Source organism: Capricornis sumatraensis, chromosome 16, assembly GCF_032405125.1.
Source record: "Capricornis sumatraensis isolate serow.1 chromosome 16, serow.2, whole genome shotgun sequence".
Classification (NCBI taxonomy): Eukaryota; Metazoa; Chordata; class Mammalia; order Artiodactyla; family Bovidae; genus Capricornis; species Capricornis sumatraensis.
Genome location: NC_091084.1, coordinates 21,774,604 through 22,062,961, shown reverse-complemented (window position 1 = coordinate 22,062,961; position 288,358 = coordinate 21,774,604).

Genomic DNA, 288,358 nt, shown 5'->3' with positions numbered 1-288,358 from the left:
CATCTGTAAAATGTAAATACTGATAGTGCTTACCTTATGGGATGGTTATGAGTCTCAAATAAGATAATTTCTGTAAAGCACTCGGAATGCTGAAGGACAAACCGAAAAGTGGAGAGGATCAAAGCTGTTTGAGGCCACAGAACCTAGAAGAAAAGTAATTATCAGAGGTTCAAAGATTGGGAGCTTCCAACATGTGATGTTCCATTAGGGCATGTTTACATGAGAGTGGTGGAAAGAAAATTGAACAAGATTGTTCCATTTCATGTGCTAATTAGAATAATGTGTACAACAATTACCTATAATAAGGTTGAGTCAATTAGGTCTGTTGAGTCAAAACTTTTTGTATCAGGCCACTTCATAGACGGCTGGCCAGTCTGTGAATTTGCTTCCTTTTGGTCAGCTGCCCAGCCGTGTTCAATTGGTGGAGCCGAGAGAGGGTGTGACCAAACCACCGTGGTAGGGGCTGCCTGTCAGCAGGGACTCAAGAGGGAATAGTTTCCCTTAGAAGTGGCTCTGGATTCTGGGTGTGGCAGGTACCATGAATGACACTTACAGCTGAGAGTGCAGTTATACAGAGGAAAAGTAGGTGGTTTGAAGCCTGGTTTTTGAGTCTCAGCGATTCAATTCCACTTTGAACCAGCTCTGTCTGGTCCATTGTGCCTGTAATTAGAGCTAACATATACTGAATGTTTTCAACTAACTTCGAGCAAGTTAGTAAGTTTCTCTAATGCCCAACTGCTCTTTCGTCAAGTGGGTATGCTCATAATTTCATAGATGCTTGCTTTGGAAAGCTCTATGTGAACTTCACCAGCAGGTCCCAAATAACCTTTTTGCTTAGGAAGAGGGATAGTTTTAATTAGTTAGTTACTGAAAATTTTGTTAAGATACTACATAAAGTAGCACTACTCTTTGGGAATAGACCAAAGATACCATTCCCACAAAAGATTTTCTCATCTTTCAAAGGTATAGGGAAAAGACATTCCTAAATGCTAATGAGAGCTAATACAGTAACACCAGCAAGCACAACTGACTTTTGTCTCCTAAGAAGTAGGATGAAATGGGGTAGAAGAGCTAATTAAGGTTCCTCTTCAAAGAAGCAGAATATTGTACTAAAGGAGCTCTGACAAAATAGTGTAAAGAGAATGAATAAAATGAAGGAAAGTCCCATGGAATAAAAGGTTGACCTAGGATTTCAAAGCTGTTCTCAGTGACTGTGAATGGGAATTACTTCCAGTCAGGCACACTGAGGGGGTCATTTGAGGTGGAGAAAGAGCAGTTTGGAAGCCATAATGGGGTGTGAAAACTATAGGACAGGAAAGATAGAACACTTCAATGCTAATTCACATCACATGTTAGTGCACAGCCATTGCCACCTGAAAAGCACACACTGGAATTCAAAGTGAGAACTCCCGACCAAGAGCAAATGTTTGTGCAATGACTGCCAGCTGCCTTGTGGTGCTTAGGTTTCGATGTTTCCTTCTCTTTTAACCTAGAAGAAAACTGCCACCTACCTCAAGCTACCATGTATAGCTGGAGTAATGAGTTCAATATTTAAAAATAAATAAAATAATCAGGATTCTGGTCTTACACAATAAAATTTATTTTTAAATGTTTGGTATTCGATATCGTAATTCAAGAATTGGACCCTAGAGAAGGCTGAGTGCCAAGGAGTTGATGCTTTTGAACTGTGGTGCTGGAGAAGACTCTTGAGAGTCCCTCGGACTGCAAGGAGATCAAACCAGTCAATCTAAAGGGAAATCAACCCTGAATATTCACTGAAAGAACTGATGCTGAAGCTGAGGCTCCAATTTGTGGCCGCATGATGCAAAGAACTGACTCACTGGAAAAGACCCTGATGCTGGGAAAGATTGAAGGCAGGAGGAGAAGGGGACAACAGAGGGTGAGGTGATTGGATGGCATCACTGACTCAATGGACATGGACTTGAGCGAACTCCAGGAGATACTGAAGGACAGGGAAACTGGCATACTACAGTCCTTGAAGTTGCAAAGAGTTGGGCATGACTAATTGGCTAAACAGCAACAATTTGATATCATCTCTAGAAGGGCTTGAAAACCAAGCTTGTAGGTGATAGAACCAGGCATCACGTCCACCATCACATTGCAGAAGTTTCCCAGTAAGACATCACTGTCTCTGTTCACAGGTTCAGACACTTCCCCTAATGTGGGCACTGCAGGTGGTCCAGAGTCACGATTCTCTGGAAAATGAATGCAGCTTCTGTCCCTGCTATTATTACTCTTCTAATTATTGTTCGTCTTGTCAGAATGCACTCTGAGCTTCCTCCTTCCTTGGTCCAGATTCAAAATTGGAGGTGGCTGCATCCAGTCAGAGGAGTCTAGATCATGTGCCAGCAGCCTAGTTGTAAGGGAGGCTGGGCAAGTATCTGGAGCTTCTGTAGTGGGAGGTAGGTTCTGTCCCGTAAGGTTTCTCATGAATAACAAAGAGGTTTAAATGCTGGGGAGCCAAAAACATTAAAAGTGTATGTAAGGTTTGTCTTCTAAGAATTCTTGATTTTGGTTACAACCTCTTGATTTAGATAGTACAAGATATTTTAGCATACCATGCTCAGACTTCTAGACATTTCCTTTTAGCCTCTAGTTCTTGTTGGCAATTCCTGAAAAATGCCAAAGAAAGTGAAGGCAAGACTAATTCATTAAACCCTTTTACCAAAGTAATTTTTTCCACTGTGAAATATTATCTAAACTTTTGCTTAGTTCAAAATTTTGAACATTTACTAGCATTAAAAATTAGGATGTGTTATGTTTACACAAAAATAGTTATGAATATATTGAATAATCACCCATAAAAATAATGAATAGGTTAAAAGAAAAGTTATGGATTAATAAGACACTTTCTTACTTAAGCTATTCCATGATTTGGTAGCATTATATGTTGGAAATCATCATCATCATTAGGGAAGGAGTATCACACTTTATATATTATGAAATATATAAATATTTTATATATTTTAAGATTTATTTTAGATTTCTGTCCAGACCTCTGACAGTGTATACATACAGAAAGGAGATTCAGTTTCCTTTTGTCACCAGTGGAATATTTTCTGAATTGTCACCAGACTGTAAATAACAAGCTTTCTCATCAAAGCTATTTAACATTCATTTCACAATTGATTAGCAATGCCAGTCATGAGGCAGATGCATACCACATGTAAATATTTCTAATATCTATGGTCCCTGTACATCTTTCCCCAACTCCTAGTTTAGAAGTTATGAAATTTATAAGCAAGATGGGAATTAGACCATCCTCAGAAGCCTGAGAGATTTTGTCCATATGTTTTTGGCTGTTCCATAGAGAGATCACATTTTCCCAAGTGATGCTGAAGGGATGAGTGGCTTGTCGTTGGTGCTTACTCAGTTCTTTGTCTTTCCTGTGAGTCATTGTTGTTTTCTAGCTAGAAGCTGTGGCCAGCCTCCCTTTCAGTGTGCCGTTTTCATTCATTTGGAAACTAAAGAGCTGTGCTTTGCATCACGTCCTCACTGTCAGCAAAGCCAGCTCTGCTGGATTAAAATGCAGTGATGCATTAGCAGTTAGTGCAAAGGGCTTCAGGCTGCCTATCTGAGCCAAGCAGCCATGCTGAGCACACGGAAGGCCCTGTCTAGAAGGGGTCAGGGCTGGATGCCTAGGGTTAGTAGCATGTCAAGGCTGGTCATGGCAAGAAAACTGCTTTTATTTTGTGACTGGCAAGTACAAAATATAGCATGTAGGGGAAATGTGGGCTAGTAGAACTCACTGTAAAGTGGTCACATGATATTTATCACTAAGCATCTGATACGGGATGGACACCTTGTAAGAGGTAAAGTAGTTTATACATATAAAGTACTTAGAACAAAGTGTAGTTAAACTTTTGACTACACTTTAATAGCTTATAAGTGTTATTTCATTTAATCTTTATGATAATTCTATTCAAATGAGAAAACTAGATTCAGAGATGTTAAGTAACTTTTCCAAAGTCACATAGGTAATTAATGATTTGGAGACAGAATTAAAATCCAGTCTGCCTGACATCCAGAACTCTTAACCTATACCAGTTAACTCAAATTCAACATCTAGAGTTATATTCTGTTGGTAATAGGAGGGGGAAAGTGCTATATGTCACATGGAAAGGAAAATGTGAATTAAAGATAACTGCCCCACTGGGCTGCTCAGACAAAGGAACGGACTCTTGCTAAACAGATTGGAAGTTCCAGAATGAGGTCCCTCAGAGCCACAGCTAGAAGCTGCTTTAATCTCTGGGGAAGGATTCTGTTGACTTTTTTGTTCTTCAGTGTATTTACACTTCCTCCAAATTACTTGACTGTATAAATAAACCCACAGGTGTAGGGAAACTGTGCATGATAACTGAGTCAGGAAACAAAGAATTAAAAAGTCAAGCTATGCTAACCCTTGGGGTAATGGTGATAATCATAATATCCCAGAGAATGTTTTATTTAATGAAAGAACTTAGAGACTGTCTCAGAATGTTTTGTATGTAGAGCAAAGTTTACAGGCAAAAAGAATTAAAAATCTTTCTGACTATAGTAAAATAATTTTTGCATGTATAATTTTAACAGGTGTTTTGAAAAAATCATGAATCCTTCCAAGAAGAGACATGTGGTTGTTTAAAACAGAAAGACATTGCTGTGATTTCTAGGAGGCATGGAGACTCCAGACGCTACTGGCCCAGGCATCTGATGTTTTTCACAACACATTTGCATATATCATCATCTAAAGATTGAATATTCAATGCACATGAGTTTGAGCAAGCTCTGAGAGATGGTGAAGGACACGGAAGCCTGGTGTGCTGCAGTCCATGGGGTCGCAAAGAGTTGGACATAACTTAGTGACTGAACAACAGTAACAACAAGGAGTAATGTTGCAAGAAAGCTAGGGATGCCCAAGACCCTAGAGTATTGCTCTCCAAAGTACCCTAGAACCTGTCATTAATAGTTAGAGGAGGGTGCCTCTGGACCAGGAGTGCCCCTAGGCAGCTGGTTGTTCAACTGTTAACTTAGTGGATAAACTTCGCAAAGACCCTGTGCTCTGAATTTCAGCCAGGTTTCATTTCTCTAACTCCAAAATTTGCGTAATTGCTTCTTAAATTTTTCTGCGACATTTTGTATTACTCCACTGTGATTCCCACAGGACTTGATCACGTAAACTGCTTTACTTGTCTGTCTCTTTCCTAGAGTCTTGGGACTGCTTTATATTTACTAAGAAAGTTTCGCAGCCCAGCACATTGCTTGGCACATGGTAGACACTAGATAGACGACTTTGTTGAGTAACTGATGTTAAGCCATAAAAGAGTAGGAAATTTTAAAGAGGGCATGGGAGAAGGATGCTCTATTTGCAGTTAGTACAGTAGAAGTTAATTAAAAGCCCTTCCTTTGAATTACATTAAATTGCAAAGAATTTTATATATATTTAAAAACCCACTTGGGCTTCCCTGGTGGCTCAGTGGTAAAGAATTCACCTGCCAGTGCAGGAGATGAAGGTTTGATCTTTGGATTGGGAAGATCCCCTGGAGAAGGAAATGGCAACCCACTCCAGTATTCTTGCCTGGGAAGTCCCATGAACAGAGGAACCTGGCGGGCTATATAGTCCATGAGATCACAAAAGAGTCGGACAAGACTTAGCAACTAAACAATGACAAAAACCCCACTTATTGTGCATTTACTTTATTCCAGGTCCTGTGATGAATGAGACAAGATTCCTGCTCTTAAGAAGCTGCCAGTCTCATTGGGTAGAATGAAACTGAAATAAATAATTACATCCCAGTATGATATGATCAATGGTTACTATATGTCAGAACCTAAGTACTTTTAATTCTTTATATTCTTTAATTCTAACAACCGTATAAGATAGATACTATTATTGTCCCCCTTTGCAGATCAGGAAACGGAAGCTCTTTAGGTTAAATAAATCATCCAAGATCACATAGTTGCTAGGTGGTAGAGCCAGGAGAGAAACTCAGATTGATTTGAATTCAGAGACTAAGCTAGAAACCAATGCCCTGTAACTCTCCAGCACAGAAGAGGGAGTGATTACTTTGGGAAAGGAGAAGAGAAAGGGAAGAGGGAGGCCAGCAGGCATCAGTGAGGAGGTGCTTCTTAAGCGATGATCTGAATGACAGGGAGCAGTACATCAGATGCACAAGTTGGCAAAAGGAGTGACAGCGAACATTTGCGACAATTTGAGAACTGAAAGACGTCATGTGTTCATGGGAACTGTGGTAGTTTGGTGCAAGGAACAGAGTAGGCAAAAGAATTAGACAAGGGTCATGTCATGGGAATTAGAATATCCTCATGTCAGTAGCCTTTGGTAGAATCTGCACCTATATTAAACTACATCTCACTAGAGGGCTGTTTTGAGCTTGGGGTCAGGGGCTGTACAGGGGTAGAATGAAAATTTGTATTACCCTGCTGCTCAGGTCCATAATGGGCGTGGGTCTGGTACTGTCTACAGAGTCCTCTGGTTCAGAGAGACCAATACAGGGGCTCAGAGAATTGCAAAGAGCCTGGAATTTTTGACCGAGAAATTGTGAGTTTGTAAAAGAGCCAAAAATAACAACATGAGTTGATTCCTAGCTTAGACTGTAAACTCCATGACTGCTTCTTTTTTTTTTTAATTAGAGGATAATTGCTCTACAATTTTGTGTTGGTTTCTGCCATACAACAGTGTGAATCAGCCATAAGTATATCTATATCCCCTCCCTCTGGAACCTTCCTCCCAACTCCCACTGTTTCTGTCTTAGTCACAATCTCCAAGACTTGGCACATAGAGGGCTCTCAATGCACCACAATACATTTTGTTGAATGAATGAATAAAACAGTAAAACTGAGAATTTGCCCCTAAAAAAGGCTTAAGCCTAAAGAAAAGAGAGGAAAAGCAAGAATAAGTGGAGAAGGTAGCTTGTAAACTCAGGAGATAGCAAGTAAGTGCTGGAGTGGCTGTAACACCTGCTAATGGCTAGCAGAGCTGCTGCTGTGAACTGGGCTCGGAGGACCTGGAGAAATCAGCTACTGGGCTGAAATTTTGACTTCCCTTGCTTAAAAGAAGGAATCATATACTTTTTCTCTCAGAGTAGCTAAGACCTTCCTAGGCTTGTTATTTTGTTCTTTTTACCTTAAATGTTACACACGAAATTTTTTGTTAGGCATGGTCATTAATTTTATAGGAAATCAAATAGAAGATTTAACATGACTATTTCTTGCAGGTTTTGTTGATAAGCATCTCATCTGACAGTTTGATTTGATTTGATGCAGTAACATAGTACCTAGAGGAACAGAAGGACTGCACTTCCTGAAAGACAATTGCTAAATCATACCACTCTCAGAGAGGCTCTTGATCGGAGCCGAGTAGGAGGCAGATGATGCTGAGGGCACCTTCTCTGTCTGGTGCCCGATATTTCCAGGGGTCTCTGCGGCTGGTGGAAATTGATATGTGCTTTGAAAATAAAAACAATAGAGGTCATATTGTCACCCTATTATTAATATATAAGCTCTTCCAGTGCACTCTGGAATAATCATTTCTACCTACACATGGAAATGGATCAGAAAATCAAAAACATCTGAGACGTGTAGGATGGAAGAATAAACTTATTTCTCCCCATCCAACTTTTCAGAATTAAAAAAAAATAAAATTCAATTATATATTATGTGGTTTATATATAATTGTATGTGATAGATATATTACATATTATATAATTTCAAAACATATTTTTATGTTTTATTTATAATTTATCAAAAATATATACAATCAGCTATGTATGATGAAAATAGACCTCAGGGTTCTATTTATTCTCTCTCTGATATTCTATGATGTTTATTCACACAAAAATATCTTCTTTTTCCTTCAGTAATATAAAGAACAACAACAATAGCCAAATTATGAATATCTTGTATAACTCAGTTAATAACAGCAATTCTATAGTGTCATCTTTTGCTGGCTGATGTCCTTCCTGCTACGTTTCCTTAAAACATCACTTTCAGACTTACTTCACTGGGTGTAAATTTTCCTTACCTCCTAGCTTGTATAATATTGGTTGGTTAATATTTTTTTATCAGTAACTCATATATTTGAAAATGTTACCAAAGAAAAGTTTTACTTTTTTTTTAACCTGGCAAAGCCATCAGCTGCTATCTTTTAAAATTTCTTTCATTTCCTTCCCTTCACAACCTCTTCTATTTCAGAATTCCTGGAGAATGTGCAGGAATCACCAGGGTCCCAGAGAAACTTTCACAAAATATTGTTCAAACTAGAGAATACATGTTTCTTTTTCTTCTCATCCACCTTAAGGAATCAGTGATATTACCAAAGTCTGGTAGAGTTACATTTTGTAAAAAGAATTGTTTTGCATCGACTTTAACATTTGTTAATTAATTTATCCCTTCACTCAACAATAATTACGGGTCAGATATGATGCAAGGAACTAGAGGTTAAAAAATAATTAGTGAGAAGACAAATATTAAAAACAAATGATTACAGTAATAAAGAGATTAGTAAAAAGCACTGTAGGACATACAATAATGATATGATGAACTCTGCTAAGAGAAGTGAAGGAAAGTTTTCTGACTATATATTTAAAGACTGAGTTAGAATTAACTTGGTAAACAATCCAGACAAAAGCATTCTAGAAAGAGGGGATAGGCGAGGTAAGGAAATCATGGTACACTGAGGAAAATGCAAATATATCATACTAGTTAAGAAGAGAAGTGGTTGGGGAGGGGCTGTGAGTAAGGAGGCAGAAGGTGTTTGGGGCAACATCACGAATGCCCGTGTCCACCACGTTTGCCATGAGGAGTTCCGACTTTCTCTTGAAGTCAGGCTGCAGGAACCACTGCAAAATTTTAAGCAAGGGTGAATTTTAATTTTAGAGAGATGAATCTGGCTTCAGTATAGAGGATAGATAAAGTGATTAAAACTGGAAAATTTCCAGTTGCATTTGGCATAGGCGCTGAAAGACTGTTGTGGGGAGGGTTAGAGGTATCTCTTACCCAAGTGCTAGGTGGAGAGTGGTATGAGGTGAACATGAGGATTCTGTTTGAGAGAGATATTGGGGTTGAGTTGGAGTAGAATTGTCCAAAAGAAACCATTAAGGTTCGAGTCAGAAACCCAGAAGAGTGAAGGATAACAGATTGGAATATCTGGAGAAGGAGGTGGCCTGAGAAAATTCCAAAGATGGAAGCTGGGACTCTCAGGTAGTGGGACTTTCATATTTTCACACATATGTATGGGCAGAGTGGGTTCATTGAATGTAGTCAGGATGAGACACTTGTTAGAACTCAGTTGTGACTGTCCAATCAAGAAACACTGAAGAAGAGTAAAGTTGATAAAAAGGAAGAGATGGATTTGAGAGCTTTTCAGTTGCTTTCTTGGGATATTTTCTAAGATAAATTAACAGCAAAATGTATCTCTAAGTAATGAATCAGATTTATTTATGGTAAGTGGTTATTTTATGTTAAACTTTAGAGTTAATTTTGGAGCCTATCAAAGACAATACGCTTTAGTTTTTTCATAATTAATACCAAAACTCTCTTTCTGGCAATAGATTCAAGAACCAGTTGTTTACAAATCCATCCCCTATTCATAATAAAACCTTATTAATAGCATGTAGTGAGATACTTGTCTTCTTATTATGTATGGGAGGGGATAGACTCCAGGCTATCTAAAGCAATTTTAAGCTATGAATGTAAAAATTAAAAAGAAGTGCGGCCAGAACACAAACCACTGGAGGTTATCATCTGACTTTTCAGGAGGTCACTTGTGCCTACCCTCATTTTGCGTGAACATAAATAGCCAGAGTCTATATTAAGTTCATGCAGCTTGGCTCAGAGGCAAGTTGCCTGAAGGAAAGGGCAATTGAGAGTTGCAAGCAGTAGTAATGGAGGTGCCTGCTCTTCTCTGGGACACAACTCTTTCATCCCCTCCTTCTCCTAATCCCCAGTGACCTCACCTTTTGGCCCTCTCACTCTCTTTTCCAGCCAATGGGGCTCTGCTCTCCTTTTTATAGGTTGTCACTCTATCTACCTACCCATGCACCCCTTGGAAAGGTAGCTACGCTCAACTAGCATCCTCCTTTCCAGGCTGCCTAACTTTAATCCCTACAATCCCACCCTGGCCTAAGGGAGGAAGCACTAAATGTCTACCCACCCCTCTTTAAGGATGAATCTTCAAGTTTCCTGTTTCTGTAGCGGGAGGTTAGTAAGCATCCCCTTGGCTTCCCTTGTGGCTCAGCTGGTAAAAAATCCACCTGCAACGAGGAAGACCTGGGTTCAATCCCTGGGTTGGGAAGATCCCCTGGAGAAAGGAATGGCTACCCACTCCAGTATTCTTGCCTGGATAATCTCACGGACAGAGGAGCCTGGCAGGCTACAGTCCATAGGGTTGCACGGAGTTGGACACAACTGAAGCATCTTAGCATGCACACACAGTGAAAAACTGTCGATAAATACATCTTTACAAACTAAGCATAGGACCTCCCATCTTGATATTTAACACTTTTTAATAAAATATTTTCAAAATTTTGAAATATTTATTTCTTGAGTGGTTACATGTTAGCTTAACTCTTTTCTGCTGCAAAAAAAGGCAAGTTCTAGTGACTCCAGGCTTACTTAAGGAGCCAGCAGCACCTCTGCTGTAGTGTTTGGCTCACTTGTTTGTTAATTCCTTTGCCCCAACTCTCCTCATGTTGGGTATTTTTCAGTTTTAACTTTCTCAATGAGAGGACTTGGGGCATGGTTGATTATGGTGTTTCTGGGGCAGTTCGGCAATCACTTGCCCTTTTGTCTAGCTAACCAAGCCAGGTTCATTCTTGCTGCCCAACAGTCCTCAGCAAACACCTGCAGCAGGCGGATGGGGTTGTCAATCTATCAGTAGGATATAGGTAGGGCAACTTAAACGGGATTTAGGAGTTTTTTCAGTTAAAAAAGATTTCTATACAAATAGGATCATCCTTCCCATTTTGGTTTAATAAACTCTTATTCTTTTTAATAGTCTGATGATGTATATAAATAGGTTTGAGAACCACTACCATATTAATGTAAGTGCTAAGAAGAGGAGGCATTTTCCTCCTTTGTGTCATTCATTTGCCTTCTTTATTTAAAGATTTTTTTATTGTCTTTTCCATAGTTAAACATCTTTATTTTTATATAAAATTTAAATTGATCATTTTATATACAATTTAAGTATATTATATAAAATATGCTTGTTAATTAGTATAAATCACAATAAACTGTGGAAAATTCTGAAAGAGATGGGAATACCAGACCACCTGACCTGCCTCATGAGAAATCTGTATGCAGGTCAGGAAGCAACAGTTAAAACTGGACATGAAACAACAGATTGGTTCCAAATAGGAAAAGGAGTACGTCAAGGCTGTATATTGTCACCCTGCTTATTTAACTTATATGCAGAGTACATCATGAGAAACGCTGGGCTGGATGAAGCACAAGCTGAAATCAAGGTTGCTGGGAGAAATATCAATAACCTCAGACATGAAGATGACACCACCCTTATGGTAGAAAGTGAAGAAGAACTAAAGAGCCTCTTGATGAAAGGGAAAGAGGAGAGTGAAAAAGTTGACTTAAAGCTCAACATTCCTAAAACCAAGATCATGGCATCCGGTCCCATCACTTCATGGCAAATAGATGAGGAAACAGTGGCTGGCTTTATTTTTCTAGGCTCCAAAATCATTGTAGATGGTGACTCCAGCCGTGAAATTAAAAGATGCTTACTCCTTGGAAGAAAAGTTATGACCAACCTAGACAGCATATTCAAAAGCAGAGACATTACTTTGCCAACAAAGGTCCGTCTAGTCAAGGCTATGGTTTTTCCAGTAGTCATGTATGGGTGTGAGAGTTGGGCTAAAAAGAAAGCTGAGCGCTGAAGAACTGAAGCTTTTGAAATGTGGTGTTGGAGAAGACTGTTGAGAATCTCTTGGACTGCAAGGAGATCCAACCAGTCCATCCTAAATGAAATCAGTCCTGAATATTCATTGGAAGGACTGATGTTGAAGCTGAAACTCCAATACTTTGGCTACCTGATGTGACGAACTGATTCATTTGAAAAGACCCTGATGCTGGGAAAGACTGAAGGAAGAAGGAGAAGGGGACGACAGAGGATGAGATGGTTGGATGGCATGACCGACTCAATGGACATGAGTTTGAGTAAACTCTGGGAGTTGGTGACGGACAAGGAGGCCTGGTGTGCTGTGGTTCATGGGATCTCAAAGAGTCAGACTGAACTGATAATAAAGTGTGGGCTTCCACAGTGGCTCAGCAGTAAAGAATCCACCTGTCAACGCAGGAAACTTGGGTTTGATCCCTAATATGGGAAGATGGGAGGAAATGGCAACCCACTCCAGCATTCCTGCCTGGGAAATCCCATGGACAGAGGAACCTGGAGGGCTACAGTCCATGGGTTCGCAGAAGAGTCAGACACAACTTAGCCACTAAATGATAGTGAAGTATGAGAGATGGAATATGCAGACAATGGCTAGGCCACATACACAAATAGAATTCTAACTCACAACCTGTAGCAACCTGCAAGGAAAGCAACCCCCTTACCTTGAGCCCAGGAAGCCAGTCCACTGTAAATCAATCTTGCAGGAGGTTAGCTTGCTATCTCTAGTGATAATCCAGGAAGGTAAACAATGACTTCTATAACAATCACTCCAAAATGACCAGAATGTGATTAATAACTAACAGCTTCCCTGATCTTTGTCCCTGCTCCCAACTGAGGGCCAACAGGAGAAAGCCAAATGTGTACCCCTAACCAATCACACAGGATGCCCCAGTCCTAGCTGGCCCAGCCATGGCATCCCCATGCCAACAGCCTCCAGTCAGGGCACACCTGAAACCTTCTCTTTTTGCTAATAGAACATTTCCTACTCCTCTGTCTGCTTTTAAGTCTCTCTGAGCCAAACCCAAGTGATGCAGTTCACTCTTTTGCTCTAGCAAGCTTTGAATAAATTGGCTTTGCTTTTCTCATTTGGTTGGTCTTTATGTCCACAGATATAATATATAAATAAATTTATATAAAATAAGAGAAGCACACACTCTTCTTAAAAAATTCAAGCAATGCACACAATATGTTAAAATAATGCAATTAAGCCAAGAGATTGAGAAATTTAAAAAGTTAAAAATGAAAGCGAAAAATGCAAAACAGATAAAAATTCTAGGTCTAATCTCTCCACATGAGGACAAATCAAAGCTTCCAGAATGAGGCTGCTTATTTCCAAGATAAGTCCTCAGATTGCTGATGGCCCCAAGCAGGGACCTGTGGCCTCTGCCTGCCCCTTGCACTGCTGGTTCCCACCATGCCCACAGGTCCTCTTGGTTAAATGCTCTGTGTGCTGTGGGACAACTGGGTCCCTGCCCTAGGAAATAGCTGTACGTGGCCCAGCTTTGTGTACCAACAAGCAGCCTTGGTTGCTGGACAATGTTGCCAAGGTTTCAGCTGGAGGACAGTCTCCCAAGATAGCAAGAAAGTGTGTAATACTTTCAAATGTTCCGGGTTAAAAAACAAATTTAATAGACAGATGTATTGGGGTTTGTACTTCACCTTAATTGTGTGCATGCTGCACCATGAGGTTGTCTTATCTAGCTGGTAAAATCCAGTAGTAGTGGCACTGAGCGTACTCTAAGCATGTTTCTTGGTAGTGGTCCTGTGGGCTGAGGAGAGAAGGGTAAACAAATTCCTGGGAATTTCAGGTTCCCCACCTCTGGTTGCTGCTGCTGCTGCTGCTAAGTCGCTTCAGTTGTGTCCGACTCCATGCGACCCCATGGGCAGCAGCCCACCAGGCTCCTCTGTCCACGAGATTCTCCAGGCAAGACTACTGGAGTGGGTTGCCATTTCCTTCTCCAATTCCCACTTCTGGGGGGAGGTACAATATGGAAATCAGTTAGAAAGGCAGTTGGTGGTTAAATTCAGTGGAGAGTGTGAGACAGATCCTCAGTACTGCTCCTTAACCAGTGTTTCTCACTTGCTCAACACTGGACACACGTTTCACACTTCAGTATTTTACTCTTCATGCAGTGACCTAAATTTAAATGGCCTCCAGTAATAAAGAGGTGTTTGCACGCTCAGTCACTCAGTCGTGTCTGACTCTTTGCAACCCCATAGACTGTAGCCTGCCAGGCTCCTCTGACCATGGAATTTTCCAGGCAACAATATTGGAGTGGGTTGCCATTTCCTACTCCAGGGGATCTTCCTGACCCAGGGATCAAACTTGTGTCTCTTTCCTCTCCTGGATTGGCAGGCAGATTCTTTACCACTGCACCACCTGGGAAGCCCTAAAGAGATGTTTACCCGATTCAAATCTCAATAGAATTTACAGAATTGATTTACAGTTTTCATTGCTTCGTGTAATTGTGCCAAATCATGTCACTTGGTTTGTACATGTTGTTGTACTCAGATGGCTTTACATATGCTGTGTGTGTAAAAATATTTTCTGATCTTTTTTTTTTTTCTGAAACTACATCTATAGCCAAAATTTTAGTATTATGTGTATTATCTTTTGATTTTGGGGGGATTATTTAAAAATGCATTCATATATGGTTGATTCTTTTCTCCTTAAATTTGTAATACTGCCTATTCCATCTTCATTCTCTGTTGATGGTCTTGCTTCCTACTTCAGTGAAAGATCGAGGGAAATGTGAAACAAATAACACACACTCCCCCATCACATTTACGCACTTACATTCATCTATGCCCCATAAACTCTGCCTTCCCCCATGGCTATTGATGGAACCTCTATGTTGTGCACTCCTCCGCTTGCATACCAGACCCCCGCTCTCTTGCCCACTCAAGTACATTTCCCAGCAGTTATCCCTTCTTGTCCTTGGAGCATCGTTTCTTGTCTTTTCACTAGAACAACACCCATCGGCTTACAAAACCCTGCAGGTATCACAGCGTGTCCCTGCCACACTACAGCCTGTTCTTAGCTCAGCAGCCAGAGTGATCCTGCTGAAACCTGAGTCACACTACATTATTCCTCTGTTAGAAATCATCTGATGGCTTCCTTTCTCACAGGAAAGGGAAATATCTATAAAGTGGCCAACAAGGCTCAACACAATTCCCTCTGCCCCAGCTTCATCTCATTTTTTTCTTTATTGGCTTTACTTCAATCAAATTAAGCTCATTGCTGTTTCTTGAATAAGCAAAGAGTGTTCCCAACTCTTTACATTTGCTTTCTTCTTCCTAGGATGCTTTTCCCTGGACATCCGGCTCCCTATCCTCCTATAAGACTTTGCTCCAGTATCACTTTCTCAGTGAGTTCTATCTTGACCACCTTATTGCACATTCTATCCACATTCCATCTCCTTTCCTGTTTCAGTACCTGTAAACCCCTGGGATTTATTACTTTCCAATATGTCAGTATTTGTTCTTTTCTGGTTTTCATCTATTGGTATGTAATCTTCATGGAGGCAGAAATGTATATCCACTGGTAAACTCCATGAGAGAACACTGTTGGCTTGTCCATTGCTCTGCCTCAAGGGTCTAGAAAACTGGCTCACAATAATTTTATTATCTCATTATTTTTTTATTTTTAAAAGATTATGTATTTTTGGCTGTGTTGAGTCTTTTGTTGGTTGGCGCTGGCTTTCTCTAGTTGCGGTGAGTGGGGGCTACTCTCTAGTTGCGATGCAAGGGCTCCTCATTGCCATGGCTCCTCTCGTGTGGAGCATGGGCTCCAGGCACCTGGGTTTCAGTAATTGGGGTGCATGGGCTTAGTTGCTCAGAGGCCTGTGAGATCTTCCTGGACTAGGGATCCAACGCATGTCTCCTGCATTAGCAGGCAGATTCTTAACCACCAGACCACCTGGGAAGCCCTACAAAAAATTTTAAATAGCTAGTTGTTGAATGAATGGATAAATGAAACAAAGAAACAAAGACAAACTGTGCAGTGCTGACTCATGGCACTGAGCTACCCATCCATCCACACCACTGAGCTGGCTCTCGGCAAGTTATTTGCTTTTACCTGCTTTAAGCTCAGAAAAGATCCTCGATAAAACATAATCAGTTGATGGTCTTCAGCCTCATCTAATTCCTCAGATATTTCCAAGAGAGGGGTGAGCTTGGGGATGGGGGAGGGCAGTGAGGCTAGAAATTCTGCCCTGACTTTCATCTATTGGGCTGAGTTTACTTACTCATTCAAGAAATATTCCTAAAATTTCATCTATGTGGTGGGTACTAGAGATACAGTTCATTCTTTCATCCTTTCAGTTAACAATGCTGAATGATGCCCCCTGTTCCTGCGGCTCCAAGTTGTCTTTGCTGCTAAGTCGCTTCAGTTGTGTCTGACTCTGTGCGACCCCATAGACGGCAGCCCACCAGGCTTCGCCGTCCTTGGGATTCTCCAGGCAAGAACACTGGAGTGGGTTGCCACTTCCTTCTCTAATGCATGAAAGTGAAAAGTGAAAAGTGAAGTCGCTCAGCTGTATCCGACTTTTCCAGACCCCATGGACTGCAGCCTACCAGGCTCCTCTGTCCATGGGATTTTCCAGGCAAGAGTGCTGGAGTGGGCTGCCATTGCCTTCTCCAAAGTTGTCTTTGCTTAGTGCTAAATGTCCAGATGCAGACAACGGAGACTTGCCCTCAGGGAATGGTGAGGAAATGTCCTACAACCCCCTCCTGGAGGAAGAAGGCAACCGGGAGGGGCTCATTTAACTCGATTGGTATCTACTGGATAGTTTGAACCAAAAGGAACAAGCAAAGCCCCAAACTGTCCTGGATTTTAAGCTTTCTTTAAGTGAGAATGTTACCTGACCCTCTTTTGGTAATAGAAGATTCAGATTCAACTGAAGGTAGATTTTGTTCCTTGTCCTTGGTTGCCAGTATCACATTTGACCTAAAAAGCTGGGGTTTGTTTGATAGCCTCCCACTACTTTAAGAATCTTTGTCTTTAGCTTTTGTTTTGTTTCTGGTCATGAGATTTATATTTACAACCAGAAATAGTTTATGAACAAGATTCTTAAACATCTAGCAACGAATCCCTCACAGAGTGCTTTGTAAAGAGATACCCAGGAACTATTTCTTCCATTCATTGTCTGTTTTGCATACCAAGGAGAAAGTCTGCCTTTTCCTTCCTCAAGGAACCATCACTATTTTTTTCATATGATGCATATATTTCTAAAAAAAAAATTTCCCTGTTTATTAGACACCCATACCAAAAAGGTGACAAAAATCAATCACAGAGTAGGATATAGATTCTCTACTGTCTTGAATGAAGTGCATTGGATGAGGATTCAATTAAATCCTCATTTAACTGAATGAGAATTGGAGATATGGGTTATTCTTTTCAAAAGCCTGGTTGTGAACGAAGACAGAGGGTGGAAGCCAGAGAAGCACACAGAGTTAAGGGTGGACTTTTTAAATAGGATGAGAGTAACTTTACTGTGCTTGTATGGCCTGAGGGGCTCAACTGAGAGGAGGAGGTTCAGAACACACAGAAGAGAAATGAAATAATTGCATAAAGATCAAAAAAATGAATTAGTGGGCTGAGGGGGGTGGAGGGTGTTAGCGGAGTGATAGGGGAAGTGGGCTTCAAGAGAGCAGGGCAGGCTTAGAACAGCCCCTAAAGCCACGGGTCAGGGCCTCCAGTCACAGGCCCTGGAGAATACTGCTGAAATCCTGGCCAAGGCCCTCACAAGCTCAGGAGCATGAGGATAGCGGTGTTACTTCCTGGGGACTGGAATTGTAAAGGCCTGAACGAATGCCTGGCACACAGAGATACTGAGGGGCATTAGAAATTGTTATTACTAGTAAGTCCATGGGTCACTTAGGGAGAAAATATAGCTTAAAAAAATCTTTATTCTAAAATCATTTCAGACTTTAAAGATATGCAAAATAGTGCAAAAATTCCTGTTTGCCTTTCACCCGTAGTTACCTGGATTTTTACATCATACCGCATGTGCTTTATTATTTATTTTATAGTTCTCTCTGTAAGTGTGTATATAATTTTTTATCATATGTTTTAGAATAAGTTGAGATATATTGATTCCTTTACCTCTAAATACTTCAGTTTGTATTTCTTAAAAACAAGAGCATGCTCTTATATAACTACAGAGCAATTTTTAAAATCAGAAAATTAACATCAATCTAGTATTATTATCTAACCTACAGACCTTATTCAAACTGACTTTGGTAAAAATTTAAAAAGTGGGTTATTATACCTGTCATCTTTCAACAGACTAGGAGAGACTCTTTTCTTAACTAAGATGATATATTCTCTGTAAATCAGTGCAGCGATCATTCAGAAAGCAAGGTTTAAAGAAACAAATGAAACTGTTAACAACTATGTTCAATTAAGAAAAAAGATGGATTGATTTAAAATTGTTTGTAGTAGTTACAGGAAAAGGCTCAGTCTATTCGAGTAAGATTGCTAATAGGGTTTTTGGTAACGTGAAAAAAAGAAAAAGATGTCTGGGTCATTGTTTTTACAGTAACACACCAATGAACTCAAGATTATTTTAGAAAATTACCAATGGAGGTTTAGAAATAGTGACTATCACATTTCTCAATGCTTTGCAAAATGTGGAATTTTCATTTCTAGCACATAAAAATGTCAAGATGTGTTCAAAGAGGAACATGTTGTTCTGGAACCACTGTCACACTCAATAGGCAGGGTCCCAGGGTCAGGGAGAAGGCTAGAGGTCCTGTCTCTCCAAAGCTGAAAAAGTTATACAACTCCTGGACAAACAGCAGGAAGGACAACATGACGAATAAGCAGCTATTTTATGTGAGAAGTGACTGAGGTAGCCCTCCTCTTGCTCAGCTTCTCGTAAATCCTTAGGGTCTTGGCTGATGCTGCTCATTTAACTCAGTCCGGGAGGGGGAGTATACATATTCTAGTTTCTCTTTTCTTTTCTTATCCATTTGTTTAAGTTACAAAGGCAATACACAAAATATTCTTATTCTATTAAGCTGGGTCTTATGAAGTTTGGACTTCCCTGGTGGCTCAGATGGTAAAGTGTCTCCCTGTATAGTGGGAGACCCGGGTTCGATCCCTGGGTTGGGAAGATCCCCTGGAGATGGAAATGGCAACCCACTCCAGTACTCTTGCCTGGAAAATCCTATGGATGGAGGAGCTTGTTAGGCTCCCGTCCACAGGGTTGCAAAGAGTCAGACACGCCTGAGCGACTTCACTTCATTTATGAAGTTTATTTTTTGTAGGTCAAAATTTCAAATAGCTCAATCTAATAAAAGAGGTATAACTTAATAAATTATTCAAACAATAGAAAATACATAGAATAAAATCTAAGAAACTGTCTATTCTTACTTTTTACAATTCTCTTTCCAACAGTAACCTCTATAACTTCTGGAAGTGTACCCTTCAAGTCTTTTTCTGAATATTTATGTGATATAGATATATATAATTTAAAATGCATAAGTGGGTTTGTTATATATGCATTGCTTTACAAATTGCACTATGCATGTGAAATTTTTGCATGTCAGAAAATCCAGATTGCCTCATCCTAGTAATAGTTATACATTCAGTATGACTGGTTCATGGTTTATTTAACCTCAGTATTTGGTATTAATTTCTTTTTTAACATGTAGCTATATTTTTAAATGTCTTGAATGATACTAAATGGAGATCCTAATGCATATTTTTAAATAAAATTTTTATACATTGAATTTATAAAAATGAAATAGATGAATCAGAGGCATCTGCATCTAAAATTTCATCAAGTACTGCCAAATTCACTTCCCAAAAGAGTCTGCCAGTTTATCTACTAGCAGTAACTATTTTCCTATATCCTTGCTTATACTAGGTATTATAAATCTTTTAAATTCTAATTAATCTGATGGGGGAAATATAATATTATCTTTAAAAATATTATAATAAAATGTATTTCCTTGATTACTAGTGAGGCCAGACACTTTTTGATAGGTTTTTATTGGCCATTTGTATTTCTTCTACTGATTATCTTATACAACCTTTGATTTATATGTGGACTGAATATTGCTTCCCTGGTAACTCAGCTGGTAGCTCCTGTAACGTAGGAGACCCTGGTTCGATTCCTGGGTCCAGAAGATCCCCTGGAGAAGGGGTAGAATATCCATTCCAGTATTCTTGGGCTTCCCCAGTGGCTCATATGGTAAAGTGTGGATTGAATATTGATTCTCTATTTGTTTTATGTTCTACTATTTCTTACTGGTATTCTTTTAACTTTATGGTAAATCTCATCATTAAGAAATTTTTACTTTTATTTAATTAAATCCACCAATGTTTCCCATTTTGAATTCTGGAGCTTTACAGTTCAGGAGGAGAAGGAAATGACAACCTGCTCCAGTATTTGTGCCTGGAAAATTCCATGGATAGAAGAGCCTGGTAGGCTACAGTCCATGGGGTCGCAAAGAGTTGGACACGACTGAGTGACTTCACTTTCTTTCTTTCTATAGTTCCTTTTGGAGAAGGAAATGGCAACCCACTCCAGTGTTCTTGCTTGGAGAATCCCATGGATGGAGGGGCCTAGTGGGCTACAATTTATGGGGTTGCAAAGAGTCAGACACGACTAAGCAACTAATACACACACACACACACACACACACACACAGAGTTCAAGAAAGCCTTATCAATTTTAAGATTTCAAGATTATTTTTTGTTTTTTATTATAATTTTTATAGATTTTTCCTCTAGTTCTCTATTACATTTGCCATTATTGTTTTGTATATATGTAAGTTGAAGTAAAAGTCTGGTTTTATTTTTTCCAAACAGATATATATTCTAATATTATTTGTTCAATGAGTATATTTCCTAACTGACTGTGATGTCACCTTTATGGAATATACTGAAGTCCTATTTACTTACAAGCATGTTTCTGGACTTTGTATTCTGTTTCATTTATCTCTGTATTTCTACATCCATGTCATATTAATCTAATTACTATAGCTTCAAAATATTTTAAAGAACATCTGGGAGAGTGCTTTCCTCATAACATTTTTTAAAAAAATCTTTGCTATTAACTCATATTTTCTTTGTCTTATGAAACTTAGCATCAGCTAAGAATTCATAATATTCTTGTTGAAGTTTTATCTAGAATTAAATTGAACATGGATTAATTGAGGAGAGGAATTGATTGGAAAGAGATATGAAGGAATTTTCTGAGGTCACTGTCTTAGACCTTACTTTGTGGTAGTTAAATGGGTAAATTCAATTGTCAAAATTCAATGAAATGAACACAGAATTTGTACATCTTAAGATTAGTGTGTGCACTTCATAAAGCAATTTTTTAACATGACACCTGATGGGAAGAGCTGACTCATTGGAAAAGATCCTGATGCTAGGAAAGATTGAGGGCAAGAAGAGAAGGGGGTGACGGAGGATGAGATGGCTGGATGGCATCACCGACTCAGTGGACAAGAGTTTGGCAAACTCTGGGAGATAGTGAAAGACAAGGAAGCCTAGCATGTAGGAGTCCATGGAGTTGCAAAGAGTAGTACAAGACTTAGTGACTGAGTAGAATAGAATACAGGAATGGGTTGTCATTTCATACTCCAGTGGAACTTCCTGATCCAGGGATTGAACCCCCATGTTGAGTCTCTTGCATTAACAGGCAGATTCTTTATCACCAACTCACCTGGGAAGCAATAGATCTGATACCATCTCTATTAAAATGTACACCAGATTTTTATAGAAGCGAACAATGTCATTCTAATATTTATAGCTAAATGCAAAGGAACTTAAATAGCCAAATTGAAAAATTATTCCTTATTTTAAAATTTACTATAAAGCTACAATAATCAAGATAGTGTGGTATGAGTGTAAGAATAGACAAATAAATTGAAAGAACAGAATAGAAAGTTCAGAGATAGATCCTTCTATCTGCACTCAATTGATTTTTGACCAGGGCACAAAGTCAATTCAATGAGTTAAAAAAGACTTTTTAACAAATGCTTCTGGAACAATAGAATATTTTTATGGGAAAAATTGAATCTTGATTTCATCTCACTTTGTGTGCACAAATTAATACAAAAGTTCTTGAAGAAAACATAGGAAAATATCTTTGTGACCTTAAGAGTAAGCCAACGTTTCTTGAAAGCGACAGAAAAAGCATTAATAAAATATAAATAAATTGGGTTTCATCAAAATTTAAAATTTTTATTCTCCCAAAGACAGCAATACAAAAAATAGGTAAGCCATAGATGAGGGGGAAATACATTTACAGTATAAATATATGATAGAATATATTTGTATAAAAAATATAAAAAATCCCCTTAAATCAATTACAAATTAAAAGAGGTTAAAGATTTAAGCAATAACTTAATGAAAGAAAATAAGGATGAAGAATAAGTCCATGAAAAAGTGCCCAGTGTCATCAGGGATATGCTAAACCTCAATGGGATGGCATCTCATCCACATTAGAATGGATTAATAAAACACTGACTACATCAAATATTGGATAGGGTCAGGAGCAACCAGAACCTTCATACATTGTTGGTGGACATATAAAGTGGTACAACCACTTTGGAGAATACTTCAGCAGTTAGGTATAAAGGTAATCAGATGTTTACCTATGAACTAGTAATTCCACTCCTAGGTATTTACCAAAGGGAAGTAAAACATATTTTCACCAAATAAATAAATAACCCCTTTTTAAGAATACTTAAGGAAACTCTGTTTATAGTAGCCAAATACTGGAAATCATCTTGAATGTCCATTTACAAAAGACTGGATAATCAAATTATGGTTTATTTATATAATGGAATATTACCCAGAAATAAAAAGGAACAGCCACCATCACAATCAACAATGTGTGTAAGTCTCACAGATACGATATGATATTGAATGACAAGACCCAGAGAGAACAGAATATATACAAGTTGTTTCCATTTAAATGGAGTCCAAAAAGAGGCAAAGCTAATCAACAGTGATACAGTCAGAAAGCAATTGCCTCTGAGGAGAGGAATTGACTGGAAAGGGGTATGAGGGAATCTTCTGAGGCTACAGTCTTAGATTTTACTTTGTTAGTCACACTCAATCATGTCCTACTCTTTGTGACCCCATGGACTGTAGCCCGCCAGGCTTCTCTCTCCATGGAATTCTCTAGGCACGAATACTAGAGTGTTTAGTGGTGTTGGAGAAGACTCTTGAGAGTCCCTTGCACTGCAGGGAGATCCAATCAGTCCATCCTAAAGGAGATCAGTCCTGGGTGTTCATTTGAAGGACTGATGTTGAAGCTGAAACTCCAATACTTTGGCCACCTGATGTGAAGAGCTGACTCATTGGAAAAGACCTTGATGCTGGGAAAGATTGAGGGAGGGAGGAGAAGGGGACAACAGAGGATGAGATGGCTGAATGGCATCACTGACTTGATGGACATGGGTTTGGGTGGACTCTGGGAGTTGGTGATAGACAGGGAGGCCTGGCGTGCTGCGGTCTATGGGGTCCCAAAGAGTCAGACACGACTGAGCGAATGAACTGAACTGAACAGAGCCATTCCCTTCCCCAGGGGATCTTTCCAATCCAGGGATCAAACCTTTGTCTCCTGCAGTTCCTTGCAGGCAGGTTTTTACTTTGGGTTGTGCTTAAATGGGTAAACGCAATTGTCAAAACTCTGTGAACTGAACACAAGATTTGTGCATCTTAAATTAGTGTGTGTACATGATAAAGAAAGTTCTACATAGACTTGCCAATGCACTTTATTATCTTTTTTTTTTTTAATAACAGCCATCCTAGTGGGTATGAAGTGGTATTTCTTTGTGACTTTGACTTCAATTCCCTGAAGACTAGAAATGCCAAACATCTTTTCATGAAGTTATTGTCATTTGTATAACGTTTGGAGAAAAGTCTATTCAAGTCTATTGCCCATTTAAAAATCAGATTTATTTTCATTTTTATTGTTTAGTTGTAGAAGTTTTTTGTATATTTTGGATATTAATCCTTTATTAGATATGATTATAAATATTATTATACCATTCTAGACTAAGAATTGCCTTCTCACACTGTCAATAATGTCTTTTGATGCATGCAAAATTTTAATTTTGATAAAGTTCAATCTTTTTCTTTTGTTTCCAGTGCTTTTGGTATCACATACATGAAGTAATCTCCAATGTTCTTTACCTATGTTTTCTTCTAAGAATTTTAAACTTTGGATGATTCTCTTTGTTAGTATGAAATGTCTTGTTACATTGGGTCAGTGCATTTTACCTTGGATTCCAATTTATTTGCTTCCAAACCAATGGAGAAAGAATGAGTGGGCAAAGTATGGTACGGAAACTGTAGCAACCACAAAGGAGCAGGAAGGTGTTGGGGCTGGCCAGAGTGAAGATGCTGAAGAAATAAAGGAACAGAGGGCAGGCTGAAGTCAGGAAGAATTACCAAGATCTCTCTTTTTTTTTTTCTGTTCTTAAAATTATTTTATTTTGGAGTATAGTTGATTAACAATGTCGTGCTAATTTTATGTGTACAGCAAGGTGATTCAGTTATACATATACATTTATCTATTCTTTTTAAAATTCTTTTTCCATTTAGGTTGTTAGAGAATACTGAACAAAGTTTCCTGTGCAATACAGTAGGTCCTTGTTGGTTATCTATTTTAAATAGTGTGTGCATGTCAAACCCAAACTCCCAATTTATCACTGTCCACCACCTTTCCCCTTTGGTAACCCTTCCCCTTTGTTTTCTTACACTGTGAGTCTGTTTCGGTTTCATAAATAAATACATTTGTATCATTTTTGTTTAGATTCCACATATAAGCAAGATTATATGATATTTTCCACTTAGCATGATAATCTTCAGGTCCATCCATGTTGGTGCAAATGGCATTGTTTCATTCTTTCAATGGCTGAGTATCATCCCCTTGTGGATATGTATCACATCTTTATCCATTCATCTGTTGATGATGTAAGCAGCGGTGCAGTGAAACTTGGGGTGCATGTATCCCTTCTATCTCCTTTCTCATGGACCTTTTTCTCACTGCACCCCCAACCCACCCCTCTAGGTCAACACAGAACATGGAGCTGAGCTTCCTGTGCTTTACAACAGCTTCCTGTTAGTTACCTGTTTCGCACATGGTGGTGTATGTATGTCAATCCCAGTCTCCCAATTCATCCCACCATCCCCTTCCCTCTTTCTGCCTGTGTCCACATGTGTGTTCTACTCCTACCTTGGAAATAGGTTCATCTGTACCATTTTTCTAGGTTCCATATATATATGTCAACATATGATATTTGTTTTTCTTCATGACTTACTTCACTCTGTTTGACAGACTCTAGGTCCATCCATGTCTCTACAAATGGACTTTTTCATTCCTTTTCATGACTGAGTAGTGTACCACATCTTCTTTATCCATTCTTCTGTTGATGAATATTTAGATTGTTTACACATCCTGGCTATTGTAAATAGTGCTGCAATGAACACTGGGGTACATGTGTCCTTCTGAATTATAATTTTCTCAGGTATTTGCCCTGTAGTGGGATTGCCGGGTCATACAGTAACTCTATGTTTAGATTTTTAAGGAATTTCCACTACTGTTCTTGAAAGTGGCTGTTTACAATTTACATTCAATTTACATTCTCACCAACAGTACAAGAGTTTCCTTTTCTCCACACCCTCTTCAGCATTTATTGTTTGCAGATATTTTGATGATGGCTATTCTGACCAATCTGAAGTGATACCTCACTGAAGTTTCGATTTGCATTTCTCTAATAAGTAGTGATGTTGAGCATCTTTTCATGTGCTTCTTGAACACTTGGATATCTTCTTTGGAAAGATGTCTGTTTACGTCTTCCACACATTTTTAGATTGGATTGCTTGTTTGCTTGATATTGAGCCACTTGAGCTGTTTGTGTATTTTGGAGAGTAATCCTTGTCTGTTGCTTCATTTGCAAATATTGTTTCCCATTTTAGCAATCAGGGAACTAAAAGGGACTGGAATGGGTGAATTTAACTCAGATGACCGTTATATCTACTACTGTAGGCAAGAATCCTTTAGAAGAAATGGAGTAGCCTTCATACTCAACAAAAGAGTCTGAAATGCAGTACTTGAATGCAATCTCAAAAGTGACAGAATGATCTCAGTTTGTTTCCAAGGCAAATCATTCAATGTTAGAGTAAACCAAGTCTACGCCCCAACCAGTAATGCTGAAGAAGATGAAGTTGAATGATTCTATGAAGACCTACAAGACCTTCTAGAACTAACACCCCCGAAAGATGTCCTTTTCATTATAGGGGACTGGAATGCAAAAGCAGAAGGTCAAGAGATACTTGGAGTAAGAGGCAAGTTTGGGTTTGGAGTACAAGGCAAAGCAGGGCAAAGACTAACAGAGTTTTGCCAAGAGAACACACTGGTCATAGCAAACACCTTCTTCCAACAACACAAGAGAAGACTCTACACATGGACATCACCAGATAGTCAATACCAAAATCAGATGGATTCTATTCTTTGTAGCCAAAGATGGAGAAGCTCTATACAGTCAGCAAAACCAAGAATGGGAGCTTGTGGCTCAGACTATGAACTTCTTATTGCCAAATTCAGACTTAAATTGAAGAAAGTAGGGAAAACCAGTGGACCATTCAGGTATGACTTAAATCAAATTCCTTATGATTATACAGTATAAGTGACAGAGTCAGGGGTTAGATCTGATAGACAGAGTACCTGAAGAACTACGGATAGAGGTTCATGACACTGTACAGGAGGCAATGATCAAGACCACTCCCAAGAAAAAGAAATGCAAAAAGGCAAAATGGCTGTCTGAGGTGGCCTTACAGATAGCTGAGAAAAGAAGAGAAGCTAAAGGCAGAGGAGAAAAGGAAAAATGTACCCATATGAATGCAGAGTTCCAAAGAACAGCAAGGAGAGATAAGAAAGCCTGCCTCAGTGATCAATGCAAAGAAATAGAGGAAAATGATAGAATAGGAAAGACTAGAGATCTCTTCAAGAAAATTAGAGATACCAAGGGAACAGTTCATGCAAAAATGGGCATAATAAAGGACAGAAGTTGTATGGACCTAATAGAAACAGAAGATATTAAGAAGAGGTGGCAAGAAAACAGAACTATACCAAAAAGATCTTCATGGCCCAAATAATCACCATGGTGTGATCACTCACCTAGAGCCAGACATCCTGGAATGCAAAGTCAGGTGGGCCTTAGCACCACTATTCACAAAGTTGGTGGAGGTGATGGATTCCAGTTGCGCTATTTCAAATCCTAAAAGATGATGCTGTGAAAGTGCTTCACTCAACATGCCAGCAAATTTGAAAAACTCAGCAGGGGCCACAGGACTGGAAAAGATCAGCTTTCACTCCAATGCCAAAGAAAGGCAATGCTAAAGTATGTTCAAACTACCGCACAATTGCACACATCTCACTCCAGTACTCTTGCCTGGAAAATCCCATGGATGGAGGAGCCTGGTAGGCTGCAGTCCATGGGGTCGTGAAGAGTTGGACATGACTGAGCGACTTCACTTTGACTTTTCACTTTCATGCATTGGAGAAGGAAATGGCAACCCACTCCAGTATTCTTGCTGAGAGAATTTTAGGGATGGGGGAGCCTGGTGGCCTGCCATCTATGGGGTCGCACAGAGTTGGACATGACTGAAGCAACTTAGCAGCAGCAGCAGCAGCAGCACATGCTAGGAAAGTAATGCTCAAAATTCTCCAAGCCAGGCTTCAACAATATGTGAACTGTGAACTTCCAGATGTTCAAGCTGAATATTTAGAAGGCAGAGGAACCAGAGATCAAACTGCCAACATCCACTGGATCATTAAAAAAGCAAGACAGTTCCAGAAAAACATCTTCTGTTTTATTGACTACACCAAAGCCTTTGACTCTGTAGATCACAAGAAACTGTGGAAAATTCATAAAAGAGATGGGAATATCAGACCACCTTACCTGCTTCCTGAGAAATCTGTATGCAGGTCAGGAAGCAACAGTTAGAACTGGACTTGAAACAACAGACTGGTTCCAAATCGGCAAAGGAGTCAGTCAAGGCTGTTTATTGTCACCCTGCTTATTTAACTTATATGTAGAGTATATCATGAGAAGGCTGGGCTGGAGGAAGCACAAGCTGGAATCAAGATTGCTGGGAGAAATATCAATAACCTCAGATATGCAGATGACACCAACCTTATGGTAGAAAGTGAAGAAGAACTAAAGAGCCTCTTGATGAAAGTGAAAGAAGAGAGTGAAAAAGCTGGCTTAAAACTCAACATTCAGAAAGCTAGGATCATGGTATCCAGGTCCATCACTTCATGGCAAATAGATGGGGAAACAGTGGAAACAGTGGCTGACTTTATTTTTTTGGGCTCCAAAATCACTGCAGATGTTGACTGCAACCATGAAATTAAAAGATGCTTGCTCCTTGGAAGAAAAGCTATGACCAGCCTAGACAGCTTATTAAAAAGCAGAGACATTACTTTGCTAACAAAAGTCCATCTAGCCAAAGCTATAGTTTTTCTAGTAGTCATGTGTGGATGTGAGAGTTGGACTGTAAAGAAAGCTGAGCACCAAAGAATTGATGCTTTTGAACTGTGGTGTTGGAGAAGACTCTTGAGAGTCGCTTGGACTGCAAGGAGATCCAACCAGTCCATCCTAAAGGAAATCAGTCCTGAATACTCATTGGAAGGACTGATGCTGAAACTGAAACTCCAAAACTTTGGCCACCTGATGCGAAGAACTGACTCATTTGAAACGACCTTGAGGCTGGGAAAGATTGAAGGTGGGAAGAGAAGGGGATGACAGAGGATGAGATGGTTGGATGGCATCACTGACTCGATGGAAATGAGTCTGAGTATGTTTGGGGAGTTGGTGATGGACAGGGAAGCTTGGCATGCTGCAGTCCATGGGGTCGCATAGAGTCAGCCACGACTGACCAACTGAACTGAATTGATATGAACTGAGTGGTTTCCTTTGTGGTACAAAGAATTTTAAGTTTAATTAGGTCTCATTTGTTTATTTTTGCTTCTATTTTCATTGTTATAGAAGGTGGCTCAAAAAAGATCTTGGTGTAGCTTATGTCAGAGAGTGTATTTTAATATGTTTTCCTCTGAGTTTTATAGTGTCTAGTCTTACATGTAGATTTAATCCATTTTAAGTTTATTTTGTGTATGGTGTTAGGGAATGTTCTAATTTCATTGTTTTACATGTAACTGTCCAGATTTCCCCTAACCACTTATTGAAAAGATGGTCTTTTCTCCAGTGCATATTCTTGCTTCCTTTCTTATAGGTGATCATATGTTTGTGGATTTATGTCTGAGTTTTCTATCCTGTACTCTTGGTCTATATCTGTTTTTGTGCCAATCCCATACTATCTTGATTATCGTAGCTTTACAGTACAGTTTGAAGTCAGGGAGCTGATTCCTCCAGCTCCATTTTTCTTTCTCAAGATTACTTTGGCTATTCAGAGTCTTTTGTGTTTCTATTAAATTGCAAAATTTTTTGTTCTAATTCTGAGAAGAATACTATCGGTAATTTGATAGGAATTACACTGAATTTGTAGATTGTGTCTAGTAGTATAGTCATTTTCACAATATTGATTCTTCCAATCCAATAACATGGTCTATTTCTCCATCTTTTTGTGTCATCTTTGATTTCTTTCATCAGTATCTTATAGTTTTTTGAGTATATAGTTTCCTTTTGCCTCCTTAAGTAAGTTTATTCCTAGACATTTTATTCTTTCTGTTGCAATGGTAAATGGGATTGTTTTCTTAATTTCTCTTTCTGTTCTTTCACTGTTAGTGTATAGGAATGCAAGAGATTTCTGTGTATTAATTTTGTACCCTGCAACTTTACTGAAATCATTATGAGCTTTAGTAGTTTTTCTGTTGGCATCTTTAGTGTTGTCTATGTACACTCCAGTATTCTTGCCTGGAGAATCCCATGGACGGAGAAGTCTAGTAGGTTACAGTCCACGGGGTCGCAAAGAGTCAAACACAACTGAGCGACTTCACCTTCACCTATGTACAATGTTATATTGTCTGCAAACAGTGACAATTTTACTTCTTTTCCACTTTGGATTCCTTTTATTCCTTTTTCTTCTGTACTATGGTTAGGACTTCTGTGACTATGTTGAATAATAGTGGCTAAAATGGACATCCTTGTGTTCTTTCTGATCTTAGAGCAAATGCTTTCAGTTTTTAAGTCTTGAGTATAATGTTAGCTGTATGTTTGTCATATATGGCCTTTATTATGTTGAGATAGAGGCCTTCTATACTCACTTTCTGGAGAGTTTTTTTTTTTTATCATAAATGGGTGTTGAATTTTTTCAAAAGCTTTTCCTGCAAATATTGAGATGATCATATGGTTTTTATCCTTCAATTTGTTGATGTGGTGTATCACATTGATTGATCTGTGTATATTGAAAAATCCTTCCATCTGGGGGTTAATCCCACTGGATCATGTTGGATGATCCTTTTAATGTATTATTGGATTTGCTTTGCTAATATTTATTGAGAGTTTTTGTACCTATGTTCAAAATATTTGTACCTATGTCCCTTGGACAGCAAGGAGATCAAACCAGTAAATCCTAAAGGAAATCAATCCTGAATATCCATTGGAAGGACTGATACTGAAGCTGAAGCTCCAATACTTTGGCCACCTGATTTCAAAGAACTGACTCATTGCAAAAAACCTTGATGCTGGAAAAGATAGAAGGCAGGAGAAGGGGACGACAGAGAATGGGATGGTTGGATAACATCACTGACTCGATGGACATGAGTTTGAGCAAAATATGGGAGTTGGTAATGTACAGGGAGGCCTGGAGTGCTGCGGTCCATGGGGTCACGAAAAGTTGGACATGACTGAGTGATGGACATGACTGAGTGATGGACATGACTGATTTTCATCAGTGATATTAGCTTGTAATTTTTTTTGTGTGTGATATCTGTTTGGTTTTTATATCAGAGTGATGGTGGCTTCATAGATTGGGTTTAGGAGTGTTCCTTCCTCTGCATTTTTTTCTTTTTTGAATAGTTTCAGAAGGATAGACGTTAACTCTTCTCTAAATGTTTGATAAATTCATCTACGAAGACAATGATCCTGGACTTTTGCTTGCTGGGGATTCTTAAAGCACAGTTTTAACTTTAGTACTTGTGATTTGTTGGTTCATATTTTCTTTTCTTCCTGGTTCAGTCTTCAGAGATTTTTAAGAATCTAAGAATCTTTCTAAGAATTTGTCCATCTCTTCTAGGTTTCTATTTTAGTGGCATGTAGTTGCTTGTAGTCTCTTATGACCTTTGTATTTTTATGGTGTCAGTTCTAACTTCTCCTTTTTTATTTTATTGATTTGAACTGTCTTCCTTTTTTTCTTGATGAGTTTGGCTAAAGGTTTACCACTTTTGTTTATCTTTACAAAGTACCAGCTTTTAGTTTCCTTAATATTTTCTATTGCTTTCTTCATTTCTATTTCTTTTATTTATTGCTTTATTCATTTCTATTTCTTTTATTTCTACTCCTTTATTGTTTCTTTCCTTCTACTAACTTTGGGTTTTGTTTGTTTTTCTTTCTCTAGTTGCTGTAGGTGTAAGGTTAGATTATTAAGATTTTTCTTATTTCTTGAGGTAAGATATTATTGCTATAAACTCCCCTCTTAGAACTTCTTTTGGTCTAATGTATCATTTAAGGTCTGTATTTCTTTACTGATTTTCTGTCTGGATGATTTGTCCATGGGTGTAAGTGGAGTGTTAAAACACACTTCTTGCGTTACTGTTGATTTCTCTATTTATGGATGTTAGCATTTGAGATGCTCCTATGTTGGGTGCGAATATATTCACAATTGTTATATCTTCTTCTTGGATTTAATCCTTGTTTTGTATACAGTCAGCCAGTCTATGTTTTTTTGGTTGGAGCATCCATGTTTAAGATAATTTTCCATATGTGTGTTCTTATTGCCATTTTAATTGTTGTGAATTTGCTTTTGTAGGTCTTTTTACTTCCATTCCTCTTTTGTTCTCTTGTGATTTGCTGATGAACTTATGTGTTGTGTTTAGATTCTTTTTTCTTGTTTATTGTGTATCTCTTGTAGATTTTCTGTTTGTGGTTACCAAGAGGTTTTTGACATTGCTGTTCTTTTAACTTCAAATACATTTCCAATATCCTGCATTTGTACTTTCCTCTTCTCAGGATTGCTGGTTTTGGAGGCATATTTTTGTGTGGGTGATTTCCTACCTTTACTCTATGTTTGCTCTCACTGGTGAACTTTCCCTTTCATAATTTTCTTGATTTTAGTTGTGGCCTTTTCTTTTCTGCCTCAAGAAATTCCTTTAGGATTTGTTGTAAAGCTGGTTTGGTGGTGCTGAATTCTCTTAGCTTTTGTCTGTCTGTAAAAGTTGATTTCTCTGTCAGATCTGAATGAGAGCCTTACTGGACAGTTTTCTTGGTTGTAGGTTTCTTCTTTCTTTGGATGTAGGATATCTTTTTTGGCAGGTTCCATTATTATTTTGTTGATGAATGCCCAGCAGTTAGCTGTGATTTTGGTATTTTCATAAGAAGAGGTGAGTTCGCAGCCTTCTACTCTACCATCTTGTCTCTGCCCTAAGATTTCTTTTCTTTAGCTTTTTCTTAAAAAAAATTTATTTTTAAATTGAAGGATAATTGCTTAACAATGTTGTGTTAGTTTCTGCCATATATCAACATGAGAAGACTTCTTCCTGAAAACAAGCATCCTTTCCCTCAAAGATTCTAGAATCCTACATATTAACTAATGTCTTGGGACTCAATTAAATCACAGACTGAACTGCTTTGGGAACAAGGACTTTATTGGCTAAGGCCGTGACTTTGTCCTCCTTGGCTCAAGAGTCTCTGGAGTTCAACTCAAAGTTAAACTCTTTGCTACACTGTCAGGAAATGTGAGGCTCTACACATACCATGACATATGAATGGAATGATAATGTTCTTTACAATAATGGGGACATGGGAAAGATAGGTTTAAATGTTTAAGATATTTACACGTTGTATTAATATTGGAGGCAAAATGTCATCTTAGGCAGGAAATAAAATGAATCAAGAGGGGTATAACCTCTAAGACCAAAATTTAATAATAGAAGCACTGACTATAAGCTGAGCATCTCAATCTCTTTACAAATTAATACCCATTTGTTCCTTCATTCTATGCTCTCTTAAGAAATACTGTTGACATGTTCACTATTTTCTATTATGCCTACTATTGTCTATGCTGTGAAAATCTATAAAAACATTCACTTCCTTTCCCTCTATTTTTGACTTCAGATTCCCAATCACAAGATTGACATCTATGTCCTAGAATTAGGTAGCTTTTGGCAGGGTCCATGAAACATGATCTGGGTTAGAATCCAAGACAGAGAGTCACCTGGGACAATAAGGTAAAATCCAGGAGAGTTAAGGTCAATACAAGACACCGGTTATTAGGGACATTTTTAAAAGATGAGGCATTTAATTTTAAAGCAAATTTTATATTCAGCATAATCAAACTCTTTTTCTCTGTATATCTTTAGGAGATAGATATTCTCTGCAGGATAATGTCCATTTTATCGGAACTAAAATTTTGATGTGGTAAATGAAAGAGACAGAATATTTCTCTTACATTAATAACAGTCAGTCTTTCTCTTTTTTAAAAGACCTTTTTTTTTTAAGAATAGTTTCACGTTCACAACAAAATTTAGCAGAAAGTGCAGAGAGTTCCCATTTACTCCCTCAACCCACACACTAACCGCCTTCCCCATTATCAACATCTCTCACTGGCATGGTACATTTGTTGCAATTGGTGAACCTACACTGACACAGCATAATCGCCCAATATCCATAGTTTATATTAGGGTTCACTCTTGGTGTTCTACATTCTGTAAATTCGAACAAGTAAATCATGATGCATCTACCAATCAAGTATCATACAGAGTCGTTTCACTGCCATGAAAACTCTCTAAGCTCCACAAAATTACAGAAAGGTTGCAAATTCAGTACAAAGGACTTCTATTTCCTGAGCCATGTGAACATAACTGCTGACCTGATACATCACTCCCTTCCCCCTGAATACCTTAGCACGTATTACCTATAATGAGGACTTTGTTCCATAGAACAACACATCCACTGAAAATCAGGAAATTAACAATGGTATATTTTCAATCTATTACTGAATCCTCAGACCACATTCAAGTTTCACCAATACGGTCCCAATTTATTTATTTTAATGGGAGGATAATTACAATATTGTGACGGTTTTTTTTTTTTTTTTTGCCATACATCAGTACAAATTGGCCATAGGCATACATGTGTCCCCTCCATCCTGAAACCCCCCTCCCAACCTCCTTCCCTATTCCAACCCTCCAGGGTGTCACAGAGCATGGGCTTTGGGTGCCCTGCATCATATACCAAACTCCACCATCTATTTTACATATGATAGTGTATATATATATTTCAAAGCTATTCTCTCAAATCATCACACCCTCCCCGTCTCTCACCAATTCCAGAAGGCTGTTCTTTACCTCTGTGTCTCCTTTGCTGCCCTGACTGTAGGATCGTTGGTGTATGGTCCCAGAATTTAATAACTTATCTAATAAAGGGATCCGACTCTACTTGCCGTGTTGTGCTTAGTTATGTCTCTTTAAATAACTTCAGTTTAAAACAGTTCCTCAGTGTTTCCCTGACTTTCAAGATGTTGATATTTTTGAAGATAACTGGCCAAGTTATTTTGTAATATGTTTTCCAATATGAGTTTGTCTCATGTTTCCTCATAAATAGATTTGAATTATGCTGCTCTGACAGGAACATGACAGTGAGTTGTGTTTTTCTTGGGTAGCCTAACATGTGGTAGTGGTGCAGAGTTTCAGTTTTTCTATTACTGATGAGGCTCAATTTGCCCATTTAATGTCTGCCAGTTTTCTCCACTTTCTTACATGTCTTCCTTTGTAAATGATGTTATTTGTAACAAATTACTTGTATATATCCCATGCCACATCAAACAATTTATCTATGAATTTTTTAATCTTTATAGACTCATAGTTTCCTATTTTAAAACATTTTTAACTTACTTTAATTTTGTATAATTTCAATCATTTTACTATTTTATTTTACATATGACTATCATTTTTTATTCTGATGCTCATATTGTCCTTAATTAGGTTAGTAGGAGCTCTTTCACACTGGCTTCTCTATCCTTTTGCCATGTTCCTATCATTCTTTGAACATTTTCTTATTTTTTTGGCATCAGACACTCCAGACTCATATCTTCCTTGCCTGAGCCTTGGAATCAGGCATTTTCCCAAGGAATGCTGGTTTTTTTGTGTGGAAACTCCTTACCCCTACAGTCTCCCCACTCTGATGCTGGTCCCCAGGCTACACTGCCTAGAATTACTCTCCTTTCCTTGCTTGGGCTCTGCCATCCCTGTGCTTGGCTGCCCCTGCCACAGACACCTTACTAGCCTGTTTGGACAGAGTCCTTTGAAAACCAGAGTCAGATCGCACCATTTTTTTGACTCAAAGCCCTAAAAGAACTCTAGTTCACTCAGAGTAAAGGTCAAAATTTGCCACAAGTTCTGAGCTGTGACAACAGCCAGGGAGAGGCCCTGGCCTCGCCCACCCCTCTCCTTCCGCTGTCTTCTTTCTCACCTGACTCTGTGCACACACCAGGCCCTCTCCTACTGGAGGGCTCCTGCGCTTCCTCCCAGCAATGCTCTTCCTCCACAGAATGTCTTGGCCAGCTGCCCCACACCCTTAGAGTCTCTGCTGAGATCTCACATCTTTAGTGAGGCCCACTCTGATCTTTGCTGACGTTAACCATGTTTTTTTTTTTCCTTTGGAAATGTGCATAAATGGACATTCAGTGATGCAAGCTGATCCCCATAGGACGTGGGCCTGAGAGGAAGGGCAGAACCAAAAGAGATCTGAGTTGCTCTGCCTCTGAAGTTTGCGCAGGTGGCTCCCCAGCAGAGGGATGAGGGCTCTGGGAGCAAGGGTGAGCAGCAGAGATAAGATGTGAACAAGGTCCAGAGGTGATCCAGGACCATTTAAGAAGATGTTTCACACTCAATTGGAAGTTGTGTTTTGCAACTTGCAGTGATGCAGCTATCCTGTTTGAGGGTGCAATTAGTGTTTGCCTCACTCAGGCAGTTAGAAAATGCAATGGAAACAACCCACTGAGGAGAAAGGTGTCATACGCAACCCCAGAAAATATGGCTGGGATGAGGGTCACTGGCCTTTTCACAACATATGGAATGACAGACCATGCTGCTGAAACACACTGTTAAAGGTAAGGTTGATCCCAGAAGTCTGGAAGCTTCAGGGATTCCAAGGTGCAGGTGATACATACAAATGTAACCGTCCTCCCAAAGCCCCTTCCTCTGATCTGGTCCAAACAAATATGTTTTAAATGGTCAGAGGAAGGAGTTCATCATTCCGAAGAGTCCATCTGAGAATGCTGGATGTGCTCTGGGAATGAAGAAAATCCTGGACTAAGGTGAAGAGTTCTCAAATTGGGAGGACAAACCGTGTGAGCATACAAGTGCGGGAGCCAATTTGACACCCTTTCCTATATTGTCAATTTAAATATCACTGTGTATTAAAATGGAGACACTATGAAATCAGCTGCAACGCTGGCCACAGTTCTTAGGTCCGTCTAAAACAGAGAAGTTTTGCACTGAAGATTAGCTGCTTCAGGTTTGCCTTTGGACCCTGTGAGTTTTTTACTCCCCTCTGCCAAGGGATTACTACATTCTAAGAGCACTGAAGGAAGGCAAGAACAGCCAAGTGCCCTTTCCTCTTCACTGTTAACTTTGGGCAAATTACTAAACTCATTGGTTTTCCAGTTATAAATAAAGTAAGGAGATTGACTAGATGCTTTTGTTGGGTTGCTTTTGGCTTTAGAAATGCCCTCGGGGATCCTCTCTCTTTCCTTCTCTCTCAGTATCTCTTTTTCTGTAGATCTGTTCTATGCTCACCTCTCTACCATTAGCCTTCTTGTCCTCTAGTTTCTATCTTTTTTTTAAACTTTGACCTTTACCTGGTCCACTATGAAGATCCCACCTCTCTCTACTTTATGACAGTTCTTTATTTTTTTTTTAAACTTTTAATTTTGTATTGGAGTATAGCCAATTAACAATGTTGTGTTAGTTTCAGCCATACACATACATGTATCCATTACTCTATGACAGCTCTTAATTTTCAGTTTCTGCCTCCATTGTCTACTTTTCAGAGTGTCAGCTTCCGCTTGATTCCTTATATCTGAAAGGAATGTGACTGGCTCCACTCAGGGTTCTGAAACAATTCACCCAGCTACAGATTTCAGCCAGCCCATAGACGAGGTACCCCAAGATGAACTCTCATCCTGATATAATCCGAGTCAGTGAGTGATAAGGTTCTGCGTTAGAAAACATGGCTGCTGTCCCTTATCAGGACTACAGGAACACAATTGGCAGGAGTTGTTTTCAGAAGCCAGATTTAGCCCCCAAACCTCTTTTGACTCACCAATTTTATAAGATATCTCATCTCACACCCAGGTTTACTTTGATATTCTTGACTTTATTTACAGATATAAATGTGATTTATAATATTCATCTAATGTAAAATAGTTCCAGAAAATGAATACAACATTATTAATAATTTTTAAGGTTGTTGAATACCTCAGATTCAGGAAAGATATGAATTAATTACCTATCCATTTCCTTTTACTCAATTCAACAGATATTTATTGAATGCCAACTCTAGACCAGACACTGTCCTAAGTATTAGAGATACAGCATAGAGCAAGGTGAACAAAATCCCTTCCCATATGGAGATAACATTCTAGAGAAATCTATATAAGTTTTTGTTTGCTTGTTTCTTCTTTTAAAAATCTTTAAGCATAAAGAATTATTAACAAAACTCATATATTCCCTGCTGTTAGTCAGATCTGAACAGTTTGCCACACTTGTTTAGCTTTTCTTTGTTTTTTAAGGAAAAATATTGCATACTAGTTAAAACTCTCCATGTAGCCTCTCCTTCCCAGAGTGCTATGGACTGAATTGTGTCCCCTCAAAATTCATATACTGAAGCCCTAACTCCCAATGTGATTGTTTGGAGAAGGAACCTATAAGGTCAAAGTCATAAGGGTGGGGTCCTGATATACTAGGTACCTTAAGTAAAGAGGAAGAAGCACAGAGCTCTCTCTGTCTCTACCATATAAAGACACAGAGAGGAGATGACTGTCTAAAAACCAGAACAGGGTCTTCACCAACCAGAACTTTGATCTTGGACTTCCCAGCACCCAGAACTATGAGAAGAGAAATTTGTTATTTAAGCTGCCTAGTGGAGAAGGTAATGGCAAACTACTCCAGTACTCTTGCCTGGAAAATCCCATGGACGGAGGAGCCTGGGAGGCCGCAGTCCATGAGCTCTCGAAGAGTCGGACACGAATGAGCGACTTCACTTTCACTTTTCACTTTCATGCATTGGAGAAGGAAATGACAACCCACTCCAGTGTTCTTGCCTGGAGAATCCCAGGGATGGGGGAGCCTGGTGGGCTGCTGTCTATGGGGTCACACAGAGTCGATCACAACTGAAGTGACTTGGCAGCAGCAGCAGCAAGCTGCCTAGTTTATGGCGTTTTGTTATAGCAGCTAAGCAAAATAACACAGAGGGTAAACAGTGTTCTGAAGTTGGTGTTTAGCAATTCCAAGCAGGATTTATACTTTTACTACATTTATGTGAACAATAACTACATATTTTTTTTATTAGTTTAAAAAATTTTGTGTAGATAGCATCATGCTTCACATACACCGCACATTCTAAAGACTGGTCTATTTTCATCACTTTATTTTCAGCTGCTTTGAAAATGTAATGAAAGTGATGGCCAATTTTATGACAGGAAAATTGTGCAATATTTTGTATTTAATTTCTGACAGCTCATAAACTGTGATGCTCAATTATGAAACCCAGATTAAGAACCTTTGCTAATAGTTACAACTACTCTTCAGAATATTTACCCCACAATATTGTAAGGTCCTTAGTCAGGTAGAAATAAACTAAATCCTGACCACTGTTCCATGCTTATCAAGACTGCCAAGTAGACTCATATTTCTGAAAGAACTTTAATAATAAATATTAGAAATAGAAATTATTTTCTTTTGCTGGACTAGGAAATTGAATTATCTACCTATTCTATTTTTCAAGTTTCTAAATAATTTAGGTCTATAGCAGAGAATCACACAGGACTGATATTGGCTTGATAAGGAGTTAATTAAAAATAAGGGTTCATTTGACATGACATGGAGGATTTCAGTTAATATAAATGAATAGAACTAAAAAAAAAAAGTTCCTGTAATTTAGTGCCTTGATTGTTACAGTTAATATCAAGTTCCATCTTGTTCCCCTGTAAAATGTGAGGATACTCAGCTACTTCTCTGGGAAATTGGAAAGCAAAGGATTTTTTAAAAACACCTGGTGTGAAATTTCTTGGAAAGGATGCCTAGAATAAGGATGTAATTGTTTTCTGGCTTGCTGGTAGGTGTCTCTCTACTGTACTCTATTTCCTTTGATCATAGCAAGAATACTGTGAAAGACGTTCAAGGCCAAATGAACACTTACAGATGAATTACCACCTGCCATGAACACAGAAAGAAATATTACTGTTAAATAGAGTCATTTGAGATCTCAAGTAGAAGAAAAGACCGTGGAACCCATTGCGATCTGATGAACCCTGCAAGTTTCAGAAAGGCAAGGTTAAACTGTCCTGCAAAAAACCAGCACAGGTCTAGAATGAAATGGGATCTTTTCTGGGAATCACATTCTTGTTTCTGTTGAAGTCTAGTATTGCCTGTCTTTATTAAGGAGGGCTGTCAGCTATGAAGAAGACACAGTCTTGAGATTTACTTCAGAGCAAATATTTCCCAAGTAGAAAAGAAAAGGAAAAGGCTTAAGTATAATAAAGTTGAAGCATGCTGCTGCTGCTGCTAAGTTGCTTCAGTCGTGTCCAACTCTATGCGACCCCATAGAAAGCAGCCCACCAGGCTCCCCCGTCCCTGGGATTCTCCAGGCAAGAACACTGGAGTGGGTTGCCATTTCCTTCTCCAATGCATGAAAGTGAAAAGTGAAAGTGAAGTCACTGAGTCGTGTCCAACTCTCAGCGACCCCATGGACTGCAGTCCACCAGGCTCCTCCGTCCATGGGATTTTCCAGGCAAGAGTACTGGAGTGAGGTGCCATTGCCTTCTCCAATAGCATATGTATAGTCAAAGAGAGAGGTCTGTGGACAGGAAGAATCAGTGGGAACAAAGATCCTTTTTAGGTGTTTTGGGACACAAAGAGAAACAAAGTGGCAGAGAGGTAGAAGGAAAAAGACTGAGTTGCTAATATCTGTAGGGAGATGGGCATTCTCAACATTGTTTTATAGGGGACTCCTGGATGGACAGAGCAGAACTAGGGACCAGCATGCACCTTCGAGTCTGTATGTAGAGAGAAAGAAGAGAGACTCATTTCCAGTTGGATATAGAAGAAGAGGGAATGTTAATAAGATTTAGAAAGAGAGAGGAAAAGAATGAAGAATGGGATAACCACACTTTGACTGACTCCCCAAAGGGCTATCTTCTCTTGAGGCTCCGGCAGTTTGAAAAACAGCCCATCAAAAGATGTCCATCTCCTAATTCTGGAAACCGGGCCATATTTTGAGGACACTTTGTTTGTGGAGTGTGTTTTTCTCTAAATAAATCCATTTCTTACCTACCACTTTGTCTCTCACTGAATTCTTTCTGCACCAAGACACAAAAAACCTGACCCTCAGTAAGTCCAGATACCAGGTGAGTGATAATAATTAAAAGATGACGAGTTCGAGTGCCAGTCAGGGTTTTGGCTGGGTTCGAGTCCCAGCTGTGTGGGTTCAAGTCCCTATCTGAGTTACATGGTTTCAGCAAGGAGATGGATTTTATTCTATTGAAATGGAAAGTCATTTGAAGACTTTCCACCAGAGAATGCCTGTCCCGATTATTACCTTAGGAGAGGTGATGTCGTTTTTACTAGGGTTCCACGAAAAAGATAGTGGGGACTGGAAGAACAGGTGATAGGCTTTATAGATGAATATCAGAACTTACCACCTGGATATGAGTGCAAGCGAAGGAGAAAAATTAAGAGTGACCCAGATTCTTGGCTTGAACAACTGGTGACTGGTGGTGCCATGTAATTAGATAGGAAAGACAGGGGGAGAGTGGATTTTGGAAAAGAAGAAAAAACAAATTTCTGCTGTGGTCGTGTTAAATTGGAAATGCTTATTAGAGAACCGATTGGAAAAAGCAAATAAATAACAGAAATACAAGTCTGGGACAGGAAGAGCTCAGTCATAAATGAGTCATTAGGTGGTAATTAAAGCCAGGGTAAAGAATGCAGATGAAGGAGAAAAAAAGTCCAAGGACAGATATTTCAACATGTGGTGGGATAAGGTCCATAACTGTGGCCTAGAATTCTCCTGACGCTATCTAATGCTACCCTCTTCTTAGTCCAGCTCAAAGCCAGAGGCTCTGTTTTTCCCAGTCAACCCTGGCTTGGTTTTATCTCAACCCCTGCTGCTCTTACAGCATGGCCTTGCTTGGTTTCTTTATTTTTTTAGTTTGCTTTAGTCTTGTTGCCACACCTACACTGTTGCCTCCTGGAGGGCAGTAAACATGTCTAGTAAATCCCTGTACCATCCTCAAAATCCAGCAGAGAACTCTTAATTGCTCAGAAGTCTATGCTGAGAGAAAGTTGTGGAGAAAGGCCCCAACAGGCCTGTTTGCACTGCTTCGTTTGTGACCCCCACGTCTCCTGGCATCTTCCTTCCAGAATGATGCCCCCGGCAGGGATAAACCATTGCCTCCACTATGACAAGTTAAATAAGCATCAGAAAATATCCCAGCAAGGCAGGTGGGCAGAACAAAGCACAAAGAAGTAAAATTGCTTTCTTGGAAAACAGACAGAAACAAAACACCACAGTATAAATAAATCCCAAACCAAACTCCATTAGAAGGGAAAAGGGCTTTGGCATCCTCTCTGGCAGCCTGACCACAAGAGCTATTTGTTGATGAATCAAGCCAATTTGAACACGAAGGCTTGTATGTTTCTAGGACACTGACATTACTCAAAAGCTTGTGGCAGGATATTTTCTGTGTGCTTCTCTTTCTTGCTTGAATGTCGCAAGCTGCCTGCAGCTTAAAGAGCTATTAGTTCATTTGCAGTGGCCCTGAATGCCAGCTCCTCACAGCCCATGCAGCTCTGATCAACAGTAGAAAAGACAAAGAATCTCAAGAAGCTTGCAGGAAGAGAGGACGGTGAGGGAGGGAGGAAAATGGAGAGAAAGTGGTGCATTGAAGTCAGAGAACACAAAGGAAACCATGGTGGCAGAAGCAAGGAAGAATAAGAAAATATTGATGAATGGTTTGGAGTTGGTGAATGGAGGGGAGTTGAAACCATCAGAAACAAAGAAAAGATTGTTGGAAAGGGACAGAAAACACAGTACAGAACATCGACCAGAGAAGAGAGAATGAGTGTAAACGTAGCTAGAAAAAAGTAGGTGAAGTGTAGATAAGTGGAAAAATTAGATGCTAGACTGGAAAAAGTAATATCTCTTTTTTGGGTATACCTTGAAATAATTTATGGCCTTTGCAATACTTGGTTGGGAATGATGAATAGCAATGCCTTTGATGGAATTAACAATATATTACTAATTAACTTTGGTGGTATAGCACATGGTTGAATTTATTTGGAAAATCAGAAAAATTATATAATACATAATTTGGTTTATTCTTGAAAGTCACAAGGAAGACTTTTTTCTTCACTTAATAGCTTACTAACATGTGTGCACTCAGGGTAATCAGTGAGTTTTCATGTTTATACTAATAATGAAATAATATACAATAATATATTGTATATGTACAATAATATACAAACTATGGACCATGTAGTATTCCAAAGCTAAATGTGAATAACAAAATGCAGAAAGCAAAGGAGTTGTTTTTTTTTTCCCCTAGGTTGTCGCATTGCAGGGAGACTATTATTTTCACTTACTATAGTCACATTCACAAAATTATAGAATAAAAAGTTGGAGATTATCTTATGAGTACAATTTGTCCACTTCCTCTGATTCTAAATGCAAATCGTAAGAACTAAAATAGTTGGTAAGATTTGATGATGCTCAAAATGGGTCGATAAAAGCTAAAATCTTTACTTAAGAACTCAGTCAGTTTTTAGTGGCAGAGGAACACCCATGTATGCATTCTGTATGCAGTCCCACACCTAGATATTTATGCAAACAAAACAAAACAAAAAAAACCAAACATTGAAGTCAGGATCTTCAGGAAATACTAGCACTCCCTTGTTCACTGCAGCACTGTTCACAATAGCCAAGGTGTGAAAACAACCTAAATGTCCATTGACAGATTAATGGATAAAGAAAATGTGGTACGTGCAAGCGATGGAATACTATTCAGGCATAAAATGAAGAAAAGTCTGTAATATGTAACAAAGTGGATAAAACTTGAGGACACTATACTAAGTGAAATAAGCATGATCCCACTTATATAAGGCTCCTGCTGCTGCTGCTGCTGCTGCTGCTGCTAAGTCGCTTCAGTCGTGTCCGACTCTGTGCGACCCCATAGACGGCAGCCCACCAGGCTCCGCCTAAAATAGTCAAATTCTTAAAAGCAGAGTGGAATGGTGCTTGCCAGAGGCTGAGGGGAGAGGGAAATGGATACTTGCTAATTAGTGAATGTAATTCAGTTAAGCAAGATGTCAAGTTTCAGATAAGATGTACAACATTGTATTTGCAGTCAATAACACTATTGTACACTTATTGGTGAGGGACATATAGCTTCCCCCCGTGGCTCAGTGGTAAAGAGCCTGCAATACAGGAGTCACAGGAGACACAAGTTTGATCCCTGGGCTGGGAAGATTCCCTGGAGAAGGGAATGGCAACCCACTCCAGTATTATTGCCTGGAGAATTCCGTGGACAGAGAAGCCTGGGGAGCTATACAGTCCATGAGGTCACAGAGTCAGACATTTCTATGGGACTTAGCACACATGCATGAGGACATCATATGTTAACTGTGTTTACCACAGTCAAATCAAATCAAAGATGAAGATTAGTGTATTGCTGAAAATTTTTAATTACCACTATTTTTTAAAAAAAAATCAAGAAGTCCAAATATATTTTAGAAATAAAGACAAAAATTTACTTAAGTGCAAAAAATATAACAGATCTGAGATTTAAGATGTTCAGCTATACAAGTATCTGCCATTCTCTGACACCAATGAGCTAAGTGACTTGTTCAGTGGTTGCTTTTATACCCCATGCTACACTGCTCTATTCTTTGGTTTCAAGGACCCTGGAGACTCATTTTAGGTGGTTATGTCAGGTTCAGTGTAGACTTTGGGTAAGTTCACCCCAAGATATGGAAAAAATTGGCCATGGCTTCAGACTTGTTTAAGAAGCCTCAAGAGTCCTGGAAGAGTTAGCAGGTAATAGGTCTCCTGGGTGACTCACAATCTCTGGAACCAGCTTGCTAACTTGGTAGCTCTGGATCAGATTTTAGGTCAGGACCGTAGAAGAGCTTAGGGGGGAACTGCAGAAATGTGGAATTCCCATATGATCCTTAATGTTGCCCATTACCACGGCCATTTGCTAGGGGAAATAATTTGGAAAGGGAAGGTTACATATTTGCTTCTCAGAATTTTATGAGCAGAACATCCATGATAGAGAAAATGATATGAATAAATGCAAGCCCCCGGCAGTATGCCTGGATCGCATCCTCCCACTTTTTGTCAGAGACAGACACGTTAAACTGCAGAAGTTTAGAGACTTGCTTGATTTTGCAACCAGCTGACGAAGCAGCAACTCTCTCTTCCTTCCACAAACCTGTATTCCTTATGTGCGATGAGAACTATTATTTTATGGTCTCACAGGGCCAAAAGAGGGCAATAAGATAAAGCCCCTAAGTCCACCCCTCGACCCTTGGCAGGTGGCCATGCTTTTCTGTGTTTTCCTTACAGCCTGTCTTTTCAGACGTGGCCTCTGCGCCTTCTGCCAGGGCAGCAGGCAGTGAATGACCAGCAAAGCCTTTCATCAGAGCACAGGGGCGCTGTGTTTGGAACGACTTTACACTTGTCTTAACAGGCATGACCTTTCCTCCTGGGACACATTTTTCACTGTCATGGCTGCCTTGTAGCCTAAGTCAAGGCAGAGATTCATTGGCGTTTTTCACATTCTCTCTCTCATTTCTGAAAGAACCCTTGGGTCATTTATGGTTTGGACCTCGGCCCCTGTTGTCCTTTATTTGTAAAGAAGCATGAACATTCTCCTTTCACAGGGAGGCCAGCCTCCCTGATACTCTATTTCCTTTTGTTCCCTAGGTTGGTATTTTTGTCTTCTCTCCCCACATAGAATATTTCTACATATCTGATAGAAAAGAAGCTCAAAGCAGACTTTTAAGTGGCCCTGTCTCTCTATGGCTTCTTAAATCCACGTTGCCTTGTCTTTTGCCTAACACCTCTCCTGTGATCTAAAGTGTTTTCTCTGGTGCATGCAATTATGTGGAGTGGATTTTGGTGTAGTAGAAAGGCAGACCAATCACAGTTATAGGCACCAGAAGTAGAGAGCTTCTTGGCTTTGCCAAAGGCCATGTGCTGGAGATAAAATCAGAGAGGATTCATAAATCAAGATTAAGTTGGCTCAATAGCAGTGAGCATTATGTATTCTTTTTATACTAGGGGCAAGAACAGCACAAGTAGGGGTTAAATTAGAAGACCCTCCAGGTTCCTTTCAATCTGAAACTATATCTAGATACAAATGCTCAGATCTTTAAGAAAAGTCTTAAGTGTGGCATGTTTCTTAGAGTTATTGACGTGGAATGATCTTTAGAGACAATTTTTGTTGAGCCTATTTTTTTTTCTAATAGAAGAAGAAAATTAGGCCCAACAGGTGAAGAATTTCCTCCCCCACCCAGCTCCAAGATCACATCTCTAGTTATGTTTGTTTAAAAACAAAAATAGACAAGCTCCACAGATTACAGAGTGGGCAGAACACTTAAGTCATGAGAATATTCTAAATTTCCCTTCTGACTGGGTTTGGAAATTCCTGCCTCTTTGACTGGTATTATAGCTGCACTTTGGCAAAGGGTCTAGTTTTGCCCCTCTGTAAAACACCCTGACTCATGAGACGTAAGGGAAGAAAGTGGTGGTGGTGCTGTGGGTTTCTGTTAAGACCTCAGAAGCATCATCCAAGAGGAAGTAGTGTAGCAACAAGCAGAAAGGTAGTTAATTGTTTCCATGGTGTGGTTCCAGGGCATACTATGGTTACCACTTCATATATCAATGCCAGTGATCTTTCTATAGGAACAGTTTCATTAGGCCTTGAAGGCATTTGTAGTCAAAGAGTTCTCTATATAAAATCACAGTTAATGTACCTAACTTTATCAGCTAATACTTTAGTTAGCCATTAGCACTTTGGATATCTCCTATGTGCTAGGCCCATAATGTCCTCTTTTTTCTTTTTTAAAATATTTATTTATTTTGGCTGCACAGGTCCTTGCGGCATGCGGGATCTTGAGTCATGGTATGTGGGATCTACTTCCGTGACCAGGGATTCAAACTGGCCCAGATGCATTAGGAGTACAGAGTCGTGGCCACTGGACCGCCAGGGAAGTGCCCCATAATGTCCTCTTTCAATGCACTGGCTGAGTGATAGCTAAAAAAGGGCTCTACAAGAAATGGGGTACAACCAGGTACCTTGAGGAGGAGTGCTCCCAGGATGACTAGCTTTGGACTTAGATAGAACTAGGTTCTAAAGCCAACTCTGCATTTATTTGTACTGTGACCTTGAAAGTTAGCCAACTAATGTATAGAAGTCCAACTTTCCTTATTTGTAGAATAGGGATAATAATAAGAATAATACCTCTTAGGGTTATATTTCAGAATGGGTTAAACAATATCTGTAAGGCACTGTGAGAGTGCCAGGCATATGTGAAGTATTTCATGAATATTACTTATTTCTGGCATTATATCAGAATCAAAGAAATGGCTTGAATAGTGGACAAAGAAGGCCCCAAAGAAAAACCAGCCCTACAAAAGAGCTTTGCTCAAAGCCAGTTTTATCCAGGCAGTCTTATCCTGAGAAGAAATACTGTGTGTCAGAAAAAAGCCAAGGAAAGCAGTCCTGTGAACCATGTTGCAAAAGGCTTTCTCCCCTTCACCTGAGCCCTTGGAGGATGGTGAGCTTGTGTTGTTCTGCTTGCATGGCCTCTGGCATTTGAGTGTGCCTTGTAGCTTTATTTATTCTTGCTCATCCCAACCTTCCTGGCTCTACCCTACCGGTATTTGGAATTTCTAACTTGCAGATAATTTCATGTGTTGCTGTTTCTCATGTGTTGCCTGGAAAACATTCCAGTCGACTGGCTTTGTTAATTCTGGTCTGAATGTCAGGTCTCAGCTTAGATGTAACTTCCCTTGGGAAGCCCCCGTCCCCTTTAGGCTGAGCTGAGTGCTGTGTTTTCACACAGCACCCTGCCAGAGAAGTTACTGCATTTATTATAATCATTCGATGATGCTTGTCTTTCCACCAGGTGTAAATTCAGCGAGAGCAGGAGCTCACCTAGTTTATTCGCCACAGCACCCCTAGCTTCTAGCATGATGACTGGTTGTTAAGGAACACAAAAAATACTTATTAAATAAGTGAGTGGATGAATGAATTATATGCTGAAGTTTGAAGGGGGAGGAGAAGTTGCTTTGGATTTATCCTGGCATTTCTACTTTATATGTTAATACTGATCTGAAAAGATCCTTATTAGCATAATGTCATTATTGTTCCCACTTTCCCTTGTAGAAACTGTCCACAGGTTATTTAAATGCCAAAATACTGGAAGGCTTTTCATAAAGTTATAAAATAATGCATGTACAGACCATCTCTGATTATCAAACCTATAGTTGACCAGGATCTTGATGTTTTATCAGATAAAGAAGAATGTATATCTGTTCAAGTAGTGGTGGAGATGTCTTCCAAATCATTAAAAAAAAAAAAAAGAACCTGCAGCATCACTGTGAAAGAGAAACAAACTTGGGTTTCTTCTCAGCTGGAAACTATTTTTACTATTTTGGATACAAAAAACTCTCCATCACTTTCCCCTCTGCTGGGACTTTTCAGTTTAGCACATGACCTTGTCTTAATCAGTGGTTAACATAGGGTGATCATACATTTATCATTCAACCTAGGTAGTTTTGAGTTTCAGACTGTGCCCCGGGCCTGACACAGTTCCTCTTTGTGTTGTATGTTCGACAAGTAAAAGCGGAATCACAGACAACTTTTCTCTGGAGAGGGGCTGGGAAGGAGCACCTATATTAGCGGAGTCTGAGACGCACGTGAAATTAACCTTAGTTCAGTTGCTGTGCAAATGAGCTTTGGAATGGAAGAAAACTAATGTGTGGCAGGACAGGTTTTAACTTTCTATTGAAAAGTTTATTTTGAAATGATTTCAAACTTAAACCTAAAACTTGCAAGTCAAGTACAAAGAATGCAGAGATTCCCTCTCACCTCTACCCTCACTGTAATATTTTGCTGCACTGGCCCCATCTCTCTCTCTCTGTGTTTGTCTCTCAGCCATGTGATTTGAAAAAAGAAGGGGAAACTCCATTCTTCTTATTAAATTTGTGGGGGTACAACCAACAGGAAGACTTGGGAAACAACAAAATAAGAAAGGCTGGGAACTGGAGGACAAAAGTGTCTTGGGAGGCAACCTCCCTATGCTGACAAGTGTGCTAATTGCTTTGAGGTCATTCCTTCTTTAACTCCTTGGAAGAGCCTCTGAGGTGGGTTTCATTCCCACCTTACAGAGAGGAAACAGGGGCTCAGAAAAGATAAGCAACTTGCCCAGGTTGCCATAGGCTAGGTAACTGGCTGTCCCCGAGTGTTCCATTTTAAAAGTTTTTAGAGCACACCTTGTTTTTCTAAAAAGAATACTCATTTGAGAATAAAAAGGCCCAGTTCTGCCTCTAAAGCTGTGTGGGCAAGCCACTTCCATTCATAGAAATTCAGCTTTCTAATGGTAGGAAGCCTAGACAAAATTAATCTGAAGATATCTTTCAGTTTGAAAACTCTCTGAATAATTTAATGTGTAATATTTTTGCCGGTTCACGACAAAAATATATCGAACATATTGTTCACCATAAGAATGGGAGAGATAGGACTTACAGAGGATTTTATTCTGTAGCAAAATAGTGATTTCCCCTCCTACATGTTGGGTTGGCTATAACTTAACCTCTTGAAAACATCTGTGGATCTTTGACTTTTGACTGCTTTTCTCTATACTAGTCACTGGGCTTGGAGCTTTAGGTGTTAGGATAATTCAGAGGATTTGATTAGAGTGTCTCTGATGGATGAACTGAAGAAATGAATTGAAGGACTCTACTTTTATTTGTGAGGTTGGTTTTGAATTCATCCTTGGAAGCTTGGTGGCTCAGCTGGTAAAGAATCCACCTGCAATGCAGGGAGGCCTGGGTTCGATCCCTGGGTTGGCAAGATCCCCTGGAGAGGGAAAAGGCTGCCTACTCCAGTATTCTGACCTGGAGAATTCCATGGACTGTATAGTCCATGGGGTCGCAAAGAGTTGACATGACTGACCGACTTGGACTTGGTAGCTTAGAGATTAGATTACTTAGGTACACGTTTCCTTAGATAGTCCATTGCATTCTCAGACAGTTCTAAATATTTTTAAAAACACCTTACTTTAAAATATTCATTCTTCAGAAACTGGAGCACGCATACCCACAAAGTTAGGCACTGATGTACCAAGAGGCCCCCAAACAAGCCATAAAATAGAGGACAGTGTTTCAAATTAAATTGTTGGTATTCAGAAAAAAAATTTTTAAACACTGATGTCTTATTTTTAACATAAAACATGAGTCCCAAGAATTTAAGGAAAAGCTGAGAACCCCTAACAATTATGAATCCTTTGCTTTGCTCCTTGTGGTCTGGAGGTAAGCATTCACTTTTTTTTTCTGTCATAAAAGGTACTGGGGTTCAAAGGTTTGAGATGCAGTGATATTTAAGGGGTATAACAGAGTGCCTCATATACAGTGTATGCCAAAAAATAGCCATTTTTGTTAATATTATATCAAGCCCAATTCTCTTTAATGTAATTTTCTAATCCCAGCTCCAATGTTTTCCTTATTATTTCATTTCTTTATAACAGGAATTGCTTTAGCATTTCACTCCCAGTGAAAGCAGACCCAACTTACTTTCACTTCTTCTGAATCCATCCCTTGATTCCAAACCCTATTGGTTCGAAGGAGAGATAAGAAAGCCTTTTTAAGTGAACAATGCAAAGAAATAGAGGAAAACAATAGAATGGGAAAGACTAGAGATCTCTTAAAGAAAATCAGAAATACCAAGGGAACCAAGGGAACATTTCATGGAAAAATAGGCACAATAAAGGACAAAAATGGTATGGACCTAACTGAAGCAGAAGATACTGAGAAGAGGTGGCAAGAGTACACAGAAGAACTACACAAAAAAGATCTTAATGACCCGGATAACCACGATGGTATGATCGCTCACCTAGAGTCAGACATCCTAGAGTGTGAAGTCAGGTGGGTCTTAGGAAGCATTACTACAAGAAAAACTAGTGGAGGTGATGGAATTCCAGCTGAGCTGTTTCAAATCCTAAAACATGATGCTGTGAAAATGCTGCACTCAATATGCCAGCAAATTTGGAAAACTCAGCAGTGGCCACAGGACTGGAAAAGGTCAGTTTTCATTTCAATCCCAAAGAAGGGCAATGCTAAAGAATGCTCAAACTACTACACATTTGCACTCATTTCACATGCTAGCAAGGTAATGCTTAAAATATTTCAAGTCAGGTTTCAACAGTATGAGAACTGAGAAATTCCAGATGCTCAAGCTGGATTTAGAAAAGGCAGAGGAACCAGAGATCAAATTGCCAACATCTGTTGGATCATAGAGAAAGCAAGAGAATTCCAGAAAAACATCTACTTCTGCTTCATTGACTATGTTAAATCCTTTGACTCTGTAGATCATAACAAACTGTAAAATTCTTAAAGAGATGGGAATACCAGATGACCTTACCTGCCTCCTGAGAAGCCTGTAAGCAGGTCAAAAAGCAAAAGTTAGAACTGGACATGGAACAATGGACTGGTTCCAAATTGGGAAAGAAGTATTCAAGGCTGTATATTTTCACCTTGCTTATTTTTACTTTTACTTATATGCAGAGTACATCTTATTTTCACTTTTACTTATATACAGAGTACATCATGCAAAATGCCAGGGTGAATGAAGCACAAGCTGGAATCAAGACTGCTGGGAGAAATATCAATAACCTCAGATATGCAGATAATACCACCTGTATGGCAGAAGGCAAAGAGAAACTAAAGAATCTCTTGATGAAGATGAAAGGGGAGAATGAAAAAGTTGGCTTAAAACTCAACATTTTGGTTCCATCACTTCATGGCAAATAGATGGGAAAACAATGCAAACAGTGACAGACTTTATTTTCTTGGACTTCATAATCACTATGGATGGTGTCTGCAGCCTTGAAATTAAAAGAAAAGCTATGACAAAACCTAGATAGAGTATTAAAAAGCAGATTCATTATTTACTACAAAGGTCCATATAGTCAAAGTTATGGTTGCTCCAGTAGTCATGTATGAATGTGAGAGCCAGGTGATGAAAAAGGCTGAGTGCTGAAGATACCTTCAAACTATGGTGCTGGAGAAGACTCTTGAGAGCCCCTTGGACTGCAAGGAGATCCAACCAGTCAATCCTAAAGGAAATCAACCCTGAATATTCACTGGAAGAACTGACGCTGAAGCTGAAGCTCCAATACTTTGACCACCTTACGTGAAGAATCGACTCATTGGAAAAGACCCTGATGTTGGGAAGGATTGAGGGCAGGAGGAGAAGGGGACAACAGAAGATGAGATAGTTGGATGATATCAGCGACTCAATGGACATTTGCTCAAACTCAATGGAGTTTGAGCAGACTCCAGGAAATGATAAAGGACGGGGAAGTCTGGCGTGCTGCAGTCCATGGGTTCGCAAAGAGTTGGACACGACTGAGCGACTGAACAACATTGGTTCTAAATCTAATCCTTGGGAAGATAGTGACTCTAAGGTCATCAACACATGACAAATATGTGACGGCAGCTAACCTACCCTTCCTGAGACCTTTTCCTCCTGACTAATATTCCTAGTTCCTTCAACATTTCTTCATATGAGTTTTGTTACCTCGTTCTATCAGGATAGCTCTTTCACCATCCTACCCCCTGTAAAAGATGCTCTGATTTATCTATATCTCTCTCAGAGAACTGATCCTTATTCATGTTTTATGTCTTCCACTGAAGGCTGATTAGCTTTAGAGGAGCAGATAGAAATCATCTTCATCTTACTGAATTTGTTCACCAGTACTAATTGGGAAGTTTGACATAATCTATTAAACAGTTAAAGTTATTTGGCTATTCTCTCCCTCCCTCCCTCCCTCCCTTTCTTCCTCCCTCTTTCTCTTCTTCTTCCTTTTTTCCTCCCTCCATTTCTTTCTTTCCCACCTGATTTCCTTTTTTACGAATTATCTCTTGGGAAAGATTGAAGGCAAAAGGAGAGAGGGTGATAGAGAATGAGATGGTTAGATAGCATCACCAACTCAGTGGACATGAATCTGAGCAAACTCTGGGAGACAGTGAAGGACAGTCTGGCATCCTGTAGTCCATCGGGTTCCAAAGAGTCAGACATGACTCAGCCACTAAACAAAAAGCAATGGATGTTGTCTGTTGAAATTGTAATCAGGAGTCCCCTTTACTTCTTCCCAAGCACTGGATACTGACGCAAGCTAGGCCAATCTGAGGTCCTCTCCATGGAATTTTGAATTTAAATTGAATTTTAAACAGGAAGACAATGATTCTCAAAGTATGAATAGTTGGATTTCCATCTCACGTAGCCAAGTTCCTTGATCATACTGTTCTTCATATGTGGTTTCATTGTAATTCCTGCGTTCTAGGTTTCCATTCTTTCTATAAACCTCCTAGTACATGTCTTTGGTTTAAGCTAGCAGAGTTGCTATATATTGCTTACAATTAAAGGATGCTAATGAGCATTACCATTGTACATAGTGATGTGCCTAACTACTGTATAAATACTTCTATAGCATCTTTCCCTAAAGGTGTCTTTAATCCTTAGTCATGCAATTTAAAAAAATATAAGTAATTCCTTGACCTTAAATTTTTGTCATAATGTGCTAGCTTTATTTCCAGGAGGCTGAATCCATGGTAGAGAAATCTGAACATGTTTCCATCTTCCTCTCTTTCCCACTGCATTTAGTTCATTTCAGTTCAGTTGCTCAGTCGTGTCTGATTCTTTGTGACACCATGGGCTGCAGCACACCAGGCTTCGATGTCCATTGCCAACTCCTGGAGCTAGCTCAAAAATCAGGGTCTTTTCCAATGAATCAGTTCTTTGCGTCAGGTGGCCAAAGTATTGGAGCTTCAGCTTCGGCACCAGTCCTTCCAATGAATATTCAGGACTGATTTCCTTTAGGATGGGCTGGTTGGATCTCCTTGCTGTCCAAGGGACTCTCAAGAGTCTGCTCCGACACCACAGTTTAAAAACATCTTTGGCACTCAGCTTTCTTTATGGTCCAAGTCTCACATCCATACATGACCACTGGGAAAACAATAGCTTTGACTAGATGGACCTTTGTCAGCAAAGTAATCTCTCTTCTTTTTAATATGCTGTCTAGGTTGGTCATAGCTTTTCTTCCAAGGAGCAAGCGTCTTTTAATTTCATGGCTGTAGTCACCATCTGCAGTGATTTTGAAGCCTAAGAAAATAAAGTCTCTCACTGCTTCCATTGTTTCCCTATCTATTTGCCATGAAGTGATGGGACCAGATGCCATGATCTTCGTGTTTTGAATGTTGAGTTTTAAGCTAGCTTTTCGCATTCCTCTTTCACTTTCATCAAGAGGTTCTTTAGTTCCTCTGCTTTCTGCCATAGGGTGATGTAATTTGCATATCTGAGGTTATCGATGATTCTAGCTTATATTTCCTCCAGCCCTTCATGTTACATGATGTACTCTGCATAGAAGTTAAATAAGCAGGGTGATGATATACAACCTTGACCTACTGCTTTTCCAATTTGGAACCAGTCCATTGCTCCATGTCCAGTTCTAGCCATTGCTTCTTGACTTGCATACAGATTTCTCAGGTGGCAGGTAAGGTAGTCTGGTATTCCCATTTCTTTAAGACTTCCAGTTTGTTGTGATCCACAGTCAAAGGGTTTGGCACAGTCAATGAAGCAGAAGTAGATGTTTTTCTGGAACTCTCTTGATTTTTCAATGATCCTACAGATGTTGGCAATTTGATCTCTGGTTCCTCTGCCTTAATCCAGCCTGAACATCTGCAAGTCCTTGGTTCACATACTGTTGAAACCCACAGCATTATTTTGTAATTTTTACTAAAATTACATCTAATTTGGACTTCCCTGGTGTTTCAGATGGTAAAGAATCTGCCTGTACTGCAGGAGATTTGGGTTTGATCTCTGGGTCAGGATGATTCCCTGGAGAAGGGAATGGCTATCCACTCCATTATTCTTGCCTGGAGAATTCTATGGACAGTAGAGCCTGGCAGGCCACAGTCCACGGGGTCACAAAGGGTTAGGCAGGACTGAGCGACTAACTCACTTTTTTCTTTTCACATCTGATTGAGACTGAACATAAAAGATTAGGGACCTTTTGAAAAGGGAGAATGCCTGCCTTCTAGTGGGGAGAAGTCAACTCAGTTGTGGAGTTGTAAAGGGACACCAGTGTTGTAACGCTATGGGGGGTAGGAAGGGTTCCTATCTGACAAAATGTCCATATTCTGCAATTGTCAGATTTCCTCCTCTTATTGGCATTGAAATGACAAAAGGAAAGCAAGTGTACTAGTGTAACATTAAAATCAGTACTCCAGCAAAGATGAAAGCTTTGTCATCTGGGCGGCAAAAGGACGTGAGGCCATTGCTTTAGCGCTGCAGTGAGATGTTGTAGCCCTGCTCCCCCTCCGCACTCCTTGAGCTGGACGACATTTTGTGCTCAGCATCTCCAGGGCAGACTTTTTCACGTGCTGTGCTGTGCTTAGTGGCTCAGTCGTGTCCGACTCTTTGTGACCACATAGTCTGTAGCCTGCCAGGTTCCTCTGTCCATGGGGATTCTCCAGGCAAGAATACTGAAGTGGATTGCCTTGCCCTCCTCCAGGGGATCTTCCCAACCCAGGGATCAAACCCAGGTCTTTCACATTGCAGGCAAATTCTTTACCATCTGAGCCACCAGGGAAGCCCGAGAATATTGGAGTGGGTTGCTTATCCCTTCTCCAGGGGAGCTTCCCAACCCAGGAATCGAACTGGGGTCTCCTGCATTGCAGGTGGATTCTTTACCAGCTGAGCTACCAGGGAAGCCCACTGATCCTTCATATTTCTTCCTTACTGGTGAGATCTTGGCTGGATATTTTACAGGGAAAACCAGTTATTTCCTCTGCAAGGTAGATGCTGAGATGGTGATAGTAGTTCAAGAAGTTTTTTGGTTTGCATTCCCACCAACAGTATAAGAGCGCTCCCTTTTCTCTACAGCCTCTCCAGCACTTATTCTTTGTGTACTTATAAGCTGATACTTCATTGTAGTTTTGATTTTGCATTTCTCTAATAATGAGTGCTGTTGAGCATCTTTTCACCTGTTTACTAGCCACCTGTATGTCTTCTCTGGAGAAATGTCTCTTAGGTCTTCTGCCTACTATTTGATTAGGTTGTTTGTTTCTCTGGTGTTGAACTGCATGAACTGCTTGTATAGTTTAGAGATTAATTCTTCGTCGGTTGTTCTATTTGCTCTTATTTTCTCCCATCCTGAGGGTTATCTTTTCACCTTCCTTATAGTTTCCTTCATTGCGCAAAAGCTTTCAAGCTTAATTAGGTCTCATTTGTTTACTTTTGTTTTTGTTTACATCATGTTGGGGGGTGGATCATAGAGGATCTTGCTGTGATTTATGTCAGAGAGTGTTCTGAGTATGTTTTTCCTAAGAGTTTTATAGTTTCTGGTCTTACATTTAGGTCTTTAATACATCTTGACTTTATTTTTGTATGGTGTTAGGAAGTGTTCCAATTTCATTCTTTCACAGGTAGTTGACCAATTTTCCCAGCACTACTTGTTTAAGAGACCACCTTTTCTCTGTTATATATTTTTGTTTCCTTTGTCAAAAATAAGGTGTCCTTTGGTGTGTAGATTTATCTCCCAGCTTTCTATCTAGTTCCATTGGTCTATATTTCTGTCTTTGTGCCAGCACCATACTGTCTTGATGACTGTAGCTAGGTAGATGAACCTAGAGCCTATTATACAAAGTGAAGTAAGTTAGAAAGAGAAAGACAAATACTGTATATTAACACATATATATGGAATCTAGAAAGACAGTACCAATGATCCTACATGCAGGGCAGCAAAGCAGACACAGACATAAATAACAGACTTTTGGACTCAGTGGGAGGAGAGGGTGGGATGGTTTGAGAGAATAGCATTGAAACATGTACATTACCATATGTAAGTTAGACAGTGGGGGTTTGATGTATGACACAGGGAACCCAAAGCTGGTGTTTGTGACAACTTGGAGGGATGGGGTGGGAAGGGGGTTCAGCAGGGAAGGGGTTCAACATGTATGCCTATGACCGATTGATGTTGATACATGGCAATGTATCCTCCAATTAAAATAAATAAATTTTTTTTAACAAAGAAGTTTATTGGGAGTAATATCTGTGAAAGGAATGGGATGAAGAGCAGACTGAGCAGAGAGAGCCTTGGGCCACTGTGCAGATCTGATGGTTTCAGCCAACCCAGCAGGGAGCTCCAGAGCAGAGCCTGCCTGCTACAAGGGCTGCTTTGGGCAGAAGCAGCCAGGCCCTGGTGCCCTCACCGTGTGATCACTGGTGGAGGACTGCCCAGGGAAAGCATGGATCCTGAAATAGCTGGAGCCTGTGGCTACTGAGCTCCTTGTTAACTGAAGCTGAGCAGGCATTCTCATGGCTATCTCACTGTTCTTCTGAACTGTGTCCTAAATTCACTTGTGGCATAATTGCTCAGCACGTGGACTCAGGAGTCAGATAGTGTTGGTCTGAATCCAAGTTCCAATGCTTGCTCCTGTGTGACCTTAGCAAAAATGTTAAACCTCTCTGTTGCTCATATTCCTCATCTTTAAAGTAGAGATAAAATCAGTAGTAACTTTATTGAATTGTTATAGAGCACTTACACCATAGATAGTGCGGTGGTAAAGTACCCACCTGCTAATGCAGGAGATGAAGAGACGCAGGTTCGATCCCTGGGTCAGCAAGATACCCTGGAGAAGGAAAGGGCAACCCACTCCAGGATTCTTTCCTGGAGAAACCAATGGACAGAGAAGCCTGGTGGGCTACGGTTCATGGGGTTAGAAAGAGTTGGACATGCTTGAGCACACATGTTACATTACACAATATATTAATAGAGTAGATTAATGTATCATCTTCCAATATATTATATTAATATACTGAAATGCATGACCCAGTATATTTTGCTTATAAGTATTTAAATGAAAAATGCTTGTCCAGTATATATTTTTTATTATTTATTTATTCACTGAATCTCAGCTATGTACCCATTTTCACTGACCTGCCGTGTAGGAGCATTCAGATGACCTTCTCTGAGTCAGCTTACTTGTCTGATAATCATTTACCTTCCTTGAAAGCACATCTGAAGACCTGGGAGACTCATCAGTGACAGTTCTCAGATCAAGAGCTTAATTCATATCTTGTGTGTAGCCTTCATTGTTTGTGATTTTTATTATTTTTTAAAAGATTATTTGATTTTAGCTTTCCTTAAGAGACCAGCTTTGACCCCATTGGCTAACTATAATGTTACAGCCTCTCAGCTTTAAATGTCAAGCTTCCCCCACTTACTTGTTTGTTGAGGTGGAACAAGGAACAGGATTTACAAACCGTCAAGGTGGTGTGAGGAGGCAGGACCACGGGTGCCACTTTTAAGAACTATGGAGAGGGAGCTTTCTTACAAGGAGTTGAGTGTGTGTTAGTTGCTCAGTTATGTCTGACTCTTTGCAACCCCACGGATTGTAACCTGCCAGGTTGCATTGTCCCTGGGATTCTCCAGGCAAAAATACTGGAGTGGGTAGCCATTTCCCTCTCCAGGGGATCTTCCAGACCCAGGAATTGATGCAGGTCTATCACTTTGCAGATAGATTTTTCACCATCTGAGCTACCAGGGAAGGCTCCTAAATGCTCTTGAGGAGATTGTTTTGTTTCTTCAGCAAACACAAAATGTACTTTAATACTTAGAGTTCCCAGTTACTCTAAGTGCTTTTACAGTATTAATTAATGTAATCCAGTACTGATCAGTGTAATGTAATTTTTACTCTATGATGTAAATTCTCAGTTTAAGTACCACCAACACCCACATTGGAAGAAAAGTTATGACCAACCTAGATAGCATATTCAAAAGCAGAGACATTACTTTGCCGACTAAGGTCCGTCTAGTCAAGGCTATGGTTTTTCCTGTGGTCATGTATGGATGTGAGAGTTGGATTGTGAAGAAGGCTGAGTGAAGAATTGATGCTTTTGAGCTGTGGTGTTGGAGAAGACTCTTGAGAGTCTCTTGGACTGCAAGGAGATCCAACCAACCCATTCTGAAGGAGATCAGCCCTGGGATTTCTTTGGAGGGAATGATGCTAAAGCTGAAACTCCAGTACTTTGGCCACCTCATGCGAAGAGTTGGCTCATTGGAAAAGACTCTGATGCTGGGAGGGATTGGGGGCAGGAGGAGAAGGGGACGACAGAGGATGAGATGGCTGGATGGCATCACTGACTCGATGGACGTGAGTCTGAGTGAACTTTGGGAGTTGGTGATGGACAGGGAGGCCTGGCGTGCTGCGATTCATGGGGTTGCAAAGAGTTGGACACGACTGAGCGACTGAACTGAACTGAACTGAACACCCGCGTTTTACAGCCATGACAAACTGAAGTTAAATGACTTGCCCAGGATGAGAAGAAGAGTGGGACTTTGAACACAGGTAGAATTTGTGTCTCTAGGATTTGCGCTCTTAACTGCAAGATGTCCTGTCCCCTGAGTAAGGGCTCATCCTAAAATGTGTCCTTTGCTTCTATCACCTGGCATTTCGCATGATGTACTCAGCATTTAAGTTAAATAAGCAGTGTGACAATAACAGCCTTGACATACTCCTTTTCCAGTTTGGAACCAGTCCATTGTTCCATGTCCAGTTCTAACTGTTGCTTCTTGACCTGCATACAGGCTTCTCAGGAGGCAGGTAAGGTGGTCTGGTATTCTCATCTCTTTAAGGATTTTTCACAGTTTGTTCTGATCCACAGAGTGAAAGGCTTTAACGTAGTCAATGAAACAGACGTAGATGTTCTTCTGGAATTCTCTTGCTTTTTCTATGACCCAACAGATGTTGACAATTTGATCTCTGGTTCCTCTGGATCTAAATCCAGCTTGAACATCTTGAAGTTCTTGGTTCACATACGATTGAAGCCTAGCTTGGAGAATTTTGAGCATTACCTTGCTAGCATGTGAAATGAATGCAAATATGTGGTAGTTTGAGGATCCGTTGGCATTGCCTTTCTTTAAGATTGGAATGAAAACTGACCTTTTCCAGTCCTGTGGCCACTGCTGAGTTTTCCAAATTTGCTGGCATATTGAGTGCAGCACTTTCACAACATTATGTTTTAGAATTTGAAATAGCTCAGTTGGAATTCCATTACCTCCACTAGCTTTGTTTGTAGTGATGTTTCCTAAGGCCCATGTTACTTTGCACTCCAAGATGTCTGGCTCTAGGCATGTGATCACAAACACATTGTGGTTATTTGGTTGTTTGGAATAGAGCACTGCATACATTTTATTTTCCCCAAGTTTAATTTTCCTTTAAGATTTTTAGAAGGCAGTATAGTTATTTTTAAGTAGTTTCTAGCAGAAACAGGTTTATCTGAAAGCAAGATCACAATTGAAAAGTATATACAACAACTATAAATTCTAATTTTTAAATGAAACTCTTTTTCAAAGAACTTAATGTATGTATGTTAAATCTCAGCTTTTTAGTTTAGTCAAAATTTAAGAGGAAGACAGATTTTCCTTCATCTTTCTAAGTAATGTGGATACAGAGAAGGTATTTGATTTATTCAATGTGACAATCTCATTTCAGTTGAATACGCCATGATGGAATATTGCCTTTGACTTGCGGATTATTTTTATTTAACTCTCACACATTCTCTCAGACTTTTATAGTAGTCATAGGATAAGGATAAAGTTTTTTTAAAAAACATTTTATTAGAGTGTTCTTTGCATACCGTAGGAGTCATACATTTTACGTTTGTAGTAGGAAGAACTTGAACAGATGTAGTCATCACCACAGAAGGCTCCTTCTTTCCCAGTCAGTCCTCCCCCCCCCCCCCAGTCCCAAGCGACCATGGAGCCACGTTGATCCCTGTACATTAGCTCTCTCTTTTCTGGAGTTTCACATTTCAAGCAGTCAAGAAGTTCCTAAGCAACAGCATCTACTGCAGGTGCAGGTCTGGCTGACTCACCCTCCAGAGACTCAGGCAGGGACAGGACACGAGCCTGGATGATTCAGACAGCTTTCACTCACGGCGCTGTAGGCAGCATGAGCGCCGTATTCTCACTGGTTCTCCTTACTCCCCAGGAACCGTGGGGTTGATACGGAGGAGGGCCCAAGTGAATGCTTAGGCACACAGTAGATCTGTGTCACAGCTGAGTAATGCTGAGCCCAGAAAACCCCTGCTCTTATAAACGGACTGCCAGTAAACCTGCCCATTCTCCTCTGTGGTGATAGACATCATTCTTATTCTCCTGGTCAGAAAACAAACCTGCCTATTGACTTAGAGGAAGAATTATCCTTATAGCCTGGGAATGTCTAAAGGGAGAAGAGACCCTGAACAACTTTAGGGTAAATATCAAGCAATCTAACATATGTTTATTTGAAGAAATAAATCCCCCAAATGTCAGAAAATCAGAAAATTGTTAATTGTTCCAGAACTTGTGTGCCTATTTTTCTAATATATTTACTTCACTTACTAAAACTGTCTCCTTTGAACTTAAAGAATCAGTGTCTTTCTTCCAGTAGATGTTCAATGATATTTTTCCCATTTGTGATGACAGAGAATGAGTTAGAGTCTTAATCTAAGTCCAAATATAGAAACTTTTTCTTTTTAACTCTACATGCATGGATTGCAAAACCAAATAAATAGAACCAATAGATGTTAATCATAACATCCAGCTCTGATACACAATTGCAGCTAACCAAGGAGCAACTGCAATGATATTTTGAAATAAATCTCATTTTATTATGTTACAGAAAATTATTAAAATTAAAAGTTAGACAAGTATAACTTAGAATGAAAAAAATCTTCCTGTGAAGCCTCTAAATTCAGACTGAGAGGTCATTGCAAATTCTCCTAGCTCTCTAAAGATAATTAGTTTCTTTTGAATAATGCTTAAAGAAAAATAGTCTTTCAGCTCTGTGAGTGAGCTAATCTTCTGGGATTTTTCCCCCCCCAAAAGGAAATTCTTCTGAAACTATGTAGTACAAAATTACAAGAAGAAAGGGGAAAAATCCTGGGTTGATAAACAAATAAGAAATCAAATTTGGTTGATTCATTCAACTACATTATCTCTTATTATGTGAGGGAAAAGCAACCATCTTATAAGTTTTTACCAGCTAGAAATGAGGAAGGAATGTTCCTAATAGAAGTTAAAACTACATGTACTATTCAGGTACTCAATAAGTCAAGCATTAATGCATCTTGTCAAACAGTGAAGTGGATCCAAGACATAGGACCCTCCTAGACTAGTGAGGGGACATTGAAAAAAGGGAGCATATCATCCTTTATGTTGCAGTATCCACTGAATATAAGTAGTAAAATTTGTTAGTTAGTACATTCATTCAGTGTACATCCTTCATTATTATATCTAATAATTATTTCTATTGTTAAGAAGTTATTTATATTGCATTTGGCTATCAATATTATTCTTATTTATTGGTTATTATTATTATTCCTATTAGGAAAAGAGTCATCTTCTACTCTCAGAATGATTGCATCCAAACTAGGCCCTATCTTCAAGTTGCTTCCAAGGCTCTCTTTTCCTATAGTATGAACAGTAAGAAATATGCAGCACTGACTCTCTCCCAGGGGCAAAATCCAACTGAAATAGACCCTTAGTGTAGTAAAACACAAAAAGCACAGTATCTTATTCTTAAGAAGAGAGAAAGTAACCCTGATTGAGTGTAGACCATGAAATCATACCCCCGAACCTAAAAAATTTTCACTAACCAGAGGATATGGACTCTCTGTCCTCTGGAAATAAGACTCAGAGCTCACAAGCATGATGGGAAGACTGATCATAAGACAGGCAGTGCTCATCAACGTGAATTATATCTAATTGGCCTTTTCTTCCTCAGAAATGTGGTGTCTTTGTGGGTCACATGGTAAATACACTTTTTTTCAGAAAATTTTGCAAGTATAGTAATTGAAATGATTATGTTTATTTGTTGGCATAGGAGAGTAAGAACAGTATGAAAGGAAAGATGTATTCTTAATATTATTTTTGGTTCAGTCTTGGAAAGTTGTACCTTTCTAAGAATTTGTTCATTTCATCTAGATGGTCCATTTTATTCATATACTACTGTCTCATGATTCTTGTGAACCAAGAAGAAATAGAAAATATCAACAGACCAATCAGAAGTACTAAAAAGAAAAAAACCTGTGATTGAAATATTTCACAAACAGAAGTCCAGGACCAGATGGCTTCACAGGCAAACTCTATCAAATGTTTAAGGAAGAGTTAACACCTACCCTTCTGAAACTCTCCCAAAAAGTTGCAGAAGAAAGAACACTCCCAAATTCATTCTATGAGAACACCATTACCCTGATAATGAAATCAGACAAAAATATCACAAAAAAGGAAATTATAGGCCAATATCACTGATGAACATAGACAGAGATCCTCAATAAAATACAAGCAAACAGAATCCAACAGCACATTAAAAGGATCATACACCATGATCAAGTAGGATTTACCCCAGAGATGCAAGGATTCTTCAATATATACACAAATCAATGAATGTGATACAGCATATAAACAAATTGAAGAATAAAATCCGCACGATCATCTTAACAGATACAAAAAAAGCTTTTGACAAAATTCAACACCCATTTATGATAAAAAACTCTCCAGAAAGTGGGCATGGGGAAAACTACCTCAACATAATAAAGATGATATATGAATAGCAAGGAACGATAAGAAAGCCTTCCTAAGTGATCAATGCAAAGAAATAGAGGAAAACATTAGAATGAGAAAGACTAGAGATCTATTCAAAAAAATTAGAGATACCAAGGGAACATTTCATGAAAAGATGGGCTCGATAAAGGACAGAAATGGTATGGACCTAACAGAAGCAGAAGATATCAAGAAGAGGTGGCAAAAATACACAGAAGAACTATACAAAAAAAATCTTCATGACTCAGATAACCACGATGGTGTGATCACTCACCTAGAAGCAGATATCTTGGAATGCAAGGTCAAGTGAGCCTTAGGAAGCATCACTATGGACAAAGCTAGTGGAGGTGATGGGATTCTGGCTGAGCTATTTCAAATCCTAAAAGGTGATGGTGTGAAAGCGCTGCATTCAATATGTCAGCAAATTTGGAAAACTCAGCAGTGGCTACAGGACTGGAAAAGTCAGTTTTTATTTCAATCCCAAAGAAGGGCAATACCAAAGAATGTTCAAACTACCAGAAAACTGCACTCATTTCACACGCTAGCAAGGTAATGCTCAAAATTCTCCAAGCTATGCTTCAACAGTTTGTGAACCAAGAACTTCCAGAGGTTCAAGCTGGATTTAGAAAAGGCAGAGGAACCAGAGGTCAAATTGCCAACATCCGTTGGATCATAGAAAAAGCAAGAGAATTCCAGAAGAACATCTACTTCTGCCTCATTGACTATGCTAAAGCCTTTGACTGTGTGGATCACAATAAACTGTGGAAAATTCTTAAAGAGATGGGAATACCAGACAACCTGACCCACTTCCTAAGAAATTTGTATGCAGATCAAGAAGCAACAATTAGAACCGGGCATGAAACAAGAGACTGATTCCAAATTGGGAAAGGAGTAGGTCAAGGCTGTATATTGTCACCTTGCTTATTTAACTTATATGCAGAGTACATCATGCAAAATGCCAGACAACACAAGCTGGCAATCAAGATTGTGTGGAGAAATATCAATTACCTCAGATATGCAGATGACACCACCCTTATGCCAGAAAGCCGAGAAGAACTAAAGAACCTCTTGATGAAAGTGAAAGAGGAGAGTGAAAAAGCTGACTTAAAACTCAACACTCAAAAAACGAAGATCATGGGAGCCAGTCCCATCACTTCATGTCAAATAGATGGGGAAACAATGGAAACAGCAACAGACTCTTTTCTCTTAGGCTCCCAAATCATTGCAGATGGTGACTGCAACCATGAAATTAAAAGATGCTTGCCCCTTGGAAGAAAAGCTATGATAAACCTAGAAAACATATTAAAAAGCAGAGACATTACTTCGCTGACAAAGGTCCATCTAGTCAAAGCTATGGTTTTTCCAGTAGGCATGTATGGATGTGAGAGTTGGACTATAAAGAAAGCTGAGCACCAAAGAACTGATGCTTTTGAACTGTGGTGTTGGAGAAGACTCTTTAGAGTCCCTTGGACTGCAAGGAGATCAAACCAGTCAACCCTAAAGGAAATTAGTCCTGAATATTCATTCAAAGGACTGATGCCAAAGCTGAAGCTCCAACACTTTGGCCACCTGATGTGAAGAACTGACTCATTGGAAAAGACCCTGATGCTGGGAAAGATTGAAGGCAGGAGGAGAAAGGGAGATCAGTGGATGAGATGATTGTATGGCATCACCAACTCGATGGACATGAGTTTGAGCAAACTCTAGGAGTTGATGATGGACAGGGAAGCCTGGCATGTTGCAGTCCATGGGGTCACAAAGAGTAGGAGACAACTGAGTAACTGAACTGAACTGATGACATACTCATAGCAAACATCATTCTCAATGGTGAAAAGCTAAAAGCATTTCCTTTAAGATCAAAGGGGACAAGGATGTCCACTTTTTCCAGTGTTTTGAAGATAGTTGTGGAAGTCCTAGCCATGGCAATCAGAGCTGAAAAAGAAATGAAAGAAATCTAAATTGGAAAAGAAAAGTAATTCTGCCACTATTTGTAGGTGATGTGATCCTATACACAGAAAATCCTAAGGACATTACCAGAAAACTGCTAGAGCTCATCAGTGAGTTTAGTAAAGCTGGAGGATACAAAATCAGTACACAGAAATCTCTTGCATTCCTATACACTAACAATGAAAGAGCAGAAAGAGAAATTAAAGAAACCGACTCATAACCCTAAAGACTCCACCAGAAAATTACTAGAGCTCATCAATGAATATAGTAAAGTTGCAGGATATAAAATCAACACACAGAAATCCCTTGCATTCCTATACACTAATAATGAGAAAGTAGAAAAAGAAATTAAGGAAACAATTCCATTCACCATTGCAATGAAAAGAATAAAATACTTAGGAATATATCTACCCAAAGAAACTAAAGACCTATATATAGAAAACTATAAAACACTGATGAAAGAAATCAAAGAGGACACTAATAGATGGAGAAATATACCATGCTCATGGATTGGAAGAATCAATATAGTGAAAATGAGTATACTACCCAAAGCAATTTACAAATTCAATGCAATCCCTATCAAGCTACCAGCCATATTTTTCACAGAACTAGAACAAATAATTTCAAGATTTGTATGGAAATACAAAAAACCTCGAATTGCCAAAGCAATCTTGAGAAAGAAGAATGGAACTGGAGGAATCAACTTGCCTGACTTCAGGCTATACTACAAAGCCACAGTCATCAAAACAGTATGGTACTGGCATAAAGACAGACACATAGATCAATGGAACAAAATAGAAAGCCCAGAGATAAATCCACACACATATGGACACCTTATCTTTGACAAAGGAGGCAAGAATATACAATGGAGTAAAGACAATCTCTTTAACAAGTGGTGCTGGGAAAACTGGTCAACCACTTGTAAAAGAATGAAACTAGATCACTTTCTAACACCGCACACAAAAATAAACTCAAAATGGATTAAAGATCTAAATGTAAGACCAGAAACTATAAAACTCCTAGAGGAGAACATAGGCAAAACACTCTCAGACATACATCACAGCAGGATCCTCTATGATCCACCTCCCAGAATTCTGGAAATAAAAGCAAAAACAAACAAATGGGATCTAATTAAAATTAAAAGCTTCTGCACAACAAAGGAAACTATAAGCAAGGTGAAAAGACAGCCTTCTGAATGGGAGAAAATAATAGCAAATGAAGCAACTGACAAACAACTAATCTCAAAAATATACAAGCAACTTATGCAGCTCAATTCCAGAAAAATAAACGACCCAATCAAAAAATGGGCCAAAGAACTAAATAGACATTTCTCCAAAGAAGACATACAGATGGCTAACAAACACATGAAAAGATGCTCAACATCACTCATTATCAGAGAAATGCAAATCAAAACCACAATGAGGTACCACTTCACACCAGTCAGAATGGCTGCGATCCAAAAATCTGCAAGCAATAAATGCTGGAGAGGGTGTGGAGAAAAGGGAACCCTCCTACACTGTTGGTGGGAATGCAAACTAGTACAGCCACTATGGAGAACAGTGTGGAGATTCCTTAAAAAATTGCAAATAGAACTACCTTATGACCCAGCAATCCCACTGCTGGGCATACACACCGAGGAAACCAGAATTGAAAGAGACACATGTACCCCAATGTTCATCGCAGCACTGTTTATAATAGCCAGGACATGGAAACAACCTAGATGTCCATCAGCAGATGAATGGATAAGAAAGCTGTGGTACATATACACAATGGAGTATTACTCAGCCATTAAAAAGAATACATTTGAATCAGTTCTGTTGAGATGGATGAAACTGGAGCCGATTATACAGAGTGAAGTAAGCCAGAAAGAAAAACACCAATACAGTATACTAACACATATATATGGAATTTAGAAAGATGGCTATGACGACCCTGTATGCAAGACAGGAAAAAAGACACAGCTGTGTATAACGGACTTTTGGACTCAGAGGGAGAGGGAGAGGGTGGGATGATTTTGGAGAATGGCATTCTATCATGTAAGAATTGAATTGCCAGTCTATGTCTGACGCAGGATACAGCATGCTTGGGGTTGGTGCATGGGGATGACTCACTGAGATGTTATGGGGAGGGAGGTGGGAGGGGGGTTCATGTTTGGGAACACATGCAAAAATTAAAGATTTTAAAATTAAAAAAAAAAAAAAAAAAAAAAAAAAGAAACCGACTCATTTACCACTGCATCAAAAGGAATAACATACCTAGAAATAAATCTGCCCAAGGAGGCAAAAGACTTGTATTTAGAAAACTATATGATTCTGATGAAAGAAATTAAAGATGACACAGATGGAGAGATATACCGTATTCTTGGATTGGAAGATTCATTATGAAAGTGACTATACTACCCAAAAGCAATATACATAATCAATGCAATCTCTATCCGATTACCAATGGCATTTTTCATATAATTAGAATAAGATGTTTTATAATTTGTATGGAAACACAAAAGACTCTGACTAATCATAGCCATCTTGAGAAAGAAAATAAGAGCTGGAGGAAGTAGGCTCCCTGACTTCAGACTATACTATGAAGCTACAGTCATCAAAACAATGAGGCACTAGCACAAAAACAGAAACATAGATCAATGGAGCAGGACAGACAGCCCAGAGATAAGTACCTGTGTTCACCTAATCTGCGACAAAGGAGGCAAGAATATACAATGGAGAAAAGACAGTCTGTTCAATAGTGGTGCTGGGAAAACTGGATAGCTAGGTATAAAAGAATGAAACTAGAACACCCTCATATCACACATAAAAATAAACTCAAAATGGATTTAGGCAGAGCATTCTTTAACATAATTTTCAGCAAGATCTTTTTTGATCCACCTCCTAATGTAAATAAAAAAAAAAAAAGAAAAGGAACATAATTAAGCTTGAAACCTTTTCCACAGCAAAGGAAACCATAAATAAAGCAAAAAGGCAACACTCAGAATGGGAGAAAATATTTTCAAATGAAGCAACTGATAAAGGATTAATTCTCAAAGTCTGTATACATCTCATGCAGCTCAATACCAAAAAAACAACCCAATCAAAAAATGGGCAGAAGACCTACATAGATATTTCTCCAAAGAAGCCATACAGATGGTCAAAAAGTACATGAAAAGACACTAAACATCACTATTTACTGGAGAAATTCAAATCAAAACTACAATGAGGTATCACCTTACACTGGTCAGAACGGCCATCATCAAAAATTCTATGAGCAGTAAGTGCTGGAGAGCGTGTGGAGAGAAGAGATGTCACCTACGCTGTTGGTAGGAATGTAAATTGGTACCATCACTGTGGATAACAGTAAGGAGGTTTCTTAAAAATCTAAAAATATAATTACCATGTGATTGAGCAATCCCTCCTGAACATATACCTAGAGAAAATCATAATTCAAAAAGATATATACAGCACAATATTCATTGCAACACTATTTACAATATCAAGGAAATGGAAATAATCTAAATGTCCATCAACAGAGGAATGGATAGAGAAAAAAGATGTGGTACATATATACAAAAGAATATTACTCAGCCATAAAAAGAACAAAATAATGCAGCATTATTGCACCATATGCAGCAACATGGATAGATCCAGAGACTGTCATACTGAGTGAAGTAAATCAGACGGACATATGATATTTGGAATTTTAAAAAAGAGTACAAATGAATTTACTTATCAACCAGAAGTAGAGTCACAGATAGGGAAGACAAAATTAGACATACCAGGGGAGATGGGGAGAAGGGACAAATTAAGAGATTGGGACTGACATATACATACTGCTGCTGCTGCTGCTAAATTGCTTCAGTCGTGTCCAACTCTGTGCAACCCCATAGACGGCAGTCCACCAGGCTGCGCCATCCATGGGATTCTCCAGGCAAGAATACTGGAGTGGGTTGCCATCTCCTTCTCCAATGCATGAACGTCAAAAGGGAAAGTGAAGTTGCTCAGTCGTGTCCGACTCTTAGCGACCCCATGGACCACAGCCCACCAGGCTCCTCTGTCCATGGGATTTTCCAGGCAAGAGTACTGGAGTGGGGTGCCATTGTCTTCTCCTATATACATACTACTATATATAAAATAGATAACTATCAAGCACCTACTACATAACACAGGGAATGCTCGACACTCTGTGATGGCCTGTATGGGAAAAGAATCTAAAAAAGCGTGGATTTATGTATATGTGTGACTGATTCACTTTGCTGTATGCCTGAAACTAACACAACATCGTAAACTAACTGCTTCAAAAAAAATTAAAAAAGAAGATTTTCTTAGTAAAAAGATTTTGGTTGGAACTTCTACTTCTGGTCATGAGATAGTAACAGCTTCCAAAATTAGTCTCCCACCATAAACAACTACGACAGTGGAACAAAAAACAACAGTTTCGGATGTGGAACAACAGGAAGCACAGCACTGTGGTCTGTCTGATAAGGGAAAGAAATGAGGTGAGCCCTACAGTTACTTTAGCTTTTAGCCTGAAGACAATTTCTAGAGGATAGCACATGGACAGGGAACCCAAGCAGAGTCCAAAGTATTGTTGAATAGAGGAGAAAGAATGGAGTTTGAGGAGACTAGGATGGCAGGAATTTACAGGGCAGAGCACTGGAGAGGAGGCAGATACACAGAGGAGGAGCACCAGAGATCCACCTAGGGATCTGCTTGAATTGTGGACTGAATACTGTGCTTCGCATGCATAGGATGAAACTCCTCAAGGCCAGGAAAAATTCACTTCTGGGGAAAGGGAAATTGCCAGGCAGATATGAAGCAGGGCACGTTCCAGAGACATAGGCTAGGAATCTTTCAAGGTCCCAACAGCCAGAGTAAATAGATGCTGACGACTACACAGGACTTTCAGTTGAGATCCCAGAAAATTCGCACGTTGTAGTGGGACAAAGTTAATCATACTAGAAAGATTACTCTAGACTTTCATCATTGATGAGTTTTAAAAACAAGCCTTGATTAATTTGGATGTAACTTAACACAGGGCTTCCCAGGTAGATCAGGGGTGAAGAATAAACATAAGAAGGATCAAGGAAAATGTGATTCACAATGAGGATAGAAGTTAATAGATACATACTCAGAAGTGAAAGAGATGATGAAATTAGCGGGAAAGAACACCAAAACATCTATTTACAAACATTTTCAATATGCTTAAGAGCAAAAAGAAAACATAAACATATGAGGAGAGAAATCGACGATTTGAAAAAGAACCCAGTGGAATATCTAGAGATGAAAAATAAAATATCTAAAATAAAAATCCCATTGAATAAAATTAGCACCATATAAGACATTGCAGAAAGAATTATTAGTGAACTTGATAATATAGCAAAAGTCTATCCAAAATGAAAGAAAGAGAAAAGACTGGTGCGGGTGGGAAGGAGAGTGGGGGTGTGTTTCTCTCAGAACAAATTTATAATTATATTCCATAACTTCACATATGTTCCATTATAATGGAACATTTCATAATGTTCCATGTAACATTTCATATAACATTTCATAATGTTCCATTACATTAAATTCCATGGCAACTTGAAAAGGAGGTGGACTTTCTTTAAATTTGGCATTTGTAAACATATTAAAATAATGTTCAGTTCAGTTGGTCAGTTGTGACCGACTCTGTGACCTCATAGACTGCAGCATGCCAGGCTTCCCTGTCCATCACCAACTCCTGGAGCCTACTCAAACTTATGTCCATCAAGTCAGTGATGCTATCCAACCATCTCATCCTCTGTTCCCTTCTCCTCCCACCTTCAATCATTCCCAGCATCAGGGTCTTTTCCAATGAGTCAGTTCTTCGCATTAGGTGGCCAAAGTATTCAAGTTTCAGTTTCAGCATCAGTCCTTCCAATGAATATTCAGGACTGATAGCCTTTAGGGTGGACTGGTTTGAATCTCCTTGTAGTTCGAGGGACTCTCAAGAGTCTTCTCCAACACCACAGTTCAAAAGCAAAAAATAATGCTATCATTATTTGTTTTTGATATATGTAATCTTTTAGGATTATATCATTATATTAATTTCTTTATGTCTATAGTCATTTTCTTTTTAACTTTTAAGCTATATGTATAAAGGTGTACTATTTTACACATATGTTTCTGATAGATGATATTTATTGTGAATTTTCAGATCTTAACAAAAGTGACTCTATTATATTTAATGTTTTTTCCCCTTTATTTCTACTTTGATGTTTACACTGCAATTTGTGCTTTTTTTTTGTTCTTTGTTTTTTTTTCTTAACTTTTCTGAGTTATTTTGAGTATATATCTTAATGATAATGTATAACTGGATTTTGTGTTTTGACCTGATTAAGAATCTTTCCTTTTAACAGATGAGATTATTTATTTTACATTTACTTTTATAACATATGGTTATTACTATTCCCATTTCATTTCATGTTTTCTGCCTTTTCTTGGTTTAATTTATATTCTATCTTGATATAGCATATATAGTTTTTCTGTCTTCATATTTTAAATACAAGCAAGTATATGATTTAGTAATTTTGTGAATTAAAATTGGACTTCCAATGGCTCAGATGGTTAAGAATCTGCCTGCAATGCAGAAGACTTGATTTCTTTTAAATATTTAAATGCAAACTTTCTTAAGTTATTAATATGAAATAGCATCTAATGACTGTCATCTTTAAGATGAAGAATTTATCAGGGGTGACATTTCTTTCCATTTCCCAGGTTTTTATTGGTATGCTGCTTGTATATTTTGGAGATTAATCCTTTGTCAGTAGTTTCATTTGCAATTATTTTCCGTTGATGTGCAAAAACATTTAATTAAGTTCCATTTGTTTATTTTTGTTTTTATTTCCATTATTCTAGGATGTGGGTCAAAGAGGATCTTGTTATGGGCATCTTTTTTGAAAAAAGGGGCAAGAATATACAATGGAGAAAAGACAGCCTCTTCAGTAAGTGGTGCTGGGAAAAACTAGACAGCTACAAGTAAAATAATGAAACTATTTTTGCTTTTATTTCCAGTATTCTGGCAGGTGGATCATAGAGGATCCTGCTGTGATTTATGTCAGAGAGTGTTTTGCCTATGTTCTCCTCTAGGAGTTTTATAGTTTCCGGTCTTATGTTTAGATCTTTAATCCATTTTGAGTTTATTTTTGTGTATGGTGTTAGAAAGTGATCTAGTTTCATTCTTTTACAAGTGGTTGACCAGTTCTCCCAGCACCACTTGTTAAAGAGATTCTCTTTAGTCCATTGTATATTCTTGCCTCCTTTGCCGAAGATAAGGTGTCCATAGGTGGGTGGACTTATCTCTGGGCTTTCTATTTTGTTCCATTGATCTATATTTCTGTCTTTGTGCCAGTACCATACTGTCTTGATGACTGTGGCTTTGTAGTAGAGCCTGAAGTCAGGCAAGTTGATTCCACCAGTTCCATTCTTCTTTCTCAAGATTGCTTTGGCTATTCAAGGTTTTTTTGTATTTCCATACAAATTGTGAAATTATTTGTTCTAGCTCTGTGAAAAATACCGCTGGTAGCTTGATAGGGATTGCATTGAATCTGTAGATTGCTTTGGGTAGTATACTCATTTTCACTATATTGATTCTTCTGATCCATGAACATGGTCTATTTCTCCATCTATTAGTGTCCTCTTTGATTTCTTTCATCAGTGTTTTATAGTTTTCTATATATAGGTCTTTAGTTTCTTTAGGTAGATATATTCCCAAGTATTTTATTCTTTCATTGCAATGGTGAATGGAATTGTTTCCTTAATTTCTTTTTCTGCTTTCTCATTATTAGTGTATAGGAATGCAAGGGGTTTCTGTGTGTTGATTTTATATCCTGCAACTTTACTATATTCATTGATTAGCTCTAGTAATTTTCTGGTGGAGTCTTTAGGGTTTTCTATGTAGAGGATCATGTCATCTGCAAACAGTGAGAGTTTTACTTCTTCTTTTCCAATTTGGATTCCTTTGATTTCTTTTTCTGCTCTGATTGCTATGGCCAAAACTTCCAGAACTATGTTGAATAGTAGTAATGAAAGTGGGCACCCTTGTCTTGTTCCTGACTTTAGGGGAAATGCTTTCAATTTTTCACCATTGAGGATAATATTTGCTGTGGATTTGTCATATATGGCTTTTATTATGTTGAGGTATGATCCACCTCCCAGAATACTGGAAGTAAAAGCAAAAATAAACAAAAGAGATCTAATTAAAGTTAAAAGCTTCTGCACAACAAAGGAAACTATAAGCAAGGTGAAAATACAGCTTTCAGAATGGGAGAAAATAATAGCAAATGAAGCAACTGAAAAACAAGTAATCTCAAAAATATACAAGCAACTTATGCAGCTCAATTCCAGAAAAATAAATGACCCAATCAAAAAAGGGCCAAAGAAATAAATAGACATTTCTCCAAAGAAGACATACGGATGGCTAACAAACACATGAAAAGATGCTCAACATCACTCATTATCAGAGAAATGCAAATCAAAACCACAGTGAGATACCATTTCACACCAGTCAGAATGGCTGCAAATCCAAAAGTCTGCAAGCAATAAATGCTGGAGAGGGTGTGGAGAAAAGGGAACCCTCTTACACTGTTAGTGGGAATGCAAACTAGTACAGCCACTGTGGAGAACAGTGTGGAGATTCCTTAAAAAATTGCAAATAGAACTGGCTTATGACCCAGCAATCCCACTGCTTGGACATACACACTGAGGAAACCAGAATTGAAAGAGACACATGTACCCCAATGTTCATCGCAGCACTGTTTATAATAGCCAGGGCATGGAAACAACCTAGATGTCTATCAGCAGATGAATGGATAAGAAAGCTGTGGTACATATACACAATGGAGTATTACTCAGCCATTAAAAAGAATACATTTGAATCAGTTCTAATGAGGTGGATGAAACTGGAGCCGATTATACAGAGTGAAGTAAGCCAGAAAGAAAAACACCAATACAGTATACTAACATATATATATGGAATTTAGAAAGATGGTAACGATAACCCTGTATGCGAGACAGCAAAAGAGACACAGATGTATAGAACAGTCTTTTGGACTCTGTGGGAGAGGGAGAGGGTGGGATGATTTGGGAGAAGGGCATTGAAACATGTATACTATCATGTAAGAAATGAATTGCCAGTCTATGTTGGATACAGGATACAGGATGCTTGGGGCTGGTGCACAGGGAAGATCCAGAGAGATGATATGGGGTGGGAGGTGGGAGAGGGGTTCAGGATTGGGAACTCATGTACACCCGTGGCTGATTCATGTCAATGTATGATAAAACTAATACAGTATTGTAAAGCAAAATAAAGAAAAAAAAAAGAATGAAACTAGAACACTTTCTAACACCATACACAAAAGTAAACTCAAAATGGATTAACGATTTAAATGGAAGGCCAGAAGCTATAAAGCTCTTAAAGGAAAATATAGGCAGTGTACACTCTTTAACATACATCACAGCAAGATTCTCTTTGACCCACTTCCTAGAGTAATGTTACTTCTTTATTTGCATCTCTTTTTGACTACTAGTACATAACCTTGTCATTTCTGAGTAGAGTATATTGGTTGTACACTTCCTGAAGATTTAAAAATTTGATTTTCCTGTTATCCCTATATGAAAAGGGCATTTTACTGAGTTATAGAACTCCGTATTGTGTTCTATTTCATATTATCATTATTTGACTCAGTGTTATAGCTATTTCCCTAAAAAAGTAATGATTCCTTTTTCTTTTGGCATTTAATGTTACAAAGAAGCTGTCTGACTCTAGTCTGTTTATTAAAATAATTTTTCCTCATTCTTTTATAGATAACCTGGAGTGCTGGATTTGTTGGATAATGTTTTCAGTTCAATCATTCAGAAGTCTGAATAGGGTAGCAAAGGAATGGGAGTCACATGTGGATCAGAAATGAGGGAAATCTGTACATTTGTCTCAGAAGTTGTGTTTCCACTTTTTGTTTAAATTGTTGTACCAGAGGCCAGATTTTTACATTTGGTAATTTTGTTCATCCTGCTTCTAACTCCAAGGATATGGGGTGGATATAACTTTCTCTGGGATCTTCCTGCAGGATTTTGCCCTCTAAATTGAGAGACTGACTTGTCATTGTGCAGGACTATCCCTCTACAATGTTCCCAGTTACTTCTAATTTGGGAATGTGTTTCAGTGTATCAGGAAGAAATAGCTATGGAGATAAAATTTTGGATGAGAGAAAGCTTGGAGCCAGTTCCATGGGCCACTGGTTCAACAGATGCTGGAGTTAGGGCCAGTATAGACGTGCCTCCACAAGGAGTGGTCTCCACCTCTCTCATGGTCTTTCCTACACTGTCAGAGTGGGATCGACGGTCCTGCCTCCTTCCCCACTTCAGAAAGTACTTCTTCAGGTCAAAACACATCTGCTGTGGAGCATCTGGGTGGTGGCAAGCAAGCTGAGTTGCTGCAGATTTTCTTCCGTCTTCAGGGCTTGCCTTCCCTGCCTGCCCCAGCCTCTGAATGTGTGGTCCATCCATAGTCACTCTCACCTCTTGCCCTCATCACTCATTATTAGAGATTGCTGGTGAAACTTGTCAAGATTTGCTTTACTCTCTTCCTGTAACCCTGCATTTCCAGGTGGGAAAGCTGAATTGATTTTTAGTGACATCTTCTGATCCTGTTTATCCCTTACTTTATAGGTCAGATGATCTTCCTTGTTTGTTGACAACATGCCTTACTTTCAGTACTGAGGAATTGTTTCCTATAACTTTTATGATTTTGTCTGTGTCTGAGAAGAGATCTGAAGCTAGTTGTTCCACTGTTACCTTAGCTAGGATTTAAAAGATTAAGAAGAATTTTTGCATAAGTTGCGGTTTATCTCTTTCTTAAGAATCAGAAAGATTTCTTTGCAAATTCTTCTAAGCATGTAGCTTAGCTCATTCATTTTTATTTTTCATGGATAGCCAACCTAGAAAGAGATAGCTAGATCTCTTCATTTTTAAAAAAGATTAATTTTTTTTATTTTGTATTGAAGTATAATCAATTAGCAATGTTGTAATAGCTTCAGGTGGACAGCAAAGGGACTCAGCCATACATATACATATATCCATTCTCCCCCAAAATCCTCTTCCATCCCGGCTGCCACATAACATTTAGCATAATTCCATGTGCTACACAGTAGGTCCTTGTTGGTTATCCATTTTAAATATAGCAGAGTGTCATTCATTTTCAATAGATTTATATTAGCTTTCTTTATACTTGCCCCCCGCCCCAATTTGGAAGTACCTTTTTTTTTGAATAGTAAATATTTTATTGGTAAGTATATGATTTTAGTGGCAACAAAAAATTCACTTGAACAGGAGACAATAGGCAAGTCAAAGAATAAATGCTTGGTAATCATTGTAAAATCTGTGGCCTTTAAGACATTCAGATAGAAATCCAAATCACTCAGGGGTCAAATCTTAAACAAGACACATTCTTATATTAGTTTGCATAAAATAGGTGCAACAGTACCTGCAGTTTGTAGAATTCTGTAAATTTCCACCTTCTGACCAAATATGATCTATTGGCACATAACTATAGCTTTTTAAAAAAAATTATTTATTTATTTATATGGCTGTGCTGGGTCTTTGTTGCAGCACACAGATTCTTCAATGCTGTGAGCGAGATTTCTCTAGTTGCAGTGAGTGAGGACTATTCGCTGGTTGTGGTGTGGAGGCTTTGCATTGCAGCGGCTTCTTGTCACAGATCACAGGCTGTAGACAGCAGGCTCAGTATAGCTGTGGCACACGAGCTCAGTTGCCCTACAGCAGGTGGGATCTTAGTTTCCTGATCAGGGATCAAACCTGTGTTCCCTGCATTGAAAGGTGGATTCTTAACCACTGAACCACCAGGGAAGCCTCATCTATAGCTTTGAAAGAAACCTGATGGATTATTGCTGAGGATTTTGTCTCCTTCCAAAGCAATAATTCTTTTACAAATATTTGACTTTGGATCACTTGAGCTTTTTGCAATCACAATGTCACCTTTTTGGATGTCATAAAAATGTTAATTAAGAGTCTCTGCAAATTTGCAAAGATTTTAATATTTGAATTTTGAATTGTAGAATCCACTGATGGTCTAGAATTCATGACAACACCATCAACATGTTCAACAACACAATAAGCTACACAGTTGTACTGAACAGTATAGCCAACAATCTGAAAGGTTTTTTTCCAGCAGGTCATGAAGGTAGACTCTGCCATCATTGGCTATAAGTCTGTTCTAAAGTACAATCAATTTTTAGACTTAGACTAGTTGTAGGGTTTCTAAAAGAAACATCTAAAGTATGTCTCAAAACATATATGGATGATATGTGGTTTCAAAGAAGCCCAGGTGGTCCTTTCTCATGAGGCTCATCCTCCATGATGTTCTAACGATGACCACCCTGAAGAGGTGAGGTACATGCCTAGAGGAAAGGAGGACTGCAATGAGTAGGCATGCTTGCAATCATGCTTCCCTTGGGCTGCCTAGGGTGGCTGATGGATGGCAGAGCCATCAATAACATGCTTGGTCTCACTCCTTTCCACACTCTCAGGGTTCCAGGCTGCACGACCTACTGACAGACACAATTTGCTCTGTTGATTATCTCTGGAAAAATTTTATTTATCTGTGCCCTTGAGAATACCATTGGGTATGTTTCCCTATCCATCAGGTAATGCATATCCAAAAAGGGAAACAAATCTTAAATATAATTGGGAAGATAAATCTACTGCAAATAATGTGTGTGTGCTTAGTCACTCAGTTGTGTCTGACTCTTTGCGACCCCCTGGGCTGTAGCCCACCAGGCTCCTCTGTCCATGGGGATTCTCCAGGCAAGAATATTGGAGTGGGTTGCCATTCCCTTCTCCAGGGGATCTTCCCGACCCAGGAATTGAACTGGGGTCTCCTGAATTGCAGTCAGATTCTTTACCAAATGAGCTATCAGGGAAGCCCTCAAAGCAAAACAACTATAAAAAAACTTTGGATTATCTTTGCTGCTGTACATGATTAGCATAGATGATGAGTTGGGTCTAACAGTGTTGATTTAGTTGTGCATTATTCTATAATTCTACCTCCATTTCTTAAGTACATTTCTTACTGAAATGGTTTCATGTACTGGCAGTCACATTTCAATTGCTTTCAACACAGCACCTTGGCTGTCTTTATGAATATTTTTTAACTATTCCTACCAAATGAGATTTAGATTTTGAATGCTATTATATTTATATTATTTTAAAGTTTTCTTTTCTGTAAAATGTATGCATTCTAGCTTATTATGTAAGGAATTAAGAATGGGTCCTAGCTTAGAACACTTCTATTTCTTTCTGACATTTAGTAAGCTGTTACAGAACACTGATGAGGACGACTTACTGTGTTCAAGTTACATCAGCTATTTAGTGAATTGAATGAGAATACATTAAGCTTATTTTTAGAATGTTCCTTCTTAGAAATGTATCAGGTACGTCATAGAGACAGCAGCCCCGCTAATGTGGGAAGTCAGATATCACTCCCTTTATGGGGTCAGGTTTAATTGAAACTTGAGAGGGAAGTAGGGGACCACTAAAGAAAACTCCAAGTGATTCAAGTAGCTGTATTTATAAACCTCTGAGTCAGTAATGATTCAGCAGTGAAGCACAGTGCTAAGGACACTGCTTGGCTAAAGAGACAGTGGGGTAAAATCAAAGCTAAGATTACGTGTGGTTCTTATTTGTGGATCTGTGGCATCACAAGTGGGCAAGAACATTTGGCATGAGATCTTGTTCACTCCAGGTTCATTTGTGCCATTCTTTACAAACTTGAGAAGTAAATTTAAACACTTCCTCCCAACTGCTTTTTTTTAAAAAAAATAGTACAAACAGAAAAATTAATATCTTTTAAAAGTTTATTTGAAAGTAAAATTTGAAGTCTAATTAGATTAAAAAATACTACTAGCATTTCTTAGATACTTTATACCAGATACATTACAACTGTGTTGTTTGTCTTATGATACCCATTTTACAAATGATGAAGCCCTGGCTTAGAGATATTAAAAACTTGCTGAAAGTAACAATGTAGCTCATAAAAAAATTTCAGTCAAGATTCAAACTCAGATACTTGCCCTCAGACAGACCAAATTTCCCAACAGCAGGCTGTCTCCAGTGGAGGAGAGAAGTGAAGTACCATGTCAAATGAGCTGAACTTCTAAACTCAACCTGGGTTAAAAGTAAACTTCCTAAAATTTGAACCACTGAATAAGGGAAAGAACCTCAGAAATCATTTTGAAATTTAGAAAGGTAACAGCATAGTGCAAATGAAGACAATATCTCTCTATCATTGGTCTGATATTGGTAAAATTTTAATCTTCAATTTTAACATTTTTATTTTAAAATTTAAGGTAGATTCAGGGCAACTTTGCCATATTTGTGATGATTACTATGGTTGAATCTGGGCCAAAGAATTGATGCTTTTAAACTGTGGTGTTGAAGACTCTTAAGAGTCCTTTGGACAGCAAGATGAAACCAGTTAATCCTAAAGGAAATCAACCTTAAATATTCACTGGAAGGACTGATGCTGAAGCTGAAGCTCCAATACTTTGGCCAACTGATGTGAAGAGATGACTTATTGGAAAAAACCCTGATATTGGGAAAGATTGAGGTCAGGAGGAGAAGGGGATGACAGAAGATGAGCCGGTTGAATGGCATCACTGACGCGATGGAGATGATCTTGGGCAAACTCTGGGAGATGGTGAGGGATAGAGAGGCCTGGTGTGTTGTAGTCCATGGGGTCATAAAGATTTGGACATGACTTGGCGACTGAACAGCAACAATGCCGGTATCTGAGAATTTTTCTTTTAGAGTGGCACTGGATTGTGATGTTTCCCCAGTAGCATATGTGGGGGGGCCAAGCTTGTGACATCAATTGGCAGTGTGGGAACAGATCCACCAGGCTCAGCAATGCTTGGCAATGCAGTGTGTTCTTCCAGTCTTCCAGGACAGGACTCTGTATCATGTAGTCCCCATCCCTCCAGGGGAAATCTGGTTCCTTGAATGACTGGAACATTTCCATTGCTGGTCAAGATGTGTTTGCAGATTGAGAGGTAGCGGTAGAAATGTATCTGTGCAGCATGGATAGTCCTTAGAAGTACAGAGAAGGGGGGACCTCCCTGGTAGTCCAGTGATTAAGGCTCTAGTCTTCCACTGCAGGGGACATGGATTCAATCCCTGGTTGGGGAACTAAGATCCTTCATGTGGCACAGGATGACCACACACATTGAAAAATGCGTAGGGAGGAAACCACAGAAAACAGGGGTCCCAACATATTTGAATTCACAGAATTATACATCTTATATCTATCATAAATTATTTGAGGGAGCATTCATAGGGTTGGCAACATTTACTTTTCTGTAAGATTATTAACGATAAACTCTGCCATCTGTTATCATTTCATAAGTTAAAGTCTAAACTATAAAGAGGAAAGACATATTAAATAGTATCAGAATAAAGAGCAATTGTCTAAATAGAATAGATTTAGCTTTACTAAAGCTCACTATCTAGAAACTAAGTCATGGGTCAGCACTGCCTATGGACCATTGTCAGACAACCCCTGAATAAAGAGCATTTGGAAGCCACAAGTGAGTCCTACAGCTCTGGCACATTCACCAGACCTGAGAAGAGTATCGAGGAAAAAAGAGCCCTAATTAAGAAGATGCTTGTTCCTTGGAAGAAAAGCTATGATAAACCTAGACAGTATATTAAAAAGCAGAAACATCAAGCTGTTAATAAATCTCTTTATAGTCAAAGCTCCAGGAGTCATGTACGGATGTGAGAGTTGGACCATAAAGAAGGCTGAGCACCAAAGAATTGATGCTTTCAAATTGTGGTGCTGGAGAAGACTCTTGAGAGTCCTTTGGACAACAAGGAGATCAAACCAGTCAATCCTAAAGAATCTCAACCCTGAATATTCATTAGAAGGACTGAGGCTGAAGTTGAAGCTGCAATACTTTGGCCACCTCATGGGAAGAGCTTACTCATTGTAAAAGATCCTGATGCTGGGAAAGACTGAAGGCAGGAGGAGAAGAGAGTGGCAGAGGATGAGATGATTAGATAGTATCATCAACTCAATGGATATGAAATGGAGCAAACTGTAGGAGATAGTGGAGGACAGAGGAGCCTGGTGTGCTGCAGTCCATGGGGTCACAAAAAATAGTCGGACATGACTTAGTGACTGAAAAACAACAAAATAAAGAAACCCAGGACAAGGTCTTGTACATCTGTGTGCTCAAAACATATTTGTTGTGGAAACTGAAGAGGGATGAATGCTTTCTAAGTGCCAGGAGTGAATCTAGGGAGTGGCTGGCAGAGGACAGCCATCTCCCTTCAAGATGCTCCCACGGGGGCCAAGCGTTAGGAGTGGGGCTGCAGTGTGAGACTTAGAGGGTCCTGGCAGAGGCCCAGGGTGGAAGGAAGGCCTGAGTTTGTGCTGCACCAGCAGGGAGGGGCCCCAGGGACTCTGTTCTGCTCTCTGTGGTGGTCCCTGTGACGCTCCTGGCTGGGTTCCCTTGGGCCCGAGGGAGTCGGCACAGTGTGGTAAAGGGACCACCAGCTTTCAAAACAAGTAGACTGACTGGCATCTTTACAAGTAAATTTAATATCTCCAGCCCTTCTTCTATGATTAACTGAACCTTAGGGTCTCTATCAAACTATAAACAGTCACCTGCACTAAACACAGGAATATGAATATAAAAGTGATATAATAAATGTAATCATTAAAATAACCCACTATAGAGTTAAGGTGATCTTAAGAAGATGTTTCTTAAGAAACATCTTAATGATGTTTGTTTCACATATTTAGCTTTTCAGATATTTGGTACACAGAGATTCGTGACTGTTCTGTCCTTTTCGTAAACGGAGTCTTTACGTTTGGTAAACTTCCTCTTGTCCTGATTAATGCTTTTAGTTGATTTTTGGCTGCGCTGGGTCTTTGTTGCTGCTCATGGCCTTTTCTGTAGTTGCAGTGGGAGGGGGTTACTCTCTTGTTGCAGCCCAGGGTCTAGAACGCTGGCTTCACTACTTGCAGTTCTAGGGCTTAGTTGCTGTGTGGCGTGTAGAATCTTCCCGGATGGACCAGGGAATCAAACCCATGCCCCCTGCATTAACAGGTGCCTTCTTAACCACTAGGCCACCAGGGAAGTCTCTGCTTAATGCTTTTAATCTTAACTGCTGCTTTGCTAGTTATAATTGTATGTTGCTTTTTCTGTTTAACTTTTCTTTAAAAAAAAAAAAAACAGTATTTTCCTGATATCTGTTTGCCTATTTATTTATCTCCAACATTAAAACAAATTTTGTTTTGAAAATGAGAAGTGAAGTGAAGACGCTCAGCCGTGCCTGACTCTTTGTGACTCCATGGACTCTAGCCCACCAGACTCCTGCATCTGTAGGATTGTCCAGGCAAGAGTACTGGAGTGGGGTGCCAGTTCCTTCTCCAGAGGATCTTCCCGACCCATGGATCGAACCCGTGGTCTCCTGCTTTGTAGGCAGATGCTTTACTGTCTGAGAGACAGCCACTTAAAAAAAAAAAAATTCAATCTGACAATCTTTGTGTTTGAAAGACGCACCCAATCTATTTACATATAATTGAAAACATATCTTTGATTTTCTTTCTTTTTACCTCATGCATATTATTTATATTGTGCCACCTCCCCCTTAATTTTGGTGGGCTGATCAAAGTACTATTAGTTGTCTACATTTTCGTTATTGAACTTAGAATTTCTGTCACATTTGCCCTCTCTTCTAGGCATTACTCTCCCATTTCGTTTACTTCTATTGGACCACGTCTTTCTCTGCTGTCAATAGGAAAACAAGATACCGATCATATCCCTCCATAGATGTGTTTATTTTCTTGCTGTCCTCTTTCACCTTTGTAATACTTTTAACTCCCTACTCACTTAAAACCTTAAGAAAACTTCCACTTCCCTTCTCTACTTGTTCCTTCCTCCCTTTCTGAGGACTTGAGATCATTTACTATTCTTAGACATTTTAAGGTTTTCCCCCATAAGATGTTTCTTCTCTTTATATGATCATTGTTTGGCACTAATATTACAGATTCTCTGGCATTCTATCATTTTCAATTAATATTTAAGTATATGTATATCTGCTTCCCTGGTGGCTCAGCTGGAAAAGAATCCGCCTGCAATGTGGGATACCTGGGTTAGATCCCTGGGTTGGGAAGATTCCCTGGAGAAGGGAACGGCTACCCTCTCCAGTACTCTGGCCTGGAGAATCCCCATGGGCTATACAGTCTATGGGGTCACAAAGAGGCAGACATGACTGAGAGACTTTCACTTCACTATGTGTATAGCTAAGTGGAAAACTGTATACAAATGCACCTGCAGAGAGACAGACATGCATTCTCATGCTATTTCCTCCCCTTCTTGTGCCCTACTGGGAACTCTGTTTTGATTATCCTGTTGCCGTAGGGTCCTTCCTGAAGCATTGCTGTAGTGGAAGATGTGCGTGATGTCAGTCCTGGATGCCCACATATTTGCCCACACCCTCTCTCACCCTGGCAGGGGGCTATCTCAGTGGGGAGTAGGTTTTGGGGTTGGCATCCTCTTCCCTCAGTGCTCTATGGGGGTAATTCTGTTTTCTTCTGTCTAGTGCCTCAGTCCTATTTGTGTTGGCCCTTTTCTTTGTATGTAATGCAGTTTTTATGTGTGACAGCCTATATATTTTCTTTATGCTTGAATTTAGGAATCCTGCCTGGATACGCCCAACTGGGATTTAAAAAAATATTTTTCCTCATTAATTATGCCTGGAACTCAATGAGCACTTTAAATCTGCAGACTTGAGCCTTTCCTCAAACAAGGGGAAATTTCTTCTATTATTTCCTAAATTAATGCACTCCTACATCTGTTCCCTTTCCCTCCCTTGGAACTTTCATTATTCACATGTTGAGTCTCTGCATCTGTCCTGCAAGCCCCTTTTAAAAATTTCTCTTGTGGTTTCCATTTCTTTGTGTTTTCACTTTCTGTGTTGAGAAATGTATTGCTTAATCATACAGGCCTGAATTCAATCCTCAACAGAAAATAACAGCACCTTTAGTTCATCTGTAGAATTTGTAAAGTTATAAAAAAATGAAAACAAAAACCAAAAACAACTCTTTGAATTCCAGAGTCTCTCTTTTTTTTTTCTCTCTCTTCGTATATTAGAACCGAATTTTTGAGCACCATTGTTATTGTTCTGTTTGAAATCTCAGAAATTAAAGCATCCTTAATCTCCAGCAGTTCTGGTTTATGAGGAGCTGCCAGATTTAGGCATTCTGCTGTTTCTCTCTGGTTGCTGGGTCCTGTAGGTGCTATTGTTACTTTCTTTCTCCTATGAGTGGCTCCATTCACCCCTGAGATATTAGCAGATAAGTTGAGGAGGCTCTTGAAAGATGGCAAGGCCAGTTGAAGGCAGAAATCTGTGTTATACGGAACTGGCGATGGACCTCCTGGCAAGCAGTTAGTCCTTGCTCATGGCGGTTCTCCTGGACTGTTCTGCTCCAAGCTATGACTCAGGCATTCAGGTACCTTTTATTTAATAGGCCTTTAATCATTTGGCACCTATTCACGATCTTCTGTGGGATCTAGTAATTGTAGTAAATTGCATACATTTTAGAAAGTCTACTAAAACAAAGCAGGATAAGGAGTGCGTGTGAATATACTGGAAATAGTATAGGGGCATAATTGCATTTAAATAGAGATGATCAGAGTGGACTTTGTTGGGAAGGTGACATTTGTGAAAAACATCAAAGAGTGTTGACACATAAGGATGAGTGAAGCAAGAGCATCCTAGGGGGAGAACTGACAATGCAAAGGCACTAAAGTGAGAGCAAGTCTGAAGCGCTCAGGGAGCAGCTGGTATGGACGGAGCGTAGTGATAGTGGGATGAATGCAGAGGAGACTATTAAGAGATCAGCTTAGAGAGGTAATGGAGGGCCTGAGGTTACTACAATAATCCAATAAGAGTTGGTGATGGCTGGCTCTGTGGTGGTAGCACTGGGGGTTGTGGAGGGGAATGTAGTGTAAAGCACTCAAATTTTAGATATGATTTGAAGGTAAAGCCAAAAGGATTTCTGGATTGATTTGAGAGATAAAGAAAGGGATTAAGGATGTTATTTAAGTAACATTTATGTAGCACTTACTATGCCTAGGCATTTGACAAATACTAACTCATTTAATCCTCTTACCATCCTTAAGGGAAGTAGTTATCTCATTTATAAGATTAGTAAACTGAAGCACAGAGACCTTAACTAAAGTAATTTGTCCAAGGCCACACAGATAGTGTCATATTAGGATTTGAACAAGCAAGCTCCAGAGTCTATGATCTTAACCATCATTACTTGGCCCTTCTTGCAAGAATTGTGACAATTCCTGAGAATGTCAATTCCAACTAAACCTTGAGGCACTAGGGAAATCATGACAGTGTGAATTTCTTCATCTGCTGGGTCTGTGAAAGATTTAGGCCAAAATTACATTCATCACTCAACTTCCAGAGGTCTCCGCAATGTGGGGTGTGGTAGGCCACAGTGGCATTTTGGGTTCTTAGGAATGGGTCTCACCTCAGAATCAGACTTCAGTAATCCCAGAAAAGTTTGGGTATTTCCATTTCCATAGCGCACAGTCACCCTGGTAAGTAACTTACCACCTTCCCTTTGGGGAAAGACTAGAAGGAAGATTTGTGGTACTTGTGGCACTCAGTCCTTCCTTAAAGGGATCTATGACATTTCACTAGGACCTCTCTTGGGGAAAGAAAGACAAACTCTTACTTTATAGAAATTAGATGTAAAATCTGAGATTTTGGGGTTTGAGAAAGTCCCAAATGGATGGATGCTTCTGACTGAGATGGAAAACATTATGGGTGATCCAAATCTGATGGTGCCAAAGAGATCATGAGTTCTGTTTGGGGAATATTAATTCTGAGATGGTTTTTAGACAGTCAAACAGAGTAGATGGTTGAATGGATGAGAGAAGATTTCAAAGGAGAGTTCCAGCACGGAAGTACCACTCTGGTAGCCATCAATATAGAGAGGGTGAATAACACCAGGAGGTCTCAAGAGAGAAGGTGGAGAAATAAGAGGTCCAAGAACCAAGCACTGGGCTTGGAGAAGAGGATAAAGCAGTAAGAGAGGTGGCCAGTGCATAGCCATGAATTCTAAGTGAAGAAAGTATTTCCAAGAAATTGAATGTTGTCAGCTCTGTGAAATGTTGCTGATATGCCAAGTGGGATGAGGACTGAGCACTGAGCATTGGACTCAGCAACATGGAGATCATTGATGAGCTTGGAAAGCAGTTTGGGGAGTGGTGGTGGCAAAAGCCCAATTAGAGTATAGAAACAAAATTAAACAAAGAAATAGTGGATAGTCAAGTATCTCAAGAAATCTCTCTGAAAAGGAGAATACAGAAATGGGCAGTAGCTGAAGGGGGAAGTACAGTCCAGGGAGGACATTTTTGTAAGACAATAAGGATAAAACTATGTGTAGGTGTTGGAAATGACCCAACCAATAGATAAAGAAAAATTGATGATACAGGACAGAGGAGGGAACATTGCCAGAGTGATGTGTCTGAATAGGCCAAAGGCTGTTTAATTACAAATGTCGATTAAAGCATAAGCTCTTAGCCACAGAGATTCACTATAATTCCCCACTCTTTTGCTTCTGTTTTTCCCCTGCTAGGTCTTCATTGTCACATCTTTGGAAAAGTCATGTGTCCTTGGGAACCACTGTGCAGGGGAACCTCCACGCTTAGTCTTCAGTTTACATCAATGCAGACACATTTATACTTGAAACTTCACAGTATCAGTCTGAGAAGGCCATGTACCATGACTCCAGGCATGAGGAAGTGGGCAGGAGGGGAGAGCACTGGATTTTAAGACCTAGAGAATATTTGGTTCCATTTCTCACAGCACATTGCTCATGTCCTCTACCTTCATACCCATTTATCTTGTCCCTGGAAATGCACATAATGTTTCACTGGGAGGGACCACAGTCTCTATCTTTCATTTAAAGCATCACTGTGGAGCCTTTGGCCAGCTGTCCCTTGATCTTCACTGTAGTCATCTGCCTTTTAGTACCCTTGATGCTTATTCATTTTCTGTTTTTTTTTTCTGTCAGATTATCTATTAATCTACTTTAAATATTACATTGCTAGCAATTGTTTAATCCTCTAGTTATTCCTTTTAGAGATCAAGACCCTGCCAGGTAGCTTTTAGCATAAGAAAATTAAAAAATGGAAATCTTTAAACTCAAGTAATTACAAAACCTAATTCTGTTTTTCTTTTTTTTCCAAAGCAAACATTTCTTTTTCAGTATTTTCTGTACTATCATGCAAAAGTAGATTCCTGGTGGACATAATGTTGAAATATTCCAACTGTGGCATGATAGTGCAATTGTCTGAGGTTTTATGAAAGAGAAAGAATATTGACTCTGAAAAATTATTTCCCACTGGCTCTTTGCTGTTATTCTGATTATTCAATCTCCTTGTGAGTCTAATTCTTAATTTAGTAGCTTCTGAATTCAAAGCGCAGTATATTTTGTGCATAAGGCTGAAGCCACCGAGGGAGGTAGTGCTAACCAAGGATCATTGGAGGGAAATTAGGATGCTGTCATACAGGTCCCCTCTGCTTGCTGTCTGCTTGCCCTGGGCAGAGAGGCTGAGAGCATTATTAGTAGTTAGTATAAGAAGCTATTGTTGGAACCAGGATTTTTGTTTAACCAGATGTTTTCATAGGTAGGTTTATTTTTAGTTTTTGGTAGGTAGTTTTCATTTCACCAATTTCTTGTGTGATTAGATAAACTTCTTAACTTCCTAGACCTCAACTATTTCTTTTGTAAAATGTGGGTAAAATGGATCTTGATGGACTAGTGTGAAGATTTAGTGAGATATTATATAAACATGGCAGGGATAAAATAGCTGCTATCACCACCACCGCCACCACCACCATCACCACCATCATTGTCATCCTCATCTTTCAACCATCAGCTCATCGATGCTGTCCTCTGTGAAGGCCTCCTTGACTCTAGGCAGCATTAGATATTCCCTTTCATGCATCCTTTAAGCACTTTATACACCCAGCACTCATTGCATTATATTGTCTTTGGTCCTTTTCATGTCAGTTCTCTATGGGGCTGAGCCACTTACAGATGGTAACTTTGTCTTCTTAATCATTAGTTCTCTAGTATCTAACATCTAACATGCCAAAGAATGTTCAAACTACCACGCAATTGCACTCATCTCACATGCTAGCAAAGGAATGCTCAAAATTCTTCAAGCCAGGCTTCAACAGTATGTGAACCAAGAACTTCCAGATGTTCAAGCTGGATTTAGAAAAGGCAGAGGAGCCAGAGATCAAATTGCCAACATCTGTTGGATCATAGAAAAAGCAAGAGAATTCCAGAAAAACATCTACTTCTGCTTCATTGACTATACTAAAACCTTTGACTGTGTGGATCACAACAAACTCTGGAAAATTCTTAAAGAGATGGGAATGCCAGACCATCTGACCTGCCTCCTCAGAAACCTATATGCAGATTAAGAAGCAACAGTTAGAACTGGACATGGAACAACAGACTGGTTCTAAATTGGGGAAAGAGTATGTCAAGAATGTATATTGTCACTCTGCTCATTTAACTTATATGCAATGTATATCATGCGAAACGCAGGGCTGGATTAAGCACAGCAGGAATCAGGATTACTGGGAGAAATATCAGTAACCTCTGATATGCAGATAACACCACCTTTATGGCAGAAAGTGAAGAGGAACTAAAGAGCCTCTAGATGAAGGCAAAAGAGGAGAGTGAAAAAACTGGCTTCAAACTCAACATTCAAAAAATGAAGATTACGACATCTGGTCCCATCACATCATGGCAAACAGATGGGAAAACAGTGGAAACAGTGACAGACTTTCTTTTCTTGGGCTCCAAAACCACTGCAGATGGTGACTGCAGCCATGAAATTAAAAGATGTTTGCTCCTTGCAAGAAGAGCTATGACAAACCTAGAAAACATACTCAAAATCAGAGCTATTACTTTGCCAACAAAGATCTGTATAGTCAAAGTTTTTCCTGTAGTCATGTATGGTTGTGAGAGCTAGACCGTAAAGAAGGCTGAGCACCAAAGAATTGATATTTTTGAACTGTGATGCTGGAGAAGACACTTGAGAGTCCCTTGAACTGCAAGGAGATCAAACCAGTCAATCCTAAAGGAAATCAACAATGAATATTCATTGGAAGGACTGATGCTGAAGCTGAAGCTCCAGTACTTTGGCCACCTGATGTGAAGAGTCAGCTCATTAGAAAAGACCCTGATGTTAGGAAATATTGAAGGCAGGAGGAGAAGGGGACGACAGAGGATGAGACGGTTGGATGGCATCACCAACTTGATGGACATGAGTTTGAGTAAGCTCTGGGAAATGGTGATGGACAGGGAAGCCCGGTGTGTTGCAGTCCATGGGGTCGCAAAGAGTCAGACATGGCTGAGCGACTGAATAACACTGGACTTGTCACCTAAGATTGGCTCATTAAATGTATACTGAATGGCTTCAGAAACAAAATAAACTTTTACCTGGGCATAAAGTTGGCATTCACCATATAGCTGAAAAAGTAAGATGAAAATGACAGACCCAAGTCTGGGAGACTGAATATAAGTGTAACAATTGTAAACATGGAGATTTAATAGGATTATATTATTTTGTAAACTCTGCATGCAATTATAGTAAATTGGGACTGATTTAAACATCAATATAAAAGATAAATTTATGCTCACTTATAGCACTTGAAAATTTATTTTATGTAATTTCAAAAATAGTAGTTTTTTTTTTTTTTAAGATGGCTTTTGGATGAAGAATGAAAACCCTGATCATAATGTTATCTGTCTGAGAGACTGCAACTGATTTAAACTTTCTTGCTTTGTCACAAGGCTTTTTTTTTTTAAATAAAAAAGGAGTCTGCCTGACTTTCATTATATTTAGAGTCATTATTCAGGAATTACCATCTCTGCAAAATCTGAGGCAAGTATGTGAAGCACCATCTTGAATCTATTTCCTTACAGCACTCTCTCATCACTGTCAACAAATTTTCATCTCCTTCTCACCTCTTGAAGGCTGAAAGCTGACACCAGGAGCTGGGGGTGGGAGGATCATTCAGCTGATATTTCAGTAATTTCTGTTGTTTTGGGAGAATTAACTGGAAATATCTAAATGGTAAGAAGGTTTGACACATATTCCTGCATTTGTTACAGAAACTCAGGTACATGAAATGCTTGGGCTCATATTTGCTTGGGTAGCATTTTAAAAGGAATCAGAGATAGTCTTGAGCTTTGGAGACCCAAGTACAGTGTGACTTGGGAGGCCGTCACTAGTAGAAAGAAAAAGAACATGATCTTTGGAGTCAAAGAGGTCTGCCAACATAAACTCAGTTCTGCTACTGCTAGTATTCATTTCCTAAGCCTTTATTTCCTGATCTTGTATCTAGGGGGTGTGTGTGTGTGTGCATTCAGTTGTGTCTGACTCTTTGTGACCCTGTGGACTCTAGTCCACCAGGCTTCCCTGTCCATGGAATTTTCCAGGCAAGAATACTGGAGTGGGTTGCCATTTTCCTCTCCAGGGGTCTTCCTGAATGAAGGATGGAACCCACCTCTCACGCATGTCCTGCATTAGTAGGTGTATTTACCAGCTGAGCCACCAGGGAAGTCCCTGTATCTAGGTAGTATAATGTCTATGTGTGATAAAGGACTTCTGGTGATAAGTAAATATGATGATATCCATAAAGTGTCTAGCATAGTTTCTGGCCCATTCATTGTTTAATTTCAATATAAAAGGAAGAGGGTGGGGGGAAATAAAAGAAAAACAAAAAGGGAACCTACAGATTGAAAGAGATTTAGAGTACATGTCAATTAATTGTAATATACGGAGTTTATTGGGGTCCCCATTTGAACTACTAGAAAATACATTGGGAAGTTTAAATGCTGAGTGGACACTCAATGATATTAAGGAGTTATTTATTTTTTAAGATGTGATAATGTTATATCTATGTTTCATAAAAATAAGTTCCTAGCTTTTAGAGATAAACATTGAAATACTTATGAATAAAGCAAAAATTGTTTATAAACATTTCCATGATAAAGAGTTGTACCTACACACTGCTATTTTTTAAAAAAAAAATCAAACCTGTTTATATAGATGCAAATAAAATTTTGCAAGCAAATAAAATATTCCTGCACATGTGCACTGGGGTAAATTAAATGCCAGGCAAAGTTCAGACATATCTGCTCTGTTTCTGCTCTCACTGGCACTAATAATTAGATGCGAAGAAGTAACATTGTGCTGAGATGTTTTGCTGTATAAATTTTTGGTGCTTTTTGTATATTATGAGTGCTTCTTTTTTGACATTATGAAGTAAATGCATTCAATTGTCAGATATTATAATTCATATTTGAAATAAAAATTACCACTCAGTTCAGTTCAGTTCACTTGGTCATGTCCTACTCTTTGGGACCCCATGGACTGCAGCACGCAAGGCCTCCCTGTCTATCACCAACTCCTGGAGTTTACTCAAACTCATGCCCATTGAGTCGGTGATGCCATCCAACCATCTCATTCTCTGTCATCCCCTTCTCCTACCTTCAATCTTTCCCAACATCTGGATCTTTTCTAATGAGTCAGTTCTTCGAATCAGGTGGCCAAAGTATTGGTTTCAGCCTCAGTATCAGTCCTTCCAATGAACACCCAGGACTGATCTCCTTTAGGCTAAACTGGTTGGATCCCCTTGCAGTCCAAGGGACTCTCAAAAGCCTTCTCCAATACCACAGTTTGGTGCACTGGGATGACCCAGAGGGATGGTACGGGGAGGGAGGTCGGAGGGGGGTTCCAGATGGGGAACATGTGTACACCCATGGTGGATTCATGTTGATGTATGGCAAAACCAATGCAATATTGTAAAGTAATTAGCCTCCAATTAAAATAAATAAATTTAAATTTTAAAAAAAAGCATCAATTCTTTGGCGCTCAGCTTTCTTTATAGTCCAACTCTTACATCCTTACGTGACCACTGGAAAAATCATAGCCTTGACTAGATGGACCTTTGTTGATAAAGTAATGTCTCTACTTTTTAATATGCTGTCTAGGTTGGTCATAGCTTTTCTTCCAAGGAGCAAGTATCTTTTAATTTTATGGCTGCAGTCACCATCTGCAGTGATTTTGGAGCCCAGAAAAGTAGTCAGTCACTGGTTCCACTGTTTCCCCATTTATTTGCCATGAAGTGATAGGACTGGATGCCATGATCTTAGTTTTCTGAATGTTGAGCTTTAAGCCAACTTTTTCACTCTCCTCTTTCATCAAGAGGCTCTTTAGTTCTTCACTTTCTGCCATAAGGGTGGTGCCTTCTGCACATCTGAGGTTATTGATATTTCTCCCGGCAATCTTGATTCTAGCCTGCGCTTCATCCAGCCCAGCATTTCTCATGATGTACTCTGTATATAAGTTAAACAAGCAGGGTGACATTATACAGCCTTCACTGACTGCTTTCCATATTTGGAACCAGTCTGTTGTTCCATGTCCAGTTCTAACTGTTGCTTCCTGACCTGCATACAAATTTCTCAAGAGGCAGGTCAGGTGGTCTGGTATTCCCATCTCTTTCAGAATTTTCCACAGCGGTAATTTCCCAGAATAATTACCGCTATTCCTCTTTTAATTCTCTAGTTTTAATTTTAGACCATCCTGAGATTGCAAGGTGAGCTGTCAACAAATAAATACATTTTCAAAGCTACTCGTCCGCAAAAGTCACGATCTTATTTCTTCTGTGTGATCAGAACAAAAGAAACAATGTGAATACTAAGTTTGATGTAAATCAAAACTCAAATACAAGAGTTTTTGTTGATCTGTGTGCTATTCTCACTGACTGACTAAAATAATGAGTTATACCCTTCAGGGAAAAACTGTCTAGCAGGAGAGGGACAGGCAAAAAACAAGGCTTGACTTCTCTGTAAAATGATCTCACTAAGGTATCTTTCCCAAATGTCAAGGATAACTGAGGTTGGAGTCACTCCTGCCTGCCCTCCTGTTAGCACTGATGACTACACCTTATGTTTTAGAGAAGTCTTGTTAATGTACGCTTTTCTCTCTGTTTTCTGTGCTGATGTCAACTAACTCCTCATTAACATCAGTTTCATTTCTTTTTCTCCAGCTTCAGAGGAAGATGGTTTCTTTTTGAAAAAAAAAAATTTTTTTTTTAACGTGTGGTAATATACATATAATGTAAAACTTACATCTTAACTAGTTTTGAATGTACAGCTCTATAGTGTTAAGTATATTCACAGAAGTCTTTTTTCATCTTGTAAAACTGAAATTTTATACTCATTAAACAACTCCTCATTTCCTGAAGGAATAGTTCAAACTTACTCTTCTGGCTTTCTTACCTCTTCCCCACCCATTACAACCAAGGTCCTTTTGTTTACTTCTCTGAGGTCTGCTAAGGGTAGACCTCATTTTGGTAGCATTTCACACTCCACCCCTGCCATAATAATAATGTTCTCCTGGCTCCACTCTACTGAACGTTCCTTCTTTAAACTGCTGCTAAGTGTTGCTAAATGTTTCATTGCTAAACACTCTCTAAATGTTATTTGTTGGGCTCTTTCTGCCCTTGGCTTTCTACACCCATTTTGGGTAATCTCACTCACCCGCTGCAATGACTTCAATTTTGAAGTTTCCCACGTCTATACAAACCTCCATCCCTGGCCTCTTGCCTGAGCTTTAGGCTTAGCAAGATTCATTTTATTGTTATGCGTCAGAATCTCTTATAGCACTAAATTTTCAGAGCTGAAAAAGACAGGGACAAGCTAGGCTGCTGCAAAAGAAGCTCAGTTTATTATTATGATATCTTACTTAAAAAAAAGTATATTGTAAAACCATTCATTCTTTTCTTGGCTTCTGTGAGACCACAGTATCTTTTTCAAACTATAGTTGCATCTCCTTCTCAGCACCTAGAGCCAGTTCTTGGGTAACATCCTCTCCTCCAGTTACACCATCTCCTTGTTGTCTCAGCCAGTCCCAGAGCTTTAGAAACATTGCATGGGGGTGACTTTCAAATCTTTATCTACAGCTCTGACCTCTCCTTGGAACTCCAGCCATGTATATCCATTTCCCAACTTGTCATCTCCACTTGGATGTAATGGTTCTTTCACATTTAACACGGTCCCATAAAAATTCCCAGTTTTCTCTCTCTGACCTGCTCCTTTCTCAATAAACATTTCCAACATCCATCCATTGCATATGCTGAATGTTCATCAGTGTTCTTTGATATCACTTTTCCTCTTGTTCCCCAGATTTAATTCACCCACCAAGACCTATTTTTGAAACTTATGTTTGGTGACTCAGATGGTAAAGCATCTGCTTGCAATGTGGGAGACCTGGGTTCAATCCTTGGGTCGGGAAGAGCCTCTGGAGAGGGAAATGGCAACCCACTCCAGTACTCTTACCTGATGGTGGAGCCTGATAGGCTACAGTCCAGGGGGTCGCAAAGAGTCTGACACGACTGAGCAACTTCACTTTCACTTTTTAAAGACCTTTTTAACTCTACACAAGCATGTCTCTGTTCCCTCTGCTTCTCTCCATCTCTATTGCCATCAACCTAGTCCACCCTGATCCCTCCCATGAGGATGACTACTATAGCTGTCCAATTTATTTCCTTCTACTTCTGCTCCGGTCTACTTTCCACAAAGCAGCCTGTGATCACATAGAAATACATGCCAGACCATGTCACTTGTTTGCCTAAAAGCATGCAGTGACTCAGTTGCGTCCAGATCTTTGCAATTCGGTGGACTGTAGCCCACCAGACTCCTCTGTTCATGAAATTTTCCAGGCAAGTCCATGGGGTCGCAAAGATCTGGACAAGACTTAGCAACTAAGCAATAGCAATGCAGTGACTTCCTATGGACCTTAAAATAAAATCCAAATCTGTTGCCTCAGGCCACATGGCATTTGAATTCTAGTCTGGGTCTACCTATTAAATTTAGTTGCTTAACCTTCACCTTCTTGATCCTGTTCACTGGCCTTGTTTCCATTTCTTGAACTGGCTACACTTTTGTCTTCTTAGCACCCGTGTTTCCTTAGCTTGAAATGCTTACCTCCCAATCATAGACTGACTGGCTTTCAGATTCTGCTCAGAGAGGTCTTTCTTTCTATGCAGTTTAAAGTAGCCATCAGACAGTCTCTCTTATGTCAGCCTATTTTTCATTTTTACACAGTGTTTAACGTTATCTTCTACTTTTCTTGTTTATTTCTTCACTTGTCTGGTTATTATCTGTTTGCCTCTGCTAAAACACCCTGGGAGCCTAGAGATCTTGTCTCTTTGGTTCATTCCTGTATTCCTTAGACAGAGCTTAGACAGAATCTGGCACTTAGAAGGATATTTTTAAAATGCTTGAATGAATGAATAAAATGTCTCCAGACATAAAACTTTCTAATTCAATCTCTAAATAGCTGCCAGAGTGAGCTCCCGAAAACACCCATCTCACCAAGTCATTCCCTACTTGAAACACTCCAAAGATGCCATGTTGGGCATTGGCAAGAGAATATAATCAAAGTGCTCAATATAGCGTACAAGACACCCCACAACCTGGACTCTGCTTGCTTCTCCCATCTCATTTCTCACTAGCTCTGTGCCCAATCACCTGCAAGATGCCTAATGATCGGCATGTCCAAGGGGTCATACTGTTTCATGGTCCTGGATCTTTGAACCACTTCTTCATATCTGGACTGTTCTTTTCCCCCATTACTCCTTTCACTAAAATCCCCTTATTTACTCAGTTTTTAAGATACAGCTTACATCAGGAAGCTATTCTGATCCCCCTATTACCCCAAACTTCAATCTTTTCCTCTATCATTTATATTTGCCTCCATTATAGCTACTTAACTCTACTGCTTGCTGCATGTCTGTCTTTCCACTTGGACTATAAACTCCATGAAGGCAGGTGTAGTTTAATATGTCATATCATATTACATATCATAGTATGTATATAATTCTATTTCTGGATACTACTCATGGTTGGCAGTTGCATATATTAGTTGACTGACTCACTCATTGACTATATAAAAATTAAAGAAACTTGAAAATGCTTGACATCACTTGCCATTGGGTTGACAGATGCTACTCATTATGTTGTGTTTATTGTAGCTCAGGGTATCATACTGAGCATGATAACTCAGATGAGTGAAGATGAATGTCTTCAAACTCTTAAGAAAAATGTGCTCTAGAAGAAAATAGTCAATCTATCACCTAAAACCAATTCTTAGATCATCACAGGGAAATGAATGGGTCTGACAGGAATGTGAAATACTTAAGGAAAATTTGATTAAAGCAGGCTTCATGAACGATTAATTGTAGAGTTTAATATTGGTGGGAGAGAGTCTTACTGACATTTAAATAAATGCCAACAAAACAAGGTGCAATTAAGCATTTGCCATAGCAAATAAAACATCATCAAGGTATTTGTTCTGAATCATAATTATATAAAAGTGGAAAGTGCAACTCTGAAATATACGTTCATGTTAGGTGTGACTCATTGGCTGAAGTCTTACATTTTGGATGCGTATTTTTACGTGATAATTACAAGTCCTGCTGTGCAAAGGTGAGTGTACTACCTCTCTTTCCTCTGGCCTCCGAAGCCCATCTGCAGTCTACTGCTTTCTGGTCTCCAGTTATCTCTACTTTAACTGACACCTTTTCATAAAGTCTCCAGTGACCTCCTTCTGATGAACATATCCAATGGTCCCAGCTTATTTGAATCTATTTAATCTGTTGATTGAATTACTATTTATTTATCACCCATGCTGTGTTAGTGTTAGGCACTGATTTGACACGTGGTAATAAAAAGAGGAAAGGACACTTTCTTCCCAAAACTAATCAAATAAACAAAATAAAACCACCAAGAAAATCCACAAATGCATGTACATGTGTGTGCATGTGCATGCGCACACACACAGACACACATACACACACACACAGACACACACAGAGGAAACAAAGGTAAAAACAGAAACCAAGCCAAACAATGACAAACTAAACAACTAAACAGCAGCAAACTAAACTATGAAACAGACTTGTTTCCTGACCTCAAATATTCAATTCTAGTAGGAAAGTTAAATAAATAAGCACAGAGATAAGCATTTAATTATATTGTGATGAGTGCGATGCGTGAGACAGGGTTCTCGGTGCTGGTGCGCTGGGATGACCCAGAGAGATGGGATGGGGAGGGAGGTGGGAAGAGGGTTCAGGATAGGGAACACAGGTACACCTGTGGCAGATTCATGTCAATGTATGGCAAAACCAATATAATATTGTAAAGTAAAATAAATAAATTAAAAAAAACTGAAAAAAAAGAAAATGGAAAACTGAAGCGCATGATGTTTTGAGAAATGATAACAAGGAACCCAGTTTGAATCAAGGATAAAGGCAGAACCTCTGAAGAAGAGATCTGAAGGAGAAGGGAGAAAAAGTCCAAATGGAGAAAGAAAAATTAATAATAGCTTGGAAAACATGTTTGCTTGAACAACACATGAAGAATATGAATCCTGTTTGGCTAATCATTTCCCCCAAGCTACAGATGAAGAGGAAGAATTGTCCTCTATCACAAATAAACTAAGTAGTCATGGGACTAAACATGATATGATCAAAGACAAAGCATTCTGGAGCCATATTAGAAAGCAGATAAGAGAGGGATTAGCTGGCAACATTTTTTTTTTTTTTTTGAGGTAATTCAGGAAAAAAGAAGAAAAAGCCAAATTGCTTAAGAATGTGAAGAGTATTATGCAGATACTCCAGATACTCCAGCAGAAGGAAGGAAAGAAGTTCGGTCCCTGTTGAGACACTGATTCTTGCTACATTCCATCCAACATACCAGGGAATTTCTGGGAAGATGTTTTCTCTTCTGGCAGACATTCCCTTAATCCTTAATGCTACATAAATGTAGGGTACATCCAAGGCCTCAAGTTTGGGGAAGATGAAATCATTGGCTGAAAACTGTTTTCTACATCTAGGATTGCAAACAATAAGTATGAAAGAGAAACTGATAGTCTTTGCAGAAATGAAGCTTCCTTTGTGTGGTTAGTACATGTGATTAAAACAGGAACTGCAAAGTGTACTCAACACCCTGTTTGGACTTTTCTGGATCTTTGGCACTTTCATTCCTTGTACAAAAATAGGGGGAAAGTCTTTCTCTTTCTCTTTTTAAAAATTAAAAAAAATTCCTAAGGCAATAATTCTCAATCTTGCCTATACATCAACTTTACCTTGGGTCACTTTGAAGGTTCCATGTGCCTTTGAAGCACTTCAAGACCTCCTTATCAGTTTGTCTCGGATGGGTATAGGGATCAGTTTTAAAAATCTTCCCAATTGATCCCTATGTGCGTCCAAGTTTAAGGTCTATTTTAGTAAGCCTTTATTTATCTTCTATCTCTTTTTACTTTTAAAAAGAATCCATTTTCTGAAAATTAAATAAACATTGAAAAAACCAACCCCAAACTTAAATGAGCAGATATCTTAAAATAAAAAGGAGAAACTTGGAAACTTCCGGTAGAATGTTTGTGGTCTCACTGTCCTGTCCTCAACAGTCTGACTTGTAGGTGGTGATAAGTAGCTGAGCCACAGGCCCTGATAGGCAAGTCTGGCTTTGGCTGGAGAACCTGGTTCAGTTCAGTTCAGTCCCTCAGTCATGTCCGACTCTTTGCGACCCCATGAATCGCAGCACGCCAGGCCTCCCTGTCCATCACCAACTCCCGGAGTTCACTCAAACTCATGTCCCTTGAGTCGGTGATGCCATCCAGCCATCTCATCCTCTGTCGCCCCCTTCTCCTCCTGCCCCCAATCGCTCCCAGCTTCAGAGTCTTTTCCAATGAGTCAACTCTTCTCATGAGGTGGCCAAAGTATTGGTTTCAGCCTCAGTATCAGTCCTTCCAATGAACACCCAGGACTGATCTCCTTTAGGATGGACTGGTTGGATCTCCTTGCAGTCTAAGGGACTCTCAAGAGTCTTCTCCAAAACCACAGTTCAAAAGCATCAATTCTTCGGCGCTCAGCTTTCTTCGCAGTCCAACTCTCACATCCACGCATGACCACTGGGAAAACCTGGTAGGGTTTCTCAAATATTCTCACTCACCCCAGCCTCTGCACGACTCTAGATGTGTACATCAGTTCTCTATCTAGCATCCTCTGCCTTTGACAAGTCACATGTTCTCATCTGGTCTGAAAATTGGAGTCATAGCAGCTTCCGTCCCTTGCCATGATTTCCCTTCACTTTGCTCTCAGTTTCCTCTAGCAGATGCCAGCATAGGTACACAAGCTTTTATCTGCAAACCTTGGAGCTGCATATGTCCTGAAATCCAGCATATCTTAGGCTTTGGAAAGGCAGATTCTGCATTCCATGTTTTATGGACTTTTAGTGTGGTGAAGCAGTACCCTGTAATCAAGCACTTGCCTGTTTCTTCAGGAAACATGGGACTACTCCCAAGAAATAGGATTAATAATGACTGCAAACAGTCTCATGTCTGTTTAACATTTGCCACCAAATAACTCTGCTAGAACTTTGTGAATAAAAACCTTTAGTTAGACCCAGAAAGCAAGGAGACCTGTGGTAGCAGTATTATTTAAAAATTGTTTTGCAAGACTGCCTTGTCACTGACTTTACTGGTTTTTCTCATTGCTTATAACAGAAACATTGTAACATGAAGTTAAATGCATTTCCATTGTTGGTTGCTTTCTGAGTGTTAATACTTTCCCTTTTGTCAAAATGGAAACCCCAGATAACCCTAGATTTTTTTGCTGGGGGAGAATAAAACTAAAATAGATTGAACAAACAGACCTTTAGAAGCTGTTACCATTGAAGCCTGTTGACTCAAGCTCGGAAGAGGAAATAGCTGATTTAAACCTCAGGTGGGCCATTTCAACCATGGTCATCTTTATAACTCTCTTCAGCCTTTAGACATCTTTCCCTGCTCTAATCATACATTATTCAGTCTTCACAGTTGTAGTAGCTGAATTTCTGTTGTATTGGCCTTCCTCATATCTGTCAGGACATGGGTCCAGGGATTCCAGTGGGGGAGGTGGGCATGTTGTGGAGATAGAGCTGTTAAATATCATGTTACCTCATTGTTTCCACTGGCTAGTGAGGCCCAAGGGAACTCTGAGTCATATGCATCTATTTTCCTATTAGATTAGCTACTTGTTAAGAGTGGATTTGCTTCCTTGTCTGCTCCTTAGATCATGTGGTATAGATCGTGGATGGTTTAAAAATTCTAATGTTTTTCTTAATAGTTGATAGTAGAGTTTCCTTCGGGAATAAGTGGTCTTAAAAGAAGAAAATACCTTGGAGCAATTGGGTATTAAAAAATAGGCCCACCGTAGAATGCAGAGGGTGAGGGCAGACAAAATGGAGGGTAGAACTACTTTATATTAAAAAAAAAAACACAAACAAACCAAAACTGGTAGTCATTGGAGGGGACAGAAAGAGAATAGCTGAGCAAGGTGGATAATCAGCCAAAAAGACTTTCTAGAACAGAATGACTATTAATAGTCATTGTGATGGATCAGTAGTGCAATCCCCATCTATTACTTAATTTTTCTAAACTTTTTGTAAAATCTGCTACACAGAGGCTTTGTGTGCATAACTGCGGGTGTGTCTGTAAAACTAAGAAAGGTAGCTGAAAAACCTACTAAATAAAGAACAAGTTGCAAGATGCTGAAAGGTTGTTGCTGAGCTGTGAAAGATGCCAGGATTCTTGGCCTCCAGAGGAGAAGAAATCAAGCAGGGGCTAGTGACGAGGCTTGATCGCTCAGAGCTTTTGTGTAATAAAGTTTTATTAAAGTATAAAAGAGATAGAGAAAGCTTCTGACATAGACATCTGAATGGGGCAGAAAGAGTGCCTCCTTGCTAGCCTTTAGCAGTATGTTATATACCTATCAGCAAGCTGTTAGAGAAAGGAGATGTCTTAAAACTCAAAGTGGCACAAGGCCCCTCACCCACAACATGCGTTTTGAGATAACATTGGCAACAGGTGAGTCATCCCGGGCCAAAAAACAATTGGCATGACTCTTGAAGAAAGGCAGCTTTCCAAGCAAATATATAGTTTCATTAACATGGATTAGGAGAAAAATGTATGAGTAAAACACACAGGTTTGTTGAGCTCTTATCAGTTCTGAGTCTTAAGCGAACCGACTTGAAGAAACACAGAGTTTAGGGTAAATAGGTAGTTCATTACCATAGCTTAAGAAAAACATTTCCACAAGAAAAACACATTGGTTAGCTTAAGGTTTGAGAAAAGTTAAGTTTAGGTGGAGCCAGGTGTCATCATGGCAACACAGAATTTTAAGAGAAACCTCCTTTTAATTTTGTATAGAGAAGGGGGAAAAAAAATCTGACACTTGCAGTTTGCTTCCTTCTGCCGCTTAAGAGAGAGATAAAGAAATGTCTGACACTTGCAGCCTATTTCCTCCATTTGGAGACCCCTAGCCCTCCTGCCTGTTACCCTCTCAATGCCAAGTGGAGAACAAGAAGTCAGCTGAAGCAGAAGGTGGTCATGAAAATGAAAGTCCCCCAGAAATGCACAGAAATCTTGGACAGGGATTCAGGCTTTCAACATGAGGTGTGTTGGAGACCAGTCTTATCTAGATTTTAAGAGGCAAGATGACCATGAATATTATGTAGATTAAGTAGTGAACGCTTAACAAATGTTACAGATGACATTAAAAAATGATAAACATTGGACTTAGTAGAATGTTATAATTATCTACAAAATGGAAAGGGTCCTGGAGAAGAAATTAGAGGTTCTGGGTGTGAATTTTTTCTTTTCTTTAAAAAAATTTTTTATTATTATTTTATTTTTTGTTTTCTTCGACTCCCACCATCTTTACTTTTCCTAGAATCTAGACACAGTGAACTCTAGCAGGACAGTTACCACTATTTAAGCCTTAAAGTTAAGGTTCTTTAAATTAGTTCAATATTTGTAAATATGAGAATTCACATTCTATCACATTCTAAATAGTGAAAAATTTACTCAATATTAATGTAACTACACAAAATATTGTATGCAGCACATGGACTTTTATATTGAAGCATTTTTTAAAAAAATTGAAGTATAGTTGATTTATAATGTTAATTTCAGGCATACAACAAAGTGCTTCAGTGATATGTGCATGTATAACTTTTTCAGATTCTTTTCCATTGTAGATAGGCTATTATAAGATATCGAATATAGCTTTTCCTTTCCCATACAGTAAATCCTTGTTGTTTATCTATTTTACACATTGTAGTGTGTGTCCATTAATTCCAAACTCCTAATTTATCCCTCCTCCTCCCCTTTTACCTTTGGTAGTCATAAGTTTGTTTTCTATGTGTGTGAGTCTATTTTTGCTTGGAATAAGTTCATTTTAATAATTTTTTTAAGATTCCACAGATAAGTGATATCATATGGTATTTGTCTTTGTTTAACTGACTTCACTTAGTATGATAACTTCTAGGTACATCCATGTTGCTACAAATGGCAATGTTTCATTGTTTTTCATGCCTGAGTAATATTCCACTGTATGGAAGCAACCTAAATGCCCATTGCTTCCATGTCTTGGTTATTGTAAATATTTGCTGCTGTAAATATTGTAAATATTCACATGGTGGTGCATGTACCTTTTCAAATTAGAATTTTCATCTTTACCAGATATATGAATGTGGTCTTTTTATAAGATCTTATCTATAAAAATTTTTTTTTGCTTATCTGTCCTAGCCTATGAAGATTTGCAACCAACAGACCACCTCCCACAGCTTTTCACTGTGTCCTTAAAATATATAACTGATTCTTCCTCTTAGACAAGGAGAAAAGAGCAAAATTCCTACCCAGAAAAAAACGTTAACCCAGAATTATCAAATTTTGATTTCAGCAGATAAAACACCAAAAATAGATTATAGGAAACTCTTACTTAAATCTTTTAAATCCCGTGGATGGAGGAGCCTGGTGGGATGCAGTCCATGGGGCCACTAAGAGTCAGATATGACTGAAGGGACTTAGCAGCAGAAGTATTATAGAGATTTACAGTCTTGACCCAAAGAGGATATAGGTTTCTCATTAAATTCTGTTTTAATGTGTCTCCAACTTCTATAACAGCTTTTTGGTCAACTTGTTTCCTTTAGATATTACTGATTTTATTTATTTATTTTTATATTGCATTTTTTTAATTAGAGGATTATTACTTTTACAAGAGTATGGTGGTTTTTCGGCCATACATCAACATGAATCAGCATTAGGTATGCATATGGCCCCTTCCTCTTGAACCTCCCCCCCTCCACCTCCCTCCCCATTCCACCCCTCTAAGTTGTCAGAGAGCACTGGCTTTTTGTTCCTTGTACCATACATCAAACTCGTACTGGCTATCTATTTTACATATGGTAATGTATATGCTTCAAAGCTGTTATATTTACTGTATATCAGAATCCAACAGAAATTGTAAATCAACTATATTCCAATAAAAAGTTTTCAAAAAGAGCAAAAAAAATTGCTGATTTAAAAAACTGACAACTTAAACTTGCCATACACACAAAAACAGAAGCAGTCCACAACACATTTGCCTTTCCTTCTGAAAGTTTTACAATGCATTATCATTAACCAGTCTTTTACCTTTAAACTTAAATGGCCAACAGAAGCAAACAGTTCTGAGAATATTCTTCCACACTTAAGGACTGATTAAGACTAGGATGGCAGGTATTAGGCATATTATACACTTAGTTTTGTGAACTTTCTGGGTTGACTTAGTGATCTTCCCAGCTCCAGCTGTCTTCTCATCCACTGATCCTCAAGACAGCCATCTGTCTCATGTCACAGGCAGCAAAATCCTTAGAAGGACTGTCAGAAATGCTCTCAAAATGCATGAGCTTTCTAGGAACCCTGTGAACCATGCCAGTGTCACCAGCTTTACAGAATTTGGAGCCACTTTCCAGCTTCTTCCCAGAATAATAATCAACCTTCTTCTTCAGTACAGCAAACTTGGAAGCAACACGAACTGCACAAGGGCAGAGCTGGCAGTGATTTGGACTTGATGCCATAGGATAATTTCTTGAGTTGTGAAGCCAGCTGCTTCCACTGGTGGGTCATTTATGCCTTCACAAGTCACAATGCCACAATCAACATCTTTGAAAGATATGTTCTTGACATTGAAGCTCATTTTGTCCCTAGAAAGTTGTCACTGTTCAGTCACTCACTCATGTCTGACTCTTTGTGACACCATAGACTGCAGCACTCCAGGCTTTCCTTTCCTTCACTGTCTCCTGGAGTTTGTGTCCATTGAGTCGATGATACCATCTACCAGTCTCATCCTTTGTCATCCCCTTTTCCTCCTACCCTCAACCTTTCCCAGCATCAGGGTCTTTTCCAGTGAGTCGGCTCTTTGTATCAGGTGGCCAAAGTATTGGCGCTTCAGCTTCAATATCAGTCCTTGCAAAGGATAGTCAGGGTTGACTTCCTTTCGGATTGACTGATTTGATCTTCTTGCTGTCCAAGGGACTCTCAAGAGTCTTCTCCAGCACCACAATTCAAAAATATCAATTCTTTGGCACTCAGCCTTCTTTATGGTCCAGCTCTCACAACCATACATGACTACTGGGAAAACCATAGCTTTGACTATACAGACCTTTGTTGGTAAAGTAATGTCTCTGCTTTTTAATATGTTGTCTAGATTTGTCATAGCTTTTCTTCCAAAGAGCAAGTGTCTTTTAATTTCAAGGCTGCAGTCTCCATATGCAGTGATTTTGGAACCCAAGAAAATAAAATCTGTCACTATTTCCATTGTTTCTCCATCTATTTGCCATGACGTGATGGGACTGGATGCCATGATCTTCATTTTGAATGTTAAGTTTGAAGTCAGCTTTTTCACTCTTCTCTTTTACCATCACCAAGAAGCTCTTTAGTTCTTCTTGACTTTCTGCCATAAGGGTGGTAACTGCCTCATCTGCTTATCTGAGATTATTGATATTTCTCCTGGCAATCTTGATTCCAGCTTGTGATTCATCCAGCCAGGCATTTCACATGATGTACTTTGCATAGAAGTTAAATAAGCAAGGTGACAATAAACAGCCTTGGTGTACTTATTTCCCAATTTTGAACCCATTCATTGTTCTATGTCCAATTCGAACTGTTGTTTCTTGACCCATATACAGGTTTCTCAGGAGGCAGGTAAGGTTATCTGGTATTCTCATCTCTTTAAGAATTTTTCACTATTTGTGTGGTTCACTCAAAGCTTTACAATGCATTTCAAAAGATCTGACTTCAGTTGTAGTGTTGACTAGAGTAAATGTGACCATTATGCTGGGTTTGAGAACACCCATCTCCACAGGGACAGTACCAGTACCACCGATTTTGTAGACACTCTGGAGGGGTAGATGCAAGGGTTTGTCAGATGGAAGAGTTGGTGGCAGGATCGAGAGGTTCAAGCAGCATGGTTTCATTGGCATTGTCATCTTTACAAGTGACTTTCTAATACTTGAGCCAAAGCGTGTTTGCATTTGGCTGCAGCATGCTGTCACTCTTCCAAACAGAAACTGGTACAAATGATATGTGTTGGAGCTATTGCAAGTTTTCTTAATGTAGGTGCTGACTTCCTTAACGATTTCCTCATGTCTCTTCTGGCTGCCGGGTGTCTCAGTGGAATCCATTTTAATACCAATAATTAGTTGTTTTACTCTCAGTCTACAAGCCAGAAGAGAACACCCTCATGGGTCTGCCCATTCTTGGAGATACCTGCTTTAACTTCACCAACACCAGTAGCAACATTCAGGACAGCACAGTAAGCCTAAGGTGTGCCTATAGTCATGCTTTTTGTAGCCTCTGTGTTCCAGGGCATCAGTGAGACTACTTGCTGGTTTGAATTTCTACAGGAAATTTCAATGATGATACCATGCCCACATGCAGCTTTCACTTTGTCCAAGATCCAGGCATACTTGAAGAAATCCTATCCTGTATCAGTCACCCCCTTCTCAAATTTTTCCTGTGGTTCTTTTGTTGATACCGCCATGTTTGTAGACCTTGTGGTGTAGACTTGCTATAATCTATGTTTAGTGAGAACAATAGTGGCATGAGTCTTTTTCTTTCCCATTTTGGTTTAGATTTAGTTGTGCTACTTGTATCCTGGCAGCAAATCTGTTGTGAAAAAGTAGGTTTGAATTCTGTGGCATTAAGTAATTATGTAACTTTGGGAAAAAGCTTTACTCTGAGCTGCAGTTTTCTTACCTGCCAAAGGATAGAAAAAGCTAATTATTGGTTTTCTTATCTGTAAAATAGCTTCAGTGTTAACTAAAATGCTTGAGGACAGAGTTCAGAATTTGGAATAAGAAATATACACATAAAATACCTATGTTTGCATCTGGCTCCTGCCACTGTCTGGCTGTGCCACCTCAAGTTAGCTGCTTAAATTCCTAAGCCTCGGTTTCTTTACCTATAAAGTATAAAACGCCTATGCCTCAGATGGGCTTCCCACATGGTGCTAGTAGTAAAGCACCCATCTGCCAATGCAAGAGACATAAGAGACATGGGTTTGATCCCTGGATTGGGAAGATCCCCTGGAGGAGGGCATGGCAACCCACTCCAGTATTCTTACCTGGAGAATCCCACGGACAGAGAGCCTGGAGGGCTACAGTCCATAGGGTCACAAAGAGTCAGACACAACTGCAGTGACTTAGTGTGCACACACACACACACACTCACACACACACATGACTCAGAAGGCTTTGAAAGGATTAAATATTTTAGCCTAGGTAGACATGCTTGACGGAGAAGGCAATGGCACCCCACTCCAGCACTCTTGCCTGGAAAATCCCATGGATGGAGGAGCCTGGTGGGCCACAGTCTATGGGGTTGCTAAGAGTTGGACACGACTGAGTGACTTCCTTTTCACTTTTCACTTTCATGCATTGGAGAAGGAAATGGCAACCCACTCCAGCGTTCTTGCCTGGAGAATCCCAGGGATGGGGGAGACTCATAGGCTGCCGTCGATGGGGTCGCACAGAGTCGGACACGACTGAAGCGATTTAGCAGCAGCAGCAGCAACAGCAGCAGCAGACATGCTTGATAAGTATTAGACTCATCTCTTTCAGATTTAAATTCAATTTCCTTGCTCGGTTTCTTTCTCCATGACCTGGAAAGGGAAAAAATTTCTGGTTCTGTTGTACAGGGTGGTCCAACTTCACACCAACTTAGTTCTGTTGAGAAAAGGAAATAATGCTAATTCATCTTTGCATTTATCAATTGTATGGAATTTAGCAGCAATATTAAAATCCATATGCCACTATGGTTACTGATATAAGGTACTAAGTATTAACCAAGTAGGTGCTATTTAAGGAATGGCATCCAGGGAGGTGATAAATTTTGCCTACAATTTGTTTTATTACTATGTAGCTTCTATATCTCTTATAAAGATAATACTTTCCCAGCATCAATTCTAAATCTCAAGTCTTTTTGTTTTAACAATCCTGGAAGACACAGTAGTAGTGGAACTCTTGCTCACTTTTTTCACCCCTGGGAATAATTGGAAGCTGTATCTGTCACCCACCTCAATCCTAATCCCACTAAACTGGGATTAACTCCATTTAAGTTTACAGCGAAAGATAGCACACAGTGAAGAAGATATGAAACCCTCAATTTTCCTGTGCAGACAGGAAGTCCATTTCTTTACCTGGATCATGTCCCAGTGTTTCTTCTCACTAAATAGCCAGCCATCATCAGGATGCCTTGGACAGGACTTTATGTCACTAAATACTGCTTTTGCAGTATTGTTGAGCAAGGGGACAAGTCGAACTATCTTACATCTGTCTATATTTCTTCCCACCTTCCTAGGTTTCTAGTATCATGAAAAGGGAAAAGGAGCTCTTCTCAGGACCTAAGAAGTGTTGATGGGCCACCTTTTCTGCCCTAAATCTTGTATTCCCTGTCGGTCTCATGCTGTCTCCATTTCACCCACAGTTTGTACCTGAGCTTTACCTACTAAAGAAACCTAAACTTAGGGTAGTGGGTCTGAGAATGGGAGGAAAGCGTGTAACATTATACAGGGTGTAAAAATATATATTCTTAATTTTGCTTCATATTTTCATCCATTGTCTTAACGGGATGAGATCTTAATGGGAGTATAGGCTGTATTGACCCAGTCCCTTTATAATCACTCCTAGGTTGAAAAAGATGGTTCTAAGCTGATGAAGAATTTCCGAATGATTATTGTATTTCAAAAAATGCTCTACTAGGCATTGTGTTGATATGTGCTGCCTATATTCCTGAGCTAATATTAATATTTCTTTTTATTTGTATTGCCCATAATCCTTTTTGCTGAGTATTAATGATCTAAATTCTAAATTCCTAAAAGAAATGAGCAGATTATGAACGTTTCTCTACCATATTGTCATTAGGATGGTAATTGAGCACAAAAATAGTTGGTGCTGATTTATTTTGCCCTGGAAACTCAGAATACCCCAAGTTATAAATATACCTTAAACTGAGAGGTTCAGTGTTTCAGTGTAGATGTAACATCAAAACTATGCCTTCGATTTTGATTGATGAGCAAGAAGACCTTTGTCAGGTCAGCATGATGAAATTGTGCTAATAAAGGAAAATGAGACAGAAAAATGGTTTTAGAGGTTCAGAAGTTTATTAGAATTAATAACTAAGTGATATGAGCTCGACAGGCTATTTCCCGGAAGTTGATTATTTTGTAACTCAGCATAGTTTCACATAGGATTAGTAAATGTTGGTTGTTTTCTCAAGGCCATATATGCATTTGAAGTCCTAGGCCGTATATGAGGCTTAGGACTTCAGAGAATGGTGTAGGCATGGGGTGAAGGGGGCAGCAGGTTCAGGGAGCTGGAATAAACTCAGGCTTCTCTGGAGCACTGGGGCGCATAGTCAGAGTCACCTGGAGCATGCATGCTGCAGTCTAGTTCCAGTGATGGCCCGTGGCACCTGGGCCTTCTGACTTATTGAAGTCTGACCAGTAACCACAAAGCCATATCAATTCAACTTCTTAAATGCTTATTGTACATGCGTGCTAAGTCACTTCAGTCATGTCTGACTCTTTGCAACCCTATGGACTATAGCCCACCAGGCTCCTCTGTCCAGGCATGAATACTAGAGTGGGTTTTCTGTGACATCCTCCACGGAATCTTCCTCACCCAGGAATGGAACCCGTGTCTCTTACATCTAACCTGCACTAGCTGGTGGGTTCTTTACCACTAGCATCACCTGGGAAGCCCAAGCGCTTACTGCTGCTGCTGCTAAGTCACTTCAGTCGTGTCTGACTCCATGCGACCCCACAGACGGCAGCCCACCAGGCTCCTCCATCCCTGGGATTCTCCAGGCAAGAACACTGGAGTGGGTTGCCATTTCCATCTGCAATGCATGAAAGTGAAAAGTGAAAGTGAAGTCACTCAGTCGTGTCTGACTCCTAGTGACCCCATGACTGCAGCCTACCAGGCTCCTCCATCCATGATATTTGCCAGGCAAGAGTACTAGAGTGGGTTGCCATTGCCTTCTCCGAAGTGCTTACTGCTGCTGCTGCTGCTAAGTCGCTTCAGTCGTGTCCGACCCCATGTGACCCATAGACAGCAGCCCACCAGGCTTCCCCGTCCCTGGGATTCTCAAGGCAAGAACACTGGAGTGGGTTGCCGTTTCTGTCTGCAATGCATGAAAGTGAAAAGTGAAAATGAAGTCACTCAGTCGTGTCTGACTCCTAGTGACCCCATGGACTGCAGCCTACCAGGCTCCTCTGTCCATGGGATTTGCCAGGCAACAGTATTGGAGTGGGGTGCCTTTGCCTTCTCCGAAGTGCTTACTAAATCTGTGTAATTCTCCTTAATTTTGTTATCAACACCATCTCCCACTAGGACTCCTGGAATAATTTTCTAATCACCCTGCTCTGCATCCACACTTTCCCATTGAGCATCCATAATACAATCAAACATCTTTAAAGACTCAACTTTTAGAGAATTATTGCTGTATTTGAATCTGTCAATAATTTTCCATTGTCCTTTCAATAAGGCCCCAAATGCTCAATGATCAAAACATTTAAACTCCATTCAGTGATGGTAAGGTAGGCAAAACTTTCCCTAACAACAAGCAGTTGTAATGAAAAGGAGATTGCAATTTGTTTGGCCAATTAACTGACATTTCAATATATAGCTATTAATAAAATAACTCCAGTATTTAATATAACTCAATTTTATTCAAGAGTCATTAACTCATGGTCTGCAGTCCCGAACCCACCTGTAAACATGTTTTGTTTAGCTTATACAGTATTAAAAAGATTTCAGGCAGTATTTTAAAATTGGGAGAATGAAAATAACTGAGACTTCCAGCTCTCTTAAACCTGGGAGAGACTGAAGACCTGGGATTCATATTCCCCTCCTGGTAGCAAGAAGCTGGAACAGAGTGGCATGTGTCCATTTTGTGGAGAGCAGTGGTTCTCAGACATTTTAGGTGGGCATGCAGTATATGACGGAGAAGGCAATGGCACCCCACTCCAGTATTCTTGCCTGGAAAATCCCATGGATGGAGGAGCCTGGTAGGCTGCAATCCATGGGGTCGCTAAGAGTCGGCCACAACTGAGCGACTTCACTTTCACTTTTCACTTTCATGCATTTGAGAAGGAAATGGCAACCCACTCCAGTGTTCTTGCCTGGAGAATCCCCCAGGATGGGGTCGCACAGAGTCGGACACGACTGAAGCGACTTAGCTGTGGCAGCAGCAGTATATGAAAATCACCTCGAGGCCTTGATAAGCCACAGATTGCAGGTCTCACCAGGGAGTTTTCAATTCAGTGGATCATGATCCAAAAATGTGCATTTCTGACTATCTACCAGGTGAGGCTTATGCTTCAGGTCTGAGGTCCATACTTTGAGAACCACTGAGGTAGGAAACGTGCTGGTTCGTGTACCTTGGGTATCTGCTGCCGCTTCATCACCAAGCTCACACTACTACCTTTAGTCTATTTAGAGAAATATTTCCCTCTATGTATCTCTCCAGATAATGGGGGCGGGGGGGGGGGTGCAGGGGGTGGAAGAACTATTTGTATTTGTGGAAGCAAAGAACATTTCAACATGTTTAAAATGCAAACATGCAAACACTAAAGCCCTTTTTACTCAAGTGCAAACACTTAGGCCTTTCTGCTCAAACTTGACTTTGTGAGCTGTTTTATGGCAACTTTCACACACACAAGAAGAGTTTGCCAATAAACCTGAAACTGAGGATTTCAGTCATTTACAACTGCGTTTGAGCTCCTGGCTCTGACTATTACCAGTTTTGTCACTGTGGGAAGATTTTGAATCTTATTAAGATTCATTTCCTCATCTATAATATAGGGATTTTTAATGATATGTATGTTAAAATAAAAAACAAATGGAAACCAGCCTCGAAAATTCCCTAAGCAGACGAAATCAGCAAAACTTAATTTAATTTATTTTGCGAGACTTAACTTGACCTGCGTCATTTCTTGCTTATGCCTCTGGAAATCATAAGGAAAACTTAAACTGTTTCCCAGCATTGTTGAGGTAACCACGGATTAATTCCCTATCACTTAAGAAAATTCTAATATTATAGTCTATCACTGTGAAGAATAAACAGTCACTTCACTGCTTTGTCATTTTATAAGCTGCTTTACAAATTCCATGGACAGAGAGGCCTGGTGGGCCACAGCCCACAGGGTCACACAGAGTCGGACATGACTGAAGTGACTTAACAGAAGCTGCTTCTGTATAATATATCCCAGAGCATCCTTCCATATTTTGGTTTGAGTTTTCCCAGTTTGCAAACTGTCTTTTTGGTGTGTGTGTGTAGTGAACTTTTACTAATTACTACTTTGGTGATTTGTTGGGTTTACTTCTGTTATTTATAAACTTTTGATACCTACACCACTGGTTTTATCGTGGAATTAAAAGATTGCATGGTGCCTGGTACACAATAAAGTGTTCAATAGCTTCTATCTGCCAGTTGCAATGCTGAGATTTTAATACAGATTTTAAAATGATGTAACCAGAAGCTGGAAGGAGAGGAAAAATCTAAGCAAAAATGTAAAGCATTCAGAACATGGGAAACCTGGATCAGAAAGTTTAAAACCCAAACTGAGTAGAGGTTTGCAAAGAGGACATAGCACCACAGAAAGAGAGCCTCAGTTGTTTTTAGGGAAGGAAAAATAAGGAAGGGGTACCTGCTACTTAGAGAAATTATGTAATGTTAACAGACAACAGAAAGAAAGCAGAACTATCAAACTAGTGTTTTTATTTTTGTTCTTCTTGGTCAAAGAGAAGTACTTGCAGTCAGAAAAGGAAGAATCAACATTGGTAAGAGGAATCTAAGTTTCTTAGAGACAGAACGAGAACCATCCAAATGAGTTCATATTACCACATCATGGGTGTGTGCCAAGTTGCTTCAGTCGTATCTGACTTTCTGCGACCCTAAGGTCTCTAGCCTGACAGGCTCCTCTGTCCATGGGATTCTCCAGGGAAGAATACTGGAGTGGGTTGCCATGCCCTCCTCCAGGGGATCTTCCTGACCCAGGGATTGAACCCATGTCTCCTGCTGCTGCTGCCCTGCAGGCGGATTCCTTACCACTAGTGCCACCTGGGAAGTCCCATAGGCTACCAGGAAGAGGGCAGGCAAGATTGGGAAAGCACAAATGGCAACTCATGAGGGATCACAGAGCATGAGCACGTGTCCAACACATGTGACATAGACTTTGTCCTGATTTCCAGAAGAGACAAGAGTCTCCTCAGTCTTATAACTTCATATTTTATAAACCAATAAGCTTGATGTTTACCCCAAGTGAAGCAGTACATGGATTGTTTATAAGCATTTAGAGGGCTTCCCTTGTGGCTCAACTGGTAAAGAATACACCTGCAATATGGGAGACCTGGGTTCAATCCCTAGGTTGGGAAGATCCCCTGGAGAAGGGAAAGGCTACCCACTCCAGTATTCTGGCCTGGAGAATTCCATGAACTGTATCATCCAGGGGGTCACAAAGAGTCGGACATGACTGAGCGACTTTCACTTTCATAAGCATTTAGAAAAGGTAAAAGATGATTATGAACATTAATTCCTAAATGTCAGTTTTGTCATTTTCCTTTCTGGGATAATTATTCAGCTACTAGATCATTAAAATTAGTCATTCATCTGGTGAATACCTATGGAACACCAACAAGGTGCAGGAGTAGTGTCTGTCACATTTTTATCGGAGAAACGAGCAATACATTCATGTATTAATGAACATGGGATAAAATCAAGTGTTCTAGGAAGGAATGAGACAAAAATCTGAACAGGTACACAAAAAAGAGTGGTGGCAGTTTTTACTGAATGGAATAATAGAAAACAAATTACCTTTTAGACTTAAAATATATCAGTGACGTTGAGATATCTATTAAGATACAGCTATAGAGCTCAAAGGCCCTGGACTGGAGATACAGATGTGGGGTTAATTAGCATGTATGATTGTCAGATTTTCATAGTGGCTGAAATTTCTGAGTGTTGAGTGGGAAGAGAGCTAGAATGCAGGGGAAAGGCTAGAATGCAGGGAACACTAATATTAAAGAAAAGAAGACAGGTACTGACAAAGAGGCCTGAGAGACAAAGCTCAGTTTGATGAGAGGAGAACCAAGAGAGAGTGCTGTTATCCGGCTGAGGGGGGAGGGCGCTGCTACGTGGTGTTGAGGGTGCGCGTGGTTTGGAGACATGGTTTGTTGTGACACTAACTGGCACTGATGTGTGACTTTTGTGCATCAGTCCTCAGCTGTAGGACTACACCCTCACCTCAGGATGAAGGAAAGGAAGAGGGAGATGGACTGAGTGCTCAAAGAATGAGAAGTCTGCAGAAATGGTAAAACGAAGGAGCAAGAAGTAACAGCAGAAGCTGTTGAAAACGTAGATTCATATGGTGATTAAGATCATGTGCTATTGAGTGGGCAGCCAAAATACTGGTTAGAATAACTGAGACTCGAAATAGCATTGTTGGAACAAATGGTCAAATCTAGCAGAGTGAAAAAATGTCATAGGATGTATATCTGTTCCTCCACTTGTCCAGGGAATTGGCAAAGTGCTGAATGAAACAGACTACGACAAATTCTGTGGAACGAAGACGTATATACCACACTCGCTCCTTTTTTAATTTCCCTTAAAGGGACAATAAATATTTGATTAACATTTTCTTTTTTTAAGAAGGGATTTTAAGAGAGCAATAAACTCAATCAACATTTTCCATCTGGACACAAAAACGTGGAATTCAACTGAAAGTCATACAAATGAAAAATACCTTTCAGATTTTATGTCGTTGTTCAGTTGCTCAGTCATGTCCAACTCTTTGTGACCCCATGGACTACAGCTCGTCAGGTTTTCCTGTCCTTCACCATCTCCCAGAGCTTGCTCAAACTCATGTCCATTGACTCGATCATGCCATCCAACCATCTCATCCTCTGTCATCCCCTTCTTCTTTTGCCTTCAATCTTTCCCAGCATCAGGATCTTTTCCAATAAGTCAGCTCTTCCTATCAGGTGGTCAAAGTTTTTGAGCTTTAGCATCAGTCCTTCCAGTGAATATTCAGGGTTGGTTTCCTTTATGATTGCCTGTTTGATCTCCCTGGAGTCCAAGGGACTCTCAAGAGTCTTTTCCAACACCACAGTTTGGAAATTATCAATTCTTTGGCCCTCAGCTTTCTTTATGGTCCAATTCTCACATGACTGCTGGACATAACTTTAACAATACAGACCTTTGTCAGCAAAGTAATGGCTCTTTAATATGCCATCTAGGTTTTGTCAGATTTTATAGCTGACTTTGAATGCACTAACAAAAATATTAATAACATAAATAACATTTTGAGCATTTATTGTGTGTTAGATAGTTATAGATGTTTTATATGTATAGTAGATATATGAATCTCATTCCAAAGACTCAGTTAATTTAGGAAAATAACTTAATCTTTCTTCTAAATCAATTCTATGTTAACTCTCCTACTGCCTAGCTAAGAGTAATAATTTCAGGTGGTTTTTGTTTCTCTCTTCAGTCCTGGGTTGAGACAAAGGTTATGGAGGGATTTACACTGTCCATTATCTAGTAAATTGGGGAAGTGGGGAGTCATCTGCTGAAGCTGAGTTACCCTAAAACTGCCTTTGGCCTGGAGCACAGCCCTGTCATTTAGGGTTGGAGGCTCACACAGATGTTTTGCTGTATCACGTAAGGGCAGGGAAACTTTAAGAGGCAATGGACCATTTGTGCTGAGACTTTGCAAGAAACCATTTGCTCTTTGGGATCTGACTGCCTCCCCAGGAGCACTGCCCAGAAAGAAGGGAACTTGGCTCCAGGACCCCCACCATTCTGTCTGTTCTACTTGCCTCCCCTTTATGCTCCCTTTCTCAGCCCATGAAAAACCCTATTCCAGGGAGAGAGTGGATGAAATTATGGCTGTCTGACCCCTACATCCCCCATATATTTTGTCTATACATCATCCCCAAGCTCTAAGTTTCCCCCTTTAAAACTTTTTGACTAGCTGCATCCCCTCCCTGCAGCAAGAAGATCAGGGTTGCCCATATTTTTGGAAAAGAGGAAATGCCAGGAGAAAAATGTGACAAAATAACTGTGTCACCACACCCACAATAAATTATTTGTTCTTGAAGCAACAAACTTAGGTAACAAACTGGTAGAGTCATTGATGGTTGCAAGAAAGTGTCCTTCCAAATCTAAAATCTGTAGCTCTTCTAATGCTAGGGGAGGCCAGTTGGTTTTTGCTGCTGGAAAGGACAGAAAAAATATGGGCATCATTTGAGGTATAGGACAGCAGTGGGTCAGACACTGGGAAAGGGCACTGACCATTACATCTGAGAGTGATTTCAAGATTCTTAAGAAATAATGTGAACGGAACTGAAAACTCTTCTCTGATGCCTAATTGTTGACTTTGCCTCCTCTCTCAAGACCTCTAGTCATTAACTTCTCTTCCAGGTTAGGCCCTGCCATTTCCTCAGCTCCAAACCCCTGGCTGTGCCTTGATAGGACATCTCAGCCCTTGGACACCCTCATTCTTCTGCCTTGGGGTCAGGACATGGTGGGGTCTGAAATTTTACAGGACATTATGGTCAATGAACATTTATCAGTGTGGGGTGTTTAAAGCCCTGTGATAAAGTTTCACATGTAAACCTCCAGGGGCTTCCAATCATGTTGGAGAAATGAGTTACATGCATAACGCACCCCGTCCCTAACAGCCTCTATGTCACTGCTCTAGGAGTTGGGAGAAGGAGAGGAGCACGAAAAGGAACTCTCAGCTGCTGAGTCAAGAAGGCGTGCACTTGTGCCACTTGAGTTGCAACTGCTTTTCAAGCCCCACCTAAAAATAACTCAAGCTTGATCTGCAGAAATTCTGCCCTGAGTGGGTATGCCTGTGTTCAAGAAGGATGAGTGATTCTTAGACCTCAGCAACTGAGCAGGAAGTTTCGACCTCAGCAACATCAGCAATTAAGAGTAATAATATCTCCCATTCTGCTTTGAAGATGGGAAGACTATATAGGTGAAAGAGCACTAGTTGCTGTTCAGATATTTACTGGGGTTGTTCATTATTATTTCACATTCAAGAGGTACAGCAGGTGCTTTTACATTCTGATCTGACTACTAAATCCAGAGTGAAGCCCTTCCCTCCAAACTGATCACTCGGGTGTTTAATTAGCTTCTGAAAACCTCAGACTACCAGAGCACCCATTTTTAAAATTGCTGTTTAAGATGAATGTCCTACCCTTTTATGTTGTATTTTTGAAATGGATTTGATCAGAGTAGTCCTTTGATATTGTAAATATCTACACATCAGCTCATCTACTTTCAGATTAATCAAAATATTTAGGCATCTTCAGAGCAATTTCTCATATTCATAAAACAAGGCTATGGTTATTGACTTCCTGATATTATGTTTTGGGAAATCTCTGTATGACTTGTGTACAAGGAATAAAAGCTAGTTTCATGGAACTACATTGTCAGAGTAATGAATGCTTTAAAAGTACGCTGATTCAAAGCCTGCCAGGCTCTCCCCCTCCGGCTGTGGCGAGGTGCCCTAGTGAGTCTTAGAAGGAAGGAAGCTCTTCCTTTGCCCCACTTCCTGTGCCTTCTCAGAGCTGGGCTTCGAGCCAGTGGGAACAGAGAACGGCCAGACAGTTAAAAGGTCAAAGGCCGCTATGGTGTTCTCAGCATTTCTCAAAGGTTCTTAGGAAACGAGTTGCAGGGAGCTGAGTGGCAGTGAGTGTACCCCAGAGAGTACACTTGAGTGTTTTATTTCACATGATTACATATGCAAATTGGTTTTTGATTCCCTGGGTGCCACGGGGGTTACGGGGTGTCGAGGGAGGTGGAAGAGAAGTGTGCTGGGCATGCATGGGGAGTGGAGGAAGCTGGTCTGGGGTTAAAAATGTGACATTTTTAACAGACATTTCCCTAAAGTGAAAAAGCCCCGCAGTCACAAAAATCCAGACAACCAGGCAAGAACTGTGAATCTAAAAAATGAGACTGAATTTCCAAGTGACATATGATAATCCTGTGATACATTAACAATTCTACATTAGCAAGGACTTTTTTCCCCCAAATACTTCATAACTGGCTTTTTGAAGTTTTCCTGTTATAGTCAGGTAAGTTAACATATATCCACCCTGCTGTCTAAACTAAAATAGGAATGATGAGTAAATGTCTGTGACATTTTGGTTAATTGGAGTCGGTGTTGGGGAACCTTTTGACTGTTAACGGCTACAGGCATAACCTTTATTTGTCTTCACTAATGTGGTTTGAGAAGATGCAAGGTTGTGTTGGAAAGCGTGGGCAGAGGTGGGGAATTTTGAAAGCATATGAAGTTGTTTATTAGCTTTGTACGTTTGTGACATTTCAAAGACAAAACACGAACTTTGCAAAATCGTGTTCTTCAATGATAGAAATAGTATAACTAGGATATGGACGTATAGATAAAAGAGATTGCAGTCTGTTTGAAACACATTATAAGGTTGAAGATCCTTATCAGATTTGCCATTTTCCCCACAAGCAAAGTGTAAGAGATCTACCTGAGATGTGCTGCCAGACACGGGAGGGTCCACCACAGGAGGAGGGAACTGGATCAGGAAAAGTGGGACTTGGGGAATAAAATGCAGCAGAGACCGGAGGTAAGGGATTTGGACCTGGCACAGCATTATCTAGAAGGTCTGACAACAGCCTGCAGGTGATGGCTGGGCAATGTTAACCACAGAGAATTTCAGAGCAAATGATGTTCAAGGGTCTTTCCAGCACTGCCCAAGGGGAAGATGTAATTTAACACTTTTTAGTAGTGACATTTTAAAAAGTAAATAGGAACAGGTGAAAGAAACTTTAAGAACTTATGGTGTTGAATCCAGTACATCCTGTCAACAGGAGGCACTAGCTACTTCCAGTGCCGGGTAGCCACGTGTGACTATGACAGGGAAGAGTTCAGTCAAGTTTTGGCACCAGGGAAGTCTTTCAGAGGAAGGCTAGCCTCATGAGGACTGATGGGAACTCTTCTGTTAACTGTTAGTTCACAGAAGAGAAAAAACAGGTTAGAAACTTCATCAAAAAATTTCCATCTTATTTGCAGTGAAAGCTATAAACATTAAAATATCAGTGAGATACTGTTTCCCACCTGTCGAAATGGCCAAAGTTTTTTTAAAAATCGCAGTTGTTTGAATGTACCCATGCTGCTATTAGCAGTGTAAATTGTTATAACTCTTTTTGAAAACAGATTTACATTTCATGTCAAACATGCTCAATTTTTTTTAACTTCTAAGATTCTACTATGAAAAACAATAAAATTGATTATTTACTGAATGATGATCTTAAAACACATAATATGCTTCAGTGCCATTCTCCCAAATCATCCCACTCTCTCCCTCTCCCACAGAGTCCAAAAGACTGTTCTATACATCTGTGTCTCTTTTGCTGTCTCACATACAGGGTTATCGTTACCATCTTTCTAAATTCCATATATATGTGTTAGTATACTGTATTGGTGTTTTTCTTTCTGACTTACTTCACTCTGTATAATTGGCTCCAGTTTCATCCACCTCATTAGAACTAATTCAAATGTATTCTTTTTAATTGCTGAGTAATACTCCTTTGTGTATATGTACCACAGCTTTCTTATCCATTCATCTGCTGATAGATATCTAGGTTGCTTCCATGTCCTGGCTATCATATAAGAAACAAATCGCCAGTCTATGTTTGATGGAGGATACAGGATGCTTGGGGCTGGTGCACTGGGATGACCCAGAAGGATGGTATGGGGAGGGTGGGAGGGGGGTTCAGGATTGGGAACATGTGTACACCCGTGGTGGATTCATGTTGATGTATGGCAAAACCAATACAATATTGTAAAGTAAAAAAAAAAAAAAAAATCAAACATAATATGCTAAGTGTATGTTTGAAGTCTTTTAATTCTAACACCAGCCCTGCATGTGCTAAGTCACTTTAGTCATGTCTGACTCTTTGTGACCTCTTGGACTGTAGCCCGCCAGGCTCCTCTGTCCATGGGATTCTCCAGGCAAGAATATTAGAGGGATGCCTTTTCCTTCTCCAGGGAATCTTCCCAACCCAGGGATTGAACCCGCATCTACTTTTGTCTCCTTCACTGGTACGCAGGTTCTTCACCACTAGCACCACCTGTGATGGAGTTATTATTATCCAGTTTTAATCCCTTGAAATAAGCCAAAGTATGGAAAAATTTATTGTCACCGTGTTATTATAACATCATTAAAAGAAGCAAAAAATTAAGCTCCCTCCACCCACTAGGAAAAAAACAGATAAAAAACAATTCAAAAATCAAGGAATGATTACTTAAGTGAATACTCAAGGCAATTGATGTTTTTACTAAAGTGTTCTTAAAGATAAATAATTACATGGAAAATACATGTCTTAGTCTGCCATTGCCTCAATAAAGCCCTATAACAGAAGCACTGAATCTGCGTGGCATACAACAATAAGCATTTATTTCTCATGCACACATTTACAGATTTGCTAGGATGTGGCTTTGCTTTGGGCTTCAGATAAACTGACTTTGGCTGCAGGCTTATGTATGATGCACTGTATTCATTTTAGAGCCTGTGATGAAGGACATCTGCTACTGGGGGAAGCTCTTCTCATGGCAGATCCCTGGAGTGCAAAAGGGCAGGAGGCACAGAAACAACAATAACTGCACAGCACATTTTAAGCATCTGCTTCCTTCATGTCTGCTAACTTTCCAAAGCAAGTCACATGGCCAAGCACCTGGCCTAAATTTGAGGAGTGGAAAAGTTCCTCTCCCTGCCTTGAGAAAGTGGCAGGAAAGTTATACATAATTTTATTATAGCAGAATAGAGAATTCAACCTACGATGGTCTGGTTTCCAACACTGTTATTCACATCCCTGCCACATATACTCACCCCCATTCCAACATCCCTCCACCTCTCATTCCATGATGGCACCAGGCAAAGAAGAAAGCACCTCTGGGCCTACATCTAGATGTCGTTCCTTTTGGTCTAGAGACCTTTGAGCTAAAAAAGACAAGTCATCTCTCTCCTCCCACATCTTACATACAAAAGTGGAACAGGAACAAGATGACCACAGTAAACACCCCCATTCTAATAGGGGAAGAGTGAGAAGCATATAGTAGTCATGGGCTTATAGCAATTGCAAAATCCTGGTAGGCAAATGTTGCCAGGTTCCCTTACCTGGCTGAAGAGAATGTTCTTGGATTAGATTCCATTACTGTGCCCTGGGAGAATCTTCCTATACCCTAATCTGGTCTTCCCTCAAGCTCTTGGTACTACTCTTTGGGAGGTCCTTCTTTGCCAAAACTCCCCTCTGGCCGTGTCGGAAGGCAGCATTAGGGAATATGCCCAATTTGGTAGCTGAGCAACCTTCTCAGCTTGCTTCCTGCCTGAAGATAGTTGGGGAAAGAGAAGGTATTTTCATATCTAAAAGAGCCATGATCACTTTTAATTCAAGCTGATGTAAATTTTTCTCAACAGTTAAATTTTTCATTCCTACAAATTCTAGTATTTCTGAGCTCTGTTCACTCTCAATTGTTTGAAAACTCGCCTTGTTTTTCTCCGTTTTCATCTCTTACGGTACCTTTTCAAATGCAATTAGCACCAGCCCACTTATCCTATCAACACTGTGCATTGTGCTTGCCCGTCATGCCAACTTTATCAAGTCCACTTTCAGACTTTCGGTTTATTTAAAGTAACAGCTATAACAAATGCTTCACCACTAAATAACAGGGATCAACATTGTTCCCGCCTCCCGTGACAATATCCCTGTTGCCTGCTCTCTAGTTCCCAAGCTGCTGGCACTTGTTTCAGGATTCGTTACTGCAGCCCCCTATTTCTAGTCCTTATTTTAGTCTTAGTTAGCTATTGTCACAATAATGCTATATAACAAGCAGCTAGAAAATCTTAGAGGCATGCAGCAATAAGCATTAATTTCTCACTTATGTGGGTTGGCTGAGGTTTGGCTCAACTTCCAGCTCAGTGGCAGCTGGGCTTAGGTCTTGGCCTTGGGTTGGATTCACGTCTGCTCCACTTGTGGTTGTTCCATAGCCACGGCTGCATGAGCTCGTCGCATTATGGACAAACACATTGCAAGAGAACAAGCCCGGCCACGTCAGCCCATCCAAGCCTGTGCTTGCATCATGCTGCTTTGTCTTTTTATTCTGTATTTTTGATGCTTTAGCATTTTGGGGGCCTGGCTAACCCTGGAGGGACTGCCCCTCCCAGGATTAGCGGAGACAGTGGATAACTAAGTATTCCGGTATGCCTTTCATATGCAAACCGATATAGAGGCCATACTCCCAACCATCTCTTTCATGGAGCTCTTACATTCTTGGCCAATATTTCCCTGCTCTAATCACCCCAGGGCCAGGTGCCAGACAACTAGGAACAACACAGAACCCACTGAAACTATTAAAAATAGTCAATCTGCTTACGCTGCTTTATCCATTCCTTCCCACAGAAACCACAATAAAGATCTTGCCCACATTTTCCCCTTGTTCCTTCTGCCTCCTGACTGACCCTGTGTGGCCTGTAGTATGGTAGGTCTCCTTTTCTTGAGATATGTAAGTGAACGAACACTCTCTTCAATGGCATTTATTTCTGAATCTGTTGGCCTTGCCATACCTGAATAAATACTAATATCCCTTTGACCAATTTAAGTCACTTGGCCAAGCCCAACATCAAGGTGTTAGGAAGTACCCTCTGCTCACCAGCTTTGGCAAGAATGAGTACATGCTTCCATTAGAAGGGAGTGAAGAATTGGACACTATTTACCAAATGGCAAGCCTGTGGATGTCTAATTCTATTAGAGTAATTGGGCCTCTGGAATCCCAATTCGGTTAGAAGAGTTAGGACTCATAATTCAATTAGCTAAAGCTGAGATAGGGAGTATGATTTCAGATATATAAACCACATCTATGCAGAGAAAGAAGTCTTGAAGGAAATACAGTAAAATATTAATAGGGTATATTTTGTGGTGCTAAGACTGTGGATGATTAAAATTATTCTCTTTCTCTATTTTACCAATTGTCTTTCATGAGGATATATTTATTTTAAAGTTTAAAATGTATGATATTAACTAGAAACAGTCTTCTAAGTATTAAACTAAAATTCCTTGAATATCTTCTGCTTAAGAATGGTCCTAAAAGCATGGACAAGAATTTGATGCTGATTCCATGTGTTAGGACAGAAAGGCTTCCAGAGCAGAGAGCCATGAAGGGCCCGGCATGGGCCACCCTCTTTTATTTGCTATTGAAAGTGTGGTGCACAGACCACCAGCATCAACATCACCTGGATGCTTTTTTAGAAGCATGTAGTTATTCAGGTGGCTTGCATGCACATTAAAATTTGAGATGTACAGTGTTTATTATCAGTTCAGTTCAGTCGCATCTAGCTCTTTGTGACCCCATGAACCGAGGCACACCAGGCCTCCCTGTCCATCACCAACTCCTGGGGTCCACCCAAACCCATGTCCATTGAGTTGGTGATGCCATCCAACCATCTCATCCTCTGTCGTCCCTTTCTCCTCTTGCCCTCAATCTTTCCCAGCATCAGAGTCTTTTCCAATGAGTCAACTCTTCGCGTCAGGTGGCCAAAATATTGGAGTTTCAGCTTCAACATCAGTCCTTCCAATGAACAACCAGGACTGATTTCCTTTAGGATGGACTGGTTAGATCTCCTTGCAGTCCAAGAGACTCTCAAGAGTCTTCTCCAACACCACAGTTCAAAAGCATCAATTCTTCTGTGCTTAGCTTTCTTTATAGTTCAACTCTCACATCCATACATGACCACTGGAAAAACCATAGCTTTGACTAGACGGACCTTTGTTGGCAAAGTAATGTCTCTGCTTTTTAATATGCTGTCTAGGTTGGTCATAACTTTCCTTTCAAGGAGTAAGGGTCTTTTAATTTCATGGCTGCAATCACCATCTGCAGTGATTTTGGAGCCCCCCAAAATAAAGTCAGCCACTACTTCCACTGTTTCCCCATATATTTGCCATGAAGTGATGGGACTGGATGCTATGATCTTAGCTTTATGAATGTTGAGATTTAAGCCAACTTTTTCACTCTCCTCTTTCACTTTCATCAAGAGGCTCTTCAGTTCTTCTTCACTTTCTGTCATAAGGGTGGTGTCATCTGCATATCTGAGGTTATTGATGTTTCTCCTGGCAATCTTGAGCCCAGCTTGTGCTTCATCCAGCCCACTGTTTCTCATGATATACTCTGCATATAAGTCAAATAAGCAGGGTGACAATATACGGCCTTGATGTACTCCTTTTCCTATTTGGAACCAGTCTGTTGTTCCACGTCCAGTTCTAACTGTTGTTTCCTGACCTGCATACAGATTTCTCAAGAGGCAGGTCAGGTGGTCTGGTATTCCCATCTCTTTCAGAATTTTCCAGTTTATTGTGATCCACACAATCAAAGGCTTTGGCATAGTCAATAAAGCAAAAATAGATGTTTTTTCTGAAACTCTCTTGCTTTTTTGATGATCCAGCGGATGTTGGCAATTTGGTCTCTGGTTCCTCTGCCTTTTCTAAAACCAGCTTGAACATCTGGAAGTTCACGGTTCATGTATTGCTGAAGCCTGGCTTGGAGAATTTTAAGCATCACTTTACTAGCGTGTGAGATGAGTGCAATTATGTGGTAGTTTAACATCATTTAAATTAAACACATTTTTACTTCCTAATTCAAATTAATTGATAGTTATCATTATTTTAAAGTTAAAATGGGCAGATAGTGGGATAGATAGGTGAACAGATTGGCCCAATGATAAAATACCAAAAATTTTCATGTGACAAAAATTAATTATTCAATCTAGAATATTTCTTGATTGCAAGCTTGTTGTGGGTCCCTGTTTCAGGTAGGATAGCATTACCCTCCTCCTAAATTGTAATACAGACTATAATTCTGGGGGATGTTAGTTGGAGATTAATAGGTGTCCCACCATGGGACATTACAATGGCTGTAATAAATGACTATAAACTTGGTGAGTTAACATAACACAAATTTACTGTTTTACAGTTCTGGTGGCAAGATGTCTGAAATGAGTTCCTTTGGGCTGAAACCAGGTTGTGAGCCCGCTGTTTTCCTTCTAGAGGCTGCAGGGGAGGATCACCCTCTTGCCTTTTCCAGCCTCTACACGTTTCCTACATTCCTGTGTCCCCTTCCATCTCCAAAGCCAGCCATGGCTGGCTGCCGAGTGCTTCTCACGCTGCCTTACTGACCATCTTCAACCTCCCAGTTCTACTTTGAGGGACTTTGGTAGCTCTGTTGGGCCCACATAGATAATCCAGAACTTCTCTAAGCTTAAAGTCAGCTGATAGACAGGCTTGATTCCCTGTAAAGTTCCAGGGATGAGAACGTGGATGCACTTGGGAGGCTATTAGCTTGTCTTCCATACTCATGAAATGGGAATTTGGTGGTCACATAATTCTGAAAACAATATTTTCTTCTTGGAGTTTTGAGATCTTCATCAGCATAGTTAAGTCTCAGAGAATTCTTAAAGAGGCCTTTTAACTGTGCCCAGCCCATGAACTCTTCTTTTACTTGCACATTTCATCAAGTCAAGCCTGAAAAATAGGAAGAAATTTGGAGAAAATCAAAGAACTGGCTTCTGCCCCAAAGGAGTTGAAGAAAGCTTTTTATTTTTTCAGTCATGTATTTCAAATTAATCCTGAATTCATCAGTGCTGAGGGAATGCAGGGTGAAAGAGTGAGTGAGGACATCTGTAGTAATAAGAGGCCTCAATTACCAGGCTTCTATCCCATCACAGGGCACCGCTGAGTGCAGCAACGGTTGTGGGACTCAACACCTATTTCCATTTTCACCAGTGACATATTGTGCCATTATGAATAATTTAAAAAATATGTCCTGGTCTCTATCACTCTGTTTCTTATATGTAAAACTGGGTTAACTGCATCCCTTTTATCCAATGCCATTGTGGGGTTTTGATTAATGTTAAAATTCTCTTTGGCATCTATGTGCAGAAAGAGCTATCAAATTTCAGCACCAAATATTATGATGGTAATGAGAACTAGCTCACCAATATTTCATTATATTTGCAATTTTTTTCCCCACTAATTTATTGCATAAGTCATCAATGGCTACATATAGTATTATCTTGATAGGCAGAACAGAAATCTTCTTTCATCTTTTAGCTATCTCATGTTGAAACCACGAAATATAAACTAGAGAAAGCTGTGTATTATAAAAAAAATTCCCGGAAGGCACTTTTTTTTTTTTTTTTTTACTGTGGTGAGCATAATGATTACTTACAACAAAAAAGCCCTGAAAGGTCTCACATGTTCTAAGATTATTCATGCAGCAATTATGCTATTGATGACAATCTGTTTTTATGATAATATATTGTAAGCTATTTGAACTCACTCAAAAAAGCATAGTATAATACTTGCAGTCTTCCTCAGGGCCTCTTTTGCCAAGATACCCATTCACTTCCTTGATTAGAAAAAGATAAAAAACAGAGGCATTAAAAAAAAAGAGAGAGATAAAGTTTGTCTACATTGAATTGGAACTTGTAATTTTAAAGTGAAGACTCACAAAAAAGCGAAATTGTTGGGTACACTGACATATTCTCCATGATCTTGTTTATCTTAGTACGAATGTTGTACTTGTGAGCCACTACATTGTGTGTATGGCACAAAGGATGGGGACTTATTTATTTGCAATTTGCCAAGAACAAAAGGGCTTTCCCAACTCAGATCTTAAATTTAACCTTGTGTTGTTATAGGTTTTCAAGTAACTATTCTATTTCATTTAGGTTCTGAAGATTCTTGCTTGTTTTTGTGGAGTATGTAATAAATACCCTGGGTGAGTCTCCAACAAAAAATAAAGTTGAATTACCTTTTAAAAGAAGGTGTGCTTTCTGATCTTAAAAGGTTAAATGTCACTCTTGTTTCATTCAAGTTTAGCTACAACACTAATTTGAGGTTAAATCCATATGGGTAGAGTGAAACTGCCCCACTGAAACACCTATTTGATGTCATCATATGTGTTCATAGTCTCAAAAATATACTAGTTATTAAATGAAAGATGCTTTCCATCCTAAAGAGCAGGATGTTTTTCCCCTTCACTTCATTTTCTTTCTTTCTTTTTTTATTCTCCACTTCATTTTAACATATAGATATAATCTGTGTAAATAATTTGAAGATGGATGAAAGAAAAGTTTGGTTGAGTCTGCTGAGAGTAAGCAAATTGATAACTATTCTGATTTTTGTAAGCTGGGATACAGAAATATTTAATTATGTAAAATAAAATTTAAAAACAGATGTAGAAGTTAGGGTAAAGGGAAGTGGATAGAGAAGAGTAAAATGAGGTGAGGTCACACTTAAAATGCACCCTACTTGTGTAGCACACACAAGCAGGTTTCTCTACTAACACACACAATTCAGGCTAATTGGGATACATACTCCATAGATCTGGGACACACACATTTATTTCCATATTTTTTTAGCAGCTCATGAAATAAGAGGAAATAATCTCTGATGAGAACCTCTTGAAGATAAAGGGAAGTCAGTTAGCCAGAGTCCAGTTATTTTTGACAAAACTGGAGAGAATGAAACTCTCTCTGTATTTCTCTCTGTCTCTTTTTGGTCTCTGTCTCTACTTCTCTTTGTCTCTTTCTCATTCTGGGATTAAAGCTGAATCTGTACAGTTGAATTCTCTAAAGTTAGATGTGCTTATGGTACAATGCAATTGTTCTCTGAATTTGGCTTTTGAAAGAACAGAATTTTTAAATCTACTTACCTCTGTTATTTTCAGAAAGGAGGGAATAGGGTAGCTGATCATCAGACCATATCAGATGATACAACGTAATTTTATTTTTAGCTTTGAAATGCAACCAGGGAACTTTAAAACAAAATCCAATGCGCTACAACCAGTCACGACCAGCTGGCACTGCAAAACACTGAAAGTCACCAACAAAGGGAATTATCAGTGAAAGCCAGGAGCTAGGGGAAGTCCTCACTGACAGCTGATCGGGTTTGCCCCAACCGTAGAGGAGTTGTGTGTTGCTTATAAATCAAAGATAGCAACATCCGGCGAACCCAGAGATTCCCATCATCAATTTTTGTGGATGAAAGTGGTTCTTGATTTTGAACACTCACACTTCAGGGTGCTTCAGAGATGTGGAATGATGTTCTGGCTCTGTTACTAACTAGCTCTGTGACCCTGATGTAATTAACTCTCTGCTTGTCCCTCTGTTTCCTCTCAATACAACGCGGATTGGACTAAGATAGCTTTAAAGTCCACTCCAGGACCTCACATTTAGGCAGGGCTGTAATATCTTCTCTGTATATGTAAGTGTGTAGTACTTTTTAACCTCTTTTTAGCCAAACTGAATTCTCATAGTCCCTATTCTAATGATGGTAGAGAGAGAGAGAGAAAAATATACAAATGAAACAATAACAAACCACTGTGTTTTGCCACTTCAAGGCACCTTATTTTCTTCTAGTTTAGAATTTAGTCTTTTGGTGTAGTTACCCAGTATTTAAATTTAGTTGATTAAAAATTCAAGGTCTCTGTTAGGGTTGCCTTTTCCTCTCTAGCTTTCTACCTTGTTTGCCTGTCCTTTCCTTGCTCTTTCCTCCTCTTGATTCCCTCCGCTTCCTCCCTTTCTTTCTCCTCCCCTTCCTCCCTCTCCCCCTGCTCATCCTTCTCTGCTTGTACTGCTTCTCTTCCTCATGATGGCTCCTGGGTGCAGGGGCTGCCTGTATGGTAGTGCGGTGTAGAGGTGGGGTTTCTGGCCCGGAGTTGTCTCCACCTGAGTATCTCACGCTGCCAGTCCCTGCTCATCCTTTTGACAAGTACCGGCATCACCGCTGGTGCCCTTGGTTGCAGTCGTGCCATCTGATCTTCAAGCCTGTGGACTTTGCGGCCTGCTTACTCTGTTCCCCACCCTTGCAGGAGCGTGCAGGAGCTGTTGGAATGGAGCCAAGTCCGAGGGTCAGGAATTCTAAAGCTCTCTACCCAAATATGCTATGTTCTGTTTCTGTTTTGAATCTAAACTGTGATGGTTTAGGGGACACAGAAGGACTCCCCCTTTCACACTGTTTTTGGTGTAAAGCAGACTCTTCTTTCCTTAGATTCTTAAACCCACTTAAGGATTTCCGTTTTTCACCAAGCCAGTCTCAATCCTGGAAGGAAGTATACTCACCTGTGTCTTACTATCTCTCTTTTCTGCCTCCAGGCTGGGAAAAATGCTTTTTTTTTGGTTTGTTATAATATCATATTCTGATCATATAAGTATTTCTATGTTTCATACTAAGCATTCTATATTCAAGTCCTTTACGCTTTGCTGTTTTAAAGTCTGCAAAAGTATTCCCCCTTCCCCCCAGCTTAACAAAGTTTGGCTCTTGAAAATTAGAAATAAATATCTGGCATTCTTATCTTCAAAATGTGCATGAGAAGCTTATTTAAGAAGTTACAAGCTGAAATCTGGCTTCCTTGATTCTTCTCGGCAAGAGATTCCAAGATTTCTATGGACGGAGGACAAAATGGGTAGCAAGAATTAATAAGCATAAAAATGACACAAGCTAATATTTCAATATATTATTTAAAAATAACACTAGGTTCTACTTCTGGAATATGGAGTAGACATGCTTTTCCCTATTTCTAAGAACAACACCTATTTGCTAAGAACAACACCCCCTGCACATTATATATATCAAGCAAACATGAAAATGCTCTGAAAAGTAGAGAGAAGGCAGATTGCCTAGGGATCTTGGAACTCAGGCAAAGCACTGCAATCATTTGACTGGATTTTTTTTTCCCTCATATATCCCATACGTGTAGCCAAATAATGGGCAATCTGAAAATAGCAACAAACACAGACAAATTTAAATAAAAGGAAGGCTAAAACGAAAAGCTTGCTTTTTTTAACCAAAGGAAATACAGATCAGATGGACAAATGAAACTATCTCTTTGCAAATGACCTGGTTATCCATGTAGAAAATCCCAAGGAAACTAGCAGGTTCTTTATTACTGGGCCATCTGGGAAATCCTCCCCCCTCAAATTACATTAGAACTAATTAGTGAATTCAGTATTGTTGCATGATACACACTAAACATAGGAAATCAATTATAAATTGTATATATAGTATATATACTATTTTTTATAAATGAATAAGTATACATCAAAATTAAAAGAAATATTATTTACAATTGCCCAGTGATTGTGACTGACTATACTGAAACAATGAAATACTTAGATGTAAATCTAACAAAGTATATGTTGAGAACTACAAGACACAGATGAAAGAAGTCAAAGATGAGTTGAATAAATGGAAAGACATGTTATGTTCATGAGTTGGAAGATTCAACATAGTAATTCTTCCCAAAATGAAATTCACACCAAAATCCTAGAAAGATTTTTTTGTGTGTGAAGACACAATTATTCTGAAGTTTATATGGAAAAAAGTAAACTAGTTAAAACAGTTTTGAAAGAGTAAAACAAAATTGGAGGAATCTGTCTACCTGATTTCAAGACATCATTTAGCCACAGTAATTACACTTGTATGAAATTTGTGGAGAGATAGATATAGAGATCTGTTGAACAGCTTAGAGAACCAATAAATAAGCTCACACAAATATGCCAACTGATTTTTGACAAAAGATGCAAAAGCAATTCAATGGAAGAAAGACTGCCTTTCAGCAAATCATGCTGAAACAACTGAACATTCATAGGCAAGCCCACCCCATGAATTCTAAGCTAAACTTCATATCTTAAATAAAAATTAACTCAAATGGATTATGGACTTAAAAATAAAATGTAAAATAAACTGATCAGGTTCCCGTAAAACAACAACAACAAGAACAACAACAAAAATACAGGAGAAAATCTTCAGGCTCTAGAGCTGGGCAAAGAATTCTTAGACTTAACAATAAAATTAAGATCTATACAAGTTTGATAAATTGTATATCATTAAAACTAAGCACTTTTGCCTTGAGAAGCACTCTGTTAAGAGAATGAAATAACAAGCTACAGATTGAGAGAAGATATTTGCAAACCACATTTCTGGCAAAGTACTAGTGTCTGGGAAAAAATATATACATGTATGTATAAATTAATGAACTCTGAAAACTCAATGGCAAAATAATCAAAGCATGGGCTTCCCTTGTTCCCTAGTGGTAAAGAATCTGACTGCCAATGCAGGAGACACAGGAGATTTGGATTTGATCCCTGGGTCAGGAAAACTCCCTGGAGAAGCAAATGGCAACCCACTCCAATAATCTTGCCTGGGAAAGCCCAGGAGCAGAGGCCTGGTGTATACAGTCCATGGGGTTGCAAAAGTGTCAGACATGACTTATCGGCTAAATAAAAACAATCAAACCATTCAATTCCAGTTAGGAAATAGGCAAAAGACACAAAGAGATGTTTCATTAAAGAAGATATACAGATAGTAAATAAGCATGAGAAAACATGTTAAACACCATTAGTTACCCATCAGATAAATGTAATATAAATGTACAATGAGATATCACTATGCACCAATCAGAATAACTTAAAAAAAAAGTGACAATATCAAAGACTTGTAAGGTTGCAGAGAAACTAAATAGCTTATACATTGCTAGTAATAATAAAAATTGTACAGCTCTGGAAAGCAGTTGGCAGTTTCTTAAAAAATAAACATGCAACTACCATACAACTCAGAAAATGTACTCTTGGACATTCATTCCAGAGAAATCAAAATTTATGTTCACACAAAATCCTCTACATAAATGTTCATGGCAGCTTTACTTGTAATACGTAAAAGCTAGAAACAACTCAGAGGTCCTTCAATGGACAAATAAGCAAACTATGATATGTCCATATCATGGGATATTACTCTGCAATAAAAAGTAATGAACTATGAACAACTTGGACGAAACTCTAGAGAATTATTCTGGGTGAAAAAAGCCAATTTCAAAAAGTTGCATACTGTATGACTCCGTTTATACAGCAATTCCAAGATGACAAAATTATAAAAATGGAGAACAGATTAGTGGTTACCAGGGGTTGAGGAATGGTCCTATGGGAGGTAGTAAGGTTAGTTGGGTGTGGCTATAAAAGGACAACTTGAGGGATCCTTGTGGTGATGGAATGAAAGTGAAAGGCGCTCAGTCGTGTCTGACTCTTTGCGACCTCATGGACTATACAGTCCATGGAATTCTTCAGGCCACAGTACTGGAGTGGGTAGCCTTTCCCTTCTCCAGGGGGTCTTCCCAACCCAGGGATCGAACCCAGGTCTCCCAGATTGCAGGCAGATTCTTTACCAGCTGAGCCATAATGGAAGCCCAAGAATACTGGAGTGAGTAGCCTATCCCTTCTCCGTGGATCGTTCCAACCCAGGAATGGAATCGGGGTCTCCTGCATTGCAGGCAGGTTCTTTACCAACTGAGCTATCAGGGAAGCTCCTGTGGTGATGGAAATACTTTGATTGATTGTATTGATGTCAATATTGTGGTTTTGAAATTGTCCTTTAGTTTTGTAAGATGTTTCCTTTGGGGAAAAATGGATAAAGGGTTAATGGAATCTTTACATTATTACTTATAACTCGATGTGAATCCACAATTATTTCAAAATAGCATGTTTAATTTTAAAGTGTAAATATTTTAAAAAAGCAAAGATGATCTCATATTCAGTACCTGTGCCCCATACACACTTTCTGGTACCTAGAATGGTTCCTGGTAGATAGAAGACAATTAATTTTGCTAAATGAATAAGCTATGAATTTGAAACAAGAAAATGATTCATAAATTGATTTTATTTAAGATTCATAAAACTTAGAACCTCCAGGAGAGATAGGAACTCTTTATCTTCCATCATTTACAGATGTTTCACAGTCTGTTCACCTTCCCCTGTAGTATTGATTTGTTCTAAGTTTGTGGACCTCTGAAGGATTGTTGGAATCAGAATATGCTTGAGAGCACAAACTTTCCACAGGAACCAGTTGAAAAAATGTTCATTTTTATAAAGAAATCCTATTCAGTTTTTTTTCCTTACTCACTGGGAATACTAGTTTGGTGCGTTTCTTCCTACTTGGCATGCACTTGATATCCAGGTCTTGGCTGGCTCAGAGTGTAAGTAGTCATTTGGCCCCACTCTAACTCACAGGACCAGTATCCTCCCCAGTTCCTCTATCATTTAACCCAGCACCCAGTGAGGTTTTTGGAAATGAGAGTTTGGGGAGAGAGATGGGGGCCTATGCCTTTGGTGTTTACTATTGAAATTCCCTGTAAGGACTCTCCGTTTACCCCTCACCGGTAAGTAGTGATAGGAGACATTCTGCAGAAAGAAAACCAGGTCTCTGAGAACTCATTCTGCTCAACAGCAGTGTTTCGACTCAGAACTCTGAGGCTGGGTGAGTACATTTTGAAGGTCTCTAAATAGAGATAATCAGATCAATGATCAATTTATGCTTCTGAGGAAACTGGTATAGTCAGAGCCAAGAGAATGAGAAGCCTGAAGTCGATTGATCACACAGCTGATGGAGCAGCTCTCTCTAGTGGTCAGAGTCTGCGCTGCAGAGTGAAGCAAAAGGGCATCTTCTAACTTAGAAATTAAGGTAAAAGAAAATAGAGACTTAACTCAGCCACTAGCAACATCTGATGTTCAAAACTGCATTTTCAAAGCTTATAAAACAAGCCATCCTCCACAGGCAAGGAAAGGGGAGTCTGGATTCTGATTAGTAAACAGTTGCCCAGAAGCAGAACATGAGATGCTTGTTTGCCTTTGATGCCTCATCAGCACTTTTGTAAAACCTCCCTGTTCCTCTGAGTGCAGCCCATCTCACACTCATTAAGGATTCAGTGCTACTGCCTTGATCAAGATTTGTGATCTAGTATTGCGCTTTTACATTTTCCTGTGAAATTAAGTCAACAGATTTCCATTTCCAATGGAAATACATTCTAAGTGCTGTTCTAATGTGGCATTAAAGGCCATAAAATTACAAGCATCAGGAAGAAGTAAAAATTGGTTCTGATAGTAAGATGAACCCAGTCCAGCCCAGCTCTGCCCAGCTCAGCTCAAATCTCAGATTCCTCATCTTTAGTTGGTTCTGGGTGTTGGGGAGGTCATGGATCATGACTTGTAGCATTTTACTGAGGTCCCTAATTATAAGGGATTTGATTTTGGTCATACCTGAAAGTTTTCCCTACTTTCTTCAATTTAAGTCTGAATTTTGCAATAAGAAGTTCATGATCTGAGCCACAGTCAGCTCCCAGTCTTGTTTTTGCTGACTGTATAGAGCTTCTCCATCTTTGGTTGCAAAGAATATAATCAATCTGATTTCAGTGTTGACCATCTGGTGATGTCCATGTGTAGAGTTGTCTCCTGTGTTGTTGGAAGAGGGTGTTTGCTACGACCAGTGTGTTCTCTTGGCAAAACTCTGTGAGCCTTTGCCCTGCTTCATTCCATACTCCAAGGCCAAACTTGCCTATTATTCTAGGTATCTCTTGACTTCCTACTTTTGCATTCCAGTCCCCTATAATGAAAAGGACATCTTTCTGGATGTTAGTTCTAGAAGGTCTTGTAGGGCATCCTAGAATTGTTCAACTTCAGCTTCTTCAGCATTAGTGTCTGGGGCATAGACTTGGATTACTGTGATATTGGATGGTTTGCCTTGGAAATGAACAGAGATCATTCTGTCATTTTTGAGATTGCACCCAAGTACTGCATTTTGGACTCTTTTGCTGACTATGAGGGCTACTCCATTTCTTCTAAGGGATTCTTGCCCACTCCAGCAGATGTAATAGTCATCTGAATTAAATTCACCCATTCTAGTCCATTTTAATTCACTGCTTCCTAAAATGTTCACTCTTGCCATCTCCTGTTTGAGCACTTCCAATTTACCTTGATTCATGGACCTAGCATTCCAGGTTCCTACGCAATATTGTTCTTTACAGCATTGGTCTTTACTTCCATTACCAGTCACATTCACAACTGGGCATTATTTTCTCTTTGGCTCCATCTCTTCATTCTTTCTGGGGTTATTTCTCCACTGTTCTCCTGTAGCATACTGGGCACCTACCAACCTGGGGAGTTCATCTTTCGGTATCCTATCTTTTTGCCTTTTCATACTGTTCATTGGGTTCTCAAGGCAAGAATACTGAAATTGTTTGCCATTCCCTTCTCCAGTGGACCATGTTTTGTCAGAACTCTCCACCATGACCCATCCGTCTCAGGTGGCCTTACATGGCATGGCTCATGATTTCATTGAGTTAGACAAGGCTGTGGTCCATGTGATCAGTTTGGTTAATTTTATGTGATTGTGGTTTCCATTCTGTCTGCCCTCTGATGGAGAAGGATAAGAGGCTTGTGGAAGCTTCCTGATGTGAGAGACTGACTGTGGGGGAATCTGGGTCTTGTTCTGATGGGCAGGGCCATTCTCAGTAAATCTTTAATCCAAATTTCTGTTGATGGGCAAGCCTGTGTTCCTTCCCTTTTGTTGGCCTGAGGCCAAACTATGGTGGGGATAAAGGTCAGCTCCCTCCAAAGGACCTACACCTGCCCTGGTGTACTTAGTGCCCCTGACCCCGCAGCAGGCCACTGTCGACCCAGCCTCCACTGGAGACTCCTGGACACTCACAGGCAAGTCTGGCTCAGTCTCTTCTGGGATGCTGCTCCTTTCTTCTGGCTCCTGGTGTGCACAAGGTTTTCTTTGTGCCATCCAAGAGTCTGTTTCCTCAGTCCTGTGGAAGTTCTGTAATCAAATTCCACTGGCCTCCAAAGTCAAATTACCTGGGGATTCTCATTCCCTTTGCTGGATTCCCAGTTTGGGAAATCTGTTGTGGGTCCTAGAACTTTCTAAACAGTGTGAGAATTTCTTATACAGTGGAAGTGATGAAATAGATTCAAGGGGTTAGATCTGATAGACAGAGAGCCTGAAGAATTATGGATGGAGGTTCATGATATTGTACAGGAGGCAGTGATTAAGACCATTCTCAAGGAAAAGAAATGCAAAAAGGCAAAATGGTTCTCTGAGGAGGTCTTACAAATAGCTGAGAAAAGAAGAGAAGCTAAAGGCAAGGGAGAAAAGGAAAGGTATACCCATTTGAATGCAGAGTTCCAAAGAATAGCAGGGAGAGAAAAGAAAGATAAGAAAGCCTTCCTCAGTGATCAATGCAAACAAACAGAGGAAAACAACAGAATGGGAAAGACTAGAGATCTCTTCAAGGAAATTAGAGATACCAAGGGAATATTTCATGCAAAGATGGGCTTGATAAAGGACAGAAAGTGTATGGACCTAACAGAAGCAGAAGATATTAAGAAGAGGTGGCAAGAATACACAGAAGAACTATAGAAAAAAGATCTTAATGACCCAGGAAACCACGATGGTGTGATCACTCACCTAGAGCCAGACATCTTGGAGTCTGAAGTCAAGTGGGCCTTAGGAAGCATCACTACAAAGAAAGCTAGAGTAGGTGATGGAATTCCAGCTGACCTGTTTCAAATCCTGAAAGATGATGCTGTGAAAGTGCTGCACTCAATATGCCAGCAAATTTGGAAAATTCAGCAGTGGTCACAGGACTGGAAAAGGTCAGTTCTCATTCCAATCCCAAAGAAAGGCAATGCCAAAGAATGCTCAAACTACTGCACAATTGCACTCATCTCACCTGCTAGTAAAGTAATGCTCAAAATTCTCCAGGCTAGGCTTCAACAGTATGTGAACCATGAACTTCCAGATGTTCAAGCTGGTTTTAGAAAAGGCAGAGGAACCAGAGTTCAAATTGCCAACATCCATTGGACCATCAAAAAACCAAGAGAGTTCCAGAAGAACATCTACTTCTGCTTTATTGACTATAAAAATTTGGAAAGATGTATGTTAAGGGTTTATATTGCCACCCTGCTTATTTAACTTACATGCAGAGTACATCATGAAAAATTCCAGGCTGGATGAAGCACAAGCTGGAATCAACATTGCCAGAAGAAATATCAATAACCTCAGAAATGCAGTGACACCACCCTTGTGGCAGAAAGTGAAGAGGAACTACAAGAACCTCTTGATGAAAGTAAGAGAGGAGAGTGAAAAACCTGGCTTAAAGCTCAACATTCAGAAAATGAAAATCATGGCATCTGGTCCCATCACTTCATAGCAAACAGATGGGGAAACAAAGGAAACAGTGACAGACTTTATTTTCTTGGGCTCCAAAGTCACTGCAGATGGTGACTGCAGCCATGAAATTAAAAGATATTTGCTCCTTGGCAGAAAAGCTACGACCAACCTAGACAGTATAATGAAAAGCAGAGACACTACTTTGTTGACAAATGTCCATCTAGTCAAAGCTATGGTTTTCCCAGTAGTCATGTATGGATGTGAGAGTTGGATCATAAAGAAAGTTGAGCACTGAACAACTGATACTCTTGAAATGTGGTGTTGGAGCAGACTCTTGAGAGTCCCTTGCAAGAAGATCAAATCAGTCATTCCTAAAAGAAATCAACGCTGAATATTCATAGGAAGGATTGATGCTGAATCTGAAGCTCAAATACTTTGGCCACCTGATGTGAAGTATTGACACATTGGGAAAGACCTTGATGCTGGGAAAGACTGAAGGCAAGAGGAGAAGGGGACGGCAGTGGATGAGATGGTGGATGGCATCACTGACTTGATGGATATGAGTTTGAGCAACTCTGGGAGTTGGTGATGGATAGGGAAGACTGGCATGGTGCAGTCCATGGGGTCACAAAGAGTCAGACACTACTGAGCAACTGAACTGAACTGAGGCCTCTAAATTCTCTACCAGCTCTCAAAGTCCTTTTGCACAATGTATCTTTTGGCTGGAAACTCTGTCTCCTTAAATATCTTCTGTGTGTGTACTCAGTCACTCAGTCTTGTCTCTTTCTTTGTGCCACACAGACTGTAGCTTGCCAGCCTTCTCTGCCCATGGAATTTTCCATGCAAGAATACTGGAGCAGGTTACTATATCCTACTCCAAGGGATCTTTCTAATCCAGTGAGCTGCAGGTTGATCCAGAGACCCCTTCCTGCGTCTCCTGCATTGGCAGGTAGATTGTTTACCACTGAGCCACCTTGAAAGCCTCAAATACTGCTTATACATCTTTAAAAGTTTCTTTATTTTGCTATTTTTTCTAATGTGGATAATTTTCATGTTATCATGTTATTGAGGGGAGCCTGTCTCTGACCTTTTGCATCTCTTTATTGTGGTTTGACTAAGTGCATTTAAAGATTATCATTGCTTTAATATGTACTTTAGCACACTTTTTTTTTTTTATTAAAAGATGCTTACTCCTTGGAAGAAAAGTTATGACCAACCTAGATAGCATATTCAAAAGCAGAGATATCACTTTGCCAACAAAGGTCTGTCTAGTCAAGGCTATGGTTTTTCTAGTGATCATATATGGATGTGAGAGTTGGACTGTGAAGAAGGCTGAGCGCCGAAGAATTGATGCTTTTGAACTGTGGTGTTGGAGAAGACTCTTGAGAGTTCCTTGGACTGCAAGGAGATCCAACCAACCCATTCTGAAGGAGATCAGCCCTGGGATTTCTTTGGAGGGAATGATGCTGAACCTGAAACTCCAGTACTTTGGCCACCTCATGTGAAGTGTTGACTCACTGAAAAAGACTCTGATGCTGGGAGGGATTGGGGGTAGGAGGAGAAGGGGACGACAGAGGATGAGATGGCTGGATGGCATCACTGACTCGATGGACGTGAGTCTGAGTGAACTCAAGGAGTTGGTGATGGACAGGGAGGCCTGGCGTGCTGTGATTCATGGGGTCGCAAAGAGTCGGACATGACTGAGCGACTGAACTGAACTGAACTGAAAAGGTTTATGCCTTAAAAGATATTTATGCTTTGGGGGCGATGGAGGTATGGGTGTGAGAGCTGGATCATAAAGAAGGCTGAGTGCCAGAAGAATTGATGCCTTCGAATTATGGTGCTGAAGAAGACTATTGAGAGTCGCTTGAATGCAAGGAAATAATACCACTCAATCCTAAAGGAAATCAACCCTGAATATTTATTGGAAGGACTGGTGCTGAAGCTGAAGCTCTAATACTCTGGCCACCTGATGCAAAGAAGCAATTCATTGGAAAAGACCCTGATGCTGGGAAAGATTGAAAGTGAAAGGAGAAGGGGGCAGCAGAAAATGAGATGTTTAGGTCGTATCATGAACTCAATGGACTTGAATTTGAGCACACTCCAGGAGATAGTGAGGAACAGGAAGCCTGGCATCTTTAAGTCCATGAGGTCACAGAGAGTCAGACAAGATTTAGCAACTGAACAACAAAAAACAACAAAGTGTAAGTGGCTGCTTGTTTGCTTTATACCTGTCCTCTATGGTCCCCCTTACAAAAGTCCCGTGTCCCTTTCACAGAAAACTGCATTATGAGCAGAAATTAAAATGGCTTTAAGTAATTTCATCATAATGTCCCAGTTGTCTTCTTTCTTTACCCTTAGAGGCTAAAGCTTGCGTATGCAAGCATGCCCAGTCACTAAGTCATGTCTGACTCTTTGTGACCCAATGACCTGCAGCCCACCAAGCTTTTCTGTCTATGGGATTCTACAGGCAAGAATACTGGAGTGGGTTGCTATTTCCTCCTCCGGGGGATCTTCCCAACCCAGGGATCAAATCCTGCATTGGCAGGTGGATTCTTTTACCACTGAGCCACTTGGGAAGCCTATAGAACCTAAGGCAGGGTTTTGCAGTTTTCATAATTTTCTCACAATATTGGATTTAAAAAAAATAAAATAAATCCTGATATTTGGGCTCCCAACTTTTACATTTTAAGTATACCAAAAAATGCAACTGTCTTTGAAAAAGACTTTGAAAAATATTTAAACAAAAGTTTGTTTGATTTGGGTGCCAATTGGGAGGTTAGAATAGCAATTTGCTTATTTCAGCTGTTTTATTCAGTAGCACTTATAAAGTTGACTAATTTCCTCCACAAATAGTTTGCCAACTTCCATTAAGAAACAAGAGATTTTAGGAATAAACTTTTACTCTTTTCCTATCCAAAGAGGTGGTTTTCAGTTTTTTTTTTTAAACTATCAAAACTATCACATTTTTCTTTGGCTAGAGAGATTCTATTTGAATTCATGTCTGAATATTTTTCATACTCATTAAAAGTTATTTACAAAACTGAAAAAAAAAGTTTGTTTCCAAGTATCTTCCTTATGTGTGTCATTAAAAAAATTGTATAATTATTTGAGAAAAGTTTTGTTTAAAAAATATGCCATTCAGAGATATCTCCTTATCTTTCTGCTTGTCTCTATCTCTCTCTCACACAGACACATTTAGGAAATGATTTAATTTCACCCCCTTGCATTTGGGACATGTTTGATAGCAAGCTTGGGGACAAAGTGGAAAAATGATCATTTAGCCTAAGAAATTAGATTGTGGTTTTACTCCACCAAGAAACAACTGTACATAGATGAGAAAATATTGAACATTTATATCAGTAATTTAATGTTACCCATTTAAAATTCATCTGACAGTTTTAAATTTGGAAATTTTAGTTTCTTATTCACATCAACAGATACTAAAACTTCTATGATTCTTTATGGCTATGACAGTCTTGATGTGCATAATGACTTTGAAAAGTAATACTCAACAGAAAAATCGCCTAATAATCTGGAGTTTGGAAGAAGCAAAATCACTTTTTTATGGCAACTGAATGGCCTCTTAAATCATTAACATGTTTCTTCACTTTAGCCAATGTTTTCAGTGAGGTGTAAATCTTGAAAATATAAATATTTTCTAGAACTGTGGTTCTGGAGGGGACTCTTGAGAGTCCCTTGGACTGCAAGGAGATCAAGCCAGTCAGTCCTAAAGGAAATCACTCTCAAGAGTCTCCTCCAGCACCACAGTTTGAAAGCATCAAGTTTTCCGGTACTCAGCCTTCTTTATGGCCCAACTCTCATATCTGTTCATGACTACTGGAAAAATCTTGGCTTTGATTATATGGATCTTTGCTGGCAAAGTGATGTCTCTGCTTTTTAATATGTTGTCTCAGTTTGTTATAGCTTTTCTTCCAAAGAGCAAGTGTCTTAATTTCACAGTTGCAGTCACTGTCTGCAGTGATTCTGGAGCCCAAGAAAATAAAATCTGTCACTGTTTCTGTTTTTCTCCGTCTATTTGCCATGAAGTGATGGGACCAGATGCCATGATCTCCAGTTTTGAATGTTGAGTTTTAAGCCAGCTTTTTCAGTCTCCTCTTTCACCTTCATCAAGAGATTCTTTAGTTCCTTTCTTAATGGCTTTCTGCCATAAAGGTGGTATCACCTGTAAATCTGTGGTTATTGATATTTCTCCTGGCAGTTTTGATTCCTGCTTGTGATTCATCCAGCCTGACATTTCATACGATGTACTCTGCACAGAAATTAGATAAGCAAAATGACAATATACAGCCTTGACATATTCCCTTCCCAATTTTGAGCCAGTTTGTTGTTCTATGTCCAGTTCTAACTATTGCTTCTTGACATATTTCTCAGGAGGCAAGTAGGGTGGTCTGGTATTCTCATCACTTTAAGAATTTTCCACAGTTTGTTGTGATCCACACAGTCAAAGGTTTTCTCGTAGTCAGTGAAATGGAAGTAGATGTTTTCCTGGAATTCTCTTGCTTTTTCTATGATCCAACAGATGTTGGCAATTTGATCTCCTGATTCCTCTGCCTTTTCTAAATGTCCTCTGTGTGCATTCAGTAACTGCGTTGGAGATTCTGGTGGAGAAATAGGTAACAACCCATTCTTTTCTTATGTTAAAACCGTTGCATTCTTTCTCACTATTTTGACCTCATTCCCTTGATCACTCTTCCCCTATTTACTACTTATTTGTCCTTCAAAGCTTTAACTTGAATTTCATCCTCTCTGATGTGGGCTTCCCAGGTGGGGCAGTTGATAAAGAATCTTCTTGCCAATCTAGAAAATGTGGGCTCCTCCTCTGGGTTGGGAAGATCCTCTGGAGTAGGAAATGGCAACCCCCTCCAGTATTCTTGACTGGAAAATTCCATGGACAGAGGAGCCTGGTGGATTACAGTCCATGGGTTCCAAAGAATCGGACACAACTGAAAAGGCATGCATGACACATCGACCCATAATCAGCCAAACTAACCTAACACCTTCCTCCCTTCTGTTTCCAAAAAAAAGTGCTCATTGTGGACATTATGACATTTTAAATGTTATAAGAGACGTTGTTTCCATGCTCTGTCTCTACTAGGTTTGCAAGATCATGTCTGAGTTATTTCTGCCTCCATCTCCCACATAAGATCTCATTAAAGATTTGATTATCTTTGAGGAACTTACTGTCAAGCAATGAGCATATTTAAAATAATGAAAAATCATAGGAGGCAATGATTAATTCATTGATTTATTCAACAAATTTTAATTAATTGCCTATTTTGGCTTAAAGAAGTAAATAAGGTAGAATTGGTACTTGATTTCAAAGAATTTAAAATTTGGGCTTGTTGTTGTTGTTCAGTTGCTCAGTCAAGTCCAAACCTTTGCAAATCCATGGACTGCAGCATGCCAGGCCTCCCTGTCCTTCATCATCTCCTGGAACTTGCTCAAACTCATGTCCATCTAGTTGGTGATGCCACCCAACCATCTCATCCTCTAAGGTCCCCTTCTCCTCCTGCCTTCAATCTTTCCCAGCATCAGGGTCTTTTCCAATGAGTCAGCTCTTCACATTGGGCAGCCAGAGTATTGGAGCTTCAGCTTCAGCTTCAGCATCAGTCCTTCAAATGAATATTCATGGTTGATTTTCTTTAGGATTGACTGCGTTGATCTCCTTGAAGTCCAAGGGACTCTCAAGAATCTTCTCTTGGGTTTAGAGACAGGTATCAAATAATGGATCATTAAAAGTGATGTGTAATTAGTGCAGGGTGCCAGGAGAATGAAGAATAGGTGTGGGAAACAGCGTGTTCAAGGTCCTGAGGTAGTAAGAAGCGTGGTCCTTTGGAGAAAATGAGAGAAGACTGATGGCACTGATACAGGAATAGAAGGGAGAGATTGACAAGAGATCAACGTGGGGAGCTGGGCAGAGGTCAGTTCATGTAGGGGCTTTTAGGTCACATTAAAATGTCTAGGATTTATTGCATATCTAAAATAAAATCATTCAAGTATATGAAGCAGGATTGCAACATGATTAAATTTACTGTTTAAAAAAAGCTTTTTCTAGCTGTCAGTTGAATCCTGATGTGGGGAGATAAATTGGGTAAATGATGATTGTAACTTATGCTAGTATGATGTAAGTGGAAAGAGAGAAAACTGGATTGATTTGAGAGATTTTAGAAGCTAGGATCCATGACATTTAGAGATTAATTTGATGTGTGTGTGTGTGTGTGTGTGTGTGTGTGTGTGTGTGTGTGTATGTTTGGTATTCTGTGTTGAATGAATGGTGGAAGCATGAGGGAGAAGAAAATGTCAGAGATGACTCAAGTTTCTTAACTAAGTGGTTTTATGAATGATAGCATGTTTTTAAATGTTTATATGGAAAAATTGAAAAAATGCAAGATTATCAACCCAGCCTGCCTCATCAATCTTTGGAACCTAAAACATCATACTCATTTTATGTGTATTCAAGTGTCTCCTATAAAAAGAGGAAAGATCCTGATGATAGTTGATAGGTAACTTTTTAAAACCATTTTTTAGTAGAGATTGTTGGGACTCTAACTTGTACCAAGAAATGAGCCTTGAGTGCATGAGACTTGTCTGGCAGGGGCTCTTAGAGTAGTTGGTGACATGAGGAAATGGAGGACAGGAAAAAAAGAGGGGGCTTGGAAACAGGCCTTACTGTTGGCAAATGCAAGAATTTTGCTGGAGAATAGGGAGGTCCTAAAGGGCATATATCATAGCATCTCCAGAGAATCAGATGCTGCAAATGTGTAACTGCCATTCTAATCTCCTCCCTTTGCTTTCAGCTGAGCTCTTCGCCATCATAATGGCAATCTTCTTTCACAAACTTAGAATCTAGTTGAGCTTCACTATCTCCCATATCTGATTTGCTGCATCTTTCCCTGAAATATCGAGCTCATAAGCCCTTATTATGTTTCTGTGACTCAGCACCTCTTGCTAATTAATGTAATACATTTTAGAATGGTCTCAAAAGGTTTTAGCTTTCTGCCACCCCCACCCTTCACTTCCCTCCACCCACACTTTGAGCTAAACATAAACCAGCTCATCTGACTAAACCATGAATCCTTTTATAAAAGGCACTAGATGGCAGTAGAGGAATTCTTTCACTGTGGAAAAATGTCTTCTGTGTAAGGGGGATGTGTGTGAAAATGGTCAGATTCCAGCTTCCCACTGTTACCTGAATTAAAGGCAGAGAGAATATAAAAGAGGAAAGCAGCACAGTTAGTTTAAATGCTGCTTCATCGATTCAATCTGCTTGATATTCACATCACACAGGAGAAAAGGTTTTCAAGTACACTTGTCTCTTGTTTAATGAAGTAAATGCGTTTCTGTTTTCTTTTTCAACCCATAAAGTTAATTTTCATTAAATAAACCCTATTTTTCCTCCCCGAATTTCATTATTAAATGGGGGATACAGTCTTTTAGGAAAAAAAACTGTTCATGAATATTATTAAATCTTGGGAAGTCACTGAATACTTTGAAATAGCTGATTTAAAGGAAAAGAATAACCATGTGCTTAAAATACTGACAATAGTATTAAAATATTTACAAATATTCCTAAAATATCAGTAACATTATGCTATATTCCAAATATAGAAAATATTTCCAGAAAATAGAAAATATTAAGAAAGAAAATATAGCATAGTAACAGAGTCTTTTGAACAAAGGATCAAACTTTCAAGCTAGTCATTCTTTTTAGTTGTGTTATTCAGTCACTAAGTCATGCCTGACTCTTTGTGACTCCATGGACTGCATCCCGCCAGGATTCCCTGATCTTCACAATCTCCTGGAGTTTGCTCAAACTCATGTCCATCGAGTCAGTGATGCCATTCAACCATCTCATCTTCTGCCACCCCCTTTTCCTCCTGCCTTCCGGCCCTCTTTCCCAGCATCAAGGTCTTTTCCAGCATCAAAGTCTCTTCCAATCAGTCAGTTCTTCCCATCAAGTGGCTAAAATATTGGAGTTTCAGCTTTAGCATCAGTCCTTCCAATGAATATTCAGTGTTGATTTCCTTTATGATTTTGACCGCTTTGATCTTCTTACAGTCCAAGGGACTCTCAAGAGTCTTCTCCAGTACCACAATTTGAAAGCATCAATTCTTCGGCACTCACCCTTCTTTATAGTCAAACTCTCACATCCATACATGACTACTAGAAAAGCCATTACTTTGACTATACAGACCTTTGTTAGTAAACTGATGTTAATGCTTTTTAATATGCTGTCTAGGTTTGTAATAGCTTTCCTTTCAAGGAGGAAGCGTTTCTTTTTTAAATTTCATGGCTGCAGGAACCACCCACAGTAGTTTTGGAGCCCAAGAAAATAAAATCTGTCACTGTTTCCACTTTTTCTCCTTCTGCTTGCCATGAAGTGCTGGAACTGGATGCCATGATCTTTGTTTGAATGTTGAGCTTTAAGCCAGCTTTTTCACTCTCATCTTTCATCTTCATCAAGAAGCTCTTTAGTTCTTCTTCACTTTCTGCCATCAGAGTGGTATCATCTGCATATCTGAGGTTATTGATATTTCTCCTGGCAATCTTTAGTAGTTTGATTCAATTTTTCCATTGCCTAGAATGGTTACATTCCCCCTTTAAACTATCTATATATTAAATGTAATTTATTTAAAACTTTTTTTTTCTGTATGAGAACTTGGACTCTTTCCAGGTATTAGCTCATGCTGACTCTTAAATGGCCAAAGCAGTGTGGTATTTATTTACCTGATGATAGACGTTCCGTATTAGGTAATGTTATTAACACTTGCCCCATGTGTTATTGTTTATAAAATGTTTTTTCATAAACATTATTTCATTTAATCTTTACAACCATGTGGTTGTTTAGAGATTATTATCTTTTTTTACAGATGAATAAAAAAGAGATCATAAAGGTTTAATAACATATCCAAGGTCATACACATTTTAAGTGACAGAATTTTGACATGAACCTAAGTTTTGACTCTAAATCTCTGGCTCTTCCCCTTACTAGTCACTGAGTGTCCTGTTGAAGATAAACTGGCGCCGATGGTGAAGGGCTTTGTAAACCTTAGAATAGAGATTTTGTCAAGGGCTATGTGGAGCCACTGAAGCATCCTAAGCTAAGGCACAACATGGTTTGCATTTAATGAAAGACAACTCTGGTTACAGTATGGAAGTCATTTGGAGGCAGCAAGAGTGGCTGTGGGGAGGTTGGGTAGGTGGCTGTGTCAGTGTTCAGGAGAAGAAAGTGGCTTTAGGTGGTGCCAATGGGCAACGGACTGCAAGGACATCAAGCCAGTCATTCCTAAAGGAAATAAACCCTGAATATTCATCAGAAGGACTGATGTGGAAGCTGAAGCTCCAATACTTTGGCCATCTGATTCAAAGAAGTGATTCATTGGAAAAGACCCTGATGCTGGGAAAGATTGAGAGCAAGAGGAGAAGGGGGTGACAAAGGATGAGATGGTTGGATGGCATGACTGACTCAATGGGCATGAGTTTGAGCAAACTCTGGGAGATAGCAAGGGACAGGGAAGCCTTGTGTGCTGCAGTTCAAGGGGTTGCAAAGAGTTGGACCCGACTTAGTAACTGAACAACAACAAAATGGGCATTGTGAAAGAAAACTGGTTTGATTTAAGAGAAGTTCAGTAGTTAAAATGAACAGGACTTGATTGAGTATAAACTGAGAATAAAGGAAAGGGGTGTGCCAAGGATGACTTTTATGATGGTAGTAAAGGTTTTTTTTTTTTTTTTTCCCTGAAATGTTGTCTACTATCTAATCGATAAAAGTCCTTGCTGACAAAATTTCTTTTATAGTTTTAAATTGAATTTCTGAAAGGGTGTGCTCTTTTGCCTGAGCGTTCTCCCTTCTGTTTCGCCCCATCTTAAGAGCCTGAGCTTAGTCTGTCTCCTCCAAGAAATCCTCTCAGTTTGCCCGTCTGGAAAGCTCTTCTGTTCTCCTGTGGCACCGTGTCCACATCTCTGGCTTAGCTATTGCCACTTTCTGCATTTACTGTGGGGTTTATATCTACTGCCTCAAACAGACTATAATTCTTTTGAGTTAAACTTGAATAAATATCAACTGAATAAATACATGAATTAATAGATTTGAACTCATACTTTTCTTCCATTTTACAAGTAAGATGGTATTCTTATTAAAAATTGGAAAGGTTAACATCATAAACAAGAAACTTAAGGCAAAGACGGGGACAGGAGATCAGTGGACCCTTAGAGCTCTAATCTAAAATAATTTAGCTTCTAGCTCCAGAGACACTACTTTATAGACCAGTGAAAAGACTTTAGATGTGATATCAGAACTGTGAGTCATAATCTTTTAGAAATCATAGAGAATGTCAGTAGCCTCAAATGAAAGTAAATGGGAGAATGCCACAATTTTTATTAGGAAAGAATGGTAAGTTCCTGAAACAAAATTCACTAATTTTTATTTAAATCACAAAATAATAAATTAATTATCCAATTTATTTATTCTGTAAAAATATATTGACTACTGAGAACACAAAGATAAATAAGAATGAAACCATAACTTCTTAGAAGAGACTTAGAAGCATGAAAGAATAAATGTAACATGATGTGACCTGTACTATAATAGAGATATATACATACAGCTATGGCATTGCAAATGAGAAATTAATTCTACCTGAGCATGTGGTCATGGATAGCTGTAGATAAGAAGTGACATTTGCATTACTCTTTAAATTATAAATTGGAATTCCTCAGAAATCAAATAGAAAAGAGCATCACAAGCATGCAAAATGCATAATCGAGTTATGAAAGAATTATAATGCCTGTCTGAGCATGTGGAACAGAAGATGTGTGAAAGAAAATGACATGAGATAAATCCAGAAGGCCAGGTTATAACTTAGAGAAGACCTAGCTTAGGAGCTATAATAAGAAGCTGGTACCTGATTGTGTAGAAAATTTTAGAGCTCATTAAAAACAACAACAACAACACATGGTTTACAAGTGTGCAGAAAAAAAGTGTAGTGATAAGTAAGAATTAGTATGTGACTGAGAACCTACAGTGTCTGGCAGAGAGCAATGATCAATAAATATTGGATGAATAAAGTTAGATTCCTAAGGGAGGTTTAAAATAAACAATATTTAAAATATTTGCGATGCAAAATAAATATACACAAACCAAACTCCTTTGTACATACTAGAAAGGAATTACTGGAAACTGTAATGGAAATAATACCATTTTCAACAGCAACAAACAAAATCTACATATGTGTAACCTTATAAAAAATGAAAATTTGGAAACCTCAAATTTGGACAACTCAGCAGTGACCGCACGGGTGGAAAAGGTCAGTTTTCATTCCAATCCCAAAGAAAGGCAATGCCAAAGGATGTTCAAACTACTGAACAATTTTACTCATCTCACACACTAGCAAAGTAATGCTCAAAATTTTCCAAGCTAGGCTTCAACAGTGCGTAAATCAATAACTTTCAGATATTAAAACTGGATTTTGAAAAGGCAAAGGAACCAGAGATCAAACTGTCAACATTCATTGGATCATAGAAAAAATAAGAGAATTCCAGAAAAACATCACTTCTGCTTCATTGACTATGCTAAAGCCTTTGACTGTGTGGATCACAGCAAACTGTGGAAAATTCTTAAGGAGATGGGAATACCAGACCACCTTACCTGCATGTTGAGAAATCTGTATGCAGGTCAAGAAGCAACAGTTAGAACTGGACATGGAACAACAGACTGAATCCAAATTGGTAAAGGACTCTGTCATATTATCACCTTGCTTATTTAACTTATATGCAGAGTACATGTGAAATACTGAACTGGATGAAGCACAAGCTGGAATGAAGATTGCCAGGAGAAATACCAATAATCTCAGATATGCAGATGACACCACCTTTATGGCAGAAAGCGGAGAGGAACGAAAGAGCCTCTTGATGAAAGTGAAAGAGAAGAGTGAAAAAGCTGGCTTAAAACTCAATATTCGAAAAAACTAAGATCATGACATCCAGTTTCACCACATCATGGCAAATACATGGGGAAACAATGGAAACAGTGAAGGTCTTTATTTTCTTTCTTTTTTTTTGAATCTTAAAAATTTTATTGGAGTATAGATGATTGACAATGTTGTGTTAGTTTCAGGAATACAGTAGAGTAAATCAGTTATACATATACACATCTTTGTTGAATCTTAATTTTCAGCCATCATATATGTTGTTTCAATATGTGATTTTCTTTTTTTTTATGAGTTATCCCTCCTGTGGAGATTTTTAAAAATATAAATTTATTTATTTTAATTGGAGGCTAATTACAATATTGTGTTGGTTTTGCCATACATTGACATGAATCCACAACAGGTGTGCATGTGTTTCCCATCCTGAACCCACCTCCCACCTCCCTCCCCATACCATCCCCCTGGGTCATCCCAGTGCACCAGCCCTGAGCATCCTGTATCATGCACTGAACCTGGACTGGCGATTGTTTCACATATGATAATATACATGTTTCAATGCCATCCTCCAAATCATCCCACCCTCGCCCTCTCCCACAGACTCCAAAAGACTGTTCTATACATCTGTGTCTCTTTTGCTGGCTCACGTACAGGGTTATCATTACCATCTTTCTAAATTCCATATATATGTGTTAGTATACTGTATTGGTGTTTTTCTTTCTGGCTTTCTTCACTCTGTATAATCGGCCCCAGTTTCATCCACCTCATTAGAACTGATTCAAATCTATTCTTTTAATGGCTGAATAATACTCCATTGTGTATATGTACCACAGCTTTCATATCCATTCATCTGCTGATGGACATCGAGGTTGCTTCCATGTCCTGGCTATTATAAACAGTGCTGCGATGAACATTGGGGTACATGTGTCTCTTTCAATTCTGGTTTCCTTGGTGTGTATGCCCAGCAGTGGGATTGCTGGTTCATATGGCAGTTCTATTTCCAGTTTTTTAAAGAATCTCCACACTGTTCTCCATAGTGGCTGTACTAGTTTGCATTCCCATCAACAGTCTAAGAGTGTTCCCTTTTCTCTACACCCTCTCCAGCATTTATTGCCTGTAGACTTTTGGATTGGAGAAGGCAATGGCACCCCACTCCAGTACTCTTGCCTGGAAATTCTCATGGACGGAGGAGCCTGGTGGGCTACAGTCCATGGGGTCGCGAAGGGTCGGACACGACTGAGCGACTTCACTTTCACTTCTCACTTTCATGCATTAGAGAAGGAAATGGCAACCCACTCCAGTGTTCTTGGCAGGAGAATCCCAGGGACGGGGGAGCCTGATGGGCTGCCATCGATGGGGTTGCACAGAGTCGGACATGACTGAAGTGACTTAGCAGCAGTAGCAGTAGCAGCAGACTTTTGGATAGCAGCCTTTCTGACTGGGGTGAAATGGTACTTTATTGTGGTTGTGATTTGCATTTCTCTGATAATGAGTGATATTGAGCATCTTTTTATGTGTTTGTTACCATCTGTATGTCTTCTTCATAGAACTATCTGTTTAGTTCTTTGGCCCATTTTTTGATTGGGTCATTTATTTTTCTGGAATTGAGCTGCAGGCATTGCTTGTATATTTTTGAGATTAATTATTTGTCAGTTGCTTCATTTGCTATTATTTTCTCCCATTCTGAAGGCTGTCTTTTCACCTTGCTTAAAGTTTCCTTTGTTGTACAAAAATTTTTAAGTTTAATTAAACTAAATTTTTAGTTTAATTATTTTTGCTTTTATTTCCAGTATTCTGGGAGGTGGGTCATAGAGGATCCTGCTGTGATTTGTGTTGGAGAGTGTTTTGTCTATGTTCTCCTCTAGGAGTTTTATAGTTTCTGTTCTTATGTTTAGATCTTTAATCTACTTTGAGTTTATTTTTGTGTATGGTGTTAGAAAGTGTTCTAGTTTCATTCTTTTATAAGTGGTTGACCAGTTTTCCCAGCACCACTTGTTAAAGAGATTCTCTTTAATCCATTGTATATTCTTGCCTCCTTTGTCAAAGATAAGGTGTCCATAGGTGCATGGATTTATCTCTGGGCTTTCTATTTTGTTCTGTTGATCTATATTTCTGTCTTTGTGCCAGTACCATACTGTCTTGATGACTGTGGCTTTGTAGTAGAGCGTGAAGTCAGGCAGGTTGATTCCTCCAGTTCCATTCTTCTTTCTCAAGATTGCTTTGGCTATTCGAGGTTTTTTGTATTTCCATACAAATTGTGAATTTATTTATTCTAGCTCTCTGAAAAATACCGTTGGTAGCTTGATAGGGATTGCATTGAAACTATGTATTGTTTTGGATAGCATACTCATTTTCATTATATTGATTCTTCCAATCCATGAACACGGTACATTTCTCCATGTATTTGTGTCCTCTTTGATTTCTTTCACCAGTGTTTTATATATAAGTGTCTTTCACCAGTGTCTATATATAAGTCTTTTGTTTCTTTAGGTAGATATATTCCTAAGTATTTTATTCTTTTCGTTGCAATGATGAATGGAATTGTTTCCTTAATATCTCTTTCTGTTTTCTCATTGTTAGTGTATAGGAATACAAGGGGTTTCTGTGTGTTGATTTTATATCCTGCAACTTTACTATATTCATTGATTAGCTCTAGTAATTTTCTGGTGGAGTCTTTAGGGTTTTCTATGTAGAGGATCATGTCATCTGCAAACAGTGAGAGTTTTACTTCTTTTCCAATCTGGATTCATTTCTTTTTCTGCTCTGATTGCTGTGGCCAAAACTTCCAAAACTATGTTGAATAGTAGTGGTGAAAGTGGGCACCCTTGTCTTGTTCCTGACTTTAAGGGAAATACTTTCAATTTTTCACCATTGAGGATAATGTTTGCTGTGGGTTTGTCATATATGGCTTTTATTATGTTGAGGTCTGTTCCTTCTATTCCTGCTTTCTGGATGGTTTTTATCATAAATGGGTGTTGAATTTTGTCAAAGGCTTTCTCGGCATCTGTTGGGATAATCATATGGTTTTAATTTTTCCATTTGTTAATGTGGTGCATTACATTGATTGATTTGCAGATTTTGAAGAATCCTTGCATCCCTGGGATAAAGCCCACTTGGTCATGATGTATGATCTTTTTAATGTGTTGTTGGATTCTGTTTGCTAAAATTTTGTTAAGGATTTTTACATCTATGTTCATCAGTGATATTGGCTTGTAGTTTTCTTTTTTTGTGGCATCTTTGTCAGGTTTTGGTATTAGGGTGATGGTGGCCTCATAGAATGAGTTTGGAAGTTTACCTTCCTCTGCAATTTTCTGGAAGAGTTTGAGTAGGATAGGTGTTAGCTCTTCTCGAAATTTTTGGTAGAATTCAGCTGTGAAGCCATCTGGTCCTGGGCTTTTGTTTGCTGGAAGATTTCTGATTACAGTTTCAATTTCTGTGCTTGTGATGGGTCTGTTAAGATTTTCTATTTCTTCCTGGTTCAGTTTGGAAAGTTGTACTTTTCTAAGAATTTGCCCATTTCTTCCAAGTTGTCCATTTTATTGGCATATAATTGCTAGTAGTCTCTTATGATCCTTTGTATTTTTGTGTTGTCTGTTGTGATCTCTCCATTTTCATTTCTAATTTTATTGATTTGAATTTTCTCCCTTTGTTTCTTGATGAGTCTGGCTAATGGTTTGTTGATTTTGTTTATCTTCTCAAAGAACCAGCTTTTGGCTTTGTTGATGTTTCCTCTGGTCTCTTTTGTTTCTTTTGCATTTATTTTTGCCCTAATTTTTAAGATATCTTTCCTTCTACTAACCCTGGGGTTCTTCATTTCTTCCTCTTCTAGTTGCTTTAGGTGTAGAGTTAGGTTATTTATTTTACTTTTTCTTGTTTCTTGAGGTAGGCCTGTGTTGCTATGAACCTTCCCCTTAGCACTGATTTTACAGTGTCCCACAGGTTTTGGGTTGTTGTGTTTTCATTTTCATTCATCACTATGCATATTTTGATTTCTTCTGTGATTTGTTGGCTATTCAGCTGCGTGTTGTTCAGCCTCCATATGTTGGAGTTTTTAATAGTTTTTCTCCTGTAATTGACAACTAATCTTACTGCATTTTGGTCAGAAGAGATGCTTGGAATGATTTCAATTTTTTTTAATTTACCAAGGCTAGATTTATGGCCCAGGATGTGATTTATCCTGGAGAAGGTCCCATGTGAGCTTGAGAAAAAGGTGAAATTCATTGTTTTGGGGTGAAATGTCCTATAGATATCAATTAGGTCTAACTGGTCTATTGTTTCATTTGAAGTTCGTGTTTCCTTGTTAATTTTCTGTTTAGTTGATCTATCCATAGGTGTGAGCGGGGTATTAAAGTCTCCCACTGTTATTGTTAATTTCCCCTTTCACACTTTTTAGCATTTGTCTTACATATTACGGTGCTCCTATGTAGGGTGCATTTATAATTGTTATATGTTCTTCTTGGATTGATCCTTTGATCGTTATGTAGTGTCCTTCTTTGTCTCTTTTCACAGCCTTTGTTTTAAAGTCTATTTTATCTGATATGAGTATTGCTACTCCTGCTTTCTTTTGGTCTCTGTTTACATGGAATACCTTTTTCCAGCCCTTCACTTTCAGTCTGTATGTGCCCCTTGTTTTGAGGTGAATCTGTTGTAGACAACATATATAGGGGTCTTGTTTTGTCTCCATTCAGCCAGTCTTTGCCTTTTGGTTGGGGCATTTATCCAAAATTTACATTTACATTAAATGTAAATGTAAATTACCCATTTACATTTAAGGTAATTAGTGATAAGTATGATCCCATTGCCATTTACTTTATTGTTTTGGGTTTGAGTTTATATACCCTTTTTGTGTTTCCTGTTTAGAGAAGATCCTTTAGCATTTGTTGGAGAGCTGATTTGGTGGTGCTGAATTCTCTCAGCTTTTGCTTGTCTGTAAAACTTTCGATTTCTCCTTCGTATTTGAATGAGATCCTTGCTGGGTACAGTAATCTGGGCTGTAGGTTATTTTCTTTCATCACTTTAAGTATATCCTGCCATTCCTTCCTGGCCTGAAGAGTTTCTATTGAAAGATCAGCTGTTATCCTTATGGGAATCTCCTTCTGTGTTATTTTTCCCTACTGCTTTTAATATTTGTTCTTTGTGTTTGATCTTTGTTAATTTGATTAATACGTGTCTTGGGGTGTTTCACCTTGGGTTTATCCTGATTGGGACTCTCTTGGTTTCTTGCACTTGGGTGGTTATTTCCTTCCCCACTTTAGGGAAGTTTTCAATTATTATCTCCTCAAATATTTTCTCATGGTCTTTCTTTTTGTCTTCTTCTTCTGGGACTCCTATGATTCGAACATTGGGGCATTTAACATTGCCCCAGAGGTCTCTGGTTGTCCTCATTTCTTTTAATTCGTTTTTCTTTTTCCCTCTCTGTTTCATTTATTTCTACCATTCTATCTTCTACTTCACTTATCCTATCTTCTGCCTCCATTATTCTACTCTTGGTTCCCTCCAGAGTGTTTTTGATCTCACTTATTGTATTATTCATTATATACTGACTATTTTTTATTTCTTCTAGGTCCCTTTTAAACCTTTCTTGCATATTCTGAGTCCTTGTCTCCAGGCTATTTATCTGTAACTCCATTTTGTTTTCAATATTTTGGATCATTTTCACTATCATTATTCAGAATTCTTTATCAGGTAGATTCCCTATCTCTTCCTCCTTTGTTTGGTTTGGTGGGCATTTATCCTGTTCCTTTACCTGCTGGGTATTTCTCTGCCTTTTCATCTTGTTTATATTGCTGTATTTGGGGTGGCCTTTCTGTATTCTGGCAGTTTGTGGTTCCTCTTTATTGTAGAGGTCCTCACTGTGGGTGGGGTTGGATGGGTGGCTTGTCAATGTTTCCTGGTTAGGGAAGCTTGTGTCGGTGTTCTGGTGGGTGGAGCTGGATTTCTTCTCTCTGGAGTACAATGAAGTGTCCAGTAATGAGTTTTGAGGTGTCAGTGGATTTGGCGTGACTTTGGGCAGCCTGTATATTGAAGTTCAGGGCTATGTTCCTCTGTTGCTGGAAAACTTGCATGGTATGTCTTTCTCTGGAACTTGTTGGCCATTGGGTGGTGTTTGGTTTCAGTGTAGGTATGGAGGCATTTGATGAACTTCTATCGATTCATGTTCCCTGGAGTCAGGAGTTCTCTGGTGTTCTCAGGATTTGGACTTAAGCCTCCTGCCTCTGGTTTTCAGTCTTAATCTTATAGTAGCCTCAAGGTTTCTCCATCTATACAGCACCAATGATAAAACATCTAGGTTAAAGATGAAAAGTTTCTCATAGTGAAGGACACCTGGAGAGGTACACAGAGTTACATGGAGAAAAGAAGAGGGAGGAGGGAGATAGAGGTGACCAGGAGGAGAAGAGGGGGAATCAAAAGAGGAGAGAGCAAGCTAGCCAGTAATCACTTCCCTATGTGCTCTCCGCAGTCTGGATCTCTCAGAGATGTTCACGGTGTTACACAGAGAAGAGAAGAGGGAGAAAGGAGACAGAGGTGGCCAGGAGGGTAAAAGGGGGAATCAAAAGGAGAGAGACAGATCTAGCCAGTAATCAGTTCCCTAAGTGTTCTCCACAGCCTGGAACACACAAAGAGATTCACAGAGTTGGGTAGAGAAGAGAAGGGGGAAGAAGGAGATAGAGGCAACCTGGTGGAGAAAAGGAGAGTTCAAAGGGGGAGAGAACAGTTAAACCTTGCTCCCAAGTAAAAATGGGCATTGAAGATTGGGTTCTTAAAGGTACAAAATTGATAACAAATACCAAATAAGCAAAGATTAAAAATCTAGAGTAGAGGTTTAATTCTCAAAAATACAATATTAAAGAAAAAAAACAAAGTCACAAAAATGATTATATATATATGGAGTTTGCTTTAAAAAATAGGGTCTTTTTTTCTGCAAAGTAATAGTTGGAGAAGACTCATGAGAGTCCCTTGGACTGCAAGGAGATCCAACCTGTCCATTCTAAAGAAGATGAGTCCTGGTTGTTCTTTGGAAGGAATGATGCTAAAGCTGAAACTCCAATACTTTGGCCACCTCATGCGAAGAGTTGACTCATTGGAAAAGACTCTGATGCTGGGAGGGATTGAGGGCAGGAGGAGAAGGGGGCGACAGAGGATGAGATGGCTGGATGGCATCACCGAGTCAATGGACATGAGTTTGGTTAAACTCCAGGAGCTGGTGATGGACAAGGAGGCCTGGCACGCTGCAGTTCATGGGGTTGCAAAGAGTCGGACACAACCGAGCGACGGAACTGAACTGAACTGAATAGTGGGTTATAAAAGTGAAAATTAAAGGAGTAATAGAGGACTTTAAAATAAAGGGGGGTTCAGGATTGGGAACTCATGTACACCCATGGAGGATTCATGTCAATGTATGGCAAAACCAATACAGTATTGTAAAGTAAAATAAAGTAAAATAAATAAATAAATAAAATAAAATAAGATATATATATATTTATTTAAAAAATGATCATAGTAAAAATATATCTAGGACTTTCCCTGGTGTTGTTGTGGACAGTGTGGCATCAGTTCATTTTCAGATAGTTCCTTGATCCTATACTTCTCAAGATCTATAGGCCCCTTCTTATGTAGTCGGTGCTAAGTACAGGGTTTTAATCTATTGCACCTGTCACTTCCAAGGCAGTTCCCTCTGTTTGTTTTAGCTTCTTCTGTTTGCTGGTCTCTTCAGTGTCTAATTTCCACCCTGACACAAGAGGGCGGTGGTGGTCACTTTTTTAGGCTAACTTTTTCGGACATGCTGTGGGGAGGGAGGAACCCCACAAACGAGTATCACTGGTGTGTGCTCACAGTGTCTCGGCCACACTGGCTTTGCCCCTGCTCATGATGTGTGTGCTTTCCCAGACTACTCCTCTTAGGCTCTAATTGCTCTGCTGGGAACTGTCTGAGGTGGGCCCTGAGTTGTATGCACTTCCCAGGTCTAAGCCACTCAGATTCAGGTCTCGGGTACTCCACAGAGGTGCAGACTTGGTTGGGCCTGCGTTTTGTGCCCAACCCAGGTCCGAGCAGCTCAGGTGACCAGGTGCTTGGTGAGTGCGGTCTTCCGCAGGTGGAGGCTGTGACTTATCGCCTCTCCCGTCCCTGCCTTTAGGTTTTCTGGGTTGTACAAGGTGTGCTGTGTGTCTCTTCTGGGAAGCTGATCTCTGGCTGTGACCCTCCTGGTGGATGTTGACCGTCCAGAATCCCAAGAAGTCTTGGTTAGCAATGACACCTGCTTGCAGTTTGGTAGATGATGCTTCACTGGGGCTGTGATTGCCCCCTTCCGGCTCTGGCTACCCCTGCCTTCCTGTCTCCGGCAGGGGATGGGCCAGTCTGCAGCCGGCTAGCTCTGCTCCATTCTTTGTTCTGTGAGTGGGCCTGGTGGTGTCTTAGGTTAGGGCTTTTTGCAGGATAGCTATCCCACAGTCTGGGTTGCTATCTCAAGCTAGTTCCCTCAGATTGCCCTTGGGACATTCAGGCCCTGTCTTTACCCTAAGCAATGCAGCCCAAGCCTCACTGTCCCGCCCCTGCTTGCTACTGGTGGGTGCGAGCTTCTGCACTGCTTTTTCGCTGGGAGTTGCTGTTAGGCATGTAATCTGTGGGTTTTAATTATTTATTTATTTTTCCTCCTGGTTATGTTGCCCTCTGAGGTTCCTAGGCTTGACACAGGCTTTGCCAGTGAGAGTGTTTACCGGTGTTTGGAAACTTCTCTCTTTTTTAAGACTCGCTTCCCAGGACGGATCTCTGTCCTTACCTCTTTTATTTCTCTTTTTATCTTTTATATTTTTTCCCACCTTCTTCTGAAGACAATGGGCTGCCTTTCTGGGTGCCTGATGTCCTCTGCCAGCATTCAGAAGTTGTTTTATGGAATTTACTCAGCATTCAAATGTTCTTTTGATTAATTTGTGGGGGAGAAAGCGGTCTCCCCATCCTATTCCTCCACCATTTTAGGACCGCCTCCTGGCCTTTTTTTTCTTAGGCTCCAAAATTACTGCAGCCATGAAATTAAAAGACACTTGCCCCTTAGAAGAAAAGCTATGATCAGTCTAGCCAGCATATTAAAAAGCAGAGACATTACTTTGCTGACAAAGGTCCGTCTAGTCAAAGCTATGGTTTTTCCAGTAGTGATTTATGGATATGAGAGTGGACCAATAAAGAAAGCTGAGTGTCAAAGAACTGCTGCTTCTGAAATGTGGTGTTGGAGCAGACTCTTGAGAGTTCCTTGGACTGCAAGGAGATCAAACCAGTCAGTCCTAAAGGAAATCAGTCCTGAATATCCATTGGAAGGACTGATGCTGAAGCTGAAACTCCAATAGTTTGGCCACCTGATGAGAAGAACTGACTCATTAGAAAAGACCTGATGCTGGAAAAGGTTGAAGGCTGGAGGAGAAGGGGACGACAGAGGATGAGATGGTTGGATGGCATCACCGACTCAAGGGACATGAGTTTGAGTAAGCCATGGGAGTTGGTGATGGACAGGGAAGCCTGGTGTGCTGTAGTCCATGGGGTGCCAAAGAGTCAGACATGACTGAATTAAATTGATAAAAAATGAATTGGAATCTAAAAGAGTAAAACACAAAACTTTAGTAAATGATATAAAAGATGCAAGATGACTTGAATATTTGATAAAACAGGCTATGTCATTGGATGGGAACACAACATTTAAGAGATATTAATTTTTATAGCTTATTTAGCAGCTTGAAAGTGAAAAAGAAAGTTGCTCAGTCATGTCCAACCCTTTGCAACTCCATGGACTGTAGCCTGCCAGGCTCCTCTGTCCATAGAATTTTCCAGACAAGAATACTGGAGTGGGTAGCCATTCCCTTCTCCAGATATAGTATTTTAAGAAAAATCTGAATGATTTTTTTTTTCAATGCAGGAAGAAAATACATATTTAAATTTCTCCTGGAGGAGTAGTAAGATATGAGCATCCAAATTTTGTTTTAAAAAAGACTAACGAAAAAGTCTTCTCTTTTGTGGTATCAAAAGATATTACAAAGCTATAATAATTGAAATAATATGGTACCAAAACAAAATCAAACATGAGTATCATTGGCATGTCATAAGAACTCATAAATAAACTTTAATGTATAAACAACATGTCATTGAAAGTTAATGTGAAAAATGGTTTATTCCATAAATGATACTGGCGAAGTTTATTAGTTGAAATAGAGGCTCTTTTACCCATGCTTCTAAACACCAGAAAAATTCATATAATAGACAATTTTAAGTATGATCATTGATCTTATTTTTTTGATTATTGATTTTAAAATAATGCTATTGTAATTATTGATTGAAGACTTGTTGTAGTGTAAAACCTATCAATTGTGGGGTAAAAAATTGATTGGTATTTTTGTGCAATGTACAATTTGTGATTTGTTTTAGTAGATACTATCTTAATTTATCAAAATTCAACTATGTAAGTACTTATAGGCATACTTATGTGTTCATGCTCAGTCATGTCCAATTCTTTGCAGCCCCATGGGACTGTATCCTTCCGGCTCCTCTAGCCAAGAAATTTTCCAGGCAAGAATACTAGAGTGGGTCACCATTTCCTTCTCCTGACCCAAGGATCAAACCTGAATCTCTTGTATCAGCTGCATTGGCAGGTAGATTCTTTACCACTGAGCCACCTCAGAAGCAAATATTTATATGTTATGCATCAATTAAAAAATGTACATCCTTAAACATTGATAAGGATGTTATTCTCTAATAACTTATTAGAGAAGTGCAAATTAAAACCACAAGGAAGTATCACTTCACACCAATCAGAATGGCTGTCATCAAATGTTTAAAAATAGTCCTATACTGTTGGTGGGAATGTAAATTGGTGCAGCCACTATGGAAAACAGTAGAGAGGTTCCTTTAAAAACTAAAATAGAGCTACTATGTGATCAAGCAACCCCACTCCTGGAAAGATACTTGGAAAAGATGAAAACTCAAATTAAAAAAGGTACTTGCACCCCCATATTTATAACAGTACTATTTACAATAGCCAAGATATAGAAGGAACCTAAATGCCCACTGGCAGATGAATGAATAAAGAAGATGTGGTATACATATACAATGAAATATTACTTAGTCATAAAAAGAATCAGATAATATCACTTGCAGCAACATGGATGGGCCTAGAGAATATAATATTTAGTGAAGTAAGTCAGACAGAGAAAGATAAATATTAAATGATGTCACTTACATAGGCAATCTAAAAAGTAATACAAATAAATCTAAGTACAAAATAGAAACACAGTCATAGACAGAATAAAATCTTACGGTTACTAAAGAAGAAAGTGGGGAGAGAGGGAGGGAGAAAATTCAGTTCAGTTCAGTTCAGTCGCTCAGTTGTGTCTGACTCTTTGCGACCCCATGAATCGCAGCATGCCAGGCCTCCCTGTCCATCACCAACTCCCGGAGTTCACTCAGACTCACGTCCATTGAGTCCGTGATGCCATCCAGCCATCTCATCCTCTGTCATCCCCTTCTCCTCCTGCCCCCAATCCCTCCCAGCATCAGAGTTTTTTCCAATGAGTCAACTCTTCGCATGAGGTGGCCAAAATACTGGAGACAAACAACAAGGATTTATTGGAGAGCACAGGGAACTATATTCAGTATCTTCTAATAATCTATAATGGAAAGTTATCTGAAAATATAACTAAATCACTTTTTTTGCACCTGAAATTAACACAATATTGTACACAAATTTTATTGCAATGAAAAAGGAAATTAAAATATGCATCATTTTGGATGAACATTGTTAATCCTGAACAAGTCAGATTCTTGACTTCAGAAATATACCCTGTTCTACTGTATTTGCAGAAAAATTGATCCACATGGATTTCATAAAGACACACCAAAGAAAGGACAGAGAGAGCTTCAAATTGTAGAAAAAGGAAGACTCAAGTTTATGCTTTATTTATGAAGTATGTTTCAAATATAAAGGTAAAAACACTGTAAAAGTAAAAGAATCAAAAAGATACATGAGGCAAATAACTAATAAAAAGAAATTAGGAGTGACTCTATCAATATCCAACAAAGTAGACTTTGGAAAAAGGAATATTGCCAGAGACAATAAAGATAGGCCATAGAGAAAAAAAAATCAATAAAATTAATAAATCTATTGTTCTTCTGGTTAAAACTAAAACAGGACTGACTTCCTTGGCAGTCCAATGGTTAGGACCCTGCTTCTACTGCACAAGGGGCATGGTTTGATTCCTGTTGGGGAACTAGGATCCTGCGAGCTGTGGAGCATAGCCAAAAAATAAATAAATGAATAAAAAAAAGAGGAAAGTCACAAATTATCAATATAAGAAACCAAATAGGAGTTATCACTATAGGTTCTATAGATATCAAAATAATAATAAGACAACATTATTAGTAAATTTATGACAAATTTGACAACTTAGGTAAAATGGACAATTCCTTGAAAGACACAAATTAACCAAATGTACTCAAGAAGCTAAAAATCTTAATAACTTTAAAATCTACTTAAAAATTGAATTTATACTTTAAAATCTTACAAAAAATGTCTGGTCTATATGGTTTCACTGCTCAAGTCTACCAAATGTTTTAGGAATGAAAAATCCAAATCTATGTGAATTCTTTCAAATGGAAAACAAGTAGAGATAGTTCATAACTCATTTTTATGAGGTAGGCCTAGAGAGATGCCATGTTCATGGACTGGAAGCTTCAACATTGTTGAAATATAAATTGTTCATAAATTAATATTTAGATATGATTCAATTCCAATAAAAATTGCAGTTGAATTTTTTTTTTGGTAGAAACTGATCAGTTGATTCCAAAATTTTATGGAAGTGAAGAGGACCTTGAGTATTTAAAAATTTTAAGCAAAGAATAGCAAAGTTGGAGGACTTCCAACTTACTGAAGCTACAGTAATTAAGACAGTGTGGCTATGTCTAAGTATTAATATATAGGGCAATGGACAAATTAGTGAGTTCAGAAATACACTCATCCATATATGGCTATTTGATTTTCTATTAAAGTGTAATGGCAATTCCATGAGCAAAAGTATACCCTTAGAAAAATCTTGCTGGAACAACTCTATCTTCATGAAAAATGAACCTGGGCTCTTATTTCATTCCATTTACCATAAATTAACTTAAAATGAATCATAGAATTAAACATGAAGACTAAAACTATTGGACTTCCTTCCAAAAACATAAGAGAAATTCTTCTCAATCATGGGATAGATGTACATTTCTTAGCGAGGACACATTATGCATAAACCATAAAAGGAAAGCAGAAAATCAGACTTTACAAAAAAAGAAAAATTCCATTATTTGAAAGACCAGTTCAGTTCAGTTGCTCAGTCGTGTCCAACTCTTTGCGACCCCATGAACTGCAGCACGCCAGACCTCCCTGGCCATCACTAACCCCCAGAATCCACCCAAGCCCATGTCCATTGAGTCAGTGATGCCATCCAGCCATCTCATCCTCTGTTGTCCCCTTTTCCTCCTGCCCTCAATCTTTCCCAGCATCAGGGTCTTTTCAAATGAGTCAGCTTTTCGCATCAGGTGGCCAAAGTATTGGAGTTTCAGCTTCAACATCAGTCCTTCCAGTGAACACTCAGGACTGATCTCCTTTAGGATTGACTGGTTGGATCTCCTTGCAGTCCAAGGGACTCTCAAGAGTCTTCTCCAAACACCACAGTTCAAAAGCATCAATTCTTTGGCACTCAGCTTTCTACTTTATGAAAATGAAAAGGCAAGCCACAGGCTAGAGAAAATATTTTCAATATATCTGGTAAAGGACTTGTATACAGAATATATAAAGAAGACATATCCTACTGAATGGTTGTTGCTGAACCTTTAAAGACACTGGGATTCTTGGCCTCCAGAGGAGAAGAATTCAATCCGGGCCCAGTGACGAGACTAGATCATGCAGAGCTTTAGTGTAGTAAAGTTTTATTAAAGTATAAAAGAGATAGAGAAGGCTTCTGACATAGACATCTGAAGGGGGCAGCAAGAGTGCTCCCCTTCTGGTCTTTAGCTGAATGTTATATAACTACTAGCAGTCTGCTAGGAGAAGGAAATGGCAACCCACTCCAGTATTCTTGCCTGGAGAATCCTGTGGACAGAGGAGCCTGGTGGGCTGCTGTCTATGGGGTCACACAGAGTTGGACACGACTGAAGTGACTTAGCATGCACGCTTGCACTGGAGAAGGCAATGGCAACCCACTCCAGTATTCTTGCCTGGAGAATTCCAGGGATAGAGGAGCCTGGTGGACTGCCATCTATGGGGTCTCACAGAGTCAAACAGGACTGAAGGGACTTAGCAGCAGCAGTAGCAGCAGTCTGCTAATTAGAGAAAGGAAATGTCTCAAAACTCAGAGAATGGCACTAGGCCCTTCACGCACAACATGCATTTTTAGATAACACTGGCACAAGGTGAGTTGTCCTGGGCCATAAAATGATTGACATGAATCTTGAAGAAAGGCTGGTTTCCAATCAAATACAAACTTATTAACATAGCTTTAGAAAACATTTGCATAAGTAAAGCATACTGATTTGTCAAGTTGGTTCTGAGTTTTACGCAAAACTGACTTGAAGACAGAGTCTAGGGTAAATACATAGTTCATTAACATAGCTTAAGACAAACATTTCCCTAAGAAAAACACATTGGTTAGCTCAACAGTTTGAAAAAAGTTAAGTTCAGGTGGAACCAGGTGTCGTCATGGCAACACAGAATTTTGAAAAAAAGCTCTTTTAAAATTTGTATAGAGAAGTGGAAAAAAATCTAACACTTGTCTCCTCTTGTCACTTAAGAGAGAGATAAAAAATGTCAGACATTTGCCGCCTATTTCCTCTATTTGGAGACCCCTGGCCTTCCTGCCTGTTACCCTCTCACTGCAATGGAAAAATATCAATAAAAATAGGCAAATATTTGGACAGATATTTCATAAAATAATGCATACAAATGTGATTAAGCATATGAAAAAGAATTCAACATTATTAGTCATCAGGAATTAAACCCCTAATCTGATGTCACTACACATATTAGAATGATTAAAATTAAAAGCTAATATTAGAAAATGTGAATGAAAATGTGGAATAATTGGAGCTTTTATACTTTGCTGGTGGGAATATAAAATGGGAAAATCAGTTTGGAAAACGATTTGGCATTTTCATGAAATGTTAAATATATATTTCCCACATGACTCATCATTTCCATTTTAGGTATTTATTCAATGGAAATGAAAACAAATGGTATCAGAAGGACTTGTACACAAATTTTTCTAACAGCTTTATTTATAATAACTCTACACTAAAGGAACCCTAATATCATCAAATGGTCAAATGGATACATTTTGTTATATTTGCACTATTCAGCAATGAAAACAGCTTTGGACACATGCAACGACATGTATGAATCTCAAAAATAACATGCTGAATGTCAGAAGGCAGACACAGAAAAGCACATGCTGTCAAACTCCACAGGATCAATAATGACAGCAAGCAGATAAAAATTTTTCCTGAATATAAGGATGAAGGGGGATTTTTTTAGTAGAGATGAACTTCTGGGGTGATGTAAACATTTTATCTTTATTGATTATACTGTTGTGTGTATTTTTCAAAACTCATCAAATTATGCCCTCAAAATCAGTGCATTTTATTGTATGAAAATTGTACCTTAATAAAGTTTATTTGCTAAAGACAGCTATATAAGTAGGAAACATCTTCGGCACAACTTTGAGGGACAAAGTGTTATTCTGACTTTATATATGTGTATTTGCTTAGTTGCTCAGTCATGTGTGACTCTATGCAACCTTTTGGATTGTAGCCTGCCAGGATTCCCTGCCCATGGGATTTCATAGGCAAGAATGCTGGAGTGGGTTGCTGTTTCCTTCTCCAGAGGATCTTCCCAACCCAGAGATTGAACCCACACCTCCTGTGTCTCCTGAATTGCAGGTGGATTCTTTACCTGTTGAGCCAAATGAACAAGAAAAACTTGAAGACTCAATAGATGAGGAAGAAGAAATGCATTCACAGAGATGAAATACTAATGAGTAATAAAGTTATAAAAATATTCAAGTTATTTAGTAATCATATAAATTCTAATTAAAATGATTAAAAGAGTTTTGCCTTTTCATAGCAAAAGCTTGTGACATATATCTGGCAAAAAGATAGAAAAGAAATAATAAATGAATTACAAATGTTTCCAGAAAAAATGAAAGTAGCTATGATATCTGGATAGTAAGATTATGACTAATTTTAGTTTTATCTTTATACTTTTGTAAATTTGTCAAGCTTTTGACAAAATGGGCATATGGTTTTCATGTTGAGAAAAAAATTGTGTGTGTGTGTGTGTGTGTGTGTGCATGCACACACATGTGAGTTTAAAATCTGCCTTGTCAAACAACCTTCATTTTGTTTTTTGATGTGTTGGTGAGTTAGTGGAAATGCTTTGGTACCAATATTATTTCAGCTCAGTGATTGACAAAATTTTTCATGGTATTTTATTACAAAAATAATGGACTGTGAGCTGGGTGAAATACAGTTAGAGAGAGTCACAGTTGGTTGAGCAGTTCACTCAGTTACAAATATTTATTGAGTACTCATGACTCTCTAGGGCCTCTGCTGGGCTCTGAGGATGTAAAGTGAATAAGACAGGATTTCTGCCTTCAGGGACACTCACTTCAGGGAAGAACAAGCATGAATGTAAATAACCACAGTTCCACAGTGACATACATCCACTGCAGGCGTGGTAGGAGCCTTTTAGAATGACTGTCCTAGGGGCAACATCACAGAGGAAATTTTTATGTCTATTTACTTTATGGTAAGCACCATTCTAAGTGCTTTACTTTGAGTCAAGAATATGAGTCAGGAATCACAGTTGCAAGCAACAGAGGCCAACTCTGACTGATTACTCAGAAAAGCAGTTTTGTTTAAAAGATGTATAGCTGTTAACCTAGAGGAACAGGCTCAAGACAGTTTCTGGGGACGATATCTGAAAACTTGATGTGCTACAGGCTCCACTGAGAAGAACAGTGATTACATCACCATGGCTAATCCTGTTGTATCAGGACTTAGTCTTGCTATCCTCAGTCCCTGAAACTCTGTCTCTGCAACCAGCACAGTCAGCACAATGATCGCCATGCAAGGCCTCCATCTTTGGGATTAGGGCCTCTTGGGTGGGTGAGTAAATGTTGTTGGTGGAGTCTAGGTCACACACTGTCTGCTTACTGTAACATAGTTGGAGAGTTCTGGGTTTTCCCTCGAGTAGACACAACTCATAAGACTGGACACTCTCCATATGTAGCATGGATATTCAGAATATTCTGGATAACAAGAAAGCCTGACAGTTATCTTCCACACATGTCATTTAATTCCTGTGACCACCTCATGAGATATTACATAGTCTCCATTTTTAAGATGAGGAAACTAAAGATTTAAGAGGACAAAAAACATGCTTGAGTTTGGACGTGATAGATAGAGCGGAAACTGATGTTTTCTGGATCCCAAACTCACATGCCATCAACTACAATCCATGCTCTGACTCACAGAGATGATAGCTTGTAGAATCTTGAAAGAACAGAAGTTTTCAAGATCAATGTGGCTGGATCGAGTCCATTGTGAAGAAGCAGGAGGGGATGATACTGGAAAGATAATGCAGTTCTGGACCATGATGAGAGGAGAAGCTGATAAAAATGACCAGGTTCAGCAGATTTAGGGCTCAGCTGTATTTGATGCCAGAAAGAATTCAGTGTAAAGATTTTTAATCAGTGTTTTTCCTGGGATCCTCTTCCAGTGATTTTTTTTTAGACCAGGGTTCTAACTCCTTCTCAGTTGTTCTGGCCATGAATTATTTGGACTTTATTTTATAAATTCTTAGCATTAACCTGTCAAAAGCAATGGACATTCTGCACACAACACTGTACATACATCTTCAAGGTGTTCACAGGTTTTTTCCTGGAGTCCATCCTTCAAACATTCATGGGTTCAGGAGAGGGGGAGAAAAAGGAGAAATTAACTGATACTATGATATAATAAGACTTGTGCTTTAAAAAGAGATAAGCTTGACAGAAGTTTAGAACATGTGTTGGGAGAGGAGCAACAAAATGAAAGAAGAGAAATTAATTAGGAGAGTATTGCAAGCGTCTAAGCAAGAACTGATGAAGATTTAATTATACAAAAATTGTTATTTGTTCTGTGAAATCTTAGACGGACATCTCTGAGAACTGGTGTACTTAAATTCAGTTGTACAATTACAGGATAAGTGAGGTTCACCTGATCGGAAACAATTCATATTTTGGACCCTGGAGGCTTGTATACCAATACATACTGATATATACCACAAAGTAACTGCCTCAACTCTGAAAGCCATTTGGGTTTGAGTGAAGAGAAGTACAGTGTTTCCTCAGGAAAATGTGGCCCCATTCTGCTCTTCTCCAGTTGATCCATAATAGAATGCTTCTCAAAACCTTAGGAGTCATGTTTAAATAACATGTAGTGAAAGTTAAATGGCATTTAGGAGAAAGGGAATAGGACAGAAAAATGCTGGAGAATTATTTCACTATAGAAGAGGAAGGATTAAGTAAGTAAAAGTAAATGAAGTCACTCAGTCGTGTCCGACTCTTTTTGACCCCGTGGACTGTAGCCTACCAGGCTCCTCCGTCCATGGGATTCTCCAGGCAAGAATACTGGAGTGGGTTGCCATTTCCTTCTCCAGGGGGTCTTTCCAACCCAGGGATGGAACCCAGGTCTCCCGCATTGGAGGCAAACGCTTTAACCTCTGAGCCACCAGGGAAGGCTCTAGAGGAAGGATTAGAGCACAGTATTACTTAAGGTGAACTAACAGAAAACAAATTAAAGTTTTCAAATATTTGAAAAGCTAGCATGTGAAAGAGTAATTACATTTATTCTCTGTTACTCCAGGTGTCAGAAACATGATTGGGTAGGAGTCAGATTTAGGGTCAGTTTAAAAAAGAAGTGTGCAACTATTACAACTGTCTAAATTGGAAAAGACTCTGATGCTGGGAGGGATTGGGGGTAGGAGGAGAAGGGGATGACAGAGGATGAGATGGCTGGATGGCATCACTGACTTGATGGACGTGAGTCTGAGTGAACTCAAGGAGTTGGTGATGGACAGGGTGGCCTGGTGTGCTGAGATTCATGGGGTTGCAAAGAGTCGGACATGACTGAATGACTGAACTGAACTGACTGAAAGAAGACTGGCCTGGCTTGCAAGGCAGAGAGACATTCAGACAAAAGCTGGACACCATCTGTTAGAAGGTCCACAGAAGAGAAGTCTGCACAGAAGCTGGGGGCTGGACTGGGAGCAGATGAAAAGGCGATGGGGAGGAATGAGTCATTTAAAGTCTAAGTTATCTTAAATTTTGAGAGCATGTAATACCACATAATTTGGAGAAGGAAATGGCAGCCCACTCCAGTATTCTTGCCTGGAGAATCCCATGGACGGATGAGCCTGGTGGGCTACAGTCCATGATGTTGCAAAGAGTTGGATATGACTGAAGCAACTTAGCATGCATGCATGCAATGCCATATAATTAGATAACACCGTCTTATTTAAACAAATGAAATAAAATTATTCAAAAAATGGAAAATGGCCAAAGAACTCTTGAGACTATAGCAGCTTCTTAAAGACTGAAGGAAAGAAAGGTGAGAAAGCAGCCTTCTGTCTCCTTTGTCATCTGAGTTTTCTTGCTCTGAGTCTACCAGGCAACGGTGAGATTCATAGAAGAAACACACTTTTTATGTCTAAAAACCAAAGGGTAATGAAGAGTACACTATGCCTGATTAAAAGAAGGAGTAAAAAGGGATAGAAATTCTTTCCCAGGAAGAGCTGGTAACTGTGAAGACAAAAATCATAATAAAATTATTCATATTATTTTTACAAATATTGAGCATTTATTTCATGACAGATTTGGTGCAAAAAGCTTTGCAAACATTGTTTCAGTTTAACCTCACAAAAACCCTAGGAGGTCCTATCAATGTCATCCCTCATTTTATGAATAAGAAAATGGAATCTTTGAGAGCTTAAATAGCTTGCTAGTAAGTAGTGTTGGGATTATTAAGCAGGCCATTTAAATACCTTATCCAAAGATCTCCCAAGGTGTTAGTTTCCAAGGTGTACCTGCAAGAGTTTATAACCCACAATTTCTATAATTGAGAGCTATTTTATTATTGTAGTATTAATTAGATTCTGAAGCTCAAATAGCTTTCTCAATAACATTCTCTCAGTCTCTCTCTCTTCCACTCTGTCTCTCTTGGATAAAGCAGGATTGTAGCCATATACGCAGATGGATGAAACCTGGATTGACAGAGGTTCTCTCTGGAAAGAACAGTTTCATGTTCATCTACCCATCTGCTTGGTATCCATGCAACCATGAAACAGAACAGTTTTCCCATATTTATACTCTTCTTCTTCACACCAGGCAGACATGGGGAATTACATGGTCACTTAGAAGTTTGACTGCCCATTTAGGGATATCTCATAACACCCATAGAATAAAATTACAGACAGAGGATATTTTTCTTCTTTCTTTCCCCAGAGATTAATGTTCCTGTTATAGATAACCTTGTATGTACAGCTCGGATTGACTAAGATTCCTTCTTACAGCAGCTTATCTCAGTTTGCAAATCAGTCCTCCAACTTTGGCAAAATTCCAGTTGTTACATAAATTCAGTGTTCGTGCTCCTCCTCTTTGTTTTCTCTTAATGACTTTGTTGCTACCTATTCAATATTGAGTCTTACATTGGTAAGCCAAGGGAATAGGAAACATCTGTTCATAGAAAGTACTCTTAGATTTTAATAGAAAAAGATATTTTTGAAAATTAAGATAATATATACATTGATACTATGGCACAGGGAGTATAAGAAATGCTTCTTTTCAGTAAGCACATTTTCCTAAGAATATTTACAGCCATCTAAGACCAGGGACAATATCAAAGAATGTGGGCATCTCTCTGTAAATCGGTTTATTTGTATTTACTTATTTCTGTTTTTGGTGCCATTGAGTCTTACTTGCAGTGTGCAGGATCCTTCGTTGGTGGCACATGGCTCTTTGTTCCAGCATACAGGCTTCTCTCTGGTTGTGGTGCGTGGGCTTCAGAGTTCGTGGGCTCCGTAGTTTGTGGCTCAGAAGCTCCCTAATTGAGCACCTGGGCTCAGTCAGTAGTTGTGGTGTGCAGACTTAATTGCCCTGGGGCATGTGGGATCCTAGTTCCCTGACCAGGGGTGGAACTTGTGTCCCTTGCACTGGGGCGGATTCTTTAGCAGAGAAGGCCCATCACACTATGTGTGGCCATTAGTAAATTATTTACCCTTAATTTACCTGGACCAAATAGGAGCAATGGGAGGTTGGAGAATAGATAATGTGAGGTCCTTCTAGATGGGAACCTGACCACTGACGTCAGACTTTGCCATACCTCTTGCTTTGTACTCTTGTTTTCCCCTGTAGTGGAGAAAGTTAGTAGCCTCTATACCCTGACATGAGATCTAATTAATTAATAGGTTCAAAATTGTTAGTACTGGAAGAGATATAATGATGACCTCTTTCAAAAGGACTTATATCAGCACACTGCGGCTCCCAGGACTGTTTTAGTCAGTGCTTCTGACCTCGGGCAGGCTACTGTCAACCCATGCCTCCACCGGAGACTCCTGGACACTCACAGGCAATTCTGGCTCAGTCTTTTTTTTTTTTTAATTAGTTTTTTATTTTTTTAATTTTAAAATCTTTAATTATGGCTCAGTCTTTTGTGAGGACACTGCTCCTTTATCCTGGGTCCTGGTGCACACAAGGTTTTCTTTGTGCCCTCCGAGAGTCTGTTTCCTCAGTCCTGTGGAAGTTCTGTAATCAACTCCCAGTGGTCTTCAAAGTCAAATTCCCTGGGGGTTCTCAGTTCTTTTGCCAGGTCCCCAGATTGGGAAATCTGTTGTGGGTCCTAGAACTTTCGCAACAGTGCGAGAACTTCTTTGGTATAATTGTTCTCCAGCTTGTGGGTCATCTGCTCTGCAGTTCTACAGTGGAGCTAATGGGGACCTCCTCCAAGAGGACTTATGCCACCCTGCGCCTCCCAGGGCTGATGTAGCCAGAGCGCCTGTCCCTGCAGTAGGCCACTGCTGATCTGTGCCTGCGCAGGAGACACTCAAACACTCAAAGGCAGGTCTGGCTCAGTCTCTTGTGTGTGTCACTGCTCCTTTGCCTGGGTCCTGGTGTGCATAAGGTTTTGTTTGTGCTCTCTGAGCTTCTCTGGTGGGTCTGAGGTTGGATTCTAAATGTGATTTCGCTTCTCCTACTGTCTTGCTGGGGCTTCATCTTTGCCCTTGGAAGTGGGATATCTTTTTTTGGTGGGATCCAAAATACTCCTGTTGATTGTTGTTCAGCAGCTAGCTGCAATTTTGGTGTTCTCACAGAAGGAAATAAGTGCATGTCCTTCTACTCTGCCTTCAAACAGTGTAACCCATTATATTAGAGCAGTATTTTTCAAACAACAGGATGTGGCCCATTAGAGAGTAGGAAAATCAGTCTAATGGATTGTGTTTCCTTTAATATGGTCACAAATTCTCTGACTCTGCTATCATTAAGGAAAAGTCTGCATCTCCTCCTTTTGGATCTGGTTGACCAATAGAAGGCTAGATCATAAACAGCCTTTTAGTTTCCACTCGGGTCTCTTGGAAAGCTCATTCTTGGGATACTCTAAGAAACTGGTGCTGATCTGTGAGAACCACGCCATGTGAAGAAGACAGGTGTAGCTGCTTACTTGACAACCAGAGCTGAGCTTTCAGCTAAAAGCCAGCATCACCGCCAACCTTATGGGTGAGCCCAGCATAGTTGAACATCAGAAGTCTGTAGCTCTAGGCTGCAGTCAGTTGCCAGACTGCAACTGCATAAAACTCCCAACATAAACCTCTCAAGTAGAAACATTCAAGCATAGAATCCCTTGAGATGATAACATGTTTTTTTAAGCCCTAAGTATTTTTTTTTAATTAAAAGATTTATTTTTTAATTTATTTATGGCTGTGCTGGGTCATTGTTGCTGCACATGGGCCTTCTCCAGTTGTGGCAACTGGGGAATATTCTCTAGTTGTCAGGCTTCTCATTGCGGTAGCCTTTCTTGCTGTGGCGCTCAGGCTCCAGGTGCACAGGTTTTTGCCACGTGTGGGCTCAGTAGTTGCAGCTCACAGTCTCTAGAGTGCTGGCTCAGTAGTTGTGGCACACAAGCTTTAGCTGGTTCATGGCATGTGGGATCTTCCTGGACCAGGGACTGAACTCATATCCCTTGCTACCATGTTTTGACTATCATAAATAGTACTGCTATGAATATTGAGCTGCAAGTATCTTTTCTAACTAGTGTTTCCATTTTTCACAGATACATGCCTAGGAGTGGAATTGCTGGGTCATGTGAATGTGTTAGTTGCTCAGTCGTCTGACTCTTTGCAACCCCATGGACTGTAGCCCCCTGGGCTCCTCTGTCTGTGAAATTATCCAGGCAAGAATACTGGAGTGGGTTGCCATTTCCTTCTCCAGGGGATCTTCCCAATCCAGGAATCAAACCCAGGTCTCCTGCATTGGAGGTGGATTCTTTACCCTCTGAGCTACCAAGGAAGCCCTCTGGGCTACCAGGGAAGCTGGTTCATATGGTAAACTCTATTTTTACTTTTAAAAGGAAACACCACACAGTTTTCCATAGTGGCTGTACCAATTTACATTCCCACCAACTGTGTAAGAGGTTTCCTTTTCTCCACATCCTCTCCAACATTTGTTATTTATAGACTTTAGATGATGGCCATTCTGACAAATGTAAGGTGGTATTTTCTTGTGGATTTGACCTACACTTTGATTAGCATTCAGTGATGCTGAACATCTTTTCATGTGCCTGTGAGCCATCTGTGTGTCTTTGGAAAAATGTCTATTCAGGTCTCCTGCTCATGTTCTGATTGGGTTGTTTGTTTTAGTTTTGGATATTGAGTTGTATGAGCTATTTATGTATTTTTGTTATTAACCCCTTGTCAGTTGCAACATTTGCAAATGTTTTTTCCCATTCCATAGGCTGTCTTTTCATTTTAATGATAGTTTCTGTTCCTGGTGCAAAACCTTTTAAGTTTAATTGGGTCCAGTTGGTTTAATTTTACTTTTATTTCTTTTGCCTTAGGAGGCGACTGATCTAATAAAATCTTGCTATAATTTGTGTCAAAGAGTGTTCTGCCTATTTTCTCTTCTAGTTCTATGGTTTCAGGTCTTATATTTAGGTCTTTTAACCATTTTTAGTTTACTTTTGTATATGGTGTGAGGGAATGTTCTAATCTCATTGTTTTGCATGTGGCTGTCCCATGGGGTTGCAAAGAGTCTGACATGACTGAGTGACTGAACGTGAGCACATCCAGTTTTCTCAGAGAGTGTCTTTACCCCGTTATATAGTCTTGCCTCCATTGTCAGATTAGTTTACCATAGGTACATGGGTTTATTTCTGGGATCTCTATTCTGTTCCATTGATTTATGTGCAAGAAATTTTAAAAGAAGTTCTTTAGAGGGTAGCAAAATGATATAGGTCAGAATTTCTGACCTACATAAGAAAGGATATTAGAGAGGGAATAAGTGAAGGTAAAATTAAAACTTTTATTTTGCTTATTCTTAATCAATCTAACAGATAACAGTTGTTTAAAAGGATAATAGCAACAATGTGTTCAGTAAGTATGTACACATGCATGTTTATACATACTTTGGCATATTTATGTATAATGAATGTCAGCAATGATACAAGGGACTGGAGAGAGAAATTAGGTTTATTTTTATAAGATACTTGCAATGCCCACAGAATAGTACAATGTTATTTGAAAGTGGACATGGAATAGTTGTATATGTATATTGCAAACTCTAAGGCAACCACAAAAAAAAAAAAAGAAAAAAGTATAACTGAGATACTAAGAAAGCAGAGAAAATACTCATATGACATACTCAATTAAAACTACAAAGGGCAAAAATGAGTGGAAGGTAAAAATAGGAAAAAGGAACAGGAGACAAAGGCAATGAAGAGAAAACACTGACAACTATAATGGTAAATATTAGTCCAACAATATTTTGAACAATCATTTTGAACATCAATAGTCTGAAAGTGAAAGTGAAAGTGAAATGGAAATTGAAGTCGCTCAGTCGTGTCCAACTCTTTTCGACCCCATGGACTATAGCCTACCAGGCTCCTCCGTCAATGGGATTTTCCAGGCAAGAATACTGGAGTGGGTTGCCATTTCCTTCTCTAGGGGATCTTCCCCACCCAGGGATTGAACCCGGGTCTCCCCCATTGTAAGCAGAAGCTTTACTGTCTGAGCCACCAGGGAAGTCCTAAATGCACCAATTAAAAGACAGATTGTCAGAGTAGATAAAAAACCCCAGCTATATGTTATCTAAAAGAAATCAACCTTAAATCTATGTCTTAAAGACATATAGATTAAGTAAATGAATGGAGAAATATATATGATGATTATACTAATCAGAAGAAATTTGGGTAGATATATTAATTTCAGACAGAGCAGTCTTCTGAGTAAGGAAAGTTATCAGTAGTAAAGATGGGCATTACATAATGCTAAAGGGGTCAATTTTACAGGAATGCATCATAGTTCAAATGTTCATGCACCTAACAGCAGAGTATTACAGATGGCAAACAGAATAGATGAATTTACTATTAGAATCAGAGACTTCAAGCAGAATAGATGAATTTACTATTAGAACCAGAGACTTCAATGCTCATCTGTCAGAAAAGGACTGATCCAGGTGGCAGAAAATCAGTAAGGACATAATTGAATGCAAGAGCACCATCCATCAGTTGGATATAAGTGACATAATCAATTATTTCATTCAATGAGGCAGAATATACATTATTCTCAAGTTTATATGGAACATTTACCAAGATAGACCACATTCTGGGCTATAGAACACACTGTAACAAATCAAAAGTTTATCATACATTGTTTACTCTCAGATCAAAATAAAATTAGATCAATAATGGAAAGATATACAGAAAATCCCTGAGTACTTGGAGATTGTACAACACAGTTTGAAATAGCACATAGGTAAATGTATCTCAAGAGAAATTAAAAATATTTTGAAATAAGTGAAAATGAAAAATTTTAAATTTTGTGGGGTGAAGTGAAAGCAGTGCTTAGATGAAAATTTATAGTACTGAATGCATATATATAAAAGAAGATAGATCTAAAATCAATTCCAAGAGCTTCTTTAGGAAACTAGAAAAAGATCAAATTACATTCAAAGTAATCAGAAGAAAAAATTCAGAACACATATCAATGAAATTGAAAATAAATAAATAGAAAAAATAAACAATTTTAAACAAAAGTGATTCCTTGAAAAAATCAGTGAAATTGATAAGCCTCTAGCCAGGCTAAGAAAAAAAAAGAAGCAAATTATAGCAAATTATTAGTACCAGATATTATAGAAGTGAGAGAGTCATTTCCTAGGCAGGTTGATAAGAAGTCTAGGGGTCCCCAAGGAGAGAGGGGTCTGGAATTCTCAAGGAGGAAGAAAGGACAAACTTTTTTTTTCCTTCTCTACTTAGGATTATATAACAACAATGTATTATGCCTGAGGATAGTCTCTGGATTAAACCCTTTGGCTAATTCTGTAAATTACGGAAGTAGACCTGCTCTTTACAAGGATTATATAACAACAGTGTATTATGTATTCTGCCTGAGGACAGTCTCTGGATTAAACCTTCTGGCTAATTCCGTTATCTTAAAATGTAAATTATGGGAGTAGGTCTGATGAGGTCTTTACAACCTCCAGACATTCTTTTGATTTACTGGAGAGTATATAACTCCATTGTTAACACTAGCAAGGGGGTACTCTTTCTACCCTCTTCTGATGCCTATGTCAGAAGCTTTCTCTATCCCCTTTATACTTTAATAAAACTTTATTACACAAAAGCTCTGAGCGATCAAGCCTCATCTCTGGCCCCGGATTGAATTCTTCTTCTCCGGGGGCCAAGAATCCCGGTGTCGTGATTCAACAACAACCTTTCAGAAGGGACATCACTATAGATGCCATCAACATTAAAAGGGCAATAAGATATTATGAATAATTATTAGCTCACAAATTTGGTAACTAGATACAACAAGCTAATTCCTCAAAAGACACAATCTGCCAAAATCCACACAAAAAGAGATAGACTATATGCCTGCGCTATAGACTGAATGTTCATATATCTGTCCCCTAAATTCATATGTTGACATATTATCACCCAATGTAATGGTAGGAGGCAGCCCTAGGGAAGAGATTAGGTCCCGAGGAAAGAGCCTTCATAAATGGGATCAGTGCCCTTATAAAGAAAATTCAGGGAGCTCCTTTGCCCCTTCTGCCATATGAGGTTACAGTGAGAAGATGACTGTCTGTGAACCAGGACACTGGTCCTTGAAGGATGCTGAATCTGGTGACACCTAGATCTTAGACTCCTCAGCTCAGCCTCCTAAACTGTGAGAAATAAATTTCTATTCTTTATTAGCCACTTAATCTATAGTATTTTTGTTATAGCAGCCTGCATGGATGAGGACAGGCTATATATTTTAAAGAAATTGAATAAAATATAATAATCCTCTAAAAGAGAAAGTACCATGCCCAGATGAGTTCACTGGTGAGTTTTACAAAATGTTTAAAAAAGAAATCGTCCCAACTTCCAAATTTTCCTTCAGAAGATAGGAGAGGATACATCCTAACTATTTTTTGAGCAATAATTTTCCTAATACAATAAACCATACAAAGATATTAAAGAAAGTTACAGACCAATAACTTTTATAAATAAATAGGGATGCAAAAGTCCTCAATGGAATATTAGCAAATCAAATTCAAAAATGTACAAAAAATTTGTAAACCATGACCAGTTCAGTTCAGTTCAGTTTCTCATTCGTGTCTGACTCTTTGCGACCCCATGAATTGCAGCACACCAGGCCTCCCTGTCGATCACCAACTCCAGAGTTCACTCAAACTCACGTCCATCGAGTCAGTGATGCCATCCAGCCATCTCATCCTCTGTCGTCCCCTTCTCCTCCTGCCCCCAATCCCTCCCAGGATCAGAGATTTTTTCCAATGAGCCAACTCTTCACCAAAGTACTGGAATGAGGTGGCCAAAGTACTGGAATTTCAGCTTTAGCATCATTCCTTCCAAAGAACACCCAGGACTGATCTTTAGAATGGACTGGTTGGATCTCCTTGCAGTCCAAGGAACTCTCAAGTCTTATCCAACACCACAGTTCAAAAGCATCAATTCTTCAGTGTTCAGCTTTCTTCACAATCCAACTCTCACATCCATATATGACTACTGGAAAAACAATAGCCTTGACTAGACGGACCTTTGTTGGCAAAGTAATCTCTCTGCTTTTAAATATGTTATCTAGGTTGGTCATAACTTTTCTTCCAAGGAGTAAGCATCTTTTAATTTCATGGCTGCAATCACCATCTGCAGTGATTTTGGAGCCCATAAAAATAAAGTCTGACACTGTTTCCACTGTTTCCCTATCTATTTCCCATGAAGTGATGGGACCAGATGCCATCATCTTAGTTTTCTGAATACTGAGCTTTAAGCCATCTTTTTCTCTCTCCTCTTTCACTCTCATCAAGAGGCTTTTTAGTTCCTCTTCACCTTCTGCCATAAGGGTGGTGTCATCTGCATATCTGAGGTTATTGATATTTCTCCTGGAAATCTTGATTCCAGCTTGTGCTTCTTCCAGCCCAGCATTTCTCATTATGTACTCTGCATAGAAGTTAAATAAGCAGGGTGACAATATACAGCCTTGACGTACTTCTTTTCCTATTTGGAACCAGTCTGTTGTTCCATGTCCAGTTCTAACTGTTGCATCCTAACCTGCATACAGGTTTCTCAAGAGGCAAGTCAGGTGGTACGGTATTCCCATCTCTTTCAGAATTTCCACAGTTTATTGTGATCCACACGGTCAAAGGCTTTAGCATAGTCAATAAAGCAGAAATAGATGTTTTTCTGGAACTCTCTTGCTTTTTTGATGATCTAGCGGGTGTTGGCAATTTGATTTCTGGTTCTTTGGCCTTTTCTTAAGCCAGCTTGTACATCTGGAATTTCATGGTTCATGTATTGCTGAAACTTGGCTTAGAGAATTTTGAGCATTACTTTACGAGCATGTGAGATGAGTGCAATTATGCGGTAGTTTGAGCATTCTTTGGCATTGCCATTCTTTGGCATTGCCTTTCTTTGGGATTAGAATGAAAACTGACCTTTTCCAGTCCTGTGGCCACTGCTGAGTTTTCCAAATTTGCTGCCATAGTGAGTGCAGCACTTTCACAGCATCATCTTTCAGGATTTGAAACAGCTCAACTGGAATTCCATCACCTCCACTAGCTTTGTTTGTAGTGATGCTTTCTAAGGCCCACTTGACTTCACATTCCAGGATGTCTGGCTCTCGGTGAGTGATCACACCTTCATGATTATCTGGGTCATGAAGATCTCTTTTGTACAGTTCTTCTGTGTATTCTTGCCACCTATTCTTAATATCTTCTGCTTCTGTTAGGTCTATACCAGTTCTGTCCTTTACCGAGCCCATCTTTGTTTGAAATATTCCCTTGGTATCTCTCATTTTCTGGAAGAGATCTCTAGTCTTTCCCATTCTGTTGTTTTGCTCTATTTCTTTGCACTGATTGCTGAGGAAGGCTTTCTTATCTCTCCTTGCTATTCTTTGGACCAAGTGATATTTATTCCAGGTATGCAAGCCTGGCCCGACATTCAAAAATCGATTGTTTTTGATTGGCATTTCTCTGATAATGAGTGATGTTGAGCATCTTTTCATGTGTTTGTTAGCCATCTGTATGTCTTCTTTGGAGAAATATCTGTTTAGTTCTTTGGCCCAGTTTTTGATTGGGTCGTTTATTTTTCTGGAGTTGAGCTGCAGGAGTTGCTTGTATACTTTTGAGATTAATTCTTTGTAAGTTGCTTCATTTGCTATTATTTTCTCCCATTCTGAAGGCTGTCTTTTCACCTTGCTTATAGTTTCCTTTATTGTGCAGAAGCTTTTAATTTTAATTAGGTCCCATTTGTTTATTTTTTCTTTTATTTCCAATATTCTGGGAGGTGGGTCATAGAGGATCCTGCTGTGATTTATGTCAGAGTGTTTTGCCTATGTTCTCCTCTAGGAGTTTTATAGTTTCTGGTCTTACGTTTAAATCTTTAATCCATTTTGAGTTTATTTTTGTTTATGGTGTTAGAAAGTGTTCTATTTTCATTCTCACAGCACGGTTTATAATAGCCAGGACATGGAAGCAACCTCGATGTCCACCAGCGACGAGTGGATAAGAAAGCTGTGGTACATATACACAATGGAGTATTACTCAGCCATTAAAAATAATACATTTGAGTCAGTTCTAATGAGGTGGATGAAACTGGAACCTATTATACAGAGTAAAGTAAGCCAGAAGGAAAAACACCAATACAGTATACTAATGCATATATATGGAATTTAGAAAGATGGTAATGATAACCCTGTATGTGAGACAGCAAAAGAGACACAGATGTATAGCACAGTCTTTTGGAGTCTGTGGGAGAGGGCGAGGGTGGGATGATTTGGGAGAATGGCATTGAAACATGTATACTATCATATGTGAAACAAATTGCCAGCCCAGCTTCGAAGCATGATACAGGATGCTTGGGGCTGGTGCACTGGGATGACCCAGAGGGATGGGATGGGGAGGGAGATAGGAGGGGTGTTCAGGATGGGGAACACGTGTATACCCGTGGCAGATTCATGTTGATGTATGGCAACACCAATACAATATTGTAAAGTAATTAGCCTCCAATTAAAATAAATTTATATTTAAAAAATAAATTAATGTAATCCATAATATCAATATTTGACAGAATGTAAGGGGATGACCGAGGATGAGATGGCTGGATGGCATCACGGACTCGATGGACGTGAGTCTAAGTGAACTCTGGGAGATGGTGATGGACAGGGAGGCCTGGCGTGTTGCGATTCATGGCGTTGCAAAGAGTCGGACATGACTGAGTGACTGAACTAAACTGAACTGAACTTAACACTGATTAAAAACTCTCAGAAAACTAACAATAGAGGGAAAATTCTTTAACTTGATTTTTAAAATCTACAAAACACCTTCAGCTGACAATATATTTAGTGGCAAGAAATTAGAAATTTTCTTGCTAAGATCAAGAGCAAGTCAAGGATGGCCCTCTCACCACTCATTTTTGACATTGTATTTTAAGTTCTAACTAATGTATAAGCAAATTAAAAAGGAATATTGATTGGGTAGAAAGAAATAAAACCCTTTGTTCACAATTGACATCATTGCCTACATAGAAAATCCCAAAGAATCATCATTATCATCACCATTATCTTCATCAAAACCAATATTAAAACTTTCTAACTAATAAGACATTAAACAACATTGCAGGATACAAGATTAATATAAAAAAGTAAATCACTTTCCTATATACCAACAATGAACAAATGAAATTTGAAATTAAAAAAATATGACAGGGTGGGATGATTTGGGAGAATGGCATTCTAACATGTATACTATCATGTAAGAATCGAATCACCAGTCTATGTCTGACGCAGGATACAGCATGCTTGGGGCTGGTGCATGGGGATGACCCAGAGAGATGTTATGGGGAGGGAGGTGGGAGGGGGGTTCATGTTTGGGAACGCATGTAAGAATTAAAGATTTTAAAATTAAAAAAATAAAAAATAATAAAAAAAATAAATTAAAAAAATGACAGCATTTTCATTATTATCTAAAATAGTGAAACACTTGGCTATAAATCTAACAAAATATGTATAGCATCTATAGAAAAAAAACTACAAAACTCTAATGAAAGAAATAAAAAAACTGGAGGTAAATATAAATATGCACCATGTTTATGAATAGAAAGTCTTAATATTAGTAAAATATCAGTTCTCCCAATTTGATCTACAGATTCAATGTAGTCCTAATCAAAATCCAGGGAAGTTATTTTATGGATATCCATAAACTATTCTAAAGGTTGTATGGAGAGGCAAAAGATCCAGAATTGAAGGAGAAGAGCAAAGTAAGAAGACGGTCACTGTCCCCTGCAAAATTTACTGCAAAGCAACAGTAATCAATATAGTGTAGAACTGGTGAAAAAATAGACAAATGGGTCAATGAAATAGAGTAGACAATCCAGAAATCGACCCACTTGAATATAGTTAATTGATCTTTGACAAAAGAGGAAAGACAGTACAGTGGAGCAAAGATAGTCTTTTTAAACAGATGTGCTGGAAAATTTGGGTATCCACATGCAAAACAAACAAACAAAAAAATGAATTCAGACACAAACTTTATAGCCTTCACAGAAAGTAACTGAAAATGGATTATAGACCTAAATGTAAAATGCAGAGCTATAAGATTCTTTGAAGACAACAAAGTAAAAAATCCAGGTGACCTTGGCTATGGTGATAACTTTTTTGATACAACATCATCCATGAAAGTAATAACCAATAAGCTCGATTCATTAAAATTAAAAAAAAAATCTGCTCTGCAGAAGACTACTGTATTATCCCAACTATATTATATTCTGGAAAATGGAAAACTATGAAGACAGCAAAAGATCAGTAGTTTCCTGGGGTTAGTGGGGAAAGCGGAATGAATGGACAATGGACATACAATGGATATGAAACTTGGGCAAACTTCGGGAGATGGTGAGGGACAGGGTGGCCTGGCGCACTGGGGTCTCAATGAGTCGGACATGACTGGGCGACTGTGGAGCACAGAGAATTTCTTAACAGTGAAACTACTCTGTATGATACTATAATGGTGAATATATATCATATTTGTCAAAATCTACAGAATATATAACACCAATAGTGATCTTAGTGTAAACTATGGAATTAGGGTGATAATGGTGTGTCAATGTAGGTTTATTGATTTTAACAATATAATCTGGTGTGCGGTGTTGATAGTAGAGAAAAGGTATGGGAAATCTCTGTATCTTCTACTTCATTTTTCTGCTACCCCAAAGCTACTCTAAAAGCAAATTCTATTGAAAAAAAAGCAACAACAGTGTAACATCCAATTAAAAGAAAACTTAAAGGAACTTTTTGCTTAGACTTTAGCAGGAAATATGAAGTAGGATTGTCAGTACACATAAACTGTAAACACACCAAGAATTCTTGTTGCTTAAAAATACTCTTCATTGACTTTACCTGTTAATACAAGACAACTGAAAAAATGTTAAGGGTTAGCTGCACGATTAGTTTATAATTCCCTTGTTCAGGAAATGTTAAGAGAAAAAATATCTCTGACTGAGTTGCAACACGTAAGCAATTTACCACCTCATCACCCTTAAACAAAGGTTCAGATCAAAGTGTGTTCAGTCTTGACATCTACCATATGCTCGAAAATGTTCACCAAATAGAAACCTGGATGTGAGAATATAATGCGTATGAATGCCAACCAATAAATATTTCAATGAAATTTTTTATTCTGCACAGTTGGGTGTTAGATAATTCAGGTGATTGGTAGGAAGGGGTCATGTAATCAAATTTCCTCATTTTGAGATGATACACCAAGGTCAAAAATAGGGGCATGATTTAGCCGGAAACACCACAAGGACTACAACTCAATATTTTGATTCCCAGTCTCAACTACATTTTCCCCCCTCTTTTAAAATCCACAATTCTAGGCAATGTATTGGCCTAGTACTTAAATAGTGATAGGTTCTCAATACGTACTTCCTAGATGAGTTAGAATTCATCAATATTTCTCTAGAATTGTTTAGGCAAGAAATGAATTGATCAGGTGAAAAATTAGAATACACCAGAGTCCACTCACCGTCACTTGGTGAAAAATACTTCTTAAGGTTATTTATCTCATTTCCACAGTGAGTCTATGGTAGCCTCACCTTTAGGCCAGCAGACACTAAGATCAACCCACCATCTACCCTCTGTTTTTTCATTATGTCTCACCTGGACTATTACAATATTGTTCTAAATAATCTCTCATCTTCTAGTTTCATTCCATTTTATTCCATTCTGTATGTGCCTCAGTTATTTTTATAAAATACAAAATTTGTCACTTAATTTTCTATCCCTAAAGTCCAAGTTCTTTAGCCTGAGGGACAAGGTCCTTCACAATTTAACAGTGGCCTACCTTTTCAACATTTTATCTCTTCTCCCCCAATCCCCTCCCATCCTATCTTCCCTTCTCCATACTTCCAAGTGTTCTGTAATTTCCAGTTGACCTGTTGCTCAGTCCTGAAATCATGGTGTATCCTTGGCTTCTTGATTTTTCTTATATTTCATACCCAATTCATCAGCAAACCCTGATGACTCTTGCTTCAAAGTATATACAAAATCTAAGCCTGTGCAGGTCATGCTTATCATGAGCTTGTCCAACTTATCATGATCTCTTGTATAGTTTATTGGAACACTTTGCAATTGGTATCTCTGTTGTCTACATATTATAGAATAGGATGGTGATTCTCTGAAAACCTAAGTCAGGTCCGATCCCTTCTCAGCTCACAGCCCTCTAATGGCTTCCAATTCACTTAGAATAAAACCCAGAGTCCTGAAAATGGCTCTCATTCCCCTGCTGCTCTCATGCACATTAGCTGCTGCCTTTTTCCTCCTGTGTCAGGACCCTTACATATGCTCCCTTCTCTTCCTGAACGTGCTTACCCCAGGCACCCACGGGGCTAACTCTCTCATTTACTTCTTGTTTCACCTCGAATATCATCTTATCAATGAAGCCTTCTCTTTCTAATTTATGGAAAATAATATACCTCTCCTTATCCATGGACACTTTTATCCTGCTTCATTTTTCCCCAGAGTATTAATCAGCATCAGATTATATATTGTCAGGCTTCCCACATTAAAATATAAATTCCTTGAGAGAGGGCCATGCCTTTGTCTGCTCCGCTTATTTCTACATCCTTAATTCTTGGGACAATACCTAGCACAGAGTTGGGGCTCACAAAACATTCCTTGCATAGAAGAAATTGAGGTGATTGAGGGTATGGGAGAGTTTGGATTCTTTTCTAATGTTAAAGTCTGAGTTCTTAAACTCAGTTTCTTTTGGATAACTATTTGGTTAATATTTTTCTCTAAGTGATAAAATGTCTGCACTAGGATCCTACAGAGATATCTGTTTTTCTAATAATGCTAATACCATATGTATGACACTTGTAGAACATTAAATTTTCTTTATAAAACTTTATTTTTATTATTTTATGTGACCTTTATTACACAGTATGGAAGATATTATTATTATTATCTCATTTCTTTTTAAGATAAGAAATTTGATACTTTACCAAGAGTGGTGTCAGTACTTTAAAGATAAGAAAATAGTAATCCCACAGAGAACATAGATTCCACCAAGATCCTAATTAAGTCTATAAAAAGGAAAGACTTAAGGAGATAATGTAAAGTCTTTTGAAATTCTAAGGGCAGTATATGGAAGATAGATTTAATTCCAAGAAATAAGAGTGAGAAATACGTTTTTAATTATTAGATCCTAGAATGGCATGGCCACCTTGGGAGTGACTCATCACTGGAGGTGGTGCAGCAGAGGCTGGACGACTGGCCTCCAGCCAGACTTGTCACAGAGGGGCTGCTATAGAGGAAACACCAGTTATTCTTTAAACCCAATGATCTATGAATCCATAAAATGCATCTCATCCCATGCTCCAAAGAATATCTTTAGTCTTTCAGTAATGAAAAAAGAGCCATTATGAATAAAGTTGAAAAAAATCACTGTGTCTTGCATAGCCCCTTCCATATCTCAGATACACTGTAAGAGGAAACGATGGTACATGTTTCAGGTAAAGAGCTTGAGGGCTTAACAATGAAACCAAAGAAAAAGTATCAGCCTAGGCAACATCAGCTACCATGGCAGCAGGAGACCAAGTAGCTCAAAGTTCCTTTCAACACTCAGTGCAAACAGTCCAGTTCTGTCCTGAGCCTCTGCATTAGCGGCCCAGAGGGAGGAAGCAGTGTCAGATTTGGTAGACTCCATGGCTGACAATGTAGGTGACGGGGGGGGGGGGGCGGTGTGTGAAGGTCAGATGCTATTAGGAGATGGCTTTTTACATCCTGGGGGCTGAAGTGCTGTCTGTGAGTGACTTTGACAGAAGTAATCATTTCTTTCCTGCTTGACCTGCAGCCAGGTATATGGGTCAGCAATTCTGAACAGATAAACAAGGGTGTCCCCCTCCCCAGTGCACTCTCCTGAGGCCTGTTCACTCAGCAACAATCTTTCATTGCAAGGTTGAAGATTAATACAATCCTGGAGTATTGTTGATACGGAACTCATTTTATTTAAATGATATCTGAAACCAAGATGTGGGTAAGAGGGAGGAGTTGAAATGAAACACTTAACAAAGTGACACCTGAAAAGATAAACTTTTTTTCACTTGAGTTTCCATGATATTTAAGAATTTTAAAAACATACAATATTATGTCCACTACGTAAAAGGAATCATGAAAGTAGCTTATTTGAGTATATAAAGGGAAAAGTTGATCTTCCAGTCTTCTGTGAGGCAACTTCAGAGTCAGTAAACAATCTTGAACAAGAAACTTATGAAATGTGAGCTTTGATTTGAAAAACTCCCTGTTGTCTACATCTGTTGTCAAAACAACTCTAATTAATTTTGGCAAGATCTCCGCACCTCTTATCTGCTTCTCTTGCAGTCTCTCCTACTTGTCTTTTGAGAAAATTTCAGCCTCCCGTGTGGTCTAGGAAGCCTTCACACCCAGCTCCACCCTTGTATGACTCTAGGCTCGGTCCTTCCCACTCCATGTGAGTACATGCTCACTCGCTCAGTCTTGTCTAACTCTTTGCAACCCCATGGACTGAGGCCCGCCAGGCTCCTCTCTCTGTGGGATTTCCCAGGTAAGAATACTGGAGTGGGTTGACATTTCCTTCTCCTAGCGATCTTCCCCACCCAGGGATTGAACTCACATTTCCTGTGTCTCCTGTGTTGGAGGCACATTCTTTACCACTGAGCCATCAAAGAAGCCCCCTCACACTCCACATAGCCCAGTAAAGCTCTCAGTCCCCAGGAAGAACGGCTGTTTCAGCCCTTTTCCTTGTTTTTCTTGGCTCGTTTTCATTCTCCCTGGAAGGCTCCCTTTCACCTTCTCCATCCAGCCAGTTCATTTTCCTCTGAAGACCTGGGTGGGGTGGTGGGTATTGGTTGTGGTGGTGTTGGGATGGAGGATTTAACCCTTTATGAGGTGTTGCCTACATTCACAGATGGAATTATTTTTCTCTGTGCACGAATGGGATTTTTTTCTATTTATCATGTTATAGTTTTGATGAACATCTTTATGGCTCATATTGGATTATCAAAAGGAAAAATACCTTGTCCTTCTCGACTTGGGCAAGTTACCTAACCTTCACAGAAAGTGTTTGAAATGAGACTTGGTTCATGTACCTAACATAGTTTAGCAATTATTGCTGTCTACATAGGCTCAGAATCTGACAATTCCTGATATTTAATAATCATAATAGTAAACAGCAGCAGAATATGCCATGTCCAAATATGCCTTTTTGGCATAAGGATTCTTTTGAGAAACAAGAAACATAATGAGATCTCTGAAAACAGAAAAGCTCACTTTTGTGAGGGAATTTACACTTATAAGAGAAATATCCATTTGTAAGGCTGTTTCCCTCTCTGGATTAGGAAGGGAAGGTTGACTAATACAACACTGTAAAGCAACTATACTCCAATAAAAAATAATAAAAAATAAATCACAAGAGAATCTCATCAGTGGAGAAGGCACCGACTTTATTCTGTATAATAAACCTCACCTTGCTTAGTGTGCCCTTCCTGGTCACTGCCCCATCATCTTTTGTCTTTAGCTGAAGGTGGTATTTAAGCCAGTGGCTTAGGGCACTTCAGGGGGTCATCATTTTCCCCAGGATCTCCCCTGTGTATATGAGGTATACTTGTTAATAAAGTTCTACCTGTTTTTTTTCTCTTGATAATCTATGTTTTAGTACACAGACTTCAGCCAAGAACTCAGAAGCATAGAGATAAATTATTTTTCCTCCTCTGCAACAGTAAATGCTTCTTCTTGTTATTGATAAAGTTATATATTGGGACCCTCAAAATAGAGGCCAACTCTGTTGTCCAGCCCAGATCACAAACCTAAACTTAAATCGGCCTGTACTCACAGGAAACACCTGTCAAGGAGACCTAACAAACACCAGTCACAACATTGTAAGTCACCTTAGTGTGCTCACCTTACCCTAGAAAGTAGGGCCTGCTCCTCTTATGTGGAAATCCCCATACCTCCTAGCCACTCATGCTCTGTTTCTGCATTGCTTCTTCTAATACTCTAAAAAACTTACTCCTGCTCTAGATGCACGGACATACCACTTTTATTTATCCATTCATCAGTTGATGAACACAGGTTGTTTCTGCTTTTTGACTCTTACAAATAATGGTATTATGAACACCTGTGTGGACATGCTTTTTCATTTCTCTTGTATATGTACCTAGGAGAGGGATTGGTGATTCAAATAGTAACTTTTTGTTTCACATACTGAGGAACTGTCAGACTGTTTTCTGAAGTGGCTATACCATTTTACATTTTACTAGCAGGGTTTCATCTTCTGTATCATACTTGTCATTTTTCCTTTTGAATATAGTCACCCTAGTGGGTGTGAATTGGAGAAGGCAATGGCAACCCACTTCAGTGTTCTTGCCTGGAGAATCCCCGGGACGGGGGAGCCTGGTGGGCTGCCATCTATGGGATCGCACAAAGTCTGAAACGACTGAAGTGACTTAGCAGCAGTTAGCAATGGTAAATAATGATGAGCATTTTTTTTAATGTAACTATCAGTCGATTGGGCTTCTCACATGGCACTAGTAGTAAAGAACCTGACAGCCAGTGCAGGAGGTGTAAGAGATGCGGGTTCTATCCCTGGGTGGTAAAGATCCCCTAGAGGAGGGCATGGTAACCCACTCCTTATTCTTGCCTGGAGAATCCCATGGATAGAGGACCCTTGTGGGCTACAGTCCACAAGACTGTACACAAGTCAGACACTACTGAAGCAACTTAGCACACATGCACATATTTGTTATATCAGTTCAGTTCAGTCGCTCAGTTGTGTCTGACTCCTTGCGACCCCATGAATCGCAGCACGCCAGGCCTCCCTGTCCGTCACCAACTCCCAGAGTTCACTCATTTTGAGAAGTGTTCATTTAGATCTCTCCTTATTTTTAAATTGGATTACCTTTTTGTAATTGAGTTGTAAGAGTTCTTTATATATTCTGAAAACAAATTCCTTTCAGCTATATGATTTGCAAATTTTTTTCCCTCATTCTGTAGGTATCTTTTCATTTCTTCAGATAGTGTCCTTTGAAGCAGAAAAGTTTTTAATTTTGAAGAAGTTCATCTATGTTTTCTTTTGTTATGTGCACTTTTGGTGCATGTCTAAGTCTTTGCCTAACCAAAGGTCATGAATTCACTCTCATGTTTTCTTCCAAGGATTTTGTAGCCTTAGCTCTTACATTTAGGTGTATGATCTGTTGGAATTAATTCCTGAGTAATATGTTTAAATTTTGCATCCCAGATTACTCACTTGCTTCACCCTAGCACTCCTCTGCTCTCAATAACTCTTTGAAATAATGTTATTTTCCCCATTTTTAAATGGTTAAATTGAGGCTTGGTTAGTTAAATAATTTGTCCCATGTTATACAATGAGTTGCAGAGATATAATTTATACTCATCTTAGTGTTGAAACTCTTAACTACAATGCTGTACTGCTGGTTTCTTGATTTGTACTGATGGCTTCTTGAATGAATAAATAATTCATAAACATTAGATTCTAATTTATGAAATAGTCTCCATTCACCTAAAGAACCATGAAAAAATCTTAGTTGCTATTTCTTCACAGTGAGCAGAGCTTCTAGACAGTAGAAATGGACACTGTTAAACAGCAAAACCTCAGGGGCTACTTTCAAAAGTGACATTTAATAATGTCTGTTGATTTAGTCTCCAATCCCCCCCCCCAAATTATTAACATATTGTGGCAAGCTTTGGGCAAGGTGATGGTCCATGAGAGAGATTAAGAAAAAAACAACAACAAACAACCAAATCTGACCATTGTCTCTGATATAGCATTTTCTGGAGTATACCATGGAATATAGTGGAAGTCACTCAGTCTGACTCTTTGCAACCCCATGGACTATACAGTTCATGGAATTCTCCAGGCCAGAATACTGGAGTGGGTAGCCATTCCCTTCTCCAGGGGATCTTCCCAATCCAGGGATTGAACCCATGTTTCCTGCATTGCAGCTGGATGCTTTACCAGCTGAGCCACAAGGGAAGTCCAAGAATACTGGAGTGGGTACCCTATCCCTTTTTCAGCAGATCTCGACCCAGGAATTGAACCAGGGTCTCCTGTACTGCAGACGGATTCTTTATTAACTGAGCTATCAGGGAAGCCCACAGAATACAGTGTGTCTGCTAAAGTTGTAAGTCCATCAGAAACAGAAATGGCTTGAGTTACAAACATAGGGTAGGTGAGTAATCTGTATCACCTGGGAGATTTTTATTTGGACTTGAGTATTTGCCCTATTTGTGCCACTAGAGAGAGAAGAGAAGCAGAGGAGGATCATGAGAGTAATCTTTTAACAATTTATTGTGGGGCATCCATTGTGTGGATTTAGTAATTTTAAACTGTACTTTTTTGTTGTGACGATATGGTGGTATCAAGGTCTAAGAAAAATGTAAGAAAAGAAACCCATCCTTAGACATAGACTAGTGAAATGTTAGAAGCATCCAAGTATAAAGATATGAAATTCTTAACAATAAGACAAAGATAGGTTCTCTACAAAGGAACAACAAATCAGATTTACTATGGGGAAAAAATGAGCTTTCAGGTGTGAAGGGAACAGAAAAACAAGTAATTCCTGGCACACTGCAGGCACTTAGTAAAAAATATTGTTAATCAAATGTGTGCAGTGTTGTATGCAATTTCTCAGAGAGTATGCAACCCAGTTACCATTACTTGATGATGATACTCAGAATGTTGAAAAAATAAATAAAAAACCAAACAAGTGTGAGAATAGTGTTATTAAGACGGAAAAATGACAAATTATAAATACTAAAGCTATTTGTCTGAACTTATTTATAAGATAGAAACAGACTTACAAACCTAGAAAGCAAACTTACGGTTTTCAAAGGGGAAAGGGTAAGGGGAGGGACAAATTCAGAGTTTGGGATTAACATACACACACTACTATATATAAAGTAGATAACCAACAGAGACCTACTACGTAGCACAGGGAACTATACTCAGTATCTTGCAATAACTTTTAATGGAAGAGTGTGTAACATATATATATGTATGTATTTATATATGTATAACTGAATCACTTTGCTATACATCTGAAACTAACTCAGTATTGTAAACCAGCTATGTTTCAATAAAACAAGCAAAAAATCCCAAAACTCTTTGTCAAGAGGTCAAAAACTGTTGAAAATAATGTTACAAAACAATCTGAAGGAATTAATCGATATTCTAATACAAGATAGATTTTTTTTTCTAAGCATCACTTTTAATGCATTTAACTAAAAAATATTACATAGCTCATGTGAAAATAGTGATCCCTTGTCATCCTACCCCCTTTTCACTGCCTAGAGAAAAACACCTTCAATAATTAATTTTATTTTTTTTAAAGTATGTGTTCATATTTTTACATCAAATACTGTTTCTGCTGTCTGTTCATATTTTTTTTTAACATATTATAGGATTACCAGATCTATTAAATGCCCATATATGTCATATCCTGTCTAGTTGTGCCCCAGCACTCCCTCTCAGGATTCTCTACTTCAGTCTGCACTGGTTGCTTTCTAGGCCAGCTGCATGGATGTCCTGTTGAGAGTTTTGCTCATTAGAAAAAAAAAATACTGTTTGCTCCTGATCTGAGACCTGCCTATCTCTTTACTTGTTTGGTGGAATGCATCGTCTAGAACAGAAGTTCTTAACCTATTTGGTTTCAGAACTCTTTTAAACTCTTGAAAATTACCGAGTCTCCCAAAGAGTTTTCATTTAAATGACTGACATCTATTAATTTTCACATATTGGAAGTCAAAACTGAAAAATTAAAAATATTTATTAATTCATTAAACAAGGATAACATATTACATATTCATTTAAATATAAAAATTGATGAAAAAAGTGTCATTGTTTTACATTTCAGCAAATCTTCTTAAAGTTTGGTTGAATAAAAGACAGTTGGATTCTCATATCTGCTTCTATGCTAGGTCTGCTGTAATACTGGACATCGTGAAAACTCAGGAAACCCTATTCTATACTATTAAGTGAGAGCAAAAAAGGCAAGTAACAGCTTAGCATTATAATGAGAGTGGTTTGCCGTGAGGACCCCCGGATAGAGTCTTAGTGAATCCTGGGTGTATGAATCACACTTTGAGAACTGTAATAACTTTCCTAATTTTAGGGGAAGTAAAAATTTTTGGAAACTTGCAAATCTAACAAATTATATTCTACTCTAATATTTGATTAAGTGGGCTTCCCAGGTGGCTCAGTGGTAAAGAATCTGCCTGCCAAGCAGAAGACACAGTTTCTATCCCTGGGTTGGGAAGATTCCCTGAAAAAGGAAATGACAACTCATTCCAGCATTCGTGCCTGAGAAATCCCATGGACAGAGGAGCTATAGTCCATGGGGTTGTAAAGAGCTGGACACTTAGTGACTAAACAACAGCTAAGTATTTAGAATTCTAAGTTGGAAATAATTTTCTTCATTATTTCAAGGCATTTCTCTCTTGCTTTCAACTCCAGGTTACCGGCGCAATGCTTGTTAAAATCTACCTTAGTTTTGTTGCTTGAATGTTGTAGGATTTTCTCCTTATTTCCAGTTCATTGTGTTGAGCACTTACAGTTTCTCTGAATCTTTGAAGTCATGTCTTTTCTTTCTGTGAAACTTTCTTGCATTTATAATTTGGTCATTTAATCTCTTCCATTTTCTTTGCTTTTCTTCTGGAACTATCCTTCAGATACATAGTATTATGATTGAGTCTTCTTTCTTACATTTTCACTCCTGACTTCCTACTTTTTTGATTGTTTTTGTTCTACTTTCTGTGAGATTGCCTCAATATTATGTTCTAGCTCCTGTGTTTTCATTTTAGTTATTGTATTCTTTAATTTCTGGGAGTAATATCTTTGAAGATTTTAACATATTTTAATTAGATTTTTCTGCTGCTTGCCTTACATATTTCTCTAAGTTCCTCTTTAAAAAAAAATAGCATTTTTAGAACATTTTTTCAATTGCCTGATGATCCTTGCCTGTCAATAATGAAAGTGAGACATTAAAAAACAAACTGGCAGGATATGCAGAGTGGTAGGGCTCACTGGGGGCAATGGAGCAGTGTCCCAGCTGTTTCAGTGGTTGATCTATACCTGCCAGTATCTGTAGAGCTTTTCTCTTGATTGGCTGAGAAGAACTTCCCAATCTTTTCTCTGAAGGGTACAAACCTATCTGCCAGCATTCTGAGAGCAGAGTAGAGGATAACACTTCTACGTAAATCTCTGTTTTCATCTCCATCTTCACCCACATCTGGCTCTCTGGCACAGAGCCTTCCTCTTTCAAGTTCTCCAGAGAGTCATTATACTGCCTGTTAATGGAATCAGGGAAGGGAAGTGTTTCATTATAGGAATTAAGGCTAGGGATCTGGGAATCTACTTCTTCCTCAGGCTTATAATTCTTCTTTATTTCCAGTCCCAATTTCTTCTTTCTCAAATTCCTTTAGCATTTTGCTTTACACCTTGTAGGTGATTATGTATCAGCACTCTCTGTTTTGCTCTCATTTACCATTCATTCTGTGAGGCCAGTCTTCCAAAATGTCATTGATATGTCTGAGAGCTCCTCTTTCTTTCTTTGCATATTTGAGGGTGCAAACAAAAGAAATTTCCTTTCTCAGAAAGAGCAGAAGTAAATGTGTCTTCAATGAATGCATTTTTCTGGCAGTCAGCTGCAGGTTAATCATGCTTAAAAAACAATAAAATATCTGTTCATGTACTTTATAAGTGTTTGCATAGAATTTTATGCTTGAAGTCAGAATCCTTATTTAGCGTATCTTAGATTACAACACGGAGAAGGCAATGGCACCCCACTCCAGTACTCTTGCCTGGAAAATCCCATAGACCGAGGAGCCTGGTAGGCTGCAGTCCATGGGGTCACTAAGAGTTGGACACGACTGAGCGACTTCACTTTCACTTTTCACTTTCATGGATTGGAGAAGGAAATGGTAACCCACTCCAGTGTTCTTGCCTGGAGAATCCCAGGGACGGGGGAGCCTGGTGGGTTGCCGTCTATGGGGTTGCACAGAGTCGGACACGACTGAAGTGACTTAGCAGCAGCAGACTACAACATTTATTCTAGACACAATTTCTTAACAAAATTTTGAAATATTACAAAAATCAGTCATTTTCTTTTCCATAGAATGTAAAAGAATTAATAAATTTGCCTCTTATTTTATGGAATTTATATTTTCAATAATAAGATGTATGATGGATTTTCTGGAAACTGTAATAATCTCGGGACATAGGAGAAGAGATTGAAGGTAGAAGTTATATGCCAGAGTCAAATGGATGATTAAAACATGAAGTGTTATAGCTTAGAGGGCTTGTGGAAAGTTAGAACAGTATATCACTTAGCAGATGACAATAACAGAAGAAAGGAAAGGTTAACTGACAACAAAAAGTTCATACTTCTATGTTTTGGGGCTTAGATTTAAAACTTTTATTTTCAAATTTCTGGTCTAGTTATTTTCTTCTTGACCCAGATAAGCATTCTCTTTATACACTTATTTAATAAGACCCAGTGGGAAGGTCTCAGCAGGATTGAAAAGAATTTATTTCACATACCTGACTAAAATGTAAAAATTCCATTGCTTTAGCTAAAAGTTGCTTATCTTTCTTAAAGAGCTACTCTAAGTTAGCTCTAATGAAGCAATTTTCTATCGTTGTTGTCATTCAGTCACTAAATCATGTCCAGCTCTTTGCAACCCCATGAATTGCAGCAATCCAGGCTTCCCTGTCCTTCACTATCTACTGGAGTTTGCTTAAACTCATGTCCATCAAGTCAGTAATGCCATCCAACCATCTTCTCTTCTGTTGCCCACTTCTCTTCCTGCCCTCAGTCTTTCCCAGTATCAGGATCTTTTCCAATGAGTTGGTTCTTCACATGAGATGGCCAAAGCATTTGAGTTTCAGTTTTGGCATCAGTAAGTCACCTCTAACGAAGTCATTTTCTGTCATTGACGTACTCTAAAATGGATTACCATTCTCATGAATACATTTTTCTCCTGATATGTCCGATGAGTACATAATGTGGTCTTAAATATATTTTTATAGGAACGAATAAAGCATAGTCTATTCCAGGAGTTTAGCTTGGAATACAAATAGAGCTAATCTTCTTGAAGCCAGATACTCCCAGATTATTTATGATTTTCATCTCTCTGCCAATAAAATAGTTATTACAAAGAATCTGAGGATGATAAGTACTATAAACACGCAGGGTTGCTATCAGTCCTACAAAAAATCAAAGTTGAATTCCTTTCTGATGTGTTACCATGGTTGTTGTTCAGTTGCTCAGTCATGTTCGAGTCTTTGCGACCCCATGAAATGCATCACGCCAGGCTTCACTGTCCTTCACCATCTCTGGGGCTGGCTCAAACTCAAGTCCATTGAGTTGGTGATGCCATCCAATAATCTCATCCTCTGTGGTCTGCTTCTCTTCCTGCCTTCAATCTTTCCCAACATCAGGGTCTTTTCTAATGAGTCGGCTTTTCTCGACAGGTGGCCAAGGTATTGGAGCTTCAATTTCAGCATCAGTCCTTCCAATGATATTCAGGATTGATTTCCTTACGATGGACTGGTTGAATCTCTTTGAAGTCCAAGGAACTCTCAAGAGTCTTCTCCAACACCACAGTTCAAAAGCATCAATTCTTGGATGCTCATCTGCCGGGGTCCAGCCCCAGTGGATCCAGGGTGATTCGAAGGTGGTGGGACGGAGTCGGCGTCTTTGGAAATAACTTATTTAATTATAGATAGAGAGGGATTAGAAGATTAGCAGAGAAAAAGAGGCTGAATAACTTGGTTCACATGGGATACCAATCACCACCTACGTAGGCCGCAGGCATCTTCCTGTTCTCTCGAAGGAAAGGAAGCACTGAGGCGCCCCCCGGTCCGATTTTAGAAGCCCAGGCAAAATTAATAGGCTTGGTGGGTACCCATGAACCAGATGGGAATTCGGCCAGAAAATAGTAAGAGAGAAAAGGGGCTGAATAACTTGGTTTACGTGGGATACCAATAAAATTCCAAGACAAGGAATTTGCACCATCTACATTGATTGGGCCACTGGTGCCACTTGAATATCGGAAGGTGCCCCTCCTTGGGCTCCTTCTTGCGCGGGCTTGAAAACCTGGGCAAGTAAGTAGACTTGGAGGGCACCCATACTCCAGATGGGAATTCAGCCAGAAAAACGGGGAGCAGAAAAGAACGACAGGAGGGACTCAGTCTTTCCGGAAACTGATCCGATTTCTTTATTTTGGGGTTTGCTTATATACCTTTTGTTACACATAGGGATGAATACAGAGTCACGGGGGAGTCAGCAGTCCTGACCTTTATCAAAATCAGGTGCTTCACATAAATGTATAAAAAAGGTACATCATCTTCTGGCCATGAGTGAGACCTGCTGACATTTTATGATCCTTTCTTTCTGATAACCAAAAAACTTATTTTTTCCAAGGGTGTTTTTTCTTAAACCAGGCACCACCTTCCAAATAAACTTACATTCCTATAGGGTGAGGGTGTAGTGAGTTACAATCAAGAAAGGAATTTATTTAACCCAAGGTTAACATGATTAGTCTCAAAGTTTAATACTTATTTCTCCTATATGCTTAAAGGTTAATACTTATTTCTTCCTATATGATAGTTATATTCATTATAAGCATAGGGAACATGGAGATTTAGCAGCAAACATCTGCCCAACAAATGAAAATCCTTTCACCAATGCTCCCCTTAAGATCTATTTAGTCTTAAGATAGTGATAAAGTTACATTTTTACATAACAAGGACACAGTGATTTATAACAAAGTACAGTGATCTATTACAAAAGAGAAAATCCATTAACTCAGAAAGTCTAGTATTGCTATCATCAAAAACTACTGTATTTCCTTTTCTATAGTCCAAATATATTGATTAATATATTCCCAGTTGCCTAAGGATATGGAGGCCTGGCGGCAATCATTGACTCAACAAGAAGAAAAAGCCCTATGCTAATTAAGACTCTCAAAATACTCCAAAACTGTCTGTGCTGTTTATGGTTAAGAGGTGATAAACAATCATGTGGCAGGAGTATGGATAATCCTGTCACCCAAGCTAGTCTGTCAGCAGAGAGGTTTGACCTGAGACAACCTTGTCCCACCCAGAGCAGGGAATTAGCAGCAATTATTGACACAACAAATGAAAAACCCTTCACCAATATAATTTCTAACCAACCCACTATACTAATAATTTCTAACTCCCCAAAATAATTTGCCTTTAGTAAGTCTAAAACATCTCGTGCCTCTCAGATTGGGAGGCTGTAAACAATCACATGTGGCCGGACGAACCTATACAGGTGGGCTAGATAACCTTCAGAGGAGGTTAAACACTGAAGGAGCTGAAACACTCTTGTCATGCCCAAGAATTTTTATTGCCTTGGAGCTGCATGTTTACTCCTCCGAGAGAAACGGTTATGGGGGAGAAGCCCCCCGTAAAGTCAGAGGTGTAGGTGAGAGCATAAAACAGACTCTGGTTTTAGGGTTAGATGCTCAGGAACAGGGGGTTTCCTGAGGCTTGATCACACCTTTGAGTATGCCAAGCCTCCTTCCTCATGACCTTTGCCATGGGCGGAGTTCCTCACGCTGGCTCCGGGCACTCAGCCTTCTTTATGGTCTAACTCTCACATCCATATGCATGACTACTGGAAAAATCATATCTTTGACTGTATGAACCTTTGTCAGCAAAGTACTATCTCTGTTTTTTAATACACTGTCTAGGTTCATCATAGCTTTTCTTCCAAGGAGTAAGCGTCTTTTAATTTCATGGCTGCAATCACCATCTGCAGTGATTTTGGAGCCCCAAAAAACAAAGTCTGTCACTATTTCCATTGTTTCCATATTTATTTGCCATGAAATGATGGGAATGGATGCCATGATCTTAGTTTTTTGAAAGTTGAGTTTTAAGCCAGCTTTTTCACTCTCCTCTTTCACTTTCACCAAGATGCTCTTTAGTTCCTCTTCACTTTCTGCCGTAAGGGTGGTGTCATCTGCATATCTGAGATTATTGATATTTCTCCCAGAAATCTTGATTCCAGCTTGTGCTTCATCCAGCCTGTCATTTCTCATGATGTACTCTGCATATGAGTTAAATAAGCAGGACAACAATTTAAGGCTTGACATACTCCTTTCTCAATTTGGAACCAGTCCATTGTTCCATGGCTAGGTCTTACTGTTGCTTCTTGACCTGCATACAGGCTTCTCTGGAGGCAGATAAGGTGATCCAGCATTCCCATCTCTTTAAGAATTTTCCAGTTTGTTGTGATCCATACAGTCAAAGGTTTTAGCATAGTCAGTGATGCAGAAGCAAATGTTTTTTTTGGAATTTTCTTGCTTTTTCTATGATCCAATGGGTGATGGCTATTTAATTTCTAGTTCCTCTGCCTTTTCTAAAACCAGCTTGAACATCTGAAGTTCTCAGTTCATGTACTGTTGAAGCCTAGCTTGGAGAATTTTGAGCATTACTTTGCTAGCCTGTGAACTGAGTGCAATTGTCTGCTAGTTTGAACATTTTTTGGCATTGCCCTTCTTTGGGATTGGAATGAAAACTGACCTTGGCAGTCCTTTGCCCACTGCTGCGTTTTCCAAATATGCTGCCTAAGTAGCTCCAAGACCTGACTTCTGCCAAGAAGTCCCTTTTCTCTACCACTCTAACTAGGGAACTTATCCCCTCCTTCCATGAAAAATGTAAGTTTTTCTTAAGTTTTTAGCATCTGACTAATAAATCTTCTCTAGAGCAGTACTGCTATCATTGTTGTCCTTTATAAAGGACAACATCCTTTAAAATGTCCTTTTATTAAAAAGACAATGTCCCTTTTCACACTCAAGTCTTAAAAGGCATTGCATCCTTCATTTAAATCTGTTTTTAGTTTTCAAATCTATCCTGTTTTCTAGTTCTGCTCTAGAGAGCAGGCCATTGAATTCCCATGGGTACACTCAATAGTGCTTGAATTGTAGGAATTGAGGAGACACTTGGCAGCCAGTCTGACGCTAATGGGCTATTTAGGTCCTCATAGTTGGGTTCCACCATCACTTGAAAGCCCCAGTACCCCCTCCATGTGTGTGAATCCTAGTAACTGGGTTTTTCTTTGTCTTTAAAATTCACTTTGTTTTGAGTGCACTGACATGTTTCTGGCATTCTGCCTTGATTTTTGTCCATCTCACTGTGGTTTGCATCCAGTATCCCAGTGTTCTAGACTGAGAGACTCTGCTTTGTTTTCTGAGAGCTCACTTCCTGGGACTTGGTACTCATTCCTAAAGGTCTGCTGCATGGCTGGAGTCCTACCCCTACCCTGTCTCTTAATGAATGCCCCCATCCCAGAGGTCTGACCCCTGTATTGTGGCTACTTGCTGGGAATTCATTTATTCTGTTCAGAGTATTTCTTTCTCTAGATTGAAAAAAAAAATTTCTGTACCCCTTGAACTCTGCACGTGGCTCAAAGAAGGAAGAAAAGATAGAAATGGAAGGAGAAAAGAAGGAAATAAACATTTACTACACACTTTTTAGTGCCCTGAAAGGTGCTAGGCACTGTCACATACCATCAATGAATTCTTTTTCCCACAAGAATTCTGTGAAATAGGTATTGCTTTCATCTCACAGCTTAAGAAAACCACCAAATGAGCAACTTGACCCAGTTGTGAAGAAGGGACTGATCCAGAAATCAAACATGGGTCTTTTGCTTCTAAATACTTATGGTCTGCTTCACACATGAGGCTGCAAACTGCCAGCTTGAGCAATTTAGGATTCTTATTTTGCATCTCATTACTTCTCAGTTCCAAGTTATTTGATGTTCATTATTAAATTAAAGGGGATGAAAATAATTTAGAAAATGTCACTATAAGTGACAAAATGTAGAGTCAGTCTTATTATTTTATAGTCACAACTTATATTGAAAGTTTTGATGATAGTGAAACTGTTCTGACTTAAAAAAAAATGTACAACATGAGAGTTGTTAGCTAAGTTTTATTTGAGGGCAAAATGAGGGCTATAGATCAGGAGACAGTATTTCATGTAGCTCTGAGAAACTCTTCCAAAGAGGTCAGGTGAAGATTAGTATATATGTGATTTTGGTAAAGGGAGAGTACATGCAATCTAGCATACATTTTTGCAGTAGGTTGCTGCTGGTCTTATGAAGGTTACTGATAGTTATGAGTAGACATTACTATGAAGGATTTCAGTGCTTCTCTAGATATGAGGAAATGCAAGAATGCGGCTCATAAAATCTTCTCCTGAATATATCTATCTGAAGAAATGTTCTGCCAGTTTCTTTTTCCCAGAGCACAGACTGCCTCATTCCTGATATCCATTCTGAACTCCTTTCATAAGGTGTTGAAGGTCAATAGCTACAGCAGCTCAGGATTTAATCATTGTAGAAGTAGATGGCAAGTGTCATTTGTAGTTGGCAAAACAAATGCTTATACCTTAGGATTTCCATAATATTGGTAAAAACAATAAGGAAAACAGAACATCAGTTATAATAGAGATTTTAAAAATAGGAAGACATTTTTTAGTGTTGCTTACATGAATACTCAAGAGAGTGTTTTAATTATTTCTAATAATTAAATAGAGTTTCTAAATTATTTCCTCTGGACCATTACAAAAGATATAAATCATTAAATATGATTAATGATTAAGATTCTCCAAGAAGAGCAACAACCTTGTTGACAGACATTTGTTTTAAGTAAAAGGAAGTGTCTGCAATTATAAACCTACAATTAAAATGCCACCAGTAGCATTAATAAACATCAATCCCATCTTTCATTTTCACTTATGCTAGTGCTTATTTATTCATTAACTTATGAAGATCCTAGGAAAATTAATTGTTAAGTGTCTAAATGAGAACCTCTGGGAAGTCTCATGGAACCTCTTCCAGCAAAGACAATGTCTTCCCAACTTGTGCTGTGCTGACTGAAACAGAGTGGAAAAGACATACTTGCTTTTTTATCCCTGGTGTGAACTGTGCATTTGACCATTCTTGGGTTTTCTAGAGTGGACAGAGGGTGGGATATATCAGGAAATCTTTTCACAACACATTAAAATCACTGACAATCATCAAATTTTAATCAGAAAACTACTTAATTCAATGGGAGAAAAAAAAATGGCCTCTGTGTGTGTGTGTGTGTGTGTGTAACTGTTACAAGGGGCATTATTTATGTGAAAACAATTATTTGATAGGTTAAAGTTTTTGTGTCAAGATTGTTTTCGTATGAATCAGACAGCCCAGGGACAATACGTAAGCCTAAGAATTCCTGAAACATAGGTATTACATATGTGATAATGTTTGCATTCTTGCATCTAGAGGGATAGGCAACTTAAATATTTTTGAATGAATGAAAAGCACAGAGGCTGCACAGAGTTGCAGCACGCAGGATCTTTAGTTGTGGCATGTGAGCTTAGTTTTGACATGTGGCATCTACTTCCCTGACCATGGATTGAACCCAGGTGCCCTGCACTGGGAGCATAGTCTTAGCCACTGGACCACCAGGGAAGTCCAAGACAACCTTAATGATTGCATTAACTTTGTAATTAAGGTTTATGTTCTTACCAGTTTGTCTCTGAGATAGCCTTAGAATCTAACCTGAATTCAAATTAGCCTTAGGGTCAGCTCTGGCCTGATGTTGGGTGTGTGCTGGTTTCTTCCTGATCATTTGACCAAAGATTAGATAGAACCTTCTTGGAATAACTGTTGTCTGCTCTCAATTCCAGTGATAAAGTTGAACAAAGGCAGTGGAAATGAAAACATGGGGGGCAAGTTATGATCTTTTCAGAGGAATATTCTGGGAAATGTTAGAATTTCTTTGTGGGCTGGAGGTTGAGCAGGGAAGACTAGCAACTGAGCACTTAGGGACAATATATGAACAAGTTCTTTTTCTTACTTGGCAAAAGTAAAAGAGGCAATTTATATGAAAGCAACAAACATTTGGAACAGGCATTTAATTAGTTCATTTCCTTTCCCTTCTTGACACGCTCTGTGTAGGAAACCTTTTTGTTATCAGCTTAGGTTGGACAACACATGTTGTCTGTGTGTGTGTTTGGAGGAGGATGCTAGTTAAGGAGAGAATGAGGTTATTTTATTCTCAAAGTATACATGTGAGGCAGGATAGTATATTGAGTGTTAATTGCCTTGTCCTCCACTGCCATTATCACAATTTCTTCTAACCTTGCCATGGTGATTAGCTAGGCAAGCCACATGTACCCTTTGCTACAAAAATTCAGAAAGGAAGATATGATTCAGTACTCAGGCTTGGACTCTTGAAACCCCTGGTAGAGATAACAGTTTTGTAAAAAAAGGTGGGAGAATGTCAAATTGCAAGTGTCTGGGTCTTCTAAACATCAAGAGTAGAATATTAACCTAAGTAACCTAAATATCCAGTGCTGTTGCAGAACTAATGATAAGTTCAGATGGGTTAATAAAGTTTCCTCGACCTGGGGACTGAGGAGTAAAGTAAACAAAAATCAGAGAACAAGATGCTGGTGGGTGTCTCTCACCAAAGGGCAGTGGCCAGAACTGAGGGGAGATGGTGATGGGTAATGAGAGGCTACTGTAGGTGCCAGGATCTGTAAACATACCTGGAACTCTGTGAAGTGGGCTGTAATCTGAGTCTTGTGTAACCAAAGCATGGAAACAATGGAGCGCTCCCATTCTCCCAGTTCCACGTGACATGAGGAAGGCACAGATACTAGAGTGCGGAGATCTGGTTGACTTGAACAGGTCCCACAGCTCAAAGGAGGATGTGATGTGAGCTGGTACCCCAGTGGGCCATGTGCCCTTCATCAGCACCTGCTTCCCAAGCAGGTGACCATGACTGGGTCTCAAAGCCACCCTTCTCCCAACACCCAGTACAAACCAACCATGATGCTTTATCATCCTTAAGCATTTCAATTTAAGTTCGAGAAAAAGAGGGTTTAAGCGAGAAAATCCTTGGAAGTTTACCACCATGCGGAATGGGGCCATGAAACAGAAACTTCATTTAGTTATGAAAAAATAAAGAATATGTTCCTTAAACATCTGAGCATATATAGTTTAAAAAATACATATAGATATGTGAATATGCATAACGGCTGAATATACAGTGAAATGGGGCTTTTCTGGTGGCTCAATCGTATAAAGAATCCTCGTGCCAATACAGGAGACTTGGTTTCAATCTCTGGGTCAGGAAGAACTCTTGGAGGAGGAAATGGCAACCCATTCCCATATTCTTGCCTGAGAAATCTCATGGACAGAGGAGCCTTGCAGGCTACAGTCCATGGGGTTGCAAAAAAGTGGGACACAACTTAGTGACTAAATAGCAACAACATAAAACTAAACATGGTCTAGGGAGCAGGAATGGCTGAGTTAGAAGTCCTGAAAGGTACATTTGAAAGTGTAGGAAACATTTAGAAAATTTTTTTCTTCTTTAGTACCTGAAGACGAATCAAGAGGAGCAAATATAAGATAGTAAGGGGTAGTGGGCACTGAGATAGTTTGGAGGGCTCCTGTCCCTTCTAGAGACAAAAATATATTAAGAAAACACCCTGTGCAGATTAAATTTTACATGTCTGCAAGCTAAAAATAGTCTACTGATTACCACATCAGCCCCTACATACTGGTTTTATTATAATATTTCTTGGTTCTCTTATATCTCAATGCACATTACACTATACACTGATTTTTTAGTATATTGTCATCAGTAAAAATACCCTGTGCTTGTGTGCTAAGTCGCTTCAGTCGTGTCTGACTCTTTGCGATCCATGGACTGTAGCCCACCAGGCTCCTCTGTCCACAGGATTCTCCAGGCAGAATACTGGAGTAGATTGCCATTTCCTTCTCCAAGGCATCTTCCCAACTCAGGGTCGAGCCCGTGACTCTTGTGCTTCCTGCATTGGCAGGCAGGTTCTTTACCACTTGGGCCACTTTCCTGGTGGCGCAGAGAGTGAAGAAACCACCTCCAGTGTAGGAGACCCAGTTTGATCCCGGGTCAGAAAGATCCCTCGGAGAAGGTAATGGCTACCCACTCCAGTATTCTTGCCTGGAAAATCCCATGGACAGAGGAGCCTGGCGGGCTATAATCCACAGGGTCGCAAAGAGTCAGGCATGACTGAGAAACTTCCACTTTCAAATATACTCATTATCCGTTAATATTCCACCATTCCTTTATTCACACATTGGAAGCCTTCTGCTGCTGCCGCTAAATCGTTTCAGCCATGTCCGACTCTGTGTGACCCCACAGACGGCAGCCCACTAGGCTCCACCGTCTCTGGGATTCTCCAGGCAAGAACACTGGAGTGGGTTGCCATTTCCTTCTCTAATGCATGAAAGTGAAAAGTGAAAGTGAAGTCACTCAGTTTTGTCAGACTCTTGGCGACCCCATGGACTGCAGCCTACCAGGCTCCTCTGTCCATGGGATTTTCCAGGCAAGAGTACTGGAGTGGGGTGCCATTGCCTTCTCCTGGAAGCCCTCTAGATTTTTAAAATTCCTTATCCCCCACATCCAATCAGACACAAGCCTGGTTGTTTCTGTCTATTGAGAATTTTTAGAGTTGAACCTTCCCCCTTTAGTTCTGGTGAACTGAGTGTTAGTGTAAACCTAACGCTTTTAAAAATAGCCCATTAGCTAGCTTTCTTACTTTTGGTCTTGTTTCTCTGGACTGGTTTCTTCCTTCTCTTCATTGATTATATCACTCCTTTCCTTAAGTTTTTTTCAGTGACTTTTTGCTGTCTACAGGATCAAATAACCAGAGCTGGGCAGACACCACTTCTGCCGGACTGGCTGTATCCTTGCTCTAATGCCTAGTTGTAAGTATGACAAGGAAGTCTGTTGAATAAATAAATGAATAAATAATCAAGTTATTAGAGATCTGTATTAGTCCCTTAGATGTAGCTCAGACTTACACAAACTGGTTTATTTATTCATATAGTTCTCCATGAAGATTTGTTGGTTATTTATTAATTTACTGCTAAATGGCAGGAAATACGTATGCTAGATACAGGTAGGCAAAAATGAAAAGCAAACAAACAAAAAAAACCAAACAAACTGTGACCTCTGCCTTAGAGGATCTCAAAGTAGAGTAGGGGGTGTACATAAACCAACTAAGATACAATGAAAAAAGTGCTAAAAAATAGCAGCTTAAATGTACAAGGAATATGTGTTTCAACATTTTGCTAACTACTTTTCATGAATTATATGATTTTATTCTCAAAACAACCTACGACATAGATGCCCTTCACATTCTACAGATGAAGAAATGACATTTTAGAGAGATTAAGTAGTTTGCTCAAGATTGTGTAACTAATAAGTGTTGGAACCTGGATTCAAACTTCAGTCTGTGTTCTAAATGTGAGGCCAAGATGATGTGCGCCCAAAGTGCTGAGAAACACTAAGTAAGGACTCTAACAAAGTCTAGAGTGAGCAGAGGAAGTGTGCAGAGATGGAGCTGCTCTACAAGCAGACATGGGGATTATATGAAAGAATTATTCTGGAATGACTCCATTCACCCACGGTGGCTTCCATTTAGTTATTTCTCCTCTTGTCTACCAGGGTGAAATGTTCCCAGCTCTTTGAGTCCTGTTTCCAGTACTTCTACTCCCATTGCCACCATTACTGCTTTAAAGAGATTCTGGGAGCTTCTGCACACTTCTGACACCTGCTGGATCAGGTGGGAATGGAACAGTTGGAGGGGACGGAGAGCCTACATTCTGATATTCAAATACCAAGGTCCCTAGTCTGTTCAATGGCACCCTGAGAATAGGGATTTAAAACAACTTAAACAAGAAGTAATAAGAAACAATTTTTTTTTCAGATCATCTGGACATTGCGAATTTTTCTAAATCCATTTCAAATTATATTACCAATTTGAATTAGCTCAAAGAAATGACTTTACATTATAATAGAATTAAATATTCTGTAATTATTAACTTATCCAAATACTTGAAATGTGTACCAATTAAAAGAAAAAGTACTCTAAATGAATAAGGCTAAAATCATTCATCCATTTCTACAAAAATCCACTTTTTATTTATGCTGAGCCTTTCTGCTTTGTTCCTGAAAGATCTAGAGTTTCTTTCCCCTTTTCCTTTTTTCAAACTCTTTCTCTCTTTTCCCTTCCTCCTCTGTAAGTTCTGTTTTAAGCTTCTGCTTTTTCAGAAGGAAAACATGACCATTTTAAAAATAAGTGAATAGTTTTTACAACTTCAGAAGCTATGTTTTGGCTGGCATATTTCAGATGGTGGAGTTCATTATTTCTCAAAAAATAAAATAGGTCTGCGTGCTGTGAAATTCCTCTACTGAATCCAATGCGCCTCTCAGATTTGACCCCAAAATACTTTCCCTATGATGGGTAGGAGAAACAGAGGTTCCTTTATGGCTCCCCAGCTCTTTATTATTATTAGTCTGAAACTACTGATGTGGGGTCTCAGGGCAAGAAGGTCCTATGGGAGATGGTGGGGCAACTAGAATGTTTCCCTTGTTCATCTCCTCCTCCCCCGACCACAGACTAGGGTGAAGGAAAACCACAGTAGAAGATTGATGTCTTTCAAAGGCCATGGGGTTTCATCATGCTAAATGTTTATTATTTCCTTTCCTGTGCATTGACTTCTTCATTTTCCTACTAGTAAAATTTTTTTTTTTATTGCCCTTTACATAGCAATTTGAGCAAAAAATCATTTTCAGCTTGTCAGAGGTGACTTTTTTAGGGGGAACAACCCCTATGCATTAATCTGCTCCGGCTACCATAACAAAATACTAGAGGCTCTGTGGCATAAACGACAGAAACTAATTTTCTCCCAGTTCTGAAGGCTGGGGTCTTGCAATCAGGATCCCAGAAGGCATGTGTTCTGGTGAGGCCTCTCTCATGGCTTGTAGAGGCCACCTTCTTGCTCTGTGTTCACACAGTGGAGAGACATCTTTCCCTCCTCCTCTTCTCAGTTCAGTCAGTTCAGTCGCTCAGGCATGTCCAACTCTGTGACTCCGTGGACTGCAGCACACCAGGCTTCCCTGTCCATCACCAACTCCTAGATCTTGCTCAAACCCATGTCCATTGAGTCGGTGATGCCGTCTAACCATCTCAATCCTCTGTTGTCCCCTTCTCCTCCTGCCTCCAATCTTTCCCAGTATCAGGGTCTTTTCCAATGAATCAGTTCTTGCCATCAGGTGGCCAATGTATTGGAGTTTCAGCTTTAGCATCAGTCCTTTCAATGAATATTCAGGGTTGATTTTCTTTAGGATTGACTGGGTTGATCTCCTTGCTGGGATTCTCAAGAGTCTTCTCCAACACCACAGTTCAAAACCATCAATTCTTTAGCACTCAGCTTTCTTTATAGTCCAACTCTCACATCCATACATGACTACTGGAAAAACCATAGCTTTGACTATAAGCATCTTTGTCGGTAAAGTAATGTCTCTCCTTTTTATTATACTGTCTAGGTTGGTCATAGCTTTTCTGCCAAGGAGCAAATATCTTTTAATTTCATGGCTGCAGTCACCATCTGCAATGATTTTGGAGCCCAAGAAAATAAAGTCTCTCACTGTTTCCATTGTTTCCCCATCTATTTGCCATGAAGTGATGGGACCAGATGACATGATCTTCATGCTCATGTTTTGAATGTTGAGTTTTAAGCCAGCTTTTTCACTCTTCTCTTTCACTTTCATCAAGAGGCTCTGCAGCTCCTCTTCGCTTTCTGCCATTAGGGTGATGTCATCTGCATATCTGAAGTTATTGATATTTCTCCTGGCAATATTGATTCCAGCTTGTGCTTCATCCAGCCCAGCATTTAGCATGATGGATGTAAGTTAATTAAGCAGGGTCACGATATATAGCCTTGATGTACTCCTTTTCCAATTTGGAACCAGTCTGTTGTTCAATGAGAGTTTCTAACTGTTGCTTCTTGACCTGCATACAGATTTCTCAGGATGTAGGTAAGGTGGTCTGGTATTCCCATCTCTTAAAGAATTTTCCACAGTTTGTTGTGATCTACAGAGTCAAAGGCTTTGGCATAATTATTAAAGCAGAAGTAGATATTTTCTGGAACTATCTTGCTTCTTCTATGATCCAGTGGGTGATGGTAATTTGATCTCTGGTTCCTTTGCCTTTTCTAAATCCAGCTTGAACATTGGTAAGTTCATGGTTCACAAGCTGTTTTTTTTTTTTCTTCTTCTTCTTCTTCTTCTTATTTTTTTTTACTTTACAATATTGTATTTCTGGCTTGGAGAATTTTGAGCATTGCTTTGCTAGTGTGTGAGATGAGTGCAATTGTGCAGTAGTTTGAACATCCTTTGGCATTGCCGATCTTTTTAAAATAGTTCTTCTGTGTATTCTTGTGTGTACCTCTTCTTCTGCTTCTGTTAAGTGAAAGTGAAGTCGCTAAGGCGTGTCCGACTCTTCGCGACCCCATTGACTGTAGCCTACCAGGCTCCTCCATCCATGGGATTCTCCAGGCAAGAATACTGGAATGGGCTGCCATTTCCTTCTCCAGAGGATCTTCCTGACCCAGGGATCGAACCCGGGTCTCCCGCATTGCAGGCAGATACTTTAACCTCTGAGCCACCAAGCCTGCTTTTGTTAGGTCCCTGCCATTTCTGTCCTTTATTGAGCCCGTCTTTGCAAATGTTCTGTTGGTATTTCTAATTTTCTTGAAGAGTTCTCTAGTCTCTCCCATACTATTGTTTTCCTCTATTTCTTTGTATTTATCACTAAGGAAGGCCACAAATCCTATCTAATTAGGACTTCACCCTTTTTATATATCTAACTATAATTACTTCCTAAAAGCCGAATCTCCAAATACAGTCACATTTGGGAATTAAGGATTCAACATATGAATGTTGGAGGAGAGGCATGTTTCAGTTGGAGCGCTTTATATCTAAGTCTTTAACCTAAGTATGCTTAATCATATCCAATGTATGTAGCTCAAAGGGGAAAGATTAAATGAGACGATTGATGTGTACAAAAGTTCTTTGCACATTGTAAAGTACTGTAAAGATGGAGGATATTAGTTATTGAAAACTATAATATTGAAGGAATATTCAGTAACTAGAGAGGCTAGTATACTTTTCGGAGAAGGCAATGGCACCCCACTCCAGTACTCTTGCCTGGAAAATCCCATGGACGGAGGAGCCTGGTGGGCTGCAGTCCATGGGGTCACTAAGAGTCAGACACGACTGAGTGACTTCACTTTCACTTTCATGCACTGGAGGAGGAAATGGCAACCCACTTCAATGTTCTTGCCTGGAGAATCCCAGAGACGGGGGAGCCTGGTGGGCTGCCGTCTATGGGGTCGCACAGAGTCAGACACGACTGAAGCGACTTAGCAACAAGACCTCATAGAAAGCTGTTTTAGCAGAATGGTGGGCTAGATACCACATTGAAAGGTACTGAAGAGGTACCCAACTGAAAATATTGAGAAGGAAGTCTTGCCCACACACGGGACATGCATAGTGAGAGGGTGAAAGGGAAGCATGCTGGAAAAGAGCAGGAGAAAGGGGATTCAAAGATGAGAGAGGGGAGAGTTGAAGAAATAAAGTTGCAGGGGAGTGGAAAAGCATTGAAAGAATCAAGATGCAGAGAAATTCTTGGAGATAAAGGTTAGTAATATGAATATTAATAATATAATATAAAATAATCTTTATCTCCTTTGTCAGATTCAATCTTTCATAAGGAGAGTAAGACTAGTATTAGAAACTTGGAGGAATGGGAAGGCTCAGAATAGCCATAGTTAAATACTGCACAGCAAAAAGTGTAAAATAGTTCCTGAGTAGCAGTGAGGAAGAGCTGAGCTAAGAGAATATGGTGTCCCCAAAACTCTAATTTCTTGACTTCCCCTGGCCCTACTCAGCAGCCAGGAAGTGAGAGCAGAAGCAGAGGGATTAACATGAGAGGCTTGCCAGAAGGCCAGGCAGAATGAGATCCATTGGGTCCAATCCAGACAGGGAAGAATGCGAAGCCACACTGTGCGTTGTTTCACATCAGCTGGTCCAGTGTCCCAGGCTTGACTGTAGACATGTAGGGATGGAGCAGCACAGAGGTCAGGAGCATAGGCTTTGGGCTTAGGACAGACCTGGTTGAGAACTTCAGTTCTGAGAGAAACTTGTAAAAACTGGCCTTCATAATGCAGCAAACCTGACCTCAGGAGATAGGATTCCTGGATACTTTGTTTAAGAACTAGAGATCAAACTAGAGATCATTTCCATCTTGTCTGCTGCCATAAATGAATTAGCCTAACCTTAAACAAGACCTCCCTTAAAATACCTGAGAATAGCATGTTATAAAACTAAGACACATGGAAATTGGTTCCTTTGTTTAAAAGACAAAATCTTTGCTGCTGAAAGTCTAAATAAATATACTTGTGCTGTGCTGTAGCACAGTTGTGTCTGACTCTTGGCGATCCCATAGACTGTAGCCCACCAGGCTCCCCTGTCCATGGGAATTCTCCAGGCGAGAATGCTGGAGTGGGTTGCCATGCCCTTCTCCAGGAAGTATACTTACTTGTGTATAAATACATCAACTTCAAATCATAGAAATTTAAAAATCCTTTGTGTGTTTTGATCAGTGCTGTAACAGACCTGCTGAGTCTTTTGAAATTAGTTACCTGACATTAGAAAGAACAGATTGCAACCTCCTTCCAAATCATCATTGCAGTCTGTATGACTCTATCATGCATAGTTTTGATTGGGAAATATATGCTTTCCCTTTATTCCAAGCTCTATATTCATAATCAATGTTTAGCTATTTTTCTACCCCAAAGGTAAAAATCAGTAAGAAAAAATTTGAGGACAAAGAGGTTAGTGTCTAGTTTATTGAGAGAATGGCTTATTCCTTCAAGGAGAATAATTTACACTAAAGTCTAATAATTGCAACATTAAATATTAAAGAAATAAAGCAGTTAATTAAAAACAAAGGCAAATCTTTTCACATCAAATATAGTAACCTGTGATAAATCTGAGAGAACAAACGGTATATCAATACCTTATTTTAGAAAGGATAAAATAATGAATTTCTCATTTTTATGAAGATCTTTTTTAAGACTAACATTTTTGTGATATAATTATATATAATAAAAATGCAACCTTTAAAAAATATGTTCTGATAAGTTTTGACAAATGTATTTACCCATGTAAATACCACCACAATCTAGACAAACACTACTTGAATTACTCTAAAACGTCTGTCTCTTTGAGCTAATTCCCCACCCATCCCCTGTAGGAAGCACCTCTGTTCCACCTTCTGAAAATCTAGTTTGGTTCTGCCTGCTCTAGAAGTTCATGTGATGGGAATCATATAAGAGGTATGCTTTTTTCCCTAGCTTCTCTCACTAAGTAGATTGCATTTAGTTCAGTTCAGTCACTCAGTTGCGTCTGACTCTGTGATCCCATGGACTGCAGCACATCAGGCTTCCCCGTACATCACCAACTCTCAGAGTTTGCTCAAACTCATGTCCATTTAGGCAGTGATGCCATCCAACCATCTCATCCTCTGTCGCCCCCTTCTCCTCCTGCCTTCAATCTTTCCCAGCATCAAGGTCTTTTCCAATGGGTCAGTTCTTTGTATCAGGTGGCCAAAGTACTGGAGCTTCAGCTTCAGCATCAGTCCTTCCAATGAATATTCAGGACTGATTTCCTTTAGGATTAATTGGTTTGATCTCTTTGCAGTCCATGGGACTCTCAAGAGTCTTCTCCAACACCACAGTTCAAAACCATCAATTCTTCGGTGCTCAGCTTTCTTTATGGTCCAACTCTCAGATCTGTACATGACTACTAGAAAAACCATAGCTTTGACTAGATGGACCTTTGTTGGCAAAGTAATGTCTCTGCTTTTTCATATGCTGTCTAGGTTGGTCATAGCTTTTATTCCAAGGAGCAAGTGTCTTTTAATTTCATGGCTGCAGTCACCATCTGCAGTGATTTTGGAGCCTAAAAAAATAAAATCTCTCACTGTTTCCATTGTTTCTCCATCTATTTGCCATGGAGTGATGGGACTGAATGCCATGGTCTTAGTTTTTTGAATGTTGAGTTTTAAACCAGCTTTTTCACTCTCCTCCTTCACCTTCATCAAGAGGCTCTTTAGTTTATTTTCACTTCCTGCCATAAGGGTGGTGTCATCTGCATATCTGAGGTTGTTGATGTTTCACCCGGTAATCTTGATTCCAGCTTGTGCTTCATCCAGCCCAGCATTTCATGTGATGTACTCTGCATAAAAGTTAAATTAGCAGAGTGGCAATATACAGCCCTGATGTACTCCTTTTTCTATTTGGAACCAGTCTGTTGTTCCATGTCCAGTTCTAACTGTTGCTTCTTGACCAGCATACAGATTTCTCAGGAGGCAGGTCAGGTGGTCTAGTATTTCCATCTCTTTCAGAATTTTCCACAGTTTATTGTGATCTACACAGTCAAAGGCTTTAGCATAGTCAATAAAGCAGAAATAGATGTTTTTCTGGAATTCTCTTGCTTTTTCAATGATCCAGGGATGTTGGCAATTTGATCTCTGGTTCCTCGGCCTTTTCTAAAACCAGCTTGAACATCTGGAAGTTCATGGTTCATGTACTGTGGAAGACTGGCTTGGAGAATTTTGAGCATTACCTTGCTAGCATGATGAGGGGCAATTGTGTGGTAGTTTGAACATTCGTTGGCATTGCCTTTCTTTAAATTGGAATGAAAACTGACCTTTTCAAGTATGTGGCCACAGCTAAGTTTTCTAGATTTGCTGGCATATTGAGTGCAGCACTTTCACAACATGATCTTTCAGGATTTGAAATAGCTCAACTGGAATTCCATCACCTCCACTAGCTTTGTTTGTAGTGATGCTTCCTAAGGCCCACTTGACTTTGCACTCCAGGATGTCTGGCTCTAGGTGAGTGATCACACCTTCATGGTTATCTGGGTCATGAAGATTTTTTTGTATAGTTCATCTGTGTATTCTTGCCACCTTTTCTTAATATCTTTTGCTTCTGTTAGGTGCATGCCATTTCTGTCCTTTATTATGCCTATCTTTGCATGAAGTGTTCCCTTGATATCTCTAATTATCTTGAAGATATCTCTAGTCTATCCCATTCTATTGTTTTCTTCTGTTTCTTCACATTGATCACTGAGGAAGGTTTTCTTATTTCTCCTTGCTATTCTTTGGAACCCTGCATTCAAGTGGGTATATCTTTCCTTTTCTCATTTGCCTTTAGCTTCTCTGCTTTTTCAGTTTTTTGTAAGGCCTCCTGAGACAACTCTTAGCCTTTTTGCATTTTTTTTTTGGGAATGGTCTTGATCACTGCCTCCTGTACAATGTCAGGAAGGTTCCTGTTCACAGTTCTTCAGACACTCTGTCTATCAAATCTAATCCCTTGACTCTATTTCTCACTTCCACTGTATAATCATAAGGGATTTGATTTAGGTCATACTGAATTTTCTATTGGTTTCCCCTACTTTCTTCAATTTAAGTCTGAATTTGGCAATAAGGTATTCATGATCTGAGCTCAGTCAGCTTCTGGTCTTGTTTTTGCTGGCTGTATAGAACTTCTCCATCTTTGGCTGCAAAGAATATAATCAATCTGATTTCGGTATTGATCATCTGGTGATGTCCATGTGTAGAGTCTTCTCTTGTGTTGTTGAAAGAGGGCATATGCTATGACCCATATGTTCTCTTGGCAAAACTCTATTAGCCTTTGCCCTGCTTCATTTTTCACTCAGAGGTCAAATTTGCCTGTTATTCCAGGTATCTCTTGACTTTCTTCTTTTTCATTCCAGTCTGCTACAATGAAAAGGACATCTTTTGGGGTATTAGTTCTAGAAGATCTTGTAGGTCTTCATAGAACCATTCAATTTCATCTTCTTCAGCATTACTGATTGGGGCATAGACTTGGATTACTGTGATGTTGAATAGTTTGCCTTGGAAATGAACAGAGATCATTCTGTCATTTTTGAGATTGCACCCAAGTACTGCCTTCTGAACTCTTTTGTTGACTATGAGGGCTACTCCATTTCTTCTAAGAGATTCTTGCCCACAATAGTAGATATAATGGTCATCTGAATTAAATTCACCCATGGCAGTCCATTTTAGTTAACTGATTCCTAAAATGTCCATGTTCACTCTTGCCAACTCCTGTTTGACAATTTCTAATTTACCTTGAATCATGGACATAACATTCCAGGTTCTTATGCAATATTCTTCTTACAGCATTGGACTTTACTTCCATCACCAATCTCATGCACAACTTAGCATTGTTTTAGCTTTGGCTCCACCTCTTCATTCTTTCTGGAGTTATTTCTCCACTCTTCTCCATTAGCACATTGGGCAACTACTGACCTGGGGAGTTCATCCTTCAGTGCCATATCTTTCTGCTTTTTCATACTGTTCATGGGGTTCTCAAGGTAAGAATATTGTTGTGGTTTGCCATTCCCTTCTCCAGTGAACCATGTTTTGTCAGAACTCTCCACTATGACCAGTCCATCTTGGGTGGCCCTACATGGCATGGTTAATAGTTTCATTGAGTTAGACAAGGCTGTGGTCCATATGATCAGTTTCAGTAGTTTTCTGTGGTTGTGGTTTTCATTCTGTCCCTCTGATGGATAAGGATAAGAGGCTTATGGAAGCTTCCTGATGGGAGAGACTGACTCTGGGGGAAACTGGGTCTTATTCTAATGGGCTGGGCCATGCTCAGTAAATCTTTAATCCAATTTTCTGTTGATGGGTGGGCAGGGTCTCTGTTCCTTCCCTGTTTGATCTGAGACTAAACTATGGTGAAGGTATTGCATTTGTCAGTACTTTATTCCTTTTTTTTTTTATTCTTAAGTAGTGGAGAAGGCAATGGCACCCCACTCCAGTACTCCTGCCTGGAAAATCTCATGGACAGAGGAGCCTGTTGTGCTGCAGTCCATGGGTCACTAAGAGTTGGACACGACTGAGCGACTTCACTTTCACATTTCACTTTCATGTATTGGAGAAGGAAATGGCAACCCACTCCAGTGTTCTTGCCTGGAGAATCCCAGGGACGGTGGAACTTGGTGGGCTGCATAGTCCAGTCTATGGGGTCGCATAGAGTCAGACATGACTGAAGTGACTTAGCAGCAGCAGCAGCAGCAGCAGCAGCAGTGCTTCATTGTATGGTTATCCTGGAATTTATTTATACATTCACATATTTGGTGGTGTTCTTTTCAGTTTGGAGTTACTATGAATAAAGCTGCAGTCATTTGAGTTCAACTCTTTTGATGGACCCATGTTCTTTTTTTATTGGTAAGTTGCTGAGAGTGAAATTTCCTGATTATACACTAAAACAGGTTTTACTTTATAAGAAGGGACTGAGCAATTTCCCAAAGTAACTGTACCATTGCTAAATTTCAACTAGCATTGTATGAAATTTCCAGTTGCTTGACAGTTTTGTTAATGTCACTAATGATGTTTTATTTTTCATGTTTGTGATTTTTTAGAATTTCAAATTCATTTCCTGGAATCTTGTCTATAGGAATTCTTTGAGATTTGTTTTGAAAAAGAGGTTCTCCAAAAAGGATTTTTTTTCTTCTTCTAGCTGTTCTATAATGAAAATCAAATATCCTTACATCAGAAGTCTCTAAATGCTCCAGATTTTGTTCTTTCTGAGGCCTAGCTCTTCATAATTTCCTGAATTTCTGAACTTTTACTGCTTTGCTCTGTACCAATATCCCTGTCCTATCCTCAGTTACCTGAAGTAGTGAGTGAGTCTACTTCTTCACAATTAAGAGAACCTAAAAATGTATCCTGAGTTGTAAGCAGCTATCAATATGCAGACACTAAGCCAAGAAAGAAATCTAGAGGTTCTTCTTTATCCTGCCATACCATCTTGGGGCCTGGAATTCCAAATTTATTTGGAAGAAACAAGTCTACCTTCCAGTGCCCTCCAAGAATATTGTCAAATTATAAGAAAGCTAATCCTTAGGTAGGTTGATAAGGAGTCCAGGGCCTTGTGGAGAAAGGGATCCAGGGCCCTCAAGGAGAAAGGCTCTCAAGGAGGAGAAAAGGACAAACATTTTTTTTCTACATTGCTTTGTCTTAGTTGTTTCAGTCATGTCAGACTGTTTGCCACCCTATGGACTGTAGCCCACCAGGCTTCTCTGTCCATGGGATTCTCCAGGCAAGAATACTAGAGGGGGTTGCCATGCCCTACTCCAGAGGATGTTCCCTAGCCAGGGATCAAACCTGCAGCTCCTGTGTTGCAGGCAGACTCTTTACCGCTGAGCCACCTGGGAAACCCAAAGCTTCCCTCATGGCTCAGATGGTAAAAAACATCTGCTTGCAATGTGGGAGACCTGGGTTCAATCCCTGGGTTGGAAAGATCCCCTGGAGAAGGAAATGGCAACCCATTCCAGTACTCATGCCTGGAAAATCCCATGAATGGAGGAGATTCATAGGCTACAATCCATGGGGTGCAGAGTCAGACATGACTGAGCGATTTCACTTTCACTTTGTCTTAGCCAATATAACAATGTATTTTGCTCAAGGACATGTTTCTCCTTAACAAGAACCTCTGACTAACCTTGTTATCTTAAGATGTATGTTGTGGGAGTGGGTCTGGTTCAGTTCAGTTCAGTTGCTCAGTCGTGTCCGACTCTTTGCGACCCCATGAATTGCAGCACGCCAGGCCTCCCTGTCCATCACCATCTCCTGGAGTTCACTCAGACTCACGTCCATTGAGTCCCTGATGCCATCCAGCCATCTCATCCTCTGTCGTCCCCTTCTCCTCCTGCCCCCAATCCCTCCCAGGATCAGAGTCTTTTCCAACGAGTCAACTCTTCGCATGAGGTGGCCAAAGTACTGGAGTTTCAGCTTTAGCACCATTCCTTCCAAAGAAATCCCAGGGTTGATCTCCTTCAGAATGGACTGGTTGGATCTCCTTGCAGTCCAAGGGACTCTCAAGAGTCTTCTTCAACACCTTCTTCACAGTCCAACCCTCACATCCATACATGACCACAGGAAAAACCATAGCCTTGACTAGACGGACTTCAGTCGACAAAGTAATGTCTCTGCTTTTGAATATGCTATCTAGGATGGTCATAACTTTTCTTCCAAGGAGTAAGCGTCTTTTAATTTCATGGCTGCAGTCACCATCTGCAGTGATTTTGGAGACCAAAAAAATAAAGTTTGACAATGTTTCTACTGTTTCCCCATCTATTTCCTATGAAGTGATGGGACCAGACGACATGATCTTCGTTTTCTGAATGTTGAGCTTGAAGCCAACTTTTTCACTCTCCTCTTTCACTTTCATCAAGAGGCTTTTTAGCTCCTCTTCACTTTCTGCCATAAGGGTGATGTCATCTGCATATCTGAGGTTATTGATATTTCTCCCGGCAATCTTGATTTAAGACCTTTCTATTGTTAGTTCTAATCCTGTTATCTTATATTGTTGGAATGGGCCTGGTAAGACCCTTTACTGTAGTAAGGTATATGGCTCTTTTGCTAAGACTAGCGAGAGGGGCATTCTTCATCCCCCTTCTAATGTCTGTGTCAGAAGCGTTCTCTGTCTCTTTTCATACTTTATTAAAACTCTGATACACAAAAGCTCTTGAGTGGTTAAGCCTGGTCCCTGGTCCTGAAGCTAAATCTTCTTCTTTGGAGATCACAAATCCGACATCATTCACTGTAAGCTATCAGTTATTTTGTTACTGTCCCAGCAAACTCTGGTGTGCATCTCACAACTTAGTGCTATGCTCCAAACCATACATTTGGTAGGCAATGAGATGATGAGTCAGAGAAAACAGGGGAAATGGATGTGGGAATCCATTTCCACATGTAGAATTAGTTATGAAAATGCAACAATATCCAACTTGTAATGCCAACTTCTGGCTCTAAGAAATTTGGGGAAATTTCTTCCTCTGTTAAGCAAAGATAGTACTGTACTATATAAACATGACTTCTATTTTTAGTGCATGCGAGAATGGTGTTTGAGCTGAGCACTTGGTGATCTTTTCGATCACTGATTCTTGGCTGTGTTTCAGGTTCATAAGGTGAAAATAGCTACACCATTTTCCAAGTTCTGTGCTTATTTGTTTACCTACTAATATAGTGCCCTTTTGAGTTAGTTGGTTTATTGCTTCATCACTGCCTTAAGCAACAACAAAAAATATATATTTTTTAGTTGGCAGAATAGCTTCACGGCCTTTCACATTTGAAAGGTTGTGTCTACATAGCAACAAACTGGAGGTCAGTGGTTTACAAGTAGTTTTGGTACTTGTAGGTTCATTGACGCAGAGTTTAAAGTTACAAATTTAGTCACAAACATATATTTTATGTTCTGGCTCTAAGCAAAGAACACAGACAGTACAAGTTTTTGCATATACAGGTGCACATTTGTAATGCATTTATGTGTATACAGGGAAGATGAATTAGAAAAAAATAAACATTGAATTATAGCCTAAATTTTACTTTACTACTGTGTTCTATAAACATCCACATAGTCATACTGTGGGATTACTTATTCAGAGATTTTTTAAAAATAAACTTTATTTTTACACAGGTTTAGGTTCACAGAAAAATTGAATGGAAGGTTCAGACATTTCTTATGTATCTGTGCCCCACATACACACAACCTCCTCTCTTATCAACATCTCATCCAGAGTGGGACATTTGTTACAATCTATGCACCTACACTGACAACTCATATCACCCAAAGTACATGGTTTACATTAGGGTTTACCCTTGGTGTTGCACATTCTATAGGTTTAGACAAATGTATAATGTCATGTATATGTCATTATGGTATCCTACAGAGCATATTTTCAATGTCCTAAAACCTTCTGTGCTTCATCCATTCATCCCTTCCTACTTCCTATTCCCTGGCCACCATTTTTCCTTTGACTGCATAGTTTTGCCTTTTCTTGAACATCATGTATTTGGAATATCACACATTATGTAGCCTTTTTAGATTGGTTTCTTTCACTTAGTAATATGCATTTAATGTTCCTTCATTCTTTTCATGGCTGATTTTGTCTTAGCACTCAATAATATTCTATTGTCTGGATATACAGTGGTTTAACTGGGGAATGTTTTTGAATGCAACTCTTTGGGGGTGGTTTGAATGTAATCAAATATGGAATAAGTCATTTAAAGTGAAAACAGGAAATGAAAGACCTAAGATAATTGTGGGAAGGAAAAGAGATGGTATAATTGTATTGCAATACAAAGTGGGCAAGCAATAAATGTTTATTGAACCGAACATAAAGAGGGCTGTTTCCTGGAATAAGATTTGCATGCAGGGATTAGAAGATGTGGGCTGCAATTAACCAAATTACTTATAATATCATCTATCAGAAGACAGTGTTCTCAGGATTCAATCTTAGATTATTAAATTGGGCAGTCTATGTTTTAGGGGAATACTTGGCAAGTGATCAGAGAAAAGTTGTTTCCCCATACTTGGTCTTTGGTGAAATAATTATTTTTTATAAGGTAGTGAGTGAAAAATTCATATTTTATGAGGCACTCTTAGGTCAAAAGAAACTTCCCACAAATTTGCATTTATTTTATACTCAAGAGAATCCTAAACAATAATATTATGTATCTGTACCTAAAATTCAGCCCTCTCCTGGTGATATTTTCCTTCTTGAATTGTTTCAAAAGTTCAAATAGTGCTTTGAGTAGGGTAGACACAGAGAAGTTATTATAGTTCAATGCCAGATGAGCTGGCCACTGGTTCTGAGCCCTGCTTACCCAGAAGAGAGATAGCCTGCTCTCCTGCAGTGATGACATCCAACTAAGTTTTCATTTTTCATTTGGGACGTAAGGATTGGTCTTTTTCTGGTTTCAAAAAGAAGCATCACAGAGTAGTTACCGTGTTCAATTTTCTATGACATCAAGTAACTCCTCCACATTTTTGTAACTTATATGTATAATTTCTTAGGATTGATTTAACATTTGTATTCATTAGAAAATTGATTCAAGCAATACTTATTGTGCACCTACTATGTGTCAGATAGTGTTCCAGGCTAAAGGTACAAGAGTGAACTAGATAGTTGGGAACGATTCTTTCATGGACTTTATCCTTCAGTGGGAGAAATAAATTACCAGCAAGTAACATGGCTTTGAGAATAGTGAAGAATTATAAAGGAAACACAACAGATTAATGTAATAGAGAGTCACTGAATGTGGAGACTACCTCATACAGGATAGTCAGAAATGGACTTTGTAGCCTTAGACAACAATTTTTCTTTAAACAACTGAATGAAATGGTTAGGGAGAAACAGGGTACCACTGTGGATATAACACTCATTTCTCATTCTGGCTTCTGGGCATTCTCTTGATCACTTACCATAAAATGAATCTTGCCAAGAAACAAGCCCACTCATGTACACCATGGCCCTATTGCTTCACTTTGAAATATAAATAAATAAACCATCAAGAGTCTAGACATATTCAGGAAATATTTGTTGCTGTTGTTCAGCCACTAAATCATGTACGACTCTGTGACCTCATGGACTGCAGCACGCCAGGCTTTCTGGTCCTTCACTGTCTCCTGGAATTTGCTCATTCTCCTGTCTATTGAGTCTGTGATGCTATCCAACCATCTTATCCTCTGTGGTCTTTCTCTCTTCTTGCCTTTAATCTTTCCCAGCCTCCGGGTCTTTTCTAATGAGTCAGTTCTTTGCAACAGGTGGCCAAAATATTGGAACTTCAACTTCAGCATCAGTTCTTCCAATGAATATTCAGGATTGATTTCCTTTAGGATTAGCTGGTTTTATCTCCTTGCAGTCCAAGGGACTCTCGAGTCTTCTCCAATATCATAATTTGAAAGCATCTGTTCTTTGGTGCTCAGCCTTCTTTATGGTCCAACTCTTACATCTGTACATAACTATGGGGAAAAACCATAGCTTTGACTGTATGAAACTTTGTTGGCAAAGTGATGTCTCTGCTTTTTAACATGCTGTCTAGGTTTGTCATAGCTTTCCTTCCAAGGAGCCAGCATCTTTGAATTTCAAGGCTATAGCCACTGTCTGCAGTGATTTTGGAGCCCAAGAAAATAAAGCCTGTCACTGTTTCCATTTTTTCCTCCATTTATTTGCCATGAAGTAATGAGGCCAGATGCCATGAATGTTGAGTTTTGAGCTAGCTTTTTCACTCCACTTTTTTTACTTTCATCAAGAGGCTCTTTAGTTCCTCTTCCCTTTTGGCCATTAGGGTTGTATCATCTGCATATCTGTTGTTTTTGATATTTCTCCCCAGCAAACTTGATTTCAGCTTGTGAGTCATCCAGCTCAGCATTTGTATGATGTCCTGTGCATAGAAGTTAAATAAGCAGGGTGACAATACTCAGCCTTGACGTACTCCTTTCTTAATTTTGAACCAGTCAATTGTTTCACCTCTGGTTCTAACTGTTGCTTTTTGACCTGCATATAGATTTCTCAGGAGACAGGTAAAGTGGTCTGCTATTCCCATCTCTTTGAGAATTTTTCCACAGTTTGTTGTGATCCACACAGTCAAAGGCTTTAGTGTAGCCAATGATGCTGAAGTAGATATTTTTTTGGACTTTCCTTGCTTTTTCTATGATCCAACTGATGTTGGCAATTTGATCTCTGGTTCCTCTTCATTTTCTAAATTAGAAATTATAGATACATAAAATAAAAGACCTCTCCCCAACCTCTCAATAAGTAAAACAAAACCAGAAACAAATAATATTAGAGGAGTTCGAGGTAAATGAGAACAGGTGAAAACTTCAGAAAAATGATTATGATCCCAAACTGCAGTAAACTAAATGTGACATGACTTTTACCAATCGATGAGTACAAAGCAGGAGAGTCTATTTAAACTTAATGTTATAATTATTCCTCAGGAATCAGAAGATTGATATTTCTAATAGCAATTCAAATGGCATCAGAATCTTGGAGAAGGGAGTACAATACTCATTGTACACCCGGCATCTCTGCAGATGATATTTATTTATTTACAATAACATAAACACCATTTACTGGTGTTCAACCTTTGCAATCAAGCTGTAAAGAAATCATGAAAGACTTAGCCATTATAACTGCTAACAGGTTTGACTATGAAAGTAAAGTTAGAGCTTACAGTTGTTAGGAGGTGAAAGGTGGGATAGAAGGAGAAGAGAAGAAGGAATGTACCAATAACCTTAGCTCCAAAATGAGGAGCCAAGAGAAACTTGCTGTCTGAATGAGAGGTGGAGGTTTAAGTCTGAAGTTGCAGGTTTGAATTGAGAACAGTGATGTAACTATACCTGGAGGCAGAGGATGGAGGAAATGGGAGATGGTTCAAGTGAACTGACATTCATCTATTATAGCAGGAAATTAAAGCTAATCATTAGAGATGAAGTACTATGAAATAGTGATTTAAGTATAGAGAGTTATAGGTAACCACCAGAAAAAATCATTTAAAAGTGTTTCCCTCTAGGGAGAGATGTCAGAGATGGGGATGAGTGGACCAAATAACTAGTGTTTTCTATTATAAGCCTGTGGTGCTAAATAATTTATGTATATAAAATTTGTTTCTGGAGGAAATTCTGAACCATCTTTTCCTCTAGCCCTTAAGGAGGGGCACACATGCATCCATCATCTGATGGCATGAATATAGCAAGCTTTCCTGTACAATGACAGAAATTCTTTACTAATTTAATTTTGGGGAAGCAGAAGAAAAAACTTTCGGGTACTGAGGTGGGGTTGATAAGTTCCCCTCAATTTCTTCAGACTCATCTTTAGGCTATTTTTTATTCTTGCAAATATATATAACATAAAAATTTCTATTTAAACCATTTCTAAGTGTAAATTCAGTGGCATTAATTATATTCACTCTTTTGTGCAATCATCATCTCTATTTCCAAAACTTTGCATCAACTCAAACAGAAACTGTACCCATTAAGCCAATTCCCTCTCCCTCAGCCCCTGGTAAGTTTTATTCCACTTTCTGTATCTATGAATGTTCTGGGTACCTTATATATGTGGAATCATACAATATTTGTCCTTTTGTTTGACTTGTTTGTCTAACTTGTTTCATTTCTCTTCAAGCTATCTTTGACAATTTTCTGAAGCCTTCTTAGATCATTGGCAGGATCTGAAAGTCATGAAAAATGGGAATTTAAAGTATTTTACTTCATATAAAATCTTGGTGGCATCAGAAAAAATGCATTATATTCAAAAGGAACAATGGATGCTGAATTTTCCAGAACCCATGGAAAGCTGACTGTGCCACAATGTTCTCTTATTGGAATCATCACAGCAGAAAAGCCCATAATGTTAGAGTGGGGAAGAAAGTGGTATGAAATCTGGTACCCTTCAAACATCACTGGTGCTTGACTGCCTGTACTGAAACAGTGCTGAGAACTGAGCTCCAGAACTCAGTCTGACTCACACTGCTACTTCTTTCACCCGCTGAGTAGGCATGGTTGTCACATGGACAATTTAATAAGATGAATCATCCAAATCTTACTTTACCACAGAGATATGACTTGCACATATGCCCCTGAGGGACACCTTGGTTCTATCAGTGGAATGACTATCCTTTATCTGCACACGGATACTGTTTTATTCATGCTCTGCATTTCTTTCTGAAACTTCTATCTCCAGTGTGTTTCCAGGGAAATGAATATGTGTGCAGTGATATGAGTTACAGCATACCTAAAGAGATTAAACTATCTCTTGTTATTTGTATTGATTTTCCATTGCCAACTAAAATTAGTTTCGAAAGCATAGCAATTTGTAGGAAAACTGAAGACAGGACTGATAACTGGTGGATTATTTTCAATGCTTCCTTGAATAGCTGTCATTCTTGACAGATACCCTGGAATGCAGTTATGCAAGGAGATGCTAAAGTGTCAGCATTTCATTAAAAATAAACTTCTTGGAGATAACAGGGTGACTACTTACCATGCACCAAAGTACAGAGAGCAGCAATATATTTGCAAGAATGTCCCCAAGAGTTCAAGAGCAGAGCCTCTTTGTGAATGATTCACTTTTTTAGCATCTGCAAAGACACAACAGGGACAATTTAACATTTCTCAGAGGTGACCATTCTTGGGAGGGACTTGTAGCTAAGATGTAGTGGTCAAAATGAATTGGTGTGTGGGGGATCTGATTTCACAAGCTAAATAGACATGAAGGATATATGTTGTGGTGTGGGGTGTGTGTGTGTATGTTAGGGTAGTGGAACTCCTTCCAGCTTTTAAGAGGCTGTGTTATTCTGGAAACTGGTGGAGTGTCACTACGATGATACCACATAAAGAGTTATGCTTTGGGGCTATTTTGAAGAGCACATCCATTAATGGGAACACCAGTGTGAAGACAGGGATGAAGAAAATAATAGGCCTTAAAAAGTATGAAACGAGAAGGAAGCACTAGGGTCTTGAAAAAGAGATTCCAGGCATCTGGGTTTTACTGGTCTCTTCACTCAAGGGAAAGTTGAGATGGTGGGAGTGGGGATGGAGGTGGGGAGAGGGAAATTTCTGTAGGATGAAAACACTAAAAATGGCTTGATTGACGTATAGGATGTAGGCCAAAGATTCTGAGTGGGCTCCATAGGAATGGCTGCATTAAGTAGAATTCATCAGTTATATAAATGTGTCTGAAGGATTATGAAAGGGATTGGTTTGCTGACAGCTCAAGATTGCTGATTTAGAGTTAATCGGAGGAGGTAAATAAGAAAAGGTTGGTTGTCTTGTCATGTCCTCACACCCCTCACAAAGCTTGTTTTCATACTGTGTGTTTAGAATGCATTTACTCCTCTGATGAAAAGTAAGAAGAAGCAGAACATACCACTTGACTCCTCATGTGCTGTTGGCTTCAGAGGATGTTGGTGTCAACCCAAGTGGGAGGCGTGACCCCAGGGACAGGGCTCCATTGACCTTATGGGATCTGAAAGAGAAGTTTTCCATGATTTGTCTTTTTTTCTGTCTTCTACCTTCAACCCTTGTGATCAGAGTCAACCGCCCATTTCAGGTGCCTGTTGTCTTGGTGGTTTGGGAGGAATGTGAGGGACTCAGGGAATCGAGCCTTGTGATACTGCTGCCTGGGGTAGCCTGACCTATTCAAGACCTGGTTAGTGCTCAGGGCAGAGTCCTTTGGGGTCATGCTTGTGTTTTCTTCTCTCTCACCTTAGTCAATTTGGCAGGAAATTGTGCCAGCTTGGTTTTTGAAATACATCCACAATCCAGCTGCTTCTTACCACTTTCCTGGTGAACACATCGATCTCAGCCACTTCTAACCCATCTCCTTCCTCTGTCCATGTGCCCGACAGTCTCAGCCCTTCCACCCTAAACCCTCCACACTCAGTGTGAAAGCGCATGTCCTTACTCTGGCTCACAAGGGCCCACACAGTTTGCCCCTTCATCTCTCAGGCCTGTGTCCTATTCTGTATCCCCAGCCCCTGGCCTTTTTGCAGTTACTCGGATGGGTCTACTTTGCTTTGTCTCTATGCCCTTGCTGGCTTTAACCCTTCTGTCTGGAACCCTCTCTACACCAATACATGTATGGCTCACTTCCTCATCTCTTTGGGTCTTTACTCACATGCCCCCTCCCTAGAGAGGCCCATCCCATTTAAAAGCTGCTTCTACCCCCATCATGCCCTGTCCTTCTTCTCTGCTTATTATTCTCCATTACATTAATTAACCCACTTCAGTACTCTTGCCTGGAAAATCCCATGGATGGAGGAGCCTGGCAGGCTACAGTTCATGGGGTCGCTACAAGTTGGATATGACTGAGCGACTTCACTTTCACTTTTTACTTTCATACCTTGGAGAAGGAAATGGCAACCCACTCCAGTGTTCTTGCCTGGAGAACCCCAGGGATGGGGGAGCCTGGTGGGCTGCCATCTATGGGGTCACACAGAGTCAGACCTCACTGAAGCGACCTAGCAACATATATTTTCCTATTTATTTTTACCTATAATATATCTCACTTGATAAAATGTAAACTCATTGGGATGAGGGAATTTTATATGCTGCTATATCCCTCTTGCTTTTTCAATGATCCAATGGATGTTGGCAATTTGATCTCTGTTTCCTCTGCTTTTTTCTAAATCCAGCTTGAACAAGTGGAAGTTCATGGTCCATGTACTGTTGAAGTCTGGCTCAGAGAATTTTGAGCATTACTTAGCAGGTGAGATGAGTGCAATTGTGTGGTAGTTTGAGCATTCTTTGGCATTGGCTTTCTAGGGACTGGAATGAAAACTGACTGTTTCTAGTCCTGCAGCCACTGCTGAGTTTTCCAAATTTGCTGGCATATTGAGTGCAGCACTTTCACAGCATCATCTTTTAGGATTTGAATTAGCTTAACTGAAATTCCATCACCTCTACTAGCTTTGTTCATAGAGATGCTTCTTAAGGCCCACTTGACTTCACATTCCAGAATGTCTGGCTCTAGTCCAGTGATCACACCATTGTAGTTATCTGGGTCATGAAGATCTTTTTTGTATAGTTTTTCTGTGTATTCTCACCACCTCTTCTTAACATATTTTGCTTCTGTTGGGCCATACCATCTCTGTCCTTTATTGTGCCCATCTTTGCATGAAATGTCCCCTTGGTATCTCTAATTTTCTTGAAGAGGTCTCTAGTCTTTCCCATTCTATTGTTTTCCTCTTTTTCTTTGCATTGATCACTGGGGAAGGCTTTCTTATCTCTCCTTGTTATTCTTTGGAACTCTGCATTCAGATGGGTATATCTTTCCTTTTCTCCTTTGCCTTTAGCTTCTCTTCCTTTCTCAGCTATTTGTTTGGCTCCAAAATCACTGCAGATGGTGACTGCAGCCTTGAAATTAAAAGACACTTGCTCCTTGAAAGAAAAGCTATGACCAACCTAGACAGCATATTAAAAAGCAGAGTCATTACTTTGCCAACAAAGGCCCATCTAGTAAAAGCTATGGTTTTTCCAGTAGTCATGTATGGATATGAGAGATGGACCATAAAGAAAGCTGAGCACCAAAGAATTGATGCTTTTGAACTGTGGTATTGGAGAGGACTCTTTAGAATGCCCTTGACTGCAAGGAGATCAAACCAGTCAATCCTAAAGGAAATCAACCCTGAATATTCATAGGAAGGACTGATGCTGAAGCTGATACTACAATATTTTGGCCACCTGATTCGAAGAACTGACTCATTGGAAAGACCCTGATGGTGGGAAAGATTGATGGCAGGAGGAGAAGGGGCAATTGATGAGATGATTGGATGGTGTCACCTGCGTGATGGACATAAGTTTGAGCAAGCTCTGGGAGTTGACGATGGACAGGAAGCCCCGTTATTGCCCTTCTACTCCCTCCAACACTGCTGTCTGTTCTTGAGCTTCAGTCTTATGAAGTGGGGGCTATCACCACCTCCTCCCTGGGGCTGCCTGCTGATCTGCCTGCCAAAGTCATTTATATGATCTGTTCCTTGTGTTCCTCTTGTCTTCACTTACTGTTACTGTTCACCACACTTCACTGATACCTGTTTTCTGTCACCATGCTGCCCAGATACTGTCCTCCAACCTTGAGATTTCATCATCATTGCCTAGCTAACACCTCCAGGTTGAGGACAATATATGGCCACGTTTTCTTCTTGTATTCAAATTAAGCGACTGAGTCCCCATCCTTCTTATGATGAAAAGATGTTTCTTTCACCTCTGGGGTACCTCATCCCATGATAATAAGATCCTCAGGGTCTTACTCAATCCAAAGATTCATATCAAAGAAGATAACCAGAAATCTACTTGGTCTATTTGGTAAGTTCAGGGTTGTTGCTTCCACCTGGTAACAGCCTGAATGCTGGGATCGCCCTAACCTCTTGGCATCCTTACAGGTGTTGAGCAGGTGGCATGCTATCACTGACATTGGGAAATTCAGGGTCCTGGGCTGGTCTTGTTGTCCATTGAACAATGGACATTGAACAAGTTATGGGGGCCTGTGGCTGCCAGCTCTGGGTGAAGTCCTGAAAGAGGAAGTCCTGCTCTCGAAGGGTTACCCTGAACTGCTGACATTCCATGTCAGGGTGGGCCTGGGATCCTAGTGTTACTTCCTCTGGGATAACCGGCTCATTGGTTCTTATACAAACACACATAAACATCAATGCACACTTCCCCCAAGGCATGTCAAAGGGGTGAAGTCTTAAGAGGTTTTCAGCAGCCATTCATCCTATCTAGGATCAGGCTTTTTCCTAACCCCACGTATTTATTCTGAGAGTGCAAGAAACTCTTCACTTTCCTTGACTCAAAGCCATCTCATTTTATATCGCAGAAAAAAGAAATTTTTAGAGAAAACCTCTGTCTTACTACATCAAGTACTTGCCTCACCCAGCTGGCTATGTGAACTTTTCAGATTGCCTAATACTTCCTCGTTGTGGTTGCTGCCCATGTGATAGGATTTGACAGAGCTTGACTTTGATGGAAAAGAAAACCCAAACAGAGTCCTTTAACTATCATGATAAAGTTATTGGGGCAAAAAAAAAAAAAAAAAAAAAGAGCAAGGAAATGTTGAAGAGCTCACTCATCTACTAACAATAGAAATAGTCATATTTATTATCTGTCTATGGGGTCGCACAGAGTCGGACACAACTGAAGCGACTTAGCAGCAGCAGCAGCAGACAACTAATATGTGCTGACTTTTAGGTATATTATTTCACTCAATCCTTACAAGACTACTGACAGGCAAATATTATTAACAGAAATGCAGAGATGAGAACTCCAAGAGGTAGAGAAGTAAAGTAATTCAAAGCATAAAGCCTTATGCAGCAAAGTCAGTGTTTAAACTTGTCTTTCATACTTGGAATATTTCCAATGACTATACTTACTCTTTAGTATGTGAATACTTATGGAATGTTTTGGGTCCATGACTACTAAGAGATGCATGCATTATAGGTTATTCCTAGACTGACTCTTGCTGCTGCTGCTGCTAAGTCGCTTCAGTTGTGTCTGACTCTCTGTGACCCCATAGACTGCAGCCCACCAGGCTCATCCGTCCCTGGGATTCTCCAGGCAAGAACACTGGAGTGGGTTGCCATTTCCTTCTCCAGTGCATGAAAGTGAAAAATGAAAGTGAAGTCACTCAGCCGTGTCCGACTCTTAGTGACCCATGGACTGCAGCCTACCAGGCTCCTCTGTCCCTGGGATTTTCCAGGCAAGAACACTGGAGTGGGTTGCCATTTCCTTCTCCAATGCATGAAAGTGAAAAATGAAAGTGAAGTCACTCAGCCATGTCTGACTCTTAGTGACCCACGGACTGCAGCCTACCAGGCTCCTCCGTCCATGGGATTTTCCAGGCAAGAGTACTGGAGTGGGGTGTCATTGCCTTCTCCCATACCATTAACCTGACCAAAAACAAAAACAAAAACAAGCAAACAAAAATGAGCCCATCCTTTTGGTCCTGGGGGATGTGTTTAAGTTAGTGTCTTCTTTACTTTTTAGGGCATTCTTATTTCAACTCACTCTTTTACAATGAAATGATAATTTTTCTGATCTGCTCCATCACATCCCAGGTGAAGGAAGGGAGGGATAAACGAGTCACCTGGACTGATGGAGCTGGAGGAACCTTGGAGATGCCTTGGAGCATGCACTTGTACTCGCTGGAAGATCACTCTGGTGCTTCCAATAAATATGAGGATGTACTTAGTGAGAAATGTTCTCTTTTGAAGTGTGATCACAGCGCTGGGTCTAGGGATTTCTTAGCAAAGTGTAATTCTTTATTTCTCTTCAGAGCTTAAATGACTCCCATAACTGATAGGAATGGTAGTCACAAAGCAAACTTCTGAAGTAGAGAAGATAAAAGACCACTATTTGGAAAACAGTGAGTTTCTTTCATTTGGTGTTGCTTCCATCTCAGACTTGATTATTCTGTATAGTTTTGGCTGTACCCAACAGCAGTTTTCTTGTGACTCAGAAAAAGCCCCCAGACTTTTTCTACCCAGGTTGAGGTCATTACAATGCTTGAGTAAACTTCCAAGTTCCTCTTGGTTTAAGAGAAACTTATGTAGGAGGTGTGTCTAGACCAGGCATCAAAATGCTATAGGAATTATCTCAAAAGAGGAACTTTGCCATTCTGCAATGCCTTCACATGAGCATATTCAAGGATTCCAAATCCTCATGTATTTTGGCATGTTTCTCTTGATCTGCTGAAAGGCTTTCTAAATAGGAATCACTTGATCATACATTTGTGATTTGATGTCTCACAGCACACTCCAGAGAGGTGGGCACATCTCCAAATGAGGAATACTAACAAAATTTCTTAACCTTTAAACTAGAATACTTACTATGCAAAGATCTTTATTTTGTTTTATTTCCTGAATTGGAAGTATGAAAAGGAATGATAGCAAATCTGAAGTTCTTAATCCTGAAATCTTTTGCCTACTTTAGGGTTTCTTTTGTCCAATTATCTCAATTTTATGGAACCCTAAGGGCATAAAGAGCTTCAGTTGACATGAGGTCGCTAATGTTTTGGTAGTGTCTCTGAGAGCCTCCAAACTTAGTTATGCCATTCTTATTCCTTTTCCTGACTGTACAAATTCATATATCTTGGCTTATCTCTATTTGAAGATAATGGTGTAGAACTAAAGCATTTTTCATTGACTAAATGGATTTATTTGAAATATGTACTCCATTAATTTTCCCAATAATGTATAGGTCATACCATTAATTACAGAATGTCATGATATGACTTGCTTTGATGAGAAAGCAGGCACATCAGGTGTTTGCTGTTAACTTATAAGGAATCATTCTTCAATCTCTTCAATAAAACCACAGTGAATTTTCCCTCTAGATTATGTTGAGAGATAGAGCAGAAATTTGCAGATATTGTATTTTTGTTGTTCATTATGCATCTGTGTCCAATCCTTTGCAAACCCATGTACTGCAGCATGCCAGGCTTCCTTGTCCTTCACCATCTCCCGGAGCTTGCTCAGACTCATGTCTATTAAGTGTGATGCCATCCAATGATCTTGTCTTCTGTCATCCTATCCCCTTCTCCTCCTGCCTTCTATCTTTCCCAGCATTAAGGTCTTTTCTAATGAGTCAGCTGTTTGCATCAGGTGGCCAAAGATTTGGAGTTTCAGCTTCAGAATCAGTCCTTCCAATATTCAGGACTGATTTCCTTTAGGATGAACTGGTTTGATCTCCTTGCTGTCCAAGGGACTCTCAAGAGTCTTCTCCAACACCACAGTTAAAAAGCATCAATTCTTCAGTTCTCAGCCTTCTTTATGGTCCAACTCTCAAATCCATACATGACTACTGGACAAACCATAGCTTTGACTATAAGGATCTGCTTTTTAATATGTTGTTTAGGTTGATCTTCGCTTTTCTTCCAATGAGCAAGCATCTTTTAATTTCATGGTTGCAGTCACCATCCGCAGTGATTTTGGAGCCCAAGAAAATAAAGTCTGTCACTATTTCCTTTGTTTCCCCATCTATTTGCATTGAGGTTACGGGACCTGATGCCATGATCTTTGTTTTCTGAATGTTGAGTTCTAAGCCAGCTTTTTCATTCTCGTTTTTCATCCTCATCAAGAAACTCTTTAGTTTCTCCTTGCTTTCTATAGTTCTATAGTTCTTTAGTTCCTCCTATGCTTTCACCATAAAGGTGGTGTCATCTGCATATCTGAGGTTATTGATATTTCTCCCAGCAATGCTGATTTTAGCTTGTGTTCATCCAGCTCAGCATTATTCATGATGTACTCTACATGTAAGTTGAATAAGCAGAGTGACAATTTACAGCCTTGATGTACTCCTTTCCCAATTTGGAACCAGTCCATCGTTCCATGTCTGATTCTAACTGTTGCTTCTTGACCTGCATATAGGTTTCTCAGAGGCAGGTAAGGTGGTCTGGTATTTCCATCTTTTGAAGAATTTTCCACAGTTTGTTGTCATCCACACAGTTGAAGGTTTTAGTGTAGTCAATGAAGCAGAAGTAGATGATTTTCTGGTATTTTCTTGCTTTTTCTAGATTCAATGGGTATTGGCAGTTTGATCTCTGGTTCCTCTGCCTTTTCTAAATCCAGCTTGAACATCTGGAAGTTCTGGATTCACATACTGTTGAAGCCTAGCTCGGAGAATTTTGAGCATTACTTTGCTAGCATGTGAAATAAGTGCAATTGTGCAGTAGTTTGAACATTCTTTGGCATTGCCTTTCTTTGGGGTTGGGCAGAAAATTGACCTTTTCCAATCCTGTGGCCACTGCTGAGTTTTCCAGATTTGCTGGCATATTGAATATAGCAGTTACACAGCATCATCTTTTAGGATTTGAAATAGCCCACCTGGAATTCCATCATCTTCATTAGCTTTGTTCATAGTGATGCTTCTTAAGGCCCACTTGACTTTGCATTCCAAGATGTCTGACTTGAGGTGAGTGATCACAGCCTCATGGTTATTTGGGTCCTTAAGATATTTTTTGTACAGTTCTTCTATGTATTCTTGCCACCTCTTCTTAGTATCTTCTGCTTCTTTTAGGTCCATGTCATTTCTGTCCTTTATTGTGCCCATCTTTGCATGAGATGTTCCTTTGGTACTTTGAATTATCTTGAAGAGATCTCTAGTTTTCCAATTCTATTGTTTCCTTCTATTTCTTTGCATTGTTCACCAAGGATGGCATTTTTATCTCTCATTGCTGTTCTTTGGAACTCTGCATTCAGATGGGTATATATTTCCTTTTCTCCTTTGCCTTTCACTTCTCTTCTTTTCTCAGCTATTTGGAAGGCCTCTTCAGATAACCATTTTGCCTTTTTGCATTTCTTTTCTTTGGAGATTTTTAAAAATTGGAGGCTAATTACTTTACAATAGTGTGGTGGTTTTGCCATACATTGACATGAATCAGCCACAGGTGCACATGTGTCCCCCCATCTTGAACCCCCCTCCCACCTCCCTCCCCACCTCACCACTCTGGGTTGTCCAAGAGGACCAGCTTCTAGTGCCCTGCTTCATGCATCAAATTTGCACTAGTCGTCTGTCTTACATATGGTAATATACATCTTTCGGTGCTATTCTCTCATATTGTCCCACCCTCACCTTCTCCCACATAGTCCAAAATCTGTTCTTTACCTCTATGTCTCTTTTACTGTCTTGCATATAGGGTCATTGTTAGCATTTTTCCAAATTCCATATATATGGTTAATATATTATATTGGTATTTCCCTTTCTGACTTACTTTACTCTGTATAATAGACTCCAGTTTCATCCACCTCATTAGAACTGACTCAAATGTGTTCTTTTTTTTGATAGCTGAGTAATATTCCATTGTGTATATGTACCACAACTTCCTTATCCATTTGTCTGCTGATGGACATCTAGGTTGCTTCCATGTCCTAGCTGTTGTAAATAGTGCTGCAGTGAACATTGGAGTATATGTGTCTTTTTCAATTTTGGCATGAGATGGTGCCTCATTGTAGTTTTGATTTGCATTTCTCTGATAATGAGTGATGTTGAGCATCTTTTCATGTGTTTGTTAGCGATCTGTATGTCTGGATAAATGTCTGTTTAGTTATTTGGCCTGTTTTTTGATTGAGTCCTTTATTTTTCTGGTATTGAGCTGTATGAGCTGCTTGCATATTTTGGAAATTAATTCTTTGTCAGTTGTTTTGTTTGCTATTATTTTCTCCCATTCTGAAGGGTGCCTTTTCACTTTGTTTATAGTTTCCTTTGTTGTGCAAAAGCTTTTAAGTTTAATTAGGTCCCATTTGTTTATTTTTGTTTTTATTTCTATTACTCTGGGAGGTGGATCATAGAGGATCTTGCTGTGATTTATGACAGAGAGTGTTCTGCCTATGTTTCCTCTAAGAGTTTTGTAGTTTCTCATCTTACATTTAGATCTTTAATCCATTTTGAGTTTATTTTTGTGTATGGTGCTATAAAGTGATCTAGTTTCATTCTTTTACAGGTGGTTGACCAGTTTTCCCAGCACCACTTGTTAAAGAGATTGTCTATTCTCCATTGTATATTTTTGCCTCCTTTGTCAAAGATAAGGTGTCCATAGGTGTGTGGACTTAGCTCTGAGCTTTCTATATTGTTCCATTGCTCTATATTTCTGTCATCGTGCCACTACCATACTGTCTTGATGACTGTAGCTTAGTAATATAGTTTGAAGTCAGGCAGGTTAATTTCTCCAGTTCCATTATTCTTTCTCAAGATTGCTTTGGCTATATGAGGTTTTTTGAGTTTTTCCATACAAATTGTGAAATTATTTGTTCTAGTTCTGTGAAAAATACTGTTGGTAGCTTGACAGAGACTGCACTGAATCTATAGATTGCTTTTGGTAGTATACTCATTTTCACTATATTGATTCTTCCAATACACGAATATGGTATATTTCTCCATTTACATGTGTCATCCTCGATTTTCATGAGTGTTTTATAGTTTTCTATATATAGGTCTTTTGTTTATTTAGGTAGATTTATTCCTAAGTATCTTATTCTTTTCATTGCAGTGGTAAATGGGATTGTTTCCTTAAATCCTCTTTCTTTTTTCTCATTGTTAGTGTATAGGAATGCAAGGGATTTCTGTGTATTAATTTTATATCCTGCAATTTTACTATATTCATTGATTAGCTCTAGTAATTTTCCAGTGGTGTCTTCAGGGTTTTCTATGTGGAGGATCATGTCATGTGCAAACAGTGAGAGTTTTACTTCTTCTTTTCCAATCTGGATTCCTTTTATTATTATTATTTTTTCTTCTCTTATTGCTGTGACTATGACTTCCAAAGCTATGTTGAATAATAGTGGTGAGAGTGGGTACTCTTGTCTTGTTCCTGAATTTAGAGAAAATGCTTTCAGTTTTTTGCCATTGAGGATAATGTTTGCTGTGGGCTTGTCATATGTGGCTTTTATTTTGTTGAGGTATGTTACTTCTATGCATGCTTTCTGGAGAGCTTTTATCATAAATGGGTGTTGAATTTTACCAAAGGCTTTCTCTGCATCTATTGAGATAATCATGTGGTCTTTACCTTTCAATTTGTTAATATGGTATATCATATTGATTGATGTGAATATTGAAGAATCCTTGCATCCCTGGGATAAAGCCCACTTGATCATGATGTGTGATGATTTTATTATGCTGTTTGATTCTGTTTGTTTGAATTTTGTTGAGGATTTTTGCATCTGTGTTCATCAGTGATATTAGCCTGTAATTTTCTTTATTTGTGGCATCTTTGCCTGATTTTGGTATTACAATAATGGCTGCCTCATAGAATGAGTTTGGAATTTATCTTCCTCTACAATTTTCTGGAAGAGTTTGAGTATGATAGGTTTTAGCTCTTCTCTAAATTTTTGTTAGAGTTCACCTGTGAAGCCATCTGGTCCTGGGCTTTTGTTTGCTGGAAGATTTTTGATTATACCTTTGTTTCAACCCTTGTCTCTAGTCTGTTTATCTGTAGCTTCATTTTGTTTTCAAGATTTTGGGTCATCTTTGGCTTCCCTGGTGGCTCAGAGGGTAAAGCATCTGCCTGCAATGTGAGAGAGCTGGGTTCAATCCTTGGATGGGGAAGGTTCCCCTGGAGAAGGAAATGGCAACCCACTCCAGTGTTCTTGCCTGAAAAAACCCATGGATGGAGAAGCCTGGTGGGCTACAGTCCATGGAGTCCCAAAGAGTCGGACATGACTGAGTGACTTCACTTCACTTACTATCATTATTCTGAATTCTCTTTTAGGTAGACTCCCTATCTCCTCCTCCTCCTCTCTCTCTCTCTCTCTCTCTCTCTCTCTCTCTCTCTCTTTTTTGGTTCTGTGGGTTTTTATCACATTCCTTCACCTACTGAATATTTCTCTGCCTTTCAATTTGTTTATATTGCTGTGTTTGAGTAACTCTTTCTGCATGCTGTAAGTTCGTGGTTCCACTCAATTGTGGAGTCTTCTCCATATAGATGGGGTTGGACTAATGGCTTATCAACGTTTCCTGGTTGGGGAGCTTGTGTCTTTGTTCTGGTGGGTGGAGCTGGATTTCTTCTCTCTGGAGTGCAATGAAATGTCCAGTAGTGAGTTTGGGGGTGTCTATTGGTTTGGCATATCTTTGAGCAGCCCATCTTTAATAGTCAGGGTTGTGTTCCTTTTTGCTGATAATTAGCATGGTATGTCTTGCACTGGATCTTTTTGGCTCTTGGGTGAAGTATGGCTTCAGTGTAGGTGTGAAGAATTCTGGGTGAGCTCTTGTCTATTAATGTTCCCAGGAATCAGGAGTTCTCTGATGTTCTAAAGTTTTGGAGTCAAACCTTCTGCCTCTGGCTTTTGGTCCTTCTCTTACAGTAGCCTCAAGACTCCTTAGAAAGAGATGGGGCTGCCTTTCTGGGTGCCTCATGACCTCTTCCAGCGTTCAGAAGTAGTTTTGGTGAAATTGCTCAGCATTAAAATGATCTTTCGATGAATTTGTGGGGGACAAAGTGGTCTCCCCATCCTGTTCCTTCATCATCTTGGGACCTCCCCCTCCTTGGGAATGGTCTTGATCACCACCTCCTGTATAATGTTGTAAACTTCCATCCATAGTTCTTCAGGCACTCTATCAGACCTAATCCTTTGAATCTATTTATCACTCCCACTGTATAATTGTGAAGGATTTGATTTAGTCATACTTGAATGGTCTAGTGATTTTCCCTACTTTCTTCAGTTTAAGTCTGAATTTGGCAATAAGGAGTTTGTTTTCTGAGACGCAGTCAACTCCTGGTCTTGTTTTGCTGACTGTATAGAGCTTCTTCATCTTTGGATGCAAAGAATGTACTCTATCTGATTTAGGTATTGAACATCTGGTGATGTCCATGTATCAAATCATCTATTGTGCTTTGGAAGAGGGTGTTTGCTATGACCAGTGTATTCTCTCGGCAAATCTTTGTTAGCTTTTCCCCTGCTTCATTTTGTATTCCAAGGCCAAACTTGTCTGTTACTCCTTATTTTTTCTTTCCAGTCCCCTATGATGAAAAGGACATCTTTTTGTGTGTGTTAGTTCTAGAAGGTCTTGTAGGTCTTTATAGAACCACTCAATTTCAGCTTCTTCAGCATTAGTGGTTGGGGCATAGACTTGGATTACTGTGATATTGAATGGCTTGCCTTGGAAATGAACAGGGATGATTCTGTTGTTTTTGAGATTGCACCCATGTACTGTATTTCAGACTCTTGTTGACTATGAGGGCTACTCCATTTCTTCTAAGGGATTTCTGCCCACTTATTTAACTTATATGCAGAGTACATCATGAGAAATGCTGGGCTGGAAGAAGCACAAGCTGGAATCAAGATTGCCGGGAGAAATATCAATAACCTCAGATATGCAGATGACACCACCCTTATGGCAGAAAGTGAAGAGGAACCAAAAAACCTCTTGATGAAAGCGAAAGAGGAGAGCGAAAAGTTGGCTTAAAGCTCAACATTCAGAAAACAAAGATTATGGCATCAGGTCCCATCACTTCATGGGGAATATATGGGGAAACAGTGGAAACAGTGTCAGACTTTATTTTGGGGGGCTCCAAAATCACTGCAGATGGTGACTGCAGCCATGAAATTAAAAGATGCTTACTCCTTGGAAGAAAAGTTATGACCAACCTAGATAGTATATTCAAAAACAGAGGCATTACTTTGCCAACTAAGGTCCATCTAGTCAAGGCTATGGTTTTTCCTGTGATCATGTATGGATGTGAAAGTTGGACTGTGAAGAAGGCTGAGCCTCGAAGAATTGATGCTTTTGAACTGTGGTGTTGGAGAAGACTCTTGAGAGTCCCTTGGACTGCAAGGAGATCCAACCAGTTCATTCTGAAGGAGATCAACCCTGGGATTTCTTTGGGAGGAATGATGCTAAAGCTGAAGCTCCAGTACTTTGGCCACCTCATGTGAAGAGTTGACTCATTGGAAAAGACTCTGATGCTGGAAGGGATTGGGGGCCGGAGGAGAAGGGGACGACTGAGGATGAGATGGCTGGATGGCATCATGGACTCGATGGACGTGGGTCTGAATGAACACCAGGAGATGGTGATGGACAGGGAGGCCTGGTGTGCTGCGATTCATGGGGTCGCAAAGAGTCAGACACGACTGAGGGACTGAACTGATAAGAGTCAGATAAGACTGAGTGACTGAACTGAACTGAACTGTATTAGATATAATGGTCATAATAATTAAATTCACCCATTCTGGTCCATTTTAGTTCACTGATTCCTAAAATGTCAATGTTCACTCTTGCCATCTGCTGTTTGACTACTTCCAGTTTACCTTGATTCATGGACCTAGCATTCCATGTTCCTATGCAATGTTTTTCTTTGCAGCATCTGACTTTACTTGGTCCTGCACAACAGGACCCAGGGAATGGAGCAGTTACCTCCAGAAGAGACTGAGCTGGGACTGCCTTTGAGTATTTGAGGGTGTCCTGTGGAGGCATGGTGAGCAGTGACCACTGCGGGGAAAGGGCTCTGGCTACAGCAGCCCTGGGCAGTGAGGCCTGTGGCATAAGTCCTCTTGGAGGAGGTTGCCACTAGCCTCACTGTGGAGCTGCTGAGCAGATGACCCACAAACTGGAGAGCAACTATACCAAGGAAGTTCTTACACTGTTTAAAAAGTTCTAGAGCCCAAAAAAGATTTCCAAATCTAGGAATCTGGAAGAGAGACAAACTCCCCAGGGATTTTGACTTTGAGTCCAGTGGGATTTGATTACAGAACTTCCACAGGACTGGGGAAACAGACTCTTGGAGGGCATAAACAAAACCTTGTATGCACCAGGACCCAGCAGAAGGAGCAGTGACCCCACAAGAGATTGAGCTAGCCTTGCCTGTGTGTCCGGGAGTCTCTGGCAGAGTGTGGGTCAACAGTGGCCTGCTGCAGGTTCAAGAGCACTGACTACAACCATCCTGAGAGCTGTAGCATGCTGGCATAAGTCCTTTTAAAGGAGATTGCCATTATAGCCATTACCCCTACCATATTTGGCCTGAGGCCAAACTACAGGGAAAGAACACAGCCCCACCCAACAGCTGAAATTGGATTAAAGATTTATAGAGGATGGTGTTGCCCAGCAGAACAAGACCCAGTTTTCCCCACAACCAGTCCTTCCCATCAGGAAGCTTCCACAAGCCTCTTATCCTCATCTATCAGAGGACAGACAGAATGAAAACCACAACCCCAGAATCTAACCAAACTGATCACATGGATCACAGCCTTGTCTAACCCAGTGAAACTATGAACCATGCCACGTAGGGCCACCCAAGACAGGCGGGTCACGGTGGAGATTTCTTACAAAACGTGGTCCACTGGAGAAGGGAATAGCAAGCCACTTCTGTATTCTTGCCTTGAGAGCCCCATGAACAGTATGAAAAGAATGGCTGGATGGCATCACCGACTCAATGGATGTGAGTTTGAGTGAACTCCAGGAGTTGGTGATGGACAGGGATGCCTGGCATGCTGCAATTCATGGGGTCACAGAGAGTCAGACACGACTAAGTGACTGAACTGAACTGAACTGAACTGGACTGGACTGCAAGGAGATCCAACCAGTCCATCCTAAAGGAGATCAGTCCTGGGACTTCTTTGGAACGAATGATGCTGAAGCTGAAACTCCAGTACTTTGGCCACCTCATGTGAAGAGTTGACTCATTGGAAAAGACCCTGATGCTGGGAGGGATTGGGGCAGGAGGAGAGGGGGACGACAGAGGATGAGATGGCTGGATGGCATCACTGACTTGATGGACGTGAGTCTGAGTGAACTCCTGGAGTTGGTGATGGACAGGGAGGCCTGACGTGCTGCAATTCATGGGGTCGCAAAGAGTTGGACATGATTGAGTGACTGAACTGAACTGAACTGAACTAGTAATTAGAATTTAGAGTCTACATATTCTTTAATTTACTTTTTAAAATACACTCAAAGTAAAACTGATGGAACAAGTTAGCTTGCTAATGAGGACTGTCAGCATTCCAATGTCTTGCTAAAATTCAAAGAGCCAAAATATTTTAAAAAGGCAATCACTTTATTTTAAAGTAATAAAAAAATCCTTCTGTAAAGAATAAGAACACTAGGTATCTGTGAGGCTTTCTGGAACTCTGGATTTCAGTCTATAAGACTATACTAGGGATCATAAGCTTAAATGTCTACAAGGTCAGGCCAGTAATATTAATTCTGGCTTTTGAGAACTAAAGTGAACTGCTGTGTGCTCATATTATCTAGAAGGTACACCTGGTCCTCAGTTTTTGCCAGTTGTTATCATTTGGAAATGTGGATGTGGCCTTGTCAGAGCTTTCATCTCTTCAAGAGAAGCCACAGTTCTGGATTTGCATGAGGAAGTTCCTATGCCTTTGACCTAGACTTTGACTGGCTGTGTTATTTCACCTTAGATATTAACTCTGCATCTCAAACAGTTATCATCCAGAGAAAAATTGTGTTGGATATTTGGCTACAGGAGTCAATAATTCAAATGTTCCCTAAGGGTAGTTGACAGAGAGGGAATAACACATTATTTAATTGATTACATGTCCTTTTTTAAACAAGATAAACTCTCCTAAAAACAATCTAACACAGTGATGAATGAACACAATTATATAACTAATATTTTTTAAAAGCTACTTTATTAGCTAACCTAATTGCCAATTTTGATTAATATGTTTTTGTTCAGTCGCTAAGTTGTGTTAGACTCTTGCAAACCCATGGACTACAGCAAGTCAGATAGTTTGTCTTCCACTATCTTCCAGTTTACTTGAATTCAAGTCCATTGAGTTGGTGATACTATCTAATCATCTTATCCTCTGCCACCCCCTCCTCCTTTTGCTCTCAATCTTTCCCATCATCAGCGTTTTTTTTTTTTTTTTTCTCCCAATGAGTTGACTCTTTCCATCAGGTGGCCAAAGTATTGGAGCTTCAGCTTAAGCATCAGTTCTTCCAATGAATATTCAGAGTTGACTTCCTTTAGGATTGACTGGTTTGATCTTGCAGGTTTGATCTTACAAGGGACTCTCAAGAGTCTTCTCCAGCACCACAATTTGGAAACATCAGTTTTTCAGCATTCAGCCCTCTTTCAGGGCCAACTCTCACATCTGTACATAACTGCTGGAAAAACCATAGCTTTGCCTAGACAGACTTTAGGTTTGTCATAGCTTTCCTTCCATGGAGCCAGCATCTTTTAATTTCATGGCTGCAGTCACTGTCTGTGGTGATTTTGGGGCCCAAGAAAACAAAATCTGTAACTGCTTCCACTTTCATCCCTTCTATTTGCCATGAAGTGATGGGACTGGATGGCATCATCTTAGTTTTTTGAACACTGAGTTTCAATCAGCTGTTTTCACTTGCCTCTTCACCATCATCAGGAGACTTTTTAGTTCTTCTTCACTTTCTGCCATTAGAGGGGTATCATCTGCATATATAAGGTTGTTGATATTTCTCCCAGCAATCTTGATTCCAGCTTGTGCTTCATCCAGCCTGGCATTTCACATGATTTACTCTGCATTTAAGTTAAATAAGCAGGGTACAGCCACGTCATACTCCTTTCCCAATTATGAGTCAGTCAGCTGTTCCACTTCTGGTTCTAACTGTTGCTTCTTGACCATATACAGTTTTCTTAGGAGACAGGTAATGTGGTCTGGTACTCCCATCTGTTGAACAATTTTCCAGCTTGTGATCCACACAGTCAAAGGCTTTAGTGTAGTCAATGAAGCAGAAGTAGACATTCTTTTGGAATGCCCTTGCTTTCCCCTTGATCCAGCAAATATAGGCAATTTAGTACTCTGCCTTTTCTAAACCTAGCTTGTACATCTGGAAGTTATCGATTCACCTACTGCTGAAGCCTCACTTGAAGAAGTTTGACCATAACCTTGCTAGCATGTGAATGAAACTTTTCTAATCCTGTGCCCACTGCTGATTTTTAGGGATTATATAATTTGGGACAAAATCTAATGATCTATGTGCACTTTCTCAGCTAAATGTACACTGTTATTAATTTAACAACTTAATTTACTTTTCTCTATGAGGTCAATAGACATCCTGAACTTATCACAGACATAGATGATGATACAGAGTCAAACCACAGCCCTTGATTTTGGTATAAAATATAAATATAAAAATTTGCATTTATAATATATATAACTATAAAATACAAAGTTTTTTCCTAAAAAAATGAATTTGCTTGTACTTCTTTTAAAAACATTTCTATTGGAGTGTAATTGATTTACTATGTCGTATTAGTTTCTCAGTTCAGTCAGTTCAGTTCATTCACTCAGTTGTGTCCGACTCTTTGCGACCCCTTGGACTGCAGCACGCCAGGCTTCCCTGTCTATCACTAACTGCAAGTGTTTACTCAAACTCATGTCCATAGATTCGGTGATGCTGTCCAACCATCTCATCCTCTGTCGTTCCCTTCTCTAGCCTTCAATCTTTCCCAGCTCAGGGTCTTTTCCAGTGAGTCAGTTCTTTGCATCAGGTGGCCAAAGTATTGGAGTTTCAGCTTTCTAGCACCAGTCCTTCCAATGAATATTTAGGACTGATTTCCTTGAGGATGGACTGGTTAGATCTCCTTGCAGTCCAAGGGACTCTAAGAGTCTTCTCCAACACCACAGTTCAAAAACATCACATCAATTCTTCGGTGCTCAGCTTTCTTTATAGTCCAACTCTCACATCCATACATGACTACTGGAAAAATCATACCTTTGACTAGATGGACCTTTGTTGGCAAAGTAATGTCTCTGCTTTTTCATATGCTGTCTAGGTTGGTCATAGCTTTCCTTCCAAGGAGTATTAGTTTCTGGTGTACAGCAAAGTGAATCAGTTATACATATATTCACTCTTTTTTTAGATTCTTTTCTCATATAAATCATTTCAGAGTATTGAATAACACTCCCTGTGGTATACAGTATGTCATCATTATTAATAGTATTCTACTTTATATATAGTAGTGTGTATATATTGATCTCAATCTCCTAATTTATCCTTCTCTCTTTCATTTTCTTATATTTCTCTATGAACCTTATCTACATGTTCCAAATTTCTAATCCATCTAACTGTGAATGAATCAGTTAACCTCTTTATGCCTGAGCACTGACATGGGAATGTTGGTCTTAAACATTTCCCAGAATCCCTCCATGTTTCTGGCCAGTGCACTACATTCTCTGGTTTTCAGGCTCATCCTTTGATTAGGATATAATTCCTTCAATTCTATACTTTGATTACTCTAGACAATATGAGACATCTGTGTTTGTGTTGATTTTCAGGTCAAAAGAAAGACAGGAAGTGAAGTCTCTCAGTCGTGTGTGACTCTTTGTAATCCCATGGACTGAAGCCTACCAGGCTCCTCCATTCATGGGGTTTTCCAGGCAATAATACTGGAGTGGGTTGAAATTTCCTTCTCCAGGAGATCTTCCTGACCCAGGGACTTAACCTGGGTCTCCCACATTGCAGGCAGATTGCTTTACCATCTGAGCCACCAAGGGAAGTCTAAGTGAGTCTTTAAGTGAGCCCTCTAAGAGTGGGATTTTTTTGTTCTCTGTAGTTATTTGGTTCTCCTGGAATTATTCTCTTCTGGTCTTCAAAGCCAGGTGTTTTGGTGGGCTTATATCTTCTGTGTGGGACGTAGGTGTTGAGGACCCTGATTGGAGCTCAATTTTCTCACTCCTCAGGGAGAAAATCTGTACCTATATGATCCCTCCTGGATTTCTGTAGCTGGGACGTGGTTTTTCCAGACCATATCTTTGTCTTTTCTATACATCTTGATGATTTTTTTAAACAGAAAATTTGAAAATTCTGTTAAAAAATTTATTTGAAACAGGCTGTGGGGGTAGAGGGGGGCTCTTTACAATACAAGAGAAAAGGGAAACTTGTAATGATCTATAAATGAATCCTCAGTATATGTGCCAGTCGGTGTGTTTTTCAGGTCTTAGGGATTAACAGTTGAATCTTTCCCTGACACAGTGGTAGGTACTGTTACTCACATTTAAAAGATGAACAGACCAATATTCAGAGGCGGGGGAACTTGTCTTCATGGAGGTTTCAAGGAGAGCAGGTGGCAGAGTGGGATCTCAGAGCCAGTCTTCCTGATTCCAATCAGGTCTGAGATCCTCTCTTGATACATTTTAGGGGCAATGGCATCACTGACTCGATGGACTTGAGTCTGAGTGAACTCTGGGAGTTGGTGATGGACAGGGAGGCCTGGCGTGCTGCAATTCATGGGGTCACAAAGAGTCAGACACGACTGAGTGACTGAACTGAACTGAACTGAGGCCTTCATGCTATTTATTTGTCCCATTATGGAAGTTCTGTTCTTCCTGTTTTCAGGTCTCCTTTCAAGAGAATTAATTCATATGTAGTTGTAGACTTGTTGTGTCCATAGAATGAGGTGAACTTAGGATCTTCTTATACTGCCATCTTGAACCCTCTCCCAATATTTTTTTTTTATGTATTTATTGAGCACATAAAGCTAAATAAAGTAAAAGTTACAACACAAATGTTCTTTTAAGAGATTTTTCTGCATGTGATGAAATGGCTGAGGCATCTTTAAATGCAATTTCAATGATATTTGAACTAAAGATGCTTTTCTTTTTTCTTAGTTAATAACCTTGAGGCAAACATGAGCATTCTTCATATGTTCAAGAACCTCCTAACTGTGCTCAAAATTGGGTCATCTTAAATTTTGTTAAAAATAACAATTATGTATCATACTCTTCATCTATTCTGTACTTACAGAATTGTTTTCAAACAAGAAGTCATGCTGAACTGGGCATGCAGTGTATATAAGAGAGTGTTGATTGGGATGTACAATTTGTTCCTAGGACACAAACACAAGGATTGATCAGTTAGTTTAGGATTATGAATGTGGGGTTCAGTACTGTCCTAATCAATGCCAGGAACATCCAAAAACATTTTTGAGATATATGTTTTTATGTGTATGCTCACTGAACTCAGAAGAAAAATGGATCAACACAGTGAGAAATTTGACAAAGAAATAGATAATAGAAAGCCAACAAGTTACAAGGGAACTGAAAAATGCAATAGAAGCATTCAACAGTAGATGGGATAGGAAAGAAGAATGAATCAGGCAGCTGGAAAATAAAACAATGAAACTTATCCAGACAGAAGCAAAATGAAAAAAGCATTAAAAAAGTAAACATACCTTAATAAGGGACCAATGGGACAACATCAAATGGAATAATGTTTGCATTATAGGAGTCCTAGAAGAAGAAGAAGAGAAAGAAATAGTGAGAAAAATTGTTTGAAGAAATAAGGCTGAAAACTTTCCTAATCTGGGGAAGGAAACAGATATCCAGGTCCAGGAAGCCCAGAGATATCCAGATAAGATGAATGCAAAGAGAAGTACACCCAAGCATATTAAAATTGCAAAAGTTAAGGATAAAGAGAGAATCATAAAAGCAGCAAGAGATAAAGACTTTCTATATACAAGGAAAACCCCATAAGGCTATGAGCAGATTTTTCAGCAGAAATTTAATAGGCCAGAAGGGAGTGCATAATATATTGAAAGAATTAAAAGGAAGAAAAAAATCTCCAGCCAAGACTTCTCTACTCAGCAAGGTTATTTTTCAGAACTAAAAGAGAGTTCAAAGATTTCCCAGATAAGCAAAAACTAAAGGAATTCACCACCATTCAGCCAGGCAAGAAATACAAAAGGAACTTCTGTAAGCTGAAAATAAATGATAGTAATTAAAAATAAAATGCATGAAAATAAAAATCTCACAGAAATAGGTACACATACCATAAAGGTATGAGTCACTTACAAAGCAAGCATGGAAGTTAAAAGACAAAGGATTAAAATTAACTAATATTAAAATAACAGTTAATGGATTTATAAAATAAAAAGGTGTGAAATGCCTCAACAAAGTGTAAAATGTGAGGAATGGAAGTAAAAACATAAAGCTTTGGAATGTGCTCAAATTTAAGTTGCTACCAACTTAAAACAAGCTGCTATTTACATAAGATATTGTATGTGGACCTCAGAGTAACGACAAAGAAAATCTTTATAGTAAATACACAAAAGTAAATGAGAAAGAAAGGAATATAAACAATCTAAACTATAAAGGAAGAGAAAGAGAAGAAATAAACTGAAGAACTACAAAAACACCTGGAAAACAACAACATGAAAATACATATGTACCTATCAATAATTACTTTAAGTATAAGCTGGTAGAAATGTAAATTGATACAACCACTGTGGAGGACAGTATGAAGATTCCTCAAAAAACTAGGAATATAACTACCATATGACCCAGCAATCTCACTACTGGGCATATACCCTGAGAAAATCATAATTCATGAGCCCTGATATTCATTGCAGCTCTATTTACAATGGCTAGGACATGGAAGCAACCTAGATGTGGTTGAATGATGAATGGATAAAGAAATCGTGGTACATATGTACAACAGAATATTACTCAGCCATTAAAAGAAATGAATTTGAGTCAGTTGAAATCAGGTGGATGAATCTAGAACCTGTTATACAGAGTGAAGTAAGTCAGAAAGAGAAACACAAATATTGTATATTAATGCATAAATATAGAATTTAGAATGATGGTATGATGAACCTGTTTGCAGAGTAGAAGTGGGTATGCAGATGTAGAGAACACACTTGTGGACACAATGGGGGACGGAGAGGGTGGGACAAATTGATAGAGTAGTATTGACACATATATACTACCATGTGTAAAATAGATAGCTAGTGGGAAGCTGCTGTATAACATGGGGAGCTCAGCCTGGTACACTGTGATGACTAAGAGGGGTTGGAAGGAGGCTCAAGAGGGAAGGAATGTATGTATATTTATGGTTGATTCACATTGTTGATTGCAGAGACCAACAGAATGTCACAAAGCAATTATCCTTCAATTAAAGATAAAAAATAAATGGACAAAATTTGCCAATTAAAAGACGTGGCTGACTGAATTAAAAAAATCAAGACATTCATTAATATATACTGCCAATAGAAGACTCATTTCAGAAGAAAAGACATACATAAACTGAAAGTGAAGTAGGAGAAAAGATATTTATGTAGATGGAAATGAAAAGAAAGCTGGAATAGTTTTACTGATGTCAGGCAAAATAGACTTTAAAAGAAAGACTAATAAAAGTCAAAGAAGGAAGCTACATAATGATAAAAGGATTAATCTAGGAAGAAGAGAAAACATTTATAATGTATATGCACTCAACAATGGGGCTTGAAGATATATAAAGTTAATATTAATGGGCCTAAAGGGAAAAACTGAAAGCAATGTAATAATAGCAGGGGACTGTACACTTATATCAACAGATAGATCATCTAGATAGAAAGCACGAGAAGAAACAGTGGTCTTAAATGACACAGATCAGATAGACTTAGTAGATACAAACAGAACATTTTGTCCAAATAAAGCATCAGAGTACCCACTTTTTTTCATTGTTCTATGTGCAACAATCTCCAGGATAGATCACGTGTTGAGTCACAAAACATGTCTCAATAAATTCAATAAGATTAAAATCAGATCAATCACCTTCTCTAATCACAACCACTAGAAAGCAATCACAAGAGACAAACAAACTCACAAAAATATGGGGATTAAGCAATGTACTACTGAACAACCAATAGAGCATCAAAGAAATCTGAGATTAAATTCTAAAGTTAAAAAAAAATTTAAAACCTAGAGTCAAGTGAAAACAGAATACTACATACCAAAAGCTACAGGGTGTAGAAAAACTCATTCTAAGAGGGAAGTTTAGAGTCTATCTACAATTTAAGCCTTCTTCACAAAACAAGAACATTCCAAATAAATAATCTAACTTTACACCTAAAGTAATTAGAAAAAAGTAGCACAATGCCCCAAATTAGTAGAAGGAAGAAATAATGAGTTCAGTTCAGTTCTGTTCAGTAACTCAGTGGGGTCTGACCCTTTGCAGCCCCATGAACCGCAGCATGCCAGGCCTCACTGTCTATCACCAACTCCTGAAGTTTACCCAAACTCATGTCCATTGAGTCAGTGATGCCATCCAACCATCTCACCCTCTGTCGTCCCCTTCTCCTCCTGCCCTCAATCTTTCCCAGCATCAGGGTCTTTTCAAATGAGTCAGCTCTTCGCATCAGGTGCCCAAAGTATTGGAGTTTCAGCTTCAACATCAGTCCTTCCCATGAATACCCAGGACTGATCTCCCCTAGGATGGACTGATTGGATCTCCTTGAAGTCCAAGTGACTCTCAAGAGTCTTCTCCAACACCACAGTTCAAAAGCATCAACTCTTCTTCGCTCAGCCTTCTTTATAGTCCAACTCTCGCATCCATACATGTTCAGTTCAGTTCGGTCTCTCAGTCGTGTCCAACTCTTTGCGACCCTGTGAATCGCAGCATGCCAAGCCTCCCTGTCCATCACCAACACCCGGAGTTCACTCAGACTCGGGTTCATTGAGTCAGTGATGCCATCCAGCCATCTCATCCTCGGTCGTCCCCTTCTTCTCCTGCCCTCAATCCCTCCCAGCATCAAAGTCTTTTCCAATGAGTCAACTCTTTGCATGAGGTGGCCAAAGTACTGGAGTTTCAGCTTTAGCATCATTCCTTCCAAAGAAATCCCAGGGTTGAATGACTACTGAAAAAATCAAAGCCTTGACTAGATGGACCTTTGTTGACAAAGTAATGTCTCTGCTTTTTAACATGCTGTCTAGGTTCGTCATAATTTTCCTTCCAAAGAGTAAGTGAAAGTGAAGTCGCTCAGTCGTGTCCGACTCTTTGCGACCCTGTGGACTGTAACCTACCAGACTCCTCTGTCCATGAGATTCTCCAGGCAAGAATACTGGAGTGGGTTACCATTTCTTTCTCCAAAGAGTAAGTGTCTTTTAATTTCATGGCTGCAATCACTATCTGCAGTGATTTTGGAATCCAAAAAAATAAAGTCAGCCACTGTTTCCACTGTTTCCCCATCTATTTGCCATGAAGTGATAGGATAAAGAGTGGAAATACACAAAATAGAGACTAAAAAGAGAAAAAATCAATTAAACTAAGAACTGTTCTTTTTGAAAATAAAAAAATATGAAAAACTTTTAGCTAGACTAATCAAGAAACAAACAGAAAGAACTCAAATAAAATTAGAAATGAAAGAGAAGTTAAAACGGATACCACAGAAATAAAAAGTATCATAAACACGTGCACACCCATGGTGGATTCATGTTGATGTGTGGCAAAACCAATACAATATTGTAAAGTAAAAAAAAAAAAATAATAATAAAAGAAAAAAGATTACTATAAACAATTATATACTAACAAACTGGACAACCTAGAAAAAATGGATAAATTCTTAGATGTATGCCATCTTGCAAAACTGAATCATGAAGAAATAGAAAATCTGAATAGACTATAAGACTGAATAGACTTATAAGGAGATTGAAACAGTAATTCAAAATCTCCTAGCAAGCAAAGCCCAGGACTAGATGGTGTCATGCGTGAATTCTACAAAACATTAAAAGACTTAATACCTAAATTGTATCATTCTCAAACTCCTCAAAAAAACTGAAGAGGAGGGAAACCTTCCAAATGCATTTTATAAAACCAGCATTATCCTGATACTAAAGCAAAAGAAAAAAAAGGACACTACAAAAAAGGAAAATCACAGGTAAATACTAATGATGAACATAGATGAAAAATTTTGCAAAATAAAATGTTAGTAGCCTGAATTTGAGAATACATTAAAAGGACCATAAATCATGATAAAGTGGGATTTATTCTAGGGGTGCAAGTTTGCTTCAACATCTAAATCAATCAATGTGATAAATCACATTAACAAAAAGCAGGATAAAAATCACACTACTATCTCAATAGATGCAGAAAATTTTGACAAAATTTAACATCAATTTATGATTTTAAAGTCTCTCAACAAAGTGGGTATAGAAAGATCTTACCTCAACATAATAAAGGTCATATTTGACAAACCCACATCTAATAATACACTCAACAGTGGAAAACTGAAAGCTTTTCCACTAAGATCAGAAACAAAATAGGAATGCCTACTCTCACCACTTTTATCGAACACAGTATTGGAAGTCCTAGCCACAGCAAGAAAAGAAAAAAAAAAAAAATCAGAGACATTCAGATTGGAAAGGAAGAAGTTAAACTGTCACACTGTCTTTATTTGCAAATGATATGATACTACATATAGAAAACCCTAAATACACCACCAAAAAACTGTTAGAATTATTGTATAAATGAATTCATTAAAGTTGCAGGATACAAAATGAACATATAGAAATCTGTGGCATTTCTATACACAATAATAAACTATAAGAAAGATAAATTAAGAAAACAATTCCATTTTTGATAGCATCAGACAGAATAAAGTACCTAGGAATAAATTTTAACAAGAAAGTGAAAGACCTGTACATTGAAAACTATAACACACTGATGAAAAAATTGAAAAAGACACAAATAAATGGAAAGATACTTCGTATTTCATGTATTAGAAGAGTCAATATGAGAAAGTTTCCCTACTGCCTAAAGCCATGTAAAGATTCAATGCAATCACTATCAAAATTCCAATAGCATGTTTCATAGAACCAGAACAAATAGTTCAAAAATTATATGGAGGTACAAAAGACTCTGAATCACCAAATCAATTTAAAGAAAGAATAAAGCAGGAAGTATCACACACCCTGATTTCAAACTACACTACAAAGCTATAGTCATCAAAACAGTATGGTACTGGCACATAAATCAATGGAAAAAAACTGAATGTCCAGAAAATAAAATCACACATAAATGGACAGTTAACTTACAACAAAGGAATCAAAGTATACAATGGAGAAATAATAGTCTATTTAATAAATGATGTTCAGAAAACTGAACATCCACATGAAAAAGAATGAAACTATTCCACTATCTTTTACAATATAAAAAACTAACTCAAAATAGATTAAAGATCTGAATGTAAGGCTTGAAACTATAAAATTCCTAGAGGAAAATATAGGCAGTAACTTCATGACATCAATCTTAGTGATATTTTTGTGGATCTGACTCCAAAGGCAAAGGAACAAAAGCAAAAACTAACAAATGGGATTACATTCAACTAAAAAGCTTCTGCACAGTGAAGGAAGGCATCATTAAAACAAAAAGTCAACCTACTGAATGGGAGAATGTATTTGTGATGGATATATCCGATAATGGGTTAATATAAAAAAAAACCTCCAAAATATATAAAATAACTCATAAAACACAACAACAGGAAAATAAGTAAACTGATTAAAAATGGGCAGAGGGTCTTTTTTCCAAAAAGACAAAAATGAAACAAAACATAAACCAAAACATAGACATGGCCAATAGGCACATGGAAAAAAATTTCTCTAACTAACATCACTAATTATTAGAGAAACGTAAATCAAAAGCACAGTGAGATATAACCTCACATCCATTAGAATGGCTATTATCACAAAAAGAAAAAATAACAAATGTTAGAGAGGATGCGAAGAAAAGGTGACCCTCATACACTGTTGGTGGAGTTGTAAATTGGTGTAGCCTCTATGTAAAGTGATGTACGGATTCATAAAAAATTAAGAACAGAATATGATCCAGCATTTCTACTTCTGAGTATTTATCTGAAGAACATTCAAACACTGATTTGAAAAGACACATGCATTGCTATGTTCACTGCAGCTTTCTTTACAATAGCCGTGATACGGAAGCAACCCGTGTGCCCATTAAGAGATGAGCAGATAAAGGAAATGCAGTGTATATACACAATCAGATATTACTAGCCATAAAAAGATGAAATCTTGTCATTAGCAACAACGAGGGTGGACTTTGAGGGTATTTTTCTAAGTGAAATGTCAGAGAAAGACAAATACTATAGAATTTCACTGTATGGGGAATCTAAAACAAAACAAAACAAAAACAAATTCATAGGTACAGAAGTACGATGAGTGGTAATCAGAGGAGAAGGGGGCTTTGTGGGGTGGGCCAAAAGAGAGAAAGGCTTGAACTGTATGGGGACAGATGGCAACTGGACATGTGGTATTGATCATGCTGTAGTGTATCAGTTCAGTTCAGTTCAGTTGCTCAGTCGTGTCTGACTCTTTGTGACCCCATGGACTACAGCATGCCAGGGCTCCCTGTCCATCACCAACTCCTGGAGTTTACCTGTAGTACATACAGATGTCCAGTTATCATGCTGTGCTCCAGAAACTTATATATATATAAAAATTAAAAAAATAGAGAGTAGAAAACTCATCGGGGCAGGAGGTTGGTAGAAAGTTGATAAAAGGATACAAAGTTTAAGTTACAAGATGAATAAGTTGTGAGGATCTAATGTATTACATGATAAGTTGCTTAGGTTGTGTCCAATTCTTTGTGACCCTTTGAACTGTAGTCTGCCAGGCTCCTCTGTCTATGGGATTCTGCAGGCAAGAATACTGGAGTGGGTTGCCATGCCTTCTGATTAAGTTGATTACTCTATTTTGTATAATTGAAATTTGATAAGAGACTAGAACCTAAATATTTTTACCACCCCATACCCCTGCAATAAAGGAAAATACGTGAGATGATGGATAAGTTAATCAACTCAATGGGAGTAATCTTTCCACGATGTATATGTATATCACATCTTCACATTACATATTTTAAATACCTTAACATTCAAGTTGTCAATTATGTCTCAAAAAAGTTGAAAAGAAAGAAGCATATTCAAGATGTCAAGAGTGGGACCTCAATTTATATAGTTTTACAGTGTTAAAAAAAAGGTTTCATTTGACTTGCAATGGCTTGCCTTGCTATCATAGTGTGGAACAAATGAGCTAGATTCAGAATCTAAAGGTGTGAATTGATAATACCTGGTTTTACTGACCTCAAGGCATGTGGTTAACACATCAGTATTGTCTTTATCAGATTGTTCCAATTTACTGATCGGAAGAGATAATTGAGAAACAGGTGGAAATATTGTTTATTGTTTTGGACCCACCATCTGTGTGGGCAAAGGAAACCTTGACTTTAGTCAGGGTCAATGTATCTGGGTCATTTACTCTTATGTAAAAGGCAGCCTCCTATGTGCCAGAACATGATGCTTAACCACTGTGGTTGCCGAGAAGTTATCTGTCAGCTTGTATATCCTCAGAAATTAACTCCAGCTCACATACATCCTGATTATTTCTCAACAAGAGTGTAGGAGTGTGCCCAGGCAGCTTTTGCCACCTGTGGCTTGGACATTTTCAAGAGGTAGGTAGATATCTTCTGGAGACTGGGGATTTGTCTGGTGTTGTCATTGCAAGGAATGAGACCAATGCTGGAAAAAAGTGAAAGCAGTCTGGTGCTCACCACTCCCTTTTGAATTCTCATGGAGAATGCAGGCTACTTCTGAGATTAATGCCCAACAGCTGCTGCAGGGAGCCGGCCTTATTTCTCAAGGCCATGCGTGAGGAACCTAGAGGTGCTTTCTTCTCTGCTATGTTCATAGTGTGTGCTGTGTGCTCCGTCACTCAGTCGTGTCTGACTCTTTGTGTCCCCATGGACTGTAGCCCGCCAGGCTCCTCTGACCATGAAATTCTCTAGGCAAGAATACTGGAGAGAGTTGCCATTTCCTTCTCCAACTGTGTTCAGAGACTATTCTTTAAAACAGCTTATTTTAGTTTGAAACAGAAAGTAAGATTGTTCTTTGAAGGACTCACAGATAAATGGCTAGGAACTTGCCCCTGCATAAAATAGAAATCTATAAATAATTCCATTTAAATAAATACATCTTCTGTGCTCTACAATAAATTGTATTTAGGTAATTTAATTTAATGAAATTCAAGATATTCAAAGGCCATTCCTCTCTCTCAATGGCTTTGTGCCTATAAAGATGAGCTCATCACCCACAGAATCTTTTATTTGAATATATTCTCAGAGTGGCTCTTAGTAACATCCCTGAACTTTTACCCTGGTGTCTTGTTAATGGGCAGTATCAGGGATTTTGGCCCTCAAGGACACTGTTACAATCTGGCCATCACTGTTATTGATTCTGTACTGAGTCAGTTTCAATTTTGATCTAGGATTAAGCTATCTCTGTGATGAGATGAATGAACTCTTCTTGGATCCTCCAAATATTAATTATGTGGTAGGAATTTGTCAGGGAAGTTAGTATCAAATTCTTAAGAAAAAAATAAGGTCTATAAAGAGAAACAGCCTGACTCATGGGGCAAAGGGTCTGGGATAGTGAGTCACCTTTAAACCAAACAAAGCAAGCCTCTCATCTCTAGGCTATCCCACCTGCTGTCTCCATCTGCCTGCAGTTCCACTCTCTGTTTCTCTCCTGTTTACCTGGTCTCCCCATCTGTACTCCACCCATACTCCTGAATTTGCTCTGCTTTTTTCAGGCCCAATCTTTGCTATTCATCCAATAAATCTGTAAGGAACTCACGTTTTCCCTATCTTCCAGAGAGCTCCTCTCTTTGGTTAAAGGCAATGATTTTAAAATCAGAAAGAACTGGCTCAAATCCCAGCTTCATCTCTTACTAACCTTTTCTACAAGTTTTTAAATTTATCTGAGATTCAATTTTCCCATCTGTAAAATAGGGTTAATAACACATTTCAAAAGAGCTGTTGTAAAGATGACATGTGATTAAGTATGTGTTTAAGATAGAGTGGCAGGTTCAAAAAACCTCATGAATAATAACCTGAGTTTTTCCTCATGATGTTTCAGTTCATTCATATTTTTTCTGCTATTCCATTGCTATTCTTTAACCATCTTCTCTACTGCTTCAGGAATTACTCTCAGCCTCATTTGACATTAAGACACAGTCTCTAAGACACAGTGGAAAGGGCAAGGATTAGGGTCCCATGATTGAGAATGCTTCCCTGGCTTTGTCTTGTCCCAGCTAGACTTTGAGTGGGTCATTTAAACTATTTGAGCCCTAATTTCTTAAAGAAGACATGGAATATTGAAGTATGTAACTTACTGGATTGTTGATTAAACAAGGTAATTTTCATTGAAGGCTTAATCTGTGCGAGGTCCTGTCCTAAATTCTTCACATGCGATAATCTCATATAAAGCTCAAAACAGCCCTGTGATACAGTTACTGCTATTATCCCTGTTGTGTTGATAAGGAAACTGAGGCTCAGTGAGGTTCAGGCCCCTGCAGGAGTTGGGGTGTTTGAGCCTATATGTGGTGGGTACCAAAGCACCATGACCACCTCCCCTGGTGACTCACAGCTTGGCTCTCTGTTCTCTCCAGTGCGACACAGGGAAAAGCCCAGACATCATTACATACTTGGCACTGTGAACTGCTTCTGGCATGCACCTTGTCTCCTTAATGAGGCTCTAAACTTCTTCAGAGCATCTGGTATGTCTGTTTCCTTTTCCCCAGTACCTAGGACAGTGTTGCATCATAACAGGCATTTAATAAATATCTTGTCGACTAAATCTGTACTTTCAGATTTAATCTTCTCTGCTCCCAAGGGCTTTCTTGAAGCCTTTCATGCTAGTGCCAGGCACTAAGGTGTCTGGATTTGGCTGTCAACAAGAATGACAGAACACTGATGGCATGTGGCTGAGTTTCTGACGACTTACTTCTTACTGAACAGTTAACGTGGATTATCTCATTTGCTCTTCTTAAAAATTCTGCAAGTTACATATTATAGTACCCATTTACTCATTCTGTAGATGAGGAAACTGAGCCTTGGAGTGATTCTATAACCTGTCTCATGCCATCCAGCTAAGAGGTGGCATTTAGAAACCCTGGTTTGGAATCAGTTGTCTCTCTTGAGCCTGAACTCTTGATTTCTATGAAAAAAAAATTGGTGCTAGATTGCTTGACTATCTTTTAACTTCTAGTTTTACAACTGTTTGCTACCAAATAGTTTCATGTATATATGGCTTCCTAGGTGGTGCTAGTACTAAAGAAACCGCCTGCCAATGCAGGAAACGTAAGAGCCACTGGTTCTGTCCCTGGGTTGGGAAGATGCCCTGGAGGAGGGCATGGCAACCCACTCCAGTATTGTTGCCTGGAGAGTCCCATGGACAGAGGAGCCTGGTGGGCTACAGTCCATAGGGTTGCAAAGAGTCGGGCATGACTGAAGCGACCTAGCATGCACAAGCACTCATATATATTATTTATTTAATAGAAAATATATATAAATCTCTCTCTCTATGTGGCAAAATATACAAGACATGACATTTACCATCTTAACCATTTCTTAGTGCACAGTTCAGTGACTATTCAGTGGACCTTCACTCTCCACCTCAGAACTTTTTCCCATCGGCACAAACTGAAACTCTGTCCGCTTTTAACAATAACTCTCTACCCCCTCCTCTTTCCTGGCCTGTAACTATGATTTCTTCTAAGGTATGTACTAATATTTGACCATTTCAATTCTTGAGGACTACTATTATACGGGCTTTTGCAGATTCTGCACCCTTGTGATGGTCTTCCTCAGCTTGGCCCTGGGGCCTTGTGACCTTACTTTCTATCTGAAACCAGCAGGCCCAGGGTCAGAAAGGCCTTTGGTTGCCAACAGCGTCTCCCATCGGAATGAGCCCTTTGGCAGATTTCCCCGTCTTTAGGGTGTGTTCATTTTTCTCTTATTGCTGCTACCTCCCCATGATGTGGGCCCACAATTCTGAGTCACCACCTCTACGTGCGTCAGAGAAAGCTGCGGTGAGAAAAGGAAACTGCATAATTGTTATCTGCTATAAACTATATGCTGACGTGCTGGGGGAGGGAGAATCTCTGTATTCCAAGCAGAAAATTTCAGCATCCTTCATAGCTCAGAAATGGTAGAGATGTCCTTGTGATAGCCACTTAAAGTCACCATTATCTTTAAAATAGAGCTGGTGTCCACGGCAGCAAAGGTGCCCTTGTAAAATAAGCCTATTTTGCATAATGTCTATATGGATACAGATATGATTGTAGATAATTTTAGCTTTTGCCTTCAGTCTCCAGGTTGCTACAGACCGTATTTTTTACTCCTCCCTCGTCAATACATATGTCCCTCAAAATTCACTTTTTCTTCATTTCCCAGCTTTCTGACATTTATGTTTGCTCTCACATTATATCAGTCTTATGCCTTTTGTATCTAGTTTCACTGAGCAAGATTCTTTTGCTTTTCAGCATGTTTTTAAACAAGGCTTCCTTGACAAATGTAAAAGAAATTGATAATTTTTTCCTTTTAACTCTTTTATGATTTTTATTTATTTACATAGTACCAAGAATTCTGTCATTTAAAATACTTTTTTAATTGGCTGATAGTGTATGGAAAAATGCATGTACCATACTCTTACAGCTCACTAAATCTTATCTGCACACACCCACGGAACCAGAGCAGAGATGAAGAAACAAAATACAGTGACTTCTTGGAGCATAAGTTAGTTTTATCTAATTTGAAACATTATATAAATGGTAATCATACCACTTATACTCCTTTGCTTAAAATATTTTTTCCTACTACTTGAAATTGGAATCCAAATAAGTTTACAATCGGTTATTACATTTTTTAATGTCTTTATATATATCCTGTCCATCTCTTTTATTTTTCCTTGAATTTTTTTCAAAAAGATACTGAAATGTTAACCCCATAGAACCTCCTGCAGTCTGATTTTGCCAGTTGCATCCCTTAATGTTTCTTTAGATACGTGCTCTAACATTTCTTGCACATTTCTGGTCCAGGGTAGAGGCTGGATCAGACTCAGAAGGCTGCTCCTTTTGTGGGGTCACCAGTCACTAAAAATGATTGCCTGCCTCCTGGATAATGGTACTGAAGCAGACAGAGGTTAAGTGATTTGGCAAAGCGCTCCAGGTAGAGCCCGGGTCTCACGAAGTCTATTCCAGTGCACTTTATACTTCAGACTGGCAGTGAAAACTGAACGGTCATTTCTTAGTGTAATTCAAATATTTTTACATCCTGGAGGCTCAAGCATCTGACTCTTGCTTCGAGTGTCCTCTGGAAGGCATGGGCCATGTGCCTTGTACTGCCTCTCTAGTGCACAACATTATATGTGAGCACAGTGTGAAGACAGTGTAGAGAGGAAAGGCCTACTTTTCATGGTATTTTTATTTCAGAAGGATGGTGTCAATTAAATGCAGTTAAATATGTATTTAATAAGCACAACTGTGTGCTTAGTGGGCTTCCCCAGTGGCTCAGTGGTAAATAATTCACCTTCAGTGCAGGAGACACAGGAGACATGAGTTCGTTCCCTTGGTTGGGAAGTTTCCCTGGAGGAGAAATGGCAACCCACTCCAGTATTCTTGCCTAGAAAATCCCATGGACGGAGGAGCCTGGTAGGCCACAGTCCAGGGGGTTGCAAAGAGTCAGACACAACTGAGTGACTGAAAACACACACGTGTGCTTAGCAATGTGAACATATAAAGAAGGATAAGTTAATGTTCCTGCCACTGAGGAGCTCCCAGTCTTTTTAAAGGAATCTTAACGTCTGAGAGGAATTACTCACATATATGGTCAGGGGAAGAAATAACTAGTCTTTAAGTCTGAAGACAGGGATGAAATTTTGCTTTGCCTTGTTTTCTGGCTCCCTGACAATACGCAGGCAGTTTTGTGACTGGGTCTTGGTTTCCTCCTCTACAAGGAAGTGGGCCTGTCTCACAGGGTGGTTAAAGGTTGAGATGAAACAGTACTTGGGAAGAGCATTATAGTCATCCCTATAGATGACTACTGTGCCATCCTTGCTTAGATATTATAGGAAAGGGAGAACTCATCACTTTAAAACTGAGTGATTCAGTTTTTGAAAAACTGTAGTTATTATAACATTTTCCTTTGAATGAACCCAAATCTTTCCTCCTGTAATTTCACCCATTGATTCTGGTCAGCATCTAGCAGTGTAAGTGTACGTTTTTCTTCCTTCACAGTAGAATTGTAGATCATTCTTTCTCATGTTAGTCTTCAGATATTTGAAGACATCTATCATGATTCTATTTTCCAGGAAAACCATCCCTAACTCATTCAATACTTTCCTCCACACTAGGGTTCTAAACAAGTAACTTTTAACATAGGGTATGCATCAGAATCACCTAGGAGTTTTAAAAATGTGTGCATTTTGACAAATCTCTCCAGCTGATTTTAAAATTCTGAAGTATCTTAATATCTTAATCATCTCTGAAACTTTTTAAACTTGTTCATATCTTTCTTGACATATGACTTACTAACCCAAATGAATACTGCAGATATACGTGGACTTGAATCAGGGTTTGTTAACTATTATAACAAGTAAATCAAGAGATGGTGATAGTTCAAATACAGTGGAAGGTAATTTCTTGCATCTGTGAGTTTAAAGTGGACTTTCCTGATTGGTGTGTGGCTCTCTTCCAAGCATTGATACAGGGAGCCAGACTTTTTGCCTTCTATAGTTTTGCTATTTTTAAAACACAACCACCAGGGTCATTGGGTTCATCTGCATAAAGTTAAAAAGAGAATGTATGGACATTTTTCTGGGCTCAGCTTAAAGTAGTGTGGTTCATAATACCATACAGCAACTGCAAAGACGTGTACCCAAGAATGAAAGAATTTGGGTTTGGGGGACAGCTAGCCAGTCTGTACTGATAGAGTGTATAATGTGTCTTGACTATTTCTTCTGACATCACAAATACCACCTGTCAATGAGGTCAGAAGGATTTAAACTGTCTGGATGACAGGAAACACCTTAAACAAAATTAAAAGACAAGTATAGACTGGAAGAAAATGTTTGTAGCATCTCAATATTTTGGGGGTGCTTTGCTATACTAATTGAAGTGATTGATAGTCAATTAAATGTTTTCAGTTATTTTCAAAAGAAATGCCACATTAGATTTCCTCCCATTCTATAATCATTCAGTTGCTTTTAAAAACCTAATCACAGGATTTTATATCAAGTTAGTGCAGGTCTATCCAAAGATAGGCTTTTTCAAGGTCTCATCTAACATACTACACAGCTTTGTAGCAGTCATACATTCAGTAAGAATTCCTCCTTTCTCTGTAGCAGAGATATTATATCCAGAGGAAAAGTGCACTCTGTCATGTAACCAGATTTGTATCATATAATGCTAATTTTTATGTACTTATTGTTTATATATTTTGAAAGCACTCTGCTAAATGCTTCACCTGCATTTAGTTTTAAAATTTTCACAACAATTTCATTAAGTAGATATCATTATTTTCCTTTCAAAGATGAGGAAACTTAGGTTTACCAAAGCTAAATTATTTGTCAAAGTTACATGACGAGTAACTGTCAGAGTTAAGGTTCTAATGTATGTATGTTTTACTTCAAAGATGAATTATTTAATCATTCTATGTCATCACCTACATAGGTGATACCTTTTATAAAATGCCAAAATTTGGAGAAAGCAAATGTGGTGAATGTAATCAGGGATGATTTTACTGAAGTAAGATTTATTATGACCCTAACTAAAGGGTTAGGTACGGTTAAAGTGCTGCACTCAATATGCCAGCAGATTTGGAAAATGCAGTAGTGGCCACAAGACTGGCAAATCCCAAAGAAAGGTAATACCAAAGAATGTTCAAACTACTGCATAATTGCACTCATCTTACATACTAGCAAAATAATGCTAAAAATTCTCCAAGCTAGACTTCAATAATATGCCAACTGAGAAATTCCAGATGTTCAAGCTAGATTTAGAAAAGGCTGAGGAATTAGAGATAAAATTGCCAACATCTGCTGGATCATCAAAAAACCAAGAGAATTCCAGAAAAACATCTGTTTTATTGGCTATGCCAAAGCCTTTGTGTGGATCACCACAAACTGTGGAAAAGTCTTAAAGAGATGGGAATACCAGACCATCTGACCTGCCTTTTGAGAAAACTGTATGCAGGTCAAGAAGGAATAATTAGAACCGGACATGAAACAATGGACTGGTTCCAAATCAGGAAAGGTGTACGTCAAGGCTTTATATTGTCACCCTGCTTATTTAACTTATATGCAGAGTACATCATGTGAAATGTCAGGCTAGATGAAGCACAAGCTGGAATCAAGACTTCCAGGAGAAGCATCAACAACCTCAGATTCTCAGATGATACAACTCTTATGGCAGAAAGAGAAGAGGACCTAAAGAGCCTCTTGATAAAAGTGAAAGAGAATAGAGAAAAAGTTGGCTTAAAACTCAACATTCAGAAAAACAAAAATCATGGCTCTGGTCCCATCACTTCATGACAAATAAATAGAGAAGCAGTGGAAAGAGTGGCTGACTTTATTTTTTTGGATTCCAAAATCACTGCAGATGGTGACTGCAGCCATGAAATTAAAAGACACTTGCTCCTTGGAAGAAAAGCTATGACCAACCTAGATAGCTTATTAAAAAGCAGAGACATTACTTTGGCAACAAAAGTCTGTCTAGTAAAAGCAATGGTTTTTCCAGTAGTCATGTATGGATGTGAGAGTTGGACTACAAAGAAAGCTGAGTGCTGAAGAATTGATGCTTCTGAACTGTGGTGTTGGAGAAGACTCTTGAGAGTCCCTTGGACTGCAAGGACATCCAACCAGTCCATCCTAAAGGAGATCAGTCCTGGGTGTTCATTGGAAGGACTGATGTTGAAGTTGAAACTGCAATACTTTGGCCACCAGATGCGAAGAACTGACTCATTGGAAAAGACCCTGATGCTGGAAAAATTGAAGGCAGGAGGAGAAGGGGATGACGGAGGATGAGACGGTTGGATGGCATCACCGACTCAATGGGCATGAGTTTGGGTAAACTCTGGTAGTTGGTGATGGACAGGGAGGCCTAGTGTGCTGTGGTCCATGGGGTCACAAAGAGTTGGACATGAGTGAGGTACTGAACTGAACTTATTTGAACTAATTAAAGGGTAGGATTTAGACAAGTGGAAAGAAGGATAAATGGCAAGAGTATACTTACATACTGTATTTCCTCTAATGAGACCCAACCAGTCTATGAGAAGTGATATTTTGAGCCTTGGCAGACAAGGATGATAACAATGAATACTGAGCTTCATTCAGCTAAGTTAGGTCTTGTATTGAGGCACCGTATGGTCTGAGACTCTTTAGACACCTGTATTGCCAGTGTTTGTCTTTCAAAGGATGCATGTTTTCAGTCCTCTACCTGAGGAGGCTTAAATATCCGTTACTGAATAGAAGTGTATAAGAAGACACTTAAAAAAAAATGTTAGGATGGCTTCTCATTGAGAAAATGAGCCATCTCAAATGAGCCATCTTTCTCATTTCTAGAGTTATGTCTCCGCCTGGTAGGTACTAGTGGAATTACAGTAAATTCACAATGGTCACTTGGGTAGAATGATTACATCCAACTATAATGCATGTACACCCGTAGTGGATTCATGTCAATGTATGGCAAAACCAATACAGTATTGTAAAGTAAAATAAAGTAAAAATAAAAATTAAAAAAATTCAACTATTTATAGGAAACCAATCAACAAACTCAACAAAAACAATAAAATATGCAGTCTCATGAAGTTATCTTTGCTTACTGCAGTGAATTACTTAGGATATATTGATTTTTTCTCCTGCATGCACTATTAGGAACATTGATTGGAAAGCATCAGTACTATTCCGTTAAAGGGCTGTTACGTTAAAAAAATTTTTTTTGCTTTGTTTTTTAATGAAAGACTAAACTTCATCTAAAATGTTATTAACATCAATTTAAGGGAAGGGGATTGTGGTGGATAGAATATATCAGAAATAAATTTCAAAACCTTTCCATCAATTTAAATCATTCACACGTATGATTAATATAAGTGAAAACTATAACATGTTGATTTCAGTTTAATTAATTTTTGTTGCAATTAGTATATCCTGGTCTTTGTAGCTTGTATGGATCATTTCCTTTTAATCCCTAGTAAAATCTGGTGGCTCAATGGTAAAGAATCTGCTTGCCAATGCAGGAGACTTGGGTTTGATCCCTGGGTCGGGAAGATCCCCTGGAGAAGGAAATGGCAACCCACTCCAGTATTCTTATCAGGATAATCCCATGGACAGAGGAGCCTGGCAGGCTACAGTTCACGGGGTCACAAAGAGTTGGACATGCCTTAGTGACTAAGCAACAATAGCAAAAGCATAGTTTATCATATTATCCACCTCTTGGTTTAGAGAAATAGAGATGAGGATTCGTCTCTCTTAGAACCATTTGCGCTTGACCTCTTTCGGTATAAAAAAATGGATTTGGAAATAGTATGCAATGCTTTTGTCATATTAGTTATGCATAGTAACCATGAAAACAAACTTAGATCTGTTTTAAGAGGGCGTCATACTCTCTATGTGCCCTGACTTGGGAGGCAGCTGCAGCAGGTAAAGGATACTTTTGCATGGGGAAAGGGAAATTACCATTAGGAAACATGGTTTCTCTACATTTCCAGACTCTGTGAAAGATGCTCCAAGGCATATCTATCTGCAACAGAACATTCTGAGCATTGCTTGCCATTCAGTGCTCATAAAAAGAAAGTACAAAGAGTAAAGAGAGCCACTTTGTAAGAATTTTTATTGTGTACACCAGGACTCAGGGGAAAGGATCAGTGACCCCACAAGAGACTGAGCCGGACTGCCTGTGGGTATTTGAGGATTGGCTCTGGAGGAGTGGGTCGGCAGTAGCCTGCCGTGGGGACAGGGGCACTGGCAGCAGCAATCCTGGGAGGTGCGTGCTGGGATAAGTCCTCTTGGTGGTCACCGTTAGCCCTGCCATAGGACTTGTAGACTCAAGGACTGGGTCACCTCAGGCCAGACAGTTAACTGAGGTAACACGGCCCCACCCATCAGCAGGCAACTGGTTTAAAGATTTACTTTAATCTTGTAATTTTACTTTACTTTAATCAGAGCATGGCCCTGTCCACCAGAGCAAGACCCAGTTTTTCCCACAGCAGTCTCTCCCAACAGGAAGTTTTACAAGCCTCTTATCCTCATCTATCATAGGGAAGACAGAAGCAGCAAGAACTACAATCCCCTAGCCTCCAGAATGAAAGCCATGATCACAGAAAGCTAACCAAAATGATCATATGGACCACAGTCTTGTATAACTCAGTGAAGCCATGAGCCATGTCATGCAGGGCCACCCAAGGTGGATGGGTCATGTTGGAGAATTCTGACAAAATGTGGTCCACTAGAGAAAGGAATGGCAAACCATTCCAGTATTTTTGCCTCAAGAATCCCATGAACAGTATGAAAAGACAAAAAAATATGACACCAGAAAATGAGTCCCCCAGGTTGGTAGGTGTCCAATATTATACTGGGGAAAAGCAGAGAAACAGCTTCAGAAAGAATGAAGAGGGTGGGCCAAAGTGGAAACAATGCCCATCTGTAGATGTGTCTGGTGGTGAAAGTAAAGCCTGGTGCTGTAAAGAAGAATATTACATAGGAACCTGGAATGTTAGGTCCATGAGTCAAGGTAAATTGGATGTGGTCAGGCAAGAGATGACAAGATTCAACATAGACATTTGAGGAATCAGTGAACTAAAATGGATGGGAATGTGTGAATTTAATTCCCATGACCATTGTATCTACTATTGTGGGCAAGAATCCCTTAGAAGAAATGGAGTAGTCCTCATAGTCAACAAAACAGTTTGACATGCAGTACTTGGGTGCAGTCTCAAAAATGACAGAATGCTCTTGGAGTGTTTCCAAGGCAAACCATTCAATACAATGCAATGTAAACAGTAATGCAAGTCTATGCTCCAACCACTAATGCCAAAGATGAAGTTGGATGATTCTATGAACACCTACAAGGCTTCTAGAACTAACACCAAAAAATGATGTCCTTTTCATTTTAGGTGATTGGAATGCAAAAGTAGGAAGTCAAGAGACATGAACAAATCTATGAACAAAGCTAGCGGAGGTGATGGAATTCTTGCTGAGCTATTTCAAATCCTAAAATATGATACTGTTAAAGTACTATACTCAGTATACCAGCAAATTTGGAAAACTCAGTGACCACAGGACTGGAAAAGGTCAGTTTTCATTCCAGTCCCAGAAAAGGGCAATGCCAAAGAATGTTCAAACTATTGCACAATTGTACTCTTTTCACATGCTAGCAAAGTAATGTTCAAAATCCTTCAAGCTAGGCTTGAACAGTATGTGAACTGAGAACTTCCAGTGTACAAGTTGGATTTAGAAAAGGCAGAGGAACTAGAGATTAAATTGCCAGCATCCATTGGATCATAGAAAAGGCTAAAGAATTCCAGAAAAAACTTCTACTTCTGCTTCATTGACTACACTAAAGCCTTTGACTGTGTGGATCAAAACAGACTGTAGAAAATCTTAAAGAGATGGGAATACCAGACCACCTTACCTGCCTTCTGAGAAATCTGTATGCGGGTCAAGAAGCAACATTTAGAACTAGACATGGAACAACAGACTGGTTCCAAATTGGGAAAGGAGTATGTCAAGGCTGTATATTGTCACTCTGCTTATTTATCTTGTATGAAGAGTATATCATGTGAAATGCCAGGCTGGATGAAGCACAAGCTGGAATCAAGATTGCCAGGAGAAATATCAATAACTTCAGATATGCAGATGACATCACCCTTAGAGCAGAAAGCGAAGAGGAATTAAAGAGCCTCTTGATGAAAGTGAAAGAGGAGAGTGAAAAAGCTGGCTTAAAACTCAACATTCAAAAAACAAAGATCATGACATCCAGTCCCATCACTACATGGCAGATACATGGGGAAACAATGGAAACAGCGATGGACATTATTTTCTTGGGCTCCAAAATCACTGTGGATGGTGACTGCAGCCATGAAATTGAGATGTTTGCTCCTTGGAAGAAAAGCAATGACAAACCTAGACAGTGGATTAAGAAGAAGAGACATTATGTTGCCTACAACTGTCCGTATAGTCAAAGCTATGGTTTTTCCTGTAGCCATGTACAGATGTGAGAGTTGGACAATGAAAAAGGTTGAGTGCTTTTTTTTGAAGAATTGATGCCTTCAAACTGTGGTGTTGGAGGACTCTTGAGAGTCCCTTGGACAGCAAGGAAATCAAACCAGTCAATCCTAAAGGAAATCAACACTGAAAATTCACTGGAAGAACGGACGCTGAAGCTGAAGCTCTAATACTTTGGCCACCTGATGGAAAGAGCCAGTTCATTGGAAAAGACCATGATGCTGGGAAAGATTGAAGGCAAAAGGAGAAGGGGCGAACAGAGGATGAGATGATTGGATGGCATCACCAATTCATAGGACATGAGTTTGAGCAAGCTCCATGACATGGTGAAGAACAGGAAAGCCTGGCTTGCTGCAGCCTATGGGGTCACAAAGAATCGGACTCCACTGAGTGACTGAAAAACAAGAAGAAATAGCCGGAATTAACAGGCAAGTCTGAGTGAACAACAATCCTGTATATAGGAAGGGAGACCTAAGAAGTCACCACAGATTCAAAAGATCGACTGATTTATTGGATAGCTATGGGAAAGGAACTGACAATTGGTAAATGTCCTAAGAGTCCTAAACTAGGTTAGGAGCTTTAAAAACACAACCTGCTTTTGAAAAAAGGAAGTGTTATTTTCCCAGTTTTCAGAAAGTAAAAAAATTGTACTTAAGTAACATGCCTAGGGTCACACAGCTATTCAAATGTGAACAGGCTGGATTGGCCTCAAAATCTTATCTTTTTCACTGCTTCATTTATAGCTACATCTTTTAGCGACAACGGCCTGTACATTCTGGCCTGATACCAGCACTTAGAAATGGCAAGGCCAGTTCAGAAAGTGATTCAGAGTCAAGTCCATGAAGATGCTTAATATAAATGGAAATATATGAACATCTTATGCCAGTGTGTAATGTTTTCTCTTTGTCATTCCCATCAGTTTACAAATGCTTTTATAGACATTATTTGCTTTGTTCCCCATAGCAATTCTAGAGGAATACAGCACTAATAGTAATTCTCTCTTTTTACAGGTCAGAAGACTGAGGCTTGGAGAGATTCCACCCCCCCCGCCCCCCACCAAGACCCCTTAGCTCCTTTTGATACATGAATTCTTTAAACCCAAAAGGAAAAGGTAGTTGTTACACCACTTTCCTCTCCAATTCCCATCCTTCTGATCTCATCATGGGCTTTCAGTTCCAGGTACAAAGCAAGATGGCAATGTAAATGGAGCTACAGTGAATTTTAACCCCAGCATCTTTCTCATCCTCAGGTCTAGACAAAGTTTAATACAGAAAGACACTATGTGTTAACTCAATACTTGTTGTGCCTTGAACAAACATTTTTTGAAAAATAGTAAGGACATTTGACAAGATACAAATTCCAAACTAAGTATGAAGACAATAATTTCAAACTGGTATGAATTGATTCAAGTGATCATCAGTTACATTTTTGAGCTCTCAGTATACTATAAGATATATTTATTTAATAAATGCTGGTCAAGTTAGTTACTGACCCCACAATACAATGAAGAGCCATGATTAGATGGGGGATCAAATATACCACTTGCCAGCTATGAGATCCTCTGCAGGTCAATCTTTCCTAAGAAATTTCTTATTTTTATTTTTTTGACTGTACCACATGGCATATAGGATCTTAGTTCCCAAACCAAGGATGGAACTCATATACCCTGCAATGGAGACACAGAGTCTTAATCACTGGGTTGTCAGGGAAATCCGAGAGAAATCTTTAGTTGTTGAAAGTGATCTCTGATGACAGCCATCAAAAAAGAAGATTAAAAAAATTTGTTTTCCCTCATTTTTTAAATGGACCCAGTAATGGCTTTTTTAAGGTACTTTAGTAAAGATTAAATAATAGCACAAGCAAATGACTCTCTGAAGTACATGGTACATAGTAGGAACTCAATTACCATGCATAGTTACAAAACATATTTTCTAAGTTGACTGAAAGAATTGTATTTTAAAGGGGAAAAAGAAAAAAAGAAACTCCACTGAAAACATTTGTGACAGATATTTAAAAACCATTTAAACACTATTGCAGCCAATGCAATAGAATGCAATAACTCAATGGAATATTTTAGTTCTCAAAGAAAATAGGACATTTAATTATTTCTTCCATAATGGAAAGAAAATTAAGTTAGGAGTTAAAATTAAGTTAGAGTTAGTCCTAGCTCTATTATTGATCGTCTCCATCTCATGGAGGAAGCCATTTAGATTTTTTTAAATTCAGTGTCCTCATCAATGAAATGAGATTATCTACCCTCACTAGTTCCTTTCTATGTAGTTATGAAAGCAAATTGATTTCTGAATGTGAAAGGTATTTCTCTTCCTGTACTGTATTATTATAGAGATCTATCTATATATAGCATTGTTTTCTGGGTTCCCATGTGAGGAGATGGGATCTCCTTTGCCAATTTTTGAGCTTCAAGTACAGGAGAACAATGACTATGGTAGAAACTTTATGTCAAGAAAAGTGACAAATTATTTTGCATATACTGCTTGCATTGTATTTTTCTTTGGAAGGCTTCCCATCAAATATGCTGACTGAAAGGGGCTTTTGCAGGGGAACTGGAAGGCCTTGATAGCTTGACATCAGAGACCCTCTTGGGCTGGTGCTGATGCTGAAATCCTCAGAGAGAGACTGTGATCCAGGATATCCAGGGCAATCTTTCCTCCCAGGAATGACAGTCTAGATTGAATTAGCTTTGGTTCTTTCATCACTAATTAGATGGCACAGCAGGCCTGCTTCAGGGCACAAAAGCATTGATTCAGTTCCTGTAATAAGCCTAATGAAGTACCTTCACCGTGGTTCAGGGTGCCAGTTCTCTAAAAGTTGCCCTGAAATGTATATTGGCACACCCAGTCAATTTACAGACACACAAAAAACAAGAAAAAGTTACAAAGATATTTTATCAGTGGATATGCTTACATTTTCTCCAACACTAGATTTGGAAGTGACTTTGAGATAGCATGTAGTTTATCCCTTAGATTCCACATTGGATTATGACAACACCATCCTGAGAGTCCGAATCTTTCCTACATTTGTAAATGCTAGAAGTGCCACAACTGCTTTGTAACACATCCAACTATCCAGCAATCTTTACTATCCTCATTAGTATGAAATATGACTCTTATTCGTAATTGAATATCACCCACTTGCTGAATATTACCTTGAGCCAAGAAACTTCCATGTTAAGTTGAAAATCAAATACATAGAAATGAAAGAAATTTAATAGGATAACATAAAATTCTCACTATAAACTCATAATTTATATAGCACTGTATATTTTGCAGAGCATTTTCACATCTAGTTTCTTATTAGAGAATCTGCAGCAGAGTCTACGGGCTGGAACAATGGGCCGAGGGAAACCATTAAGGAGGAGAAAATAGAGAGAGAAGGTGCAGATTCACAGCATCTTAACCTTGAAAGGAATCATAAATTTTATCGAGCCTGTCCTCCCATTCACACAGGCATCCTCTTCACATGCCAAACTGGTAATCAAACAGCTTCTGCTTAACATTCCTAATGCAGGGATGTGTCTGGGTTCTGAGGCAGAGCTGTCCATCATTGAATGGTTCCATCTGCTAGAAGTACTTTGTTATATTTAGCCAAATTCTGCCTCCTGTAACTGCTTCCTCTTCTGCATTTGCTTTCGGTCACAAGAAAACACAAGTCTGTTCTTTATTCATAGCAGCATTATTCAACGCTTAAGGACTAAAAATATGTCCCCACTATGCAAATCTTCTCCATGCTAAATAGTCCATTTCTGTCAACAACTATCATGGTTTGATTTCCCAAATATTACAGATGTGGACTCTTCTCTGAAAAGACACCAGTTCTTCGCTATTCAGAAAGTGTTCTATATCTCAGCAGCTTCAGCATCACCTGGCAACTGGTCATAAATGCAGACTCTTAGACTTCAAGCCAGACCTACTAGCAAGTTGATTTATATGAGCATTAAAGTTTGAGAAGCTTTGTTGGACTATCTCCTAATACATAGCAACTCAAATTACATAAATCCTTCAAGGAGAGTTTGAGGATCACAAAATATTTTGTGATTATTTACCTGGCTCTGTGTATATTTGTATTAAATCTTCTATTATTGCCTTATTTTAATTGTAATTTTATTTTATTTTTTTAGCAAATACCTTACACAGTTACTACCTCCTAAGCTTATGACCAAGGGTCAGTTCAGTTCGGTCACTCAGTCGTGTCCTGCTCTCTGCGACCCCGTGGACCGCAGCACGCCAGGCCTCCCTGTCCATCACCAACTCCCAGAGCTTACCCAAACTCATGTCCACTGAGTCAGTGATACCATCCAACCATCTCATTCTCTGTTGTCCCCTTTTCCTCTTGCCTGCAATCTTTCCCAGCATCAGGGTCTTCTCAAATGAGTCAGTTCTTTGCATCTGGTGGCCAAAGTATTGGAGTTTCAGCTTCAGCATCAGTCCTTCCAATGAATATTCAAGACTGATTTCCTTTAGGATGGACTGGTTGGATCTCCTTGCAGTCCAAGGGACTCAAGAGTCTTCTCCAACACCACAGCTCAAAAGCATCAATTCTTTGGCACTCAGCTTTCTTTATATAGTCCAACTCTCACATCCATACATGACTACTGGAAGAACCATAGCTTTGACTAGATGGACTTTTGTTGGCCAAGTAATGTCTCTGCTTTTTAATAAGTTATCTAGGTTGGTCATAACTTTTATTCCAAGGAGCAAGTGTCTTTTAATTTCATGGCTGCAGTCACCATCTGCAGTGATTTTGGAGCCCCTCAAATCAAAATAAAGTCTGTCACTGTTTTCATTGTTTCCCCATCTATTTGCCATGAAGTGATTGGACCAGATGCCATGATCTTAGTTTTCTGAATGTTGAGCTGTAAGCCAACTTTTTCACTCTCCTCTTTCACTTTCATCCAGAGGCTCTTTTGTTCATCTTTGCTTTCTCCCATGAGGGTGCTGTCATTTGCATATCTGTGAAAAATTCTGAGAGAGATGGGAATAGCAGACCACCTGACCTGACTCTTGAGAAATCTGTATGCAGGTCCAGAAGCAACAGTTAGAACTGAACATGGGAAACAGGTTGGTTCCAAATTGGGAAAGGAGTACGTCAAGGCTGTATGTTGTCACCCTGCTTTTTTAACTTATATGCAGAATATATCATGAGAAACACTGGGCTGGATGAAGCAAAAGCTGGAATCAAGATTGCTGGGAGAAATATCAATAAACTCAGATGACCAAGGATAAGACCTAGGTTTTTTCCACAGAAACCATTGCTTATCAGGTTTGCTTCTTCTCCAACGGTATAATTGATATTTTACACCTATCTATGAAAATATACACATCATTATTAAATTTCATCCTATCAGTTGGAACCAATCTTTCTACTCTGCTGGGATAATTTTTAAGATTTATTTCATCAACCATCCCATGATTTCTCTCTCCCAGTATGTATCTGTTGAAAAATAGATGAGCATATCTCTCTTCATTTAAGACACTGATAAAAGTAGTGAATAAAACAAGGCTAAGGGCAGAATGTGATAATATACTTCTGGAAACTCCTTTCATATATACAACATTAAGTTCTACAGATGTGTGCTGGAAACCTGTCATGTGTTGAAAACGACCCTGAGTTTCACCTGCAATATACAAGCAATGAGACACCTTCCTTTCCTTGAGAAGTGTGCCATCTAATAAGAATTTGGGTTTGGAGATCATGCAAGGACAACTCTTGCCAGGGCTTCCTCCCCTTTATAAGTCTAATTACCTGAACAGAGTCTATGTTTGTGTGCCCCGAGGCAGGTCTGCTTTGCCACCTAATTAGTGATGAAAGAACCAAAGCTAATTCAGTCTGGTCTGTCACTCTCCAGACCAAGGAATGATCCCAGGACATAAGCTTTCTTTTGAAATTTTAAGAATAGACAGCCAACACCACAGATTTTTATTTCTCCTGAGGAGTTCATTGAAACAAAGAGCAAATATGATCTGAAATGTGTAACTTGGAGGAAGATAATAGAAACTCATCATATATATGCACATAGCAACATTTCAGACCAATGGTCCAGAAGAAAACTTGACTTCTTACTGTTTATTTATTCGTCTGCTGGTGTCTCAAAATTGATCCATCATTGGTTAAACAAGCCAAGCATGAGACCTACAGCAAATTTAGATGAACATTAAAAAAAAAAAAAAAAAAAAAGGATTCAGCTTTGTGTAAGGAAGATCTGAATAAAATTTCCTTTTTAAAAACTGACCAGTACCTGACCATTTGAGCCCATGCTAACATAATCCAATTTTAAACTACCTTGGAATTTGAAATTATTTGGGCCACAAGTCTTACCAAACTACTGTGTTTCTTGTTCACTGGCATCTCTACATTGCCTCTGAGCCTGAGCATTCTTCACTTAACAACCATTCAACAAATGTTTATTAGATGTTTTTTTTTTGAAACAGGCCTTTTACAACTAACATTCTATGGGGAAGAAATAGGAAATAAAGAAGTACACAGGGAAATAAATGAGATAATTGTAGTTATTAACAAATGCTGCAAAGAAAATAAAACATGGTAAGTAGTGAATGACAGTGGGGTGTGCTCCTCGTACTTGACCACTGAGAAGAGGCCAATGTTGTCCAATTTTGAGGAAAGAATGTTCCTGGCAGAGGGAATGGGAAGTTTCACGGTCTCCTCTCCAAATCTCCCTGAGACTTAGTCTTTGGCTCCTATGGCTCCATCCCCTCAAGTTTTCCTCACCCACTGGGATCTCAGCCAGGTGTCTGCCCTACCTTACTTTCAATGGACACCTTAGATTTGCAGTTGATTTGCATATTTTATTTAAGGTATTTGTAAATCTCTTTAACTCAGGCCTTCTAGATTGAATTCCCACTTCAGGTCTCCTTTAGACTTGAACCTCCAAGTGCTTCAGAAGCACCACCCTCGCTTGACCCTCTGATCAGCACCCAGGAGGTTTTACCCTGTTTGCCTACAGTGCCTTGTGCTTTCCTTTCTCACAGAACTTGTCATGCTTTGTTTTTGTCATTTATATGACCATTGCTCCCACCAGATAGTGAGCATGCAGGGGCTAAATCTTCAATTGAAGCCATCTAGCACAGGTATCTCGGAGAAGGCAATGGCACCCCACTCCAGTACTCTTGCCTGGAAAATCCCATGGGCGGAGGAGCCTGGTGGCTGCAGTCCATGGGGTTGCTAAGAGTCGGACACGACTGAGAGACTTCACTTTCACGCATTGGAGAAGGAAATGGCAACCCACTCCAGTGTTCTTGCCTGGAGAATCCCAGGGATGGGGGAGCCTGGTGGGCTGCCTTCTATGGAGTCACACAGAGTCGGACACGACTGAAGCAACTTAGCAGCAGCAGCAGCACAAGTATCTAGCACAATACTTAAGTCATTAGACACTTGGGGTGAGTGAATAAGGAGTTATTAAGTGGTTTAGATTCAGATTTTTCACTTTGCCTTATTTTGCTGAGTCACACTTTCATGTATTTTTACCGTAGTTTTTCCCTGATGACTTTGACTATTAAGAATCATTTTGAAACGGAGCAGGACCCTATGGTCTATGCCCCCAATATCCTCAACTGGCCTTTTGTCTGTAGAAAAACTTTAGCCAGAGAATAAGTTTAATCAGAGAAACGAGAAAATGTAGATGCAAAGAAAAGTAGTCCAACAAGACTAAGTAATAATAGTCATCAAGCAAAGTCAAGGACTTATAGTTCCTCCTTGAGGGCTGTAGGTAATTTCTGTAGCTAATGTGAGCTGTCTTATAATTACTGAAACTCTCACCAGATGGGAGAAGTTAAGTACATGATGACCAGACTGAAGCCACGACATGTAAGCTGACACTTTGGAGAACTGGTCTCAAGGATGGGAACAAACCAGCCCTAGAACTGAAGATTAATTGTACTTAAAACAATCAAGATGTAGCTAATCAGACCATGTCATGAGGAGTCCACCATCCCGATCGCACCCCACCCCGCCAGTTGCCAACATCCAAAATAAAGCAAACTTTTCTTTCCACTAACCTTGCATCTTTAATGGCTTTTGAGTGGTGAGCAGTCAGACTCCATCTTCAGCTAGAATTTCATGTGGCTATATTTTCATTTTGTTAGAAGTATGGTGCATTTTGAAATTTAAATTTAATTCCACTCTACTTAAAATGACTTTGGGCAAGCAATCCTACTGGGCAATATAAAGTTGAGTGGGGTTTTTCTGGCAAAAGATCAATATATCCCTAATTTACTTCTGGTCTATATTTTGTTCAGTTTTAAACATGTGGCAATAAATTTTGATTTTTCACTTCATAAAGCCAAAGGATTTAATGTTTTTTCCTATCATTTTTGCGCATTTGTTCAAGAAACCTCTTGAGAGTTTTTCAACCATCCTCCTTTGACATAAAAAGAAATGCTTTTCCAGGAAGACAAGCAATTTTAATCCTGGCTTAAAACTTGGATACAGGTAAAAGTGATAAGTAATATGATTTTGGGTAGAGAAACGAACCTGCCATACCTCTCCCCAAATTCTTTTCTAGCCCATGAGTCTTTTTCTGAAATTTCAAATTAAAGCTTTTTTCTTGTTAAAATGCAAGTTCTTGGGATTTCCCTCATATTCCAGTGGTTACTTCCAATGCAGAGGGTATGAGTTCAATCCCTGGTTGGGGAGCTAAGGTGTGACATGCCTCACGGCCAAAAAATCAAAACAGAAAACAGAAACGATATTGTTACAAATTCAATAAAGACTTTTAAAATGGTCCACATTTTAAAAAATCTTTAAAAAATGCAAACTGTCTTAAAGGGATCAGACATTAAGACTTGTTCACACTGAAATTTAAGGGGCTAATAATATCAGCTTTTTTTTTTTTCCCCTGAAGACAAGTTAAAAGCTTATAAATTCCTGAGCTCTGGAGGGAGAAGGTAGGCAATAAGAAAAACAAGAAAGAACTACAGAGATGAGGATATAACAAAAGAGATGCTGGAAACCCCTAACTTAGGCTTTGTCATTCTGTAGTTCTGCAGGAGTGATCAAGGCAAGGACCTGAGGCCAAATGTGGGAGAATGTGCTTTTCTCTCCTCATCCTCCACAGTTAGTTTTCAAATTCAGTATTGCCAGATCCTTTAACAGCTTCCTGAAGACACAGCATGAAATATGGGGAAATAAATCCCCCATCTATTTTGTGATTCAGAGTGAAATATCCTCAGTTTATTGATTTTGAGTATGCTATTGATTGTGGCCAATCATTCATTAGTAATAGGCAAAGTGATTTTAAATATTCAATAATTGTGCTATGCTCATTTCTGTATTTGCATATGTCTTCATAACAATCACCAAGGGTAATTTTGCATTTATCTTTCCAAGCTCTTGCCAATGTTGAGTTTAACAGTAAATTACTTACAGGCATTTTTTATTTTAAAGCTCAATTAGGATTCCATACTGTATGTATTTGTCAAATACTGAATAATTCAGAGGGCTTTTAATTAGTTCTCACTGCAAAGACAGGGTGGGGAGTAGGACTTAGAAGGGAAGCAGAATAGAGCCCAGCCGAACAAAGAGCAAGCCATGAATTTACCACTCCAGATTAGAAAGAGAGCAAATGGTGAATTAGAGAGGTAGTCGATTCCACTAAAATTTGAAGAAGTTCATCTGGGTAGAAGGTTGGAGAAAGGCTGGGGTGGATACAAGCAACTAACATTATGCAGTGTTCTGGGACTGTTGCTAAGACCTTTACATTCTTATCTCACTGAACCATTAGAGAAGACCTAGGAACCAGGTACCACTATGTTCCTGATCGTATAAATAAGGATATTGCTGTTGAGAGATGTCACGTAATGTGCCTATTTTCCAGAGCTAAAGAGTGAAAGTTTGTCTAGCCTGTTGGGTGATGGCTATCTAACTGGATGGAGGCCATGCAACTTTAGAGCCCAAACTTGAAACCACAGCATTCTAGTGAAAAGAATTAACATACAGGTAGGAAGAAAGAAAAGGCAAAATAGATAAAGATCTTGGGGATGTTGGGATCAATGATACATATACTACAGCCTCATCTTTGTTGTGAGGTGTCCTCAATACCTACAGTCAATAGGTAGGTGTTCAGTCTTTTCTCCTCTGGGATCCCAGACTCTGTTATAACATTTTCATAGTCTGATTTGTTCCTTTCTATATCCTGACTTATAAATTAATTCTTAAAAACTTTATTGACATACGATAAACTCCACATGTTTAAAATGTACAATTTGATGTTTGACTAATGTATATATCCATGAAATAAATCATCATCACAAATAAGTCAGTGAACATATTCATCACATCCATAGGTTGGTTGTTGCCCCCTTTAAGACCTCCTTTTATTTCTTGTATCAGTCAGGATTTTCCAGAGAAACAGAACCAATAGGGTATACGTTATAAGGAACTGGCTTGTGCAGTTATGGAGACTGAGAAGTCCCCCAGTCTCAGGTTGGCAAGCTGGAGACCCAGGAGATTCAGTGATGTGCTTCTAGTCTGAGTCCAAAGGACCCGAACCAGAAGACCTAATGGTTAATCTCTAGTCTGAAGGCTGGAGGCTACAGCCCAAGAGGAGCTGACATTTCTGTTTGAGTTCAAAGCCAGGAAAAAACTAATGTCCCAGCTCATACACTTAGGCAGGAGGAGTTTTCTCTTGTTCACCCTTTTTGTTCTATTCAGATTTTCGGTTGACCGATGAGACCCATTCACATTAGGGAGGGCAATGTTCTCTACCCAGGCTACCGATTCAAATGTTGCTCTTGTCTAGAAACGCTCTTCCGGACACACCCAGAATGAAGCTTGACCAAATGTTAAGGCACTTGGTAGCCCAGTCAAGTCGGCAGATAAAATTGACCATTACACCTCTTTCCCTTGTCCTTATTTCCAGGCAACTACTGATCTTTCTCTATGACCCATTTCTTGGACTTTAATATAAATAAAACAAAATTGTATGTAGTATACTCTTTTTCGTCTTTTTCTTTAAGCATAATTATTTCACCTATGCTGTTGCATGTATAAACAGTTAATTCATTTTTTATTGCTGAATAGTTTTTTACTGTGTAGATCTATCACAGTTTATCTATTCATCTGTTGATGGACTTATGGGCTGTCTACAGTTTTTACCTATTACAAATAAAGCTGCCATGAGTATTTAAGTACAAGCCTTTGTGTGGGTACATACTTTTACTTCTCTTGAGTAAATACTTAGAAATGGAATTGGTGTATCATAATTATAGGTGTATGCTGAACTTAAAAAATGACCAAACTCTTTACCAAAGTGAGCGTTATTTTATATTCTTACCAGCAGTAGATGAGAGTTCTCATTCTTCTAGAACCTTGCAAACACTTAATATGCTTGTCTTTAATTTTATCTATTCTAATAGGGTTAAGTGATATGTTATCTAGTTTTACTTTGCATTTTCTTAATGACTAATAATATCAAACATCTTTTCATGTGCTTTTCATATGTATATCTTTTTTGGTGAAAGATTATTCAAATATTTTGGTCATTTTTATTAGACTGTTTATTTTGTTATTTTTTGAGAGCTCTTTACATGTTCTGATACAAGTATTTTAGATATATTTCAGATATATTACCTGCAAATATTTTCTCACGTCTGTGCTTTTTCAATTCATTCATTTTGCTGTTTCTTCAAGAGGAGACTTTTCAATTTGATAAAGTCCAATTTATCAGTTTGTTATTTTATGGATTGTGACTTTGCTGTTATTCAAAGAAATATTTGCTTAACCAAAAATTGCAAAATTGTTTCTTTTGTAAAATTTATAGTTTTAGTTTCTGTGAACCATTTCAAGTTAATATTTGTTCATAGTTAAAGATGTGATCAAAGTTTTTTATTATTATTATTATTTTGCATAAGAAAATCTCATGGTTTCTGTAACATATGTTGAAAAGACTATCCTTTCTCCATTGAATTGCCTTTGTGCCTTTGTTGAAAATCAGTTATCAGTGTGTGTTGGCTTATGTCTGAATTCTTGATTCTGTTCCTTTGGTCTGTTTTTCTATCTGCATGGCCAATAGCACACTGTTTCGATTACTCTTGCTTTATTATAAGTAGTAGGAGAAGGCAATGGCACCCCACTCCAGTACTTTTGCCTGGAAAATCCCATGGATGGAGGAGCCTGATAGGCTGCAGTCCATGGTGTCGCTAGAGTCAGACATGACTGAGCGACTTCCCTTTCAATTTTCACTTTTCACTTTCATGCATTGGAGAAGGAAATGGCAACCCACTCCAGTGTTCTTGCCTGGAGAATCCCAGGGACGGGGGATCCTGGTGGGCTGCCGTCTATGGGGTCGCACAGAGTCGGACACGACTGAAGCGACTTAGCAGCAGCAGCAGCAGCAGCAGTGCTAGTTTAATTCTGAATCTTTGTTTTTCCTTTTCAAAGTCTTTTGGCTAATTTAGGTCCTTTCTATTTCAATGCTGATTTTTTAATAAGTTTATTATTTCCACAAAAAAGCCTGCTGGAATTTTGATCAGTATTACATTGAATTACAGATCAATTTGGGGGGAACTGGCATTTGACAATTGTGTCTTCTGACCCATGAACCTAATGTATTTTTTTCATGTATTTATGATTTCTTTAATTTCTCTCAGCAGTGTCTTGCATTTTTTCAGTGTATAGCTATAACACATTTTCATTAGCTTTATCACTAAGAATTTCATTTTTACATATTTATGTTATATATTTATAAATAGTATATTTAAAAATACCAATTTCTAATCATTTGTTGTTAATATATAAATGTAATTGATTTCTGTAATTGACTTTTTATCTTGAAGTCTAACTACTCTCAATGATAAGTTCTAGGAGCTTCTTTGTTAGATAGCACTGCAATATTTACAATTAAAAACAAATAGTTGCTGCCTCTACATTTCCAATATTTGTTCTCTAGAATCAGTCATTCTAAATGTTTTGAGCTGTTTCTTCTGGAAATTAACTCCATATTTCTACATGGATGCTTATGTTGCCTTTTTGATTTTTCAGTTTTAGGGTTTAGGTTCGTATTCTCCATTCTGCCAATGACATTCCCGCACCCACATGCTTTCTCCTTCATCCCCACCTTTTAACTTAGGTATGTCATAATTTTTGGTTAAATAGAAAATGTTTTCTGTTAACAGCCCCATAAATACTGTTTATAGTTAAGCCACAGAGTGTAACAAAATTAAAATTTCCTTTAGAAATAATATTCCTTTTTATTGAAGTTTGAAATCAAACCTGCCTGGACATCAAATCACCTAGAAAGTTTTATAGAAATATATACTTTTGGGCTCTAGCTGGAATCTGCTGAATTTGAATATCTAGGCTGGAACCTTAGAGAATATATTTTTAAAACATCCAGTGGGTCATTCTGACTCAGCTAGTCGTCTGCAGTTTGGGAGTAACTGCCTTCAAGCTCATCTTGTTTAAGAAGTGTGTAGTTGTAGCTATGAAAACATCTTCATCGTAAAAATGATTGAACTGTCAGATCGAACTGAAGTAGTGCTGTCCTGGATTTCCATCTGACACTATACATCTGTCATAATCTCCCATGATCTCGTCTCAACCAGCACCAAGCCACTGGCCTGAATGAACCTTGTTAACAATGACTGGATGGTAACTGGATCTGAACTTGCACACCTAAGGCATGATATGCATATTGTTGGGTTCACTGATCTGAAATAAGAGTTAATAGTACATTTTGAGAAGTCAGTTACATGGGAGTGACTTAATTCCTTATGTGTACCTATACTTTAGTGATACTAGTTTGCAAACTTTTCGATTTTGGTTAGAAGTAGCCTTGAACACAGTAAGCTGTGCAAGTTGTTAGCACCACCTGTCTCCCCTTTGGCTTTTATAGCCTAATTAGATTTCTACTGTATCAGGGAATGTTCAAAGTGTGCAGACTGGAAGGCTTCACCCTGCTTAGCCATCTAGTGGGAACCAGAGGAGAAGAAACAAATTAACTCTCTGCCCTTGAAAATCTAGGAACTGATTTTAAGCAGTAAATATTAAGTTAGAAATGTCCTCCTGAGACATAAACTACAGATCCTTCCTGGAAGATGTGCAGCCTTTCCCGATAATCATCACAAGTGCTGATGCCAGATGCATTATTAACAAAGCATATGTACATTTTGGGAACTTTTGAAGAGTAAAGTTTGGCTTAATGGTCAGGCAGACTCCACTAAGTGACACAGTGTCTTACTTATGTAGCTGAGCTGCATAATTCAGAATTTTTTCATTTTATGAATTTATTATTATTATTATTTTAAATGTATTTATTTTAATTGGAGGCAAGTTACTTTACAATATTGTATTTGTTTTGCCATACATTAACATGAATCCGCCATGGGTGTACACGTGTTCCCCATCCTGAACCACTCCCACCTACCTCCCCATACCATCCCTCTGGGTCATCACAGTGCACCAACCCCAAGCACCCGGTATCATGTATCGAACCTGGACTGGCGATTCGTTTCACATAGGATAATATACATGTTTCAATGCCATTCTCCCAAAACATCCCGCCCTTGCCCTCCCCCACCGAGTCCAAAAGACTGTTCTATACATCTGTGTCTCTTTTGTTGTCTCTCATACAGGGTTATTGTTACCATCTTTCTAAATTCCCTATATATGTGTTATTGTACTGTATTGGTGTTTTTCTTTTTGGCTTATTTCACACTGTATAATAGGCTCCAGTTTCATCCACATAATTAGAACTGAATCAAATGTATGTTTTTTAATGGCTGAGAAAGTGCTAGACTCAATATGCCAGCAAATTTGGAAAACTCAGCAGTGGCCACAGGACTGGAAAAGATCAGTTTTCATTCCAATCCCTAAGAAAGGCAATGCCAAACAGGGCTCAAACTACTGCACAATTGCACTCATCTCACATGCTAGTAAAGTAATGCTCAAAATTCTGCAAGCCAGGCTTCAGCAATACATGACCCGTGAACTTCCAGATGTTCAAGCTGGTTTTAGAAAAGGAAGAGGAACCAGAGATCAAATTCCCAACATCCTCTGGATCATGGAAAAAGAAAGAGAGTTCCAGAAAAACATCTATTTCTGCTTTAGTGACTATGCCAAAGCCTTTGACCGTGTGGATCACAATAAACTGTGGAAATTCTGAGAGAGATGGGAATACCACACCACCTGACCTGCCTCTTGAGAAACCTGTATGCAGATCAGGAAGCAATAGTTAGAACTGGACATGGAACAACAGACTGGTTCCAAATAGGAAAAGGAGTACATCAAGGCGGTATATTGTCACCCTGCTTATTTAACTTCTATGCAGAGTACGTCATGATAAACGCTGGGCTGGAAGAAGCACAAACTGGAATCAAGATTGCCGGGAGAAATATCAATAATCTCAGATATGCAGATGACACCACCCTTATGGGAGAAAGTGAAGAGGAACTAAGAAGCCTCTTGATGAAAGTGAAAGAGGAGAGTGAAAAAGTTGGCTTAAAGCTCAACATTCAGAAAACTAAGATCATGGAACCTAGTCCCATCACTTCATGGGAAATAGATGGGGAAACAGTGGCAACAGTGTCAGACTTTATTTTTTGGGGGCTCCAAAATCACTGCAGGTGGTGACTGCAGCCATGAAATTCAAAGACGCTTACTCCTTGGAAGAAAAGTTATGACCAACCTAGATAGCATATTGAAAAGCAGAGATATTACTTTGCCAATAAAAGTCTGTCTAGTCAAGGCTATGGTTTTTCCAGTGCTCATGTATGGGTGTGAGAGTTGGAGTGTGAAGAAAGCTGAGTGCCAAAGAATTGATGCTTTTGTGTGTGTGTGTGTGTGTGTGTGTGGTTTTATTATTATTATTATTTTTTATTTTTTTTTAATTTTAAAATCTTTAATTCTTATGATGCTTTTGAACTGTGGTGTTGGGGAAGACTCTTGAGAGTCCCTTGGACTACAAGGAGATCCAACCAGTCCATTCTAAAGGAGATCAGTCTTGGGTGTTCATTGGAAGGGCTGATGCTAAAGCTGAAATTCCAATACATTGTCCACCTCATGTGAAGAGCTGACTCATTGGAAAAGACTCTGATGCTGGGAGGGATTGGAGGCAGGAGGAGAAGGGGATGACAGAAGATGAGATGGCTGGATGGCATCACCAACTCGATGGACATGAGTTTGAGTGAACTCCGGGAGTTGGTGATGGACAGAGAGGCCTAGAGTGCTGCAGTTCATGGGGTTGCAAAGTGTTGGATGACTGAGCGATTGAACTGGACTGAATACTCCATTGTGTATATGTACCAGAGCTTTCTTATCCATTTGTCTGCTGATGGACATCTAGGTTGCTTCCATGTCCTGGCTATTATAAACAGTGCTGCAATGAACATTGGGGTACATGTGTCTCTTTCAATTCTGGTTTTCTTGGTGTGTATGCCCAGCAGTGGGATTGCTGGGTCATATGGTAGTTCTATTTCCAGTTTTTTAAGGAATCTCCACATTGTTCTTCATCGCGGCTGTAGTTGCTTGCATTCCCACCAACAATGTAAGAGGGTTCCCTTTTCTCCAAACCCTCTCCAGCATTTATTGCTTGTAGACTTCTGGATACTTTTCATGCCATTCTGACTGGCATGAAATGGTACCTCATTGTGGTTTTGATTTCCATTTCTCTGATTATGAGTGATGTTGAGTATCTTTTCATGTGTTTGTTAGCCATCTGTATGTCTTCTTTGGAGAAATGTCTGTTTAGTTTTTTGGCCCATTTTTTGATTGGGTTGCTTATATTTCTGGAATTGAGCTGCAGGAGTTGCTTGTATATTTTTGAGATTAATTTTTTGTCAGTTGCTTCATTTGCTATTATTTTCTCCCATTCTGAAGGCTGTCTTTTCACCTTGCTTATAGTTTCCTTTGTTGTGCAAAATCTTTTAAGTTTAATTATGTTCCATTTGTTTATTTTTGCTTTTATTTCAATATTCTGGGAGGTGGGTCATAGAGGATTTATGTCAGAGAGTGTTTTGCCTATGTTTTCCTCTAGGAGTTTGAATATTTCTGGTCTTATGTTTAGATGTTTAATTCATTTTGAGTTTATTTTTGTGTATGGTGTTATAAAGAGTTCTAGTTTAATTCTTTTACAAGTGGTTGACCAGTTTTCCCAGCACCACTTGTTGAAGAGACTGTGTTTTCTCCATTGTATATTCTTGCTTCCTTTGTCAAAGATAAGGTGTCCATAGGTGTGTGGATTTATCTCTGGGCTTTCTATTTTGTTCCATTGATCTATATTTCTGTCTTTGTGGCAGTACCATACTGTCTTGATGACTGTGGCTTTGTAGTAGAGCCTGAGGCCAGGCAGGTTGATTCCTCCAGTTCCATTCTTCTTTCTCAAGATTGCTTTGGCTAATTGAGTTTTTTTTTTTTTTTTTTTTTGTATTTCAGTACAAATTGTGAAGTTATTTGCTCTAGTTCTCTGAAAAATACTGTTGGTAGCTTGATAGGATTGCATTGAATCTATAGATTGCTTTGGGTAGCATACCGTTTTCACTGTACTGATTCTTTCGATCCATGAACAGGGTATATTTCTCCATCTATTTGTGTCCTCTTTGATTTCTTTCACCAGTGTTTTATAGTTTTCTATATATAGGTCCTTTGTTTCTTTAGGCAGATATATTCCTAAGTATTTTATTCTTTTCGTTGCAATGGTGAATGGAAATGTTTCCTTAGTTTCTCTTTCTGTTTTCTCATTGTTAGTGTATAGGATTGTCTCAATAGGTGCAGAGAAAGCCTTTGACAAAATTCAACATCCATTTATGATAAAAAACCCTCCAGAAAGCAGGAATAGAAGGAATATACTTCAACATGATAAAAGCTATATAAGACAAACCCACAGGAAACATTATCCTCAATGGTGAAAAATTGAAAATATTTCCCCTAAAGTTAGGAACAAGACAAGGGTGCCCATTCTCACCACTACTATTCAACATAGTTTTGGAAGTTTTGGCCACAGCAATCAGAGCAGAAAAAGAAATAAAAGGAATCTAGATTGGGAAAGAAGAAGTAAAACTCTCACTCTTTGTAGATGACATAATCCTCTACATAAAAAACCTGAAAGACTCACCAGAAAATTACTAGAGCTAATCAATGAATATAGTAAAGTTTCAGGATATAAAATCAACACACAGAAATCCCTTGCATTCCTATACACTAACAATTTACCTTTATCTTACAGCTTTGGAAGCCAATGTCCTTGCCACATAGTCTGTCAGAGACATGCAATAATTCCAACAATTTAAGCCCAAGCCTTCCTTACAATCCTTTCCTTGAGGAAGTGTTCTAACCTCATTAGTGAAAGCTGGTCTAAAAATTCTGATTTGTAGAAATAGTGTAAAATTTCACATACTCCATCAATTACACATTTTCAGAACATTTGGGATCTGAACTTGATAACATCAGTTCAGTTCAGTTGCTGTCATGTTCGACTCTTTGAGATCCCATGGACTGCAGCATGCCAGGCCTCTCTGTTCATCACCAACTCCTGGGGTTTACTCAAACTCATGTCCATTGAGTCGGTGATGCCATCCAACCATCTCATCCTCTGTCACCCCCATCTCCTGCCTTCAATCTTTCCCAGCATCAAGGTCTTTTCCAATGAATCAGTTCTTCACATCAGGTGGCCAAGGTATTGGAGTTTGAGCTTTAGCATCAGTCCTTCCAGTGAATATTTGGGACAGATTTCCTTTAGGATGGACTGGTTGGATCTCTTTGCAGTCCAAGGGACTCTCAAGAGTCTTCTTCAACACCACAGTTCAAAAGCATCAGTTCTTCAGCACTCAACCTCTGCTATTGCAGGAGGCTTTTTCCCCTTTCAGAGGACACACTAGTTACTTTGGGAAATGGTAGAGTTCTGACTTCTCCTGAACAGAGCAAACTGGTCGTTAATTCATTGATCCACACCTTCCTTCATTCATTTGAGAAATATTTAATAAGTCCCTCCTTCCATATGGGACAGGGGCTTCCCAGGTGACACTAGTGGTAAAGAACCCGCCTTCCAATGCAGGAGGCATAAGAGATGTGGATTCATTTTCTGGGTTGGGAAGATCCCCTGGAGGAGGGCATGGCATCCCACTCCAATGTTTTTGCTTGGAGAATCCCATGGAGAGGAGTCTGGCAGACTACAGTTCATAGGGTCTCAAAGAGTCGGTCATGACTGAAGCAATTTAACACACAAGACACATTTTATGTGGGACACACTGGGGTACTGAGAAAGACTGAAGAAAAAAATAGTGATAGGTTTGGGTAGGGTGTGTGTTTTATTTTAAATATAGAAGGACCCTTTGGTGAGACATCATCCTAGCACAGAACTGAGTGAAGTGAGGAAGTAAGTCATGGGAATATGAAAGGGATGTGTTTCAGACAGAGAAAAGGGCAGGTGCAAATGTCCTGAGGTGAAAACCTGTTGAAATGTTTGAGAAATAGGAAAGAGGACAGAAGAATGAAAAAAAGTAGAAGATAGTATCAGACAGTTGGAAGGGGGCCTGGCCTTGCTAGGGTATAAAATATAATTTTAATGTGATTTTTAAATGTGTTGATGGTGAGTCTTATGAGGGAGAATGACATGATCTGACTTGGTTTTGAGAGGATCCCTGTTAATGCTGTGTGGAGTATAGATCTGGTGGGGGTAGGGGCAGAAAACCTCTAGTGATGAGTAGGGATTTGTAACTCTTGAAGTCCCTATGCCTGTGTTAGAAATACACCAATAAAGAAGAAACAGCAGATTTTTGAAGACAGGTCATATATTTTTGATTTCTTGCTACAGCCATGATAGCCTTAGAAAAACTCCACATTGCTATAGTTCAGTTTCACAAGTAAGTACTAAAATAAAATATGCTGTGTTTTAAAAACTAGGTCCCCCTGCCCTCCTCTGAGAAAGAGGAAGGCAATAAAATAAATGAAATTCTCTCTCTCTCTTTCTTAAACTACATACTGGGCATAAATTGTTACTTACTCAGAGTATGTAGGAGAGCCTTGTTTCTAAAGCAGTTTTGTTAAGTACCAATTGTGCAGGGTTTTTCAAGAGTTGATTTGATTTTATAAGACCTCTTCAAGGAAAAAAAATGGAAGAAAGAAAATAATTCTGAGGGTTTTTTTTTTTTGCTGAAAACAAAAATTATTAAGCAGATACATTTTTCTAATATCAAATTGTATGAAAATACAAACATCTGTTCTGAAATGCAGGTTCCTGAGTTCACTCTCCAGAGGTATGAAATCATAAGTTTGAAGTGAGGTTCAAGCATCCATAATTTTAGCCTGATTTACAGAAGTAAATAGTCTGCTCGTATTTCAGATAATTGTCTGTGAATAGCTTTTCTCAAAAGTAGGCTTTTGCTAAAAGTTTCATTGTTTTTGTTTAGTTGCTCAGTTGTGTACAACTCTTTTGCAACCCCAATGGACTGTATTCTACCAAGTTTTTCTGTCCATGGGATTTCCCAGGCAAGAATACTTGAATGGGTTGCCATTTCCTTCTCCAGGGGACCTTCCCTGGCCTGGGGATTGAACCCATGTCTCCTGCATTGACAGGCGGAATTTTTTCTTTTCTTTTTTTTTAAAGACCACTGAGCCAACAGGGAAGCCAAAAGTTTGATTATATATGTTTAAATAAGATCATGAAATTCAACTATGCTTACTTGTATTGTGGCCTTCTTCCCCTATTGCCATCATTCTTCCTGGTTCCTAGAAAAATAAATCATGAAGTAAAAAAGCTGAATAAAAGAAGTAAAATTTAAAACAACCAATATCATCAAAATAAATAAAATATCTGAGAAATACCTTTAATTGGGTTTAAAACTCTGGAATAAAAAGGTTAAAACCGTAAAAATAAAAAATAAAACTATGTCATTAAATAAAAATTAGATAAAATTGAAAAGTAAAAACTGCAAAGGGAATTATATCAGAATAAATTAGAGATACAGGTTTTAAAACAGTGTAAATGTCCCATGGTATATTCTCCACAATAAAGAGTAAAATTACAGTTGAAAATCAGCTGTGGGTATGAGTCTTAAACAAGACATCCTTCAATGTGGAATTCCTGGTAATGAAGTTCAAGCATTAAATCGTTGGTTCTTCATCCAACTAGTTGTGTGTCTTATTCATCTTTATATCCCTGAGTCTGGTGCAAAGTACACTTAGGTGCCCAATATTTGTAGAGCGAATGAAACAATGTTTAATGAGTTCTTATTATTTGCAAGACACCTTTATAGATTTGTCTGTGTAAATTCACTTAATTGTCATGATCATTCCATGAGTTATTTTAAACCTTCAATTTATTGTGGAGTAGCTGAGGCAAAGGAAAGTTGAGTAACATTGTTCAAGATGACAAAAATATTAACTGTTAATTTTTCATTAGACCACAGTTGGGGCCAAAGTAGCTCTTGGATAGAATGTACACACATATGCAATGCCATATTTACAAGTAGGCATGTGGTTATTACCTATCTCATGGGCATCCTTGTTTTTAATTGCACAAAGAGTGTCAAATCCTAATTAATTCTCAGAAATTATCTAGGGAAGCGCAGCTCTAGCCGTCTACTTTCACACAATGTGAGAAGACAATAGCAGATGGCTCTTTGGGTGCTGGTAGAAATGACAAACATTTTGACTTTGGTAAGCTAATTGCACAAAAACTCGTGGTATAAGGTCAGAAAGCACTGATATTTAGCGTGCCAATGGAATATAGGATATATAAAGAAAATCAGATTTGGTTGAACGCAAACCAAGAATGTAGTATGTGTACTTCCTCACGGCAGAGTGGAGATGGCAGGCGTGACACAGAGCGATTGTGAGGATCAAATGAGATCATAGTTTGGAAGAATGGAGTAAAAAAGATGTGAGCTTGCCTTGCTATTTACTAGGTACATGATATAGTAATCAGTATTTCTCAGCCAAAGATTATTTGCATTTCCAAATAGGGATAATACAGTATTTCACAGGTTTCTTGTGAGAACCTAATGAAATGAAAATAAAATACCTATTTGGCATTCAATTCACAGAAGACCACAAATGAAACAGTATTTGGAAGACATTCTGGAGAAGGAGGAAGAAGGTGTGTTTAAGACATCAATGTTTCCCTGCCATACCTCCAGGTAACCTCAGGGAACCCAAGGGAGATGGGTGGGATGAACTGAGAACATTGTAACAAGATACAAGTTTTGTTTTCTGATTGCCTCATGCATCAATCTATTGGTACATACTCAACAAGTGCCACGGAAAAGCTGACAATGTCTTATACACCATCTGATCCCTAGAGTCCCTCACAATGAACTAGGCTATAAATAGATTACCAGTAAATACTCTGTTGAGTAATTATTGATGTATCTTAGGGTCTCTAGCTTACCTGCCATGCTCTTGAGGGACACTCAGTGCATGGACTAGGACTCTGATCATCTAGTTCTAGCCTTTCCTCTTCCATCTCTTTGACAGTTTACAGTAGGAAAATCACAAGCTCTGACTTGTTTTTATTGAAAGCAGAGAGCTGGGGCATGTATTTTTGTGATTTCATCTATAATTTCTGAAATTAACATGACCCCAGTGATGAAAAACATTATGTGAATTAGAGGTGGGCTCAAATTTCTCCTTGTCTATGCATTTTCTCATGAGCTTTGGTGCCAGAATCCTAGGAGGATAACATGTGTCATCTTTACTTCAACTTGATTTTATCACTGACCCAGTGGGCCTTGAGCTCCCAGTTATAACCAATGCAATGTTGTCTAGAAGGCAAGGATGCTCTGCTTAGTGCAACAGAACACATGGTCTGCTTGCTTGTGGGAGACTGTGTCTATCAGTCAGGCTTTTGTCAGGAGTTGGAGAACAGTCAATTCAAGGTTAAAGTTTCTGCAAGGACAGCACACTGGGAGTCTGTTTGTCTGTCTGAAAGAAAATCTTCATGTGTTGACTGTTTTCAACTTATTAGAAGTAGATTTGAGATGATAAAACATATAGTCTGTATAGGGAAAGTTTTTTTTTTTCTTTTTGGAAAATGTAATACTTTCCGGAATAATGGTTAAAACTGAAAGATTCAGATAAATTGTCTTTTCATGAGAAACAACTCCTATACATCAATGGAAATCTGTATTCCACACTTTTACTTTTTTGGCTGTACCATGTGGCATGTGGGATGTTAACCTCCTGACCAGGGATCGAACCCATGCCTCTTGTAGTGCAAGTTAGGCATCCTAACCACTGGATCACCAGATAATTCCCAAGTAGTCCAAAATTTTACAAAAGACATATTAATATATTTAACCTTATTAAAAATAGTATTCCTAAGTTTAAATCTGTCTACTAAGACCTGGCATGCTCTGGCTTTTCCACAAGAAATAGAAAACTTAAGAAATACTATGAATTTCATAAAATACAGAATGATTTCTTCTAGGTTCTGCTTGGGACATATACCTACTCATAAACTTTTAGTGTTTTCCCCATTTGGAGCTTATCTACTTATTCTCTCTTCCATTAATATATATTCATGGAACATAGAAGCCGGCCTTATAGATCTGACAGCAAATTTTTGAAGAAAATGTTTATTTAACTTTTAGATCAAACACAACTGATGGACTAAGCACATATCATGTAAACCCCAAGGACAAACAATTACAAACATGGTGACTTATTACTTTTTCAAGCAGTATATTGGAAGATTGTAAATTCCCAGGAAATTTAAATTTAGTCTCACAGTACTGATATTGATCATCG